At 43.7% G+C, this 288,358-nt stretch overlaps 2 protein-coding genes across 4 annotated transcripts; one reads left to right on the top strand and one right to left on the bottom strand.

The window, feature by feature from the left end:
* Positions 1–68,475: 68,475 nt before the first annotated feature.
* On the bottom strand, positions 68,476–129,764 carry LOC139272512 (prostaglandin reductase-3-like). Its single transcript, XM_070888601.1, has 2 exons — positions 129,150–129,764; positions 68,476–72,184 (listed from the first exon to the last, which is right to left on the bottom strand). The coding sequence occupies exons 1-2, from the start codon at positions 129,419–129,421 to the stop codon at positions 71,260–71,262; spliced, it is 1,197 nt and encodes a 398-aa protein (XP_070744702.1). The 5' UTR covers positions 129,422–129,764; the 3' UTR covers positions 68,476–71,259.
* Positions 128,959–226,886, top strand: tshz1 (teashirt zinc finger homeobox 1). 3 transcript variants are annotated; one of them, XM_070888598.1, is made up of 4 exons: positions 131,172–131,232; positions 132,649–132,750; positions 195,416–195,541; positions 223,246–226,886. In XM_070888598.1, exons 2-4 carry the CDS (start codon positions 132,720–132,722, stop codon positions 226,368–226,370), a joined length of 3,282 nt encoding a protein of 1,093 aa, XP_070744699.1. In that variant the 5' UTR covers positions 131,172–131,232; positions 132,649–132,719; the 3' UTR covers positions 226,371–226,886. The 3 variants fall into 3 exon arrangements, with proteins under 3 accessions (XP_070744700.1, XP_070744699.1, XP_070744701.1); XM_070888599.1 differs by lacking the exons at positions 132,649–132,750; positions 195,416–195,541 and having other exon boundaries at positions 128,959–131,232; XM_070888600.1 differs by lacking the exons at positions 131,172–131,232; positions 195,416–195,541 and having other exon boundaries at positions 132,729–132,750.
* Positions 226,887–288,358: the final 61,472 nt, after the last annotated feature.

Genomic DNA, 288,358 nt, shown 5'->3' with positions numbered 1-288,358 from the left:
AAGTTGACAAGCTGTTTTTAAAAAAGTATATGGGATCCTTGGCTTTATAAATAGAGGCATAGAGTACAAAAGCAAGGAAGTTATAAACTTTTATAAATCACTAGTTAGCTCTCAGTTGGAGTAATGTGTCCAATTCTGGGCATCACACTTTAGGAAGGATATCAAGGCCTTGGAGAGGGTGCAGAGGAGATTTACTAGAATGGTAACAGGGATGTTGGACTTCAGTTATGTGGAGAGACTGGAGAAAATGGGATTGTTCTCCTTAGAACTGAGAAGGCTAAGGGGTTTTCAAAATCCTGAAGCGTTTTGGTCGCGTAAATAAGGAGAAATTGTTCCACTGACAGGAGGGTTGGTAAGCAGAGGACACAGATTTAAGTTATTTGGCAAAAGAACAATAAGGGAAAATGAGAATTTTTTTATGCATTGAGTTGTTATGATCTGGAATGCACTGCCTGAAAGGTTGGTGGAAGCAGATTCAACAGTAACTTTCAAAAAGGAATTGGATAAATACTTGTAAAGGAAATATTTATAGAACTATGGGGAAAGAGCAGGGTGAGTGGGATTAATTGGATAGCTCTTTCATTAAGTCGGCTACAGGTACAATGGGCCAAATCCCTCCTGTGCTGTATTTAATCGAGATGATTTTTATGACTATTTGTGCTGACCGGTGAGGGATGTTATTGTTAGAAATGGAGCATTCTGAGGGCAGGTGTAGCATAATCAGATGCAAAGTAAAACTCCTTAGATTCTGTCCCTACAATGATCCTCAACCCTTATCACAGAAGTGACATTTTTGAATTTCCAACACCAGCCAACCTGAGTGAGGTTGCCAAATTAGTACCAATAAAGCCACGGTAGTTTTGTGCTGTGGATCCATGCCCATTAGGTCTGGATTGTTTTCAATGATCGTTTGTTAATGTCATGCACAGCAGGACTGAACTATGAGCCCGGACTTGGTCAGAGTACCGCTCACAGCCTCCCAGGTCCCGCCCGGCGGGAGTTTCTGGCGCTCGCCCATCCTGGAGGCTCAAAAAATGGGATTTTCCTCGTGCACTATCCTCTAAGATCGTGCTCCCGCCCGCCAGAACGACCGCTGGCAAAAAGATGGTCTGAGTTGGCTGTAAATCGGGCGGCAGGGCGAATCGCGCAGAGTGCTCCAGTGCTGCACATCCCGGGTAGTGTCCATATGCTACACCACTATCAGAGGCTCAGAATGAGTTCTCATATTGACTTTAAACTGCACAGAATGACTTCACGCATGTAAATGAAAAGTACTCTGTTGAAGGGCAGTGTGGTATAGGAAGCGGCAATGAGTTCCGAAACACAGTCAAGGCTCCATGGAGATGCGCTGTAAGGGTTTTTAGACCATTGCAGGCAGAGCAGAGTTAATGACAGAATGTGAGTGCACAGATGGTATGAGCTTATGTCAAACTATATAGGCAATAATGAAATCATGTAACGCTCTGTGAGGTGGCAGGATGTGATAGTGAGAACAGCATGAGCTCAGTATATAAGACGGAAAAAGATATATAATGGAGTGCAAGGTCACTGAGGAACATGTCATATCCGGGGTGGGACTCCGCGATGCTGGACCTAAGAAAATGTGGACTGAAATGCAAGCTTTAATGTGTGCCCGTCAAGTTGTGCAACTGTCTCTCATTCAATGGCAGCCTTCCTGCATTGGTCACCTTTACTTGTCGTCGCACAATCGTCTGATGACCGGACCCATTAAAGAGTCGCATCATATGTGGACGGCAAGATATTCCTCAGGCAGCAGTACACCTGAAGGAGATTTGTCTGTTTCTCAGAAGGTAGCCCAGATGATGTAAAAGTGAGACACTGACCAAGACCCGTGACATGCTCCTCCTGTGCTATGTGGGAACTCAGGGACGCTTCCACTGTCCCTGACGATTACATGTGCCGGAAGTGTATCCAGCTGCAGCTACTGACAGACCGCATTGCAGCACTGAAGCTGCACATGGATTCACTCTGGAGCATCCACGATGCTGAGGATGTCGTGAATAGCATGTTTAATGAGTTGGTCACACCGCAGATAAAGGTTACACAGGCAGATAGGGAATGGGTGAACATCAGGAAGAGCAGTGGAAGGAAGGTAGTGCAGGGGTCCCCTACGGTCACCTCACTCCAAAACAGATACACCGTTTTGGGTACTGTTGGGGGAGATGACTCATCGGGGAAGGCAGCAGCAGCCAAGTTCATGGCACCATGGGTGGCTCTGCTGCACAGGAGGGCAGGAAAAAGAGTGGGAGAGCTAAAATGATAGGGGATTTTATTGTAAGGGGAATAGATAGGCGTTTCTGCGGCCGCAAATGAGACTCCAGGATGGTATGTTGCCTCCCTGGTTCAAGGGTCAAGGATGTCTCGGAGCAGCTGCAGGGCATTCTGGAGGGGGAGGGTGAACAGCCAGCTGTTGTGGTGCACATAGGTACCAACGATATAGGTAAAAAATGGGATGAGGTCCTACAAGTTGAATTTAGGGAGCTAGGAGTTAAATTAAAAAGTAGGACCTCAAAGTTAGTAATCTCAGGATTGCTACCAGTGCCACATGCTAGACAGAGTAGGAATGGCAGGATAGCTAAGAGGAATACGTGGCTTGAGGAGTGGTGCAAGAGGGAGGGATTCAAATTCCTGGGACATTGTAACCGGTTCTGGGGGAGGTGGGACCAATACAAACCAACATGCTAGAGGAAGTGTTTGCTAGTGCTGTTGGGGAGGGGTTACACTAATATGGCAGGGGGATGGGAACCTATGCAGGGAGACAGAGGGAAGTAAAATGGGGGCAGAAGCAAAAGATAGAAGAAAAGTAAAAGTGGAGGGCAGAGAAATCAAAGGCAAAAATCAAAAAGGGTCACAGTACAGCAAAATTCTAAAGGGGCAAAGTATGTTAAAAAGATAAGCCTGAAGGCTCTGTGCCTCAATGCGGAATAAGGTGGACGAATTAACTGCGCAGGCAGCTATTAACGAATATGAAATAATTGGGATTACGGAGACATGGCTCCAAGATGACCAAGGCTGGGAACCCAACATCCAGGGATAATCAACATTCAGGAAGGATAGACAGAAAGGAAAAGGAACTGGGGTAGAGTTGCTGGTTAAAGAGGAAATTAACGCAATAGTAAGGAAGGACATTAGCTTGGATGATGTGGAAACTGTATGGGTAGAGCTGCGGAATACCAAAGGGCAGAAAGCGCGAGTGGGAGTTGTGTACAGACCATCAAACAGTAGTAGTGAGGTTGGGGATGACATCAAACAAGAAATTAGAGATGCATGCAACAAAGGTACAGCAGTTATCATGGGTGACTTTAATCTACATATAGATTGGGCTAACCAAACTGGTAGCAATACGGTGGAGGAGGATTTCCTGGAGTGTTTTAGGGATGGTTTTCTAGACCAATATGTCAAGGAACCAACTAGAGGGCTGGCCATCTGAGACTGGGTGATGTGTAATGAGAAAGGACTAATTAGCAATCTTGTTGTGCGAGGCCCCTTGGGGGAAGAGTGACCATAATATGGTAGAATTCTTCATTAAGAGGGTGAGTGACACAGTTAATTCAGAGACTAAGGTCCTGAACTTAAGGAAAGGTAACTTCGATGGTATGAGACGTGAATTGGCTAGAATAGACTGGCGAATGATACTTAAAGGATTGACGGTGGATAGGCAATGGCAGACATTTAAAGATCACATAGATGAACTTCAACAATTGTACATCCCTGTCTGGAGTAAAAATAAAATGGGGAAGGTGGTTTAACCGTGGCTAACAAGGGAAATTAGAGATAGTGTTAAATCCAAGGAAGAGGCATATAAATTGGCCAGAAAAAGCAGCAAACCTGAGGACTGGGAGAAATTTAGAATTCAGCAGAGGAGGACAAAGGGTTTAATTAGGAGGGGGAAAATAGAGTATGAGAGGAAGCTTGCTGGGAACATAAAAACTGACTGTAAAAGCTCCTATAGATATGTGAAGAGAAAAAAATTAGTGAAGACAAAAGTAGGTCCCTTGCAGTCAGAGTCAGGTGAATTTATAATGGGGAACAAAGAAATGGCAGACCAATTGAACAAATACTTTGGCTCTGTCTTCACGAAGGCAGACACATATAACCTTCCGGAAATACTAGGGGATCGAGGGTCCAACGAGAAGGAGGAATTGAAGGAAATCCTTATTAGTCAGGAAATTGTGTTCGGGAAATTGATGGGATTGAAGGCCGATAAATCCCCAGGGCCTGGTAGTCTGTATCCCAGAGTACTTAAGGAAGTGGCCCTCGAAATAGTGGATGCATTGGTGATCATTTTCCAACAGTCTATCGACTCGGGATCAGTTCTTATGGACTGGAGGGTCAAAAAAGGAGGGAGAGAGAAAACGGGTAATTATAGACTGTTTAGCCTGACATCAGTAGTGGGGAAAATGTTGGAATCAATTTTAAAGATGAAATAGCAACGCATTTGGAAAGCAGTGACAGGATCGGTCCAAGTCAGCATGGATTTATGAAAGGGAAATCATGCTTGATAAGTCTTCTAGAATTTTTTGAGGATGTAACTAGTAGAGTGGACAAGGGAGAACCAGTAGATGTGGTGTACTTGGACTTTCAAAAGGCTTTTGACAAGGTCCCACACAAGAGATTGGTATGCAAAATTAAAGCACATGGTATTGGGGGTAATGTATTGAAGTGGATAGAGAACTGGCTGGCAGACAGGAAGCAGAGAGTAGGGATAAACGGGTCCTTCTCAGAATGGCAGGCAGTGACCAGTAGGGTGCCGCAGGGCTCAGTGCTGGGACCCTAGCTATTTTCAATATACATCAATGATTTAGATGAAGGAATTGAGTGTAATATCTCCAAGTTTGCAGATGACACTAAGCTGGGTGGCGGTGTGAGCTGTGAGGAGGATGCTCAGAGGCTGCAGGGTGACTTGAACAGGTTAGGTGAGTGGGCAAATGCATGGCAGATGCAGTATAATGTGGATAAATGTGAGGTTATCCACTTTGGTGGCAAAAAGATGAAGGCAGAATATTATCTGAATGGCGGCAGATTAGGAAACGGGGAGGTGCAACGAGACCTGGGTGTCATGGTACATCAGTCATTGAAAGTTGGCATATAGGTACAGCAGGCAGTAAAGAAGGCAAATGGCATGTTGGCCTTCATAGCTAGAGGATTTGAGTCTAGGAGCAGGGAGGTCTTACTGCAGTTGTACAGGGCCTTGGTGAGGCCTCACCTGGAATATTGTGTTGAGTTTTGGTCTCCTAATCTGAGGAAGGACGTTTTTGCTATTGAGGGAGTGCAACGAAGGTTCACCAGACTGATTCCCGGGATAGCAGGACTGAGATATGAGGAGAGATTGGATTGACTGGGCCTGTATTCACTGGAGTTTAGAAGAATGAGAGGGGATCTCATAGAAACATATAAAATTCTGACGGGACTGGACAGGTTAGATGCAAGAAGAATGTTCCTGATGTTGGGGAAGTCCAGAACCAGGGGTCACAGTCGAAAGATAACGGGTAAGCCATTTAGGACAGAGATGAGGAGAAACGTCTTCACTCAAGAGTTGTTAACCTGTGGAATTCTCTACCGCAGAGAGTTGTTGATGCCAGTTCGTTAGATATATTGAAGAGAAAGTTAGATATGGCCCTGACGGCTAAAGGGATCAAAGGGTATGGAGAGAAAGTAGGAACGGGGTACTGAGGTGAATGATCAGCCATGATCTTATTGAATGATGGTGCAGGTTCAAAGGGCCGAATGGCCTACTGCACTTATTTTCTATGCTTTTATGTTTCTATGTAAGACTAGGTGAACAATGTGACTGTATTGAATAGTGCAGCATGCCAAAGTGATAGAGCATGCAAACAATTGAATCCAACATATGTACGTTATCTCAGAAACCACTCAAGTCACTTTCACAACGATCCATGTGAAACAACAGCTACAACTTAATGAAGAGTAAACAATATCTCCACCACCAACACCCAACCCTCTACCCACTACCACCACCTCTCTTTCCCCGCCCCCCCTCGATGTGAGGCCCATCATCCTCTTCATGGCTCGGCCTTCACCACGCGAGCTGCACCCCTGCCCCTCACCGCCTCTGCTCCATGACGTGGTGCAGGAGGGCAGCTGGAGCGCTGCTGCCGTGTTCATTTTGGAGAGAATGTAGGGGGTGAGTTGGAAGCCTCTGGCATCGCCGGCTCCTCGGGATATGTTGATGTTGCGCTCCACCGCACTAATGAGCCACGATATACTGGTGGTATGCTGCTCACTTAAGGTGTCGATGCTGGCAGCTATCCCAGCCATGGTCTGCACCAGATCGCGAACTAGTTTGATGCTCGTCCTCAACAGCTGGACCATTTCCTGAATTGCTGCGAGCCGTCCTCCATCCTCATCGGATTGTTACATCATCCTGGGGGCTTGCGGCTTGGTGGCTTTTCCGGCACGGCCTCTGCGCCTCCCACCACTTGTTCCTGCTTCATCCGATTCAAATCCCAATAAGTCGGACCCCGTCACCGATGTTGGCCGAACAGGTGGCACACATGTCAGGAGGCTAGCGTCCTCCTCTTGCAGCTCCTCGAACTCAAGTGTTTTGAAGACTGGCACTTCTCCCTCCTGGTCTTCGTGTCTCTGGGTGGTGAGGCGAATATGGGTGATCATGGGGGGAGAGGGGGCGGGGCAGTGGAGGAATGAGCTGATGTGTTGGGCTGCTGACAATGTCGAGGCGTTGGTGTCGCACACTGCCTTTGGGTGCCAGAGGTGGATGGGGTGCATTGCTCAGTGCTGTCCGAATCAACATCTGCAAGTACAGGACAACATTTAGGTGTATAGCTGGGGGGTGGGGTTGCTCAAGCTGACACGTGATCTATAATATTTTACATTCTTACTTCAAGGACTTCCATTGCTACATGAGCACACCATTAATAGCCGACACACAGTGCGTTAAAAGGCATCTGACTTAACATTGCATGACCTTGCATGAAATGAGCGTAAAGCAGACTGGAGATTAGTATAAACTTACCATGCTTTAGAATGGGATTTGCAGCACCCTTTGTGGTGGCACGGGGGATGGTCATCCACCAACGCCAAGGCACGCTCCTACAGGCTGCTCAACTCAATGACATCTGGTGGGCCCCTTCCCGTGCCACTCAGACTTGATGCGTTGGCTGATCTTTTCTTCTGCAGAAAGAAAAGTTGTAGCCTTTACCCGTTTTGCTCATGCAACACACACACACACACACACACACACACACACACACAATTGCCAAAGAACCTTTTGGAGTAGTACGGGAGTGCAACAATAAATGTTTACTCACTCTTGGTGGCGCCACCACATCGTTCCATCGTTTCCGACACTGATCTCCATCCCACACAATGTTGCCCACTGAGAACATGGCCTCACCAATCTCCCTTCAAAGGCGTCTATATTGGGGAGGTGGGGGCTTGCCATGATCATCCCAGTTGAGGTCTTTATAACGGCGCTCCACCTTGGATACAATTTCCTCCAGCTCCTCCTCATTAAATCAGGGAGCTCTGGGCTTCCCTCCATCAGACTTCTTGGAAGCTTTTTTTGCACTCATTATAACTTTGCTAGATGGATGGCTGATGATGATTTTGTTCCTCTCTCTCCAAAAATGACCTCTCTGCAACTGGCAAGTGCAAATGAGCACACAGCTTTTATGAGTGTGCGTAGCTGAGCAATCAGCCCCAATCGCGGGAAAAGTGTTGTAATCGCCCACAAGAAACTACAAAAAAAATCGCCAATCTCGCGTATGCGCAGTGCATGGCCTCCGGTGTTTGCTGAGTCGAGAGGCCTGCACCTTGCTCCCGCTGCTGCTGCTATCGCCGATAGAACTGTGGCGAAACTCCCGCCCGACTGACCCCAGCGGCAGCGGGTGGCAAAAACTGAAGTTCCGCCGAGAAATGGGCGGGCGTTAGCTCTGACCAAGTTCGCGCCCAAAGTGTTGGCCATAGCTGTAAAATTAAAGTGATTACCAATGACCCTGGTTTCCTGCTAGTTGCCTGATTTATAATACAATTAACAACATATTCCTTTAACTCGCGATCGTGCATGTCAACTGCACATTTCTTGTTCGGCATGATACCAAATGCCATTCTGTCGGTGCAAATATCCACCAATTACTCTTATCCACCAATTTTGGCTCACATCCTGAAAGAATTCGAATAAATGTGGTAGGCATGATCTGCCATTCATGAACTCATGCTGGGTTGGAATTGTTCCCTTTACTTTTGTTAAACACTCTTGAATTACTTCCTTTATAATAGACTACAATGTTTTCCTACTATAGCTAACAGGCTATAATTCTGAGGATCCTGTTTCTGACTTAAAAAAAAATCTGGAACAATATTAGTTTTTTATAGCTATTTAATACTTCCCCTGTACTTAACGAGCTGCAGCCCATAGTCCCCCTCAACACCCCCCCCCCCCCCCAACAACTTCTACCCACATTTCCTTAAGATCTTGGGTGCATTCCAGTCGGTTTTTGTTGCCCTGTGACTATCCGAGTGCTCCGGGAATTTTTAATGACCATTGCATTGACAATATAACATTTTGCTAATATTTGGACCAATTTTTGAGTTTGTTCAAATGTTAGTGTTTTTACGATGGCAGTTAACATTGCAGATGGCCTGAGATTAGTAGCCCTGCCATCATTGTGGTTTACATAGACTCCCTATCTCTGTAACCTCATCCAGCTCTACAACCTTCTGAGGTTTCTGCGCTTCTCCAATTCTAGCCTCTTGAGCATCCCCGATTTTAATCGCTCCACCATTGCTGGCCGTGCTTTCAGCTGCCTAGGCGTTAAAGCCGGAGATTCCCTTCCTAAACCTCTCCGCTTCTCTACCTGTTTCTCTCCTTCTTGAAGATGCTCCTTAAAACCTACCAATTAGGTCACCTGTCCTAATATCTCCTTATATGGCTCGATGTCAAATTTTGTCTGATAATGCTCCTGTGAAGCGCCTTGCAACGTTTTGCTACATTGAAGGCGCTATATAAATGCAAGTTTTTGTTGAATACATACATTTTTATTTTTATGCAAAGTGAGCTTATTCTCAAATCACTTTATTTTCTGTGGAAAATAAAAAAACTGGATTGAGAAATTAAATTCTCTTCTATATTTAGATTTTTGCAATGGAATTGCTATTGCAGCCAAACATTTGTTTCACCTTTTTTTCCCCTCCTTTCGCTCTGAAAACGTTGAACTATTTCTTCAGCTATTTGGAGCCTGTTGCAGATGTTAGCATGGACGGCAGACACAGCTTCCTATTGAAGGGAGAGTGACCCACATGGCGATGAGGAAAATAGCCGTGATTTATCGCTGCTCCTCAGCCTTGATAATAACATACAGGATTGGTGTAAAGAAACAGAAATTGAGCAGCAGAGACAAGGAAAAATGATAAGGGAGAATAACCTGTCAGTGGAGGATTTGTTGCGCCTTATTGTTCATATTTAGATAGAAGAACAATGCGGTGGTGTCGGACTCCAGAGTTCATAATCTGCTGATACTGACCGAATGTCACTTTGATCCATGAGCCGTAGGCAAGATTGGTGGGTTGCTGGCGATTCCCATAGCAATCCCTGAAGGGATGTCAGTGAAAATACAGCGAGCACTACAATTGTAGCAACTTCATTTCATATGGTTACACACCAAAAAGAAAATCACATCACCGGCAAAAGCCCTTCTCTCAGAGGACTGCATCAGAAGTGAACAGTCATCCTCTGCCTGTTGGCTTTTAATCGCTATTTTATCTTAACATGGCAGGATTAACCGCGAAGCTGAGCGGGAGCAAGCCGAGAGTTTCAGGGGACGACGGTGTTTTTGTTTTTTTTGTACACAGGCTGATGAAATAATGATACGGGGAGGTGGGGAGGGAGGGTGGAGGTGAGTGGACGGACGGGAGTCTATATGCCAAACTGCCTTTGGGAAATATCGTAAGTGGCCTTAAGTAAGATAATCAGCAAGATTATGAGGGGAAAAACTTTGTCTTTTCGCATTAGCAGTCGTCCTTAGAGTGGCAGTTTATATAGCAATCCTACTCAGCTTTTAATGAGACTGTAGCATGTTAGTGTACCACTCTAATTAATCCCATATTTTCTCACAGTGTAATTACTGCACTATGGCTGCTTGGCTAGGAGGGAGAAGAGGATTTCATGCTACCCTTTCTCTGCTAACAATTTATTACACTGTTGGCAGGGCAGTGTTGAACCTTTTACTATAAAACTATCTGTCATCCATACATTATCAGTAAAATACACCACCTTCCATATTGTGTTACAAGTGCTTTCTCAAATTGCTATTTTTAAGGGACACGATAAAGGAATTGCTGCTATAGCTTCACATTTTTTAATGTCAAGAAGTTAGAACATGCCATCTTGTAGGCCGCATACTATTTTTTGTTTGACAAACTCTTCTTACTCTAATTCACATATACATATATATAGATATTAAAAAAAACATTGACATGAAAGAGAAGGCGATGAGAAATCTGAAAACACCATTTATATATATATATATATATATATTTCCCCCAATGTTCCTTCATTAATTCTTTATAACAGCATGTTATTATAGTTAGGCTCAGTCTTTTGAAGAGAAATTGAAATGTGTCTGAGGCCATGGATTAGTTAAAGGTCACTTATGGTTAAGATACCTCTTATGTTGAGCTCTGCAATGCTGTTAATTACAGAGACTGTGCGCGTACCAGCTTCTAAGGTGCTTGATGCAGTCGCAGTGGCTACTTGAGTAATGGCTACGCATTTGCGGCCAGAACATTACTGCTGCATATACCTGCACTAATCAGAAACCTCCTGTTGCTGGCACTGAAGCCCTTCCTCCCAAATCTGATATCACGGCTGTTGAATTAACGCAAATCAGATACATAAATCGTCATAATTTTGTGTTCCCCTTCGCCCCCCAAGAAAATAACCTGCTGTTGTCGCTTTTGGCATATACAGGAATGGGAACTCAAAATTTCAGCTCGAGCCTTACACGCGATCAATTTCTGAGTGATTCATTAATGACAAAGGGATCTGAAGTGATGCTCTATAATAGAACGGCTGGTTACCAAATTAAAGAATTTGTGGGAGGTATCAAGTGTTCTGTAGTGTGAGGATTTTTTGATGAGCGTCTCATCTCCCCTCCTTCAACCTGCCCAGTCTGAATCTTCTCTCTGTTTGACAGCTACTGCAAGACCAAAACTGACAGGTCCTCAAAAACCTTCTGAAGAAACCTAGCATTAATTAAGTCATTGCTGGACTGTAATTTCCTTGAGAAGTAAAAAATTCTAACACAAGAAAAGGTTACAGAGACCTTTTCTGTGTCAAAATTACCATGCTGCATGAATATTAATGCTCTTAATGAAGACAACCTTTGCTTCATCAAGAATGTTCTTGTGCAGGTGCCAAACTGAAGCCTTACTCCATGGATTTTTATTCTACAAAAGTCGGCACAAAGCAATTTTTTCATTAAAATCAACATTCCCCATATGATTTAAAATTTTACATGGATAATGAAAAATTTGTTTTGAAATTTAACATTTAAAAAGCCTATTCAGGCTTAAATGCATCGGTCGTTAGGAGAAAAGTAGACATTGGCCCTCATATCTCTGTTTCTCTCCCTTTTTCTCTCTGTCCGTCTGTCTGTCTGTCTCTCTCACACTCTCTCTCTCACACATACACAGCTTTTCTTTGTCGCAGAATACCAATGTAATTATAGCAACATTAGAATTTCAATAAATATTTCTAACTAATTTTGTACTTAGTGTGCAAAGGATCATCATCACATCACACAGTATGTTTCACATATAAACTGAGTATTTAGGTCACGAAGAAGTAATATCCTTCTGATTGTCCATAGCCGTCTTGCCTCCTTGATTGCACACATTATTCTGTGCACATTCCATTTCCCTTATATGTATATAATGTTTCTGAATTATAATTATTTTTCATAAAGTACTTAAACAAAATGGGTGTCCCACTGGAAAGATCACTTACTGTATTTTTTTTTAAGTTAAGTGATTTTTTTTTACAAAATTTGACAAAATTAGTCTTTGAGATAATTGACCAATTTGGTAGAATTAATATTTTACATTTAATTTTGTTTAATTAACACCGTCTTTGTAAACCAATAGAAAAAATTGCAGCTAATTTAGCAGCCATTCAGAAGCACAAACAACCTCGCTTTCTTTCCCCAAAGACTCCCATTCACAAAATGTCGAGCACAATTCTGACTTGCATATAAAAGCTGATCACTTCAATCAACATACTTCAAAATATATGTCAAAGAAGAAAGGGGAAGAGAAGCAATGGTTCATGTTTGCAAAGCCTGCTGTTGCACTCTGACTTTGTTTCATGCAGAGTATTACTATTCCGCAATGCAAGGGTTTCCAAAGCAACATACATAGATTCTTGTCCAATAATAATTCTGCCTTTGCATTCCGATGTTTCTAAACACACACCCTAATCAGAAGATTTTCAGCTGACTGCGGACGGTTGCCTGACTTGGTTCAGGCATACTTCATTCAGGTTTGAGTCATGGGAGTCGTTATTTATATGCAGGAAGTACTATATGAATTAGGAATTTTAATTAAAAATAGATCTTTTTTCTGTGCTGTGACTGAGCTTTGATATTCAACATTTGTTTTGGGTGGTCTATCTTTTGTTTCTTCAGAACATACAAATACATAGGAAAACCATGTACTGATAAATGTGTAGATTCTAGTTAAAACATTCCACTGGACATTCTGAATTTTGATAACTGGTATTCTCTTTTTAGAAAGAAAGAACTTGCATTTCTATAGCGCCTTTCACAACCTCAAAACTTCCCAAAGCACGTTACAGCAATGAAGTACTTGTAAAATGTAGTCACAGTTGTAATGTAGGAATATTAGTGCTTGATTTTCTTTAACCTAACTTAAGCATTTAGAATCATAGAATGATGCAGCACAGAAGGAGGGCATTCAGCCCATTGTGTGTGTTCTGGCATTACATTACTCTACCCTACATTTTTATTCCTAATTTCTCCTCAATTTTTCTCTACCTGCCCATCCGTGCTATCCTCATGAGGTCTTTCTGACCCATGGTCAGTTCTGTGAGCACTCTCAGGACTACTCCTTGATTTTCTTGTCAAGAGGGTAGAATTGAGTCTTCCATATTAAACCTCCCTCACACATATTCTGATTTATTTTTCTCTCCTTTCCAAAACCAACCCAGTGAAGGCTGGTGAAGCATACTGTCGAGAGGATAAAGCCAAGGACAAACATCGGTCAACGGCACAGGCACAATGGGTCAAATGGCCTCCTTCTGTGCTGTATCATTCTATGGCCCCAAGTTTCCACATGATTTGCTCCTGATTTTTAGGAGCAACTGGTGGAGAACGGAGTATCTTAGAAATCGGAATTCTCCACATTTAAGTTTTCTGCAGTTCTAGTCAGGTAGAACAGTTTCACTTTTGAACAGAATTTTTTTTTCAAAAGGGGGCGTGTCCGGCCACTGACGCCTGATTTGAAAGTTTCCACAGTGAAAACGTACTCCAAACTAACTTAGAATGGAGCAAGTGAAGATTTTTGTAGGCTTGAAAAAACCTTGTCTACACATTAAAAAATCAGGCGCAGGTTACAAATTAGGCGTCCGGAACGAGGTGGGGGGGGGGGGGGAAGGGAAGTCATTAAATTCTACAATAAATCCTTAGTTATACTTATACAAATATTATACAAATAAATCCAACCTGAATAAAAATTTATAAGCAAAGAAAAGATTAAATAAACCATGTTCCTACCTGTGTGAAAGTGCTTCAGGCAGGCCTTTCAGGCAGCGGTTTGCCGTTGGGACCGACCGACGGCAGGGGAGAAAGCTGGAAGAAGCCTCAGTGCTGATCATGGAAGGGCAATGTGGTTTTATTAAAAAAATTTAAAAATTGAACAGCTACAAAGAATTTGAATAGTCTCACAGTCTATCTTTAATTACAGAATTCACTCCCTCACACACAGAAATATCAAGAAAATTAAAATACAAGCCTTTGCAAGGGTTCAATAAACAAATTTTCACTTTTTCTGCAGCACTTTTTAAAATGGCCGTGTGCCAATGTTTACTTCACACTGCGCGTGTGCGAACGCTCCAACGCGCACGCGCAGGGTTGCCGGCACCAAAAATACTCATTTAAATTGTACCCGCCCCCTCCTACTTACAAAATCGGCATGAATGGTAGGCTCCGCCCCCTGTGCGCCGCGCCAAGCAGACATCAAGCTGCAAGGCGCTCGACAATACCGCGTTTTTTTTTCAGGCGCCGTTTTCGGCGCAAAAAACGGGCGCCCAGCTCGGAGGGGCGCCTTTTTTGCCACGTGTGGAAACTTGGGGCCATAATTCTAAGACTAGGAATGAGTCTTGGTTCCCCAGGTTGCAAGTCCAACGTTCCAGTAACAAGGACACAAATGTATATTTTAACAATTATTTTGCCTTAGTTAGGCCTTTCTGTACAATACACCATTTCCTGAGCAAGTCTATTTATAGGTTTCTGCCTCTATTGTTCTTGAATCATAGGAACACAGGATCAGGAGAAGGCCATTCAGCCTCTCGCGTTTGTTCTGCCATTCAATGAGATTATGGCTGATCTGTATACTAATTCCTGCCTTGGCTCCATATCCCTTATTACCCTTGGTTAGCTAAAAGTTATCGATCACTCATTTAAAATTACTAGTAGTATAGAATTAGGCAGTCCCTCGTATCGAGGATGACCCGCTTCCACATCAAAAAGGGATGAGTTCACAGGTGTTTCAAGGAACCTGAAATTCTAGGTCCCGAACTACATATTGAAGGGTGGAAGATACCTGTGCGTGGATTCTTTTAACATGGGGTGGCCGTTGCACACCAGCCACCACACGGGCTTGACCGAGCTAGGTCTTGATCTAGTGGGAAGGGTTAACCAAGACGACTGGAGACCAAGCTCTGCTGCACGGACCTAGTGCACACACATGCTCCTACTATCCATAGATCGCCTCTGGGCCATTATTAATTGAGCTGACATCTACTGCTTTTTGTGGGAGAGAATTCCAGACTTCGACCACCATTTGTGTGAAGAAGTGACTACTAACTTCTCTCCTGAATGGCCTGGCTCTGATTTTAAGGTTATGTCCCTTTGTACAAGACTCCCCCCACTAGCAGAAAAAGTTTCTCTGTATCTACCCAATCAATTCCTTTCAGAATCCTAAACATCTCAATCAAATCACCCTCTATATTCTAGGGAATCCAAGCCTAGTTTATGTATTTTCTCCTCATAATCGAACCTTTGAAGCCCTGTTAAGATTTTGGTGAATCTTCGCTGCACTCCTTCCAAGGTCGATATATCCTTTCTAAAATGCAGTGCCCAGAACTGTGCATATTACTCCAGATGTGGTCTAACCAGGGCTTTATATAGCTGCAACATAACTTCCTCTCCTTTGTCTTCTAGCCCTCTAGTTAATATTTGCTAACATTCCATAAACCTTTTTGATTATTTTCTGCACCAGAATTTAGATTTTTTTCTTCCTTTTTATTCCTAGGTTTCGCAGAACAACATAGTGAAGATTGGGACCGAATCATGGAGGGGAATACATGTCCTATAGTACCACTCCTAGAACCACTAACGTGATATGCCTCTCAACTGACCACATCAGCGAGTTTCCACATTTCTGCTTTCATTGCTTTGGGCAGCAGAAATGTTGAAGAGCTTCCATTAGGCAAACTTAACATTATCCCCCTGAAAAAAATCCCAGATTTTATGTACACGGCATTCTATTTTCATAAACTGTCCTGCCAACGCTTTTCACAGAGGACATCTTGTGAATGTTCTCTCACTTTATCCAGTTTGCAAGTCCTATCTGTAATATGGTTCTTCCATTGGTACATTAGCAGTGAAATGAGCAGCATCCCTTTCACGGAAAAACTTGCACATAATCATTTTTATCCTGGTTCACAAAAGCAGTAAACTGAACATTTATAAAATGAAATGTGGCAATGCAAAAAGAGACATAGAGAATTCATTTTGAAATGTTGCCTGTTCTTTTTTTAAAAAAAAAGCACATTTCAAATTGAATAAAATCAAATCTTAAAATTTGCGCCATGTTAACATAACAACATAAACTGTACAAAATATCCTGAAGATGTTTATACGTGCTTTGACAAACCTATTTTTGATGGCTTGTATTATAAGTAGCAGAGCAAAGGAAGATCTTCTTCATAATGTGAAGTGCGAATTGTAGACTGAATTGCTGAGAGCATATCTCGGAATATTTGCAATCTGTTCAGTACCCATTAAAGTGCAAGTATAGAATCGATTCGGGCTGGATTTTCCACCGCATCTCCACCCGGTTTCTCTGTGGTATTGGTTGGTTTGGGTGAAAACCGGGCTGGCGAAAATTTCCAGAAAGAGTTCTGCCGGTGAAAAATACCACTGGGGAGCACACCGCCGGTGTACACCGTCCAAAGACCACCACCACCCGAGTTTTGACTCAGCGGTGACCCGTAGGTAAGTAGAAAAAAAACACCCACGAGAAGCAGCGGGGCGGTAGGTAAGTAGTGTCATGTATGTAACCTCTATGTAACACCACTGCAATACTGTATATACTTAAGCAATGTACATCTTGACCACAGGGGGTGAACTTGTGGGAGGCACTCCTTACATGGTCATCCAGGTGTATAAAGGGAGGTCCCACGCAGGATCATCACTTCTTGGTCCTGTGAATAAAGGTTCAGGTCATAGAGTGACCTTGTCCATAGAATGTGCCTCGTGTGGGTTTTGTGCCATTGAGTAAGGACATTACATTGGCGACGAGAAACAGGAATCAACGACCCACGTGAATGGCCACTGGTAGCACAGAGGAACAGTACTGTGTTGGTAAGGACTGGGACGATTTCATTGAGAGGCTCCAGCAAAAATTTGTCATAAAAGAATGGCTGGGAGATGCAGCGACCGACAAGCGAAGGGCCCATCTGCTGACCAGCTGCGGACCTAAGACTTACGCACTCATGAAGGACCTACTAGCACCCGAAAAGCCGACGGACAAAACTTTTGAAGAGCTCAGCAAACTAATCGGTGAGCACCTCAAACCGGCGAGCAGCATACATATGGCCTGACACAGATTCTATACCCACCGACGTCGTGAAGGACAGAGCATACCGGACTTCGTTGCGGACCTCCGGCGTTTGACCAGCCTCTGTAAGTTCACAGACGCCTGCAGGGGGGAGATATTAAGAGACTTCTTTATTGAGGGCATCGGTCATGTGGGGATTTTCCGAAAGTTAATTGAGACCAAGGACTTGACTTTGGAAGCGGCGGCGTTGATGGCTCAGACTTTCATGGTGGGGGAGGAGGAAACCAAAATAATATATACGCGCAATTCTGTCTCCAACGTGGCGGGGGATCAGGGAGTCAATATCATAAACGCGACTCAGAGCTCCGCAAGCAGGCAAGGGAAGTTCGACACACCCCAGGCAGCAATAGACCCCAGAATAGGTTTTCAACAGAGACAAAGGCAGGCTGAACGGACATTTACGCCATCACAGTGGACAATGTGGTCCAGGATGGGGCCATTGACACCCACTAACAGGCTACTCAAGAACAGTCAAAGGGACAATCAGCGAGGAATGCCGGGTCATAGCTCCTTTGTTCACAACAATGGGAATCTCAGCTCATGCTGGAGGTGTGGGGGCAAACACTCTGCCAGGACTTGCAGGTTTCAACAATTTGCAGGAATTGCAACCTCAGCGGCCATTTAGCTCGAATGTGCAGGAAACCTGTAACCAAGCTAATGGTCCAGAAGAGGGTCCTGTGAGGCAGGATGACTCTTGGGGCAAATCAATGGACGCTGAAGTTCAGCGGGTCCATGTGGCAAACTTTCACAGCTCATATACCAAAACGCCACCAATGATGAAGAAGGTTTTATCTGTATGCATGGGGCTGGACACGGGGGGCCAGCCAGTCACTCATGAGCGTTGAACAATTCGAAAAGCTATGGCCACTCAAAGCCAGGAGACCCAAACTAGAACGCATTGAGACATATACCAAAGAAATCATTCTAATACTAGGCAGTGCAATGTTGGTGGTCACACACAATGGATCAGTGAACCGGCTGCCGCTCTGGATTGTCCCGGGCAATGGTCCCGCACTATTGGGGAGGAGCTGGTTAGCTGAGATGAACTGGAAATGAGGGGATGTGCATGCAATGTCATCTGTGGAGCAAAGTTCGTGCTCACAAGTCCTACAACAATTTGAGTCACTATTCCAACCTGGCGTCGGGACGTTCAAAGGTACCAAAGTAGTGATACGCATCACACCGGATGCCAGACCAGTGCACCACAAAGCCAGAGCGGGTCCGTATGTGATGTGGGAGAAAATTGAGAGCGAATTGGACAGTTTGCTGAGAGAGGGCATCATCTCGCTGTTGAATTCAGCGACTGGTCGAGCCCCATCGTTCCCGTCCTAAAAGCGGATGGCTCTGTCAGGATCTGTGGCGACGACAAGGCCACCATCAATCGGGTGTCCCAACAAGACCAATACCCGCTCCCGAGAGCGGAGGATCTTTTCGTCATGCTGACAGGTGGCAAGCTGTTTACCAAGTTGGATCTCACTTCAGCCTACATGACCCAAGAACTGGCCGACGAATCTAAACTACTGACCACCATCACTACGCACAACAGGTGCCCGTTTGGCATTCGACCAGTGGCCGCAATTTTTCAAAGAAACATGGAAAGCCTGCTTAAATCCATTCCTGGAACAATCATATTTCATGACGGCATCCTCATCACAGGTCATGACACCGAGGAACACCTCCACAACTTGGAGGAGGTGCTATGCCGACTGGACCGGGTAGGCCTGTGACTCAAGAAGTCTAAATGTGTGTTTTTGGCTCCTGAAGTTGAGTTTCTGGGCAGGAGGGTTTCTGCAGATGGGATTCGGCCCACCGAATCCAAAACGGAGGCGATTCGACGAGCGCCCAGGCCCGGCAACACATCGGAGTTGCGTTCATTTCTGGGACTGTTGAACTATTTCGGGACCTTTCTGCCGAACTTAAGCACGTTGTTGGAGCCGCTTCACATGCTCCTGTGTAAGGGTTGTGATTGGTTATGGGGGGACTGTCAAGAACGGGCTTTCAATCGGGCGCGGAACCTACTTTGTTCAAATACGTTATTGACTCTGTACGACTCCTGTAAGAAATTGGTTCTGACGTGATGCATCGTCCTATGGGGTTAGGTGCGCGTTGCAGCAGAGTAATGCTGAGGGCCAACTACAACCTGTGGCTTATGCTTCCAGGTCGCGCACTCAAGCAGAATGGGAATATGGGATGGTTGAGAAGGAGGCACTCGCATGTGTCTATGGTATAAAAAAAATTCCTCAGTACCTTTTTGGCAGGAGGTTCGAATTAGAAACGGACCTCAATCTGTTAACATCCCTGTTGCCAGACAGCAAGGCCGTCAATGCCAACACGTCAGCTCGCATACAGCGATGGGCTCTCACGCTGGCTGCGTATGACTACTCCATCCGGCACCGGCCTGGCACCGAAAATTGCGCTGATGCGCTCAGCAGGCTTCCACTGGCCACCACCGAGCGGGCAGCAGAGCAAAGCGCTGAGATGGTCATGGCCATTGATGCCTTTGACAGCGCAGGCTCCCCCATCACAGCCCGTCAAATCAAAATCTGGATAAACAGAGATCCCCTCCGATCCCTGATTAAGAAATGTGTCCTGACTGGGGATTGGGCGCCCGCACACGGAGCATGCCCTGAGGAGGTCAGACCGTTTCACAGGCGGATGGATGAGCTCTCTATCCAAGCTGACTGCCTACTCTGGGGGAGGGAGGCATTCATCAGGGAACTCCACAGCGAGCATCCAGGCATCGTGCTGATGAAGACCATTGCCCAGTCACATGTTTGGTGGCCGGGAATTGATTCAGACCTGGAACACTGTGTTCGCAAGTGCATGACGTGTGCCCAGCTGGGTAATGCCCCCAGGGAGGCCCCGCTCAGCCCGTGGCCCTGGCCCACCAGGCCATGGTCACGTATTCATGTAGACTATGCGGGCCCGTTTATGGGAAAAATGTTTCTCATTGTGGTAGATGCGTACTCGAAATGGATCGAGTGCATCATTTTGAATTCGTGCACGACATCCACCACTGTGGAGAGTCTACATGCGGTCTTTGCAACCCATGGCTTGACAGACATCCTTGTTAGCGATAATGGCCCATGTCTCACAAGCTACGAATTCCGGGAGTTCATGTTGGGCAATGGCATCAACCATGTCAGGACAGCACCGTTCAAGCCAGCCTCCAATGGCCAGGTGGAATGTGCGGTCCAAATCATTAAACGAGGCATGCTCAGGATTCAAGGACCCTCCCTTCAATGCCGCCTATCGCGCCTCCTGCTGGCCTAAAAGTCCCGACCGCACTCGCTCACGGGGGTCCCACCCGCTGAGCTACTTATGAAATGAACACTCAAAACTTGGTTGTCCCTCATTCACCCAGTCCTGGCCAACATAGTTGAGGGCAAGCACCAGTCCCAAAACGAGTACCATGACCGAAATTCAAGGGGGAGATATACAGAAATAAATGACCCCGTATTTGTCCTCAATGACGCTGTGGGGCCCAAATGGCTTGAGGGCACTGTAATAGACAAAGAGGGGAACAGGGTCATCTTAACAATGGGCAGATATGCCGTAAGCATCCGGACCAAGTAAAAAAAAGGTTCAACATGGACACTGAGGAACCCGAGGAAGATCATGAGATTGTGCTCACACCACCGCCAGTGAACGAGCAACAAGAACATTCAGCAGCATGCACAGTCCCTGTGGTCAGCCCGGACAGGTCAGAATCACCACAGGTGACAGACACTCAGCCAAGGCTCAACAACCAGAGCCCCAACTGCGGCACTCCACGAGGGAGCGTAGACCACCTGAAAGACTAAACCTATGATCCCAATAAGACTTTGGGGGGGGGGGGGGGGAGGAGGTGATGTCATGTATGTAACCTCTATGTAACACCACTACAATACTGTATATACTTAAGCAATGCACACCTTGACCACAGGGGGAGAACTTGTGGGAGACATTCCTTATCTGGTCATCCAGGTATATAAAGGGAGGTCCCACGCAGGGTCATCACTTCTTGGTCCTGTGAATAAAGGTTCAGATCATAGAGTGACCTTGTCCATAGAATGTGCCTCGTGTGGGTTTTGTGCCATTGAGTAAGGACATTACAAGTAGCCCTGCAAAAAAAGATAAGTTAAAGGGTTTTTAATTATTATTTTAAAATTATTTTACAGTGATTAAGTTGAAAAGGGTCCTGAGAATGTTTTCTGATTTTTTTATTTTATGTTTTTGGAAAAAATATGTTGTGGTTTTCCCCCCTCCTAGGCCCAACCCGCAGCCTCAGTCTAAATTTTAGTAATTACCGCCCATTGGGCAGTTCTTAAACAAATCAGCCCACGATCGCGTTTTCCGCCGAGAATCTGGATGTAAGGTCCATTTTTTTCGCAGGGTGGAATTTTTTGCTTTTTTTGTGGAATCTTTCGCCCGCATTAATTTTAAAATCTTAGCGTTATTTTGGGCGGTAATCCAGCGCTGGCGGATTTTTTTGAAATTCTAGCCCATGGAAACTTACAGCGTAGATGGAGGCCATTCGGCCCATCGTGCCTGTGCCAGCTCTTGGAAAGAGCTGTCCAATTAGACCCCCTCCCCCCTGTTCTTTCCCATAGTGCTGCACATTATCTTCCCTTCCAAGTATATATCCAATTTCCTTTTGAAACTTACTATTGAATCTGCTTCCACTGCCCTTTCAGGCAGTGAATTACAAATCATCATAACTTGTTTCATAAATACATTTCTCCTCATCTCAACTCTGGCTCTTTTGTCAATTATCTTAAATTAAATTTGGGAGTCATGAGAATTAACCTCCCTAACTTCAATATCAGAGGAAGGGAAAGTGGGCACTTTAAGTAACACCATTTTTATATATTTACAAAAATACTCATTAAAGTAACAAGTTGCAGAAAAACAATTGGCTAAGATTCGACTAATGCTCTGTGTGTGAATAATAACAATCCCTTAGACGGGATGCAATGAAGATTCACCAGAATGATACCTGGGCTGAAAGGGTTAAATTATGAGGGCAGGTTGCACAGATGAGGCTTATATTCCCTTGAGTATAGAAGATTAAGGGATGATCTGATTGAGGTGTTTCAGATGATTAAAGAAGTTGCTAGGGTAGATAGAGAGAATCTAGTGAGGGAGTTCAGAACAAGGGGGAATAACCTTAAAATTAGAGTCAGACCATTCGGGGGTGATGTCTGGAAGCATTTCTTCACACAAAGGGTAGTGGAAATCTGGAACTCTCTCCCCCCGACCCCCCACCCAAAAAAAAAGCTGTTGACACTGGGGGTCAATAGAAAAATTCAAAACTGAGATTGATAGGTTTTTGTTAGATAAGGCTATTAAGGGTTATAGAACCAAGGCGGATAGATGGAGTTAGATTAGCCATAATCTAATTGAATGGCGAACAGGATCGAGGGGTTGAATACCCTACTCCTGTTCCTATGTTCCAATGTTAATACAGGTTTTTTTGTAAAGATTCATTTGGCAGCATCAGACTGTGTGTCACTGAATCTAAGTTCATCTTTATTGTGCTGTAGCACTAGTAGAAATAACCGCAGGTGACACCAGTACTTAAAGTGACCATTACTCCGGCTAGGATTCCTTTGTGAAAGTAGAAATGTTGGTTTAGAAACATCATGGATGCCATTCAGGACTTCTGCCTATTTGGGAACAAGAGCTCCTATGCTGTTTATTGCACTCATCGAGGTATGAGACTTTAGTGGTGAGGAGTGGATCACTACCATATCAGGCATCCAGTGTCGCTATAAAATGCTCCTAGGTCATGCTAGTTTTCTTTTTAGAAACTTGGATCAACATCCAAAGCCCATAGGACACTGTAAATTACAGAGTCTACACGCAGAAACAGGCCTTTCAGTTCAGTTGGTCCATGCTAGCATTTCTGCTCCACACCAGCCTCTTCCCACCCCTCTTCATCTCACTCTATCAGCATATCTTTCTATTCCTTTCTCCCTCATGTGTTCATCTAGCTTCCCCTTAAACATATCTATGCTATTTGCCTCAACCATTCCATGTGGTAGCGAGTTCCACATTCTAGCCACTGTCTGGGTAAAGAAGTTTCTCCTGAATTCCTGATTGGATTTATTAATGACTGCCTTATATTTATGGCTCCTAGTTTTTGTCTCTCCCACAAGTGGAAACATCTTCTCTACATCTAACCCTATCGAACCCCTTCATAATTTTACATAGTTCTATTAGCTCACCCCTCAGCCTTCTCTTCTCCCTCTTCTCTTTCCTTTCAATCTGTTCAGCCCAAACCTCTGACGTTTTCCATTTCCAACAACAGCCATCCATTTCATTACAAATTGCACTTACAATGCATGTCATCAGCAGCACTGGGCCAAAGGCACAGCATTATAACATTTTACGGTGTCATTGCTCCCACTTGTGGCGTTAAGCAAACGGGGATTTATCTGTCCCATCCCTCCAAAATCAAACTGCATTACCCTACTAGGCATTCTTGAAGGAAGAGCGCCTTTGGGGAGATGGGAAAGCTGGTTTAGTGCTAGGGAATAGTCTCGCTGGTGTTCGAGATGGGGGTCTGTTTTATAAGTATAAAAATCTATATAGTAGATTAATTGTACATTCCAAATCTGCTACATTCTCCCCCCTGCTGAAGGATTTACCAAAGCACACCTGGACACAATAAATGCTGGTCTTGCCAGCGACACCCACATCCCATGAACGAATTTTTAAAAAGCTCCATTTTATTTTGACTTGTCTAAACTTAATGCTGCCTGGAAGCACAGTGTCATTGTCAAAAGTATCATAAAGAAAAAAGAAAGAAGTTGCATTTATATAGCATCTTTCATGACCTCAGGACGTCCCCAAGTGCTTTACCCAATTCAGTACATTTGAAATGTAGTCGCAATTGTAATGTAGGAAAGACGGCAGCCAATTTGCATGCAGCAAGCTCCCACAAACATCAATGTGATAATGACCCTCCAATTTTATCTCCACTCTGCCACTCCCCATGATGGTATGACTGATGTCGAGAGCTCACGATATGTTGCTAGCGGGCACTTTCAATTTATTGATATTACATAGCTGTGCAAATACAAGTCTTTGCAAACTCAGCCAGCAACGCTAGATTCAGCACTGGAGTAAAAGTGGGCTTATAGCATAGAAAAATAGGCAAGTGTCTAAATGTAACTTTCCTCCAGCCCTACAACCCTCCAAAATCTCTGCGATCCTCCAATTCTGGCCTCATGCACATTCCTGATTTTAATCACCCACCACTGACAGCCATGAGCTGCCTCGGCCCTAAGTGATGGAATTCCCTCCCTAAACCAACCCTCTTTCCCCAACCCCCATTCTCCCTCCAAAATAAGACGTAAAAATATTTAATTCTCCTTTTGTCTTCCTCCTGGCTCCCACTGTATGGTTTTTGAAGTTAAAGCAAGTTGAAAACCAACTTTAATAGCTCATTTGTCAGCAAAGCAAAAGCCCAGATGTTGATGAGTGACATAGTTATATGTCATAACATTTTCAAGCATCAAACAAGGGAATAGCTGGCGCTGGTCCACCACATGGGTTGTCCCAAATCCTGACAGTATCTGGACAGTCTCCATCTTTCAGATGAGATGTTAAACCGCGGCCCTGTCTTCTCTCTCGGATGGATGTAAAAGATCCCATGCCACTATTTCGAAGAAGAGCAGGGGAATTCTCCCTAGTGTTCTGGTCAATATTTATCCCTCAACTAACACCAATAAAAATCAGATTATCGTCATTTTCACATTGCTGTTTGTGGGACCTTGTTGAGCGCAAATTGGCTGCCACATTTCCCTATATTACAACAGCGACTACACTTCAAAAAAGTCCTCTGGTTCACTAATGTCCTTTAGGGAAGGAAATCTGCTGTCCTTACCCGGTCTGGCCTATATGTGACTCCAGACCCACAGCAATGTGGTTGACTCTTAACTGCCCTTTGCAGTTCAGGAAGGTGGCTCATCACCAGCTTCTCAAGGTCAATTACAGATGAGCAATAAATGCTGGGCTTGCTTTGAATAATTAAAAAGTAGTTAATTGGCTGTAAAGTGCTTTGGGATGTATTGAGGTCATTAAAGGCGCTATGTAAATAAAAGTTATTTCTTTAAAGGGATCGAATTCAAGGCCTTCCTGGTATGCATGGCACAGCTATCCACTGGATTAACTAGCTGATCCATCAGAGAAGCACCATTGTTTTTAATGATTCTCTCTCAACCTCAATCTTATTGTCACCTTGGGAAATTCAAGTGTAAGTCCTGGCCCTATGACCTGTAGCATCCACTTTGCAGTATTTTATGAAGCTGCAGACTAAAGCCATCTTAGCAACTCTGCCAATGCCCAACCATTATATGTTCCTACCTTTCATCATAAAGAGTGTAGTACTTCCAGCTGCATACCTAAAATCTTCCACGATGCAAGCAGAATCTATCTGAAAATAGGTACTTTGGGAGTCAATGGTCCTTTCGTACCCTCCTTGAACAGTACAGTTTCCTTGCCGTGGAGAGACTTTTGACACTCTCCTTAGAGCAGAGAAGGTTAAGGGGAGATTTAATCAAGGTTTAAAAATTATGAAGGGTTTTGATAGAGTAAATATGGAGAAACTTTCCAATGGCAGAGAGTCTGTAACGAGAGGGCACAAATTAAGGCAATTGGCCAATGGAGGAAGATGAGGAGAAAACAGCCACAGCTTCCTCCCTTGATTAATGTTTATACAAAATCTTGCACATCCCCGATTTCTATCGCCCCACTATTGGCAGCCATGCCTTCAGCAGCCTCGGCCCTAAAGTCTGGAACTCCCTCACTAAATCTATCCACCTCTCTCTCCTCCAAGTCGATCCTTAAAACCTAACTCTTTGACCAAGCTTTTGGTCACCTAAATGTATTCATATCTCTTGAAGTGGCTCTATGTGATAATGCTCCTGTGAAGCACCTTGGGACATTTTTACTGCGTTAAAGGCATTATACAAATGCAAGTTTTTGTAAAGGAAAAATAAGGATTTTTATTCTGTGTAACATGTCTTTCTTAGTTCAATGGAACAAAAATGTCATTAACGTTCTTAAATTATATCAGAGCCAGAATTAAGGGGTGATCTGAATGAAGTTTTTAAGATATTAAAGAGAACTGATAGGGTAGATAGAGAGAACCTATTTCTGCTGGTTCCTCGAACTAGGGGGTTCAGTCTAAAAATTAGGGCCAGACCTTTCAGGAGTGAAATTAGGAAACACTTCTACACACAGAGGGTGGTAGAAGTTTGGAACTCTCTTCCACAAATAGCAATTGATGGGAGATCAATTGTTAATTTTAAATTTGAGATTGATAGATTTTTGTTAACCAAAGATATTAAGGGATATGGGGCAAAGGCGGGTATATGGAGTGTGATCGCAGATCAGCATGATCTCATTGAATGGCTGAACAGGCTTGAGGGGCTAAATGGCCGCCTCCTGTTCCTATGTTCCTATAATCTAATTAATTGCTGAAATCCTATGGCCTGATTTTAGCCTTGCCTAATGGGAATGGGCTAGGTGGCAATGTTCCATCTAAGCTGCGTGCCTGCGTGGGCGCACATCAATCTTAAAGGTACCGTCAAGGCGCTGCACAAAATTTAAAGGTACTGCGCATTAAAAAAACTGGCCATGCACAATTAAATTTTACAGGGAACATTGGTAGACGGGTGGTTAAAATAGCAGTAGCATTCTTATCACTGCATTCCCAACGCATTCCTGCAGATCGCCATTTTAACCGTACACTATTCTGAGGCGACTCAAGTGCCCATCACCAGCTATTGGCCCAAAAATTGAGGCCTGTCTGGTTGCGTACGATATGCGCCGCACCCGAATTGGCCTCACAAATGCCGGTTCTCGGTGTGCGCTTTGCGATCTGTCAAAATGTCTGTTGACGGATCGCACGCATCCCCGGGAGAAGGACGTTCGCGGGTGGAGATTTGGGCTATTTGCCCAGCAAATGTCCTTCAAACTCTTATGTCTGGTAAAAGCAGGCATGTAGCATACTTTTACCTGCATAAAAGTTTTAAAACATAGAAAAAAATAAATGTTTTTATTTATTTTTATATTAAAAACCCTGTCTATGAAGGTAAGTTTATTTTGAACACTATTACAACATTTTTTTTATTCGCTTAAATACATTTTTCTCTAAAACATTTAATTTAATGCAATTTCTATTAATTTTTAAAAAGTGAAAGGTTTTTTTATTTATGTTGGTGTTTTATTTGATTTTAGGGGTATTCTCATTGATAGTAATGGGAGCTCGGAGCTCCTATTACTATGAATGAGAGTACTACATAGTGATTGGTGGTCCAGGCCCACGTGATCCCAGTATACGCATATGCTCCTGGAAGACGTGGGCCTGTACACTGGACTGCGCAGGTAGGCCTTGGAGTGCAAGTTTACCTTCCTCCAGGACCACCAGGTATTTTCGTTAAAAAAATGTCTTAATGATATTGGTTGAGGGATAAATTTTGACCAGGACACTGGCGAGAACTCCCCTGCTTTACTTCGAAATAAAGGCCGTGGGACTTTTTACAACAGCACCTTGTATTTATCATATCATCATCATAGGCGGTCCCTCGAAACGAGGATGACTTGCTTCCACGCTAAAAAAGGATGAGTTCACAGGTGTTTCAATGAAGGACCTAATATTCCAGGTCCTGAGCTACATCCTAAACGGTGGAAGATGCCTGTGCGTGGATCTTTTTTACATGTGGTGGCAGTTGCACACCAGCCACCACACAGGCTTGACAGAGCTTGGTCTTGGTCCAGTGGCAAGGGTTATCCAAGACGACTGGAGACCAGCTCTGCTGCACAGACCTAGTGCGCACACATATCGCAGTGTGGGCTGGCCGTGCTGCCCCATCGTCCCTGTCCCCGAACTCACACCTCTCCTGAGCCCCGATCACATCCGTCCAGTCTCTCGCCGCTCCTGCTGTATCTGCCTACGTTCCAATCACCGACCTGGACCTTGATTGTATTTATATAGCGCCATTAACATAGTGAAATGTCTGAAGGCGCTTCACAGGTGTATTATAAGACAAGAAATTTGACACTGAGCCTATAAGGAGAAATATGGGCAGATGGCCAAAAGCTTGGTCAAAGAGGTGGGTTTTAAGGAGCATCTTAAAGGAGGAAAGAGAGGCAGAGAGGTTTAGGCAGCGAATTGCCGAGCTTCGTGCCAAGGCAACAGAAGGCACGGCCACTAGTGATTATAATCAGGGATGCTCAAAAGGGCAGAATTAGAGGAGAGCAGTCATCACGGGGGTGGGGTTGTGGGGCTGGAGGAGATTACAGAGATGGGGAGGTGCGTGGCCAAAGAGGTATTTGGAAATAAGGATGAGAATTTTGAAATCGAGGTGGTGCTTAACCAGGAGCAAATGTCAGTGAACACAGGGGTGATGGGCGAATGGGACTTGGTGCTAGTTATGACACGGGTAACCGAGTTTTGGATGACCTCAAGTTTATGTAGGGTAGAACGTGGGAGGCCAGCCAAGAGTGCATTGGAATAGTCAAGTCTAGAGGTGACAAAGGCATGGATAAGGGTTTCAGCAGCGGATGAGCTGAGGCAAGGATGAAGACGGGCGCTGTTACGGAGGTGGAAATAGACAGTTTTATTTATGCCGCGGATATGTGCTTATGGAGTTATGTCACAGATCAGCCATGGTCATCTCATTGAATGGCGGAATAGGCTCGAGGGGCTAAATGGCTCAATCCTGTTCCTGAGTTCCTATGGTAGCATGCTGAGAGAGGCCTGCATTTGGAGGAGACAGAGCAGTAGCAACTGCCCTCATTGGATAAGGAAGACCAGGGGGGTAGGTGAGGGAGCAGCAGAAGGGGTAGGGTCATCTCAACACCTTGCCGCAAGAGACATGAAGGGACCAGCTAATCACTCAGTGATGCCGCTGACCTAATTCCCCGGTCCTGAAAACTTTCACCGAGCTCCCTATTGCATTCACAGTCTGCTTCTGTCCATTGTGGTTCACTTTCATCTTATCAGCACCTCACACCAGAGGATGGTGACTGGGAACCCACTGATGGCTGTAATGGGTTCTAGGAAGAAATATAAAATAAAACAATTAGCACAAAGAGTCATCAAAATATGAGCCAGATGAAATAAAACAAAAAAAGCTAGAAATGGCCTACAAAATAGGAAGGCACTTTAAATGTACTTAGCTGTGCTGTTTAATACCTGGTGACCTGAATGCCCAATTATAAGAGCATTATCTTAGACATGACTGTGACCTCAGAATAAAGACTCGGGTAGTATTAGAACAGCCTTCCTGTGTCGTTAAGTTGTGCTAACTAAGGGCCAGAAATTCATTACTCCACCACCCACTACCGTCCGCAACTGCCGAGCTACCGCCCAAAAATCCCAGCTTGGTGGAAAAAACTGACAGATCGTCCAACTGCTGCCTGGCGGTAAATTCATCGGAGAAGTACCGTCGGCGGTAGTCCATACTGCCTGTCCACACCAAAACCGCCAAAAACACAAGTTTCATCATTAGGATCCTGTAAGATTCTGTTACTGCCCACCAGAAAGACCGTTGTGAAAAAGGTGGTCTTACCTCGATCTTGAGTGGACGGTATGGACAATGGAGCTGAGCCATTCAGAACAGTACATCCCAGGTCTGACTCCCTATTTAAGTGGGAGTAGGGGTCACTGCAACGGTCTCTGCTCACACCATTACACGAAGTAAGAAGCCTGTGTTGAGGGAGAACAAATGCATTTTTTGGATCATAGAAATTTCATCCGTCTATTTTTAATTCCAGACTCCTAGTGAGTTATCTTCTGATTGTGCATCTGAAAAGCCCCCTTTGAGAACCACTTGGTCATCGCCTTATTCAGGCTGGCAACGCATCCAACGCCTGCTTTCCCCTGACGGGGTCGATGTACACATCCATTCTGATCATCATCAGCTGCTTCAGTGGGATGTCCACACCCCAAAGCTCGATGCCCAGCTTGCAGTTGATCTGCAGCAGGATCCATTTGAAAATAACATTTCCAAGTCTTGAAAGGGGATTGCACTCTTCCTTCTTGTCCATTTCATTTTTATTGTGCACCTTCTGCCTCAGTATCTTGGAAATGAGGGTATTTCCTCAAAAGCTGCTGAGACCTCAACAGTGGCTCAGCAGCACGATTTATTGGGAGCTGGTAGGGAATTTGACAATTTTAGCACACTGCACTACATTTAAAGGACATGTATGTGTTTCTCAGCACATACCCCTCATTGTCTAAACGTTACACACTGACCAAGAGTGATAAAAAAATATCTGTATTGAATTGTACAACATTCAAAAGTGGCAGAAGATTCAAACGTCAAGCAAAATATTTTACACTGTTGCCAAAAACAGTACAGGGGCAACATCTTGAACACCAACAACAACATGAACAATATATACAAACATCACCAACACCCAACCCTCTACCCACTCCCACCACCTCTCTTACCCCCCCTCCAAGTGAGTCACATTCTCCTCTTGATGGGTTGCCCATCCCCAAGCCGACCCGTACTCCTGCCCCTCACCATGTCGGTACCAGCACGTTGTGCAGCAGTGCACCCAAAGCGCTGCTGTCGTGTTCGTCAGGGAGAGACTGGCGGCGCTGAGCTGGAAGACACTGGCATCTCCGGATCGTCAGGTTCTGTCGGCGTGGCTGGTATGGCATCGGGAGGTTCCATGCCCAATCCTGAGACCATTGATTGCTGCATGGCATCGACAGACTCGACGGTTCGCTGCACTGCGGAGATCAGCAGCGACATACTGTTGGTATGTTGCTCTGCAAACGAGGTGTTGTTGGCAGCTATTCCAGCCATGGCCTGGAGGAGATCTCAACCTAGGTCGATGCTTGTCCTTGACATCGGCACCATTTCCTGCATTGCTTCCATCATCTCCTTGCTGCATCATCATCTCCTTGCTGCATCATCATGGGTGGATGCGGCTTGGTGACTTTAACGGCACTGGGGCTGGGCCTCACAATGCTTGGTCCCGCTTCCTCCGACTCGAAGCCCAAAAACTCGGTCCCCCAGACCGACGTTGGGCACACAGGTAGCACACATGTCAAGAGGATGGAGTCCTCCTCTTCCACCTCCTCAAGCTCAAATGGGACAAAAACTAGGTCTTCTCCCTGCTCTTCCTCCTGGCCTTTGTCTCTGCGGGTTGTGGAGTTGGGTGTGGGGGCTTTGGGGGATGTTGAGTGGGGGGGGCGGGGTGGGCAGAAGGAGCTGCTTTGGCGGGCTCCTGATGAGGTCGAGGTGGATGGTATTGGTGTTGCACATGGCCTGTGTGTGCCAGAGATAGATGGGGTGCCTAAGTCAGTGCTGTCCCATTCATCATCTGCAAGTACAGGACAACATTTCAGTGTTTAGCAGTGGAGCAAGGGGGTGGGGTGGGGGGCGGGGCGGTGGTAATGCTGAAATGAGTACCGTCACATATCATAGTCTTATTTCAAGGACTACCATTGCTACATCACCACACCCTAAATGGGCGACAGACAGTACATTAAAATGCATTTGACATCACATTACATGACCTTACATGACATGAGCGTAACAGACCGGAGATTATGATCAACTTACCACGCTGTAGCATGGGATCGGCACCACCATGTGTGGTGGCACTGGGGTGGTCACCCACCAACGCAAAGTCACTTCGATAACCTCTGGTGAGCTCCCTCTTATGCCACACTGCTTTGAGGCATTAGCAGTTCTTTTCCTCTGCAGAAATAAAAGTTGCAATCTTTAACCGGTTTGCACACACACACACACACACACACACACAACAGCCATATATTTGAGTAGTATGGGAGTGCAACTATAAGATGTTTACTTACTCTTGCTAATGCTATATCATTCCATCTCTTCTTGCACTGGTCTCCATCACAAACCATGGTGTCCACTGCAGACACAGCCTTCCCAATCTCCCGCCAAATGCATTTATATTGGGGTGGGGCTGGCTTGCCACCACCATCTCGGGTGAGCTCTCTGTAACAGCGCTCCACCTCAGAGACAAGTTCCTCCAGCTCATCATCTGTAAACCAGGGAGCTCTGAGCCTCCCTGCATTGCACTTCCTGGCAGCTTTTCTACCATGTACCTGTATGCCAACTTTCAATGCCGGATGTACCATGACACCCAGGTCTCTTTGCACCTCCCCTTTTCCTAATCTGTCACCATTCAGATAATATTCTGTCTTCCTGTTTTTGCCACCAAAGTGGATAACCTCACATTTATCTATATTATACTGCATCTGCCATGCATTTGCCCACTCACCTAACCTGTCCAAGTCACCCTGCAGCCTCTTAGCATCCTCCTCACAGCTCACACCACCACCCAGCTTAGTGTCATCTGCAAACTTCGAGATATTACATTCAATTCCTTCATCTAAATCATTAATGTATATTATAAATAGCTGGGGTCCCAGCACTGAACTTTGCGTACCGCACTAGTCACTGCCTGCCATTCTGAAAAGGACCCATTTATTCCTACTCTCTGCTTCCTGTCTGCCAACCAGTTCTCTATCCATGTCAATACATTACCCCCAATACCATGTGCTTTAATTTTGCACACTAATTCGTGTGTGGGACCTTGTCAAAAGCCTTTTGAAAGTCCAAATACACCACATCCACTGGTTCTCCCTTGTCCACTCTACTAGTTACATCCTCAAAAAATTCTAGAAGATTTGTCAAGCATGATTTCCCTTTCATAAATCCATACTGACTTGGACTGACTCTTTCACCGCTTTCCAAATGCGCTGCTATTATATCTTTAATAATTGATTCCAACATTTTCCCCATTACCGATGTCAGGCTAATCGGTCTACAATTCCCTGTTTTCTCTCTCCCCCTTTTTTTAAAGTGGGGTTACATTAACCACTCTCCAATCCATAGGAACTGATCCAGAGTCTATAGAATGTTGGAAAATGACTACCAATGCATCCACTATTTCTAGGGCCACTTCCTTAAGTACTTTGGGATGCAGACTATCAGGCCCTGGGGATTTATCGGCCTTCAGTCCCATCAATTTCCCTCACACAATTTCCTGACTAATAAGGATTTCCTTCAGTTCCTCCTTCTTGCTAGACCCTCGGTCCCCTAGTATTTCTGGGAGGTTATTTGTGTCTTCCTTAGTGAAGGCAGAACCAAAGTATTTGTTCAATTGGTCTGCCATTTCTTTGTTCCCATTATAAATTCACCTGCAAGGGACCTACATTTGTCTTCACATATTTTTCTCTTCACATATCTATAGAAGCTTTTGTAGTCAGTTTTATGTTCTCTGCATGCTTACTCTGATACTCTATTTCCCCCCTCCTAATTAAACCCTTTGGTCTCCTCTACTGAATTCTAAATTTCTCCCAGTCCTCAGGTTTGCTGCTTTTTCTGGCCTCTTCCTTGGATTTAACACTATCCCTAATTTCCCTTGTTAGCCATGGTTGAGCCATCTTCCCCGTTTTATTTTTACGCCAGACAGGGATGTACAATTGTTGAAGTTCATCCATGTGATCTTTAAATGCCTGCCATTGCCTATCCACCATCAACCCTTAAAGTATCATTCACCAGTCTATGCGAGCCAATTCACGTCTCATACCATTGAAGTTACCTTTCTTTAAGTTCAGGACCCTAGTCTCTGAATTAACTGTGTCACTCTCCATCTTAATGAAGAATTCTACCATATTATGGTCACTCTTCCCCAAGGGCCCTCGCACAACAAGATTGCTAATTAATCCTCTCTCATTACACAACACCCAGTCTAGGATGGCCAGCTCTCTAGTTGGTTCCTCGATGTATTGGCCTAGAAAACCATCCCTGATACACTCCAGGAAATCCTCCTCCACCATATTGCTTCCAGTTTGGTTAGCCCAATCTATATGTAGATTATAGTCACCCATGATAACTGCTGTACCTTTATTGCACGCATCCCTAATTTCTTCTTTGATGCCATCCCTAACCTCACTACTACTGTTTGATGGTCTGTACACAACTCCCACTAGCGTTTTCTGCCCTTTGGTGTTCTGCAGCTCTACCCATACAGATTCCACATCATCCAAGCTAATGTCCTTCCTTACTATTGCGTTAATCTCCTCTTTAACCAGCAATGCTACTCCACCTCCTTTTCCTTTCTGTCTATCCTTCCTGAATATTGAATACCCGTGGATGTTGAGTTCCCAGTCTTGGTCACCCTGGTGTCATGTCTCCGTAATCCCAATTACATCATATCTGTTAACAGCTATCTGCGCAGTTAATTCATCCACCTTATTAGGAATGCTCCTCACATTGAGACACAGAGCCTTCAGGCTTGTCTTTTTAACACTCTTTGTCCTTTTAGAATTATGTTGTAATGTGGCCCTTTTTGATTTTTGCCTTGGGTTTCTCTGCTCTCCACTTTTCCTTATCTCCTTTCTACCTTTTGCTTCTGCCCCATTTTACTTCCCTCTGACTCCCTGCATAGATTCCCATCCCCCTGCCATATTAGTTTAAACCCTCCTCAACAGCACTAGCAAACACTCCCCCAAGGACATTAGTTCCGGTCCTGCCCAGATGCAGACCGTCCGGTTTGTACTGGTCCCACCTCCCCCAGAACCGGTTACAATGTCCCAGGAATTTGAATCCCACCTTCTTGTACCATTCCTCAAGCCACGTATTCATCTTAACTGTCCTGCTATTTCTACTCTGACCAGCACGTGGCACTGGTAGCAATCCTGAGATTACTCCCTTTGAGGTCCTAGTTTTTAGTTTAACTCCTAGCTCCCTAAATTCAGCTTGTAGGACCTCATCCCATTTTCTACCTATATCGTTGGTACCCATATGCACCACAACAACTGGCTGTTCACCTTCCCCCTCCAGAATGCCCTGCAGCCACTCCGAGACATCTTTGATCCTTGCACCAGGGAGACAACATACCATCCTGGAGTCTCAATTGCAGCCGCAGAAACGCCTATCTATTCCCCTTACAATAGAATCCCCTACCACTATAGCTCTCCCACTTTTTTCCTTGCCCCCCTGTGCAGAAGAGACACCCATGGTGCCATGGACTTAGCTGCTGCTGCCTTCTCCTGATGAGTCATCTCCCCCAACAGTACCCAAAACGGTATATCTGTTTTGGAGGGAGATGACTGCAGGGGACCCATGTACTACCTTCCTACACCTGCTCTTCCTGATGGTCACCCACTCCCTATCTGCTTGTGTAACCTTTACCTGTGGTGTGACCAACTCACTAAACGTGCTACTCACGACATCCTCAGCATTGCGGATGCTCCAGAGTGAGTCCATGCTGCACACACTTCCTGCACACATAGACTTCCCACATAGCACAGGAGAAGCATAATATGGGTCTGGGCTCCCCTGCCGTGACTTGACCCTTAAATTAACTTAATTTGGCAACAATGCCAAAGGTTACCTGCTGGTAAGAAAAGATAAAGAAAACAAAAAAGATTAACTACTCACCAATCCACCAGCCCATCACTTACCGCTTGGCTGTGATGTCACACTTCGATTTCTTATTACTTCTTTATTTACTTTTGTCCCTGCACCGACTGCCGCTCCCGAACTGCTGCTGCTGGCCTTTTACAGGCCTCAATCCTCGACCTCCCATTCCCGACTGCCGCTCCCGAACTGCTGCTGCTGGCCTTTTACAGGCCTCGATCCTCGACCTCCCATTCCCGACTGCTGCTCCCGAACTGCTGCTGCTGGCCTTTTACAGGCCTCGATCCTCGACCTCCCGCTCCTGACTGCCGCTCCTGAACTGCTGCTGCTGGCCTTTTACAGGCCTCGATCCTCGACCTCCCATTCCCGACTGCTGCTCCCGAACTGCTGCTGCTGGCCTTTTACAGGCCTCGATCCTCAACCTCCCGCTCCTGACTGCCGCTCCTGAACTGCTGCTGCTGGCCTTTTACAGGCCTCGATCCTCAACCTCCCGCTCCTGACTGCCGCTCCTGAACTGCTGCTGCTGGCCTTTTATAGGCCTCGATCCTCGACCTCCCGCTCCTGACTGAAGTGCATGATCAGCCATGATCATATTGAAGGGCCGAATGGCCTACTCCGGCACCTATTTTCTATGTTTCTATGACTAATGGAAGGGGCCTTTGTCCATACATTGTTTAAGATCATGTGTTTGCTGGTCTTTCAATGGGACGTTATGTTTTGTTTTGTTACTTGCTGGGGAGGGGTTTGGTTGTGGTGTTTGAGGCGACTAAAATGTTACTTTGACTGTTTTGCATTGGTGTCTTGTGTATCATTGTGGACTTTAACAGAGATGTACCATTATGGTTAGTATTAGCTGCATCCTTCAGCTTCTTCCATTCAAGAGACCCGATGCATTATGAGCTGCTGACATGTGGCTCTTGCACTGGCAGCATTGCCACGCTGCCTCCAGCGTGGATGGTGCTCCTCCTGGTGTAGCTGTCCATTCGGGGCCTCACCAGGTTCCTGTTCCTCATTCTCCTCCTCCTGATGTGAGGCTGCAGGCCTACCTGTAGGAAATGTGCTCTAGGGGGCCTAGAAGAGCCGAGGGCCCAGAGGCAGCACTGACCTGCCCATACTGCGATATGTGTGGGCACTAGGTTCATGCAGCAGAGCAAGTCTCCAGTTGTCCTAGTTCATCCTTGCCACTGGATAAAGGCCTAGCTCTGTCAAGCCCGTGTGGTGGCTGATGTGCAACGGTCATCACATGTTAAAAAAATCCACGCACAGGCGTCTTCCACCCCTTCAATTGGAGTTCAGGATTAGAATATCGGGACCTTCAGTGAAACATCTGTGAACCCATGTAGAAGCACGTTATCCTCGTTCGAGGGACCGCCTATGATGATGAGGAGATGGCATATCTCTATCAGTACTTCCTCTCAGAAGCACATCCTTCTCAGACACTGCTCCTTAGAGAAGTGGCGGTATGAGTGTTGCTGCCTGTAAACTCATGGGTGGTAAGGCCTCCTGTCCAGACATCCGCGGCCTCTCGTTCGTGGCCCTACATGGCCAACAGCCCTTCTATCTTCATGCTGCCTAACCAGAGCATGGTTGGCGATGCTGGCGAACTAGTACTGTACCCATTAAATTTTTTCATTCGAGCTGTAAGGACTCCATAATGGTAGATCATTCTTCCGATTTAGTCAGAGGTTAGCGCTGCATGCTGTGCAGAAACGTTGCGCTCAATGTGCCCTCCGATTTATGATCCTCCTCCCTCCCTTTAAATACGCTGCAGATAGTGCCAATGGAAGGTGGAATCGCCTGGTTTCTCTGGCGTGGTTAGGGGCGTGCGCTAAATGAGGTGGATCCACCTAATTTTGCGACTGTTGCGCTAGCGGAACATTACACGACGACTGACATCATGATCTGAATGAAATTACAGAACGAGGCATAGTGTATTACACCACCACAAAGCCAGCACCAAATTTGCCGCAAGCTGCACACCCGGGCAGTAAGCAATTCGAGCCACATTACCGCCCCTCCGGGGCGCTAACAGAGGTGCTACACAACCGAATTTCTAGCCCTTTGAATTTCATTTTAAAATTCTGGAAATAAAAAGCTGGTTATCAGCAGAAGTGACTATGAAGCTGTTGGATTGTCATAAAAACCTAAGTGGTTCACTCATGTCCCATAGGGTTGGAAACCTGCCTTCCTTACCCTTACTGTGACTCCAGTCACATGCCAACATGGTTGAAACTTAACTGATCTCTGAATTGACCTTGCAAGCCATCATCTTTTCAGGGTAGCTAGGAATGGGCAATAAATACGGGCCTTGCCAACAATGCACAGAATGAAAATAATTAAGATTTCAGCAACATAATTGCTAAGAAAATCAGAGTCATCTCTTGGCTAGCAACCACTTTAAAGCAGTTTCTGCAAATGCTTGGCATCAGGTTGGATGCTTGGCAGCAGATTGTCTGCTTTGCCAGTGGGTAACCTGTGGAGATTAGAAAAAAGAAAGACCAGAAAGAAGAGAAGCCTTTGAGGAGGATGTATTCTACAAGATATTACCCCCACCCAATCACACAAAGAATTTGCAGGGTACACAGATTGTATGAAGATCTCAATGAGGAGCTCAGAAGAATGGGCTTCAAGAGTCAGTACTAGTGTGCCGCCAACATCATTTGCCTTTGGCTATAAAAGTTGCCACAACTGTCAATATTTTATGCCGCTGGTTCATTTAAAACAGCCATTGGAACCTCGTATAATTGTTCAAGCCCCACTCCAGAGACTTGAGCACCAAATCCAGACTGATACTCCGGTGTAGTGCTGAAGGAGTGCTGCACTGTCGGAGGTGCTGTCTTTCAGAGGAGACGTTAAACTGAGGCCCTGTCTGCCCTCTCAAGTGGACATAAAAGATCCCATGGTACTATTTCAAAGAAGAGCAGGGGAGATAACCCCGGTGTCCTGGCCAATATTTATCCCTCAATCAACATCACTGAAACAGATCATTTGGTCATTATCTCATTGCTGTTTGTGTGAACTTGCTGTGCAGAAATTGGCTGCTGCCTTTCCTACATTACACCAGTGACTTCAAAAAGTACTTCATTGGCTTTAATGCAGTTTTGGACATCCTGAGGTCGTGAAAGGCGCTATAGAAAAGCAAGCCTTTCTTTTGTTTATCTCCCAAGGTGTCATCCGGGCATAAATTAGTCTGGGAGAGCTAGGGAATTCATCCAATTTGAGATGGCAACATTTCAACAGTTGTCTTGTGTCACTTTTGGAAAGCCAAGAACGAAGACAAGAAGAGTTGCTAGGCTTTAAGTTGGGCTGCTGTTCAGAGGTCCTGACATTAAGAGATGTCACTGCATTCTGTATCTTCAGGGTGTTTGTATGACCTAATAATGATAACTGCCAAGGAGAGAGATTATACCCATATTTCAGTTGTATTTCTTGATTTTACAGACAGTCCATTCATACATCTGTGATGGAGTGCACTCTGGGTTTGAGTTCAGTAGTTAATCTTTCCAAATTACATATTGCAAAGTATGTTGAGGAGCAGTTCAGTTGGAACTCTCACAAGACCTTAAAGCATAGTTTAACTTGATGCTGGGAATTCTGCCTTATAAAGAAAGAAAGAACTTTCCTTTATATAGCGCCCCAAAGCACTTTATAGCCAATTAAGTACTTTCTGAATTGTCGGCTCTGTTGTAATGTGGGAAATGCAGCAGCCGATTTGTACACAACAAGCTCCCACAAACAGCAATGAGATAATGACCAGATAATCTTTTGGTGATAAATGTTAGCCCAAGATAACTCCACTGCTCTTGTTCAAAATAGTTCCATGGGATCTTTTATATCCACCTGAGAGGGTAGACGTATCATTCGAAAGACGGCACTTCTGACAGTGCGGCACTCCCTCAGTACCGTACCCTGAGTGTCAACCTGGATTCTGTGCTCCCACTCTTGGAGTGGGACTTGAACCCATGACCTTCTGACTCAGAGGTGAAAGTACTACCCACTGAACCATGTCTGACACTTTAAAGCCATCGACATTTTGAAATATTACTTAAGAATTTTCATAAAATCCCATCACATGGTGCAAATTTAAAGTTTAATGAAATGCTGCTAGAAAAAATCTTTTGTGTTTCTTTTTGATTTCAAAATTCTCATCCTTGTTTGCAAATCACTCCATGGTCTTGCCCCTTCCTATCTCTGTAATCTTTTTCAGCCTCACAATCCCACAAGATGTCTACGCTCCTCAAATTCTGCTGTCTTGACCATCCCTCATTATAACTGCTCAACCATCGGTGGCCGTGCCTTCAGCTGTTTGGGCCCTAAGCTCTGGAACTCCCTCCCTAAACCTCTACGCCTCTCGACCTCTAAGACGTTTCTTAAAACCTACCTCTTTAACCAAACTTTTGGTCATCCGCCTTAATTTCTTTTTATGTGGCTCGGTGTCAAATTTATCTGTTGTCTTGTAACACTTCTGAGAAGCGCCTTGGGATATTTTACTACGTTAAAGGCGCTATATAAATAAAAGTTATTATTAAAGTTATTATTCTTTATACAATGGAGTTAACATTCAACCATGTGTGTTTCTTTAATATTATGGCTATTGCATTAAGATCAATCCTTATAGTTTAAATGCTGCTTAAAAGCAGGTTTGCTCCATGTACAATTTCTCCCCTCCCCATTTCTAATATTCCCACAGCACTAATTTCCCAATCAGATCAAGTTTCTCCTTTTCTAAATTATTTTTTCTTCGATTTCAGTGAATTTTCTCCAATGACAAAGATCATCTGAATGAGATATCGAATATCAGGACCATGTAATAGACTCTCTTAAATCTTTTAGCAAATTCCTCGGCTTTTCCAGTTACAAGCATGATTGAGAAGTAACTAATCAGTTCCGGAATCAATGAATAAAAGGCTGATTCTTGTTGTGTGTATTTTTGATTGCTGTAAAACCAGTAAGACATGTTGCACCCATAATTTTATACCAAGTACTAGCGGTAACTAACTCTAGCGCTGTTTCTGTAAGTTGTACGATCCAGCCCCTAGGTTCACAGGTTATGAAAACGTGTGTGATGGTATGGGTTATGCACATTTTTTTTTAACAATTTAACGAACAAAAACAAAGTCCTAATTTTTGGGTTGTTTAGTTATTATGGTGAAAAATATACACAATGTATATGCTTTTTCTAACTTCAGTGAAGGTGTGTTCCATATCGAACGCTGACTAGTCAATTACAAGATCATTGCACAATCAAGTGATATCAGAAACTGCAAGGGCAAAGCTCAAATGTTTTGGAATGTCAGCTGAAGTCTGTACTTGTTCAACTGTCCAGAACTCGTAAATTGCCAGTTTTTCTTCCGTCTATTATCTGTGTGCTCAGATTCTTCAGTGCTCAGAGCTGAAGGATACTGGGACAGTCATAGGAACAGGAGGAAGCCATTCACCCCCATGTTCCGCCACTCAATTAGATCATGGGGCCAAAGGCCATATTGAGTGCCTTAGTGGCCCAAGTAGTGTCTGAAAAATGGGCCAATTTCTAGGCCCACGTGTTCAGAAATCGCGCTACATTGACTACCAGGCCATTTGCCTTCATAGTATGCTTATTCTACTGCAAGATAACTACTTGATTTAAAGCATTTTGTTTGTAAGTTATTCTGAAATAAGCAAACGCAGGTGTCACAGGTAAGCAAATGAACTTCAATCATGTAATTAGTGGAAGGGTTCTTCTGTTGTGTTTGGGTGAAGTACAAGTTGGATAACGGTGAGAGTGTCATATAATTGTAATTAAGTCAAGGGTTCTGACATCATTGACTACGAGAATTGAGCCTCAGATTAAAAACTTCTGAAAAACGCCCAGACTAAAGCACTTAGGGCCCAAATTTGGCCCTCCGGTTTTTTCAGCGCACCTCCGAGCCCCCCACCGACATTTTACATCAGTAGCAGCACCAAAAAAAATACGTGCGATCATGGCCGATTCTCGGGCCATCTGTGGAGCTGGTGTGGCACAGAAGAAAGCGAGGGGGGACGGAGCTAGGTCCGGCGCTGAAAATAGTGCTGCGACCTCTGCACATGCGCGCTAGAGTCTGCGCGCATGTGCAGTAGCTCCTGGCAGGCCGTTTCTGCAAACGCGTGCTGCAGGCTGTGTGGGAGGGGCCAAAGCACCCCGTCCCTAGCCCTGGCCGAATGGGCTCCCTCATCGGCGGCCCGCTGCGTTGCCTAAGGTAGGACTTCTATTTTTTATTTGTTGTTTACTGATTGATTATGGTGCTTTAGGGACAGGATTCCTTCTATTTTTTTTTTATTTGTTATTTATTGATTGCTTATTACTTTGGTCTTGGTGCTTTAGGGGCAGGGTTCCTTCTATTTTATTTGTTAATTAATTGCTTATTACTTTTTGTGCTTTGTTTGGTGCTTGGTGATGCTTTAAATATAGTTACTTGCACCGATTCCTTAACTGTAAGTAAGGTCTTTCTGTGCGGTCAAAAGTGGACACATACACTGCCCTAAGTTAGTTTAGTACAACTTTTTTCTGGCCAAATTGGTATAAATGGTGTAAGTGGCTGGGAACGCCCCCTTTTGAAAAAAAAACTGACCGAACAAAAAATCAAACGAACTCACTTACACTGGAGCGAATTAAATGGCATTATTTGCAACTAAAAAGATACACTAGAAAAATCAAGTTACACCAAAAATAAAGGTGCAACTCATGGGAAAATTTAGGCCCACAACTCCTTAGCAACACTGCCGAACGCAATTTCATGTCCAATGTGTAGGTGGGCTTTTATTCCCGAAGTAAATTTGTGAAATGCTCCTTACCTTTGCTACCAAACATCATAGCTATGATGTTATGGAGTTAACAGCCTGCATCATGAAAACAACGCACTGTGGAATCGTAACTGTGAGTTAATATCAGCGCATGATTGATGGAAAGCTACAGTAAGGTCAATATTCACAGAGGAGTAGTGAAAAGCTACACATTCTGCAAAGTATTATAGGGTTACTCATTAGTCTATGGGGGCGAAATTGACCTGCGTCCCGATTAGGGGCGGTAACCTTCTGGGGCCGGGACTTTTAGTCCTGCTGTGCCATGGGATTGACCTTACCGCCCTTGAAAGGAAGCGGAGCGCAATCTCCCAAACTGCACTTCTTTTGGGGGCGGTAACTGGGGCGGGGAGTCGAGCGCTACATGGATGCGCCGCGTAGTGCTGGCGCGTTTCAACGCCCCTCCCCTTTACTTAAACGGGAGGGTCGCTGCGCACTCTGCAAGGCCTCTGATGGCCTTCACGAGGTCAATAGGGCAGCTTGCGTCCAGACCTGCAGCCCGGCATCCAAAACGGAGTGCCGGGCTGCACGATGGCGGCCCTGACCACGTTAGGGCCGCCATCATCGAGCTGACCAGAGGGTCGGCTGATAGAAAAACGTTCGGTCTGGGGCGCTGGCTTGCTCCCGTTTAAGCATCACCCCGAGAGCGGATGTCAGCCAGCTTCATGACCCGTGGGGCAGTGAGGGGTCGCCGCACATGGCGATGACATCATCGCCGGTTGTGCAGTGGCCGGGGCACTAACCGGGGTGCGGCGCTGCCATGGCAGCGCCTCCGCATTCTCCCGGACAATTTCCCGGAGGCGGTAGCGCCCCCGTCCCTCGGGCGAAAACTGTCCCCAGGAGGTGCTAAAAAGGCTATAAAAAGGGTCAATTTCGCCCTCGATATATTGTATTGCAATCTACATAAAGTACCTCATTTCAATCAAGCATTTGACCGAGTGTGGCATCAAGGAGTCAATGGGAATCAAGGGGAAAACTCTGCACTGGCTGGAACTATATCTAAGCACGAAGGAAGATGATTGTGGTTGTTGGAGGCCAATCATCTCAGTCCCAGGACATCGCTGCAGGAGTTCCTCATGCCCAACCATCTTCAGCTGCTACATCAATGACCTTCCCTCCATCATAAGGTCAGAAGTGGGGATGTTTGCTGATAATTGCACAATGTTCAGTTCCATTCGCAACACCTCAGATAATGGAGCAGTCCATGTCCGCATGCAACAAGACCTGGATGGCATTCAGGCTTGGGCTGATAAGTGGCAAGTAACTTTTGCGCCATACAAGTGCCAGGCGATGACCATCAAGGGGAGGTGGAGAGAGTCTAACCACCTCCCCTTGACATTAAACGGCATTACCACTGCCAAATCCCCCACCATCAACATCCTGGGGATCACCATTGACCAGAAACTTAACTGGACCAGCCACATAAATACTATGGCTACAAGAGCAGGTCAGAGGCTGGGTATTCTGTGATGAGTATCTCTCCTCCTATTTCCCCAAAGCCTCTCCACCATCTACAAGACACAAGTCAGGAGTGTAATAGAATACTCTTCACTTGCCTGGATGAGTGCAGCTCCAACAACATTCAAGAAGCTCAGGACCATCCAGGACAAAGCAGCCTGCTTGATTGGCACTCCATCCACCACCTTAAACATTCACTCCTTCCACCACCTGCGCACCGTGGCTGCAGTGTGTATCATCTACAAGATGCACTGCAACAACTCGCCAAGGCTTCTTTGACAGCATCTGTACCACCTAGAAGGCCAAGGGCAGTAGGCGCATGGGGACACCACCCCCTCCAAAATTCCCCTCCAAGTTACACACCATCCTGACTTGGAAATATATCACCATTCCTTCATCGTCGCTGGGTCAAAATCCTGGAATTCCCTCCCTAACAGCACTGTGGGAGTACCTTCACCACACGGATTATAGCGGTTCAAGAAGGTGGTTAATCACCACTTTCTCAAGGGCAATTAGGGATGGGTAACAAATGCTGGCCTTGCCAGCGATGTCCACATCCCAGGAACGAATAACAAAAAAAAAAATCACTGTCACGGGTATATAAAAAAAGAAACAAGTAAAAAAAAATGAAGCATTCCTTTAAAAAAGAGGAGGAGGGTCTTCATAAAAATAACAGACTATTGGGATAAACAGGTTACAGGATCACTACACCAGACTTACGCTTGTGGAGATCCCGGAGGTCGCTTGCTGCTATCATTGGTTAGAATAATAGAATCATAGAATAGTACAGCACAGAAGGAGGCCATTCAGCCCATCGAGTCTGTGCCGGGTCTTTCGAAGCGCAATCCAGTTAGTCCCACTCGCTGCTCTTTCCCCATATCCCTTTTTTCTCCTTCAAGTATTTATCCAATTGCCTTTTGAATCTGTATCTACCACCGTATTGGACTGTGCATTCCAAATCCTAACCACTCGTTGTGTGAGAATGTCGCCCCTGGTTCTTTTGCCACTCACCTTAAATTTGTGCCCTCTCGTTATCTACCTTTCAGCCGTTGGAAACAGTTTCTCTTTATTTACTCTATCTAAACCCTTCAAGATTTTATAATCCCCTCGTAGCCCTCTCTACTCCAAGGTGAATCACTATTCGTTTGCTAAACACAGCTGTTGGCTTTGATGGGCAACATCATAGTACAAGGGCAAAGATACCAGATTAATTCTTGTCCTTGGACAGACCATTGGAGGAAGGGATTGCAAAGGAAGACATAGATTCATTTGCCTGCGAGTCCACCTCACCCCTCCCGCTCCCACCCACACAGAGCTGAGTTCTTGATCCTTGGCTGCAACATCAGAAAGAGATGTTGAAAGGAAGGATGTAGGCTGGCTGCATGTGGTCTCACCGAATACTGAGGCTGGTGTCAAACCGACAACCAGCTGATTCCCACAACGACAGAATGGAGAATCGGCTCACCAGTCACTTGGGGAACTCTTGCGCACATCATAGTGCAGGAGTTAAAGTTAGTATCTGCCAGCCTGTCAGTCAAGAACAGCCTTGTGCACCTCAACGAAGAGTGAGGATAAGCGAAACTGAAAATACAAAAATAAAGTTCTGATGTTGATACAGTGTAGATTAAATTGTCCCATAGCCATGTCAGCCGGGGTGCAGTGGGTAGCACTTTCGCCTCTGAGTCAGAGGGTTGGAGATAGATTCTAGCCCCACTACTAGAACTTGAGCACAAAATGTAGGCTGAAACTCCAGTACAATACTGAGGGAGTGCTGCACTATCGGAGGTACCACCTTTTGGATGAGACATTAAAACCATCTACTTTTATATCTGCCCTCTCAGGTGGATATAAAAGATCCCATGGCATTATTTCAAAGAAGAGTAGGGGAGTTCTCCCTGGTGTCCGAGGACCGATATTTATCCCTCAACCAACATCATTAAAAACGGATGAGCTGATCATAATCACACTGCTGTTTGTGGGAGCTTGCTGTGTGCAAATTGGCTGCTGTGATTCCTACATTACAACAGTTCAAAAGCACTTCATTAACTGTAAAGCGCTTTGGGTCGTCCTGAGGTCATGAAAAGTGCTATGGAAATGCAAGTTCTTTCTGTCTTTATTTGTTTCTCAGACTGTCGTGACGGCACCTTTCCTTTCCTTCCTGAGAACTGTGGTGACAACATGACTTGATATTACTTGCTGCACTACACAAGACGAAGAATACTTTGTCGAGTTGGCTGTTCCTAAAGCAGCGAGTGGAGGTGAAACCAGTTTTATAACATAATCGAATAATACATAAAGAAATTTCAGCCCTCCAGCCACACGAAACATCGCTTCCTGCACCAAGTGCTATTCTCACTTAGATGCAAACAAAAACTGACTAATTGTCCTCTCGACTTATCCACTATTAGAAGAGAGATGGCAACGCCAATGGAAGGGACGGGAATAATTTTGTAACAGACACAAATAGCTTAGATTTGAAAATGATCCAGTATCAGTTCTGTTCAATATTCTCCTTCACATAATCCCTGTCTTCTCATAAATCTAAGCGGATAGGAAATTAATTTCATTGGAAGAGACTACAGTAAAACTTGCAATAACACAAAATATATATTTACATCAATTCTGCATCATGAGCATTACTTTTAGTACCTCAGTAATCACAGCTGCCCCCTTAGGATATTGGATATGAGCTTTGGTTGAGGCAGTCATCGCAGAATGGATTCCCTGACGGTGCAGTGCATCATTCTGGGTCTTAGGCCATCGATGTTGTGTATTAATTTGGTTGAAGAAGTTGTTTAGAACTTTTAAATAAGTGCGCATCATGTTAAATGCACAGCTTGTGTCAGTTACTAGAATGGGACAGTCTCGTTAAATAACAGCACTAGCAGAGGACAGATAAACAACTGTGCACCTCTAGGAGAAAATGTTTTGTGAAGATAGGAACCACTTCTTCATGCAGAGGGTGGTAGAAGTGTGGAACTCTCACTCATAAATAGCAGTAGATGCTAGTTCAATTAATAATTTTAAATCTGCGATTGGTAAATTGTTTTGGCTATGAAAGGATATGGAGCCAAACCAGGTGGATGGAGTTAAGACACAGATCAGCCATGACCTCATTGAATGGTGGAGCAACAACAACAACTTGTATTTATATAGCACCTTTAACTATTAAAACATTCTAAGTCGCTTCACAGGAGCGTTATCAAATAAAATTTGTTACTGAGCCATATGAGATATTAGGGCAGAAAAGAGGTAGGTTTTAAGGAGCATCTTAAAGGAGGAAAGGGAGGTGGGGAGTGTTATATATGTAAACTTGTATTTACTCTGTACAGCCACCAGAGGGCTCATCTTTGGAGTCCCAAGGGATCCCATAATCCCTTGGGAGCACAGGTCCGATCATAATCTGATCAGCAGCGGCGATATTCCAGAGAAACATGGAAAGCTTACTGAAGTCAGTCCCGCACACCGTGGTCTTCCAGGACGTCATCTTGGTTACAGGTCGGAACACAGTCGAGCATCTGCAGAACCTGGAGGAGGTTCTTAGTCGACTCAACCGCGTGGGGCTCAGGTTAAAACACTCGAAGTGCATTTTCCTGGCGCCTGAAGTGGAGTTCTTGGGAAGGAGGATTGTGGCGGACGGCCTCAGGCCCACCAACACGGAGGCAATCGAGAACGCACCGAGGCCACAGAACGTGATGGAGCTGCGGTCGTTTCTAGGATTCCTGAACTACTTTGGTAACTTCTTACTGGGTCTCAGCACACTGTTAGAACCACTACATGTCTTACTATGAAAAGGGGGCGAATGGGTTTGGGGCAAAAGCCAAGAAAATGCCTTTGTAAAAGCGAGATAATTGTTATGCTCAAACAAATTGCTTGTGTTATATGATCCATGTAAGCATTTGGTACTAGCATGTGATGCGTCATCATATGGCGTTGGTTATGTATTGCAACAAGCTAATGATTTTGGGAAACTGCAACCGGTTGCTTATGCATCCAGGAATCTGTCTAAGGCTGAGAGAGCCTACAGCATGATTGAAAAAGAAGCGTTAGCGTATGTCTATGGAGTAAACAAAATGCATCAATACCTGTTTGGGCTAAAATTCAAATTGGAAACTGACCATCAGCCACTTATAACCCTGTTTGCCGAGAGTAAAGGCATAAATACCAAAGCATCGGCCCACATCCAGAGATGGGCGCTCATGTTATCCGCATACAACTATGCCATCCGCCACAGACCAGTCACAGAAAACTGCGCCGATGCTCTCAGTAGGCTGCCATTGCTCACCACGGGGGTGGAAATGGCGCAGCCCGCAGATCTAGCCATGGTTATGGAAACATTTGAGAGTGAGCAATCACCCGTCACTACCCGGCAGATCAAAACCTGGACAAGCCAGGACCCCTTATTATCTCTAGTCAAAAGCTGTGTGCTTCACGGGAGCTGGTCCAGTGTCCCAGTGGAAATGCAGGAAGGGATAAAGCCGTTCCAGCAGTGCAAAGGTGAAATATCTATACAAGCAGACTGCCTTCTGTGGGGCAATCGAGTAGTGGTCCCCAAGAAGGGCAGAGACACCTTCATCAATGACCTCCACAGTACCCACTCAGGCATTGTAATGATGAAAGTGATAGGCAGATCCCATGTGGTGGCCTGGTATTGATGCGGATTTAGAGTCCTGCGTTCACAGATGTAACACATGCTCGCAGTTAAGCAATGTACCCAGGGAGATGCCGCTCGGTTTATGGTCTTGGCCCTCCAAACCGTGGTCTAGGCTACACGTCGACTATGCAGGCCCGTTCTTGGGGGAAATGTTCCTTGTGGTTGTCGACGCGTATTCCAAGTGGATTGAATGTGAGATAATGTCGGCTAGCATGCCCGCTGCCACTACTGAAAGCCTGCGGGCCATGTTTGCCACTCATGGCTTACCCGATGTCCTGGTGAGTGACAACGGGCCATGTTTTACCAGTGCTGAGTTCAAAGAATTCATGACCCGTAACGGGATCAAACATGTCACATCTGCCCTGTTTAAACCAGCGTCAAGCAGAGAGAACAGTGCACACTATCAAACAAGGATTGAAGAGTGTAACTGAAGGCTCACTGCAGACTCGACTATCTCAAGTTCTGCTTAGCTACCGCACGAGACCCCACTCACTCACTGGGATCCCAGCTGCTCATGAAAAGAGCACTTAAGACAAGACTCTCGTTAGTTCACCCTGATCTACATGAATAGGTAAAGAGCAGGCAGCTTCAACAAAGTGCATACCATGATAGCGCAAATGTGTCACACGAGATTGAAATCAATGATCCTGCATTTGTATTGAATTATGGACAAGGTCCCAAGTGGTTTCCTGGTACTGTTGTGGCCAAAGAGGGGAGCAGGTTGTTTCAGGTCAAACTTTCACATGGACTCATTCACCGGAAACACTTGGACCAAATCAAACTCAGATTCACGGACTATCCTCAGCAACCCACCTTGGACCCTACCTTCTTTGATCCCCCAACATACACACCAGTGGCAACCGGCACCATAGTTGACCACGAAGCAGAACCCATCATCCACAGCAGCCCAGCAGGGCCCAACACACCAGGCAGCCCAGCAAGGCCAGCTGCACAGCAGCCCAGCGAGGGCCCAACAAATGATTCAACAACACCAGCTTTCACACCGAGATGATCAACCAGGGCAAGAAGGGCCCCAGATCGACTCACATTGTAAATAGTTACACTATTGACTTTGGGGGGGGGAGGGGGTAGGGTAGTGTTTTTATATATGTGGTTTTGTATTTACTCTGTATAGCCACCAGAGGGCTCATCCCCTGGAGACCCAAGGGATCCCATAATCTCTTGGGAGCACAGATATTTAAGGAGGCCTCACAGGTTGGAGAGACACTCTGGAGACCTGCAATAAAAGACTACGGTCACACGTTACTTTGAACTCACAGTGTTCAGTCTGACTCTTTCTACATACATAACAGAAAGGTTTAGGGAGGAAATTCCAGAGCCTAGCGCTTTGGCAGCTGAAGGCACGGCCACCAATGGTGGAGCGATCAAAATCGAGCATGCTCAAAAGGCCAGAATTAGAGGAGCACAGATATCTCAGAGGATTGTAAGGTTAGAGGAAATTACAGAGATAAGGAGGGGCAAGGCATGGAGGGATTTGAAAACAAGGATGAGATTTTTGAATTTGAGGTGTTGTTTATCCGGGAACCAATGTCGGTCAGCGAGCACCAGGGGTGATAGGTGAACAGGACTTGGTGTGAGTTCGGACATGGGCAGCTGAGTTTTGGATGACTTCAAGTTTTATGGAGGGTAGAATGTGGGAGGCCAGCCAGGAGTGCATTGGCATAGTCAAGTCTAGAGGTAACAAAGGCACGGATGAGGGTTTCAGCAGCAGATGAGCTGAGGCAGCGGTGGAGTCAGGCGATGTTACCGAGGTGGTCTTAGTGATGGCATGGATATGTGAAGCTCATCTTGGGGTCAAATATGACACCAAGGTTGTGAACAGTCTGGTTCAGCCTCAGGCAGTTGCCAGGGAGAGGGATGGAGTCAATGGCTAGGGAACAGAGTTTGTGGCGAGGACCAAAGACAATGGCTTCGGTCTTCCCAATATTTAGTTGGACAATATTTCTGCTCATCCGGTACTGGACAATTTAGAGACAGTAGAGGGGTTGAGAGAGGTGGTGGTGAGGTCAAGCTGGCTGTCGTCATGGTACATGTGGAAACAAGCAGGCTGGAGGGGCTGAATGGCTTGCTCCTGTTCCTGTGTTCCTAAGCGGCTGTCATGCTACCATACTTCTCAGCAAACTGTTACGCTACGCTCTTTCCACACCACACTGAGCAGGTTAAACAATTACACTGTACTAATTGGCCCATGTCAGGGCTGATGATAAGGTAAACAAGTGCTGCAAGTAAAGGCTGAGACAAATGTTAGCTAATTAAATTGAAGGGGAGGAGGGAGGGCGTCGGGGGGAGGGGGTGGGGGGGGGGGGTGAAGAAAATGACAAAAAATAAATAAAAATATGTGTTTGTGGTGTGTTTTTGCAGTCACGTTGCCTGCAAGAAAGAGAAAACAACTGCACTCATTATATTCTACTGCACTATGTACTGTGTAACAAATTAGATGCTTTACATATATTTCTAATCCTGTTCTCCCTCTTAAAATTATTCAATACGTTTTTTACATCCGAAATTATACAATACTGTAGAAAATCCAATTAGCTGCAGGCAAAGAAAATAATTTACTTCAATTTACAGCTATAGGGTGTGACAAAAATGCATCCCTATCAGTACTGCTTTTTAGCGTGGTCTTGGTATTTTACTAAAAAAAATTCTCTGAAGCCAGGAGCAGATGATGAATTCTTAAGCAGATCATACTGATAATTGTATTTCATAACTGTCAGGGTTGCAAAGACTGTCCACGGAGGTGTCTTGGTTCTGTTGAGCTATTTGTGTCATTGCTCCACCATAAGAACCCAGCTCTCAATACAACTGAAATCACTGGGGATATTGTTAGTCTTCAGGAAGGATTATTAAATTGAAAGAAAATTTATGGATGACACTTTGTAACAATTAATCAGGAACTGTTGATTAATAAAGTTATTTCCTTATTCTCATGAAACGAACATCAGTGTATGTTGTCAGAATGCACGTTTTTGTCATTCATTTTTTTTGATTAATGTACCCGTTTGAGTCCCGAAAAACCTTACAAGTAATGCACTAAAAATCATAAATATTGAATAAGCATACAGCACAGTTAACCTTGGGTACCTTTTTTTCTTGGAATATTTCACAGGGAAAACTTAGATATTCAGAAAATAAATTGCTGTGGGGATTAAAAAAACAAATTGGAGGTTTTTTTTTGGAGAATGTCACCTTGCCAAACCTTGTCATTTTGAATGGGTTGCAGTGATTAATTAGTTTAGTTAGATCTGCAATTAGGTCAGAAAATGCTGGAAAGCCATGTGTACGCCCACAGCACGAGTGGGCACAGCCAGAAAGGTTCTGGTGACTTAATATTCTTGTTCCCTTTGAAATCACTGCTCTTCCTGCAGCCCACAGGTACGTGGCTCCAAATCCAGCCACACTTACTGACGGTATCAAGGGGCAGAATGAGATGTACAGTGAAACGCATATTCCCAAGATGTGCAGGCCGTCTGCAGTCTCATGATCCCATGTATGTCATTGGAGCAGTAGTCCGAATGTGCAGCGTTGAACTGAACAGTTATTCCCCGCAGCAAAACCCTTTTGAGGAAATCCCTTAATTTGTTTGCTAGAATTGATTTTGACTCGAATTGGATTTGTCCGCCAAGCACCTTTGAGAGGGATTTAATGTTCACGGGACAACAGGAAAAAAAACATTCCCTCAATTACATTTTTAAAAATAGCCAGAATAAGTACTAATTATCTCAACGTAGTTATGATGCTTGTTAACAAGAAATAATGACACTAAAACTCCTGAGGATCGAGACCGAGTTGATTTTATTTCTCTCTGAGAAATAAAAGTACACATAGAAATATCAAACACAATCATTTTTACAAGCTGAAGATAATCATAATCCCACCCCTAGTATTACTTTCTATTATCAAGGGCGAATGCACAAGTTTATGTTTTATTCTGTGATGAGGCAACAAGGAAAGTGCATTGGCACAGAAAAACAATACGATCTGTTTTCTCCCTGAGACAGTTATGGCATGAACCTCTTTCCTTTACCATCTGATCCTGTCAAGGAAAGACGCACAATTACAGATGTTTTACATTTAGGCGAGTGCCTGCCTGGGTAAGTACATAATTCTGCTGTTCAGTAACAGAAATTGAAGAACAACACTCCAAATAAACCAGACGAAAACATTCACGACCCACATCCATTATATCCAGGCTCAAGAACACATTTGCCTTTGATAACGATTATTATCTGAGTGCTTTTTTTGTCACTGTGAATCAAATTAGAAAAAAAATATATAAACCTTTAAAAGCTTGTAAATTCGTCGCATTTCCTGATATGAAAAGGTTGCAGTTTTTTTGCTCCAAAAAATGCAGAAATTCTGAAGCTTGTGAAAGACTGCTCAGTTACCACATACAAACAAATGGAAACATCTCAAATCAGCCATATAATGGTGCAGGCTGTGACTTAATTTACAACAGTGTACGAGCAAAACGAATGAGGAACCTTCCCCGAGGTGTCATAAGACCAAATTTTCAAAGGAAGAAACTGATATTTCAGCAAAGGAAGTCCCCAAACCAACTGCATAATGAAATACATATATCATCTTGTGAAATACACATACAATACAACATATACATTTCCCTATAGTGTATCGTGAGAGATATATGTATGTATACACACACATTCTCAACTTTGTAAATGTGCAAAGGTTACATTGTGAAATATATAAAAGGAACTCAAGTTAAACTAATTTTAATTAATCCAATCCAGTTAAGGTGTCTCTAAATGTGACTGTATTGAGGTATTCCTTGTCCATGGGCACCTTTGTGGAAGTGTAGCGGAATTTGAATGACTCAGCAGGTAGCTGAGCACCTGTAACCACAGCAACAGTAACATACATGAAATAAAAACAGAAATTGCTGGCAAATGCTCAGCGGGTTAGACAGCATCTGTGGAGAAAGAAACAGAGTTGAGGTTTCAGGTCGGTGACATTTTGTCAGAACTGGAAGAGGTTGGAGATTTAACAGTTTATAAGCAAGTACAGGGGCAGGGAAAAAGGTGGGTGGGGGGGGGGTTGGGGGTGGAGCGTAAATAATAAAGCGGTAGGTCTGTAGCAACGAAGGTGAATAAGGTAAAAGAAACAAATGGAAAAGGAAGAAAACTTGCATTTATACAGTGTCTTTCATGACCACCGGACGTCTTGAAGCGCTTTACACCCAAAAAAGTACTTTGAGTCTAGTCACTGTTGTAATGCGGGAATCACGGCAGCCAATTTGTGCACAGCAAGCTCTCACAAACAGCAATTGATAATGACCAGATAATCTGTTTTTGTTATGTTGATTTGAGGGATAAATATTGGCCAGGACATCGGGGATAACTCCCCTGCTATACTTCAAAATAGTTCCGTGGGATCTTTTACGTCCACCTGAGAGAGCAGATGGGACCTTGGTTTAAAGTCTCATCTGAAAGACACCACCTCCGACAGTGCAGCACTCCATCAGCACTTCAATGGAGTGTCAGCCGAGATTGGGACATGAACCCACAACCTTTTGACTCAGAGACGAGTGTGCTGCCCACTGTGAAGGAAATCCCGTCAGAGAGAAGAGCAGAACTTCTTCAAGGTGAGCAATCCTGGAAGAGAAGTGGCAGTGAAATAAACACTAAAATGAAAGCAGTGTTTCCAGCATTTTCTGTTTTAATTTTAGATTTCCAGCATCCACAGTATTTTGCTTTCTTAATATACATAATGTCTTTTTTTTTAAAACCTTTTTTTAATCTATCTGTTTTCTTCACTGTGATAGATTTCAATGTTGGAGGAACCTGCTGCCTGCATGAAACGCTCTCGGGTTCTGGTACAGAATAGGTTAGACACAAACTAAAGATCCCTCTGCTCTGTCTCTCTCTGCCCTTTCGCCTCTGGGACCAGATTTTGAATCCTGTCCAAACTGACGTAAATGAAAATTTCCTCACTCTGACAGCTTCATGGGTCCTATGTAAAATGACAAAAGTGAATAAACAGTCACACTGCTTAATGTTTATTTTCTTGTAGAGGTGGCCCTTGAGGATTGTTGCTGCATAAGTGCGGATAAATGTCATCTTTCCTGCTTGTGCCTTAATCCCCAACCTCATAAGAGAACTACCTATTACAGCGGTGTGACATGTCCCGTTACCAGATCAGTAATTATTGTGCCTTCTCTCAGTACCATTCCCAATCTTGTGCTAATGGACTGTGTCCAATTTGACCAGAAATGATCAAATTTCACATGGGACCTTTTGCAGCTTTCAGACTTATTTCATCAGCTTAGGCTGGATTCAAAAGCAATATCCCAGATGTGAAGAGACACAATGTTCTAATCCATTGAACTACATAGACCCTCAGCAAGAATCTCTACACAAAAACAAAAATGGTGGCTGTGACCAAAGCAGAGATTGGTCCTTATTGAATGGAGGAAAGAATTCTGTATTTTATGTCATATAATTTTGAAAGAACTCATGTTAAGATGGAAACAATTTTTCGTGACCAAATTTCAAAATGGAAACTGAGGGGAAAAGAAATATTTGCTATTATATGTGCCTTTCATAACCTCAGGATCTCCCAAAGTGCTTTACAGCCAATGAAGTACTTTAAAAAAAATTAGTTTACGGAATGTGGACATCGCTGGCAAGGCCAGCATAGGTGCAGGGCTGCAACCAGGCTCTCTCATGACTCCTTCCATATGCTTATGGAGGGAGTCACAGCATGCAAGAAGGTTCTCTTCCCTTCCAATGGGTGGAAGAGGCCTCCCCAGGAGATCAATGCAGCCTGGTTGCAAATTGCACAGGAGGAAATAAGCAGGGATGTCGTCAGGAGGACCTGTCTGCAATGGTGCAAATCTTTCAATGATTACATACGCAACCTCATCCTCCTGTGCCACTCATCACTCTGCCTTACGTACCCTACTCCTGCACATCCATACTCACACCAACTTACCTTACACCTCCACCTATCAATCTCTATCTGCGTTATCACATCCCCATCTCACTAGCCACCATTCACACCCACCCTCATCCATGTTCAATCATTCAAACTAACAACACACAGGGGTAGACAGTTGGGTGCTTTAGCGACTGTTCATGTAAAGTTTCTGTTAATTTCAAGTATTGAAATCTTTATTTTCACCACTTTGCCTTCTTGGACAGATTTGTATATAGCTTTGAAAGTGTTTTAGTGAGTTCCAATGAATGGTAAGACATTATGCCTCCCCCACCCACAATGGTGATGAGTTTGAAAGGAATGGCTTGGGCATTGTAAGGATACTTTATAGTGCTGGTATGGGGTGGTGCCAACCTGGCGTATCATGTGGCAGCCAGAGTGTACAGTATTAAATGAAGCAAATCTGGACATGGTGAGGCCATCGCTGGAGTCAGCAATGTGCATGGATGATGATGCGCTGTGTCCAGTGCAGCATCAATTAATTGCGGAGAAGGTCGGTGTGGATGTTGTTGATGCTGGTGTTGGGGCTGATCGTGGTGTGATTCTGAGGACCAAGGTGAGATTTTTTTCAAGGGCACCGATACAGATGGAATAGATGACAAAAGCAATCTGTCAATAGTGAGTTTGTTCCAGTGAGGTGACAGTAGATAGAGAGTTTTCTCCAAACACTTGCTAGCTGCATAAAGGTCAATTTGTCTTCTAAATGCAGTACGCTACTGCTTCTAACCTTGGAAAGTGAAGACCTATGAAAGGGAACGTTCATAGACCATTTGCAGTTGTCAGGTTAGTGAACATAAAAATATAAGAACATAAGAAACAGAAGCAGGCATAGGCCATATGGCCCCTCGAACCTGCTCCGTCATTTAATGCGATCGTGGCTGATCCGATCATGGACTCAGCTCCACTTCCCTGTCTGCTTCCCATAACTCTTTATTCCCTTCTCGGTTAAGAAACTGTCTATATCTTAAATTTATTCAATGTCCCAGCTTCCACAGCTCTCTGAGGCAGCGAATTCCACAGATTTACAACCCTGAGAGAAGAAATTTCTCCTCATCTCTGTTTTAAATGGGCGGCCCCTTATTCTAAGATTATGCCCCCTAGTTCTAGTCTCCCGCATCAGTGGAAACATCCTCTCTGCATCCACCTTGTCAAGCCCCCTCATAATCTTATACGTTTCGATAAGATCACCTCTCATTCTTCTGAATTCCAATGAGTGGAGGCCCAACCTACTCAACTTTTCCTCATAAGTCAACCCCCTCATCCCTGGAATCAACCTAGTGAACCTTCTCTGAACTGCCTCCAAAGCAAGCATATCCTTTCTTAAATAAGGAAACCAAAACTGGACGCAGTATTCCAGGTGTGGCCTCACCAATACCCTGTATAACTGTAGCAAGTCTTCCCTGCTTTTATATTCCATCCCCTTTGCAATAAAGGCCAAGATTCCATTGGCCTTTCTGATCACTTGTTGTACCTGCATACTAACCTTTTGTGTCTCATGAACAAGTACCCCCAGATCCTGCTGTACTGCAGCACTTTGCAATTTTTCTCCATTTAAATAATAACTTGCTCTTTGATTTTTTTCTGCCAAAGTGCATGACCTCACACTTTCCAACATTATACTCCATCTGCCAAATTTTTGCCCACTCACTTAGCCTATCTAAGTCCTTTTGCAGATTTTTTGTGTCCTCCTCACATGTTGCTTTTCCTCCCATCTTTGTATCGTCAGCAAACTTGGCTACTTAACACTCAGTCCTTTCTTCGAAGTCGTTAATATAGATTGTAAATAGTTGGGGTCCCAGCACTGATCCCTGTGGCTCCCCACTAGTTACTGATTGCCAACCAGGGAATGAACCATTTATCCCGACTCTCTGTTTTCTGTTAGTTAGCCAATCCTCTATCCAGGCTAATATATTACCCCCGATCCCGTGAACTTTTATCTTGTGCAGTAGCCATTTATGAGGCACCTTGTCAAATGCCTTTTGGAAGTCCAAATACACCACATCCACTGGTTCCCCTTTATCCTGTTCGTTACATCCTTAAAGAATTCCAGCAAATTTGTCAAACATGACTTCCCTTTCATAAATCCATGCTGACTCTGCCTGACTGAATTATGTTTTTCCAAATGTCCTGCTACTGCTTCTTTAAGAATAGACTCCAATATTTTCCCAACCACAGATGTTAGGCTAACTGGTCTATAATTTTCTGCTTTCTGTCTGCCTCCTTTTTTAAATAGAAGCGTTACATTTGCAGTTTTCCAATCTGCTGGGACCTCCCCAGAATCCAGGGAATTTTGGTAAATTACAAACAATGCATCCACTATCCCTACCACTACTTCTCTTAAGACTCGAGGATGCAAGCCATCAGGTCCAGAGGATTTATCTGCCTTTAGTCCCATTATCTTACTAAGTACCACCTCCTTAGTGATTGTGATTGTGTTAAGTTCCTCCCCCCCTATAGCCCCTTGACTATCCACTGCTGGGATATTGTTAGTGTTCTCTACTATAAAGATTGATACAAAATATTTGTTCAGAGTTTCTGCCATCTCCATGTTTCCCATTACTAATTCCCCGGTCTCGTCCTCTAAGGGACCAACATTTACTTTAGCCACTCTTTTCCTTTTTATATACCTATAGAAGCTCTTGCTATCTGTTTTTATATTTTGTGCTCGTTTACTTTCTTGTCTATCTTTCCTTTCTTAATTATTTTTTTAGTCATTCTTTGCTGGCTTTTAAAAGGTTCCCAATCTTCTGTCCTCCCACTAGTTTTAGTCATTCGATGCTGACACAACACCCCAACCTACTTACCTGACGTGATAACCGCGTCCGGGAAACTCATTAACAACCTGTTAAAATGGTAAGTGCATGGTAAAATCCTGTTTAACTATCTTTTAACAAGCTTTTAACTATCTAAATTGGCTGACCCGCCGCTTGCTGTCGGGTCTGTTCAGGAATGACAGACCCGACACTTGTGAACCTGAGAAGGAGGTGGGTATACAGCGGGATACCGACCCACTCTCACTCTTTTTGATCTTGGCAGCACCTCCACCTCCATTCTGAGCGCTGGCAAAATTCCACCCTTTGTGTGTACAAGGGTTTTCTAATTTCATTCCTGGAATGTCTGGCGCACATAAAGACACCAAGTTTTGGTTCATTGGAAACTTGTCTGCTTGTAGAAAGAAAGAAGTACTTGCACTTATATATCGCCTTTCATGGCCTCAGGCTGTCCCAAGGTGCTTTACAGCCAACAAAGTACTTTTGAAGTGCAGTCACTGTTATAATGTAAGAAACACGTTTGTGATAAAATGTGATAATGACCAAATAATCTGTTTAATTGGTGTTGGTTGAGGGATAAATATTGATCAGGACACGAGGGAGAACTCTACTGCTCTTCTTTGAAATAGTGCCACAGGATCTTTTAATGTCGACTTGAGAGGGCAGATGAGACCTCGGTTTAACATCTCATCTGAAAGACAGCAGCTCCGACAGTGCAGGACTCCCTCATTTATTACTTTAAAAATATTGGAGATGGGGGGAAAAGTAACTGTTTGAGCAACAGCCAAGAAAGAGTCTGTTCACTTTCTGAGAATGCTGTGCTTTGCAAGGATGAACGTATTGAATGACCAATGCTGGTATTGTAGGGGTGGAGCGGTTGGAGACAGGAGATCATGTAATGAAATCTCCAGGAATATGTCCCTTCTGAGTTGCTCACCCTAAATACCTGATGCTGTCTCATCATGTACGTATAAAAGCTGCAGATCTTTGTTCGTAGAAAAGTCGTTCCGCATGTGGAAACATAAATTAAAAGTATTGGGAGGAAGACCAAATCATGACAATAGCCTCGTGGAGATGTTAGTCTGTCTGTGCTTGTTGGTGGTCCAAGCAAGCTCATGTGACAGCTTACAGTACAACAACAACAACAACTTACATTTATATAGCGCCTTTAATGTCGTGAAACGTCCCAAGGCAGCTCACAGGCGTGTTATAAAACAACATTTAACACCAAGCCATTTAAGGAGATATTGGGACAGGTGACCGAAAGCTAGGTTTTGAGGAATGTCTTAAAGGAGGAGAAGCAGAAAGGTTTAGGGAGGGAATTACAGAGCTTAGGGCCTAGGCAGTTGAAGGCATGGCTACCAATGGTGGAGAGATGGAAATCAGGGATGCACAAGAGGCTAGAATTGGAGGAACGCAATGATCTCGGAAGATTGTAGGGTTGGAGGAGGTTACAGAGATAGGGAGGGGCGAGTATTGGGACAAAAGACAAATATATAAGGACACGGAAACTGAAAACCAAAAAGGACAGTAATCCCCAATTATACAAACTGTAGAGTGAGATTGTCATCTAGATAAAATAATACTGGAAGGAAGCAAACTGGAATATTAACAAGGAATATTCCAGTTCTGTGCGAGTTACTCAAGCTAAAAAAAAAAAGCCTTTGCATGCTGACAATCCATAACACTGGGTTGTAAATAGGAAATAATGGTGTCTCAAATTGGGAATCACACTTCAGATCAAGCCACAAAGCACTTATGACAGAGCTGCCAAGATACTTTTTGTGGAAGGAAGACTTTAGAAGTGTGTTACGAATTGGCTTCTGCATTCAATAGAGATTTTACCTTTCACAGAGCAATTTAATATTGATTGTTTTAAACAGCAATTTTATATTGCAGTTTTATATACCCCAACATTAAAGAATTAAAGAAACTATTTATAGCTATAAAACTAAAGCGTGATACAAACTAAAGCACTATTAATATAATTTACAGTAACCTAATATATTGCCCATCTATTTAAACAAATTATTTGAATACATACCATTGACTGAATCGTACATGATATCAAGTCAGAAGATGAACATCTACACTGCACATATTTATTCCCATGTGCAAGCAATCCTTGGAGCATGCTGTTACTAAATAGATACCAATGTATATTATTTTCCTGTACATTTTGGGCAAGAGCGTGAATCAGTTTTGTGATGTATATTTATTAACAAAATTCCTTATTTTAATTATCATCAAAAATAGCAGGTCTCAAACATGAAATGTTCGTGCAGTCCAAAATAGGTCAAGTTTTCAGAAGGTATTGTCCAGGCTTATCCTGGCAGTTGTGAAATGGGTTTTCTCTTTTTGTGTGCTGATTTGAACTAAAATTCCCAATGCAGTGAAACCAATTATTTCTATTTAGAACTCCAAGTCCGATCCATTGTTGGAATGTAATGTCTTTTTTCATTACAATGTTCAGAGTCCCATGCAGTTATAGAATATTCCTCTCTCACTAGTCTTTAATATTTAGATGCCCCTACTCCCAACAGTGCGATGTATCAACATCACTAATCACAATGTAATGTGTGTAGACAATGTCAATATCTAGCATGTGTTTCACTGTATAATGTACATATTTTCCGACACTATTAGCACAGCTCACACAGTGTACACGATTTCACTATATTGTGCAACTGTGTCTAAGGATATTTCAGTTATAAAAGCGCCCTCTGAATTGTTGTGTGTCTGGCTACCTTGCAGATGTTATACAAGTTTGAACAGTCTAAAATCTATTCCACAAAGGCTATTATTTGCAGAGAGAAAATATTTTCAAAGTAGCATGTGAGGGAAGGATATGCAACTGTTTGACAATCAACTGCTACAATTATTCCACAATTCCCTATGATTGTGGAATATTGGATTGCAGCGCACAGCAGTTTTCTAGGAAGTTATTGGATTTGGAAAAAGCCATGTGCTGTCCATGGGTTTGTTTTCCTTGGAACAGAGGAGACTGAGGAGAGACCTCATTGAGGTGTATAAAATGATGAGGGGCCTACATATAATGGATATAAAGGGCCTATTTCCCTTAGCAGAGGGGATATAAATTTAAAGTAATTGGTATAAGGTGTAGAGGGGATTTGAGGGGAAATGTCATCACGCAGAGGGTTGTAGGGGTCTTGAATTCACTGCCGGAAAGGATGGTAGAGGCAGAAACACTCACCGCATTTAAAAAGTACTTGGATGTGCACTTGAAGTGCCGTAACCTACGGGGCTACGGACCAAGAGCTGGAAAGTGGGATTAGGCTGGATAGCCTTGTGCTGGCTGGCACAGACACAATGGGCTGAAATGGCCTCCTTCCATGCTGTAAACTTCTATGATACTATGATCCCGACTGAAGGAGGTCTCAGAAATTCTATCAAAGATACATGCAGTGGAATTGGAAACCTTAAATGCCTTTATGTACTTACACAAATTAGAAAATTGTGCAATTTTAAATTTATTTTCCTGGAAACAATGCATTTATGAATATAATGAATAAAGTGCATTTTGTTTTTATAAAATTTTGTCTGAGGAGCTAGAGAAAGAGGAACCAGAACAATGTGTAACTCATTTTACAGGTGGTATGGTGATACATTCCAATATGATTTCTATCATCCCGTCCTATGTTTCTAAATCATATGCCTCCGAGTCAGATGTTGTGGGTTCAAGTCCCACTTCAGAGACTTGAACGCAAAATCTAGGCTGATGCTTCCAATGCAGTACTGAGGGAGAGCTGCACTGTTGAAAGTGCCGTCTTTCAGATGAGACGTTGAACCGAGAGTCTGGCTTCTCGGGTGGATGTTAACGATCCCATGGCACTATTTCAAAGAAGAGCAGGTGAGTTCATCCCAGTGTCCTCGCCAATATTTATCCCTCAACCAACATCGCAGAAAAAGATTAGCTAATCATCATCACACTGCTGTTTGTGGGACCTTGCTGTGTGCAAATTGGCTGCTGCATTTCCTATGTTACAACACTGACTACACTTCAGAAGTATTTTGTTTCAACTTTTGGGACGTCCTGAACTCTTGAAAGGCGCTATAGAAATGCAAGTATGTCTTTCTTTAAACACCTTTTCATGAGAAACAATGTCCCGTTATGAGAGGAGTTTTGACTTATAATATTTGATTGCCTGTTGCATCACCCTGCATTGGATAAGGCCAGATATGAACTATCATCTACTGAATAACCTGTAATTATTCCTTAGGAGTAGAGGTAAGGTTGAATATTTGCTGCCCGGACACGAATTATAAAGTCAGTCTTATAGATGAAAACATGTTATCTGTTTGGTGTCCTGCAATGCATTTGAATATAGTTTATATGGAGTGTATTTTTGGCCATATGACAAACAGGCTTCTCATTGACATTTAAGGCCCTCTATTATTATTAGTTATTGTATTTCTTGGTGTTTGTAATTATGTAAGGGGTATGGAGAGTTGAATCTGCTCACCAATGAATCATAGCAGATTGGCTAATTTATAGAGAATGGATTTTCAGTCAAATGCCAGTAAGCAAAAGGTTGAAATGGAAGGAAAAAGTTTGCTAAAAGATAAAACAGTAGTACGGTGCATAGTTACATGGAACTCTTGTGTACCCCACTGCCATCTTGCCCTTGATTGAGAGATCAGTGAGTTGATTCCAATGCGATGATACCCATGGCTCAGTGGGTAGCACTCTTGCCGCTGAGTCAGTAAGTTGTGCGTTCATAGTCCCATTCCAGATACTTGAGCACAAAACCTAGGCTGACACTCCAGGGCAGTACTGACGGAGTCTTTCAAATGAGGTATTAAACCATGACCCGCTTCTGCTATCTCAGGTGGAAGTAAAAGATCCCATGGCATTTTTTTGAAGAAGAGCAGGGCAGTTCTCCCCAGTGTCTTGGACAACATTTATCCCTCAACCAACACCTAAAAACAGATAATCTAGTCATTACCATATTGCTGTTTGTGGGAGCTTGCTGTGCGCAAATTTGCTGTCGTGTTTCCTACATTACAACAGTGACTACATTTTTAAAGTACTTCTTTGGCTGTAAAGCATTTTGGGACATCCTGAGGTCATGAAAGGTGTTATATAAATCCAAGTTTTTTTCTTCTTTCTTACATGTCCCCTAAGAAACAGTTACATACATTAAACTCCACAATTCCCACCAGCAAATGTTGAATTTAATTTAGATTGTCTGGTAGTAAATTTTTAAAACCTGTCTTTAAAATTTGATCAATGCATAACTGACTGAAAACAGTAAAGAGGACTGAACGGAATGATGTGAATAGGGCGCTATTTACGTTTCAACCTTTCTTTAGCAAAAGAACTAAATTAACATTTAAACACAATAATACCTTCTGGAGCCAAATGTTTAGTTCCGTTAGTAAGAACAGCACTGAAAATCCATAGCACCCGAGACACATGTTAGTAGTGTAATTTCAGAAACAGTGAAACACAAGTACTGAACGACATTTCACATTGATAATGGCTGCTCCTTTCAACATTAAAAATTAAAACTTATTGAGGAGGGTATTTTTTTCTTTGGGCGATAGTGTAAATCAGGTGATAGCGAACTAATCGCTCATACACCACGCTTGATTTTTTTTTACTCATTCGCGAGATGTGGGCATCGCTGGCAAGGCGTTGGTGTGCTGCCTTCTTGAAGTCCGTGATCAGCCATGATCTTATTAAATGGCGGAGCAGGCTCGAGGGGCCAGGTGGCCTACTCCTGCTCCTATTTCTTATGTTCTTATGTGAGCAGAAGTACTCCCACAGTGCTGTTAGGGAGGGAGTTCCAGAATTTTGACCCAATAACGATGAAGGAATGACGATATATTTCTAAGTCAGGATACTGTGTGGCTTGGAGGTGAACTTGCAGGTGCTAGTGTTCCCATGTGCCTGCTGCCCTGTCCTTCTAGGTGTTAGAGGTCACGGGTTTGGGACCACCTCCCTTTGCCTTCTCCCTTTTGAAGTAATTGGAAGGGCAATTTGGAGTGAGATGTAGAATGGGCAACTGATTCCATGTTTCTTAAATATAGATGCTTTTGTCCTGTTATTTTGTATCTGTTGGTCAACCTGTGCTCATAAAAAAGAACTTGCATTTATAGTGCTCCTTTCATGGCCTCAGGATGCTTTAAAGCTTTAAAGTGCTTTACAGCCAATGAAGTACTTTGTGAAGTATAATCACTGTTGCAATGTGCGGCAGCCAATTTTCGCACAGCAAGGTCCTACAAACAGCAATGCGATAAATGTCTAGGCGATCAGTTTCAGCGATGCTGGTTGAAGGGTAACAAAGCAAGTTGAGGAGGCTTGTGAACGTCGTTCTACTATCACTTTATTGCTGGCTACTAGGAGAGTGTGCTCCAGCTGACCCCTTCCCCGCCCCTCCTGAAGAGGTGGTGAGGTGCTTGGCTTTTGCCCATGATGGCACGATTAATTTCGCAAACTCAGCACACCAGGAAGTGCAGCAATTGAGCTTTTCACTCTTTGGTAATTGATGATATACAGGGGCCAAAATTCACCCCTGCCGGAAACAGGTCGCACCTACTGTTTTTCCCGTGTTTTCACCACCGCGGTGGCCTCTTGCACAAAATTCAGCTCTTTGTCTTTTTTTTTCCGAGCAGGGCAGAAGTGGGGGCAGGAGCGGAGTGTCCGTCATAAGAGGGGCGGAAGTGGAGGCTGGATGGATTCTCCGCTGGCGTGTCACCACGTCTCTCTCCTTCACTTAAAGGGGCGAGCCACTGCGAACTCTGCGATTTATTTTAGTTAGGTCCACTGGGCCACCAAGGAGGGTTTCAGTCGGGCCAGTGGCCTGGGACCCAAGAGGGGGTGCCAGGCTGCCTGTTGGCGGCCCAGCCGAACCCGGGGGGGGTGGGTGCATAATTGTCGGGCCGACCTGGCAGTCGGCCAACAAAAAAAAAGATGGCGGCAGCGGCAGTGCGCACTCCCCTTTAATGGTGGCTGCACTGCCATTTTATACACACTGCAAACACAGTGCACCGACAGAAAAAACTGTTGGGGGCACCAAGCAGCGGCGGTAAGAGTTTTTAGGTGAATTCTGCTTGCGGGGCGGGACATCGGCGGTGCGTGCTTTGATGACGTACTTAGGAGGTTTTGGCAGCAGATGGGGGCAAGTGGGAACTGCCGGAAATACCACCGAGGTGAATTTCACGAGCGGCGGCCATTCGACACTGCCGCATGGCCGCCGCTTTCTGGCAGTAACAGGCCTTATCGGGTGGCTGAATTTCGGCCACACAGAGTTAACATTTCATGTCGAAGACCTTTCATCAGGACTGGAAGATGTTAATAAGAGTAGCACCCTCCCTATTGCCTTGCACCATATTCCCTTTTGTCATTTAATCACTCCTGCCTTCCACCCTATCAAAGATCTTTTTCATTGTTCTTCCAATCCTCCTCCCCTGCCCCATCTCAACACTTTTCTCTGGCTCCATGCTCGCTTAAAATCTTTAACATCTTACAGTTCTGATGAAAGGTCATCAACCTAAAACATTAACTCTGTTTCTCTTTCCACAGATACTGTCTGACCTGCTGAGTATTTTCAGGATTTTTTGTTTATATTTCAGATTTCCAGCATCCGCAGTATGTTGCTTTTGTTTTATTTGCTGATTATATATTTCTTTGAAGTATTACATATTCTAAATAAGAGCTCTGGTGTGTGAATTATAAGTGAGCGCTACTCTCCAGCACGATGATTATTCCTGCCATTAGCTAAAACAGGTTGAAATTCCTGCTAAACTTTGGCCGTGATTTTGCTGACCTCGGCAGGAGGGTAGTGGGTGATGGCAGTGATGGGTCCCGACCTCGCTGCTGTCTCCATCCCAGCCTCTGAAATGAATTTACCGTGATTGGGCTTGTTCAGCCCACCCAGCGCGTTTGCCAGACAATTAGAGGAAGCGAGTCTGGTGACTTCATTTGATGACAGGTCTTCAGCCCGTTTCCTTAACGGGACCATGTCCACATTCATTTTGACATTTGTGCTGTCAGTGTTCTACAGCATTGAGGTGCTGCGGCACGGCTGCACCTAGGCTCTTCCATCCCTCCATATGCTTATGGGAGAGAGTCACAGCGTGCAGGGAGGTCTGCTTCACTTCCCATGGGAGGAGGAGACCTCCCCAGGAGATCAACACAGCCTGGTTGCACATTGCAGAGAAGATCACAAGCAGGGATGTGGTCAGGAGGACCTGGATGCAGTGCCCCAAACCTTTCAATGAGCTCAGTAGATCACAAAACGTTAGTACAAAGCCATACTCAACCTCATCCTTCTGTGCCTCTCATCACATCCCCATCTCTCTGTCTTCCCTACCCTACTCCTGCACATCCTTGCTCTCACCAAATTACCTTGCACCTACTCCCATCCTCTCCCTTTACATTATCACATTGTAACATCCCCATCTCACTAGCCACCCCTCACACGCACCCGCATCCTAGTGCAATCATACAAATCATACAAGGGTAGGCACTTGGGTGTTTTATGCAATGTTCATGTAAAGTTTCTGTTAATGTGGTGTCAAACATTGAGACCTTTATTTTCAGCATTTTGTATTCTTAGACAGATTTGTGTGCACCTTTGGAAGTAGCTTAGTGAGTTGTAGTGAATGGTGAGACATAATGGTACCCCACGCAATGATGAGTATGAAAGGAATGGCTTGGGCAATGTAGAGATGCTTTATGGTGTTGGTGATGGGTGGTGCTAGCCTGGCACATCATGATGCAGCCAGGGTTTACAGTGCCAACTGAAGTAAATCTGGCCATGGTGAGGCCATCTCTGGCGTTCCGGGCAACAATGTGGTTGGGTGCTGATGTCCTCTGTCCTGTGCAGCATCAGGTTGATGACATTGTTGTTGGTGCTGCTGGTGTTGGGATTCTGAAGACCAAGGTGAGAGTATAAAGGGCACCCATGCTGATGGAATAGATGGAAGGTGAAGTAGAGAGGACAGAAGCGATCTGTCAATGATGAGAGAGGTAATGAGGTCAGACTGGACGGAGACGTATAAAAACTTGCAGCATGGTGAATCTGATGTGGAAATGTAGTGAGGAAGAGCTTGTGAATGAAGGAAGATATCTCTGAAAGGTGGGAGCTGTTGCAGTACATTATAAGCTCAACTCAACAGCTTATTCAATGGCCACTGAACTCCCACTCCCGCCTCAACATGACAGACATGGTCCACGACCAGCGTGGACCCTGTGGGCGAGCTGTCAAATGCAGAAGGTGAGCTGAAATTCATTCCTAAATGACTTTAAACAAGCCACTAATAACCTGAATTGGATCCCTTGCCGCTGCCTGTCAGGTCTGCTCAGCACTGACAGATCCGACATCGGGGAAAGGCGCATGGCGGTGGGTTCATAGTCCCGACCTGCTGGGAATAAAACACTTTCCCACCCAACCCGCCACTGATCATGCCCACTAACCCCTGCAAAATCAAGCCCTTTGTCTTAGCCATTGCCAACATGTGACATCCATATTGCAAGTGAAGATCTGACCTCTCGATGCATTTGTGGTTTTCACAGGTACAAATTATATTTGTTAGAGAACACCAGCGTTAGCCTTAAGTTAACACTAAAAATGCTTTTGTTCCCACTGTGTTTTCTCACTCTCACTGGCATGGGCAGTTGTAAAAAGTTCCCAAGTTCAAAATCAAAATAATACACTCCCCCCTCCTCCCCCACCCACCCCCACAAAGTTGTCTTTTTTACTGTCAGTCAGGGCATTTAAAAACTGATCAGGGCAATTACCCAAAGCAGGTTTTATCTCTGAGCTATTAATCTTTCATTCCTCTATGTTAAACAAAATTATTTCGATCACACAATTTGTTTTCAGGTTTTTACTTGACAAAGACATTTGGGGCAGCGTCCTTTCACATCACTGAAATGAAACGGCGCAGATTGGCCCTTTTGAGTACTGCATGTCTTTTGGAATGTGCACATTTGATAACTGCCAAAATGATTTTTCATTTGTGAAAAATTTAAAGTAAGGAACCCTAAAGCTCCTTAATGTTTCTGTCCATTTGTTTTTGAATATTTAATTTTGAACATGATGAACAGTCTGAAGCACATAACCTGTCCATCGATTGGCTGTACAGTCCACGGCCTGGAAATTCCTCTCGGGACATGGCGCAAAATGGGTGGTATCGGCTCGGCCGCCTGGGGGAGGTCATGGGTCGAGCTTCCACCTCGCAAATCAAGCAGAAAGCAAACATAACACTCTTAAGATCAATAAAGATGTTTTATTAATTTTTATGTTTTTAAACTAACAGTTAAAGATGAACCAAAATAAAATTGCAACATTTCAAACCAGGTGCTGTACCATAAACCATACAAGGAAAGAAAGAACTTGCATTTCTGTCGTAATCTTTCATGACTTCAGGAAGTGCTTTACAGCCAATTAAGTACTTTTGAAGTGTAGTCACTGTTGCAACATAGGAAACAGGCAGCCAATTTGAAAACAGCAAGATCCCACAAACAGCAATGAGATAATGACCAGATCATCTGTTTTTAGTGATGTTGGTTGAGAGATAACTATCACCCAGGACACCCTGCCTCTTCTTCAAAATAGTGTCATGGGATCCTTTAGATCCACCTGAAAGGGCAAACAGGGCCTCAGTTTAACTTCTTAACTTAACAATGGCATCTCCAACAATGCAGCACTCCCTCAGCACTGCACTGGGAGTGTCGGCTTAGATGTTGTGCTCAAGTCTCTGGAGTGGGGCTTGTACCCACAACCTTCTGACTCAGAGGGGAGAGTGCTATCCACTTTTCCACAAACCAGACAAGTAAAGGAGCTTTCTGCGCCAGGGGACGTTTTATTATTTTGAAGACACTATATAAATGTAAGCTGTTGTTGTTTTTAAAAAAAAAAAGAAACTGAGGTTTTGCAGGTCCGAGCCATGATCCTGAGTTGGACCTCCCCACCCCCCAGTTGGGCCCTACAACCCTGCCAATTTTACTCAATGTGCCGGCCGTCAATGTTGTGCCCAGTTCCTGAGACACCAGGGGATGCAGGAGGCTCTGGTGTGGGCAGTCCTCAGTCCCCTCCTACGCCACTGACATTCTTTGGGAAGTGTGGAGGCTCCATCCCTTACAAGACCCTGTGGAATGCTGACATAAGGCTGTTACCCGGGTCATGTTGCCAACTCTGGTTGGATGTTTTCTGGATGTTTCATCGCATGACCTCCTGCCTCCAACTGCCCTGCCCCCTCACGCTGCCGCAATTGGTCACCCGACATGTCCATCCTCGCGGGGCCCCGCCTTCCCACCACCAATTGGGAAACAGATTCTTGACTCTCCCGGCAATGTCCTGGAGATTAGTCTTCAATTCCTGGAGATCCTGGCCAATCGGGGAGGGCTGACAACCTACCTATGGGATCCAGCCTAATTTACAAGCCTTTCCAGCACTCTCGCGCTGAAGGGGAAATGCCCTCGAAGGATGCGAATGTTCAGCCCCATTTGTTTTTAGGTTTGGCTAGGCTATTCGCGTTTAAAAAATATTGCCGTGCAAGGATGTAAATCACATTAAAATATGTCGTCGTATCACAAACATTTTGTTGCATCATTTCAAATTACGTGATCGCAATGAATACTATGTGTGGCTGTTCTCCCTCTCCAGGCATAGAGGCAGTGCCCCTTTAAGTAAACTCGAGTGCCTTTTTATATATTTTTTAAAAAAAGATAAAGATGTAAAACTGTAGCTAACCCAGAGACATATAGTTTATTCAACAAATGTATTCTGCCTGCTGAAACCCCATGATGGACTATTTAGTAGCTATGTCACTTCAGACTCCACACAGCATAACATCGAAATGACTCCAGCTTCTATGTCGCACATATCTACTTTGTATATCAGGCCCAAACAGTAACCCTCCTTTATAATAAGAGTACAAAGAGCAGCACATCACGCTGCTCCTCTTCTCTATAACTCATTGGTGTCATGCTGGGTGCTGGCAGTAGCCTGTTGTGCTATTTGTCTCCAGCGCAGTGGTGACACTACAGCACAGTCCATAATTTGGCAGCTATTTACCGTGACATTTCCTTTCAGTGCAGCCATAACACTCACTAGAACCATTATTTGGTACAATTTACCATATAAATTGCTTTGTCGCGCATCAAAGTTAGCAGCTAGCTACACTAGCCAGCTCAATGAGAGAAATACGTCTACCAATTTTAGTTAGCCTCTCTTTGGTAGGCGGACTCTTAAGTGGAGTGGCCCAATAGGAATTCATTGATCATTAATAATGTTGCTAGTTTATCATTTAATTATTTGATATTTCAGCCACCATCTTAATAGATTTCTGTCCAAATAATGCAGCATTGCATAGACTGTGCTTTACAAATAAAAAATCTGAATTAAAATGTTCCTGGTAACTTGCATTGCACATGCACGCACAATACATTTATGTACATGTGAAGATACGGCCCAGATGCACTGCATGGATGGATATTTTAAGTGTGCATGAACTGAGTAAAAATGGAGCTAATTTAGAAGCACAAGAGATTCACATACACACAGCTTTCCCTTTTTGTCAAATTTCACTTTGATGTACTTCACTCTTTTATTCACATTATACCATCATGCAGTTTTGGTAAAGTGGATTTATGAACACTTTCAATGCAATAACGCGACTGATTTATCTTCCCACTCTATCAGCAGAACTGAGGTTCAAATTGAGCTATTGCTGTGCATTATCAAATCTCAGAAAAGGCCCTCTGTTGTACTTTTTGCAGGAGGTTTCATTAATTGTTGCTTTTCATTTTTTTTTGTACATGCAGACATGATTGAAATACTGAATGAATAACAGATGAATGTGTTTCAAGAATCCTTGAAAGTGTTATGAGCAAAGAGTTTATAATTTGTGAAGAGACAGATGTTTAAACATTTACCATTTGCTGGATAGAACCCTGGCCCTGCAGTGCATCCTTCCCGAACTATGAAAGGTCCTTTATGCTAATTAAGCCTCTGCCCCTATTTTTGGAATGGACTACTCATATATTAACATTTCATTACAGCTTCGCACTCACCGGCTGAGGTAACTCAGCCACAATCTTTCCAATATTCTTTCCTAAGTAAAGGTAATCAACAGCTCGGTAAATAGACTCCAACCCTAAAAATCTGCCCTCGGAAGTCTGGTCTCCCTGATCGATCTCGCATACCAGTCCACCTTTCTCGTACATGTCGAGCAAGTGCCTCACACTGGCTTGGTAGTGCGCGTTGTAATGGGGCAGGAAGAACCCACGGACACTGGCGGACTTCATGAGTAACTTTAATGGCAGGTTGCCCATACTCAGGTCCCTCACTTCAAGGGAGCTTTGATAGGACGAGACTGAGCCAATGACAAGAAGGCGTCCCTTGACAGCCAGGTGGTTGACGGCCAGTTTGAACATGTCCCCTCCCACCGATTCGTAAACCACATCCATCCCTTCTGGGTACTCCTTTCGAAGAACAGCAGCGGTGTCCTCGGATTTGTAGTTAATGGGGCGGTCGCAGCCTATTGATTTCAGGAAGCGAATCTTCTCCTCTGAAGAGCAGGTGCCAATCACGTGGCAACCAGCTGCCCTGGCCAGTTGGACAGCAAACTGGCCAGTGCCGCCGGCAGCTGCCGTCACCAAAACCTTCTGGCCCTCGGTGAGTTCCCCAAGCTCCTGGAGGCTAATGCAAGCTGTTGTACCACTGAGGAGCAGTGTCAGAAACTGGGGCTTGATGGATGGCACCGGGATTGCTGTCTTGGTCGGCACAATCACGTATTCAGCAAAAGCGCCTTCTTTCATGTAGACCACAGGTTGGCCCACACAATAATTGGCACTGGCGCTTGAACCCAGGGCTACCACTTCCCCGATCCCTTCAAAGCCAATGTCAAACGGAGGTTGAAGGGAAGCATTGTATCGGCCGGCACTGTAGTTGATGTCTGATGCATTGATGCCAACAAATCTAGAACAAACAGAAAGATAAAACTATTAGTTATTTAAGATTTTCAATGAATACCATAAATTCTCTAAGTGCATATTCAAATTGGGGTAATTACAATTACACTTTGAATAATGGTTATATACATGCATTTCTGTTGTACTGTGCTATGGTTTGAGTGACAACTTATCATGTTACATGTTATGCTCTTTTCCAATTCTGGCCACCTGAGTATCCCGTATTTTTCATCACTCCACCATTGGCAGCTGTGCCTTCAGCTGCCGAGGCCCTAAGCTCTGGAATTCCCTCCCTAAACCTCTCCTCTCTACCTCCCCTAAGTTGCTCCTTAAAATTCTACCTCTTTGACCAAGCTTTTGGTCACCTGACCTACTATCTTTTTATGTGGCTCGGTGTCAAATTTTGCCTGATTACGCTCCAATGAAGCGCCTTGGGACATTTATTATGTCAAATGCGCAGGTTGTTGTTGTAGTAATAGTACACATTATGCTACATTGTTACACAAGGTAAAATGGAATATTGGGGTGTAATGTTCCATTTTATTATATGCATATATTTTTATATTATGTTACAGTGGCCTAGAAATTAGTGGCCAGCACAAAAGCTGCTGGTGCCACTGGGAGTTAACGAATGCCAGAAATGGTGGTGCTGGCAAGACCAAAAAATTGGCGCTGGGGACTAATTATCATTAGCCCAGCGCTTAACTCACCGTGGAATGCCGTCCTGTTGCCATTGGTCCCGGCAGGAGATCCCAATGTGGCGTGGCCCAAGCCTCATTACTGCCAGAACAATCTCTCTGAAAGCGAGGCTGTGATTTCAGAAAGCATTGTGGGATTCTTAAAGGAGCAATGCTTTCTGAAATGAAAACATTTAAAATGATGTAAGAATATGCTGTTTTTAGCTTTTACAGCTCAACTGCCTTCTGAAAAACAATGAACACTAAAAAGAATTCTCAAATGGGAGTCTTCAGGTCTTAGCACCGAATTCCCATCCGCACCTAAAAAAAATGAGAAATTGCCTCAGCACTAAAACAAATGGCTCAACAAGCCTGGGAAGGAGCTCTCAGGGTCTCGCATACAGCACTCCAGCTTTGTGCAGGGGGTCAACACTGCAAGAGAGGTCCTCTACTCACAGGGGCCAGGAGGCCCTCCAGAAAGAATGATGTGGGACCACATCACCGAGGCTGTCGCCCCCATCTCCTGGCTCCAGTGCCCAAAGAAGTTTCATGACCTTAGACCAGTGGTCAAGATTAGTGAATGCATCTTCAAAAGCTGACTCCTATCAATTGCATCACTAGACTATCACATTTCTCAATGCACAACTCCCTCCCCCTCTCCAAATCAATCACCTACCAACAATCTGTACCAAACATGAGGCACACCTCCCATTCCTAGCTTCACCTCATCCCCTTGGATGAGACGGTGCTGGCCATTCTTGGCAGGGGCATAGATACAGGATGCGGGGCTGAAAGGATACAAGATGTTGGCATCCACATACGTTATCTTCATTCTCGCAAGCACCTCTTGCTTTCCCGCCTTCCCCTCAGCACAGCTCCACCTTTGTGCCTTCCTTATTTCACACACCCAAAAAATGCAGCCTGCCCAGCCAGTGGTTGACCAAGAAGAGGGAGAGGAGAGTGAAGAAGAAACGCTGTCACTTGATTTGACACTCCCAGCCACCAGCTTCTCAAGGTCGACCAGCGAGGCCATTTGCAGTGTCCCCTACTGAAAGTCAGCAGCCTTCCACCAGCCATGCTGCAGCCACTGGGGTAGCACTGCGTGACATCAGTAGGATAGGTAAAGTCACACTCAGGACAGTTGCTAAGGGAATGGCATAAGGATGATGTTGATTTATTGATGTTATATTGGATGGATTGATGTATAAAGTTGGATTGGAAAGTTTGCTTTGTGGTGGCCTTGATTTCAGCATTGTGGCCAAGAGGATGCTGTGATGGTCAGTAACAGAAGGAAGGTAAGGTGTGGGACTAATGTTGAAAGGGGAATTAGGGTTGTGGTCACTGGTACCGCAGGCGGATGATTCCATCCCAGATATCCTGGCTAGAAGGGGGCTGTCTGTGTTGCATAATTTCTTCTGCTTCCTCCTCCTGCACCTTCCTCTTCTTTCTGCGAGTGGATGCTCTAAATCTGAAATTAAAGCATAACGTGCTAGAAATACTCAGCAGGTCAGGCAGCATCTCGACCTGAGACATGAACTCTATTTCTCTCTTCATGGATGCTGCCTGACCTGCTGAGTATTTCCAGCATGTTCTGTCTTCTCAGAGATCTTCCTTTACCATCCAAAGCCTTACAAGTGTCCAGCAGCACCCCCTGTGCACTCAAAAAACTTATAACATGTATTGCACCACGCCACTACTTCAGTAAAATTTAAAAAATCCAGTCCAGAAGCTTAAATGCAAAGTTACCTGAAAGATGTATGTGTCCCTTTAAGAGGTGCTGACTGTCAGGCTGCTGAATGCTAGGTTTTCATGGCGAGCTTAGGACTCAGCGCTAAGGTCCAAGTTCGCCGAGGTGACATTAAGTAGGGTGAAATTAAGATGTCACCCTCTCTTAATTTACATTTCCAGGGCCAGTGCTGCTATCGGCAATGCTAAGGCCCTCATCAAAATGGTTGCTGCCAAGTCCTGCAACGGAGAAAGGCGCTTGAGTGGGGGCCGCCATTTTTTTACCCGGATCGTGGCAGTAATTCATAGTGGTAAATGGCCCAATTTTTCGGCCATTGTCTATTATATTGTCTTTTATTACATGCTTTATCCTATTAGTTTCACTTTTATATTTCTAATTAAAATGTGGTAAATATGAGATAAAGGTATGAGGTATGTATTAAGGTGTATATATATATATATATATATAAACTATTGGCTACATGAATATATTATGCAGTGTCATGTGTTATGTTACAATAGATTAAGTGCTATACCATGCAGTGCGGCAGTGCATATTGTGTTACACTAGGCTATGTTGTATATTATGGGCTGTATGATATTTATGCTATCCATTTGCAACCTTATTTTCACTTGACAATTTGACACTGAGAGAATCATGGCTTATAGCCAGCAAGGCCTACACATTAACAGAAGCCTACCCGCTTAGCTACACTTTCCACCATAAGAACATAAGAACATAAGAATTAGGAACAGGAGTAGGCCATCTAGCCCCTCGAGCCTGCTCCGCCATTCAAAAAGATCATGGCTGATCTGGCCGTGGACTCAGCTCCACTTACCCGCCCGCTCCTCGTAACCCTTAATTTCCTTATTGGTTAAAAATCTATCTATCTGTGATTTGAATACATTCAATGAGCTAGCCTCAACTGCTTCCTTGGGCAGAGAATTCCACAGATTCACAACCCTCTGGGAGAAGAAATTCCTTTTCAACTCGGTTTTAAATTGGCTCCCCCGTATTTTGAGGCTGTGCCCCCTAGTTCTAGTCTCCCCGACCAGTGGAAACAACCTCTCTGCCTCTATCTTGTCTATCCCTTTCATTATTTTAAATGTTTCTTTAAGATCACCCCTCATCCTTCTGAACTCCAACGAGTAAAGACCCAGTCTACTCAATCTATCATCATAAGGTAACCCCCTCATCTCCGGAATCAGCCTAGTGAATCGTCTCTGTACCCCCTCCAAAGCCAGTATATCCTTCCTTAAGTAAGGTGACCAAAACTGCACGCAGTACTCCAGGTGCGGCCTCACCAATACCCTGTACAGTTGCAGCAGGAACTCCCTGCTTTTGTACTCCATCCCTCTCGCAACGAAGGCCAACATTCCTTTCGCCTTCCTGATTACCTGCTGCACCTGCAAACTAACTTTTTGGGATTCCAGATCGGGGGGTGGCATGGTTTAATGTTTTTTGTTTACTCCCAAAAAGAGTTTCATGCACAAGGACCCCCAGGTCCCTCTGCACCGCAGCATGTTGTAATTTCTCCCCATTCAAATAATATTTCCTTTTACTGTTTTTTTTTCCCAAGGTGGATGACCTCACACTTTCCGACATTGTATTCATCTGCCAAACCTTAGCCCATTTGCTTAACCTATCTAAATCTCTCTGTCCTCTACACAACCCGCTTTCCCACTAATCTTTGTGTCATCTGCAAATTTTGTTACACTACACTCTGTCCCCTCTTCCAGGTCATCTATGTATATTCCTCCTCTCTTAGTGGTAAGAGTGTGGCCCTCATTGACCAGTCACTCCTAAACTTTCTCTCCTAAGTTGAGCACATCACCCTCTTTCATCTCTCACACATCTTTTAATATCCTTGTCATTTACTATTCACCAACTCACGTACCAACTTCCTTTCCAAGATGTTCTCCCTTCTCTTCCCACCCCTTAAGACATTGCACCTTGCAACTCTTCATTCTCGGAGATTTCAATCTACACCTTAACTCCCTATATTCCTTCGTTGCCCTTCTGTCCTTTCTCAACTCATCCTTCACATAAATTCCCCCACTCTTGCCAGCTCATGTGGCCTCTCTGCATCTGAAGTATTGTTCTCCAATGAAGCAATCTCAGACCAGTTCTTCCTCTCCCTTACAACTCACATCCCTCTACCCTCCTCTGATCCCACTATTCACAACACCTGCCCATGGAAGTTGAACCTACCCAACTCCTTTACAACTTCACTCTTAAATTCTCAGCTCCCTCACGTTATCAAGACGCCTCAGTCACTGTCAACTTACTTGACTTCTCCCTTGCCTCTCCTGTTGGTGTCCTTGTTCGTAGCTAATCAATCACTGTCTCCCAGCCCTGTGCTCCGGTGCAACCCATGACCTTTCCTGAGGGGCGCCATCTTGGATGTTGGCTGGGCTACCAAACACCAGATCTTGCTCAACCTTGTCAAGAATTACTGTGCTTCACTCTTCTTAGTTAAAACTGTCATCTAGGATCACCTTGAAGGATAAGGAAAATCATTTTTGCATGACCTCCTTAAACTCTTCTCCACTGCTCCCTCTTCCTTCACCTCAAACACTGTGAGAAAAGCACATGGATTTTTTTGCTTCCAAGATTGAGACAGTCTCGTCTGTTTCCTCTCTTTCTCTCGTTCCCAACCTCCTTCCAGTCTTCTATCCTGAACCTCACCTTTTATTTTATTCATCCCTGGGATGTGGGCGTCGCTGGCAAGGCCAGCATTTATTGCAGTTTCTCTTCTATTCTCCCCGCTCTCCCCAGTGTCATCTCATCTCACCTTCTACTCCCTCAATCCACTTCCCACTCTACTCCTGACCTCTCAACTCACACATTTCTGACTTCACCAATGAGATTCCCTTTCCTCAAGCACTATCCCTCTTCTCTTCAAAACTGCCAACATCACCCAACTCCTCAAGAAATCAACCAATGATCTAGTCATCCTCTCCAATTACTGTCATATATCCAACCTACCTTTCCTCTCTAAGGTGAACATATGTGGCAGAAACTGTCCCTTTTTATAGCCCCAATAGTGCCTGTGGGGGAAGTCGTTCCGTGGGCCGCGAGGCTGGTGAGGGAGGATATCAAAACCCGCTTAGCGAGCTGGGGCGCCCCTTAAAGGCCCCGTTTTGGGTGTTGGGCTGCTGGCCTGGCCGATCGTGTTCCTGGTGGCCCAGTGGCTGGCCACCGAAGGCCCTGAAGAATGCGCAATGGCCCTCCCCTTCAATTGAATGGGAGAGGCATTGTAGCGCGCTGTGCTATGCGGATGCTCTGTATAGTGCTGGTCTCCTCACCGCGGCGCTGGACTCAACGCCGGACTGCCACCCCGGGAACGCTCCTCCAAGGAAGCGGAGCACCGGAGATAAGCCCAATTCCGCGTTGGGGATTGGACTTCCGGGCCGGGCAATAAAAGTCCAATCAGGGCGTGGGGCAATTTTGCGCCCATGATTGTTACCACCTTGCTTTGAGTCCATCTCACCCTAATTCTTTGCTTGAATTCTGCGAATCTGGTTTCTACCCTTCTCATATCACTTAAATATCCTAGCCAAAGTCATAAATGACATCCTCTGTGACTGTCACCATTATGCATCATCCCCTTTTGCCCTCCTGTAACTTTTCACAGCAGTTGACCAAGCAATCCTCGTCCAACATTCCTCCGTCCTCCTGCTCCATAGAAGTTCCCATGCATGGTTTCATTCCCACCCATCCAACAATAGTCAGTGCATCTCCATTAATAGTGTCTCTTCCCTACCTTTCACCCATCACCTCTCGAGTTTCCCAAGGATCTATCCTTGGCCTCCTCTTTTTCCTTATCTGAATTCTACCCCTTACTGTAGGCATGGAGTCAGCTTTACATGTGTACTGTTGACATCAACTCTACCTCTCCACAATCTCTCTCAAAGTCTCGACTGCCTCTGAGCTGTCAGACTGCCTATCCAACATCAAGGCTTCGATGAGTCAAAACTTTCTGCAGCTCAACATCAGTCATCGTTTTCAGCCCCCATCACAAATGCCAACTCTATCCCTCCTGGTCACTATCTCAGGCTGAACCAGGTTATTCACAACATTGCTGCCTGGTTTAACCCTGGGCTGAGCTATAGACCCCACATTTCCCCACCAAGCCCACTTACTTTCCTCTCCACATCATTGCCCGCCTCCATCCCATCACCTCAGCCCATCGACTGCTGAAACCCTTATACATTCGTTCACAACCCCAGACTTGACTCCTCCAATGTTTTCGTTGCTAACCTCCCGAACTCCAAAACTCTATCCTATCCTACAATAAGTCCTGCTCACCAATCACTCTCATCCTTGTTGACATACATTGGCTGCCCATCCCAAAATATGTGAAATTTAAAATCCTTGCTCAGTGTCCTTAAATCCCTCCATAGGCTCACTGTACCTCTACAATCACCTCCAAGTCTGTATCCCTCTTGAACACTCTGCTCCTGTGACTTTGATCTTCTGTGCATCCCTCCCATCCCCCTTTGCCCACCACCAGTGGCAAGCCTTTAGCTGCCTCGCCCCTCCTCTGGAACTTTCCATTTAAAGCCTCTTCGCCTTTGCTTCCACCTTTAAAAACCTTCTCACAAAAATCCCTTTGATTAAACTTACACCTTATTTTGCCCTTTCTGGCTCAGTGTTTATTTCATTACACAACACCAACAACTTGCATTTATAGAGTGCCTTTATTGTAGTAAAATGTCCTAAGGCCCTTCACTGGAGTGTTAACAAACAAAACTTGACACCGAGCCACATAAGGAGATATTAGGACAGGTGACCAAAAGCTTGGTAAAAGAGCTTTTAAGGAACATCTTAAAGAAAGATAGAGAGGTGGAGGGGTTTAGGCAGGGAATTCCAGAGCTTGGGTGCAGGCAACTGTAGGCACGGCGACCAATGGTGGAGCGATGAAAATCAGGAAAGCGCAAGAGACCAGGATTGGAGGAGCGCAGAGATATCGGAAGGTTATTAATGCTGTAGGCGGTTACAAAGATAGGGAGGGGGTGAGGCCATGGAGGAAATTGAAAACAAGGATGAGAATTTTAAAATCGAGGCATTAACAGACTGGGAGACAATGTAGGTCAGCGAGCACACGTCTGTGAAGCACCTTGGGACATTTATTTACATTAAAGTCACTATTTAAATGCAAATTATGATATAGATTATCTTGTTAGAGTGTATGTGGTTTTGGAAAAAAAAATCTTTATCTAGATATTACTTTCTACTGCAAATGCAAAATTGAATTGTATCACTGTTAGATTATTTGTCTTGTTCATTGTTTAGTGAATTTGTTTAATATTTAACATTTAAAATGAGGACTGATGTGAAACTCTACTGCTCTTGAAGAGTGGAGTGAGAGCTTTTACATTTCATTGGGTCAAAAATAATAATTACCAGACAGGGCTTGCTGTTCATTTCCTGGGCACATTACTAAATACTTACCGAGATCTCAAGGCAAGGATAGACACTCTCAAGAGTACAAGGATTTGCAACTCACCATGAGAATGATCTAAGCTATGAGAGCTGAGATAATCGAGAGAAACAAGGACACCAAGGGCTAGAAACTCCACTTTTTTTGCCTGCTTAACGCCCATTTTACCGCTGAAATTACATATAACGCTCATATCTCACCCATTTTGGCTGAGCGTTATTTTCCCCATGTGCTTAACGCTGAGAAAAAATATTACCGCCTGCCCACTTTTTTTGGTTGGAATCAGCAGAATAGGCGATTTCAACACCTGTATTATCGGCCAGCGTTACTTTCCTCACGGACATAACGCTGAGATTCAATAATAACGCCCGCCGACTGTTTTTTGTCATAAAGAGCATATTTACCCAAACTAGCAGCCATGGAGATCGCCCACCGTCAATTTCACCACCTCTCACACATATCGCCCAGAATATCGCCCGCTCAAAAAATCGCCCACAAAAAGTGGAACTAACCGGGATGGACGGCAGCGGTGTGGCTGGCATTTGTTAAATCCCACTCTTACGTGAGGAGCTGATATCGGAAAGATTTACCTGAAAGAGCACTGATGTGAGTGACTACGCTGACACACTACTGTGTGTGTGCAGCTCAGACATCAATGGTGCCCATCACCTTGGTGCCAGTTAAAATTTACGTTGATTGATAAGTTGTATTTAACCCTTTCACGATAAGGAATCACCAGTGTGTAACGGTCCAGCTATCTGAGACAATGCACAAGGTTATGTTCAATAACAAAAGTTTAATACTAACATTGGTCTGAAATCATAAATGACACAGCCAATAACACCCAACCCCCGCCCACATCCCACTTTTTCCACCATTGACATAAATCACATGTTCAACATGTCCAGCAACACAGAATACAAAGGCAAAGCAGGAGCATGGTCCCCAGCCCCCATACATTGCAACAAACTGCATACAGCCAGATGGAGATATAACACAGCCATCACCTGCGGACATGTACCTCATTTTCCTTCCCCCACTCTCTTTCTTCTCCCCACCTCTATCCCTTCCCCTTCTCGCTCCACAGCGCCTGGCCGAGGAGCTCCTCAGGCGGTGCCTCATTGGGGGGATGAAGGCAGATGTGGTGGGTGCACAGGTACGGGAGCGGGGGGTTGCCGAGGGGGCAACATTCTCTGATGCAGAAGCAGGATCTAGGTCCTTTCTCTCATTTGTCATTCGCAGTGGTGATGCGGAACCTAGGGGTGGAGTGCCGTGCTCCGGGACCACTGGGAGCCCTCTGCCACCACTGTTCCTGGCTACCAGCTTCAGGGCCTCCTCCATCCCTTCCATGTTATATCTTATTTGTTGGACAAAAACTCGGTGCCAACTATGTTCTTGGTGCTTCGTAGGCTTTTTGCTACTGGTGAATCTCCGTCGTGCCTCCCACAACAGCCAGACAAGCTTTCACATGTTAACTCTGTTTCTCTCTCCATCGATGCTGCCTGACCTGCTGAGATTTCCAGCATTTTCTGTTTTTATTCCAAATTCCAGCATCCGCAGTACAGATATTTTGCTTTTGTCAAGTATTATGGTACATGTTAGGGTACAGATTACACTATATAAATTATTCTTTTATTGAGCAATATTTATGTGGTTTCTTGGGTTTGATAATAGATTATTGTTGTTGTCATTTATAAATCCCTTCATGGCCTTGCAGTATTCTACCTCTGCAATCTCTTCCAGCCCTACAAGTCAGTCCGTGAATCTGATTCTGGTCCCCTTTGCACTCATTCTCCCCTCGCTCCGCTGTCCTTCCTCCCAATCCCCCTCTCCATCCCTCCCTCCACTCCCTCCCTCACTCCACTCCACTCCATTCCCTCCCTCCCTCACTCCATTCCCTCCACCCACTCAATCCCTCCCTCCATCCCTCCCTCTACTCCACTTCCCTCCCTCCATCTCTCCACTTCCTCTCTCCACTCCTTCCCTCCCTACCTTACTCCACTCACTCCCCCTCTCCACTCCCTCCATACCTCACTCCTTCTCTCCACTCCCTCCCTAGGTCTCCCCTCAGCCTCCTCTGTTTCAAAAAAAACAAACTCAGCTTAACCAATATTTCCTCATAGCTAAAATTCTCCAGTCCAGGCAACATCCTCGTAAATCTCCTCTGTACCCTCTCTAATGCAATCACATCGTTCTGTAATGTGGTGACCAGAACTGCACGCAGTACTCTAGCTGTGGCCTAACTAGTGTTTTATACAGTTCAAGCATAACCTCCCTGCTCTTGTATTCTATGCCTCGGCTAATAAAGGCTAGTATCCCGTATGCCTTCTTAACCACCTTATCTACCTGTCCTGCTACCTTCAAGGATCTGTGGACCTCACCTGCACTCCAAGGTCCCTTTGTTCCTCTACACTTCTCAATATCCTACCATTTATTGTGTGGCAAGATTCTATACTACTGCTGCTGTTCAACATAAGTTTGTCCTCTCTCAAATACCTTCAGATGTCTACATTAAAGTCACCATATCAAGTTGTTGTTGTTATACATTGCCAAAAAACGAAGTTGTGAATTTATACTTTTAAATCCTTATCCCAAAACAGATACAAACATTTTCAAATTAATAGCATAATTGAATTAATAGCATAAAGGCAGACTGCACTTGCTTGCCTCACTTCAATATTAATTTTATTGAAAAACAATGTTCTCATATTAATGTAATTCAAAAATTCTTTGTAGTATGTTTTGTTAAGCAGAGTATATGCAGAGTTATTACTATCGAGATATCAACAATAAAACAGAAGAAGAAGTGGACATAGTCCAAAGCATCAGTTGTAAATTATGTTTTCTCATACTGTATACAGTTACACCAGGTCAGTTAGGAAAAGGTTGTAACACCATTCTTAATCTCTTCCGACTATGCCGTTGCAGTTTTTACATGCTTAATTTGGTTATCAAATTATTAAACAAATAGACTGATTTACAAGAATCATCCAGGTTGAATCAACAAAAGCAGCTGATATCATTATGTAACTTTGAATCACAAACAAAAGAGCTGGTTATTAAAGGTTCACTGAATGTAGTTTCCGATTAAATCAACAGCCTTCTTGGCAGATTTCTTGCCACATTCCCAAAGTCTATTAAAATCAGCAACCATCAAGTGGCGTCCAAGCAAGTTCTTGGCATTGTTCCTAACCTGCCCCACAATCTTAAGCATATACCCCATTTAAAAAAAAGCATTCACAATGCAGTTCAATGACTCAAATCTCGGGACTTTGAGGGATCAGCCTCTTTCTCTCCCTACATTGGGCTGCGACGTTTAAGAAAGCGAGATCATACAAGATGAAGGTGGCCATTTGGCCCATTTGGTTCCCCCATTGCGAAATATACAACGCCCTCCCATCCCCCCGCCCCCCTGCAGTGTGCTATCCAATTGTTTCTGAAATAATTCCGGGTTATTCGTCTCCACTACTCTATCTAGTAGTCCATTCCATGTGTTAATTACTCATTATATGAAGAAGGACTTCCTGATAATATTTGCCTTCTGCAACTTTGAACTTATGTTCCCTCATCCTATCTCGTTGACCAAGCATTTGGTCACCTGTCCTAATATCTCCTGTTGTGATTCAGTACCAAACTTTCTCTGATAACGTTCCTGTGGACGTTTTACTACGTTCAAGGCACTATATAAATGCAAGTTGTTGTTGTGTTTGCATAATTTAGTTTGGAGTAATTTCCAGGATTTTCCTTTTTCATTCTGCTTGCCGTCTTACAAACCTCCTCACCTGCTGCCGTTCAAGAATAAAAAGCCTTAAGTTTCTCCAGTCCTTTCTCCTATCTTAGGCCTCAAGACTCTTCTCTCAACTGCCTCCAGCACATGCATATCTCTCATTACACCTTGGTGATCAAAACAGAATAGAGTACTCGAGGGATACCCTGACAAGAGCACCCCACAGCGTGAGCATGACTTCCTCTGCCTTGCACTTTCAAATATACAGTTCAGCATTCTATTTGCTTCATCGATTGCTGTTTTGCAATGATTGGACATATTAAGGTTTAAGTTTCCTTGGTGTATTGAATCCTTAGCTATTTCAGTACAATTCATAGCCTATATGTACGCTGTCTATTTTTCTTTTTATGTGAAATACTTTGCACTTGTCTGTATTAAACTTCATCTGCCATTGTTCCACACACTTGCATAATTATGTCCAGTTGTCGCACCCAGTCTGTATCATCTGCATTGGGAGTGGAAAAGCAAAGAATATAGGGGTTGCACAAACCAAAAATATGAGGCAAGAGACACCCAAGGAGGCAGAATATGAGGAGATTTTTTTAAGACAGGAAGGGAGGACAGAAGTAAGGCGAACAATAGACTCCGAGGAAGGCAAAGAACCAAGAGAAAATAAACAGGAAGTTCTACAAAACAAATTACCTGATGGACTGGTAAAATTAATGAGGCTCCTGTTGGTTTATCTTTGCACTTCATCCATGCAAACCTACACACATTAAATTTCAGGTCTTGTCCAACAGAAATATTCCTTGCTAAAACCTCCTACATCTTCTGAAAGTCAAGAAACAAAATGGGGAAACATATCGGAGGTGGTGGGGGGGGAGAAATCATGTCCTGACCAGCCTCTGAAACCCTTGTCACCTGCGACGGCAGCTCGGTGGACTCTGCCTCTCCTCTAGAATGTGTTGTGATCCGGAGGGAGTATCAGACTATCAGAAAGCTGCATAAATCAAAAAGCAGATGAGGCATATGGCCTTGTTTCGACAGAAACTGACAGAAAACAGAAACAGGATTGCAGATTTGGAGGAGTGGCTGTCTGGCATGGAAAACTGATTACCTGCCTTGAAGGGAAATTGATGCGCTGAAAAAAAGAAAAGGCAGCAGTGGTTTGATAACAAAATAGATGATTTGGAGAATTATTCTGGCAGGAGCGATTTCCTTTTAATAGGCATGCCAGAGCGGGCAGAATACTATGGCCTGTCTCCAGGATATACTAACTGGGCTTCTGGGATTGCTGGAATCTCCAAAACTGGAATCCGAGTGGGTACAATGCTCAATGCAGTCACAAACATAATCCACAGACATGCAACGTGATATCATCTTAAAGGCAGCTTAACAGAAAGTTTTTTTTTAAAGAAAGATTTAAGCTTTGGTCAAATATCTGTCAATGGAAGTGTGATGTTGGAATGTCTGTGTTAATGTAAATGTAAATGTAATGTTTTGAATGTCAAAATGGCACTATGATTTTAGAGTATCTATCAAGTACTGTGTGATGTCAGTCTGTCAGTGGCTATGCCACTGTGTGCATCTGTAACAGTGTGAGATCGGAGTGCATGTCCATGGCAGTGTGAGGTGGAATTAAACCCAACTGCCAGTGTTTATAGTCTACACCAGTTTCCTCCCACCCCTTTTCATCTCACCCTATCAGCATATCCTTCTATTCCTTTCTCCCTCATGTACTTATCGAGCTACTGATCATTTGTTGTCTGCCATTACCAATTTTTGGGCGGATCTCAATCTAGGTAGCTAGATGTGCGCTCTGGTAACCGGAGGGAGCCACATGAATACACGGGAACAGGAGTAGGCCCTTCAGCCTTTCGAGCCTGTTCCGTCATTCAATTAGATCATGGCTGATCTGTCAGCTCCATCTGCCCACCTTAGTTCCATAACTCTTAATACCTTCGCCTAATAAAAATCTATCAATCTCAGTTTTGAAATTTTCAATTGAGCCCCAGCCTCAACAGCTTTTTGGGAGAGACAAGTCCAAATTTCACGACCCTGTGTGTGGAAAAGTGCTTCCTGACATTACCCGTGAACGGCCCAGCTCTAATTTTAAGGTTATGCCCCCTTTGTCCTGGACTCCCTCCACCAAGGAAATAGTTTCTCTCTATCTACCCCATCAAATCCTTTAATCATCTTAAACACCTCAATCAGATCACCCCTTAATCTTCTGTACTCGAGGGAATACAAAGCCTAGTCAATGCAACCTGTCCTCATCATTTAATCCTTTTAGGCCCGGGTCAGATGACATTAGGGTTGCCAACTCTGGTTGGACAAATTCTTGGAGATTTCATCACATGACCTGCTATCTCCATCTGCTCCACTCCCACACATCATCTTCGCGGTGCCCCACCTTCCCACAGCCAATCGGAAAGAGCACAGGCTCTTAATTGTCCGATTGATTGATGTTTAGACATCATCCAAACAGCCTTTTATCCTCTCTCCAACATTTTTATAACTAATAAATTAAAACGTTCAAATAAAATGAAAAAAAAAAATCACTCAATTTTCTTTACTATCCCTATGATTGCTCTCCGGGTTTTTGCTCATAGCAATGTCCTGGAGATAAATCTTTAATTCCTGGAGACTCCAGGACAACCCTGGAGGGTTGGCAACCCTAGATGACAAACTTACGATCTATGATACTATTTCCACCCTGCCTTCCTTGCTACCCCCAGTTCTTGGTCTCGCCCACAAACCACGGGTGGTAGAACCTGGAAGGCAGCCTTTCGGAGCATTCTTTAAAGGGCTCCTCAGCTGCAGGGACGGCTGGAAGCAGGAGTCATGCTTATCTTTTATTGGCAGTCGCTTACGGAGTTTGAGCCTTAAAAGCTTCCAGTATTCAATCCCCTTGCTACTGTAGGAATGCTACGGAATGTTTATCCTACCGTGATAAGCCAACTGCTTCCTTCTCATTCATGACACTTGCATCCTCTAAAGTGCCGCAGTAGGCCCATCAAAATGGTACGCCCAGCTAGATTTCCTGCCACCTAGAGCGGCGAGCTGCCTCTTAGGTGTGCATTTCACATTGGCAGCTCACCGCCGTGTTTGTTTAAACGAGGCCGGGCACCACTCACAAACACAGTGCAGGGCACAAGGTTGTCTCCTTTAGACAGGGAGAATATATGCCCCTACTCCCCTTCCTGCCCAAATGAATGCTATGTGAAAATCGGCCTCTGTAATGTTTGGGAAACATCATGAATGTCTGTAAAATTTTATTATTTTATGCTCTGAAGTAGTTTTGATAGAGTAAATAAGGAGTAACTGTTTGCACTGGCAGGAGGATCGGTAACCAGAGGACACAGATTTAAGGTAATTGGCAAAAAAAAGAGGGGAGATGAGGAGAATTTTTTTTTTTACACAGCGAGTTGTTATGATCTGGAATGCTCTGCCTGAAAAGAGTGGTAAAGCAGATTCAACAGTAACTTTCAGAAGGGAATTGGATATATATATTTGAAAAGGAAAAATGTGCAGGGCTATGGGAAAAAGCAAGGATGTGGGACTAACTGGATAGCTCTTTCAAAGAGCCGACACAGGCACGAAGGGCCAAATGGCCTCCTTGTGTGCTGTGTGATTCTATGAGTCTCTAAAATCTGTGTCACTGTCAAGGTATGTGTTATGTTGCGATTGACTCAATGAAAGGAGATAATTATCTCCTGAAAGTTGAATCCCAAAATTAGGCATGAATCCAATAATACCCAGAAACATTAACATCAATATACAGTTCTGATGTGATGCATCCAGTCACTCTCCCTGTTTAGCCTGGAGGAATACTTCATCCTCTCTGCTCACCAACAGTCAGCACTGATGAGTCCAACACTTGCATCACATCATGGGTACATGGACATTAACCCAGAGGCCTAGACTAATAATCTAGAGAACGAGAGTTCAAATCCCACCATAAGCAGTTTGAGAATTTGAATTGACTTTCTTTAAATCAGGAAATAGTAAAAGTGACCGTGAAGCTGTCAGATTGCCGTACAAACCCAACTGGTTCACTAATGTTTTTTTAGAGAAGGAAACCTGCCGTCCTTACCCGGCCTGGTCTATAAGTAACTCCAGTCCCACACCAACGTGGTTGACTCTTAACTTCCTGGAATAGGAGCCTAGCAAGCCACTCACTTGTATCTAGGGCAACAAGGGATGGCAATAAATGACATAGGTCTACTCATTTTAACAGTACATTTTGTGAACACAGTTAGTAGCATTTATTATTTAGTTAAAATAGTTTATTTGTTTTACTGATGGAAGCTAAATTTTCCTGACATTGTTTTGATTTTGACCCCAAAGAGCAAATATCTGCTTGCAGCTGATTTCATCAAACACTTTCAGCTAAATTTAGGAAAATAATAATTTTTGAAAATCAGAAGGCCTATTAATATTATGCTGTCTTGTGTTACAGTATATGGTGTATTGCCACTTCACATTATACTTGTGTTTTGTTCTTTATTTTATTTGTATCATACATTATACTGTGCTTACTTCCCAATCTGGCAACACCTCGATTTTAATTCTCATCCTTGTTTTCCAATCCCTCCATGGCCTTGCCCCTCCCTATCTCTCTAACCTCCTCCAGCCCGACAACCCTTTGAGATCTCTGCACTCCTCCAATTCTGGCCTCTTGTGCATCCCCGATTATCATCGCTCCACTATTGGCAGCTGTGCCTTCAGCTGCCTAGGCCTTAAGTTCTGGAATTCCCTCCCTAAGCCTCTCCACCTCTATCTCCTCCTTCTAAGACGCTCCTTAAAATCTACCTCTTTGACCATCTGTCCTAATATCTCCTTATGTGGCTTGGTGTCAAATTTTGTTTGATTGTGCTCCTGTGAAGCGCCTTGGGATGTTTCACTACGTTCAAGGTGCTATATAAATGCAAGTTGTTGTTACTATCGTGTTCCATATGTTGGGCCTTACCTATGTAACGTAAACATGTTATTTTACCTACCAGTAGTATAGACTTCATATGGGTTACATAAATGTTATACTTTCACAGTCTAAAGTAGTTGTGGAACATCACAATACCTGATTAACACCATTACCTTTGCAAAACATTTAGAAATTTCCTGAGAAAAGGGAGAAACAAGCCCTATAAATTTATCAATTCATTTCTCTGTTCGGGAGCAGGGAATGGTACATCTTGTGCAGTGAAATCTGATTTTAATCTCACTTGTGATAAAGACCTTATGAATATCTGCAATTGGGAGAAAGTACATGTGGCACTCTTGTTGCAAAATATCCTATGTAAGTTTAAACCATATAGTTGTGCAAAATCTCAGCTGTAACAGTAATCCTTGTCAAGCTCCATGAGGCCATACAGTATTTGGGGACTTTTATTCAGAGGCATCCTTGTATTATCACTAAATAAAAGATTAAAGTGTCTGCTCGTTTCTCTGAAGAGGGTAGAGAAAAGCAAGGCATGATTCCATAGTGTGTTTTACAATACATCATATCAACGTTATGTCTTATGTAATGTCTCATTATATTATTTCATGTACATATTGCTTAGATCACCAAACTTCCTTATACTGTATTTTACTATTTTATTGATGCAAATGACATTGTGAACATTCATACTCGCATGAAATTTGTCCTCAAACTAGGAAGGTTTTCTTTTAGACTGTCTCAATCCAGGCCATAGAGGGTAGAGAGGCGGGTGTTAGGGTTCAAATAAAATACAAGTGAAAATATTCAACCTTTCCACACAAAAGTTCAAATCATTCAAAGAGATTCTTAAGCTTGCATAATCTAAATATTAAACAGCTGCTGCCAATAGTTCTGCTCTTAAAAAGAACAGGCATTTGCAAAAATGCAGCGGTGTTAATCAGACATTCTGATGTTGCACAACTATTTTAGACTGTGTTATGTCACTTAATTAAGGCAAAAATATGAATAAAATAACTGAAGTACATTTACCTTAATCTTACTGTGTCTTTTACACAAACATTCACTGCCTAGCGACCCTGGATGTCCAATTTACATAGATGTAATTATCAAGGGATGTTCTGCAGGCACAAACATCAGGAAATGGCGCGCATATTATTTTTTTCTCCATCTAAAGTTGGCGCTTAGGTTCCGATGAGTCTTTGTGCCAGTTGGTCTAATTTTTGCCCCCATTCCACACCATTACCCCCACCAATGTGTTCTGGCCAACATTTTAATATTTGGATGAAGCTTCTACCTATTTTTGTTGTGTGCCAGAAACAGGCTTACTGTACAAAGCAAATTAAAATTTGGCTACTTCTCTGATCGTATCTTCCCAAATTACACCAACACATTTGGTGGATTGAGGGTAGGATCTCCAGATATTATGGGCTCAATTTTCCTCAATGCCATTTTTTGGCATACTGCAAGAGTTACGCCCATTTTTTTGGGGCCCTGACTACTCCAAAAAAATAACTTGCAAGTTTCCCCGTTCTAATTTTTTTAATTGCCGCCGTGCAACCTGTCCTTTAATTTCGGGGGGTGGAGCCTAATGTCTGCGCCGAAAAAACAGTGCCCCCCCCTTCTGTGCATGCGCGAAAGAAAAAGGATGTTTTTGACGTGATTGCTGTGGGCGCGCATGCCCAGTACAGCTCCCGGTCTGCATTCGGTTATTTTTAAAGAGCCAGTTATGTGTGAAAACTTTAATTCTCATTGGAAAAATCGGAGCTGCAATACAAGATGCAAGGCGGCTCAAGGACCAAGAATTTCTTACAGGATGAAGTGGAGGCACTAGTTACTGTGATTGAGGCCAGATGGCATGAGCTGGACACCAGCAGAGGTCACATAAAGGTTTCACCAAAAGAAATGAAGCAATTACTGTGCAATGCCGAGGTCTGGAGGCCAGTGCAAAAAGAAGTGGCAGGACCTTGGTCAAGTAGTTAGTGTAAGTAATATTTTCATTTATTCCATGCAATTGCAATTGAAATGTGACCAGCTGTATGTCCCACCCAGCAGAAAGACACCCTCTCTAAAAAGTTATATTTTCATCTTTGCAGAGGAAGGTGGCACACAACAAAAGGGAAAGAACTCAAACAGGAAGAGGCCCGGCAAATCTGCACCCACTGTCACCCTTGGAAGACAGGGTCGCTACTTTGACGGGTCCTGCCTGGAGAAAAGCAATCAGTACTGCTGGGCCCCCACTCGAGGGAGAGGGTAAGAACTGCAAATTCCACAGTCTGGCTTTGCTAAATGTTAAGTACTGCGCGGGCTAGCCATGCTTCGGTTCATGGGGATGTCTCCATCAGCTTCGCTTCGATTAATGCAATATGCTATCATTCATCGTGGTCCTTCAAATGATCCTGCTGCCTGCGCTGTGTGAGCCTACTCATGTCACCCACCCTGCCCCCTCCTCTGCTGCTAACCATTTGTCTGTTCTATTTTTTTTTGCAGAACTTGAGGCCAACACTGACGAGGCTGAAGCCGATGCAGAAGAAGATTCAGACGCGGACGAGCCTGAAGAGGAGAACATCTTCCAATCCCACCTTCCAGACCAAGGGCATGGGGGTGAGGGGGAGGTGATGGATGAAGCCCCTACTGTTGTACTCACTCTGGAGGAGGGCACAGGTGCCGCCCATTGAGGTGCCAGACCCTTTCCTGAGTGGTACGAGTGTTGGTAGGACATTCCATGGTTTCTCACAGTCCGAGGCTGAGGATGCCAGTGGGGAGCAGCGAGGCACACCCAGGGCCCCACTGTCCGAGGCTGCGGGTCCCAATGGGATGCAGCGAGGCACACCCAGGGTGAGGAGGGGAAGGAGAGCAAGGAGAGCTTGACAGCACTCTCCTGAGGTGCAGGATCTAACAGATGTGGTTCAGATGATGGCAATGAGTGCGGAGAGTATTGACCTTACACGATCACTCCTGGACACCATCAGTGGGGTGGGTGATGAGGTATTGGGACTGTCGGGAGAAGTAACAGCACTCTCACGAGAAATGGGAACACTGTCCAGGAACATGAGTGAGGGAATGTTGCAGGTAGCAAATACACTGTCGGCGAACATGAGGGAGGGAATGTTGGAGGTAGTTGAGACACTGTCAGAGTACATGAGGGAGGGAATGTTAGAATTAGCTGCTGTAATAAGGGAACATGCCCAGACCCCGCGCCCATTAATATAATCAACTGCCACTCCCACTCCAATCCCCAGACCAGCCTCTGAAGAGGCCCAAGCTGTGCCTTGCACATTGCTGCCTGCCTCCCCGATCAAGAAATGTGCATTACCTGAGATGTCTGAAAGGAATAAGCTTAGTACCAACCCGAAAAACGCTGCACCACCACCTGCGGACAGGGGTGGAATCAACAAGATCCAGCGCAGCTGGCGGTCTTAGAATAAGGTGGAGGAGAGATGGATGCAGCCTTTCTTTGCTGCTGTTGTTATTATTGTTGTTGTTACTGTTGTAACTGTTCTTAAATTAAAAGTTTTTTGTGAATTATGAAAGTTTAAGAGTTTGTAAGTGATCTTAACTGAAAACTTTAAAGCTTGACAAGAATATTTTTATTAAAGTTAGGTTAAGTACAAACAAGTGTTTGTTAAACTTTTGAATAAAATATATTTTAAATTATAACTGAATCACTTCTATTATTTGCTCCAGTAACACAACACAACATTACGGAACAGGTCCAAACAGTAAACATGGTCCATGTGGAATAGTTGCCGCTGAGCCTTCAGGCAGCAAAGCGTTTATGGATGAGCTGCTGGCGCAAGGCTCGAGCAATCGTTAAAGGGGCATGACGGCCTGCCCTCCTCCGCTGTCGTGCTCCGGGTTCAGGTAGTTGCATGGTGTCCTCGTCCTCCTCCTCCTCGTCATCTGCATCTTCCTCTTGCTCATCAGCCACTCTCACCTCAGGTGGGTCTTCTACTACCAGCTGCTGCTGCCTCATGACGGCTAAGTTATGCAGCATGCAGCACACAACAATAAACTGACCGACAATCTCAGGGGAGTATTGCAAGTAGCCTCCGGAATGGTACACTGTTTCAAGATGCCAATGGTCCTCTCTATTATGCTGCGCATCGCAATGTGAGACATGTTTTATTCCCGGTCAGCTTCTGTCTGGGTTATGTGTAGGGGCGTCATGAGCCAGGTGTCGAGGCCATACCCTTTGTCTCTCAGCAGTCAGCTCTGCCCTTCTGGCTGCTGCACCTTAATGGTGTTTTAGTGTATGAGCTGTGGACGTCAGCCACATGAACTTGCTGAACTTCAGCATCTATGGCTTTACCCCAGGCCTCATCCTGCATTGCAGACCCCTTGTCTGGTTCCTCTGTCTCGCAGGTTAGCCTCGCTACTGCCTTTTTGCACATCCTGGCCAAGTGTCCACTGACATTACAAATCCTACAGGTATATTGCTGGAACCTGCAGCTTCTCGCAGTGTGTCTACCCCCGCACCTCCAGCATGAGCTGAGATTGAGATTGCTGTTAATAAAAGGACAATTACCAGGCATTCCTCTCTGATTGCCCATTTGGCTGTTTCTCAGCACTCTGATGGTGGGTGTTAATGATCCCATCGCGGGACGCATTGTTCCTCGAGATGGCGTGAATTGCCGATCCCCTTTCCATTGTCCTTGTTGCAGGCCCACCCTAGAGCCTGTTGCTGCCTGGGCGATTTCGAAATGCCCTTGCCTGCCTGCGGGGTCCCGAGCCACATTCACCATGTTAACTCCCTGGTCCGTCGCCATATTTGGACCAGGGCTGCACGAGTAAATTAGCTTGGTCTCCTCTTCCCCTGCCATAAAGGTCTGAGCTATCAACGCTGCCCCTCTAAGGTCAAGTCCTTAGTCTTTATGAGCTTCCTGAAAATGCCGGCCTGATTAATGCCCTTGATGAAAAAGTCCCTTAACATCTCCCCCCTGCAGGCATCGGAAAATTTAGAGACTGGCCAAGCGCCGTAGTTCCGCCACGAAGTCCGAGACGTTTTGTCCCTCCAGACGCTGGTGAGAGTAGAACCAGTGCCAGGCCATGTGTACGCTACTCGCCGGCTTGAGATGCTCACTGATCAGCTGGCTGAGCTCTTGGAAGGACTTGTCCGCCAGTTTTTGGGGTGCGAGCAGGTCTTTCATCAGCACATACGTCTGTGGTCCGCAGCTGGTCAGTAGATGCTCCCTCCACTTGTCAGCCGCTGTCTCTTCCAGCCAGTCCTTTGTGACAAAGCTCTGCTGGAGTCTTTCCACGAAGTTGTCCCAGTCCTCACCTACACAGTAACGTTCCTCTGTGCCACCAGTGACCATCCTCGTGGTTCGGTGATTCCCGTTTCTCGTCACCAAATATAGCGTCCCTGCACCGTACTACAAACTCGCATGAGGCATGGATATATCAGACACGGTCACTCTGTGACCTTCACCTTTATTGCCAGGACCAAGGAGTTTTGACCCTGGGTGGGACCTTCCCTTTTATACCTGGAAACCCAGGTGAGGAGTGTCTCCCGCAAGTTCACCCACTGTGGTCAGGGTGTGCATTTCTAGGGTGCAGGTACAGTGTACATGAGTTACAGTTACATGACTATGTCATTGCAAGATGGTTAAATATATGACAGCTGCTGCTGAAACATGGCAGATATAACGCTCTCGCATAGGGCGATCGTATCATGGGTGCTCCCAGGATATCTTGCATCGACTGACATAATGTGATGCATGTCGTCATACACGAGCTGCACATTAACAGAGTGGAAGCCTTTTCTGTTCCTGTACATCTCGGAATCCTCCAAAGGTGCTCGCAAGGAAGACTATGTGGGTACAATCAATGCAGCCCTGTATCTTTGGAAAGTCTGCAATCCTGGAGAAGTCCACAGCTCTTTTACGCATTACCTGGGTGGTCATGGGGAACTTTATGTAGTCATTCCTCTGGGCATATAGTGCAGCAGTCACCTGCCGAATGCAGATATGTGTTGCATGTTGAGAAATGGCGCACACATTTGTGGCCTGGAATGATCCAGTTGCATAGAATGAAAGTGCAGCTGTAACCTTCACTTCAACAGACAAAGCAGTCCTCCTGATGCTTCTAGGTTGCAGGGTCTGCTTTTGCTAACTCACAGATCTCAGTTACAACTTCTTTGTGGAAATGTAGCCTTCTCACAGTCTGCATCACTCAGGTGCAGGTATGAATGCCTGTCTCGATATACCCGACGTGGGTAAGACCACCTGCCCATCATCCTACATGCTCCGAGGTCCCTCATGCGATGACGTTGCATCAATCATCTCCTCCGCAGCACGAGGTATGGCACTGTTTGTATTGCCCCCATGATTAAATTGTACCTTTGCAAGAAGCTCAAAACAGCAGGACAAGCTTCTTTGTTGTCTCTCTCCCCAAGGTCGACACCCTAGTATGGACCAGACCCAGGTCTGGGCATGTGCAATAGGCTTGCTTAGATCGGGAAACACTCCGCACTCCCCGAGCTTCATTTGATGCAGCTGCTGCATAGTGTATGGGTTTTCATCCCTTCAGTTTGGCTTCCACCACCCCCCCCCCCAGGCTTCTTTTGAAGCCGAGCCCGTGTCCGGGCGAGGGAGCAATTTCGCCGGCCGATGCGCAGGCCCTCGAGCCCGGTGAGGAGATGTTCGGTGGTGGCGTGGCACTTTGAAAAAAATCCAAAATGAAAGAATTGCATTAAACTTCCATGTTCTGCGTTTTACGTTTGAAAAAAATTTTGCTTCGTGATGCATATTTAATGTGTTCTTCACTCCTTCAGAGCTTCACCTAAAAACAATGGGGTATTTCTGCGCCCATTTTTTGATGTGCGTTGGTTTTTCTTAAGTGCCCAGAGGTTTTTTGGGAGTGGTCACATACGCCGTCCTCGGAGAAATGTAAGTTGGCCAAACTTGCATAAATGTGAAAAACTGGCGCAGACATCAGGTTACACAAAAAAAAAAACTAAAAAAATTGTAATTAATTGAGTTACGTGGCACACAATCTTTGGGGAAACTTGGATTTTAAAATTTAGGCCAAAAAAAACGATGTGCCCAAAAAAACGGCGCACATCACTGGGGAAAATTGAGCCCAAAAACATCAGAGTTACTGGCTTGGAAGGTTTGCTGATTCTGGAGTGTAAAGGAGTTGAATTTGGGTCAAATATGAAAAGAAATGGAAAATTGGGGCTGTTTTAATTAGAACAGAGGAAATTAATGGTGATTTGATAGAAGCGTTTCAAATTATGAAGGGATGGGGCAGAGTGGATAGAAGCAAACTAATGAAAGTGATTGACAATTCTGCAACAAAAGGGACATAGATACAAAATTAAATGTAAGAGATTTAACACAGAGAGCAAGAGAGTTGTGAGACCAGGTCAACATTTAAGAATAGGTTAGATAGATGATTGAAGGAAAGGGGAACCAAGGGACATGGGAGCTGAGTGGACTAATGCACAAGTGGAGGATAAACACTAACATGGACTGGTTGGGTCGAACAGCCTGTTTGTGTGTTGTAATCCAGAAGGGATTTCAAGAGGGAGCCGGATGTGTTCCTGACTGGGGCAGAGATCGCATCATATAGAAGGTAAGTGACTTTATAGAGAACACTTGGTCTGTGTGATCTCCTGGATCTCCTGGACTGGTTTCAATCATCTGAGGGGGTTGGAGTGGAATCTTCCAGAGTATTTTTTTTCCCTTATTAGCCTTGGGTTTTTTCTCTGGTATTTTTGGCTCTCCCCAGAGATTACATGGTTGCGGGAGAGGGAAATGAAGGGGGAGAGAAGTGTTTAGTCACGACGCACAGGCAGTCAAGAGTGTTGGACAGGCTTGATGGACCAGCTGGTCTATGCCCGCCCATCAATTTCATATATTTGTAATTTCATAAAAGTGAACTGAACTATCATTAATGTAAGAGTCCATGTAAGGCTGCTAAGTTAGGGTGAGTGTAAAGGAGCTGAACTGGTATCACAAAATGCCATCATTTTCTTGGAGTGAGCCTTTGGCGCAGTGGTAGCATTCCTGCCTCTGAACCAGAAGGTGCAGGGTTCAAATCCCACTCCAGACAGTCCCGGTGAGTGGAGTTGTTGGAGCTCTGGGTTGACATCCAGCGAGATATTCATGCTCGGTGGGTGTGGGTGGCCTTCCCTCATGGTATGGGTTGTGGGAGCCCATAAAATCCTCCTGCCGTACAGGACTAACCAGGGCTGGTATCAGGATGGCTTTGGCCATATAAGGAGCTTTAATGCAGTCTGTCAGACTGTTAATCAGCCTTCGAATCCTTCCACTATTTCACACTGTTCCCCAAAGGGAAAAGCGAGATGACACAAAAATGATGATCATTATCTCAAGGTGCTGCAGACTCAGTTGTGTATTCATTATAAAAAGTAATCAAAAAGGCACATCTCATGTGGGGGGGCTGGAATACAAAGGGGCAAAGAGCCTTGCCCAGACCTCATAACATAAGAATGCAAGAAATAGGAGCAGGAATCAGCCATTTGGACCCTCGAGCCTGCCCCGTCATTCAAAGAGATCATGGCTGATCTTCTACCTCAACTCCACTTGACTGCACTATCCCCATATCCCTTGATTCCCTTAATATCCAAAAATAATCGATCTCTGTCTTGATTATGTTCAATGACTGAGCTTCCACAGCCCTCTGAGGTAGAGAATTCCAAAGATTCACAACCCTCTGAGTGAAGAAATTTCTCCTCATCTCAGTCCTAAATGGCCAATTTGAGACTGACTCCTGGCTCTAGACCTCCCCTCTTGCCAGGGGAAACATCCTCCCCGCATCTGCCCTGTCAGAATGTTGTATGTTTCAATGAGATCACCTCTCATTCTTCTAAACTCTAGAGCATATCGGCCAAGTCTGCTCAATCTCTCCTCATAGGACAATCCCCCCATCTCTGGAATCAGTCTGCTAAATCTTCGTTGCACTCCCTCTATGGTAAGTTTATCCTTGTGGAGTACTGCGTTCCGTTCTGGGCACTGCACCTCAAGAAGGATATATTGGCCTTGGTGGGGTTGCAGTGAGGATGCACTAGAATGATACTGGGGCTTAAAGGGTTATATTATGAGGACACGTTGCATAAACTTGGTTTGTATTTTCTTGCATTTAGAAGGTTGAGGGGTGATCTGATCGATGTCTTTAAAATTATAAAAGGATTCAATATACAGATACAGATAAATTATTGCCTCTGATGGAAGGTTCCAGAACAGGGGGGGGCACAATCTTAAAATTAGAGCTCGGCCATTCAGGAATGAAATCAGGAAGCTCTTTTTTTACACAAAGGGTACTGGAAATCTGGTACTTGCTCCCCCAAAAGGCAGATGAATGCTGGGACCATTGAAATTTTCAAGACTGAGATTGATAGATTTTAAACGAAAGGTCACCGACTTGAAATGGGCTGAATATTAGCAACCTCGACGGGTCGGTGGCGGGTGACGTCGGTGGCGGGTCCCTGCCTCGCTGCTGGCTCCAGCCCGCTGTCCAAAATTATTTTCCCCTGATTGGGTTTGTTAAGCCTGCCCAGCGTGTTTCCCGGCTAGTTGGAGGAAGCGGGTATGATGACGTCATTTGATGATGCATCATCATCAGCCAGAGGGACCATACGCAAATTAATTTTGACAGTTGTGCTGTCAGTGTTCTACAGCATTGAGCTGCTGCAAACACTGACCAGCACTGCACAGAGGTGCATGGCTGCACCCAGGCTCTCCCATGACTCCCTCCATATTCTTATGGAGGGAGTCACAGCATGCAGGGGGGTTTTCTTCCCTTCCAATGGGCGAAAGAGACCTCCTCAGGAGACCAATGCAGCCTGGTTGCACATTGCAAAGGAGGGCACAAGCAGGGATGTGGTCAGGGGGATCTGGCTGCAGTGGCGCAAACCTTTCAATGATCACAGTAGATCACGAAACATTACTGCAAAGCCACACTCAACCTCATCTTGCTATGACACTCATCACATCACCATCACTCTGTCTTCCCTACCCTCCTCCTACATATCCTTACTCACACCAACTTACCTTGCATTTCCACCCATCCCTCTCTATCTACATTATCACTTCCCCATCTCACTAGCCACCCCTCACACTCACCTTCATCCTAGTGCAGTCATAACAACACAGGTGTTTTATGCAATGTTCATGTAAAGTTTCTGTTAATGTGGTGTCAAACATTGAAACCTTTATTTTGAACACTTTGCGTTCTTGGACAGATTTGTGTGCAGCTTTGGAAGTGGCTTTGTGAGTTGCAGTGAATGGTGAGACATAATGCTACGCCCCACAACGGTGATCAGTGTGAAACAAATGGCTTGGGCATTCTAGGGATGCTTTACGATGTTGATGTGGAGTGGTGCCAACCTGGCACATCATATGGCAGCCAGGATGTACGGCGTCAAGTGAAGTAAATCTGGCCATGGTGAGGCCATTCCTGGTGAGGTTGGGTGCTGATACCCTCTATCCTCTGAAGCATCAGTTGATTGCGGAGGAGGTTGGTGTTGTTGGTGCTGCTGGTGTGCCTGGTGTTGCTCGTGTTGGTGCTGATTCTGGTGGGATTCTGAGGACCAAGGTGAGATAGATTCAGGGCACCGATGCTGATATAATGGCAGGTGAACTTGAGATGACAAGCAATCTGTCAGTGGTGAGAGAGGTTGTTCCAATGGTGACACTGGATATAGAGTTTACCTCAAACACTTGCAACTTGCATAAAGCTCAATCTGTCATCCAAATGCAATAAGCAACATCTACTGAGCTTGGAAAGTGAACAGCTTTGGGATGGGAGCTTTTACAGCACATTTGCAGCTGTCAAGTAATGAGATGATTCCAAGGCCATTCAACCCCCGACCTGCTCACCTGACATGATCCCCGAGCAGTGTGGACCCCGTGGGCAACCTGGTAAACTCTGAAAGTGAGCTGAAAATAGTTCTTAATGGTCTATTAACAAGGTCATAATGTCCTGAATTGCCTCCCCCACCACTGCCTGTTGGGTCTGCTCAGCGCTGACATTTGGGAAAGGTGCGTGGCAGCGGATTGACAATGGGGACCTGACCCTTTGTCAAAAAATATATATTTTCCCTCGACCCATTGACCCCTGCAAAATTCCCCCGTTAACTTTGTTGCCCTCTCCTAGATGCTGCCTGACCTGCTGAGAATTTCCAACATTTTCTGTTTATGTTTCAGATTTCTAGCAATCTGCAGTATGTGGCTTTTGATAGATTTTTGTTTGGTTGAGGGTATCAATGGATATGGATCAAAGCAGTTGAAGTACAGATCATTCATAATCCAATTGAATGGTGGAACAAGCTCGAGGTGTTAAATGGCCTCCTCCTGTTCCTATGCTCCCAATCCAGTTCCCTTATAATGTTGGCTTTGTGTCTCCTCTGGACTATTTCTTGTAGCGCTCACTATTTAAATATGATGGATGGATTTCAAAATTGATCCTAAATCTTTTTACATAGATTTTAAAGGATCCTAATGGCAGGATTCCTGTAGTGAGGGCAGTCAGTTTTATCCCTGTAATGAAGGTGGCCATCCTCAATTATTATCCATTATATCCTTGCATAACCATCCTTGCTTAATTAGTAATATAGATACACTAAAATATTTACTTAACACATGAGGTGATGTAAACATAGTACACATGAATAAAAATAATTGTTTAATGATCTGTAATTGACTTGAGGAATTTACAATTACCTGCATTCCTATTGAAGTATTTGAGCAGTGCTTTATAGGGACAAGACAGATTAGCAGTCAAGCATCACATCCATGCACCGAACCTCAGAATACCTGTGACCATTTTTGACCAGATACTATGAAAAGTGCAATATGAGGGGGATTAGTAGTGCAAAAGGTTTGAACGTGAGCCTTTCACCTCAGGTTTTGAGACTTTCGTTTGAATTTAGTCCTGACTCAATGAAGGTCTCATTTCTATGCTAGCTATAATAACAACAACTTGCATTTATACAGCACCCTTAATGTAATAAAACATCTTCACAGGAGCGTTATGAAAATTTGACACTGAACCACCTAAGAACATATTAGGGCAGATGACTAAAAGCCTGGGCAAAGAGGTAGGTTTTAAGGAGCGTTTTAAAGAAGGAAAGAGAGAGAGAGAGAGAAGTGGAGAGATTTAAGGAGTGAATTCCAGAACTTAGGGCCTTGGCAGCTGAAGACATGGCCACTTATGGTGGAGCGACTGAAATCGGGGGATGCTCAAGAGGCCAAAATTGGAGGAGTGCAGAGATCTCAGAGGGTTGTCAAGCTGGAGGAGATTAGAGAGAGGGAGGGGCAAGGCCATGGTGGAATTTGAAAACAAGGATGAGAATTTTAAAATCGAGGCATTACTTAACCGGGACCCAGTGTAGGTCAGTGAGCGCTGGGGTGATGGGTGATCAGGACTTGGTGTGAGATAGGACACAGGCAGCAGAGTTTTGGATGACCTCAAAGTTTATAGAGGATAGAATGTGGGAGGCCGGCTAGGAGTGCATTGGAAAAGTTAATATTGTCCCCTGTGTGAAATGAATTTCAACAAAAAATGCTCAATTCAATTTCCAGTTACATTTCAACAACCCAAAAACTGTGAGAGAGCGAACTGGAGATTTTAATTTGGATGCTGAAAACAGTGCGAGTAGAGGTAGGTTTACTCTGCTTCTGGGCACGTGGGAACCTCTGATACTGATGCTGGATACTCAAAGTAAAAAAAAACTGTTCCATAGTGTAAACCTAAGTGTGTCACATGTGGCTCAGACGACGCTTGCGTCTGCGCACATTCAGAGGCTGAATGTCCAAGCCTTCATCAACATCTTCAGCGAGGCGTACGAAAGCATGGGCCTTACACTAAACATTTGTAAGACAAAGGTCCTCCACCAACCTGACCCCGCCACACAGCACTGCCCACTGGTCATCAAAATGCATGGCGCGGCCTTGGACAACGTGGACCACTTTCCATACCTCAGGAGCCTACTATCAGCAAGGGCGGACATCGACGACGAGGTCCAACATCACCTTCAGTGCGCCAGCGCAGCCTTCAATCACTTGAGGAAAAGTGTTTGAAGATCAGGCCCTCAAATCTGGCACCTAGCCTATGGTATACAGGGTGTAGTGATACCTGCCCTTCTGTATGGCTCAGAGATGTGGACCATATACAGTAGACACCTCAAGTCGCTGGAGAAATACCACCAACGATGCCTTCGCAAGATCCTTCAAATCCCCTGGGAGGATAGACGCACCAACGTCAGTGTTCTCGATCAGGCCAACATCCCCAGCATCGAAGCACTGATCACACTCGACCAGCTCTACATCCGTCCACATCGTCCGCATGCCCGACACAAGACTCCCAAAGCTAGCGCTCTACTCGAAACTCCTACACGGCAAGCAATCCCCAGGTGGGCAGAGAAAATGTTTCAAGGACACCCTCAAAGCCTCCTTGATAAAGTGCAACATCCCCACCAATACCTGGGAATCCCTGGCCAAAGACCGTCCTAAGTGGAGGGAGAGCATGCAGGAGGGCGATGAGCGCCTCGAGTCTCATCGCCGAGAGAATGCAGGAAACAAGTGCAGGCAGCGGAAGGAACGTGTGGCAAATCAGACTCCCCACCCACCCTTTCCTTCAAGACTGTTTGTCCCACCTGTGACAGAGACTGTAATTCCCATATTAGACTGTTCAGTCACCTAAGAACTCACTTTTAGAGTGGAAGCAAGTCTTCCTCGATTTCGAGGGACTGCCTATGATGATGAGGAGTTGGTAGCACTCTGAGTTAGAAGGTTGTGGGCTCAAGTCCCTCTCTAAAGACCTGAGCAGAAAAGTCTCGGCTGACACGCCAGTGTAATGCTGAAGGAGTGCTGTGTAAGAAATCATGGGCCCGAACTCGGTGGAAGCCAAGGCCCGCCAAAGTGCAACCCGAGAGACCAGGCAGTACTTTGCCTGGAAGATTCCTCTAAAAGAGGTGGCAGTACCGCCCGGTGGCCAAACAATGGCTTGCGTTGTCAATCTGGGCGGCAGCTCTCATTCTCGGCGGCAAATGCGCTTGCTGCCCAAGTGCTGCCGAAGATGTAGTCGGGCCCAGGGAGGGTTGAAGACCTGCAAATAAAAATCATAGCCAAAAAAAAAACACTGCAATACCTTCAGGGGACTCTATCCAGGTAAATCGCTGTCAAAAAATGATTTTTTAATATGTTCACTAACCTTTTTTTTCCCGTTCTCCGTATTTACCATTGGGGTTAGAACAACCTCCATGCAGCGGTCCTTCTCCCTGCTGGCGCCCACTCCCGTCGACACCAATCTGGCAGCTCGGCAGGCGGGAGGACAGTTACGCTACTTGGCCGCAAGAGGACATCAGCGGGCAGTTTCTGGGGATACTCCCCTGCCGCCCGCTCCAGCCCAAGTGGAAAATGGCGAAGAGGGGAGACCGGCAGCAAAACACGGCGATAAGGCCACCAATATCGGGCCATTGAATCCAAAGAAATTGCAAATTATAAAAGAAATAATGGTTTTATAAAAGAAAAACTTGTGCTAGCTCAGCAGACACAGAGAGCCAAGGTCAAGACAGAAAAATAGGCCTTTAAGGCCTACCTATGGCGAAAAGGGGTTCAGCAAGGAGTTTCAAACATAAACAAGCAGTCTCTTTAAAGGGCCACAAGACATCCAGGCAGAGATAAGGAAGAAAATGACCTCGTAGGTAGGTACCTTTTCCCCTGTGATTGGACAATTGAATGGGTCAAAAATGATTGATGCAAGTTTTCCACTGGCCCACCGAAATAAGGTATAAAAATGGGTAACTGAGGGAGAGAAACAGGCAGACTGAGGAGAGAGTTTCCTCAAGGTGAATCTCATGTGGGCTTCGGCCTAACACCTTGGTCAAGCTCAAACGTCTGAGGTGGACCCCCCATTCTGGCTTCGGCCTAACACCTCCACCAGCTCGGGATCTGTTCAGCGACACCATTTTGCCTCACCGAACATGCTTTCCGTTCCAGGGCCGTAGATCGTTCTCATCTGTCACGGGTTGTATGTCTACTATATCTATCTTAATCGGGTGTTGTATCTGATTATGCTTAAACTGTAGCTTTTTAATAAAATGCCTTACAACTCCTAAGACCGTTTGGGTAATCTGCGTGTGACCTGTGATCCAAATCTTACAGCTGCACTGTCGGAGGTGCTGTCTTTCACATGGACGTAAAAGATCCCATGGTATTATTTCGAAGAATAGCAGGGGAGTTCTCACCGGTGTCATGGGCCAATATTTATCCCTCAACCAATATCACGAAAAAAAAGTTTGTCTGATTATTATCACATTACTGTTTCTGGGAGCTTGCTGTGCACAAATTGGCTGCTGCATTTCCCTACATTACAGTAGTGACTGCACTTCAGAAGTACTTAATTGGCCTTCAACCACTTTGAGATGTCCTGAGGTAGTGATAGGTGCTATATAAATGCAAGTCTTTCTTTCCTCACACGATAGGCACACAAAATCCACCCTCCTCCCCTCAAGAAAGACAGCAACATGATTTTTGTCTCTGTGGGAGTTTGACTGCCACAGGATTAATTAAACCCAAGTGGAAATGTTTTTAACGTGTGGGTAATTACACACCACTCAAGTTCTAGACTCAAAGCTTATGCCATCATCTGAATTCTTTCTGATGAGTTTGCTGTCTTCTTCTCACTCCCATTATGCTGGTCAAAAATCTGCTGTCGACTGCTTAGATTTAATAGTCAGCAGCAAGTTTTGTCTAGAAGATAAAGGGAGTGATCACGACGCAGTTATCGAACCAAAGAGATGGCCTCTTGCCAAGAGTAAAACTGGAGTGGATTCTAACCGCCACCCGGACCCCAGGTTTAGATAACAGTTTGCAGTTGCTCCTTTGTATCCGTTACTATTTTGTAATATATTTTGCTTAAATTTTACGAGAAGGGTTTATTCTGCTTTGTGGAGGGGAGGAGGAGGTTGTAATGGCAGCAGCTGTCAATGTGGACATTACTACCAGTATGCTCCATGTCCTTGGTGAGCAATAACACTCCCACAAGAGGATTAATGATTGTTACGTAATTACTGCAGGTTTATTGAGAAATATCATGCAGTTAATTACTAGGAAATTCTATATCCAACATAAAACTTTTAACTTCCCAACCACTCTTAAATTCATCTCTCTTGATACACATGCTGATTTCTTTCACATTTCATAGGAGAGGATGATTTAAAGGGGCTCTGTGCTTTAATGTTAAACGGCAATTTGTTTCCCAAAACTGGACAGACTCTCATTCCTCCTTTCTGTCTCCAAGAATAACAGGGTGAGATAGTCAGTCTGTCATATTGGTCTCGATGCCATTCAGCCTGGAGAATGAAATCAGACTGCTCATCAATAGAAACAAACAGGTGTAGCATGCTCAATCCCATCCACATACAAAATGGCCGCCTTGGTAGGGTAGCAACAACAACTTGTATATATAAAGCGCTTTTAACGTAGTAAAACATCCCAAGGTGATACTAAGAGCTTTATCAAACAAAATTTGGCACTGAGCCACATTAGGAGATATTAGGACAGGGTCATAGAGGTCGGTTTTCAGGAGTGTCTTAAAGGAGGAGAGAGAGGTAGAGAGGTTTAGTGAATGAAATCCAGAGCTTAGGGCCTAGGCAGCTGAAGGCATGGCCAACAATGGTGGAGTGATTGAAATCAGGGATGCGCAAGAGGCCAGAATTGTAGGGCTGGAGGAGGTTACAGACATAGGGAGGGGCGAAGCCATGGAGTGATTTTAAAATTGATGTGTTGCCAGACAGGGAGCTAATGTAGGTCAGCGAGTGCAGGGGTGATGGGTGAATGGACATTGGTGCAAGTTAGAAAACGGGCAGCCGTGTTTTGGATGAGCTCAAGTTTATGGAGCTTGTAAAATGTGAGGCCAGCCAGGAGTTGAGTCTGAAGGTAACAAAGGCATGGATGAGGGTTTCAGCAGCAGATGAGCTCAGGCAGGGGTGTAGACGGGTGATGAGGTGGAAGTAGATGGTCTTGGTGATGGAGCGGATATGTGGTCAGAAGCTCATCCCAGGGTCAAATAGGACACCAAGGTTGCCCCCGGTCTGGTTCAGCCTCAGACAGCTCAACATTGGAAGAAGAAGGTCACTGAAGCCCCCTCCAGATGGGCCTCACTGCTTAGTACCTTCTCCGTGGAACCGATTAAATAAAGAGAGCAAGCCGTCTAATTTTATAGACGGGCAGAGTTCCCAAATGTGCAAGAAGCAATTGACAGAACAGATGTGGCCTCAAAAGCCACATGACAGCCCCCCTCGACTTCATTAAATGGGAAAGAATTTCATGCAGTAAACAACCAGTGATACTAATCGCCTCATCCTGCACATTAATCCCCACTATCCAGGAAGTTATCCTGACACTTTTATCATGTGACAATCCACCATACCAGGCTTGATGACTCAGAGGTTGGTTGATTGGTGATCAGGGATATCCCCTGAAGTCTTGGCTTTGGACTCCAGTAAGACATTCACAGACAGGGGGGAAACGAGTGTAATGAGACACCTGGGACGACAAGAATTTTAATAGAGCAGACCATTGGCATTTTGAACTTTTGTTTCAGCACACCACCCCTGTGCTCACAGACCTACATTGTCTCCCAGTTGAGCAACGGCTCGATTTGAAAATTCTCATCCTTGTTTTCAAATCCCTCCAAGACATCGTCCCTCCCTATCTCGGTAACCTTCTCCAGCCTTACAACCCTCCGAGATCTCTGCGCTTCTCCAATTCTGGCCTGTTGTGCACCCCTTGATTTCCTTGGTGCCACTGGTGGCCGTGCCCTCAGCTGTCTAGGCCTTCTGCTCTGGAATTCCCTCTCACAGGGCGCAATTTTCCTGAGCCCGTTTTCTGGCGTGTTGCCAGAGTTGCGTCGCTTAATTAGGTAAATAAATGTGCCAGAAAAAATCTCCAAAGTTTCCCCGATGTTTGGGCTGTAATCTGCAGCCACGCAGCGTGGCCAGTCGCCTCGGGGGGGGGGGGGTGGAGTCTGCGGTCTGCGGAGGAAAAAGGAGCCGGGCCTTGTGCGCATGCGCGGGGGAAAAAACTAACGTTCTTGACGTCGCTGAAATGGCCATGCATGCGCAGCAGAGAAAGGCGAATGGCAGGCAGCGTTGGCTTGTGGATGGCAGCCATGAGAGGCGGCAACAGGGAATGGACAGTCAGCATCAAGCCACAGGACTCATTTTAGGTCCTTCAAGACTGCTCGGCAGTAAGTAAGTAACATCACCACCTAGTTTGGAGACTGGGCTTAAAGGACTCAAGTCAGAGGTAGGTAAAATGAATAGGGAGTGTAATTATGACTGAAATTCTTGTCATGCCTGCTTTCTATCACAGGAAAGTATTACAGGAAATAAGTCTGACAGTTTAGTGGAAGAGAGAGGGAGAATATGAGATAGAATAGAACAAATTTGAGAGAGGAATGGCATCACGATTACAATACCAAGCAACTGATGTATCTCTCAAGAGACTGAACTCATAACTACCACCCAATACCATCAAAGATCAGTGATGCAAACCTAACGCAGCAACTGAAGTATTTCCTTGTAATCTAAAGAGTTTCACTGCAAATGGAAGCAACAGTGATGTCCTACTATGCAAGAACAATTCTACTGTCTGTAAACTCTCCATTTTACTAGGGGGTTGTACTTCAAGCTTGCTCTCTCCCCCGCCGAGCCTTTCCGGTCGCGAGTGAGCGCCGGTTCAGGGTCCGCTCGCTTCCCGCCCCTAGCCCAGGCCGAACGGCCTCCGATGTACTTACCTGCGCTGATTTCTTTAACTCTCCCCAAGGGTTTTCTCAAGTGGCCACATATGTTGGCCTAAGTAGAAATGGAATAACTATTAGCTGGCCAAAGTTGCCTAAATGGCCAGAATTGGCGTAGGTGGCTGGTAACACCCTCTTTTGAGGAAAAAAAAACGTACCTAAAAAAAACGTAACTAAATGAGTTACGCTGGTGCATGTTAATTGGGGAAACTGGGGATTTTTAAGTTAGGCCAGAAAAAATAGCCTTCTCCAAAAAAAAAAACAGCACAAATACTGGGTAAAATAGAGCCCTAAATCTCTCCGCCTCCCTCTTTTCCTTTAAGACACGTCTTGAACCCTACCTCTTTGACCAAGCTTTTTGGTCACCTATCCTAATATATGTGACTTGGTGTTAAATTTTGTTTGATAACGCTGCTCTGAAGCGCCTTGGGACATTTTACTATGTTAAAGGCGCTATATAAATGCAAGCTGTTCTTGCTGTTGTTGTTTGAGATACCTTGAAAAATCTGGTGGAGGAACCCTGAATGCAGTCCAGCAAGTGTCTCTACAATCAGTGGTTTGCTGTATTCTGCATATTATCACCATGCAGAAAGGATTAGTTCTTCCTGAAGCTGAAGAGAATAATGATGAAGATAAGGGAAGAATGTGCACAGGAAGGAAAGGAGGTGATGCAAGAGAAACGAGCCAGTAATCTGTAGCTGAGTGCTTTTGCTGGATAGACAACCATCCCAGATTGTCTATGGGTCAAACAATTTTTACTTTGCAGAATAAATTTCACCAAAGGTTTCTAACAATTTCCTACACTCTAATTGCAGTTATTTCTTATCGGTGTCTACCCTTTGTGCCAGTTACCTTATGCGTTCTATCTTCTAATCTACTACTTCTACAAGATGTTCCCCGAGTGGTGTACAGTCTAGAGATGGGTGGCTGAGTAGATTCCCCTTGAGCTTTTAAGGACCGAGGTGACTCTCGTCTCAATGAAACTGCTGTCCCTGAGGGAGCCATTTCTGGTTGCCATTCTCTTGAATTGTCAAGGAGGCCTGGGCCCAGGACTGAAGCTCCCTCAGCTGCAGGCCTTGGAGGGATAAGTAGGTGTTCTGGCCCTATCAAGTGAGACAGCAACATTTATTACCACTCCTTGCAGTCCATTGATGAAGGGTAGAGGCTCAGAGGTGCTACTGATCAGTGTCATATCAGACTGAATAGTCCCAATCAAGTCTTAGAAGACATGTTAAAGTGTTGAGTTCAGGCTGGCCCTCAAAGCATCTATTACAGCAGTGGTAGGAAGACACTTTGAAAGCCACTAATGTCCTTCGAAGCTCCTTTTGCACCTTGCTGCTGCAGATTCTCACTCATGCCAATGAGTTCTGCACGTCATGAGAAACTTCCTGCAATGTGTTACTGATGCGTGCTGTGGACTCCTCCCACTTCTTCATCATTTCATTGGAAGCCATCTTCACTGCCTTGTACGTAAGATTAATGCTCCTGAATCAATCTTTTGATTTCTGAAGGCCCTGAGATCTGAAAACCTGGGCTCTTCAGCCAAGAAAGAAAGACTTGTACTTGTACTGTGCCTTTCACGGCCTCAGGGCATCCCAAAGCGCTTTACTGCCAATTACAGTGTTTTTTGAAGTTCAGTCACTGTTGTAGTGTAAGAAACACGGCAGCCAATTTGCGCACAGCAAAGTTCCACAAACAACAATGCGATAATAACCAGATAATCTATTTTAGTGATGTTGGTTGAGGAATAAATATTGACCAAAACACTGGGGAGAACTCCTCTGCTCTTCTTTGAAATAGTGCCATGGGAACTTTTACATCCATCCAAGAGAGCAGTTGTTGGTACCTCTGACAGAGCAGCACTCCCTCAGCATTGCAGTGAAGTGTCGGCCTGGATTATTTGCTCAAGTCTCTGGCGTGGGCCTTGAACCCACAACCTTCTGACTCAGAGACGAGGGTGCTACCCGTTAAGCCACAGCCAAGAAATTTATTTCTGCACCTTCCATGGAGGAACGGCACCCCCGCCCATACTCACAGGTTCTCATGCTCACTAGTGCTCAGCGCTTCACCTTGTGAAATTTTTCTGGTTTACTAATTGCTTCCCTCCCGGGCTGCTGCTGGGGCAGGTAAGAAGCCGCGACGAAGTTAGTGAGAACTGGGACAAAAGTTGTTGAGCCCAGTTGTACATTTGAATAGTTGTCCTCTTCCACCAAGTTACCCCCATGGATTTTAAAAGCACAGAAGCTTGTTTAGGTGCCTTATGTGACTCCTTGCAGAAATAGTAGCTGAGTGCATGGCCACTGCTACACTTTGACAATTTACATAAATGTGAAATAAATTGTCTGCCCTCCTCCTTGCCCTGCCTACCTTTACGAGCCTGATCTTGGCAACTTCCCCATTATTTCCTATCTAATACAGACTCTCTTGTTTGTCTTCCTACCAGCTGCAAAGCCTCTTCCTCTTCCAGTGGTTCCTGATTGGTGTTCCAATGTTTTCTGATTGGTGTTCCAATGTTTCCCCATTATTTTCCATCTCATACAGACTCTCCAGTTTGTCTTCCTACCAGCTGCAAAGCCTGTTCCTCTTCCAGTGGTCCCCAATCCCCAGGGCCTGATATTCTGCATCCCAGAGTACTTAAGGAAGTAGCCCTAGAAATAGTAGATGCATTGGTGGTCATTTTCCAACAGTCCATGGACTCTGGATCAGTTCCTATGGATTGGAGGGTAGCTAATGTAACTCCACTTTTTAAAAAAGGAGGGAGAGAGAAAACAGGGAGTTATAGACCGGGTTAGCCTGACATCGGTAGTGGGAAAAATGCTGGAATCAATTATGAAATATGTAATAGCAGCACATTTGGAAAGCAGTGACTGAATCGGTCATGGATTTATGAAAGGGAAATCATGCTTGACAAATCTTCTAGAATTTTTTGAGGATGTAACTAGTAGAGTGAATAAGGGAGAACCAGTGGATGTGGTATATTTGGACTTTCAAAGGGCTTTTGACAAGGTCCCACACAAGAGATTAGTGTGCAAAATTAAAGCACATGGTATTGGGGGTAATGTATTGATGTGGATAGAGAACTGGTTGGCAGACAGGAAGCAAAGAGTGGGAATAAACGGGTCCTTTTTAGAATGGCAGGTAGTGACTAGTGGGGTACAGCAAGGTTCAGTGCTGGGACCCCAGCTATTTACAATATATATTAATGATTTAGATGAAGGAATTGAATGTAATATCTCCAAGTTTGCAGGTGACACTAAGCTGGGTGGCAGTGTGAGCTGTGAGGAGGCTGCAGGGGGACTTGGGCAGGTTAGGTGGATGGGCAAATGCATGGCAGATGCAGTATAATGTGGAGAAATGTGAGGTTATCCACTTTGGTGGCAAAAACAGGAAGGCAGATTATTATCTGAATGGTGACAGATTAGTAAAAGGGAGGTGCAACGAGACCTGGGAGTCATGGTACATCAGTCATTGAAAGTTGGCATGCAGGTACAGCAGGCAGTAAAGAAAGCAAATGGCACATGAGTATTTGAGTATAGGAGCAAGGAGGTCTTGCTGCAGTTGTACAGGGCCTTGGTGAGACTACACCTTGAGTATTGTGTGCAGTTTTGGTCTCCTAATCTGAGGATGGACATTCTTGCTATTGAGGGAGTGCAGCGAAGGTTCACCAGACTGATTCCCGGGATGGCAGGACTGACATATGAAAAAAGACTGGATCGACTAGGCTTATATTCACTGGAATTTAGAAGAATGAGAGGGGATCTCATAGAAGCATATAAAATTCTGACGGGATTGGACAGGTTAGATGCAGGAAGAATGTTCCCGATGTTGGGGAAGTCCAGAACTAGGGGTCACAGTCTAAGGATAAGGGGTAAGCCATTTAGGACCGAGATGAGGAGAAATTTTTTTCACCCAGAGAATTGTGAACCTATGGAATTCTCTACCACAGAAAGTTGTTGAGGCCAGTTTGTTAGATATATTCAAAAGGGAGTTAGATGTGACCCTTATTGCTAAAGGGATCGGGGGTATAGAGAGAAGGCAGGAGTGGGGTACTGAAGTTGCATGATCAGCCACGATCATATTGAATGATGGTGCAGGCTCAAAGGGCTGAATGGCCTGCTCCTGCACCTATTTTCTATGTTTTCTATGATTGGTGTTCCAATGTTTCCTGATTGGTGCTCCAATGTTTCCCGATTGGTGCTCCTTTTCCAGTTGCACTACTTGTTACTGGTTATGCACTACCTTTTCTTTATTCGATCAGATGATGCAGACTTAAAGGAATGTGATTAGCAAGGGTATTTCTTTTCACTCACATGTCTGCATTGTTACCAGACTTGCAGATGCAGGATCCCTTCAAACATCTGTCCTTCAAGACTAACAAAACCCATTGTGGCAGGTAATATGAGTTCTCATTGTGATTTGGAGATAGGATGGTGTTTCCAAAGTTTCCCTGTGAATAGCTCAGTTTTAATGTTGCCGAGGTAATGACACCAAGAGGCCAGGAGAGGTAAAGTGGTGAGTCCTGCCTCCATCGTTCCTACAAGATGTTGCCTTCACTAACTTGACCCACCTTTGTAGGCACCGTATGTGGCAGTTCTTGGGGCGGTGGAGGCTACTCTCACTGCCATCGTCCTCCATGAAGTCTGTGCCAGCCACTTATGGGGCATTCTGTCCTCAAGTCTTTAAAAATATAATGGCCCGGATTTTGCGGTAAGTGGCAAAGAAACGGTGCTCGCCATTCACTACTCTGACAGCGGCCCACAGACTTTTCTCAGGCTTTTGAGTGGCAACTTATTGTCATCAGGTGTCTGATCCAGCACGGCGCCCTCTACAAGGGATCTGTGGTGTCTGAGAGCAGCAAAAGTAACAGCGTGGCTCCTCAACCAATTAGATTGAAGAATTCTCAGGGGTGATTTTAACCCTACTCGCTCAGCAGAAACTGACGGGTGAGCAATTAAAATTGCCCTGGCCCTTACCTGTCCGAAAGCTGCCATGATCGCAACATCTGCAATTTAAATCTATCTTCTGAGCAGGCAGCAAGGACACACGCCCAGAGCCAACAGGGTCATTCTTTACAAATGCATGTTGCGGCCCGATGACATCATTGAGACCCGACTGTAATTTTAACTCAAGCCTGAGCGAGGAATCCACCTGGAGTTAAAATCGGAGTCTTGAGTCTAAACTAGGAAGTATAAATTAGAATATCTAATTCATTGTAAAATCATGTATAGAAATGAAATAAAGAGAGGGAAAGAAAGATGGGATTAAGAGAGAGAGAGATAAAAGAGTCAGAAAGAAAAACTAAAATCATTTTTTAAAATCTCCAATAATAACTAAATTCTGAAGGAATGAGACTCCACACTTCTAAAATTAAATTTTCAGGGCCAGAGAGGTTGTTTGGCAGTAATTAAAACTTATCACACTGTTAAAAATTCACTTACTCCTGATTGCACGAGCCCTAACCTTTTTTGGTGTGTTTAGTTGGTAACTCATGGCTAAGTACCACAATTCTATGCCCTTACATGGATTTCAATGCCAAGTCTATTGGTGAGGTACCAGTATAGCGCAGCTTGTAGAGGAACATAGTAACTGAGACAGCAACTTCCAGATTTCTGTGTTTGACTGTGTGTGTGCAGACTCCGGTGCGCTTATAACCTCACTGTTAATCTTACCACAAAATCCAAGCCATTCTCTTCTGGATCTTATTTCTGCTAAAAGAACAACCACATCAGTAAATGTGGGAGCTCTTCCTACTCTTGTGCCTCCACTGTTCTATTGCTCAATGCCAAAAAAAAGTCTGTGCCCCTTTAATCAGCTGCAGCAAGTGTGGTAAACCAATAAGCAGTGGTTTTATCACTGCCATTCCACACCACCCAAGAAACTTGAGTGGGTTAGCAGCAGACTCACGTGGGCAGGCAGAAGTCCTGCGCCACTACTAAGCCACCAAAAGAAGATGGATCCATCCCTTTAGAGTCTAGGCTGTTCAAACCTGTATGCAGAGGTTACTTATTAATGAACATGTAACTAAAACATAGAAGCAGAGTAATTTAGGGAGTCCAAGTACAGATACCACTAGTGAACAGGTACAGAAATAATCAAGAAGATCAATGGATTGTTGGCCTTTAGCTCAAGGGGGCAGGAATGCAAAGGGGTGGAAGTTATGTTACAGTTATATAATCATCTGGTTAGACCCCCATTTAGAGTACTGTGTTTAGTTCTAGGCACTGCACCTCAGTAAGGATATATTGGCCTTGTTGGAGTGCAGCGCAGACTCACCAGAATGATACCTGGGCTAAAAGAGTTAAATTATGAGGATAGGTTGCATCGAATAGGCTTGTACTTCCTTGAGTACAGAAGATTAAGGGGTGATCTAATTGAGGTGTTTCAGATGATTAAAGGATTTGATAGGGTAGATAGAGAGAAACTATTTCCTCTGTTGGGGGAGTCCAGAACAAGGGGGCATAACCTTCAAATTAGAGCTATGCCGTTCAGGGGTGATGCCAGGAAGCACTTCTTCACACAAAGGACAATGGAAATCTGGAACTCTCTCCCCCAAAAATCTGTTGAGGCTGGGGTCAATTGAAAATTTCAAAACTGGGATTGATAGATTTTTGTTAGGCGAGGGTATTAAGGGTTATGGAAGCAAGGCGGTTAGATGGAATTAAGAGACAGGTCAGCCATGATCTAATTAAAATATAACTGGTTTTAATAAAGTTGTGTGATAAGCTACACTACAATCTACAAGCTGGTGTCATCCCATTTGCACTCTTCTTCCCTATTCAAGGGGCTGAATGGCCTACTCCTGTTCCTATGTTCATTTATACTTCCAGGAAAATATAACTAATTAAAAACTATTTAAATTCACATTGACACACATCACTAGTCATTTTTTAATTATTTGAACTACAGTAATATGTTTCACAGCCTGTGAAATATATGCAACCAAACATCACAAGATCAGTTAATTATAACATCATCTTTCAGATGCAGTTTTAAAAGTATTTGATTCTGCTTCATAAAGTTGAAGCATACTAAATTGATTTACATTTTTCAAATACACTACTTCTTTTGTAAGTCTGACAAAAGGGATTTTCTTATGTCTATTTTACTACAGTACTATTAATCATCAAATGTAACCTTTGATGACAATTTACATCACTGCATCCTTGGGCTACAAACTGGAATATAACTGGCTTTAATAAAGTTGTGTGATAAGCCATACTACAATCTACAAGCTGGTATCATCCCATTTGCACTCTTCTTCCCCATTTCCATTAAGGCCCAAACAGTCCCTGCAACAATACAACTCTGTGCTTAGCCACACAAAGTGGAAAAAGATGGTCAATGTCCATTTTTTCTTTGCTTTTGTGTAATATAAACTTAAGACCCTGCTCTGGCTATTATTTCAAATCAGAATGATGAAGAACCGGGATCTCCTTTCTATGACCTGCATACAGTAATTGGATTGAGAATCAATTAACAAACATCCAGGCTAGAAATCCAATTTTCATTTACATTTTCCATCCATTTCCCCCTTTTTAGGCCCCTGCAGCTCCCTCCTGCTACCCTGATTCCACCATAGTGGATGGGATAATACTGATGGACTTCTTTCTCTGCGGGAACTGAGAGCACTGCTCTAAGATTGGCCAGTAGTCCTTCTGATCGTCCCTCCATGTTCAGAAGCCCTGGAAGTCTTGTCTCAAAACGACAAGGATGTTCCAATCCCCTTCCATTCACGAGTTGACCTTGCTCCCATGACATGAGCAGGGGAGTTCTCCCCGGTGTCCTGGCCAATATTTATCTCTCAACCAACACCTAAAAACAGATTATCTGGTCATTATCACATTGCTGTTTGAAGGACCTTGCTTTGTTCAAATTGGCTGCCGCAAATTACAACAGCGACCATACTTCAAAAGTACTTAATTGGCTGTAAATGCTTTGGGATGTGCTGAGTTCGTGAAAGGTGCTGTGTAAAAGCAAGTTCTTTCTTACTTTCTTTGTTCAGTTTACTGTGGAAAACTACACGCTGTAAAGTGAGAAGTAACTTTCCTTTGGTGCCAGCCATTCAAGTTTGTCAGCTATAACTTAAGTATATTTTACCAGTTCGCAAGCAAGCTGTCAATCAGAGCACCTGTGTGAAGCATTCGTGGGCAGAAGGTGAGGAAGAATGACTGTGCCCGGTCTCTGGTCTGTTGTGCCCACATGATCAGTCAACTGACCACACAGGGCCACTGGTAGCAGTTCGGGAGAAGTCCATGGCTTGAAATGGTCCACACTCCCAATTGAAAGAGGTCATATGGTGACAAGTGACCTTGTGCAAAGGTCAAGAGGGGAGGGCTAAGCAGTGGGAAGAAAAAGGTGGGAATTTAGCAACTCTGATTTTTTTTTTTTCAAAAAGAACAGCTGTTGCTCTCATTTTGGGATTTGGCAACTGACAGTTTAAACCCTGTGCATATATAATGGTGTTCCATTGAGATCCATGTGTTCCAGTTCGAAGCATAATTTTTAACAGGTTGCCAAAACTGGATGCAGTGATTCTTGTACAGGCACAGTTGATGTCATAAGTATGAAATGATTGAAATATTAATAACATTCACAAAATAGAAAAGTGTGCCTACACCATATAAAAGTCCTGCTTTGGAAACTTCAGTTTTACCCTGCATAGAGTCCGAAATGAGGATTATGGGAATTACAAGCTATCAATGACAGAAACAAGTTATTACATTAAGAGTAAAGCTTCCTCCATGCTGCCACTCCCAAGATTTATTGTTCTCTGCTCTGTGTTGGGTAAAAGTTTTTTTTTAAATAGTGAATATTTGTCTTAATCAAATATGTCAGTATTGAGAAGGGGCACTCAAGTCAACATCAAGCCCTCTCTCATCACCTGCAGCACAAATACAGAATAAAGCACCATCTACCCTGCCCTAATAATGTGCCTTAACTCCAACTATATAGGAAGAGCACCCCATATTGTACATCAGTGTGACTATTTTCCTCTTGCAGGTCAGCTGCCCTAGTGGCCTCTCCAAGATTACCAAATTAGTGCCAGTATTGTCCGTGCCCACTGGGAACTGGATAGGGACTGCCCAAACTCATTATGCCTATCATAACTACAACAACTTGCATTTATATAGTACCTTTAACATAGTGAAACGTCCCAATGTGCTTCACAGGAGCACTATCGAACAAGATTTGACATCGAGCCACATAAGGAGATATTGGAACAGGTGACCAAAAACTTGGCCAAAGAGGTAGGTTTTAAGGAGCGTCATAAAGAAGCTGCAGGAAAAATGCAGGGAGCAGCGCCAGCCCTTATACATGGCCTTTTTCGACCTTACACAGGCCTTTGACATTATCAACTGCGAGGATCTATGGAGCATCTTCCTCAGTTTCGGATGTCCCCAAACGTTTGTCAACATCCTTTGCCTGCTCCACGAAGACATGCAGGCCGTGATCCATACCAACGGATCCATTACAGACCCAATCCATGTCAGGACCGGGGTCAAACAGGGCTGCATCATCGCTCCAACCCTCTTCTCAATCTTCCTCGCTACCATGCTCCACCTCGCAGTCAACAAGCTGGAGTGGAACTAAACTACAGAACAAGTGGGAAGCTGATTAACCTACGCCGCTTCCAGGCCAGGTCCAAGATCACCCCAACCTCTGTCGTTGAGCTACAATACGCAGACGACGCCTGCATCTGCGCACATTCTGAGGCTGAACTCCAGGATATAGTCGATGTACTTACTGAGGCATATGAAAGCATAGGCCTTACGCTAAACATCTGTAAGACAAAAGTCCTCCACCAGCCTGCCCATGCCGCACAGCACTGCCCCCCCCCCCAGTCATCAAGTTCCATGGCGCGGCCCTCGACAACGTGGACTATTTTCTACACCTCGGGAGCCTCTCATCAACAAAAGCAGACATTGATGTGGAGATTCAACACCACCTCCAGTGCGCCAATGCAGCCTTCGGCCGCCTGAGGAAAAGAGTGTTCGAAGACCAGGCCCTCAAATCTACCACCAAGCTCATGGTCTACAGGGCTGTAGTGATACCCACCCTCCTGTATGGCTCAGAGGCATGGACCATGTACAGTAGACACCTCAAGTCGCTGGAGATATATCACCAATGATGTCTCCACAAGATCCTGCAAATCCCCTGGGAGGACAGGAGCACCAACATCAGTGTCCTCATCCAGGCTAACATCCCCAGCATTGAAGCACTGACCACACTCGATCAGCTTCGCTGGGCCGGCCACACAGTTCACATGCCAGACACGAGACTCCCAAAGCAAGTGCTCTATGCGGAGCACCTTCACGGCAAATGAGCCAAAGGTGGGCAGCGGAAACATTACAAGGACACCCTCAAAGCCTCCCTGATAAAGTGCGACATCACCACTGACACCTGGGAGTCACTGGCCGGAGACCGCTCTAGGTGGAGAAAGTGCATCCAGGAGGGCGTTGAGCACTTTGAGTCTCAACGCCGAGAGCGTGAAAAGGTCAAGCGCAGGTAGTGGAAGGAGCATGCGGCAAACCAGTCCCACCCACCCCTTCCCTCGGCGACTGTCCGATCCACCTGTGACAGAGTCTATGGCTCTCGTATTGGACTGTTCAGCCACCAAAGAACTCACTTCACGAATGGAAGCAAGTCTTCCTTGATTTCGAGGGACTGCCTATGATGATGATGATGATGAAAGGAGGAGAGAGGGAGGCGGAGAGGTTTAGGGAGGGAATTCCAGAGTTTAGGACCTCGGCAGCTGAAGGCACGGTCGCCAATCATCAGCATCAAACGCTGTCCCTCGGAATCGAGGAAGACTTGCTTACACTCTAAAAATGAGTCCTTAGGTGACTGAACAGTCCAATGCGAGAACCACAGTACCTGTCACAAGTGGGACAGATAGTCGTTGAGGGAAAGGGTGGGTGGGACAGGTTTGCCGCATGCTCTTTCCGCTGCCTGCGCTTGATTTCTGCATGCTCTCGGCGATGGTGGAGCGATGAACATCGGGAGTGCACAAGAGGCCAGAATTGCAGGAACGCAGAGATCTCGGCAGGTTGTAGGCCTAGAGGACGTTACAGAGATAGGGAGGGGGTGAGGCCATGGAGGGATTTGAAAAGAAGGATGAACATTTTTTTTAATTGAGGTGCTGTTGGACCGGGAGCTAATGTAGGGCACTCTTGCTTCCAGCGCCAGCACGGGGGGGCGAGGGGAGGAGATACTAGAAGGGCGTGGACACTGTGCTAACGTACTGCAATAGCCACTAGTTTAGAATTAATTACATAAAATTTTAAAGAAGGCATTGAAAATTGATTAGATCATGGTAAGACTGATATCAGCCCTGGATTAGCTAATAGCACTGTTAATATTCTCTGTTTAATTACTAAGACATGGTGCATTGCAAACCCTTGTTGCACTGTGCTTTCTGTGTTCCTTTCTTTAAATGTATTCTGCCCAATGTTGGTGTAATTTATAGTCATTAATACTCACCAACTGTTGCGAAGTAAACAAGTTCAAAGCAAATACTGATCTACAGAAATTGTTTATTATTCACAATTATAATGAATAAATCTGTTTGTATTTTTAAAAGCGATCTAGGACCATATTTTCCTGTTGTTTGCTAATTTTAATGAAAGGATAATCATGCACAAAGAGTGTTTCAATGCCAGTGGAAAGTGCTAATGGGCTTCATCCGTATCTAATGTTACTTTAGGATTGTCGCTTTGGGTTTACGGAAAACTGGAAAAAAAGTTGCCAAAAAATGCTTATTGCTTGTTAAAGGCCAATCAAGAGCAATATAATGTCGAATTATGCTGGAAAATTGAGTTTTGAACGCGAGGTCAGCTGGTTTCAGTGACCTGAGTTGATGAAAAGATTTCTAAGTATCAAAAATGCAGATATAATGGAAAGATAACAAGGTTTAAGTAAAGAAAGACTTGTATTTATCTAACGCCTTTCGCGACCTCAGGAGCTGTCTGAAAGCGTTTATGCCAATGAAGTACTTTTGAAGTGTTGTAGGAACCAGTGAATATACTTCAAAAGTACTTCATTGGCTGTAACGCACTTAAGTACTAAAATGAGACGCTACTGACATATTGAAACCATGCTTTATATATTAAGAACAGCTTTGCTGGTATTTATGTATAGTATTCTAGATACGAGAGATCTAATATGCATTTTCTGCATATTTTCATTACTGATCAATTGGAATGATGTGTATATCAGGGTTTTTACCACTCTGGTAATTGCTTATCTTTGCCTCATAACATTTGGCATAATAAATTCTCTGCCCCCTATATATACACATGCCTGGGTATCAGACAGCTTCTAATTTTCTTAGTTTTCTCACCATAGATTTTTGACAATAAAGTCAAGTACATGCAAATGCTAATTCCTGAAATAAGCACATCTCCATGTAAACTTAAACCTCTCGGCCTCTCTCTTCACCTTTAAAACACTCCTTAAAATCGACCTCTTTGACCAGGCTTTTGGTCAACTGTCCTAATATTACTCTGTACCCTTGTTTCCAACTTAATCCTCCTCCTTGCCTACTGTCTCAGGCCTGAACCAATTTGTTCGCCACCTTAAGGCTCCTAACGTAGTTTCCGATCTCGTTTCATCTGCACCACAAAGACAACCTATTTCTACCTTGGCAACATTGCCTGCTGCTGTCCCTGTCTCAGCCCATCTGCCACTCAACCTCTCATTCATACTTTTGTCACCTCTGGACTCCATTACTCCAACCTTTACTGGCTTGCCTCCCATCCTCCACATCCATTAACTTCCGCTGCCTATGTCCTATCCGCTTTAAGTCCCTCTTTCCCTTCATCCTGCTGACTGATATTGGCTCCCTAATTCCTCAACTTTACAATTCTCGTCTTTGTATTTAAATCCCTCCATGTCTTCGCCCCTCCCGATCTCTGTAACTTCCTCGAGGCCTACAACTTCTCTACCCTAGTCTCTGTTCCTCTAACTCTGACATCTTGTGTATCCCCACATCCTTCACCTCATCATTGGCGGCCGTGCCTTCAGCCACTTAGGTCCCATTCTCTGTGGTTCCCTCCCGAAACCTCTCTGCCTCTCCCCCTTTAAGGCCCTCTTTAAAATCCAAATACAAAGTACTGTGGATGGAAATCTGAAATAACCACCTCTTTGACCAAGTTTTTCATTAACTTTTGTAATAGCCCTTCTTTGGCTCGTCGTCCATTTTCCTAACATTTCTAAGAAGCACATTGGGACATTTTTCTATGTTAAAGATTCTATATAAATGCAAGCTGTTGTTGTTGTCTCATGTAGGCATTAGTCTTTTTAAAGCCATATTTTCACCTCATCCATTTCTAGGAGCCTTTCCGTTAAGAGTATAATACCAGGATAATTTTAATTTCAGTATATCATTTAAAACTCACTTGTACGTAATGTACATTTAAATAACAGATTAATGGCCTTGTTTTCACCTTTTCAAATACCAATCTGATAATTGTTTGTCTAAATAGGTCCATTTAACACCTCATTATTCATGAACCACTAGGCTCTTAAATGGAACTGTGTAACATAAGGACTGTGGGTTGCATTTAGACCTGATTATTCATCCAGCCCACGGTGTACATTTTACATTCTAAACAGACAACACATAACTAGTGCTCCTCAAAAACAATTAAAACATTAACCCTTCAGATTATGAGACTCTCAAACATATGTTTTTTTACATTGCATTAATAATCTGTCCGAAGATGTGAAGTAATCCTTAACTCGCTATGCTCCATGCACTATTTGGTGTAAAATCAACTGTTTTTTTGGTCATTTCTGAATCATGTATGTGAACCAGCCTTTTGTACAATATTTTCCTAATTTCAAGGTTGAAAATGTACTGCATTTATTCAAATTCACATATATGATTCAATAATGGCAATAACATTTAGTATGCAAATAAGTAATGGTAAGAAAAACAAACTGGGTAGATATATAGTCAACAGTTAAAAACTCCAAAGGAAAATTACAATAAAGTAGTTCACGTAAAATCAACTCCATGTGAATGCAAACTAAATGCACAAATCCATAAACCTTTCTGCCTCTCTCCTCCTTTAAGATGCTTCTTAAAACCTACCTCTTTGTCCAAGCTATTGGTCACCTGTCCTAATATCTCATTACGTGGCTTGGTGTCAAATTTAGTCTAGTAACGCTCCTGTGAAATGACTTGTAATGTTTTATTATGTTAAAGATGCTATATAAAAGGAACCAGTTCAGTCTTAATTCAGACACGACTAGCAGAACCAAGCCTGTTATACACAATCTGGTTATGACATACATTCTGATAAGTTGTACAAGACATCACCAGTCCATTGTCCATTATACAATCCTAAATGGTCCTTTTTATTAAAAAAAAAGATGTTTCCCCACCACACCACATTCTGGCCTAAAGGGTGCACGTGCAGCCTACTCCAAGGCTACACTGATATTGTTTGGTGACTGGCAACTAGGAGCTATGTGAGAGAGTGGTATGGCCGAGCTCAGCTTCCGATTTCCTGTAAGGGAACTATTTATGTGCCCGAATGCCACAGAAGTTGAGAACTCGGCATGTGAGTTTATCGGAGGCAAGAACCAGCAACCTACCAGTCTGAGATGGAGCTATAAAACACTGTGCCATTTTCCTAAACGGTCCTTTTATTGGAAATATATATCAATTGTTTTGTAAGTAAATGACTGTTTCCTAGATCACACTTCAAAGAATCATACAGCACAGAAGGAGTCCATTCAACCCATCATTCCTCTGCCCAATCTTTGAAAGTGTTATCCAATTGGTCCCACTTCCATTGCTCTTTCCCCATAGTCTTGCAAATGTTTCCTTTTCAGGTATTTATCCAATTTCTTTTTGAAAAAAGACATGCATTTCTTTAGTGCCTTTCACGACCTCAGGACATCCCAAAGCGCTTTACAGTCAATTAAGTATTTCTGAAGTACAGTTTCTGTTGTAACGTAAGAAACGCGGTCGCCAAGTTGTGCACAGCAAGCTCTCACAAACAGCAATGTGATAAATGACCAGATAATCTGTTTTAGAGATGCTGATTGAGGGATAAATATTGGCCAGGACACCGGGGATAACTCCTCTGTTCTTCTTCAAAATAGTGCCATGGGATCATTTTCATTCAACTGAGAGGGTGTCTCATCCGAAAGACAGCACCTCTGACAATGCAGCACTCCCTCAGCACTGCATTGAGTGTCAGCCTAGATTCTTTAGCTCGAGTCTCTGGAGTGGGGCTTGAACCCACAACAACCTTCTGACTCAGAGGCGGGTGTGCTACCCACTGAGCTACGGCTGACACTGATTATTATATTAAAGTTACTATTAAGTCTGCTTCCAATACCCTTTCAGGCAGTACATTCCAGATTATACCAACTCACTGCATTAAAAAAAACACATCTGTAGTAGTATTCATAAATGTATACTCTTGATAAAAGTATAAATCTGGAAAATGAGTTAAAGGCTTAATATGCTACAATAACATACCAATTCTGAAATGTTCCATCCATGTATACTATACATATTTGTGCTTTAGAATGTAGAAATACTGTATAGAGAATAATGGATAGCAGAGAGCAATCACAAGACTGTAATCAAATTCGGAAGTTCACATGGACTCATAAACTATAAGAGCAAAACTCAAACAGTTTATACCTGTCATCTGAACTTCTGGATTGAATTGTAGCCCTGAAAATCACTCTTGTCTATTTGCTATTATTTACAATGTCTTGCTATATTTATCTCTTTTTTTTCTGTCTTGCTATTAGCAGCAATGGCCCTGTGCTCCACAATTGTAGGACGAGTTCTGTAATTATTTTTTTTTCTCTCCATATGCTGCAGTTCTCATCAACTCCTTGTTGATAAAAAAAAAAGGTGACGGAAAAGGATTGGCCAAAGCGGAGGTACTTATTGCCCCACACTACCATTTGTGAAGCACCATATTTTAGTCCCTTGCAGGTTTCTGTGTGTAATGGACAGTAGAAGGTAGTGTAGTACAATACAGAAAATATTGCAAGATTACAGAGAAATAATGTGCAGTTGATTGGAAGGATTTACACCTATGCTATCATAATGCTATAAATATAACTCCTCAATAGTTTTCAGAATCATGTTGTAAATAAATTGAAATAATCATTATCTGAGAAATTTATTCTTTAACCTTAAGGATTTTAGTAAAGAGACAATTGACCAAAACTTGTTTATGGATAGCATTGGAGTACAGAATCAGAAAAATTGACAATTATTTGGTAATATTACCCTATAAATAGTAAGACTTAATAACGTAAGTATTGTTTAAGAATGTATACATAAAAAGATGTTTTTAAAGAGCAATTGAAACCTTTTTTTTTAAATCATAATTAAAAAATAGCAAAGTTCAAGCTGGTTTACTGACTGTGTACAACTGAATCCTGTATGAGCAAAGAGTTGGGATGGACAAAAAATCATGTCTATGCACACTTGTATGTAAAGAGGGTTGTTTGTATTTGTATTGACTGACTGGGGCTCATATCTGAACACAAAAGGTTAAGAGGAGATCTGATAGAGGTGTTCAAAATTATGAGGGGCTTTGATAAGGTGAACAGGGCAGTATTATTTCCACTGGTTGGTGAGTCTAACTATAGGGGTAACGAAATTTGAAATCATTGAGTAAAAGAATGAAGAGGGGAGATTTTTTTTTAAATTCACAGGGTTCTTAAGACTTGTCACAGCAGAAACAGTGGCGGGTCCATTATAGCTTTTAAAAGGGAAGTGGCTAAGTGTCTAGAAAAATAATAAACTAAAAGAATAAAAAGGGGCAGGGAGATGGGATTAAGCAGACAGCTCCTTCAGAGTGGCTGGACTAAAATGACCACCTTTTGTGCAGTGATTCTAACTAGGAGTGATTTGGAATTTCCTGGAGATTTGCCGTTACCATAATACGTGGATCGTTGCGTGTTTGACTGCATGCTCCATAGTTGATTCTACTTTTCTCCACAAGTCTGTATAACTTGAAACAATTCAATTTGGTTTTTTTCCACCCAGCAACCCAGTCCCTCAATGAATCGACATTAAGGCTCGTAGTTTCCGAAGACGTTCCGAAAGTGTAGTAGGGGCAAACTTTATTGGGGACCAGAAATTGAACAAATCAATAGAAGTGTCGAGAGCAATAAAATCCTTTTGTAAGAGAATTGAAATCTGGGGGCAACTTTCTCACCAAAGAATGAAGAAACAAATGAGGATTTTTCTTTTGTATACCTAGTACTTTGAAAAGCCCAACTAAGCGTCGACGGCTTTCACATGAAAAGGTGTAGATACTTAGATGGAACAAGTTTATGGCCATCTACCGTTCACCAGGAACGCAAGGGGCAAGTAAGCATGACTTGCCTCCACGCAGTTAAGAAGTAAGTTCCGTGACTACTTTCTTTGGTGAAACTCCCTTCCCTGCACATCTGAGGAAAAATGAATCCTTGCGTGAGTGCAGTTTAAGGACAATGATGTGATACCCGTGCAGAGGTGCACTTGTGTGGCGCAGGATAGTGGAGTGAATGTTAAGTAGGTCAGTGGTCATTCATTGGAACCATTCTAATTTCACTCCGTGGCAGATAACCCTTTCAGCGCTGCAGTGGCGGTTTTGACGCAAAATGAAATATAACTCCCATTATTCAGTGTTTATTCCGAGATTGCGGCGAACAAAGACGCAGATATGTGCATTATCTGATCTGACTTTGCACAAAATCGTTTTTCACAGTAATTAGACTAACAGAGAAGGAGTATGTATAATGCTGTGAAACCTGAATATTCAATAGCCAATGGGTTACATTGTGATGCGATTGAAAACCTATCATGCCATGAAAAAGAACGTTTTTTTCTTTAAATATATCGAACTGTACGATGTTAAAAAGTGGTCCGATGCATGTTGATCCCACACAATTGGAGTTCAAAGCATTTTAATGGTTAAGGTGCATACAATCAATAAAATTATCCACTGAAAGGGTTAAACCGCCCCGACCCATTAAGAGTGCTGTCGTACATTTCTCAATCAAAATAAAAAATGTTGACAAGATTATAAGCTTTGAGAGTTAGTTCTACCAAGAATGCTAAATGCTCTCTCGTTCCAATTCTGCTTTAGTAGAATTTAACATTTATAATATTCAACATTAGAAATGCATAATTTGGCAAATCACGCGTGCGATTAAAAAGATTTGAAATTTGAGGGTAATTCGTCCCCTCCCCCTCAAAAAAAGGTTATAAAATAAAATAAAACTAATTTCAAAAGTTTCAATCTCTGGGTGTATTTGGAAAAGCGTGCGCCGAATAAACCTTTATGCTTGGGTCTGTATTGAATGCGTATTTATTTTTGTAAATGCTTTTTAAAAAATGACAAGATTAAAATTAGTTTCAATTTTATTTTTAACGCAGGTGGAATGGAATTAAATGCTGCTTTTTGGTAACGTTTAAATGTGCAGTGGGCATTTCTTGCTATGCGGCAGTATTATGGGACCTTGGAGATGAAACCCCTTTGCCCAAAGCTTCACCTTGTCGGGAAAGAGATCCGGGTTGTGACAGGATACCAGTGACTGAGCGTTCTCCGCGCTTGCCCGGGTTAGTAAAGAATGGACAGGATTGCTGACTTTGATAACCTTCCATTATGTTACTCGTGTTAAACGGCCTTTTCTTAACTGCCTTAATGCCTGCATTCAAGGCATTAAGACTTGATCTGTCAGTCACCTTTATTTAACACGGGGTGAGGGGAGAAAGAGAAAGAAAGTGCGTTTGTTTATAAAGTTAAAACCACCCGAACTCTTGCTGAGCAGTCACGTCGATTTGGTTTATGCTCCCCACTTTTATTTCACAAATTACTTCATTCCTTTTTTTCCACTCCCCTCCCCCCCCCCCCCCAATACTTCATGTAATTTTAATATTAGTTATTATTCGAAAGGTTCCCGCACAATTGACTGGCGGACACACTCCCTAAATCACTGATATTGGGCGAAATGAAACCGACCTGAAAGTGACATGGGTAAATCGGTGGGGGAAAAGGCTACACGACAGCTTTCGACAGTCATTTCAAACCTGGTCCTCATATTATGTACAACTCGGCTGGCAACTGTTTTGTTCTTGCATGGGTCCCACATCTGCTCGATCAAAAGTGTAAGAGGACCCCGTTCCCTGCGCGTATAACCTGCAACAGTACAGGGTAAGTCCTCCTACACCAATACCAAAAATGTTTCCTGCTCTTGGGTTACATCCTCCTATCGGGTTACAGTGTCACAGACAATCCAGATGTTGACTTAAAACTGCGATTCGTAACAAAAGCACCACAGGATTGTAAAGGCCAAGAACGCGGTAATGGGGAGGTTAACACACAGAAAACACCATTAAAATAAACCTCTGCTATTTATCTGCTCAGGTATGTGTCGTGTCTAAATGCAGAATCCTAGCTGCCATTTAATTTATTTTAAAACAATTAGAAATATATCATTTATATCGAATTTTTGGAGTTCGCCAATTTCTTCCACGAATCCCAGAACTGTGAAGCTTTCAAGAATGGACGTTAGATTTGTTTTAATATAAAACGTTTGAAATCCATGATTCCCAAGCCTGGTTAGACTTGATTTACTACTAAATCAAACCTAGACAAAACTGTAAAATAAGTTTGCTTAAAAACGCCAGGAGTTGTTTGTAACGAGAGGGGCTGGTGAAATATGTTAGTTTCATCGCACCGATTAAACGCAAAGGCGTTTCTGGTGATTTAAAAAAAAATCGAAATTATATTTCTGATTCATTTTTACAAGTGCAGTTAGCTTAAAAAGCATGCCATTTAGGCAGGCTGAATTGTAAGTTATACAACATTAAACAGTTTCCCCTTTTGTTATTAATAGTTCAGAATAACGAGAGGGGGATATTAAACCTTCTACCCTCCCTCACAGGTAAAAGTAAAAATATGTAACTCCATTCGTAGGGTAACTCTCTGATTTTTTTTAAAGCAAAGTAAGATTATAGACTGACCAAGTCCCATTCTGAGTTTGAACGCAAGACATATATTCACATCTTCAAGTCCTCTTTCAATATAGTTTATATATCTGACAGATGAAGAATATTTTCACTGGGGAGGAGTACTTCGATAACCGAACTATGTGGCGTAGTCAGATCGTTTCGCTACAAAAAAAGAGTGTGTGTGTGTGGGGGGAGGGTAGGAAATCTAATTCCATTTTAACCCAGAAAATATTTCGATGAAACATGAAGTATCTATGTGCATGTGTTCTTCCGATTTGTAATTTTTTTTAAAGACTCCTCAAATTTGTAAATGCCCATGCTTAAGTATTGCTTACATATAGCAAACTTCACGGTGGAAGATTAAAATAAAAATGTTGTGTGGAATAAGCGAACTGATCGCGGAACACATCAGGGAAATGTGAATTGGTGCTGGAAACTGAAGTGGTGCCCAGTTTGGAATATTTGTATAAAATGGCATTTGTATAGCTAAGGGCACTGTTCAATATTTGAATGCCGAATACTTCTTCACTACAATACACGTGTCTCTAAATTAGATTGATAGTGCAAGGGCCGAATTCGAGAACATTTCTCTAACTATACTGACCCCGCGTTGCCAGTACAGATGGAGGTGCAGATTTCGTACTCGTTATAGTTATGTCTGTAAATTGCCCAGAATATATATATATATATTATATGTGTATATATATATGCATTAGAGTGTTTATGCCCATGCAAGTGTCGCTATCTAAATGCAAGGTTGTTTTATTGCACAACTGATCACCTTGTAACAACCCACAAAGCTGTACGGCAGCGACGAAATGCAAGATGTAGCGATACGGTAGTGTCAATCTCACTATAACAAGGCAATGAAACCGAGGAAATATGCAAATCCCACCGTTTTGTTCTAAAAATGGGCATTCTAGTTAGTAAAAAAAAGAAACATGGCTGATCTCTTTATTGATTTGATATTCTTTATATATATATATATATATATAATATGCAAATCCAGTCATTCGCCTATTTAAATAGTTATTTTGGGGAAAGAAGAAAGAAGAATTTAAAAATCAGCCAAATCTATTAATTACTGGACTGGCTCATGCGCTGCAATAAAGCCACGCTTCGTTCTGCAATGTTTTAGTTGTTGAAAAGCAGAATTTGCGTGGAGTTTGTGTAGCGCTGTATCATTTTTTCTCTCTCTCTGGATGTACTGCCCCCAGTTAGTCAGTCAGTGTGAGTGTATCTGTGTCAGTTCACAGCCCACGTAACCGCGCTTGGAACTGACGCACAGGCACTCAAGAGACAGACAGACTGACTGACTGACACATAGATGGACGGATAGACGGGTCATGACGGATGGGTAAATGCACAGATGTTAGGGCGGAACCTGGAGTTGTTTTGAACGTATTAGCTGCCACTTCCAACACTCAAGTGCAAGTGGGTCGGTCTGATTATTTTTTTCTCTATTGCCCCCCCCCCCCCCCCCCAACCCTTTTTTCTTTTCAGCAGCAAACTCGAGAGGAATTGTGGCTAAATAGAGCGAGACTAGGATCACCGCCAGATTGTTTTATATGTGTTGTATAGACACCGTCCGTGTGCTTGGTAAATCCGGCAAAGTTTTACTTTAAAATCGCTGTGAAGATCAAGACAAAATTCTGGTGAGAAAGAGAAAGCAAAATAATAATTACAATCAACTCACCGATTCCGTACCAGTAATTCTCCGTCTGCAGGGCTTGGGACGCGGACAGACTGGACGCGAACAGCCTCTCTGAAGTTTGGACTGAGTGCTGTGACTGCGAGTTTTCTCATGGTGCCGCTGGCAGCCGAGGCCTCCGAGTCGAGCATGCAGACCAGACAGCGGTGAGGGATTGCCAAAAGCCAGCCAGCAGCAGCACCGAGCGCCGGCCTTCGGATGCCAGGAGTCCGGTGAATGGCCGAAAGCAGGCTGCCTGCCAAAGCAAAACTGGTCATTGTTACCAGGCACGGAGCAACGAAGAGAGAGCGAGGAAAAAATACGGAACAAAGTTCAGGAAGTGCCCCAACTGTTAGTGCACAGACTTTTTTTCTGCTGCTGCTGTTGCCATTTGGACCAGCTTATATTTGCATTCTTTATATAAAAAGGGGGGACTCGGATATTAAGAAAATATTGTTTATAGCAAGTTTGAAGGGCACAGATTCGATACAAAGACAGAAAGGGAGGGGAGGGTGGGGTGGTGGTGGAAATACAATTGTATGGAGTAATATTACTGAATAAGATCACTGGAAGAGAGAGCGCGGCAGAGAAAGAGAGAGAGACACACACACAGACCCTCCTCTTCCCGTACGAAATGTTCACTTCCTCAAAGGTGTAACGAATCAATCTGGAGCCGAGCTTCAACTACCAACCAAAAGTAGGAGGAAAAAAGCGAAATCAATATTATCAATGCAATCCGAAGTTCTGGGCCTTTTCTTTAAAAAAAAAACAATAATTGATTTAAAGCGAAAGAGAGAGAGAGAGCCCTCCGTTCAATCGGAGATTCGTTCTGTCAAGTGACCACACCACACTCCCTCCACACAGCTTCCTGCAAATTGGTTGGAAAGTTTCTCCTTAATACAGTAAACCACATCGGAAATAATACTGCGAAGAACAATATAAAACAACTAAAATCCCCGAAGGCAGCCCAATCTGAAATCTTACGTATTTTTTAAAAACATTTAAAAAACATTTTGGAATGCAGTCGCCCTGAAAGTTTGGAAGCATCGTCGAGCACTAAGATTTAAGGAAGGAGGAAGAGAGAAAAAACAAATCTTTTGTTACTTGTGCAGAACAGCTTAATCCTCATCTCGGAAATGCGGACGAATTGGCACTAACAGACAGCGAGAGGAAGAACATTCACGTGGGTCTAAATACCTATATTTGTTTGCAGACAAGACACAGACTTAACATTGGCAAATTTGGATTGCAACCAGAAGTTTTCTTTTTGTATTATTGTTGCTGCTGCTGATGCACTGTTTTAATATTTCCTAAGGGGGAGAGAGAGAGGGAACTGAGAACATTGCAATGCACTGGTGTGTGTAATAAAGGAGGAGGAGCGCACTGTCGCTGAATGCTGTTCGATGGCTCTGTGGATCAGTTGAGACTGTCTTGCTCAGTGTATCTCCCCGGAGCCCACCAGAGTTTTCTCTCCCCCCCCCCCCCCCATCTAAATAATAATAATAATGATGGAGAAATAATTCACGGCTCTCTCACTCAACTCTCTGAGATGTGCTCTATCTGCCTCTTGTCTGCATTGATTTAAGTACTGAAAGTGGGCAGAGTGAGAGAGAGAGAGCGAGAGAGAGACAAGAAGAGGCTGTGATACAAAGTAACTGGAGTGTGTGTCTTATCTTATGCATATGAGGCAGTGACTGAAACCCTTCTCAGTCTCGCTGATATCTCCTGTAGCTGAGGAGCTTTGCGGAGCGGCCGGGGCGCTTACTGACAAGCAAGACTTTCCCCACCAACCTTTAGGAGAGAGAGACAGACAGACGTAGACCCCCTTCCTCTTCGAACAGCTTCAACTCTTCCTCTCTCCCCCCCCCCCCATTCTCCTTCCCTCCCTCCCCAACCCCCCCCCCCCCTAAAAAAAAACCCACACACATACTTCAAAAAAAAATCCCATTTGCTGCACTTTCGCCTCCTGCCTTTCACTGTCTGCATGAAAACACCGAAAATTAAAGTAACTCCGGAAACTCCTGGCCGGCAACAGAAGCAAGCAGAAGCATGCCGAGGAGAAAACAGCAAGCTCCCCGGCGCTCGGCAGGTAAGAGCTAGACATAGAAGATGCACTTTCCTTTATTTTTTATTTTATTTTGCATTTCATGCAGGTACTGTGCCAAATGCAGGAAATGGTGCACGGGGATTTGGATTATTCTTTAGGGCTATTTTCCCCCAAACCCCACCTTTTAAATCCCGTTTTCTTATTGCCCAGTCGAGTGTGTGCGTATATATATTATATACACAAATGTGGTGTATAGGAGTTTTATTATAATATCTGCCTTTCCTTCAGTGAGTGGCGTAGTTTGTCAGGTGTCTGTCAAATGCTATCACCGTCATGTTATTTTTACTGCGTCGCGGATTTGATCGCATATATCGCATTTTACCCCCCCCCCCCCCGTATGTACCCTCCCCTACACTCTTTTCCTTGCAATATGTGAAGAGTCCAAGATTTTTAAAATCTAAATTTAAGCATTGAAAGTCCAGCCATATCACTAAAAAAAATGACAAGGGGCATAATTTATTTTTCTGGGGGTGGGCTGTTGCAAAGAAGCTGATGTTGGGCAGGATGTCTTAAAATAACAAGCTGCCTCCCCTCTTTTCAAGATGTGAGGACATGTGCAGTATAGACTTTCTAGATCCATTTTGGAAGTTCTGAATGGTGACTCTTTGAGGGATCGGTAACCCCTTGAGCGTCCACATAAAATGATTCAATAGAACATTTTTTTTAAAGGAAGTGTCTTTTTATCTGACAATTTTTTTGGCCAACAGGATCTAGTTTCCATCTCTCGCTCTCTTTCTGCCCCTAATAGGCGATTGCCATCCTTGATTTGATGTGTGATTGATCCTCTGTCATCTAGGCAGCCTTTTGATCTATTCATCGCTGATAAACATCAATAAATCACTCACCATAGCAACCCACATGTTCCTGACGTTACACTCTGCAAGTCAGCTCACTTATCGTTTTTTTCCCCTAAGTTTGTTTTTAGCCCCCTCCTCTTCTTCCCATCCCCCAACCTCCCCAGGTTTTAAAGCTACAGTAACCCCCACCTCTCACACAGACACACACACACTTACACTTCCCCCAGAAATTATGTATTCGATTCAATCAAAAAAATCATGGGCTTGGTCTGAATTGTTACTTCTTTTTAAAAAAACACTCGTGAAACCGTCCTACCAAACAAACTACTGCTTGTGCATGCTTTGAATAACACGTTTTTTTTGGGTTGAAAAGAAAATGATAAGTGCAGGAGGGTCAGTTTCGATTACACCGTGGGCCTCGATTTAAGTCCAGGGGAATCGGATATCTGCGACTTTAAACAACAAATATTTTTATAAAGGGGGTTGAGCAACTGACACAAGCGTGATGGTGCATGATAATTCGTTCTGACAGCTCTTACATAGAAACAAGCCGTCAAGGCGACTTTTCCCAATATTGATTTAATTGTCTCTCTTTTGACAGGCACATACATCATTGGTTTTAATGGCCAATCAGAAGTTGGCAGGCTTTAGTCTTTCCATTCTTTCCCGTACATGACATTTGGCATACTTAATCAAAATGCAGGTTTGTAATAGCAATGAAGAGTTGATGACTGAGTCATCTGCTGTTTAAACGGATAGAAAATTAGCTGAAAAGATGGTAAAATATCTTTTATAGTGGCATTTTAAGCACATTTTATAAATGAAATATGGGTTCATTCCGCTGTCTCTTGGCTTGTCTGGCTGTTACAACTTGCATAACTGATTACTTTTTTTCCTGAGAGTATCAAGAGTATCTAAAAAAAAAATTGTTTGGCAGTCAGGAAATGGTTCTGAAGATGTGGGCCAACAGATACTTCTACGTAAGTAAGAGTTCAAGCTCCTGGCGAAGGAAAGGGAGGGAAGAGCCTGAGGTAGTCCCATTGCTTCTGTACAGAGAAGGTGGGGGGTGGGGGGAGCTCAGAGGAAATGGTCCCTCGTAAAATCAGGAGGCCTCATAATTATCACTTAAAAAAAAAAGGAGGGAAAAGTAAGGAATGTTTAGCTCGGTTCATTACCAAGCCCCTAATTATCTGTAAACCTGATGGATTTGTGACAGCCTTAATGATTAATGGTGACAAATTTAGTAAGGTGTCAGGTTCGCAGTCAGTTTGATGTGATCAAGTTGATATTATACAGTCCCCATAGCCCGTAGTGCAGTATTAACTCAATTTACTGGTGCAGGTGACAAATGGACTTTGCTACCTGACTAATCATGTCACAGAGACAATGCTGCTTTAATGACCTCAGTAATTCTGTTTCTAACAGAGCAATAAAGCCAGACTAAAACATTTTAGTTGAGTTGCTAGTTTCCTTCAGATCTAAATGCTTATTGCAGTTTCTTTTTTGATTTTTTTTCTTTGACATGACAGTAATTTTTTTAATAAATAGTTTGGTTTGACATAGAATCTACAGTACAGAAACAGGCCATTTGGCCCAACTGGTCTGTGCTGGCGTTTATGCTCCACACAATCCCTTCCACCTTATTTTCATCTCACACTATCAGCATATCCTTCTATTCCTTTCTCCCTCATGTACTTATCTACCTTCCCCTTAAATGTATCTGTGCTATTCGCCTCAACTACTCCATGTGGTTAGTGAGTTCCACATTCTCACCACTCTCTGGGTAAAGAAGTTTCTCCTGAATTCTCTATTGCATTTATAATTCTTTAGTGGATTTAAATCATATCTGTAGCCCATTAAATTCCTGTCTCTTCAAAGACTGAAGGAGAAGTAAATGTTTTTATTCTTTTTCATTTCTCTGCCCCGTGTAACATTTTGTGACCACAAAGCCTTTCTGCCCATTCTTGGTGCTGATTTGTCTTTGTATGACAGAAGAGGCCAAAAATGCACGCCATTGGAAAAAAGTTAATTTAGTAGCTCGCTTTGATGGTGTGCTTGTGGGGGCAAACTCAATTGTTAAATTCCCGTTTTGTTTGTAAATGCCTTATAAAGCCAAGGATTGTGTGAGCATAGAAGATTAAAGGGTGATCTAATTGAGGTGCATAAGCTGATTAAAGGAGTTGATAGGGTAGATAGAGAGAAACGATTTCCTTTGGTGGGAGAGTCAAGAACAGTTGGGGGCCGGAGGGTGGGGGGTAGAGAGTTTTTGCATTATCTTAAAATTAGAGCTGGGCCATTCAGGGATCGCATGATGCGAGGAACATAAGAATTAGGAACAGGAGTAGGCCATCTAGCCCTTCGAGCCTGCTCCGCCATTCAACAAGATCATGGAAGCACTTCTTTATACGAAGGGTAGTAGAAATCTGGAACTCTCGCCCCCATAAAGCTGTTGAGGCTGGGGGTTAATTGAACATTTCAAAACTGAGATTGATAGATTTTTGTTAGGCAAGGGTATTAAGGGTTACGGAACCAAGGCGGGTAGATGGAGTTAAGATATAGATCAGCCATGATCTAATTGAATGGTGGAACAGGCTCGAGGGGCTGAATGGTTTCCTCCTGTTCCTATCTTGCTATGCCACAGGTAACAGTTTAAGCCACAATTCCAAAAGGACCAAATTGCTGAAATCGTGGAATAACTCACCAGTTTCACTTCAGAATGTCGTCAAGACAATCTGTCAGTCTGAATGTATCAGCTGCGCTGGAGGAGGCTTTTATACTTTACTGGCCCATCTGAAAATTTCAGCAAAACATCATATTTTTCCAGTGACAAGTTGGTTGTTGTGTGAAGAAACTTTTAAGTCAGTAATAATTCAGCTCACTTATAAATGGCTTGGAATATTAAGCATTACTGAGATGTAAGTGGAACCCACTTTAACAACAACAACATGTTATGCTGTTCCTAATCTGAAGAGACCAGGCTAAATGCCCCAGATTTCTGAACTTCAAGTATATTTTAACATTATTGGTTTACTAACCCCCTGACTTTCTGCCCTCCAATACGGAAAAGAAACAGACTTCACTGTTTATAGCTTTGTCATGAATAGGTAATACCATTGGACTGCATCAAATAGCCTCTGCAAATTGAAACTTTTTTAATGACAGACTAACACATTTTTGTCCCTTTTGTATAGTCAAATGTAAAATGTAGGCTGTATTAAATAACTGCCAAAATTCATGTCTATAATATTTATCCCTCAACCAACATCAGTAAAACAGATTATCTGGTCGTTATCACATTGCTGTTTGTGGGAGCTTGCTGTACGCAGATTAGCTGCCACGTCTCCTACATTATAACAGTGACTACACTTCAAAAGTACTTCATTGACTATAAAGTGTTTTGGGACATCCTAAGGTCGTGAAATGCGCTATAGAAATGCAAGTCTCTTTTCTTTTCCGAACTGTGCTCACTGTTGCCACATGTTCTATGAAAGTCTGTGCAGCCTTAGTCTAAGTAAGTTTGCTCTCCTGGTGGCGTTGTGTGCACTGTTTTAGGGTCTGATCCACAGATTTATTATTTGTATTTTTGTTCCCCATTTGCTGCTTTGCTGGTCCCTTGCTACGATACGTCCTTCTTCAGCCAAGAGAATGTAAGTTGTGGCATTTTCCATCTCCATTGCCAGTGCTGTAGACATGTCCTCATCTCTGAATTTGAGTATCTCACGTTTGTACAGTTCTCCGTTGAAAACTTGACAAATTGAAGAGGAAAGTTCATATGATAGTTAGCCCCAACACTTAAATTCATGACTTTCTGGTTGAGAGCTGATCATTCAACTGGGATACCTGGGAGCAGAGGAGTTCTCTCTAGCAACGTGACCAATGTTTATCCCTCAAACAACATCACTAAAAACAGATTATCTGGTCATTATATTATCTGCCTTTCATTGCAGTTTGTGAGACCTTGCTGTGTGCAAATTGGCTGCCACGTTTCCCTACAGTGACTACACTTCAAAAAAAGTACTTCATTGGCTTTGGGATGTCCTGACATCATGAAAGATGCTATAGAAATGCAAGTTCAATATTTTATTAAAATTGAGACACTTTATCCCATGATTAAAATGTTTTCACTGCATAACTGACCCTTTGTTCCTTCAAAGCTACTTCTGTATCTTTCCCCCCACTCTGAAAAAGAAAAACAACACTTTGTGATGATGGAGCTACTTCTTTTAAGTAGTTTTAACCAGATGAAAGTCCAGGTATCTCCTGCCAATCACTCCTTGCCTGTCCAAAACCTGCCACTTCATTTGCAGGTGCAGTTCTCTGCACCCCCTCAGAGTTCTCGACTCTCGATCATCCTATCTCATTATTTCTCATATCCTTCTTCCTTAACCTCCATTTCTCCTCAAGGTCCCATGAAGCTGATCCCCGATTTAGTGTTTCTTTTAAACTGATTGTGGACTTCCTTTGGAGGTCACTGTCTCTACAGACCTGGCCTGGCTCTTTGGGGTGGCCTCGCTTCCCTCATCCCACCTCTACTGTCCCACCTTCCTTCCCACCATCCTTCCCATCTTCCTTTCCCTCCTTCCCACCATCCTTCCCATCTTCCTTTCCATCCTTCCCTCCCTCAGAAACTGCAAAGCCTGCTTTCCCTTACTGTTTTTGGTGGCTCTATGGCACATTTATGACCCCATTTTAAAAAAACCTTCTGCAAGGCCCCTTGAGATCCCAATCATTCCTTTCACGGGTAACCACTCCAATCAGGAGAAACTTCTTTACCCAGAGAGTGGTTCGAATGTGGATTTCGCTACCACATGGAGTGGTTGAGACGGATAGCGTGGATACATTTAAAGGGATTGTAGATAAACCGATGAGGGAGAAAAGAATAGAAGGTTATGCTGAAAGGGTGAGATGAAGAGGGGTGAGAGAAGGCTCGTGTGGAGCATAAACATTGGCATGGACCAGTTGGGCCAAATAGCCTGTTTCTGTGCTGTAGATTCCATGTAATACTACATTGCTGTGGCTTGATTCCTGGATATGCTTTCCACTGCCTTCTTGTGTAGACATCATATTTGATGTCTGGGGCACTCGACCATGTTGCATTTGCCATTGGGTATCTGGCATCAGATTCGAATTTAACAATCTTCAGCTGAGATACATGGAGGTAGTTGAGGAATTAAGAAAAGTCTGAGAAAGATGCCCTTTAATGCTATGCAAGCATGCCTTATTACAGGTTGGCCAAATAAATGGAGCAATGAGGCCATTAGAATAATCTTGTCTCTGATAAAATCAATATTCTTAATACAATGCAGTCAGATGTCTATTTTTTTTCTCTCTTTTGTTTCAAACTTCACAGTGATTTCAGGAAAACATACTTTGTGTAGACCCACAGTAATTGTAGTGAGTTGTGCCAACACATTAATTTAAGCGGGAGGGGAAGGAGAACCAGGTGGGTCCTTTCTGCACAGATGTATGCAGTGACATTAGACAAACTCATTTATCATGTTTATTGGTTCCTTTTCTATTTGGTTAAACTATTTTCATTTCTGAAAGGTATTAATGTTTCTGGAATTCTTGGACAATTAAAAAGTACAGCTATATCTCAAGCTGATGCAATGTAATCACATAATGGCAATGTGTCAAACTGAATAAAATAGGAAAGGTTTTCATTGGAAAATTTAGCCAAATTAAAGAGTGTATATGTCAATTGTCTCCTAAGAACTGTGATATTCCAAGATGTGCCCTATGTTAAGAAACTGAGCTTCTTCATTGAAGTTGTAGTTTGTCTTTCCCGAGTCTTGTGTTGACCAAAATTGGAAAATTGTGACCACACAAATGCCTTGTTTGAATTCCTGTGATCAATTTAGATGTAATTTTAAAAGTTACTGCAATTAGATTGCAGTCAGCAATTTGTCAACAGTTCCTCTCTTTTTGATGAGACTTTAAACTAAGGCCCTGTCTGCCCTCTCAGCTGGACATAATAGATCCCACGGCATTATTTCGAAGAAGAGCAGGAGAGTTCTTCTCGGTGACCTGGCCAATCTTTATCCCTCAATCAACATTAGTAAAACAGATTATCACATTGCTGTTTGTGAGACCTTGCTGGGAACAAATTGGCTGCTGTGTTTCCTACATTACATCAGTGACTACACTTCAAAAGTACTTCATTGGCTGTAAAGTGCTTTGGGATGTCCTGATGTCATGAAGGATGCTATATAAATGCAAGTTTCCCCACCCAAGTCAAGCCATGCATTCAAATACAGCTGGTAGACTGGTTTGGGAATAGCTGAAATGGGCAAGAACATTTTTGGAAAGCCGACATGCACTGTCAGTTTTTAAAGGAAGTATTGTAATCAGGAACCTCTTTTGTACAAGCCATAAGTTGCTAATTGTTCGAAAACAAGATCTTTTCAGCAGACAAAGTGATGGCTAACTGAAAATGATATCTAATCCTTTGCATCACAAAACTTTGTCAGAGCTTCAGTAGCAATGTTTCTATGATGTAAAATGTAGTTTTGAAATAAATTTCACTGCATTCTGAGCCCATCATTGCGTATGGATATTCCCATCACAGTTAGTACACTTTGGTCTATCCTAATTTAATTGGGTTATAACTTTGGTCTATCCCAGATTGTTATAAGGTTATAACTATTATTTATTCCAAACAACAGCAACAACAACTTGCATTTATATAGCGCCTTTAACGTAGTAAAACATCCCAAGGTGCTTCACAGGAGTGTACCGAGCCACATAAGGAAATATTAGGACACGTGACTAAAAGCTTGTTTAAAGAGGTAGGTGTTAAGGAACATCTTAAAGAGGTAGAGAAGTTTAGGGAGAGAATTCCAGAGCTTAAGGCCTAGGCAGCTGAAGGCATGGCCACCAATGGTGGAGTGATTAAAATCGGGTATGCACAAGAGGTCAGAATTGAAGGAGCGCAGAGATCTCGGATGGTTGCAGGGCTGGAGGAGATTATAGAGATAAGGAGGGACGAGGCCATGGAGGTCAAGGATGAGAATTTTAAAATTGAGGCATTGCTTAACCAGGAGCCAATGTAAGTCAGCGAGCACAGGGGTGATGGCTGAATGGGACTTGGTGCGAGTTAGGGCAGGGGCAGCACAGTTTTGGATGACCTCAAGTTTAGAGAGGGTAGAAAGTGGGAGGCCAGCCAGGAGTGCGTTGGAATAGTCGAGAGGTAACAAAGGCATGGATGAGGGTTTTAATAGCAGATGAGCTGAGGCAGGGTTGGAGTCAGACGATGTTGCGGAGGTGGAAATAGGCGGCCTTAGTTATGCCGCGGATATGTGGTCGGAAGCTCACACCGGAATCAAATACAACACCAAGGTTGCGAATAGTCTGGCTCAGCCTCAGACAGATGCCAGGGAGAGGGATGGAGTCGGTGGCTAGGGAACAGAGTTTGTGGCAGGGACCGAATATTTAGTTGGAGGATATTTCTGCTGATCCAATACTGGATGTCGGACAAGCAGTTTGACAATTGTTAATTTTTATTAGGTTATATAACTTTGGTCTATCCCAGATTGTTGTTAGGAAGATCGCAAACCTGTTTGCTTTTTAAAAAAACAATCTTTGACAGGAGCCTTGAAGCTTTGGGCACCGGTGTATTTGGAGGGAGGGAAGGAGCGAGGTGCTGAGCTGGGGGAAACACAGTGAACACCAGGCCTGTAATAAAGCTTCGAGTGTGACCTGCGAGCATCAAAGCCATGTTAAACGAGGGAGCTTCAAAGCGCCCGAGCTTTGTTACGGCCCTAGCTGTCTCCATAATCGTTCACCTTCTCACCCTCCCTAGTGGGACGACAGCGACCTTTTAACCCTTTGCACTCACTGAGCTGGGGCTTTTGTTGTTGTTATTGCCTTAGCCACGATGCAAGTGCTTTTGTTTGTAGGTGTGTTGGGGCGCGGGGTGGGGGGGGGGGGGGGGGAGGTTGCAAAAAGCTGGCGAGCCCGTCGTCAGAAAATCCCTACTACTGCTGACCTGTACCTGTCAAAGAAATTGAGCAGGAGGCGAGTTACCCGCGGTCTTTGTGTGCATGCGAGGGGCTTGTAAGTACACAAGTGGCAGCCTGTCACAGGCAGGGCAGTGCGTTCGTGGACTCCCTGTTACAAGTGAGACATTGCTGTTGTATCGCATGGGATCGAGCATCTGGGTGCAACCATTTCCAGTCAGTCTCAGATGTGCGGCTGCTAAACAACGCTCGGGCTGCAGCATCCTTTTCATTTTCACTTGTTTGAATGATTATTCCACGGGGGAAAGGGAGAATATTCCGTTCAATAAAATTTAATATGGACACACAACATATTTATGGTTCTTAAAGGTTTTATTTTGCAGAAGGGATTATTGTAAATAAGATGGAAATTACCTTTAATATTTTGCTATCCTTTTTTGACTTTGCATCTTTTTACTTCCCCCCCCCCCCCCCAATAATGCTGCAACTGATTTATATAATGCGTTTTAATCTTAGCGTATGTGTTTAAAATGAAACGCAAGATGTGCAATGGCACGCTGAGATATCGGAATGCATTTTAATGCCCTGCCATCCCCTTTGGGTTGGTAACTTGCTGCCTGGTCTGTCCTGTGAACCCCATCCCACCCAACACAAAGAGCATTTCAGCAGGCACTGGGTCTGGCACAAGTGATGGAGGGAGGGAGGGGGGTTAAATATAGCAAAAAATATATGCAAGGTTTGTACAAACGCGGGAACAATTGAAGTGCATTAGGAAAGGAGGGAGGACAGCAAATTGTGCACAGGAAGGTATTAAGGTTGACGAATGAACAGGGCTGGGGCTGAATTTTGCTGCAACAGCTGTGACTGGTGCCATTATCTTGACAGGTGTCAATTAAGAATTACTGCCTGCTGGAGTCATTTCTCCAGCCCAGCTGTCTGCGTGTGAAAGAAATAACACTTTACCCTTGTCACTTTGTTAGTTCGCAGCTATCGCCACAAAATGAGCGTCAGCGCGCTAATCGATAACTAGTGTATTAGCAATTATTTTGCACATTGATTTATGAATGGGAGCAGCTCCTCCTGTACAGTTATTAGCTGCTGATTAAATGTGCCCAGTGCCCAGCTCAGGGTGGATATATGTTCCCGGAGAGGCCGGGTCTTGGAACAATCTGTGTGAGACGGCAGCTCAAAAACATCTCCATCTTCATAGACTATTAACGAGGCAAGCTTCACTTCTACAAAGAGATAGGCAAAGTACCTTGACTATGGGTATGCCTGTGTGTGTATGTGTGTGTCTGCGTGTGCCTGTGTGTGTCTGCGTGTGCTTGTGTTTGTCTGTGTGTGCCTGTGTGTATCTGCGTGGTTGTGTGTGTGTGTCTGCATGTGTGTGTTTGTGTCTGTGCGTGTGCCTGTGTGTGTGTGCATGTGCTTGTGCACGCATCTGTGCATGTATGTCTGTGTGTATGGCTGCCTGTGTTTGTGTGTGTGCACTTGCCTGTGTGTGCGCATGCCTTTGTGTGTGTGTGTATGTTTGTGTTTGTGTCTGTGTGTGTTATGCCTGTGTGCACGTGTTTGTGTGTGTGTGTACACCTGTATCTGTGTGTGCGCCTGTGTCTGTGCCTGTGTGCGCCTTTGCGTGTCTGTGTGTGCTCCTGAGGGTGCATGTCTGTGTGTGTGTGCGTGCACGTGCCTGTGTGCGCGCCTGTGCGTGCAAGTCTGTGTATATGTGTATGTGTTTGTATGCCTGTGTATATGTGTGTTTGTGTGCCTGTGTATGTATTTGTGTGCCAGTGTGTTTGTGTGTATGTGTGTGTGCTTGTGTGTCTGTGAATATGTGTCTGTATGTGTTTGTGTTTGTGTATATGTGTGTGTTGTGTGTGTGTGTGTATGTGTGTGTGTGTATATGTGTGCCTCCTATGGCACTAACCTCTACTGACCATCATTTTGCCATGAGGGAGGAGGATCTGACGAGTCCAATATTATACTGCTCTGCAGGCTGATCCAACCGAAGGAGTAGCTTCTGCAGTGTCTCTGCTGCCCAACTTGGACAAGGATGTGGCTGCGATATATACACACATTAACAAATTCTCGACATCTCACTAGGAAGGGCCTATTTATCTATGACCCTTAAAAAAAATCTTGTAAAGGGATTGTTCTTCTTGCTGGTTTTTTGTGCTGGAAAGTTTTTATTCACAGCACTGATTTATAACATCCTGCCTCCCTTTGTATTTCTGGCGCTGACAGTCCTACTGTAACACTTCTGAAAATGACTCTGCAGTAAATGCTGTCTGATGCTCACAGGATGTGTTTTAGATAAAATCTGCTCTGTGAAGCGACATTCTTAATCAATCCCTATTGATCTCTCAGTCCATCTTGACTTATTAAAATTTATATTTATCCAACTCTAATTAAATAAACTACTATCCAGTTTTACATATCCAGCTGCTTATTTCTTCTTTTTGCTCGCTAAAAATAATCCCCAGCGGACCTTCAGAAGCATTATTCCTGGACCTGTGATTTATGATGTTGAATTAAAATACTTATACCTTTGATTTAACACATGATGCTACATGTAAGGTAAATTCTCTTGCAGCAGACTGCGTTTTAGTCAAAATTAGCACATTGTGCCTTTTACTTTGTGTCAGCTGTGGCTCAGTCTTGCCTCTGAGTCAGAAAGTTGTGGGTTCAAGTCCCACTCCAGAGACTTGAGCACAAAATCTAGGCTGACATTCCCAGGGCAGTACTGAGGGAGTGCCGCACAGTCGGAAGTGCCGTCTTTCGGATGAGACGTTAAACCGAGGCCCCGGCTGCTCTCTCGGATGGACATAAAAGATTCCATGAAACTATTTTGAAGAAGAGCTGGGGAACTTCTCCCCGGTGTCCTGGGTCAATATTTATCCCTCAATCAACATCACTAAAACAGACTATCGGGCCATGATCTCATTGCTATTTGTGGGAGCTTGCTGTGTGCAAATTAGCTGCTGCGTTACCCACTTTACAACAGTGACTACGCTTCATCGTCTGTAAAGCGCTTTGGGATGTCGTGTGTCTTGATTTTTACCTTCTGCCTTCACCATATAGAATACCTGCAGGTCAAAGTGTTATGGGTTTTACTTGAGGGCAAAGTTCAAAGTTCAGGATTAACTCTTTGAAAACTATAGTACCCCTTTTCCACACCAAAATAAAATGGCACAACAAAACAAAGTGATAGCGCCGCACAGAATGCACATGGAGGTTTTTTGTTCGTCGACATGTCTCGATAAACATTGATGATATCATTAACCATTGACCCTGTTCATCAGCACCATCACCCGAATGTGAATGCTGCAAAGTGCCACAAAACAGACCCAATAAAACAAAGCACAGAATACATGTGTGCGTGTAAAACAATAACTACTTTTTCTTGAATCATTCTAGGGACTGAATTTGGAACCATTGTTAGGGATCCCGATGCCAAGTTATGAATCACTGAAACGTCAGTGTTTGGTACTAACATTGTTTGAAACTCTTGATGGCAGAAGGTTTGGTCTGTTCACAATATGCAGCAAAATCATAAACGTGGTGTTCATAAATTAATTTACAATTTTGTTACAAATGGAAATCGGCACCCGGTGAAGTGATAAGACTTGTACTTCAAGGGATTAAAAACTTGAGATTGATAGGTTTTTGTTAGGTAAGGGTTACAGAACCAAGGCGGGTAGATGGAGTTAAGATACAGATCAGCCAGAATCTGATTGATTGACTGAGCAGGCCCAAGGGACTGAATGGCCTCTTCCTGGTCCAATAATCCATTATTTACTCTGTATACATGTTTTACTCTGGGTAGAAAGAATATTGCGACTCAAATATTCTGCAGGTTCCCATATTTAAAAAAAATCTACTTTATATGACTCAGCGGCAGAAATATTAGAGATTTTTTTTTAAACATAGTTGTTGCATTCATAAACATGTTTATTTCGGAAAGCTGCAAAGACCATCCAGTGCTGAAAAGGGTTAAAGCAGGAAAAGCGCAGGTAAGAAAGTAAAGTAATGTGTCTGAGGCCCACTGCAGAACGTCTCTGGTAAATTACAAGGCACAGCACGTGCGAGAGTTTGGCACATACCGAAAATTACTTGGCATACGTCAAGCGTACACATACACTACGCCTAACAATTTACTTCAGAATTTTTTAATACTCTTAGTTCCCTGGGGTGTAAGTAGCAACAGTACTTCCACATCTGCAGTTTGTGAAATATTAAGTATTGCCAGAATGAGCTGCTAATACGTATTTATTTTCTCATTTCGCTTTCATTGAACAAATATAAACAGGGCTTTTCACAAAAGGAGTAATCTTTTATCTCTGCAGAATTCTTCCTTGTTCTTTTAACTGCTGCTTTCATCTGCATGGATTAATCATGTACCAATGGCTAACTGCTGTTAGAGTTGTGTATATGTGTGTGTTTTGGGATGAAATGCATTTGTGCTTGTAGTCCTTTTGTTTTATGGATGATACTAAATGCAGAGAAGTAATCTGCTTATCTTGTTCATTCCATAAGATTTGTACACTTTAACTCGTTGCTGTTGAGAACAACATGATAAAAGAAAGACTTGTATTTATATCGCGCCTTTCACGAACTCAGGACATCCCAAAACACTTTACAGCCAATGAAGTACTTTTGGGGTGTAGTCACTGTAATGTAGGAAACACAGCAGCCAATTTACGCACAGCAAGCTCCCGCAATCAAGAATGTGATAATGACCTGATAATCTATTTTAGTGATGTTGGTGGAGGGATAAATATTGGCAGAGGACACTGGGGAGAACTTCCCTGCTCTTCTTCGAAATAGTGCCATGGGATCTTTTATGTCCACCTGAGAGGGCAGACACTGCCTTGGTTTAACATCTCATCCGAAAGATGACACCTCCGACAGTGCAGTACTCCCTCAGTGTTGCACTAGAGTGTCAGCTTAGATGTTTGTGCTCAAGTAGTTCCTTCAGTGCCTCAGTGGGTGATTGCAGTTCACAGTATGGTACGAGCACGAATCCATACAGATTGTGAAAATCCAGGTTAATCCCCAGTCTGTTCAACATCTCTGATCTCAGCAAAGCAGTAGGTCCACAGCGGGTCTCAATGGCCTTGATTTGGTAAGGGATGATGGTGGTAGGGGGGCAGTGGGAGTGAAGTTCAGCAAGACGTCCACTCCAGGTCACTATCCAATGAACCCTGCTCAAAAAGAGTGCCTGACAGTGGCTAATGTATAGGATCAGGATCACCCATAGTGCCACAACTCGACCGAATAGCCTGCTGATGGTCGCTGTCGCAATTGCAAACCAAGAATGGTCACTTGGCTGAGGACAGTCAGCCCCTGAGGGAACTGCATCCCAATTCAAGCCCAGATGTTCTGGAGAAGACAGGGGAGACAAACAAAATTGGTTCTGGTAAACATATTGAAGGTTAATGACCATTGTCCGAGATATTTTACCAGCAAATTAATGTAGCAGTATGTTCCAAATGAGTGATTTATCCTAGTCACAGTGCAACATTGCTGACACATACTTGGATAGATGCATAGCACAGAAACAGGCCATTGGGCCCAACTGGTCTATGCCGATGTTTATGCTCCACACGAGCCTACTCCCAGCCTATGTCATGTAACCCTATCTGCATAACCTTCTATTCCTTTGGTCGGAAAAATAGAAAAGCGGATTTTTTTTTACATGGTGAGAGATTGGGAAATGTTTGCATTCAGAGGGACCAGTGATTCCTTATACATGAATATTGAAAGTTAACATACAGGTACTGCAAGCATTTAGGTAGCAAATTGTATGATAGCCTTTATTACAAGAGGATTGGTGTATCAGAGTAAAGAAGTCTTACTGCAGTTATATAGGGCCCTAGTGAGAGCACACCTGGAGTATTGTGTGCAGTTTTGGTCTCCTTACCTAAAGAAGGATATACTTCCTTCGAGGGAGTGCAACAAAATTTCACCAGACAGATTCCTGGGATGGGGGGATTGTCCTCTGAGAAGAGATTGAGGAGGCTAAACCTATATTCCCTAAAATTCACCTCTTATTCTTCTAATCTCATTGAAAAATATAAAATTCTTACAGGGCTTGACAGAATAGATGCTGGGAGGATATTTCCCCTGGATGGTGAGTCTAGAACCAGGAGTCATAGTCTCAGGATAAGGGGTAGGACATTTAGGACTGAGATGAGGAGAAATTTCTTCACTCAAAGCGTTGTGAATTTTTGGAATTCTTTATCCCGGAGAGCTGTGAATGCTCAGTCGTTGAGCATATTCAAGACAGAGATCGATAGCTTTTTGAATATTAAGGGAGTCAAGGGATATGGGGATAGTGCAGGAAAGTGGGGTTGAGGTAAAAGATCAGCTATGATCTTATTGAATGGCGGAGCAGGCTCAAGGGACTGAATAGTCTACTCCTGCTTCTAATTCTTCTATTCCTTTCTCCCTTACGTGTTTATCTAGCTTCCCCGTAAATGTATTTATGCTATTCTCCTCAACCACTCCTAGCAAGTTCCACATTCTAACCACTCTCTGGGTAAAGAAGTTTCTCCTGAATTTCCAAATGGATTTATTAGTGAGTGTCTTATATTTATGGCCCGAGTTCTGGTCTCCTCCACAAGTGGAAACATCTTCTCTACGTCTACTGTATCGAACCCTTTCATAATCTTAAAGACTTCAATTAAAGACCACCCCTCAGCCTTCTCTTTTCTAGAGTAAAGAGCACCAGACTGTTTACTGTTTCCTGATAGTTATAACTGCTCAGTTCTGGTATCATCCTTGCAAAACCTTTTGCACCTTCTCCAGTGCCTCTATATCCTTTTTATAACATGGAGACCAGAACTGAGCTCAGTACTCCAAGTTAGGGATGGAAGTAATTTGTTCTGGTTGCACGCTTAAGCACATATATTTGAGAGAGAAAAAATACTGTTTGATAATAATCCAAGAAATAAGATGATCTTGATCAAAAAGTTCAACTGGAAATAGAATACATTTGCAGGGCTATGGGGAAAGAGCAGTGGAGTGGGACTAATTGGAGAGCTCTTTCAAAGAGTTGGCACAGGCACGTTGGGCTCAATGGCCTCCTTTTGTGCTGTAAGATTTTAGGGTACTGTAACCTCTTTCACTGAGATAGAAACTTTATACAAAGTGTAGGTCTTTACTGCAGTCCTAAACGCAGATAATATTGGTGAAGTCAGACTCAACATTAGTCTGTTACAGTGTATGTAAAATTAAACAACTGTTATACTGATCAGTATCTGCAGACTGGAATAATTTTATGTCAGCTGTGCATCCATCCAGGTTACATCGTGGCTGGATACAAATGAGCTCTTCTGCACTTGCGTGCTTGGGCACACGCTCATAATAACATTGTCTAATAGCTTTGCTTTTAACGTTAGAAATGGAGCAAATGGGAGCTTCTGTTCTCTCACAGCATTAAAAAGATGTTGTACAAAATGTTAAGTTCCAAGGTTGCCCCCATGGAAACGTCTTAAAATGCAGCTTTGCATTGGACTGGAGTTATACTGCAGGCGGCATGAATCCCAAACTGCCGTGAAATGGACACTTGCCTTCACTGAGCTTGGCGCCAGATCGGGATCGAAACTATATGCCCATTTTCATGTTTACGCGCACCTGGTATCTGCCGTGGCTTAGTGGGTAGCACTATCGCCTCTGAGTCAAAAGGTTGTGGGTTCAGTTCCCACTCCAGGGACTTGAGCATGTGATCCAGGCTAACACTCCAGTGCAGTACCGAGGGAGTGCTGCACTTTCTTTCGGATGAGATTTTAAACCCTCTCAGCTTGACGGAAAAGATCCCATGGCACTATTCGAAGAAGAACAGGGGAATTCTCCCCAGTGTCCTGATCATTATCACATTACTGTTTGTGAGATCTTGCTGTGTGCAAATTGGCTTCCACATTTCTTACATTGACTACACTTCAAATGTACTTCATTGGATGTAAAGAGCTTTGGAACACCCTGAGCTTGTGAAAGGTGCTATATAAATGCAAGTCTTTCTTTGCATCAATGCAAAAGGTGCAGTGTAACTGTAGTTGAAAAATGGACTTCTAAACACTGGAACACAGACTATCTGTCCTTGCCGACAGTAGTACAGAAAGCCATGAGACTGGCGATTAGGTTAAGGGCTGAATATAGGCTCAGCGAAGACTGGTAAACCTGGCCATCATTAATCTCAATGCATTGATAATCTGAAATAATCTTTCACAGCATTTGTGTAACTTTCTGTATAAATGTGTCTTGCTTATCCAGCAGTTTTATTAATACCATACAGCAGAATTTGCCATTGACAAATCTGTCTGGGATTATCAAGTCATCAGTTTATCTATTGCGTCATATATATATTTATATGCATGTATATATAAATATTTGTAAAAATCGGCGATGGACTGTAAAAGAGAATCAAATTGGTGTAAAGACAATCCTCATTATTGACCAGCAGAAATAGTTAAACAATTAACATTTGTTTAATGGATCAAAACTAGTGGTTTGTAAGCTGCCATTGAAATGATCTATTTTTTTAATCACCCCAGTGCAAAGGTGGCCCTCACCAACAAAATACAGGAGTGCTTTATTTTTCACATGGAACAGTTGCCATATAGCTGATAACATTCTGAAAAGCAATGAATACAATTTTAGTACAATAGTTTGCCCACATGATAACATGTCTTGAATTGTATGCAGCCTGGTGTATAGTCATTTGTCCTTGAGACTGACTACAGTTTTGTTGCGCATCAGTATAGTATGGGGCAGGGGGGGGGGGTTGGTGTTTGCGGAGGCCTAAAGGTTATATCTTTATAATATGTACTTTAAAAACACCACCCTATCCGATTATTTTTCACCCGGCAAACATTTCCACTGAATACTGTTGCAACCTTGGGTAGCTGTGTGTTGAGTCTTGCAATTAAACATTGTTGTCAGGGTAGCTGTTTGATGAATTTGTCGGGTGTTTTGCACCAGTGACACTTTGGAAATAGTTTCAGCCTAGTCCTTGTTGCTGATTGTGATACTAGGTACTGTCTCTGTTTTTTCTGCCTCGTAAGGGTCTCGTAAGAATCACCTCTTTCACCAGAAACCCATCCTACACAGTGTCGTTAATCCTTGTGGTGTTAAATAGTTCACCTCCTTTTATGTTGTACTTGTACTATAGGTTGAAAGATCTTGATGTTGTATTTTGTTTCATTAGCAAAGCACGTATTATGGCAACAAATTCTGGCTGCTCTGATGTTAAGATCGATGTTTTACTTTGTAAAATGAATTGTTTCAGAAGAATTGTTAAATTGCATCTGTTGCTTGTGTGTTTTAGAGTACGGTGAAACTGTGAATACATTCTGTCCACCTGTTAAAGGTGTAAAAAACTCAAATCTCACTCCTTTATTTCTACAAGAGAGTATGCCCTGTTGCAAAGAACTTGGCCTTATTATATAAAATGTTTAAGGGTTGTTGCCCATACACACAATCCACGTGTCAGAAACAGATGAATAGCACCCTATTCTCACCACTACACATGTGAACGAGTCAAAGCTGCAGAGAATGTCCCCATATTACTGTTTTTCTACCCCTTTTTTTCCTGTCAGCAAGGCATAGCGGAGGAGCCTAACCCATGGAAGATGATGCTCTCCTGGCCGGCCTCCCGCCTTGCACCCTCCGTAAACTTGAGCTCATCCAAAACTCTGTTGCCTATATCCTAACTCACACCAAGTCCCATTCACCCATCACCCCTGTGCTTGCTGACTTACATTAGCTCCTTGTCTGGGAAGACCTGATTTCAAAATTTTTATCCTTGTATTCAAATCCCTCCATGGCCTCGTCCCCTCACTATCCCTGTAACAACCTCCAGCCCTACAACCCTCTGAGATCTCTGCGTCCTTCCAATTCTTGAGCTTCCCCGATTTCTATCACCCTGCTATTGGCAGCCGTTCTTTCAGCTGTCTTACCCCGAAGCTCTGGAATTCCTTCCCTAAACCTTTTCACCTCTCTACCTCTCTCTCCTCCTTTAAGATGCTGCTTAAAGCCTATCTCTTTGACCAAGCTTTTGGTCACCTGTCCTAATGTCTCCTTATGTGGCTCGGTGTAAAATATTTGTTTGATAATGTTCCTGTGAGGCACTTTGGGATGTTTTACTAGTTAAAGGCGCTGTATAAATGCAAGTTGTTGCTGACAAATCTTCCTGAGTGCGATACTTCAGATTTTACTAACTTAGATATGTGAACAGAATTGCAAATTTTCTATATTGTATTTAGAGTGTTGATCTGACTCGCAGTCCTCATTTTGCTGTGTGATCAGATGGGTAGTGAAATAAACAACAGACATTGGCTCTGTAAAAGTACAGGCCTTGCATTTTGTGCAACTTTATTACTGAACTCCAAATAATACTATTGGCTGTGGCTCAGTGGGCAGTATTCTTGTCTCTGAGTTAGAAGGTTATGGTTTCAGGCCCTATTCCAGAGACTTGAACACAAAACTCTAAGCTGACGCTCCCAGTGCAGTTCTGAGTAACCGTTGCACTGTTGAAGATGTGGTCTTTCAGATGGGTCGTTTAACCGAGGCCCCATCTGCCCTCTTGGGTGGATGTAAAAAATCCCATGGCCACCATTTTGAAGAAGAGCAGAGGAGTTCTCCCCGCTGTCCCCGCCAATAATTATCCCTCAACCCAAATCAATAAAAATGGATTATCTGGTCATCACATTGGTGTTTGTGGGAGCTTGTTGTGCGCAAATTGGCTAGTGTGTTTCTTTCATTACAACGGTGACTACACTTCAAAAGTTCTTCATTGGCTGTAAAGCGCTTTGGGACGTCCTGAGTTTGTGAAAGGCGCTAAATAAATGCAAGTCTTCAAGTCTTTTAACCGTGTTGTTGGAAGCTTCCTCAGAAACAACCTCAATTGCAGCATAGCGCTGCACGAAAGGCATGCCATGGTGGTTAAGGGCCAGGGATGTGTCACTGTCCACACCTGCCAAGACTATGTGGGCCATTTCTGCAGGTCCTGGCACATGTATCTGTGGGGGGGGGGGGGGAAATTATCTTCTCAGGGTCTGGGTCATGAGAGAGGCAGATTCAGAACTGTGCCATCTTCTTCAAGGACACATGCAGCTGCCTTGAAGCATAGGGCGGGTACAGGCAGTGACAGTAAGGAACCAGCGGAGGTCTGAATCTTGCCTGCAACTCCTTGCAGTCAACGGGAAAGAAAACGTCAAGAAAAATAGTTAAGAAGTGGCTGAAATACAATTATTAGTGTGTCCTTTCTATGATGATGATGATGATGATGCTTCTTCCAGGATACTTAATGCCACCTTACAACCCTGAATGCCTACTTAAGATTGATATTCATTGCATCAGGCATCCTGTACACTAGAACTGCAGCAAATGGTGTGGAGGATTTAAAAATCCCAGTTTGAAGTAGGTGCTTCTATTTCCAGTAGTCATGCCCACCGGTAGATATCTTGGGATGCAAACCTGGTCATATTTCAGCTTATTGGGATTTCCATTGATTATCTGTGTATGGCAACTGTGATCTTCAGGCGGTACAAGTGATAACATCTCATCTGAAAGACGGCACCTCTGACAGTGCAGCACTCCCTCAGTATTGCACTGGAGTGTCAGCCTCGATTTTGTGCTCAAGTATCTGAAGCGGAACTTGAACCATGACCTTCTGACTCCAAGGCAAGAGTGCTACCCACTGAGCTACACTGGACAAAATGCTGGCTTTCCAGACACCGATGTAATTGCTAAAATCGATCAGACCCCCCCACCCCCTCATAGTTGAAGGCGCCTGTGGAAACTCTGCCGTACAATTATCTTCTGTAACTTAAGCTGTAGTTATACTTCGTGTCAGAGTCAAATACTTTTGAGTGCATATGAATATCAAAGTGGTAGCATAGGGAGTCCATAATTATCCTGTTTCGCAACAGGTTGTTGAAGCTTACTGGAGTTGCCACCGCTCAGTAGTTGCAGCAATTTTTTGCATGACGTTTTCAGTGCTGGATTCATACTTTTTCGAGTCTAGGGTAATCAAGGGATATGGAGATCGTGCGGGAAAGTGGAGTTGAGGTCGATGATCAGCTATGATCTTTTTGAATGGCAGAGCAGGCTCGAATGGCTGTAGGGCCTACCTCTCCTCCTATTTCTTATGTTCTTATAACTCAGAAGGCCACCAATTACACTAAAGCCCTAAGGTGTAAACATCTCCATCCTCCCCTCCGTCTAGGAGGCTACCTCACAACAGTTTGAGTTTCCAAAGCATACAGTATGAATCCAGCACTGAAAATGGCATTCAAAAATTACTGCAACTGTTGAACTATGGTAACTCTAGTGAGCTTCAATAACCTGTTGAGAAGCAGAATAATTATGGAGGGAGCGAAATGTGAGCCAAGGCGTGAGGAGTTGGGAATTTCTCCGTCCGAACTCTGTGATAAGTGTTGTCATCTGCCAGGCGAACCATCTGGATCTTTTGTTTAATGTCTTGTCTGAAGAGTGGTACCCCAGCAAAATAATATTCTTCCCAATCTTGTACTGTGTCAGAGATGGTATAATCCGGAGCTAAGAGATGAGTGGCAAGTTCAAAGAGGTTCTTCAATTTGTCAAACTGGCATCCAGTTACACCTCTTTACACAAATACATTCAGAAGGAAGTTTTGCCGCTTTGTGCTTATCTATAGAACAGGGTATCATTTAAAGTTCTGGCTGCTGTCAATTGAAATGGATGCTTCCTAAGATTGGTGAACGATTTTATTCTTCTGTGTCATTTGAGTTTGGACTTTGACTTTGTGAGACAGTGCTAAATGGGTCATAGTGAATCGGCAGCCTGTTTTACATCTCTCCCCATTTTTTTAATTGAAGTCAGTGGGAATAAATATCAGAGAGAGGGTCTGAAAATGTGTTACTGATTCGCTATCGCCCATTTAACACATTCGCACAGTCAAAATTTACCTCATTGTGTTGTGTTTCCAGTTGTTTCAGTGCGTATCTGTGTTGCTGGTTCCAAAAGATGGATTGCGTTGTGAGTCTCTGCAAGAGATTCTCTTAACTTTTGCATTGTCCTTGTTAATAGAATTCTGGATTCAGGGGGACTTGGGATTCCAAGTCTTTCCTTCCATTATATGCTGGTCGCCAAATAACACCCTTTTTCTGTGTGGAACAATGTTGTCGAAAAGTGAGAAACTAGTGAACGTTCATTTAGTATTCCTTTTTATTTTGAGACCTCACTTCCATTAGTTGCCGCACTTTGGAGGAAATTAAGTAAGATGAATTACATGTGAGAATACACAGGGGCAAAAGTTGCTCTGGACATTGTGTGCAGGACTATGATAGGTGCATTATTTTTGAAGGTGTTGACAATGCAATGATGCGGGGGTAACCAGAGTGATTCCTCCCCATTCTGTGTGGCCGATGGGAAACTGGGCCATTCGGACCTAGGAAGGTTCCAGGTTCAATCCCTATTCTGTGCTGTGCTAACTGAGCTGGGGGAGGGAGATATCAGCCAGGCATTCTGCTCCTGACTGCTATCATGACTGAGATGAGGAGAAAATTCTACACACAGGGAGTGGTGAATCGTTGGAATTCTCTACCCCAGAGGGCTGTGGATGCTCAGTCAATGAGTATAATCAAGACTGAGACTGATAGATTTTTGGGCACAAAGGGAATCGAGGGATATGGGGATCGGGCGGGAAAGTGGAGTTGAGGTTAAAGTTCAGCCATGATCTTATTGAATGGCAGAGCAGGCTCGAGGGGCTGTATGCCTACTCCAGTTCCTATTTCTTATGTTCTATCCAGTGACTCCTTCTATAAAGTGCATGGGGCGGTGAAACTCAACTTCAACAGTAAGTAAAATCGGGCAAGTGCTAAATGCGCCCACAAGGCACTATTGCACCCCTAAAAAATAAAGACTTACATTTATTTCGTGCCTTTCATGACCTCAGGGCATCCAAAAGTGCTTTACACCCAATGAAGTACTTTTGAAGTGTAGTCAATGAAGGAAATGTGGCAGCCAATTTGTGCACAGTGAGATCCCGCAATGAGATAATGACCAGACAATCTATTTTAATGATGTTGATTGAGGGATAAATATTGGTCAGGACACCGGGGATAACTCAACTGCTCTTCTTCGAAATAATGCCATGGGATCTTTTACGTCCATCTGAGAGGGCAGATGGGGCCTCGGTTTAACGTCTCATCCGAAAGACGACACCTCCGACAGTGCAGCACTCTCTCAGTACTGCACTGGAGTGTCAACCTAGATTTTTATGCTCAAGTCCCTGGAGTGCGACTTGAACCCACAACCTTCTGACTCAGAGGCGTGTGTGCTATCCACTGAGCCACAGTTGGCAAATTTCACTTCGTATGTGGGAATCGGGTGAGAATCGGCTCAGCTCTGATGCGCCCCCCCATGGTTAACCAGCCTGCTGATGCTCGCCGTTGAAGTTCAAGCATGAAAGCTGTTTTATTCTTGTTCGAGCCCTCTGGTTCCCACAAGCAAAGGCTCTTGTGGGGCTGGCTGCAGACCCCAATGTTAAGACCGACGGTTATCGAAACCTACTGAATCGGGAGAAGCTGGCACTAGCTGCGCGGGTATTGCAGAATGTTGAATCAAACACACCACACACCCCTTCCTCCCCTCCCCACCCCACCCCACCCCACCACGTGCCAGTGCAGAAGGAGAAAATTGCAGGAAAAAATCTAGAGCCCCTTTCACTGCTAGTTTTCTTACGATTTACCACTACTTGGAAATCTGCAGTGAACTGAACTACATTGACAAAAGAAATTGACCAGGAATAGATGGTCAAAAGTCAACAGCAAAATGGCCACTGCTTTGAATTTCTTTGCGCGCTCCTTCCAGGCAGCCTTAGATGACCTTTGTCACATTAATCTGACAGCAACAACGTGCATTTATATAGCACCTTTAATGTAGTAAAACATCCCAAGGTGCTTCACAGGAGCCTTAGCAAACAAAATTTAACACCGAGCCACATAAAGAGATGTTGGAACACATGACCAAAAGCTTTGTCAAAGAAGTATATTTTAAGGAGCATCTTAAATGGAGGAAAGAGATAGAGAGGCGAAGAGGTTGAGGGAAGGAATTCCAGAGCTTAGGGCCTAGGTAGCCAAGGGCACAGTGCCAATGGTGGAGCGATTAAAATCGGGGATGCACAAGAGGCCAGAATTGGAGGAGCTCAGAGATCTTGGCGGGCTATGGGGCTGGACGTAGCTGACTTGTCCCCAATCCCCCATCTTAGCAAAACTTAAACCGAAGTTAGTTTCTGAAGTCTTTGCACTTCCATCAAATTGCAGCTGCTCTGACTGAGTACAAAGTTGTTGCAGATCTTATTTCAACTCTTTGGAGGAGAAATTCGCCTGGTTTGTTCCTCCCGTTAGCGCCTACGGAGGGGCAATAACGGGACGCTAAGGGGTTACCAACCAGGCGCGGTGAATTCACCGCCGCTCGCGAACTTCCCTGGCGCTTTTGCACTGGCGCTAACACTTACCACCTCATTCATTTGCGCACTGTAGATTGTGATGTCATCCGGTGCGCTGCTCCCTTAATAACCCTGGATGTGATATTCGCTCCTGCCCCTTGCAGCATCGCCGTGTGCCAACAGCGGCAGCTGCAGGAGACATTGTTACCTCCGCTGGCCACTTGGGAAGCGATATTTAAAGGCACTGGTGGTTAGGTAGGGCAACATTTATTTCTTTCCCCAATCTGGTGCCTCCTGATTTCTTTTGACTCCGTGATTCGTCAGCCTTGCACTCCCTTAGAGTGCTTGGGGCTGCTATGCATGTAGCGCAGGTTCTGTGGCCCAATGGACAGATCATGAAGAGTGATTGAAGCTGAAGTTCCTGGGAGCAGCAAATCGTTTTTGCCCGGTGATACTTTTGCGCTCCTTCAAAAGTTACCGCCCCAAAAGGGCAATTTCTAGCCCTTTATTTTTATTTCTTTGTGGCAATCACACCCATAAATCGGACACTGCTTGGGATTTCTGTAAAGTTGCTTTGACTTGTTTTTTTTCCAGAGTCTACAACCATGTCGCCTGGAGCAGAGTGAAACCAGATTTTCACTCTCTTGTGTTATTATGTTTTGCAATCATTGCTTCCCAATTGTTTGTTTCCTTTTCCGCATGTATTTAAATTTTATTGCAGTACCGCACTGCACTTGGGCATGGCACCTAAGTCAATACAATTACACAGAGGTCGCCGGTTGGTTGATTCGATACTGTGCGAAATTGACCTGAAATTGACGGGTTAGATTGCTGGGGACAAAAAAAAGGGCCACTGTGGCTTTAAGCTGTCGCGCACGTTTTTTTTTGTACGTGAAACAATGTGTGTGACTGGCTTCAGAGTACAAGCCACAGAGCTGTTGGTTTGCAGTAATCATCAGCGTTGCACACATCCTGGAAGCAGTTAAAAAACATTTTTTTTTAAATTTGCAAACCCAATCAATCTTTTTGGAATAGGCAATAAGCATCAGAAGTCAGCAAAGCCTATGACTGAACACACCCTCTTTTTATGGAGTGTTGGTGCTAATAAAGGACAGCTTATTACCAAGGCAGAGACCAAAGCTTGGGTGAGGTCAACCATGACTGGCAGTCATCAGTCATTCTTAATGATACTTTTTCCCCTGCTTTTCTGAGGGGGATTCAGAGCGCAAATCATTTGAGGTCATCTGCAGTTCATGTACCCGCAGATGGTTAAGTTTTTAAAAAGACACTTGAGGAACTAGAGCTTGTAATTTTCTATATATATATATATATATATATATATAAAATATAATACCACTATTTTCAGATGAAAGTGTTATAAGATTTATGTTACTGAGGCCTGCATCCCTTTCTTATGTCGACAGTTTTGTTTTTTAAGTCCTGTACTTCTAGGGGTCGAAAGAATTCCCCTGGTGCCTAGTTTCTAATGATCACGTTTGATCTTTATAGTTAATAAATGTGAGCTTAATGGGATTTTAGTTCCTTCCGAAACTTCCCTGAGAGAACCTAGCGATTTATTGACATATGTCTGTTCATCGCTTTCGGGATTACCTCACAAATCCCCTTTTCAGAGAAGCCGCATTGCCTGTCCAAGGACAAGTTTTAAAATGAAAGAATGCTTTCATTTCCATTTGCCACTGTACCCAGCCTTAAGTTCTGGAGCTTTCCTTTCACTCCCATTGGTTACCTCATTCAGCCGCTGATTCATTCCAGATTATATCATGCAAGGCATCTATCAGGCACTTTGTTATCTGTTTCTGGACAGCTCAGACTTTGAGTCCCTGGCTACAGCTACAACTTAGAATGATTAATAATTCAAGGATGCACCTTTTTATTTATTGCAGATTAGCACAAGTTGTCCTGCGTAGAGGGGAGCACCGTGGCGATAATTCTGTCCAGCCCGAGTCTAAACTCACAAAAAATGTTAAAACCTATCTTTCACCGTCTGGTGAAACTAAATCCTGATGGCACCGTCTTGCTAGCTGCCGAGAAGTTGATTTCCTTTCTGCAGCGGAGTCGTACATCACCGGCCCTCCCAGTTGCAGTGTCAGCCCTTGACAGAATGACATGTGTCATTTATCAAAAAGGAGCCAGGTCAGGCCTTGGGAAAGAGTACATAACAAAAGCCTGAGAGAGTTCATTTTTGCAGTCTCCTGCTACCCCCCTTGTGTGCCTCATTCCTTGTGTGCTGTTTTCTGTCTTTGCAATCTTACTGTATATCAACCTTAGCCATGCTAAATAAGTTCAGGTTACTGAAGGGTGATTACATGATTTGCAAATTAAAATGTAACTGCCCTGCCTGGAGTGGGGGTGGGTGGGGGCGGTAATGGCTTACATGAGCTCTTTTCTCTCTTGCTTTATTTTATTCCACTTTTACTTACTCTATTGCTGTCGTTAAACTCAGATGAGGAATATTTAGCAATTACAATCATTGGGCTAAACATGCAAAAAATGCAAAATATATCTTGCTGTCCTTTTGTCTACAAAATGGAAAGGTTTAATGGGGACGGCACTATCCTTATGGTGTCCATGTGATAAATGTGGCCAAGACTCACCGATATTGATGGTGATGTATGTTCATTCGGTTTAGTTTATGTTTAAATCATGACTACCGTTTTCCTGTCGATCTACCAATATTTATTGAAGCGCTGTTCTAAAAAGAGACTGTGACTTATTTGATCTTTTTTTTTTACACAGTTAATAAACCCAAACTTAATCTGATTGTTTAGCAGGCTCCTAACGTGTTGGAAACACTGACAACGCTTGTGTTACTCCTACGTGTGTTACTGCTTGTGCTTGCACAACTTTATTTTAAAAACAGCCTCACTGCAGTTCCCATGTGCAATAGGATGCTCGTATATCCAGGTGTATGTGAGTGTGTAATATATATTCTGCATGTGGGGGACTGCAGTCTGTAGTTCTCAGTCAGTCTCAGCACTAACACGATGCTTGCTGTCACTGGTAGAATATCATTGTCTATTTCTACAGATTGTGTACTATTAATCATTTATACAGAATAAATGCTGCAGAATGTCAATAATTATGCTGTGAAATGTGATTACACATTGATAATAACTGCTGTCTTACTGGATAGTTATTGCTAACTCTTTCAGCAGTGCAGCCACCTCCCTCCCCAAACTTTAAACATCGTCATTTAAAATGGACAGTCGTTTATATCGGCCAAAACCAGATGACCATTAGCCATTTGCATTAACTGCCAATTTCAAAGTTGCAGTTTATAGCTTCTTTAGAGCTCCGTTTATTTCAGGCTGAAATAGTTATGCACAGAACCGATCCATTTCCAGAATCATCCCTGTGATTTTGTATGAGTGAAGTACGCATGAAAAACTGATGCATTACTTAAAAAAAACAATTTCTATTTAACAAAAATAACACTTTTTGCACAATAATCGCAGAAGCTGAATTTTAGTGCCCTAATATGTGATTGGCTTGTTTAGACGTTCGTTTGGTGAAGGAGTTGAGATTTGTGTTTTTTTCTCTTCTCTCGATCTTGCTGAGATTCTCAACCTGGTAATGGCTTGTTTCTGAATGGTGGGTCCTACTCCCTCCAGTCTCCTGACGACCGTGACCTGGATGAGGTTGGTGCTGCGGAGATCAGGGTCCTTGGTCAGGTCAAGGATCGGGGATCAGATCTGGGTCCTGGAGGTGGGTTTGGGGTACTGGAGCAGATCCGGAATCCTGGGACGGATCTGGGATCAGGTTTGGGGTGAGTCTGGAGTCCCGAGGAGGGTCTGGGGTCTGGGATCAGGTCTGGGATCAGGTCTGCAACTGTATAGGGTATTGGTGAGGCCGCACCTGGAGTACTGCGTGCAGTTTTGGTCACCTTACTTAAGGAAGGATATACTAGCTTTGGAGGGGGTACAGAGACGATTCACGAGGCTGATCCCGAGATGAGGGGGTTACCTTATGATGATAGATTGAGTAGACTGGGTCTTTACTCGTTGGAGTTCAGAAGGATAAGGGGTGATCTTATAGAAACATTTAAAATAATGAAAGGGATAGACAAGATAGAGGCAGAGAGGTTGTTTCCACTGGTCGGGGAGACTTGAACTAGGGGGCACAGCCTCAAAATACGGGGGAGCCAATTTAAAACCGAGTTGAGAAGGAATTTCTTCTCCCAGAGGGTTGTGAATCTGTGGAATTCTCTGCCCAGGGAAGCAGTTGAGGCTGGCTCATTGAATGTATTCAAGTCACAGATCGATAGATTTTTAACCAATAAGGGAATTAAGGGTTATGGGGAGCGGGCAGGTAATTGGAGCTGAGTCCACGGCCAGATCAGCCATTATCTTGTTGAATGGCGGAGCAGGCTCGAGGGGCTAGATGGCCTACTCCTGTTCCTAATTCTTATGTTCTTATGGGTGTTGGGGGGGGTCAATGTTCAGGTCTAGAGTCAGGCCGAGGGTCAGGCAGTAAGAAGGTTCAGTCAGGTAGCGGTTCAGGGAGTTGTGGATGCCGATGAGCGACAACAACATTCTTGTTATACAGCACTACCTCGTTATACCGGCCATTGTGTGGAGCGGACAAATCACATCGCACCAAAATGCCCGCTATAAGCAGTGGGGACTATTTTCACCTCCTGAGAAGGTTATGGATTCAAGCCCCACTCCCTGCTTTCAATCTGTTATCTGGGCTGACCATCCAGTGCAGTAACTGAGGGAGTTCTGCATTGTCGGAGATGCCGTCTTTTGGATGAAACGTTAAACCGAGGTTCCTCCTGCCTTTGCAGATGGGAACCAAAGAACGTGCTCTGGTACTGTTTGAAGAGCAGGGAATTCTCCTGGTGTCCTGGCCAACATTCCTCCCTCAAACATCACCACCAAAACTGCTTTTTCATCTCATTTGATGTTCTTCGGACCTCGCGTGTAAGTCGGCTGTGTAACAAGTGTTGTCTGTGCATTTCTTTATAATGTCCTGGGAATACGAGAAGGTACTACATCTTAGCAAGTGCTTTTTTAATCTTTCTGTTATGAGTACTGAATCTATCATCTATATCCAAATTTACAATGACTGTAGCACAGGAAGCTAGAAAGGGGTGCTTTATGCATGCAGTGTCTTGAGTTTACAAATTGTGGTCTGTTTGCTCATATTTCTACTGAAGCAGCATCAGAGAAATTTTCATCCTGGGGGCTTTCCAAGTAGACACTCCAAGTCAAAAGCTTGAAAATTGTTCCACTACTTTGATGCCATTTAGGACTTTATTATAACTGTGCTGCATATTTGGTCTGAGATATGATGCTTTGTTTGTGACAGGCCGATTGTATCAGGTAATGAAAGTAGTCTGGATGTGAGCCACATACAACTTTAATGCAGGCACAGTGTCAAATTTCAGAGACCACCCTTTGTGCTCTGCCCAAAGGCTGCCTGTGGCTTTGTATCTTGCCACACTCCTTCCCAACCTCTCAACAGTTTCATTGCTACACAAACCATACCACACTGACCATCTCTCTTACAAATGCCCCCTCCATCTCACATTTCTCTCTCTTGCTCTGTTATCACAGTCCCCATCACTCTTTCATCTCAGTTTCATCTGGCGGGGGAGTCTAGAACTAGGAGTCACAGTCTCTGAATAAGCAGTCGGCCATTTAGGACTGAGAAGAGGAGAAACTTCTTCACTCGGAGGGTGGGGAATCTTGGGAATTCCCTACCCCGGAGGCCTGTGGAGGGTCAGTCATTGAGTATATTCAAGAGAGAGATCGATAGATTTTTGGATATTAAGGGAATCAAGGGATATGGGGATAGTGCAGGAAAGTGGAGTTGAGGTAGAAGATCAGCCATGATATTGAATGGCAGAGTAGGCTCAAGGGGCCGAATGGCCTACTCCTGCTCCTATTTCCTATCCCGCTTTCTTCTTGCTCAGATCTTTAAAGTAAGCCTCCTTTCTCGTATCTCGGCCCATTTCCTTTCGTCTCCTGCTCTTTCAGATGAGATTCTAAACCGAGGAACTGTCTTCCTTTTTTCGGGTGGGTATAAAAGGTTCAAGGGCACTTTCCGAAGAGCAGGGAGTCCTTCCCGTGACTGAGTCAACATTTGCTCCGTCAATCACGCACCACCAAAAACAGATTATCTCTTCCAAGAGGAAGATCAAACCAAGGCCTAGTGTTGACCACACCAAACAAAAGCTTCTATGCTACAGACTTGACCCTGTGCTTCCACCTGGCTACATACTTAAAATTCCCAACAAATAGCGAAACATTTCAGTAATCACGCAGTGTAAGGTATAACTCCAATAACAAAAATAATCTCTCTTGATATTGGGTCTACGTAACCTCTAAGCTCAAAAGGCCAGTGCCTCTTTATGATATACTTTTCAGACACCAGTTTGTGCCACTTCATTTATTGGGCCCAAATTTCCCCGAGTTGCACCGTGTTTTTTTTGGTGTAACTTGATTTTTCTTGTGTATCTTTTTAGTTGCAAATATGGTCATTTAATTTGTGCCAGTGTAAGTGAGTTAGTTAGGTTTTTTGTTAGGTCAGTTTTTTTTTTCAAAAGGGGGCGTTCCCAGCCACTTACACCATTTATGTCAATTTGGCCAGAAAAAAGTTGTACTAAAATAATTTAGGGCAGCGTATGTGTCCACTAATGTCTGCACAGACAGACCTTACTTACAGTTAAGGAATCGGCGCAAGTAACTACATTTAAGACACCACCAAGCAGCAAACATAGCATTATCCCTATATGTACATTTTATTGTAAACACCTCGATGTTCTGATCCATCCCTCATTTTAATCGCTACACCATTGATAGCCGTGCCTTCAGCTGCCTAGGCCCCAAGCTCTGGAATTCTTTCCCTAAACCTCTCCGCCTCTCTACCTCTCTCTCCTCCTTTAAGACGCTCCTTAAAACCTACCTCTTTGACTGAGCTTTTGGTTAACTGTCCTAATATCTCCTTGTGTGGCTTGGTGTCAAATTTTGTTTGATATCGCTCCTGCGAAGCACCTTGGGATGTTTTACTACATTAAAGGCGCTATCTAAATGCAAGTTGTTCTTATTATAGAGTTAAATTGTTTGATAGGAACATACTGTCATTTAGTTACTCTACTGTCAAGCAGAGGAATATGGTAGCCCAAGTTGATTTTGGATTTATAAGTACTTATACTGTGCTGCGTATTCCATACCTGACTATCATTTCTTTACCAGATAGAGGGCTAGAATCTCCACTTTTGTGCTTATCGCCCAAAAATGGGCGTTATTTCCGGTGTGGGCATTAAAAAAGGGTTTTCAGATCGCCGGCTTCTCGCCCATTCTCAAAACACCTAGTTTACATTTTTGAAAATGGGCGTTACCGCGAGCGATATCAAATGGGCGGTAGCGTTAAATTTTTTTGACCTTCTGCCATAAAGTGTGGCCGTCCTTAGCAACGGCATGGCAACGCTCGATTCCCGTGATTCAGGAGGTCAAGTGTCATCATGACATGCGCAGAAGAGGAGACAGAGAGAGAGGGAGCTCAGAGGCACTGAAAGCGTGTGTGCTTGTCTGGCTGGTGTGGGAGGCACGAGTGAGATTCACCAGTAGCAAAACAAACCTACTAAGCACCAAGAACATAGTTGGCACCGAGTTTTTGTCCAACAAATAAGAAATAACATGGAAGGGATGGAGGAGGCCCTGGATCTAGTAGCCAGGAACACTGATGGCAGAAGGCTCCCAGTGGTCCCGGAGCGCCGCACTGCACCCCAAGGTGACGCACCCCCATTGCCAACCACACATGAGAGCCAGCAGCAAAAACTTGCTTCTGGCTTGGAGCACGTTCCCACCTCGGGACCATCCTCTCCCGTTTCCGTCCAAGCAGCGTTTCGGCTGTCATCCCCCCCACTCCCCTCCCCACCCCCCCGAGCTCCTCAGCCAGGTGGCTTGGAGTCAGGATGGGGAAGGGGTAGAGGTAGGGAGAAGTAGGGGGGGTGGGTTGTTGGGGGGGAAAGGTTCGGTTTGTACAGAAATACTGATGATTTCAGACTAATGTCTGGTTTAAATATTTTTTATTTAACAAAGCCTTGTAGCACATTGGCTCAGATAGCTGCACCATTACACGCTGGTGATTTCTTTACATCAAAGGGTATAATCACACTTGACTTCAATCAACTTAAACTTTAACTATCACTAAGGTGATAACCACCATTGATGTATGACCTGCACACCCAGCAGTGTGTCAGCCTTGTAAATAACACCAACGTTCTTTCAGGCAAAGCAATCATTGATGACGTAAGGCTCTTGCAGCTATCATGCCACCATGGGCCCTTTCATGCGGTCTACAGGGGGGTGGGGGCATGGCTTCAGCGTCAGCCTGATTGTGTGGGCCGATGTCAATACGATCATGGCTGATCCGATCATGAACTCAGGTCCACGTCCCTACCCGCTCCCCAAACGTCCCAGGGTTCTTCACAGGAACGTTATCAGACAAAATTTGACACAGCCACATAAGGAAATATTAGGACAGGTAACCAAAAGCATGTTCAAAGAGTTAAGTTTTAAGGAGGGTCTTAAAGGAGAAGCGAGAGGTAGAGAAGTTTATGGAGGAAATTGGAGCTTAGAGCCTTGGCGGCTGATGATATGGCCGCCAATGATAGAGCGAAGGAAATCTGGGACACTCGAGAGGCCAGAATTGGAGGACCGCAGATATCTCGGAGGGTGGTAGGGCTGGAGGAGGTTACAGAGATGATGTGGGGGGGGGGGGGGGTGGAAACGGGGAGAGAGCAGGCTGTGGAGGGATTTGAAAACAAGGATGAGAATGCAGAGTTATATGAACAGGAAGGCTGGATTTTCTCGGAATATCATGTTTTATGTCGCTGAGATTGCTTTTATTGCCTAATAAATGTTTGTCGGGACATTCCCAGCCAGCAGTATGATTTCCTGGTCACATGACCATTGTTACTTCCAAACGGTCTGTTCCAACCCCCTTCCCCGAACAAAATTGAGTTGTTATCAAAACATTGTATTCTGTTGGTATTGAATTGAAAGCTGCTCTCCATGTTAAACAAGTATATACTGCTTTTAGGATCATAATTTAAGAAGTGTAGCTTTTAAAGCATATTTTAATGTGGCAGTGCAGGCTGGATAATTTATACAATGTGCACTTATTTAGAACCAGCACAGTGAGTGTCAGTCGTCTGATGCCTGTTTCTGGCTCCAGGATTAATTTAGAAATGAAGGAGTAAAATTGACATTGACAGGCCTGACGCATTGTTAGGCAGCCACTTTGACACACAATTGATTTCAGCTAGAAAATTGACAACACTTAGCGCAGTTTAAAAACGGAATGGATCGCTAGCATGGGTTACAAGCACGCTGCTTCTGAACAGGTAATCCTGCAGAAAATGGCTCTTCCTCATCGGTTTTCTTCATCCTTTCACTTCTCACCTCTGCTGAAGGCACTGGGATGCAGTTCCACAAGCACTGGGGGCACACTCTGGAACCTTCTCTGACTGGCCGGCAGGAATGTGTGAGTTTAGGTAGTGAGTGTTGGCAGACTGTTCAATTCCTGGAGCCTGATCCTGCCTCACTAGGTATTCATGCATATACTTTCCAGTTTTAATAACAGGTAAATCAAGAGATCTCTCTTTTTCTCTGTCACTTTTTCTTTCTTTTTCTCTCTCTGTCTCTGTCTCTCTCTCTATCTGTCTGTCTCTCTGTCTGTCTCTGTCTGTCTAATAAGAACATAAGAAATAGGAGCAGGAGTAGGCCATATGGCCCCTCGAGTCTGCTCCACCATTTTAAACGATTTTGGTTGATCTGATCATGGACTCAGCTCCACTTCCCTGCCCGCTCCCTATAACCCCTTATTCCCTTATCGGTTAAGAAACTGTCTATCTCTGTCTTAAATTTATTCAATGTCCCAGCTTCTACAGCTCTCTGAGGCAGCGAATTCCACAGATTTACAACCCTCTGAGAGAAGAAATTTCTCCTCGTCTCAGTTTTAAATGGGCGGCCCCTTATTCTAAGATTATACCCTCTAGTTCTAGTCTCCTCCATCAGTGGAAACATTTTCTCTGCATCCACCTTGTCAAGCCCCCTCATAATCTTATACATTTCAATAAGATCACCTCTCAATCTTCTGAATTCCAATGAGTAGAGACCCAACCCACTCAACCTTTCCTCATAGGTCAACCCCCTCATCTCCAGAAGCAACCCAGTGAACCTTCTCTGAACTGCCTCCAAAGCAAGTATATCCTGTTGTAAATATAGAAACTAAAACTGCACGCAGTATTCCAGGTGTGGCCTCACCAGTACCCTGATAACTGTAGCAAGACTTCTCTGCTTTTATGCTCCATCCCCTTTGCAATAAAGGCCAAGATTCCATTGGCCTTCCTGATCACTTGCTGTACCTGCATACTAATCTTTTGTGTTTCATGCACCAGGACCCCAAGGTCTCACTGTACTGCAGCACTTTGCAATCTTTCTCCATTTAAATAATAACTTGCTCTTTGATTTTTTTTCTGCCAAAGTGCATGACCTCACACTTTCCAACATTTTACTCCATCTGCCAAATTTTTGCCCACTCACTTCGCCTGCCTATGTCTTTTTGCAGATTTTCTGTGTCCTTCTCACACATTGCTTTTCCTCCCATCTTTGTGTTGTTAGCAAACTTGGCTACATTACACTCGGTCCCTTCTTTCAAGTCATTAATATAGATTGTAAATAGTTGGGGTCCCAGCACTGATCCCTGCGGCACCCCACTAGTTACTGATTGCCAACCCGAGAATGAATCATTTATCCCGACTCTGTTTTCTGTTCGTTAGCCAATCCTCTATCCATGCTAATATATTACCCCCAACCCTGTGAACTTTTATCTTGTGCAGTACCCTTTTATGTGGCACCTTATCAAATGCCTTCTGGAAGTCCAAATACACCACATCCACTGGTTCCCCTTTATCCACCCTGTTCATTATATCCTCAAAGAATTCCAGCAAATTTGTCAAACATGACTTCCCCTTCATAAATCCATGCTGACTCTGCCTGACCGAATTATGCTTTTACTCTGTCTGTCTCTTGGTCTCTCTCTATCAGTCTCTTTCTCTGTCAGTCTCGGTCTGTCTCTCATTCTCTCTTTGTCTCTGTCTTTCTCTCCATCTGTCTCTCCGTCTGTATCTCTCTCTTGCTCTGTTTCTCACTTCCTCTTGCTCTGTATCTCTCTACCTTTTTCTCTCCCTTTCTCTCTCTGTCTCTTTCTCTCTTTCTGTCTCTCTCTCTTGCTCTGTCTCGCTGTCTCTTTGTCTCTGTCTCTCTGTTTGTGTCTCTGTCTCTTTCTGTTTTTCTCTCTTGCCCTCTGTCTCTCTCTCCCTCTGTCTCTCTCACTCGTTCTCTCTCTGTCTCCCTCACTTGCTCTGTCTCTATCTATCTGTCTTCCTCTGTCTCTGTCTGTCTGTCTTTCTTGCTCTCTGTCTGACTGTCTCTCTCTCCGCTCCCATCTCTCTGCCTCCCTCTCTTTCTGTCTGTATCTCTCTCTCTCTCTTTCTCTCTCATATAATTACAATATAACTTTTTTTAAATATTTAGAAAAATCATTAGTTTCATCACCAGAGTTTACAGGAAAGTCCATAGATGCTTGAAATCTGAAACAAAACTGAAAATACACACTAAGTCAATCTATTTGAAAAGAAAATAATTTTTATTTCTATAGTGTATTTCATGTCCTCAGGACGTCCCAAAGCACTTCACAGCAATGCAGCATAGTCGGTTTTTTGTAGGCAAATGTGCTGGTCAATTTATACGCAGGATCCCATAAACAGCAATGAGATTAAACAAAAGAAAGATAGTTTAAAGTTTTGAGTAGAGACCCTCTGAATTTTACAATTAGGAAAATGCCACTGTACTGTGCTTTATCATGAGTGTTAGGTTATTTAATTGGTAGACATATTAGTGCATAAATTTGATTGACAGATATATTTTTAAAATGTACCTTTGATTCCACGTACAATTAACAATTAAATCTACTTATTATCATCATACCATTTATGAAAGAAAAGCTTATGTTTAAATTACACCTTATCACATCTGAAAAAGTCTCCAAACACTGTACCGTACAATGAATTACATTGAGGTGTAGTCCCCAGTGTGGCAGCAGTTTTGCACATACACTGATCCCACAAACAGCAAGGAGTTAAATGTACCTGTTTTTATTTTAGTGGTTTTTGGTTGAGATTGATCAATAGCCATGACAGTGGGAAAAATCTTGACTCCTCATTGAGTAGTACTGTGGGATCTTTGACTTCACCTCGACCATCAACACAGGCAGACAGGCATTGGTTTAACTTCTTAGCGGAGGCACAACACCTCCGACAATGCAGCAGTCCCTTAGTGCTGCACTGGAGTGGCAGATTAGACGATGTGTTCAACTCTTGGAGTGAGTTAAGTTTAAACACCAACCTAGGACCCATAGGCAAGAATGCTGGCAATTGAGCCAAGTTGTTTAATAACAAGTGTACCTTACCTGGCACCAAATTGTTTGCTATTCATTACTGCAGAACATAAGAAATAAAAGCAGGAGTAGGCCATATGGCCTCTTGAGTCTGCTCCTAGAGTTTGACCTGTTTGAGAAAAATAAATGCATATGCACTCTCTTAAAAATCTGACCGTTTACCGTATTTCAGCACAGTTATACATGTTTCATTCCTAGGTTTAAACTCCCTGGATAGCACCTATTTACTTAAATTCAGATGTTTGTTTTAATATTTTCACACCTACCCTGGCACTATTTATAACATAAACAATGGGCATTTGATTACATTATCACGTGAACAGAGTGTTAAGTAGCCCTTTAATTATATAGCCGTCAAGCCTCTGAATAGTGCCCATTAGTGTAATAAGGCCGAGTGCATACATTATCTCTGACCTTTAACCCGGTTATCTTTAATGTCTTTAATCCCTTTTGTAACTTGTGCATCTCATTTGCTGCACGTTACAGTCTTGATCTTAGCTACTTTCTCTTATGACACAGAAAATAATGTCTGGCAGCTCAAGAAACTTGAGTTAAGCTGCAAGAATGAATATTTTACATAAGCATCATCTTCGCCGCTCAAGTATGTGCCTTGACCTCACTTTCAGATATTGCTTTCTAATATCTATAATATAAAATAGAAGTAAAGACTTTTTAAAATATCTTGGCGTTTTCTAACTTTGGTTTTCCCTTCCAGTTCGGGATGTGCTATTAACTCCACCAATAATAATAAATATATTCCTGTATTGTCACAAGTCCTGTCTCAGAATCGGTATAGGGACTCTCCTGTATAAATAAGAATGCCAGTAAAATTCATCATCTAAGTGGCATATTACCAAAAGCCCATTTGTTTTGATGCAGCATACATTGGTGTTCCTATTCCATGAAGATCTGATTACAAAATCCAGGCTGACACTCCAGTGCAGTACTGAGAGAGTGCTGCACTGTCGGAGGTGCCATCTTTCAGATGAAATGTTAAACCGAGGTCCCGTCTGCTCTCAATTGGACTTAAAAGATCCTACGGCCACTATTTTGAAGAAGAGCAAGGATGTCCTGGCCAATATTTATCCCTCCACCAACACCACTAAAAAACAGATTACTGGTCCTTATCACATTATGTTTGTGGGATCTTGCTGTGCACAAATTTGCTGCCGTGTTTCCAAGAGTGACCGCACTTCAAAACGTACATCATTATAAAATGCTTTGGGACGTCCTGAGGCCGTGAAAGGTGCTATAGAAATGCAAATGCTTTATTAAAATGATGACTGAGTCAATTTCACTGTATCTTATCCAGTATGCAACACTTCCCTGTTGATGTTTGTTGTAACCCAAGAAGCACTTAAAGTGAAATAGTGCCTTTAATGCAGTGAAATGTTCAAAGGCACTTGACCATTTGGGGTTCAGTCACAGATTGGATTAGAAGGGAGAGTGAGGAGAGGAGATCAAAACCATTGTCGAAAATTAAAGTCACAAACAAGGTGTCAAAAAAGGGGCAGTGACTATTTTTAAAACCCTAAAAGAAAAAAAGATGCATTTATATAGCACCTTTCACGACACTCCAAAGTGCTTTACAGCCAATGAGGTACTCTTTAAAGTGTAATCACTGTTGTAATGTAGGAAACGCAACAGCCAATTTGCGCACAGCAAGCTCCCACAAACAGCAAAGTTATAAGGACCAGATAATCTTTTTTAGTGATGTTAATTGAGGGATAAATATTGGCCAGAACAATTGTCTTTGCATTTATCAAGGGCTCACGGATATGACCACCTCAGCTCTGGGATTGGGGTTTGAGATGTGTTGGTATGGAAAGCCACACATTGTAGTTACCATTTACACGATGGGTCAGTTGAAATTGTGTGCACTGTTTCTCACCAGTTAAAAGAATGAATATCCACAGAGATTGTCGATGCAATCTCAGTGGGCACTGCATCTTTACACCGGCGCAATAAACTGAAACCAGACTCCTTTCTTTTGCCTTGTATTGAGTTTCATTCAATTTCTTTCTTGTACAAATTGCTTGTTTAAAATATCTTGTTTTCTTTTTTTACTTTTTCAAAACCACATTATGGTCATCATTATATCTCTGAGGGTTGTTTTAACTCGCTTCACCGACCATCCTCACTGAATTTCAGTCTCAGTGAGGATGGGTTCCTCCAGGAATTTTTGTACGGTGAATAAATGCAAATATCCAATTGAAATAGGATGCCAAATGCCCCCCACTGCTGTCACTCCACCCACCCTCCCAAAATAAAAACCCACATTGGTTTCCTTGCAATCAGCAGAACTTACAAATCCACTTTGAGTTTTCACCAGTATTGCGCAAAGCAGAAAAACAGTTATTTATAAACAAAAATCCCCACAGAATATATCATCGCTCAGTACGTACACAAGCTTTGAGTTGCCATTATTTTTTTTGCAAAGAGATAAAAACAAGGGCAAAGACTTGGTGCCGTCCCAGTTGAATGTTGAAAAATGATACCACTAAGTAAAAACTGACATCTGTGGTATGTCTCAATTTTTTTTATAATGCACGCCCTACATTTTACAAGCACTGTAGTCATTAAATGCTGTCGGCATTATAGGAGCTACAGGAATTTCAGTTCTACCCTATATTAATAATTACTTAAAAGCCGTAAAACAAAAAGGGTGGGTGATAAAAGTCATGTGTACAATGAACATTGCCTGTGTTTTCTTTATTTGAGCTTGCCCGAACGGCATCTCCTGCTTGTGTCTGTGCTTCACAATTGGCCCTATAATTGAGGAGCCCTTTCAGAGGCTGCAGCCTCTCTCTTCATTTGTCTTCATAAGGTTAATTTATTTTTGCAGCCAGATGTGGGCTGGCAGCCATCAGTCAGAGCTTCCTTCCCCCACTGTTAGGAGGTCAGGAACACAGTCACGTTTCCCATTTCACAGAATCCCGATCAACATTATTGAAGATAGATGTACCTTTAAAGCAAAGATTGATTGTGGATATCAGAGTTATGGCATCGTTTATCATGGTGAATATTATTTAGACTCAGATTGTACAAGGCTGTAACTTGAGACGCAGTCAGGGGAGGGACAAATTGGAAACGAGGATCCATGAAGTTTAATGGATGGATGAATTTCCTGAGTTCATTGCCAGAGAGCAGGCCAACATTGCCCGATTATATGCTATTCCCAGGAAGATGGGGGGGGGGGGGGGCGGGGGTGGTGGGGTGGGGGAAATTAGTTTGACAGTTTATGTAACTTAACGCACTTGTCACTCCAGAAGGTTAAATAGGTTTTTACACTTCGAAGTCTAGATTCTGCTGGTAGGACGCGGACCCACATCCATACACGACGGCTATAGATGCAGAATAAGCAAGCAGCTAGGACATTAGTTGTCCGAGAGCTCTCGTAATTAAGATCCTCCTCCTCACAAAATGACAATTTTTTGTTTGCGACTTGTTAATCTCCTGCCTTTTTAATAACATGCACCTACACCCTATAGCTATGGCTGCTCGCCCTAATTGGGCCAGGGACTTCCAAACAGCAAGAAGGTTTGAACAAAAGTGTCTAATTTTATCGACCGCCACTGTGCATCTCAAAGAAAGCCAAATTTATCAACACACATTACTGAGTGAAGCAAATGTCGAGAAAACCATTGTTTTTAATCTTTTTTTCCCTGAGAGTCTGAATGAGGTGATTTATGGTAGTTATCCATCTTTAGGGTCATCCATCAAGTTTTAGTTGCTAGGCAATCAAACCGGCAGCTGTTTGCTTTGAATTGAGCTAAAAAGTTGTCACTCATCACATGCAGGTGAACTGTGTTTTTTAAAACCTCACCCTCAACAGCAAAATATTTCCCCCTCCCTCTCTGTTTTTTTTGAAGAGAATTTATAACAAAGGAAGGTTTATTTTAATTAATTTGCAACATCGTACTGTGCAAAAAAAAATCGAGTGTAACTTTCTGTGTGAGAGAAACATTTCAATTAAACAGAAATCTGGGGACTGAAGCGCCATTGTTGTAATGCTTGCCATAGATTTCCTTTTTGCAAACACTGAGATCTACGACTGCCTTTTTTTAAAAAAAAGGACAAATTCCTGTGATTATTTATTGTGTTGGAGATGTGTCTTGAGTGCAAAATGTGTCTTGTACACAGCAGTGGCCTTCCGTCCTGCACTTGAATCTTTGTATACATCTGTTTTACCTAACTTGAACGGTCAGGTACGAAGCAGTAATCCAATAAACGAGCCCACATTGCAGCACGGGTAAGAGCAAAACAATTTTCACAAGTCCTATGCATCCTCTAGACGGATACTATCTTTAAATCATTTCCCTGCTGCAGTATCTATTTATGTAAAACAAATTCTGTGGAATATATTTGTACGTATGTACATATATGTATGTACATGTGTGTTTGTATGTATATGTATATATATATATATAGAAATATGTTCCTATACATATTTCTATATTCCTATATATATATAGGAACATATTTCTATATGTTCCTATGTTCCCAAATATCTATATATATATATATATAATATATATACAGGTACAACATCTGAAATCCAGAATCCCCAGGACCGAATCCGTGCTGGATTTCGAGTTTTGACGGATTTCAGATCTCGCTGTGGACCGAATCTGTGCCAGAATTTAGGGTTTTGCCGGATTTCGGACCTCGCCGCCTGCCAGTCCTCCACTTCTCACCGCTCGCTGAAATGTCCAGTTTTCGGACAATTACGGTTTCCGGAATTCCGGATTCGGAACATTGCACCTGCATATATATATATATATATATATACATACCAGTATACACATATACAAATATACTATACATATATTTATTTATAAAATGAAAGAGCTTGCATTTATGTAGCGCCTTTCATGACCTCAGGACGCCCCACGGGATTTTGCAGCCAATGAAGTACTTTTTTGAAGTGTTGTCACTGTTGCCAAATTATGCAGAGCAAGCTCCCACAAACAGCAATGTATTAATAACCAGATAATCAGTTTTTTGGTGATGTTGATTGAGGGATAAATATTAGCCAGTACACCGGGGGAGAACTCCTCTGCTCTTCGAAACAGTGCTGTGCGATCTTTTACATCCACCTGCAAGGGCAGACAGGGCAGACAGGGCCTCTGTTTAAATATATATAGATATTGCATGCATTTAATTCATTTTGCAATGATTTGGTGGTGAGCGCCTCTCTCTTGCTCTTCCTCGCCCTCCTCCCTGACACTGAGACTGGTTTGAAGGGTTACAGGCATTTAACAGAGGTAAATACACAATATATGTCATGTTACTGGTGGAAGGGTATTACATCAATAGAGAACAATATACGGCTGCCTGTGTGATTATAAGACAGTAACACAATTAGTTTATGTAACCATTGTGCATCTGGGCTGGTGCTACAGCATTAAACACGCTCCCATCTGTTGTTCCTTGTATCATAATGTCTGCATCCTTTCATAGTTATGCCTTTTCTTATTCCTTTGTTTTGTGCTTAGAATTTTGCCCTTCTAACATCGTTGAATTTATCATACAGATCTCGATCTTTTGCCACGACTGATTTTTCTTATCCTATTGCTATTGCCAAGCTAGGCCGCAGGAATTTTTTTATTGTCCTGTCCTGCAGCTAGGGCTCCCCCCAAGGGCGCTTGTCTTCTGTTATCACAGCCACAATTTGCCCTGTGATTCATATTGTGTCAGAGAATTACCTTTCCCCCACCCCACTCATAAAACTGCAGCCTCAAGTGTGCTTCTTGCACAGCTGGAGATGAGTTCACCATGAAGACAGGTTTTGAGTAAATAAGAAGGCAACTGTTTCCACTGGTAGGAGAGTTGGTACCCAGAGGACACAGATTGGAGGTAAATAGCACAAGAATCAGAGGGGTGATGAGATTTTTTTTAACGCAGCGAGTTGTTGTGATCTGGAATGCACTGCCTGAAAGGGCGGTGGAAGCAGCTTCAATGGTAACTTTCAAAGGGGATTTGGATAAACACTTGAAAAGGAAACAGTTGCAGGACTATGGGGAAAGAGCAGGGGCAGTGGGACTAATTGGTAACTCTTTCGCAGAGCCAGCACAGGTACGATGGGCTGAATGGTCTTCCTTTTTATCCTTATTAGTGAGGAAGTCGTGTTAGGGGAATTGATGGGATTGAAGGCCGATAAATCCTCAGGGCCTGATAGTCTGCATCCCAGAGTACGTAAGGAAGTGGCCCTAGAAATAGTGGTTGTAATGGTGATCATTTTCCAACAGTCTATCAACTCTGGATCAGTTCCTATGGACTGGAGGGTAGCTAATGTAACACCACTTTTTAAAAAAGGAGGAAGAGAGAAAATGGGTAATTATAGACCAGTTAGCCTGTCATCAGTATTGGGGGAAAATGTTGGAATCAATTATTAAAGATGAAATAGCAGCGCATTTGGACAGCAGTGACAGGATCAGTCCAAGTCAGCATGGATTTATGAAAGGGAAATCATGCTTGACAAATCTTCTAGAATTTTTTGAGGATGTAACATGTAGAGTGGACAAGGGAGAACCAGTGGATGTAGTGTATTTGGACTTTCAAAAGGTTTTTGACAAGGTCCCACACAAGAGATTGGTGTGCAAAATTAAAGCATATGGTTTTGGGGATGATGTATTGACGTGGATAGGGAACTGGTTGGCAGACAGGAAGCAGAGAGTTGGGATAAACGGGTCCTTTTCAGAATGGCTGGTAGTGACTAGTGGGATGCCGCAGGGCTCAGAGCTGGGACCCCAGCTATTTACAATATACATTAATGATTTAGATGAAGGAATTGAGTGTAATATCTCCAAGTTTGCAGATGACACTAAGCTGGGTGGCAGTATGAGCTGTGATGAGGATGCTAAGAGGCTGCAGGGTGACTTGGACAGGTTAGGTGAGTGGGCAAATGCATGACAGATGCAGTATAATGTGGATAAATGTGAGGTTATCCACTTTGGTGGCAAAAACATGAAGGCAGAATACTATCTGAATGGTGGCAGATTAGGAAAAGGGGAGGTGCAACGAGACCTGGGTGTCATGGTATATCAGTCATTGAAAGTTGGCATGCAGGTACAGCAGGCAGTGAAGAAGGCAAATTGCATGTTGACCTTCTTAGCTAGGGGATTTGAGTATAGGAGCAGGGAGGCCTTAATGCAGTTGTACAGGGCCTTGGTGAGGCCTCACCTGGAATATTGTGTTGAGTTTTGGTCTCCTAATCTGAGGAAGGACGTTCTTGCTATTGAGGGAGTACAGCGAAGGTTCACCAGACTGATTCCCGGAATGGGAGGACTAACATATGAGGAGAGACTGGATCACTGGAGTTTAGAAGAATGAGAGGGGATCTCATAGAAACATATAAAGTTCTGACGGGACTGGACAGGTTAGATGCAGGAAGAATGTTTCCGATGTTGGGGAAATCCAGAACCAGGGGTCACAGTCTAAGGATAAGGGGCAAGCCATTTAGGACCGAGATGAGGAAAAACTTCTTCACTCAGAGAGTTGTTGACCTGTGGAATTCTCTACCGCAGAGAGTTGTTGATGCCAGTTCGTTGGATATATTCAAGAAGGAGTTAGATATGGCCCTTACGGCTAAAGGGATCAAGGGGTATGGAGAAAAAGCAGGAAAGGGGTACTGAGGTGAATGGTCAGCCATGATCGTATTGAATGGTGGTGCAGGCTCGAAGGGCCAAATGGCCTACTCCTGCACCTATTTTCTATGTTTCTATGTTTTGTGCTGTATGGTTCTATGTCACATGACCAAACAGCAGAAATTTACACAAGAATGTGTTCTGTTCTATGGATTTTCCTTATCTGCGAGTCATTCACTTATTTTCTTGCACGGGAATATTGAATGAATTGGTGGCTTGAATATATTAGATATGTTTCTCATCGCAGGCCTGACAAAAGAAGGCATGTGATGTAGGTGCTGGGGGGGAGGGAATATTATAAGTAGTTTTCTTTCACTTCCAAATATCTGCAGGAGAGTCCAAAACGAGGGGCCATAAATATAAGATAGTCACTAATAAATCCAACAAGGATTTCAGGAGAAACCTCTTTACCCATAGAGTGGTGAGAACGTGGAACTCGCTACCACATGGAATAGTTGAAGCGAATAGCATAGATGCATTTAAGGGGAAGTTAGATAAGTACATGGGGGAGAAAGGAATAAAAGGATATGTTGAAAAGATGAGGTGAAGAAGGGTGGGAGGATGCTCGTGTGGAGCATAAACACTGACATTACCTGTTGGGCCGAATGGCATGTTTCTGTGCTGTAAATTTTATGTAATTCTCTGTAACTTGCACTGGAAAATGTCGTAATCCGGGTCAGAATCCATTATCTAAAAGACTAATGTTTAGACATGCAACTCCCTTTACCTTTATCATAAGTTCCTAGGCAAGACTAAGGCACCAGTAAATGTACAGAATGCGTTGATATAATTAGTGGTGTGATGATATTTCATTACTACGTGTGACCCAGTAAATTGTTTTAAGGTTTTTTATTCATTCTTGGGATAGCGGCATTGATGGAAAGGCCGGCATTTATTGCCCATCCCTAGTTGCTCTCGAGAATGAGGCAGTGAGTCACCTTCTTGAACCGTTGCAGTCTATGTGGTAAAGGTACCCCCACAGTGCTGTTAGGGAGCGAGTTTCAGGATTTTGACCCAGCGACGATGAAGGAACAGTGATCAATTTCCAAGTCAGGATGGTGTGTGTGACTTGGAGGGGAACTTGGAGGTGATGGTGTTCCCATGCACCTGCTGTCTTTGTTGTTCTAGGTGGTAGAGGTCGCGGGTTTGGGAGATGCTGCCGAAGAAGGTTTGGCGAGTTGCTGCAGTGCAGCTTGTAGATGGTGCACATTGCAGTCACGGTGCGGTGGAGAGAGTAGACGTTTGTGGTGGTGGATGGGCTGCAATAATGAAGAAATGATCTGAAAAATTAGTAAAATGACCGAAACAAAACCTTATAGAATCATAGAATGGTTACAGCACGGAAGGCGGCCAATCGGCACATCGAGCCCGTGCTGACTCTCTGCAAGAGCTCCTCAGCTAGTCCCACATGCCCACCCTTTCCCCATAGCTCTGCATCCTGCATTTTTTTCTTCCAAGTACTTCTCCAGCTCCCTTTTGAAAGCAGTGATTGATTCTGCCTCCACCACCATTTCAGGCAGTGCATTCCAGATCCTAACCACTCATTGTGTAAAAAAGTTTTTTCTTGTGTCGCCTTTGGTTCTTTTGCCAATCACTTTAAATCTGTGTCCTCTGGTTCTTGACCCCTCTGTCAATGGTAACAGTTTCTCTCTATCTACTCTGTCTAGACCCCTCATGATTTTGAACACCTCTATCAAATTTCCTCCCAACCTTCGCTGCTCTAAGGAGAACAACCCCAGCTTCTCCAGTCTATCCATGCAACAGAAGTACTCATCCCTGGGATTATTCTCGTAAATATTTTCTGCATCATCTCCAAGGTCTTCACATCCTTCCTAAAGTGCAATGCCCAGAATTGGTCACAATACTCCAGTTGTGGCCGAACCAGTATTTTATAAAGGTTCATTGTAATTTTCACGCTTTTGTACCCTATACTTCTATTCATGATGCCCAGGATCCCGTATACTTTTTGACCGCTTTCTTAACCTGCCCTGCCACCTTCAACGATTAGTGCACATATATCCCTAGGTCTCTCAGTCCATGCACCCTCTTTAGGATTGTACCCTTTAGTTTATATTTCCTCTCCTCATTCTTTGCACCAAAATGTAACACTTCGCACTTTTCGGCATTAAATTTCATCTGCCACATGTCTGCCAATTCCACCATCCTGTCTTTGTCCTCTTGAAATCTATCAATATCCTCCTCACTGTTCATTATACTTCCAAGTTTTGTGTCATCTGCAAATTTTGAAATTGTGCCCTGTACACCCAAGTCCAAGACATTAATATATATCAAGAGAAGCAGTGGTCCTAGTACCAAACCCTGGGGAACACCACTGTATACCTTCCTCCAGTCCGAAAAACAACTGTTCGCCACTGCTCTGTTTCCTGTCACTTAGCCAATGTTATATCCATGCTGCCACTGTCCCTTTATTCCATGGGCTTCGACTTTGCCGGCAAGCCTATTATGTGGCACTTTGTTGAAAGCCTTTTGGAAATCCATGTACACCACGTCAACCGTATTTCTCTCATCAACCCTTTCTGTTACCCCAATCAAAAAGTCAATCAAGTTGGTTAAACATGATTTGCCTTGAACAAATCTGTGCTGACTTTCCTTAATTAATCCACACTTGTCCAAGTGACTGTTAATTTTGTTTCTAAAAGCTTCCCCACTACTGAGGTTAAACTGACTGGCCTGAAGTTGCTCGGTTTATCTTTAGAACCTTTTTTGAACAAGGGTGTAACATTTGCATTCTCCAGTCTTCTGGTCCAGTCTCTGTTTCTAAGGAGGGTTGGAAGATAATGACCAGTATCTCCACGATTTTTTCCTTCACTTCCCTCAGCTTCCGAGGATGCATCCCATTCAGTCCTGGTGATTTATCTACTTTAACTACATCCAGCCTTTCTAGTACCTCATCTTTATCAATTCTTATCCCATCCAGTATCTCCTTTACCTCCTCCTTTACTATGTCCTTGGTGAAGACAGATGCAAAGTACTCATTTAGTACCTCAGCTATACCTTCTGCTTCCATGCGGAGCTCTCCTTTTTGGTCCCTAATCAGCCCGTTTACTATTTATATGCCGAGAGGAGAATTTTGGATTACCTTTTATATTAGCTGCCAATCTATTCTCAAACCCTCTCTTTGCCCCTCTTATTTTCTTTTTCACTTCGCCTCTGAACTTTCTATATTCAGCCTGATTTTCAGATGTAGTGAGGTTGGGGACAGCATCAAACAAGAAATAAGGGATGTGTGCAATAAAGGTACAGCAGTTATCATGGGCCACTTTAATCTACATATTGATTGGGCTAACCAAACTGGTAGCAATACGGTGGAGGAGGATTTCCTGGAGTGTATTAGGGATGGTTTTCTAGACCAATATGTCGAGGAACCAACTAGAGAGCTGGCCATCCTAGACTGGGTGATGTGTAATGAGAAGGGACTAATTAGCAATCTTGTTGTGCGAGGCCCCTTGGGGAAGAGTGACCATAATATGGTAGAATTCTTTATTAAGATGGAGAGTGACACAGTTCATTCGGAAAATAGGGTCCTGAACTTAAGGAAAAGTAACTTTGACGGTATGAGGGGTGAATTGGCTAGAATAGACTGGCAAAGGATACTTAAAGGGTTGACAGTGAATAAGCAGTGGCAAACATTTAAAGATCACATGGATTGTACATCCCTGTCTGGAGTAAAAATAAAACGGGGAAGGTGGCTCAATCGTGGCTAACAAGAGAAATTAAGGATAGTGTTAAAACCAAGGAAGGGGCATAAAAATTGGCTAGAAAAAGCAACAAACCTGAGGACTGGGAGAAATTTAGAATTCAACAGAGGAGGACTAAGGGTTTAATTAAGAGGGAGAAAATAGAGTACGAGAGGAAGCTTGCAGGGAACATAAAAACTGACTGCAAAAGCTTCTATAGATATGTGAAGAGAAAAAGATTAGTGAAGACAAACGTAGGTCCCTTGCAGTCGGATTCAGGTGAATTTATAATGGGGAACAAAGAAATGGCAGACCAATTGAACAAATACTTCGGTTCTATCTTCACGAAGGAAGACACAAATAACCTTACGAATGTACTAGGGGGCAGTGGGTCTAGTGAGAAGGAGGAACTGAAGGATATCCTTATTAGGCGGGAAATTGTGTTAGGGAAATTGATGGGATTGAAGGCCGATAAATCCCCGGGGCATGATAGTCTGCATCCCAGAGTACTTAAGGATGTGGCCCTAGAAATAGTGGATGCATTGGCGATCATTTTCCAACAGTCTATCGACTCTGGATCAGTTCCTATGGACTGGAGGGTAGCTAATGTAACCCCACTTTTTAAAAAAGGAGGGAGAGAGAAAACGGGTAATTATAGACCAGTTAGCCTGACATCAGTAATGGGAAAAATGTTGGAATCAATCATTAAGGATGAAATAGCAGCGCATTTGGATAGCAGTGACAAGATCAGTCCAAGTCAGCATGGATTTATGAAAGGGAAATTATGCTTGACGAATCTTCTGGAATTTTTTGAGGATGTAACTAGCAGAGTGGACAAGGGGGAACCAGTGGATGTGGTGTATTTGGATTTTCAAAAGGCTTTTGACAAGGTCCCGCACAAGAGATTGGTGTGCAAAATCAAAGCATGTGGTATTGGGGGTAATGTACTGACGTGGATAGAGAACTGGTTGGCAGATAGGAAGCAGAGAGCCGGGATAAACGGGTCCTTTTCAGAATGGCAGGCAGTGACTAGTTGAGTGCCGCAGGGCTCAGTGCTGGGATCCCAGCTCTTTACAATATGCATTAACGATTTAGATGAAGGAATTGAGTGTAATATCTCCAGGTTTGCAGACGACACTAAACTGGGTGGCGGTGTGAGCTGTGAGGAGGATGCTAAGAGGCTGCAGTGTGATTTGGACAGATTAGGTGAGTGGGCAAATGCATGGCAGATGCAGTATAATGTGGATAATTGGAGGTTCTCCATTTTGGGGGCAAAAACACGAAGGCAGAATATTATCTGAATGGCGGAAGATTAGGAAAAGAGGAGGTGCAATGAGACCTGGGTGTCATGGTTCATCAGTCATTGAAAGTTGGCATGCAGGTACAGCAGGCAGTGAAGAAGGCAAATGGTATGTTGGCCTTCATAGCTAGGGGATTTGAGTATAGGAGCAGGGAGGTCTTACTGCAGTTGTACAGGGCCTTAGTGAGGCCTCACCTGGAATATTGTGTTCAGTTTTGGTCTCCTAATCTGAGGAAGGACATTCTTGCTATTGAGGGAGTGCAGCGAAGGTTCACCAGACTGATTCCTGGGATGGCAGGACTGACATATGAGGAGAGACTGGATCAACTTGGCATTTATTCACTGGAGTTTAGAAGGATGAGAGGGGATCTCATATAAACATATAAGATTCTGACGGGACGGGACAGGTTGGATGCGAGAAGAATGTTCCCAATGTTGGGGAAGTCCAGAACCAGGGGACATAGTCTTAGGATAAGGGGTAGGCCATTTAGGACTGAGATGAGGAGAAACTTCTTCACTCAGAGAGTTGTTAACCTGTGGAATTCCCTGCCGCAGAGAGTTGTTGATGCCAGTTCATTGGATATATTGAAGAGGGAGTTAGATATCGCCCTTACGGCTAAGGGGATCAAGGGGTATGGAGAGAAAGCAGGAAAGGGGTACTGAGGGAATGATCAGCCATGATCTTATTGAATGGTGGTGCAGGTTCGAAGGCCTATTTTCTATGTTTCTATGTTTCCATGTATTCTCGACCTGCCATCTGTCATACACACTCTTTTTCTGCTTCATCTTACTCTCTATCTCTTTCGTCATCCTATCTTTCCCCTTAGTGGGAATGTACCTCGATTGTACCCAAACTATTTCCTCTTTAAAGGCAGCCCATTGTTCCACCACAGTTATTACCTGCCAATCTTTGATTCCAATTTAGCTGGGCCAAATCCGTTCTCATCCCACTAAAATTTGCCTTCCTCCAATTATGTATTTTTACTCCATATTGCTCCCTGTCCTTTTCCATAGCTAATCTAATTCTTATGATAATATGATCACTGTTCCCTAAATGTTCACCGACTGACACTTGCTCCACTTGACCTATCTCAATCCCCAGAACCAGATCCAGCAATGCCTCCTTCCTCCTGGGCCAGAAACATACTGATCAAGAAAGTTCTCCTGAACACACTTCAGAAATTCTTCCTCCTCTCTGCCCTTTACACTATTAGTATCCCAGTCTATATTAGGATAGTTGAAGTCCCCCCATTATTACTACTCTATAATTCTTGCACTTCTCTGTAATTTCTTTGCTAATTTGCTCCTCCATAATTTTCCCACCAGTTGGTGGTCTTTGCAATAGTTTTCTGCTGCAGCAGACTGATTGTTGCTGTCGGATGAAAAGTCTCCAGTCATGTACAGTGTAGACTTTTCCAGGAACTGAGCTTATTGAATTCAGCTGGCAATTGCTAGCTTACTTGTAGTAGTCGAACATTTGTGCTGCAATGTAAACCATTGGAGCATTGGATGCAAGTTGAGGTGCAAAATGTAAGACTCAAGCATCTGTTTAACTTGTGTGTTTAAAAAAAAATTAGATGGGGAGCTGGGGACGGAATCACATATTGTGGGTAAGACATAAAGGAAAGCACTTGCATGTATATAACCTCAGGATGTCCCAAAGCGTTTTACAGCTAATGAAGTACTTTGGAAGTGTAGTCACTGTTGTAAGAAAATGCGGCAGCCAATTTGCGCACAAACAGCAATGTGATACACGACCAGATGATGTTTCTTTTTAGTGATGTTGGTTGAGGGATAAATATCACCCAGGTTACTGGGAGAAATCTAAGCACCAGAATCATTCAGGCAAATCTGTGCTACACCCTTTCCAAGCCCAATATACCCGTCCTGGGGTGGAGTGCCCAAAACTGAACACTGTGCTTCAGATGGGGTCTGACCAAGACTCAATTAAGTTTAACTCCACCCCCCGCCGCCCACTTTGTAATCCAGCCCACGAGGTGCCATAGACTGCACACACATTGCCTTGTGTGTTTCCCATGACCAGCCTGACATCGTTATCAATCAAAAGGGTTACAACCCTCTCAATGTGCAAATGTTTTATGACCAGCAGCAGTGTGCCTACCCCCGTGGAAGTTAGCCAGCAAATCTCAGACACTGGATGCGCCACAGGAAGGGTTGCCAATTCTGGTTGGATGCATTCCTGGAGCTTTCACCACAGATCTTCCCCCCACTCCAACCGCCCCGCCCGGTCCAACAGATATTTTTTTTTGTCCCAATCTCCAATATTTTTATAACTAATACACAAAATTGTTAAAAGAATTTTAAAAATGTTTTTAAAGCCATTTTTTATGGCTTCTATGATTTTTGTTCTCTCCTGGGTTCCTTGCAGTCAGTGTCCTGGAGATTAATCTTTAATTACTAAAATAAAAGGGAATCCAAAAGTCTTCCAGTGGCATATAAATAGTAAACGGATAGTAAGAGGAGGGGTGGGGCCGATTAGGGACCAAAATGGAGACCTACGCATGGAGGCAGAGGGCATGGCTGAGGTATTAAATGAGTACTTTGCATCTGTCTTCACCAAGGAAGATGCTGCCAAAGTCATATTGAAGGAGGAGGTAGTTGAGATACTGGGTGGGATAAAACTTGATAAAGAGGAGGTACTAGAAAGGCTGGCTGTACTTAAAGTAGATAAGTCACCAGGATCAGATGGGATGTATCCCAGGATGATGTGGGAAGTAAACATGGAAATTGTGGAGGTACTGGCCATATTCTTCCAATCCTCCTTAGATATGGGGGTAGTGCCAGAGGACTGGAGAATTGCAAATGTTACACCCTTGTTCAAAAAAAGGTGCAAGAATAAACTCCGCTACTATAGACTATAGGCCAGTCAGTTTGACCTCGGTAGCAGGGAAGCTTTTAGAAATGATAATCTGGGACAAAATTAACAGTCCCTTGCACAAGTGAGGAGTAAATAATGAAAGCCAGCATGGATTTGTTAAAGGCAAATCATGTTTAACTAACTTGATTTGAGTTTTTTGATGAAGTAATAGAGAGGATTGATGACTGCTGTTATGTATGTAACTATGTAATACTTGCCACTAGAGGGCGTGACTGTTGGAGTCCTAATGGTCACCTGCACACACGTGCAGGGCCAGTATAAAAGGTTGGCTGCCATATTGTTTAGGCACTCTGTTGTAAGAAAGAAGACTACGGTCACACTAAGTGTAGCTCACAGTACTCAACCTTGTGGAGTTTTTCGATACACAACAATGAATAACACAATATGAACCTTCACGCAACCATGACTGCCGTTGGAATATTAGAGAGATTTGTAGAGGGTGATGATTGGGAAGCCTTCCTCGAGCGACTCGAATAGTACTTCGTGGCCAATGAGCTGGAAGGAGGCACTAACACAGCCAAGCGCAGGGTGATTCTCCTCATCGTCTGTGGGCCTAAAATATATAGCCTCATCAAGAATCTGCTTGCACCGACAAAACCAGCGGAGAAGGAATATACAGAGTTGTGCACGCTGGTTCGGGACCAACTCAAGCCGAAGGAGAGTATCCTCATGGCCAGATATCGTTTTTACACGCACCATCGCTCGGGGGGCCAGGACGTGACGGGTTATGTCGCCGACCTGAGACGCCTCGTGGGTCCTTGCGATTTTGGAGCTGCGTTGGGGCAAATGCCGCGGGACTTTTTCGTGCTGGGCATCAGCCACGAGGTCATTCTTCGAAAGCTGTTGGCTGCCGAAACCCTCGACCTGAGCAGGGCCATTGCGATCGCCCAGGCATACATGGCCATGAACGATAACGATAACACCAAACAGATATTTTCTCACCATCGAATCTCACCAGCAAGTACTGTGCATAAAATGACATCGCTAAAATGACAGGCCGAACTACATATGGCAGGGCCTATACATCTGCGGCTGCAAGACCTGTGATGATTCAGAGTCCGCCGTCGGGCGGGGTTGAATGTGAATCCATTAGCACTTTGTTGGCGCTGCGGGGGTAATCATCAGGCCCATCAATGTCGATTCAAGCACTACGTGTACAAAGACTGCGCAACGATGGGGCACCTCCAGCGAATGTGCAAACGTACTGCGACATACCACATGGCAGAAGATGATCGATCCGGCGCGGATCACGCAGCACAGGCAACTCAACCCAAGGAAGAAGTGTATGGGATACATACCTTCACCACCAAGAGCCCTCATATAATGCTGAAAGTCAAATTAAATGAAGTTCCAATGTCCATGGAGTTGGACACGGGTGCGAGTCAGTCAATAATGAGCCAGAAGGTTTTCGAGAAACTGTGGGGCAATAAAGCACAAAGGCCCACACTGAGCCCGATTAATGAAAAGCTGCGTATCTACACCAAAGAGCTCATACCAGTCATTGGAAGTGCGGCAGTGAAGGTATTATATGATGGAGCTGTGCATGACCTATCATTGTGGATTGTTCCAGGTAATGGCCCAACGCTGTTCGGCAGAAGCTGGCTAGAAAAGATTAGATGGAATTGGAATAACATCAAAGCACTATCTTCAGTGGATGACGGCTTGTGTGCTCAAGTGCTGAGCAAGTTTCCCTCGCTATTCGAACCAGGCATCGGCAACTTCATAGGCGCCAAGGTACAGATCCATCTCGGCCTCGATGCATGGCCCGTCCATCACAAGGCTCGGGCGGTTCCGTACATGATCAGGGAGAAAGTCAAGATCAAACTGGACAGATTCCAACGCGAAGGAATCATATCGCCAGTCGAGTTCAACGAGTGGGCCAGTCCAATTATTCCGGTGTTGAAAAGCAATGGCACGGTCAGAATCTGCGGAGACTACAAGGTAATGATTAACCGAGTCTCACTACAGGACCAGTACCCGCTGCCCAAGGTGGATGACCTGTTCGCAACGTTAGCGGGGGTGAAGTCGTTCACCAAGTTGGACCTAACCTCCGCCTACATGACACAAGAGCTGGCTGAATCTTCGAAAAGACTGATGTGCATCAACACACACAAAGGGCTATTTATATACTAAAGGTGCCCTTTTGGGATTCACTCGGCTGCAGCCATGTTCCAGAGAAACATGGAGAGTTTGCTGAAATCTGTTCCGCGCACCGTTGTGTTTCAAGGCGACATCCTGATCACCAGTCATGACACCATCGAACAGCTACAAGACCTGGAAGAGATTCTAAGTCGCCTAGACAGAGTGGGACTCGGGCTGAAATGCTCCAAGTGTGTTTTCCTGGCGCCAGAAGTCAAATTTTTACAGCGGACGGCATCAGGCCCACGGACTCAAAGACAGAGGCCATCAAGAATGCACCCAGACCACAGAATGTGATGGGGCTGCGTTCGTTCCTGGGACTCCTCAACTATTTTGGTAACTTTCTACCCGGGTTGAGCACATTGTTAGAGCCTTTGCACATGTTGCTACGTAAGGGTGACAACTGAGTTTGGGGCAAATCTCAAGATACAGCCTTTGAGAAGGCCAGGAACCTGCTATGTTCAAATAAGTTACTTGTACACTATGACCCATGTAAACGTTTAGTGCTAGCTTGTGACGCCTCATTGTACAGGGCCGGCTGTGTGTCACAGCAAGCCAATGTATCGGGCAACCTCCAACCGGTTGCATACGTGTCTAGAAGTCTGACTAAGGCTGAGAGAGCCGATAGTATGATCGAGAAAGAGGCGTTAGCATGTGTTTATGGGGTTAAGAAAATGAACCAATACCTATTTGGACTTCAGTTTGAGCTTGAAACCAACCACAAGCCGCTCATTTCGCTGTTTCCAGAGAGCAAAGGTATTAAATGTAGTATCTCCAAATTTGCAGATGACACTAAATTGGATGGCAGTGTGAGCTGCGAGGAGGATGCTATGAGGCTGCAGAGTGATTTGGATAGGTTAGGTGAGTGGGCAAATGCATGGCAGATGAAGTATAATGTGGATAAATGTGAGGTTATCTACTTTGGTGGTAAAAACAGAGACACAGACTATTATCTGAATGGTGACTGATTAGGAAAAGGGGAGGTGCAATGAGACCTGGGTGTCATAAGAACATAAGAATTAGGAACAGGAGTAGGCCATCTAGCCCCTCGAACTTGCTCCGCCATTCAATAAGATCATGGCTGATCTGGCCGTGGACTCAGCTCCACTTACCCGCCCTCTCCCCGTAACCCTTAATTCCCTTATTGGTTAAAAATCTATCTGTGACTTGAATACATTCAATGAGCTAGCCTCAACTGCTTCCTTGGGCAGAGAATTCCACAGATTCACAACCCTCTGGGAGAAGAAATTCCTTCTCAACTCGATTTTAAATTGGCTCCCCCGTATTTTGAGGCTGTGCCCCCTAGTTCCAGTCTCCCCTACCAGTGGAAACAACCTCTCTGCCTCTATCTTGTCTATCCCTTTCATGATTTTAAATGTTTCTATAAGATCACCCCTCATCCTTCTGAACTCCAACGAGTAAAGGCCCAGTCTACTCAATCTATCATCATAAGGTAACCCCCTCATCTCCGGAATCAGCCTAGTGAATCGTCTCTGTACCCCCTCCAAAGCCAGTATATCCTTCCTTAAGTAAGGCGACCAAAACTGCACGCAGTACTCCAGGTGCGGCCTTACCAATACCCGATACAGTTGCAGCAGGACCTCCCTGCTTTTGTACTCCATCCCTCTCGCAATGAAGGCCAACATTCCATTCACCTTCCTGATTAACTGCTGCACCTGCAAACTAACTTTTTGGGATTCAGGCGCGGTCTGGAAGAGTCCGTGTTCCATGTTTTTATGGAATGCACGAGGTTGCAGCCCCTGTTTTATTATTTAAAGGGGCTGCTCCTGAAATTCTGGCTGCACTTCAGTCCCACACTCCTGATCTTTGGACACCCTGTGCGGAGGGGAGCGGGTAGGTCCGAGGGCCTCCTCGTAGGACTGCTCCTGGGCATGGCCAAGGGTGCTATCAGCCGGTCCAGGCAGCGGGCGGTCGAGGGGGTCGTTCAGCCAGACTGCCTGCCTCTCTTCCGCGCATACATCCGGTCCAGGGTGTCCTTGGAGATGGAGCACGCGGTGTCCACCGGTACGCTCGCGGCCTTCCGCGAGAGGTGGACACCGGAGGGACTGGAGTGCATCATCACGCCCGGCAACCAAATTTTAATTTGATTTTATGTTTTTAAGTTAATTTGTTTTAATTGCCTTAAAGTGTCCCCCTCCCCTTTTATAGGGGGCACTTGGAGAAAAATTAAATTCTGTGCCCCAAAAAAAAAAGGGCATTGTAAATGTTGGTGTTTCCCCCAGATCGGGGGGCACGGTTTAATGTTTTTTGTTTGCTCCTAAGAGAGTTTCAGGCACAAGGATCCCCAGGTCCCTCCGCACCTCAGCATGTTGTAATTTCTCCCCATTCAAATAATATTCCCCATAGTCATAGCTGAACATGCAACTTCAGTACCCCATTCAGCCATCAGTCATAGAAGGTTGGCATGCAGGTACAGCAGGCGGTTAAGAAAGCAAATGGCATGTTGGCCTTCATAGCGAGGGGATTTGAGTACAGGGGGCAGGGAGATGTTACTACAGTTGTACAGGGCCTTGGTGAGGCCACACCTGGAGTATTGTGTACAGTTTTGGTCTCTTAACTTGAGGAAGGACATTCTTGCTATTGAGGGAGTGCAGCGAAGGTTCACCAGACTGATTCCCGGGATGGCGGGACTGACATATCAAGAAAGATTGGATCAACTGGGCTTGTATTCACTGGAGTTCAGAAGAATGAGAGGGGATCTCATAGAAACGTTTAAAATTCTGACGGGTTTAGACAGGTTAGATGCAGGAAGAATGTTCCCAATGTTGGGGAAGTCCAGAACCAAGGGTCACAGTCTAAGGATAAGGGGTAAGCCATTTAGGACCGAGATGAGGAGAAACTTCTTCACCCAGAGAGTGGTGAACCTGTGGAATTCTCTACCACAAAAAAGTTGTTGAAGCCAATTCACTAAATATATTCAAAAAGGAGTTAGATGTAGTCCTTACTACTCGGGGGATCAAGGGGTATGGCGAGAAAGCAGGAATGGGGCACTGAAGTTGCGTGTTCAGCCATGAACTCATTGAATGGCGGTGCAGGCTCGAAGGGCCGAATGGCCTACTCCTGCACCTATTTTCTATGTTTCTAAATACCAAAGCTTCATCCCGCATCCAAAGATGGGCACTAACATTATCTGCTTATGACTATGTTATCCGCCACAGACTGAAAACTGTGCCAATGTTCTCAGCCGGCTACCATTGCCCAACACTGGGGTTGAAATGGCGCAGCCCGCAGACTTGCTACTGGTCATGGATGCTTTTGAAAGCGAGGGGACATCCATCACAGCTCGCCAGATCAGGAGCTGGACCAGCCAGGATCCTGTGCTATCATTAGTAAAGAGTTGCTTCCTAAATGGAAACTGTTTGGCCGTTCCCGGGGAAATGCAAGATGAAATTAAGCCATTTCACTGACACAAAGCTGAAATGTCCATCCAGTCGGATTGTCTCTTATGGGGTAATCGCATGATTTTGCCAAAAAAAAAGCAGGGGAATGTTTATACGCGACCTACACAGTACCCACCCAGGCATTGTCATGATGAAGGCAATCGCATGTTTGGTGGTCCGACATTGACTCGGACTTGGAGTCATGCGTGCATCAGTGCAACACTTTCTTACAACTGAGCAATGCACCAAGGGAGGCTCCACTGAGTCTGTGGTCATAGTCCTCCAAACCGTGGTCCAGGATCCATGTAGATTTTGCCGGCCCCTTTCTAGGAAAGATGTTTTTAGTAGTTGTGGACGCTTACTCCAAATGGATTGAATGTGTAATCATGTCATTCAGCACGTACACAGCCACCATTGAAAGCCTCGGGCTATGTTCGCCACCCATGGCTTGCCCGACATCCTTGTCAGCGACAATGGACCATGTTTCACCAGCTCGGAATTCAACGAGTTTATGACCCGCAATGGCATCAAGCATATCAGGTCTGCCCTGTTTAAGCCCGCGTCTAACGGTCAAGTGGAGCGGGCAGTCCAAACAATCAAGCAGAGCATTAAACGCGTGACAGACAGCTCCCTGCAGACCCACTTGTCTCGCATTCTGCTCAGCTACTGGACGCGACCCCACTCGCTCATCGGGGTTCCCCCGGCAGAATTATTAATGAAGAGAGCCCTCAAAACCAGGCTCTCCCTAGTCCACCCGGATCTTAATGACCACGTGGAAACCCGGTGACACCGGCAGAACATGTACCACGATCATGAGGCTGTTTCACGTGACATTGATAACGACCCTGTGTTTATCCTGAATTACGGTCATGGTCCCAAGTGGGTTGCTGGTACTGTTTTGGCCAAGGAAGGGAATAGGGTGTTTATAATCAAACGTGCAGAAAGCATTTAGATCAGACCAAATTGCAATTTACTGACAACCAGGAACGACTTGAAGAGGACATCACCATCGACAATCCACCAACACACACCCAACCAGCAAACGACCTCGCTGTCAATCACGAGGATGAACCCACCATTCCTGACAGTCCGGTCGGACCAGCCGCAGTGCAGTGCAGCAATGGTCCGGCCAACTCACACACGCCAGGCTTGCTACTTTGAACTTAGACGATCAACCAGGGAGCGAAAGGCTCCGGATCGCCTCAACTTGTAAATAACTTGTACCGAAGACTTTGGGGGGTGGGGGGGAGGGGGGAGTTATGTTATGTATGTAACTATGTAATACTTGCCACCAGAGGGCATGACTGTTGGAGTCCTAATGGTCACCTGCACACACCAGTATAAAAGGTTGGCTGACATGTTGTTTAGGCACTCTGGAGTTGTAATAAAGAAGATAAGATCACATGAAATTTAGCTCACAGTACTCAGCCTCATGGAGTTTTTCTATACACAACTAGGGCAATGCAGTTGATGTGGTGTACATGGACTTCCAAAAGGCGTTTGATAAGGTGCCACATAATAAATAGGCTTGCCAGCAATGTTGAAGCCCCTGGAATAAAAGGGACTGTGGCAGCATGGATACAAAATTGGCTAAGTGACAGGAAACATAGTTGTGAATGGTTGTTTTTCGGACTGGAGGAAGGTATACAGTGGTGTCCCCAATTTGGTATGAGGACTGCTGCTTTCCATGATATATATTAATGACTTAGACTTGGGTGTACAGGGCACAATTTCAAAATTTGCAGATGACACAAAACTTGGAAGTATAGTGAACAGTGAGGAAGATAGTGATAGATTTCAAGAGGACACAGACAGGTTGGTGGAAATGTGTCAGATGAAATCTAATGCAGAAAAGTGCGCAGTGATACATAGAAACATAGAAACATAGAAAATAGGTGCAGGAGCAGGCCATTCAGCCCTTCTAGCCTGCACCGCCATTCAATGAGTTCATGGCTGAACATGAAACTTCAGTACCCCCTTCCTGCTTTCTCGCCATACCCCTTGATCCCCCGAGTAGTAAGGACTTCATCAAACTCCCTTTTGAATATATTTAGTGAATTGGCCTCAACTACTTTCTGTGGTAGAGAATTCCACAGGTTCACCACTCTCTGGGTGAAGATGTTTCTCCTCATCTCGGTCCTAAATGGCTTACCCCTTATTCTTAGACTGTGACCCCTGGTTCTGGACTTCCCCAACATTGGGAACATTCTTCCTGCATCTAACCTGTCTAAACCCGTCAGAATTTTAAACGTTTCTATGAGGTCCCCTCTCATTCTTCTGAACTCCAGTGAATACAAGCCCAGTTGATCCAGTCTTTCTTGATAGGTCAGTCCCACCATCCCGGGAATCAGTCTGGTGAATCTTCGCTGCACTCCCTCAATAGCAAGAATGTCCTTCCTCAAGTTAGGAGACCAAAACTGTACACAATACTCCAGGTGTGGCCTCACCAAGGCCCTGTACAACTGTAGCAACACCTCCCTGCCCCTGTACTCAATTCCCCTCGCTATGAATTCCAACATGCCATTTGCTTTCTTAACCGCCTGCTGTACCTGCATGCCAACCTTCAATGACTGATGTACCATGACACCCAGGTCTCGTTGCACCTTCCCTTTTCCTAATCTGTCACCATTCAGATAATAGTCTGTCTCTCTGTTTTTACCACCAAAGTGGATAACCTCACATTTATCCACATTATACTTCATCTGCCATTCATTTGCCCACTCACCTAACCTATCCAAGTCACTCTGCAACTTCATAACATCCTCCTCGCAGCTCACACTGCCACCCAACTTAGTGTCATCCGCAAATTTGGAGATACTACATTTAATCCCCTCGTCTGAATCATTAATGTACAATGTAAACAGCTGGGGCCCCAGCACAGAACCTTGCGGTACCCACTAGTCACTCACTGCCTGCCATTCTGAAAAGTACCCATTTATTCCTACTCTTTGCTTCCTGTCTGACAACCAGTTCTCAATCCACGTCAGCACACTACCCCCAATCCCATGTGCTTTAACTTTGCACATTAATCTCTTGTGTGGGACCTTGTCGAAAGCCTTCTGAAAGTCCAAATATACCACATCAACTGGTTCTCCTTTGTCCACTTTACTGGAAACATCCTCAAAAAATTCCAGAAGATTTGTCAAGCATGATTTCCCTTTCACAAATCCATGCTGACTTGGACCTATCATGTCACCATTTTCCAAATGCGCTGCTATGACATCCTTAATAATTGATTCCATCATTTTACCCACTACTGAGGTCAGGCTGACTGGTCTATAATTCCCTGTTTTCTCTCTCCCTCCTTTTTTAAAAAGTGGGGTTACATTGGCTACCCTCCACTCCACTCCAGAGTCAATGGAATGTTGGAAAATGACTGTCAATGCATCCGCTATTTCCAAGGCCACCTCCTTAAGTACTCTGGGATGCAGTCCATCAGGCCCTGGGGATTTATCGGTCTTCAATCCCATCAATTTCCCCAACACAATTTTCCGACTAATAAAGATTTCTCTCAGTTCCTCCTCCTTACTAAACCCTCTGACCCCTTTTATATCCGGAAGGTTGTTTGTGTCCTCCTTAGTGAATACCGAACCAAAGTACTTGTTCAATTGGTCTGCCATTTCTTTGTTCCCCGTTATGACTTCCCCTGATTCTGACTGCAGGGGACCTACGTTTGTCTTTACTAACCTTTTTCTCTTTACATACCTATAGAAACTTTTGCAATCCGCCTTAATGTTCCCTGCAAGCTTCTTCTCGTACTCCATTTTCCCTGCCCTAATCAAACCCTTTGTCCTCCTCTGCTGAGTTCTAAATTTCTCCCAGTCCCCGGGTTCGCTGCTATTTCTGGCCAATTTGTATGCCACTTCCTTGGCTTTAATACTATCCCTGATTTCCCTTGATAGCCATGGTTGAGCCACCTTCCCTTTTTTATTTTTACGCCAGACAGGAATGTACAATTGTTGTAATTCATCCATGCGGTCTCTAAATGTCTGCCATTGCCCATCCACAGTCAACCCCTTAAGTATCATTCGCCAATCTATCCTAGCCAATTCACGCCTCATACCTTCAAAGTTAGCCTTCTTTAAGTTCTGGACCATGGTCTCTGAATTAACTGTTTCATTCTCCATCCTAATGCAGAATTCCACCATATTATGGTCACTCTTCTCCAAGGTGCCTCGCACAATGAGATTGCTAATTAATCCTCTCTCATTACACAACACCCAGTCTAAGATGGCCTCCCCCCTAGTTGGTTCCTCGACATATTGGTCTAGAAAACCATCCCTTATGCACTCCAGGAAATCCTCCTCCACCGTATTGCTTTGGTAGGAAGAATGAGGAGAGGCAACTAAAGGTTACAATTCTAAAGGGGCGCATAAACAGAAAGGCCTAGGGTTATCTGTGGAATTCGCTGCCTCAGAGAGCTGTGGAAGCTGGGACATTGAATAAATTTAAGACGGAAATAGACGGTTTCTTGAACGATAAGGGGATAAGGGGTTATGGGGAGCGGGTGGGGAAGTGGAGCTGAGTCCTTGATCAGATCAGCCATGATCTTATTGAATGGCGGAGCAGGCTCGAGGGGCCGTATGTTCTTGTTCTTGTTCCTATTTCTTATGTTCTTATAAAACATTGAAGGTGGCAGAGAGGTTGAGAAAGTGGTTAAAAAAGCAAAAGGGATCCTGGACTTCATAAATAGAGGCATGGGGGGGGTAGGCATTTTGTGCCTATAAGCCTCCCAATAGCGCACCTGGGACAGGATGCTAATGGGGTGCAAATGGTTTTGCGACCGGGCGCAGCACTGACATTGACCCTTGCCATATTCGGCAGGAGTTTTGCGGCAGTGCTGTGGTGTTGTGCCCCGATCTCCTTTGCCCGGAGATCGTGGTGTCACGCTATGTGCGTCGCCCCAGACCAGAAATTCACTTCTGCTCCCTGCAGCAGTGCCGGGCGAAAACACCGACAGCTGCAGGAAGCGTGGATCGCGAGGCCGGCTGCTACCGGGGCGATGCTTAAAATCGAGGTAGCCAAAGTAAGTTTGAAAAAAATTACCTTTTTTCTTCCAGTTCTTTTCCTGAGTTCCTGGCTGCAGTTGTTCAGCCCGACATTGTGCTTGAGTGCCGGGCTGATCACGCGGAATCGCGCTGTCTTGGTGGTCTAGGTGTAGGTACTTTTCATTTTGCAATGCCTGCAGTGATGGCCCTTCCCTTTAAGGGAGGGAAGGAGCCTTTGAATGTGGCAGCGCTGCACAGCCCAGCTGCTGAAGTCTCTGTCCTGCCTGCTGCCAATTGTGCTCCAAGAAGGAAGTGGATTGCTTGATTTAGCGCCCCACTTCCCTCTTGGAGTGCAAACGGCGAATTTTTTTAAAGTTTGAAATCGTTAGCGCCTGGCACTAACTTTTCAAATTTTTAAAAATTAGCGCCCCATCGATGTGATAGTGATTTTTTTCCCCATAGAGTACAAAAGCAAGGAAGTTCTGATGAACCAGTATAAAACACTGGTTCGGCCTCAACTGGAGTATTGTGTCCAATGCTGGGTACCGCATTTTGAGAAGGATGTGAAAGTCTTAGGGAGGGTGCAGAAAAGATTTACAAGAATGGTTCCAGGAATGAGGGAATTCAGTTATGTGGATAAACGAGAGAAACTGGGGTTGTTCTCCTTAGAGCAGAGAAGTTTGAGAGGAGATTTAATAGAGGTGTTCAAAATCATGAGGGTCTAGACAGAGTATAGAGAAAGGTGTTCCCATTGGCGGAAGGGTCGAGAGCCAGAGGACCCAGATTTAAGGTGATTGGCAGAAGAACCAAAGACGACATAAGGAACAACTTTTTTACGCACCGAGTGGTTATGATTTAGAATGCACTGCATGAAAGGGGGAGGCGGATTCAATCGTGGCTTTCAAAATGGAATTGGTTCAGTACCTGAAGGGAATAAATTTGCAGGGCTACGGGGAAAGGGTGGGGGAGTGGGACTAGCTGAAGTGCTCTTGCAGAGAGCCAGGCGCGATGAGCTGAATGGCCTCCTTCTGTGCTGTAATCATTCTATGATTCTATTTCCTGGAGACTCCAGGCCAATCCTGGAGTGTTGGTAACCCTAGCCACAGGGTAAGCCAAGACTGTATCCCGCCATGATCCAGAGTCATGTATCCAGAGTCGGCTGCATTTGAAAAATCCTAACCACAGGTCAATGGAAATTATTCTGAGCTAATCAGTCTTTGGGCTAAAGTTTAATTCACAGACAGTTACAAGTAAGTTAATTATTTAACTGAAATGAACATATCTGAATTCAAACCGGAAAATGTTGTTAGTTATTGCACCCAACACACTACAAACTGTTGGAGGATATCATCAGGTGCATATATATTTCATTGGCTCCAAATGAATCTATCAATAATCATTAATTTATTAGGTTTTACAGTATCATTACTCTTCCTGATGGGGCATCTCTTCGACGTATGGAAAACATGTTTATGCTGGGTAGCATACGAAGAAAACTCAGTGCTCCAAGGAAAAAAAGGCTTCATAAAATTGGCAGGTAGAGAATGTCATGACAAAGATCATGTCACTCGTCTTCAGTTATTCTTATCCTAATTAAACACACTAATGTGGTCCCAAGTGGTATCTGTGCTTTGCGTTTAGATTTCCTTGGAACCTTTTTAACTTTGCACTTGAGGAGAAAAAAGTCCAAGGAATCATTAATTCTAATGTTATTTTTTATATATAAAACCTTTATAATGTTTACCTTGAAATAAGAGTTCGTTGAGCCTTATGTGGCTCGAGGTCAAATTGTGTCTGATAATCACTCCTGTGAAGTGCCCTGGGGTATTTTACTAAGTTAAAGGCACCTTATAAATGCAAGTTGTTGTTAAGTAGCTACCTGACTGTATTTGGGTCACAGTTTTAACAATTCACTAAAGGACCACATAGCCAAGTTCCCCAAAGCATTGATAATGACAATAGCATCTTGAGATTTGTGTTTATTCTTTATTAGACTTTCTAATTACCTTTAGATCTATTTAGGATTTTTCTCTTGACTTTGTAGAGAGAGAGATGATAAGAACATAAGAAATAGGAGCAGGAGTAGGCCATTCAGCACTTCGAGCCTGCTCTGCCATTCACTAAGATCATGGCTGATCTTCTCCTCAACTTCACTTTCCCGCCCAATCCCCATATCCCTTGATTCCCTTAGTATCCAAGAGCCGGGAGGGGAGGGGGGTAATTTGGCATGAAATTTAATGTAATACATTGCTAATCTATCTAAAATAAAAAATTGCATGACATTTCATTTCCAAATGAGCTACTTTATAAAAAAAGAATCCTACCACAGTAGAACACCACTAATGTAAACTGGTTTGGGCTGAACACAGCTTCAAATAGCGATTTGCTTAGAATAGTGACGCATTGCTCAGAATTCGATGCATGGACTGATGGCTCTAAAGAAAATGGAGGTATAACATGAACAGACACGTTTAAAGTCAGGAGGGAAAATTGCGAGTTAAATACAGCATCACAGCACTGACCCCATCCGCCTCCCTGGCCACTATCTGAGGCTGAACCAGGCAGTTCACAATATCGGTGACCTATTTGGGACCCTGAGCTGTGCTTTTGACCCCATATCTTCTCCATCACCAAGATTACCTAATTCCACCTCCTTAATATCGCCCATTTCTGTTCCTGCCAAAGCCTATTGGCTGCTGAAATCATTATCCATGTCCTTGTTACCTCTAGACTCGACTATTCAAATGTTCCCCTGTCTGCCTTCCATAAACTTCAGTTCATCCCAAACGCTGCTGCCCATATTCCAACTCGCACCAAGGCCCGTTCACCCATCACCTCTGTGCTCGCTGACCTACATAGGCTCCCAGTCCCGCAATGCCTCACGTTTAAAATTCTCATTCTTGTGCTCAAATCCCTCCATGGCCTTGCCCTCTCCCTGTCTCCATAACCTCTTCCAGCGCTACAACCCTCTGAGATCTCTGCACTTCTCAAATTCTGGCCTCTTGGCGCATCCTCGATTTTAATCGCTCCACCATTGACAGTCATGCCTTCAGATGCCTGGGCCCTGGAATTCCCTCCCTAAACCTCTCTATCTCCCCTCCTTAAAACCTACCTCTGTGACCAAGATTTTGGTCACCTCTTCTGATATCTCCTTATGTGGCTCGGTGTCAAATTTTTGGTTGATAATGCACCTGTGAAGCTCCTTGGGACATTTTACTATGTTAATGGCACGGTATGAATGCACATTGCTGCTGGAGGACTAGCATGAAGCAACAGCTGAAAGGAACACACTGATTTCCGACAGCACCACGACTTGTAGAGGGAAACTCTTCTCCCGACTTCAGTCCCGAGCTCCCGCTGTCGATTTTAAACCTGAAGCACGACTTCAGTGAGATTTCTTGCGACACCAGTGGAAAATGCGATGGGATAGCTTAGAAAGTCACATGGTCAAACCCTCCTGGAGAATTGGCAGTCGGAATTGCTGAGAGCTATCCACCCCTGTTCGGATTACTGATCTGTGCAGGCTGCTGGTGTTCAGATTAGCGTTCTGCTACTGCAGTTAAAATTCAAGAGCAATTCACAAAGGCTTTCAATTAGTAACTCCTTGTTACCGTACTTGAGTACCCGCTGATTACGTAGGTTATAATGTATATAAGGGGATCGCTGATGAGTGCAATACATGTTTTTCTTTCTTTTTTAAACAGCTGGCTAGCTGATAATATAGTGTGCTTGCGACAATGTGATAATACACTAGCACTCTCAGCGGCAGCCTCCCATGATCAGGGCTGCAGTTTTATAGTAACTGAATAAGTCAGCTTCTGTTTTTATTGCATGGAATATTTACTCCTGTTTTGAGCATTGCATTCATGGATTCCGTCCGCTTATAATTAGGCCACTAGTTTATAGTGACTCAAGCATTTGGATTAGATTTTTTTGATTGCATGGATTTTCTAGGATATTTACTGGCATTTTTGGGTATCATATTTTGGTGTTCCATCCATTGTTCCCTGAAGCATAAATCTTTCTTGCTTCGCCTGTTGATTTATTTTTCTGCACATCTGTCATAGAAAGACATGTGTTAATCAACGATAGCCAGGTTTATAAAACTCATAAAAACGGAAAATGTTGGAAGCACTCAGCAGATCAAGCAGCATCTATGGAGAGATGAAAGGTCACCAACCTGAAACGTTAACTCTGTTTCTCTCTCCACGGATGCTGCCTGACCTGCTGAGTATTTCCTGCATTTTTTGTTCTTGGTTCAGATTTCCAGCATCCGCAGTATTTTGCTTTTGTTTATAAAAGGCAAGTTGTGTCTGATAAATTAAGTAGAGTGCTTTTATAATGGAATGTATTGATAAAGGAAATGCATTGGATGTTGTATATATGGATTTTCAAAAGGCATTTGATGAGCAGGTGCATAGGAAACCTGTTAACACCAGCTTGCATTTATATAACGTTTTTAACGTTGTAGAACATCCCAAGGCGCTTCACAGAAGCGTTATCAAACAAAATTTGACACCGAGCCATTTAATGAGATATTAGGACAGCTGACCAAAAGCTTGGTCAAAGAGGCAGATTTTCAGGAGCATCTTAAAGCAGAAGAGAGAGAGGCGGAGAGGTTTAGGGAGGGAATTCCAGAGTTCAATGCCTAGGCAGCAGAAATTATGATCACTGATTGTGGAGTAACGAAAATCAGGGATGCGCAAGAGGTCAGAATTGAAGGAGCGCAGAGATCTCGGAGGGTTGTCGGGCTAGAGGATTAAAATTGAGGCACGTGATATTAAAGGAAATGCATTAACCACTAGTCACTATTTTATGTCCTTTCAGCAAGATTCTACCATATGGATGTTTTTCAGACAGTTGGGTTGAAAACATTGGTGTCCACCAGGAATTGGTGTTGGGAACATGGTTAACTGTGAAGCAGGCTGTTAAGTGACTTCAGGAGGACATGTTAGTAAGTTGGGCAGATAGCTATCAGAAAAAAAAAATAATGTGGGGAAATGAGACGTGTACATTTTGAGGCAAAGAATAATGCAAGGAAATGTGCATTAAATGGTTAAATCTTAAAAGGGATAGAGGAGCACAGCGATGAGAAGCTCAGTTATATAAATCTTTAAAAATGGGAGGACAAGTTGATAAAGGTATATAAAAGCATATGGGAAACAATATGTTATGAAGAAGTAACACGAAGCCTATACAAATTATTGCTTTGTAGTTAGGATATTATGCCCCATTCTGGGTGCCTTTCTATGAAGGATGACAAGGTCTTGGAGACTGTTAGCTGGGCTGATATCAAGGCCGAGAGGTTTTTGTTATGAGGAAAGGCTAGAGAATGTTGGCCTCTTTATAATTAAGGGTCAGAGGAGATCTGTTCAAAATTATGAGGGGTTTTGATAAGGTAAATGGGGGAAAATTGTTTTCACTGTTTGAGTCGATAACTTGAGAGCATAAATTTAACATCATTACCGAAAGAACAGAGGGAGAGGCTGTGTTTTTTTGTTCTAAACATGGAATGGGATGTCCTCCCAAAAACTTTTAAAAGCTTCCATGGATAAATATTTGCAAAAGAAAAATGTGAAAGGTAGGGGAATGGGACTAAATGGATAACACTTGATAGAGAGCTAGCACAGATGTGATGAACTGAATGGCTTCCTTCTGTGCTATGGTCTGTGGGCTGGATTTTCGGCTATGCCGTTTTCGGGGCGAAAATGGAGGTGGGACGGGAAATTTATCGCCTGATTAACGTTTGAGCTGTGTGGAGAATTTTTTGTCATTTGGCCCCTGCGCCAGGCGCAGCGCAAAGGGAGGCATTGTACGACTTTCATGGTGCAAAAACGGGAACCTTGCCAACTAAAGTGTGCGGCCGGGAGCACCCTTGGGAGAGGAACCCCCCCCACCCCACCACAAAAGATTCACAAAATCATTCAAAAAACATTGCCCACACCCTTACAACAAATCGCTACAGAAAATAAAAGAATAAACACTGGAACTTACTTTTTTTCAGTTTCTCCAACTCACCGCTGGCGGTCATCGCAGGGCGTGCTTCGGGGCGTACGGGTCGGGTGTGAGTCGAAACTTCTGCCAGTGTTGCAAGGAGCTCCGTTGCACATCCGGCGCAGCTCTTCCCGGCAGTGCTTCTAAGCGCTGCCGCAAAACCCGACCGGAGGATCGCGCCCGGACGCAAAAGACCTCACCGCCCCATTTTTCGCCGCGGAGGGTCAAAACCCGGCAAAAACCGGCACACAAACGACCCGAAAATCCAGCCATCTGAAAATATGGAACTTCCAAGGTTGCTGATGGGCAGTCAGATGAAAGGATATTTTATTATTATATGCTTACAGCAGAGATTAGATTTATTTCACGGTGTTAGGAATAAAATGAATATTGAATGTAAAATAGAGCGAGTGAAGTTAATTTGGAACTTGAAGTAAAATTTATTGAGAAATTAGATTAAATCATTTGATAAAACGGTTTATATAATCTTAGGAGTCAAGTAAATGAGATTAGGCTGAGAAAAGAACTCCGAGCCACTGTTGGTATGTTAGAAGTCCATTCTCCCCTGGCATCACCTCTTTCCCCCACCCACTGACCTGACCTGCCAGTCCACTCAGTGTAGGAGCCGGCCCATTTCCAGCTCTCCCCAACCAGCAAACTGCAGCGTTTTGAATCAAAGCCCAGCGAGTATTTCTCATGGTTTCCTGAGATGGAGCCTACCTGTCGCACTTTCCCTTTCGCTGTTTCGTGTGATCAACGCCACACAGAATAAGCCCTAGCTGTAAAGCCCAATTGAGACCAAGGACTGTCTGTTGTCTTGGACTTGAGAAATGATCTATCAGATATACGCCACAAATTTCCAAAACTGTTATTGAGACTCAAACACTAAAGAAAGAAAGAACTTGCGCATTTAAATAGCTCCTTTCATGATCTCAGGACCTCCCAAAGCGTTTTACAGCCAATGAGCTGGGAGCAACTTGAAGTTTTGGAGACAGTGTTAAACAGACGGGTTGGAATTTAAAGTTTTTCACCCGACCGGAGCGCGGGGGGTTCCAGTAGAGTGTGGGAAACCCAGAAGTCCACAGGTAGGTTCGCGTCCTGACTCCGGGGGGGATGGGGTGGTCTGATTACCAGGCTAAATTAGAGGCTTACAGCCTCCTTATAATATTTAAAGTGCCAACCCACCTCCATGATATCTGATGGGCCGCTATATAAAAGCCACTGTTTTATAAGGAGGAGCAGCAAGAACAAAAGCAAAACCTCTCCCGATCTTCGTTTGGAAGAAGTTATAATAACCCTCACCGTGTGCACCTTTGGTAATGCATTCTGTTACAAAGCACCTGCTGGTAATCTTCGCAAGTTTAAATTGCTCCACTAAGTAGCAACGTCTACAGGCTGCTCAGCTGGTCGATTCATTGCCTACTGTGGAATTGAACTGCACAGACCAAGAATGTCAGAGGATTGATCCCTGGTCTATGTTGAGTTCGCTTATCTTAGTAGGGCATGCTACAATGTCATTGTTACACCTTGGTAGCTTTTTCAGTGTCAAAAGTCATATGTTCCGGTTCTCTGCATTAATTTGTGACAATGGGAGAGTTTATACTGAAAGGATGATACAGTACAATCCTACCTGTTAGAAAATAAGATTTGTGGGGTTTGAAAACTCCACCCTGACTGTGAAGAACTATATGCTTTTCTTTCATTTGGAAATGAAACTATTTATTTTCTTTGGGCATACGGTGTCACCATCATGGTTCAATATATCGAGTCAGTTTCCACATGTATGCTGATGACACCCAGCTCTACCTCTCCACCACTTCTCTCGACCCCTCCATGGTCTCTAAATTGTCAGACTGCTTGTCCGACATCCAGTACTGGATGAGCAGAAATTTTCTCCAATTAAATATTGTGAAGACTGAAGCCATTGTTTTCGGTCCCCGCCACAAACTGCGTTCCCTAGCCACTAACTCCATCCCTCTCCCTAGCATCTGTCTGAGGCTGAACCAGACTGTTCGCAACCTAGGCATCATATTTGACTCTGAAATTAGCTTTCGGCACATATCCGCAGCATAACTAAAACTGCCTATTTCCACCTCTGTAACATTGCCCGCCTCTGCCCCTGCCTCAGCTCATCTGCTGCTGAAACCCTCATCCATGCCTTGGTTATCTCTAGACTTGACTACTCCAATGCACTCCTGGCTGGCCTCCAACATTCTACCCTACATAAACTTGAGGTCATCTAAAACTCGGCAGCCCGTGTCCTAACTCGCACCAACTCCCGATCACTGACCTACATTGGCAACGCCTCAATTTTAATATTTTTATCCTTGTTTACAAATCCCTTCATAGCCTCGTCCCTCCCTATCTCTGTAATCTCTTTCAGCCTCACAACCCCACGAGATGTCTGCGCTCCTCAAATTCTGCCCTCTTGAGCATCCCTGATTATAACTGCTCAACCATCAACTGGTTGGGCTCTAAGCTCTGGAACTCTCTCCCTAAACCTTTCTGCCTCTCTACCTCTCTTTCATCCTTTAAAACGCTCCTTAAAATCTACCTCTTTGACCAAACTTTTGGTCATCTGCCGTAATTTCTTTTTATATGGCTCGGTGTCAAATTAATCTGTTTTGTCTTATAACACTGTTGTGAAGCGCCTTGGGACTTTTTACTACTTTAAAGGTGCTGTATAAATAAAAGTTATTGTTGTTGTTTGGATGTTCAGTAATAATGGGCTCAATTTTGGCCGGGAGTTGCTCTTTTTTTTGGAGCAACATGGTTTTTCTGGCGTAACTTAAAAATCCCCATTTTCCCGAATCAATTTGCACCAGCGTAACTGAGTTAGTTACGATTTTTTTAGGTTCATTTTTTTTTTCTCAAAAGGGGGCGTTACCAGCCACCTACGCCAGTTCTGCCCATTTAGGCAACTTTGGCCAGGTAATAGTTACTCCATTTATACTTAGGCCAGCGTATGTGGCCACTTCAAAAAACCCTTGCGGAGAGTTAAAGAAATTGGTGCAGGGTAGGTACATTGGAGGCCATTCGGCCTGGGATAGGGGCGGGGAGCGGAGAGGACCAGCCTGCACTTAAACCACCAAGCCTTAAAACCACCAAACCTTGCAAACAAAAAGTAATAAAAATTCAATAAGAAATAAAAAATTGAAGTAAGTCCTACCTTCATCTTCATACTCTGCCCGGGAAGGCAGCGGGCCAGCCGGTGCGGGAGGCCACTTGGCCTGGGCTAGGGGCGGGCAGGAGAACTGATAGTGCTCCTGCCTGCCACCCAGACATTTCACCTTCACCACTATGCCTGGGAGTCCAACTCCAAGTGTTGATCACGCACTGTGCGACGAACTTTGATAGCAGCCAAAAAGTTATCTTTTACCAGTTTGAACCCGTGTCCTCTCGTCTTATGTTTCCAATTTATTTTAAAGTAATATTCTGGATTTACATTTTCTATTATTTATAATCCTGTATATTTCGCTAAGATCGCCAAGTTGAAAAGCCTGTTTCTCAAGTGTTTCCTCACAACTCAGACCCCTGACACTAAAGATCAACCTCATAACTCCTAGTCCAACAAAGGAGGCAGAATAAATGCAGAGAACTTTACCTGAAGGAGCCCAGCAACACAGGGAGGAAGAACATCGCCACGCTCTGAAACTGAGAGAGACCTAATGTTGTTGCAGACTCGCAGCACTACTGCTCATGCGCGGACATCACCAGCGGACTCCACTGCACATGTGCAGACGTCCCGACACAGTTTTCGGCACAGAACGTGGGCTCCACCCCCAACTCGACTGGCCATGCTGCGCAACTGCAGTGAAGAGGCTGGGCAGCGGCCAAAGTGGCAACAACATTTTTCGCCGCACCTCGGAACGTAGATAAGTGCCGCAACTCCGGTAAGTGCGCCAAAAAACGCGCTCGGCCAAAATTGAGGCCAATGTCTCTGGTCTGCCCCCAGTAATGGGGAAAGCATTGCTCTGGTCGCAGTAAATAGTGACAAAAAACCTTCATGAAGCTTTCCTCTGGCTGATACTTCCAAAAACACTCATTTACAATGTTGCTGGAAATATCAACCATAAGAAATCTCCACAACGCACTTAGTGTTGTTACACCTAGCGAACAATGTTCTACTGCCTTTGTATCTCAGGTCCAACTTTAGTTGCTGTACCAGTACGAAATTTTCCAGTTCCCACACCAGCCATCTTGTTGTTTCTCTGAGCAAGATTGCCAGTTATTGCTAAGTTATGGACAGTTCTGCACCCTGATCGTGTGCCCGCTAGGATCTGAGTTGAGTGTGTTCAAGTTAATTTCACTTACAATCTACAACAACAACAAACATCTCAAAGTACTTCACAGGAGCGTTATCAAATACAATTTGACTCTGAGCCATGTAAAGAGATATTAGGACAAGTGGTCAAAGATGTAGGTTTTAAGAGCATCTTAAAGGAGGAGAGGCAGAGAAGTTTAGGGAGGGAATTCCAGAGCGTAGGGCCTAGGCAACTGAAGGCATGGCCACTAATCAGGTATGCACAAGAAGGCAGAATTGGAGGAGCGCAGAGACTGGCTGGAGGAGGTTACCAAGATGGGGAGGGGAGGGGATAAGGCCATGGAGGGATTTGAAAGAATGAAAGACTGGCATTTCTATAGCGCCTTTCATGACCACCGGAAATCCCAAAGCACTTTACAGCCAATGAAGTACTTTATTTCAGTGTAGTCACTATTGTAATGTAGGAAACGTAGCAGCCAATTTGTGCACAGCAAACTCCCACAAACAACAATGTGATAGTGACCAGATAATCTGTTTTAGCGATTGAGGGATAAATATTGGCCAGGACACTGGGGATAACTCTCCTGCTCTTCTTCAAATTACTGCCATGGGATGTTTTACATCCACCTAAGAGAGCAGATGGGGCCTCGGTTTAATGTCTCGTCTGAAAGACGACACCTCCAACAGTGCAGCACTCCCTCAGTACTGCACTGAGATTATCAACCTGCATTTTTGTGCTCATTTCTCTGGAGTGGGACTTCAATTTTTGACTCAGAGGCAACTGAGCCAGTTTGAAATCAAGGATGAGAAAAATAACACTAAGTGCCATGGTGAAGATTTCTTATGGTTTATATTTTCAGCAAAATCATAAATACTTTTTGTTGAAAATAACCAGCAGAAAGAGAGAGAGAGGAAACATTTAACCCATCAATCTTATTTAAATTCAGTTAATTAAATAAATCTGGAATTTGAAAACAAGCTAGTATCAGTAATAGTGACCATGGGCCCAAATTTCCCCAGGAGTTGCTCTTTTTTTTGGAGCAACTTGATTTTTTTGGAGTATCTTTTTAGTTGCAATTCTGGCCATATAATTTGTGCCAGTGTAAGTGAGTTAGTTAGTTTTTTTTTTAGTTTAGTTTTTTTTTTACTTACGCCTGTTTTGGCCATTTAAGCAAGTTTAGCCAGCTGAAAGTTACTCCAAATTAACTTAGGCCAGCGTAAGTGTATGTTCAGAAAAACCTTGCGGTGACTTAAGAAATCAGCGCAGGCAGCCAGAGATGGGGGATGGGGGGAGGGGACCTTGCAAAGCGCTAAAGGCCTTCACAACAACATTAAAGAAGCATAAATACATTTAAAGCACCAAGCACTAAACAAAGCAGTACATTTGTACCAAGCACTAAAAGTAATAAGCAATTAATTAACAAATAAAAAATAGAAGGAACCCTGCACCTAAAGCACCAAGACCAAAGTAATAAGCAATCAATCAATCAGTAAATAACAAATAAAAAATAGAAGTCCTATCTTAGGGAACGCAGCGGGCCGCCGATGAGGGAGCCCATTCAGCCAGTGCTAGGGACGGCGTGCTTCGGGCCCCTCCCACACAGCCTGCAGTGTGTACTCACAGATTCGGGCTACCAGGAGCTACTGCACATGCGCGCAGACTCTAGCGCGCACATGCAGAGGTCCCCGCACTGTTTTCCGTGCCGGGACCTGATTCCACCCCCAATCCACTGGGCCACACTATGCCATCACCGAGGAGAGGCTGGGGAGTGGCCAGAATTGGGAGGAAGATTTTCGGCGCGCGTGGAGGTGGACAAAAGCGGTGCACCTCAGGTGAGGGCGCCAGAAAAAGGGGTTGGGGAAATTTGAGCTCCATGAAACTAGCGGATTGTCATAAAAACCCATCTGGGTCACACATGTCCTTTAGGGAAGGAAATTTGCCGTCCTTACCCAGTCTGACTTATATGTTATTCCAGACACACAGCACTGTCGTTGACTCTTAACTGCCCTCTGAAATGGCCTAGTACGGAAATTGTACACCACCATCTTTTCAAGGGCAATTAGCAATTGGCAATAAATGCTGGCCTTGCCAGCGATGCCCACATCCTACGAAAGAAAAAGAAAAAATCTGACCAAGATTCTAACACAGCTCCACAAGATGGCAGAGAAACAAGCCGTTTTGTTTTTAGTGAAGTGTAACTCTACTCCTACCCCCCCCCACCCCTCCCCAATTCTTCCGGTGGGTATATTTTGAATTTTTGATAGAATTAAAGGCTGTAAAATTGGTATTTGGAGATAGCGCAATACAGGGGATAGCAGATCAATGGAAAATAAACTTGGAGCAGGGTGTGAAACGGGCTGTCGGTTTGTCATTGCCCTTTTAGTGCTCATGCGGATGACCAATTTCACCCTCAAGGTGCCTATTAGTTCTCAAACTAACTTGGGTGAAACTGTGGTCAGATTGAAACCAGACAGCGACACACAGGAGAACAGACTACGCACTCTGCCCTCATTCAAAATAGCATCTCTGCTGGGATAGGGATGAATTTTGTTTTTATATATTGTATCTTATTATTTGTTGGACCTGCGCTAAATTAAGGATTACCACTCTGTTAAGGACCACTAAAAGGAAGACCATTGTACCAAATAATGAAACTTAAGTTTGCTTTAACTAGAAGCATTAGCTTCTGATTATTAGAATTTTGCTGCAGATTCGAGCCTGGAATTGAGAACGTATGCAATTCTGCCGATTCTAGCAAGAAGCCCAAAATCTGTCAGTTATCACAGATTAGATTAGATTTTTTTTATACAAACAGCTCACAAGATGCATTATTATATTTATAGTAAATAACATCAGTCTGGAAACTTTCTCAACATCTGCTGCAGTGACACTGAAATGGAGCGGTACATTCAGCACAGTGTCAGGTTTCGCTACCAACAGTCACAGAAATGTTGTTAAATCATTGTTCACAATTTTTCCTCCTCAATATTAAAAGAAAAAAAGATTATAGCGCCTTTCACAACCACAGGACATCCCAAAGTGTTTTACAGCCATTGAGGTACTTCTGAAGTGTAGTCACTGTTGTAATGTAGGAAACGCGAATTCATGCACAGCAAGCTCCTACAAACAGCAATGAGATAAATGGCTAGATAATCTGTTGTAGGTGATGTTGGTTGAGAGATAAATATTGGCCAGGACACCGGGGAGAACTCCTCTTGCTCTTTTTTGAAATAGTGCCATGGGATCTTTTACGCTCACCTACCGAGTGGCCTCAGTTTAAACATAGAAACATAGAAAATAGGTGCAGGAGTAGGCCAATCGGCCCTTCGATCCTGCACCGCCATTCAATGAGCTCATGGCTGAACATGCAACTTCAGTACCCCATTCCTGCTTTCTCGCCATACCCCTTGATCCCCCTAGTAGTAAGGACTACATCTAACTCCTCAGTCTCATCTGAAAGACAGCACCTCCGACAGTGTAGCACTCCCTCAGCACTGGCACTGGGAGGCTCAGCCTAGGGTTTGTGCTCAAGTCCCTGGAGTGCATCTTGAACCCATGACCTTCTGACTCAGAGATGAGAGTGCTACCCACTGAGCCAAGCTAGAATCTGATAGAGTTGTTTTGTAGCTTTTTAATATTAGTTTGGGGTGTGGCTTAATCTCTGCCTTTCAGCTGATCACGAATCACTATTGCATTTCTTGGGAGGCAATCAGAACACCTTTTAGGCACTGTTTAAAACCAAGATTAAACAGTGTTGCAGAAGGCAATGTGAAGCCGATTGTGTGGCATTAATTTGACAATGCAGGACAACGGAATGGTTGCCAACCATTTTGTAGATTTGCCAAACTTTCCATATATGGCACATCACTAATCACGGAGCTCCCGATTATCAGAGCTTCCTGCATATGCATATGCGTTTAAAATTTGTTCTGCACAGGGAGAGCTTCTTCACTGCTGAACTGGGTCAGACCTGTCTCAACACAAGCAAGCACTGTAACTCAGCACGGTGCATAAATCAGGATGGGTGGTGTTTTATTCCAGTGTAAATTAACTGTGAATGATAACAAGTTTATGCAACAGACAGTATTTATTTGTTACATTAGCAAAATAGCACCTTGCCTGCAATGTTTCCATACTTTCTACAGCTCCATTTAGTTTTCGACAGTACTGGGAAAATGTTTAAAACCGCACAGGAGAACTTCGATGAAACACAAGAAGAGCATAGATGCATTTAAGGGAAGCTAGATAAGAACATGAGGGAGAAGAAAATGGAAGGATATGCTGATAGGGTGAAATGAAGAGGGATGGGAAGAGGCTCATGTGGAGCATAAACACCGACATGTTGGGCCAGTTGGGCTGAATGTCCTGTTTCTGTGCTGTACATTCTATGTAACACATTTCACCCAGGGTTTGCTCTCCTTTAATAAAAACAGAAAATGCTGGAAACACTCAGCAGGTCTGGCAGCATCTGTGGAGAGAGAAACAGAGTTAACGTTTCAGGACGGTGATCTTTGGTTAGAATAGACAAACGTTAACTCTGTTGCTCTCTCCACAGATGCTGCCTGACCTGCTGAGTATTTCCAGCATTTTCTGCTTTTATTTCAGATTTCTAGCATCCTCAGTATTTTGCTTTTGCTTTCCTTTAATGGTCAGTTAAGAGTTTTTATGCTTTGCGATTTATTTATTTATCTTTTTCGGCAAAAGTTAAGAAAGGTCTTATTGGCAAATGGATGAAATACAGAAATAATACTGTTCAAAATCTTTGCAGCCGATAGTTGTCAGCTTTATACTTAAGCTGTTGTTAAAAATATCAATATCGTTTATAATAGTCAAATAAAATAAATTCCAGTCAAGGTAAAACTATCTCGGAATTCAATTGGTGTGATATTGGAACAAAGGTCACATTACAAACCAGTTCAACTGACCTGTAACAGGCGACACAAGAACTAAAAGTACAATTTTTTCTCAGTTGAAAGCACATTGCAAGTGTTAGAAATACAACATGCCAAAACCAGCCATATTTTCACTCACGAGGCTGACTATAAAGTACTTGTAGTTTTGTCACTTGTGAGTGAGCTTGTCTGCCTCACTTGTTATCTTATAGTCATTCTCGGGATGTGGACATCACTGGCAAGGACAGCTTTATATTGCTCATCCCTAATTGCCCCTTGAGAAGAAGCCTTCTTGAACTGCTGCAGTCGTTGTAGTGAAGGTACTCCCGCAGTGCTGTTGGGGGTGGAGTTCCAGGATTTCAACCCAGCGGTGATGAAGAAACGTCGATATATGTCCAAGTCAGGATGGTGTGTGACTTGGAGGGGAACTTAGAGATGGTGGTGTTCCCATGTGCCTGCTGCCCTTGTCTTTCTAGGTGGTGGAGGTCATGGGTTTGGGAGGTGTTGCCGTAGAAGCCTTGGCGAGTTGCTGCAGTGCACCTTGTAGATAGTACACACTGCAGCCACAATGTGCCGGTGTTGGAGGGAGTCTAAGGTGATGGATGGCTTGCCGATCAAGCAGGCTGCTTTGTCAAGAAGCGAACTTCTTGAGTGTTGCTGCAGCTGCAACCATCCAGGCAAGTGGGGAGAATTCCATCACACGACTGTATTGTGCCTTTTAGGTGGAGGAGAGGCTATGGGGAGTCAGGAGGTGAGTCATTTGCCACAGAATATCAAATAGCCTAATAGCCACGGCATTTTAAAAAAGACTTGCATTTGTATCATGCCTTTATTGAGCTCAGGATGTCCCAAAGCACTTTACAGCCAATTAAATACTTTTTGATGTGTAGTCACTGTTGTAATGTAGGAAACACGGTAACCAATTTGCACACAGCAAGGTCCCACAAACAGCAATGTGATAATGTCCAGATAATCTGTCTTTTAGTGATGTTGATTGAGAAATCCCCTGCTCTTCTTCAAAATAGTGCCATGGGAACTTTTACATCCACCTTCGCGAACAGACAGGGCCTCGGATTAATGTCTCATCTGAATGTTAGGTAGTACTGCAATGGAGTGTCAGCCTAGATTTCTGTTCATAAGTCTCGGGAGTGGGACTTGAACCTTAACCTTCTGACTTAGAGGCGAGAGTGCCACGGTTGACACTATGGCTAGTGCACATCTTTATGTTGTATTGATGCTGTGACATATAATAGTATATATAAAAAAACATTCTACCTCACCTCATTTTCCCCATGTTTTAGCAACATTTGCAAAGAATACTCTCAAAGACCACTGGTAGTGAGTCCCACATTGCAGTGTTTATGTGCACACTCTTTGATGGTCACATGATAGTATGAGTGTATCACACTTGCATCTTACAGGTCATAGAATCTTACAGTACAGAAGGAGGCCCATCGGCCCATTGGTGGCTCTTTGAAAGAGTTGTTAAATTTTGTCTCAGACCCCAACTTTTTCCCCAACTTTCTCCCGACAAATTAGTCCTCTTCAATTGTCTTTTGAAAGTTCCAATGGAATCTGATTCCACCACCCTTTCAAGTAGTGCGTTCCAGATCTGAACAATCCTCTACGTGAAGAAATTTCTCCTCATTTCTCCTCTAGTTCTTTTGTCAACTATTTTAAATCTATGACCTCTGCTTACCGGCTCACTTCTCATACTCTCGTGTCACGATGGGATTTAAGATTACTGTTTCTCAGACCAGCAGAAGCTCTAAAAGATCCGCATGTACTTTGAAGTTAGATCTACATTTCTAGGAAAAGATGGGAGGGAAGATGCAAAATCTAGGTTTCTGTTGGCAATTTCTTTTCCCTCTCCAAATCAGGCCCAGTTTCTGTTTTTATTTCATCTGGGAGTTGCTTGAAACACGAGCAAACAGCTGGCATTTAAATAGAACCTTTAACACAGTAAAAATATCTCAGGGCGCTTCACAGGAGTGGTATCAAACAAAAAGTTGGCACCGAGCCACATATTAGGACAGGTGACCAAAAGCTTGGTCAAAGAGGTAGGTTTTAAGAAGCGTCTTCAAGGAGAGAGAGAGGTTGAGAGGCAGAGAGATTTAGGGAGGGAATTCCAGAGCTTAGGGCCTTGGCTGCTGAAGGCACGGCCACCAACTGTAGGGTGAAGGAAATCAGGGATGCGCGAGAGGGCAGAATTGGAGGAGCGTGGAGATCTGGGAGCAGTGCTTACAGCAGAACTCGTTTAGGTGACCTATTGATTCACCCATACTGCCAGATTGGATTAATTGCCCAGCATGTCCCAGTTGGGAACTGTCAAGATTTCAGACCTGATTTTTTTAATGCATTGCATGTTTTTTTTTTCATTCAGCGCCAACGTGTCTCCGAAGTGTGACAGTTTACCATTAGAATTTGAGCTTTAACACAGGCGGAATGGTTACGTTCATTTTTTTGGAGGATGTGTAAATGCAACAGCTTGCAACAAACTTAAAAGGCATTCTTGGAGCAGAAAGAAATGCGAATATTATACCACTGTGTTGTCTGTGCTTTATGCTCAGATCTTAAGTTAAAAGTTAACTATTAATAACGCGGTAGTTGAAATGTTTAGCGAGATTTCAGCTTGGCCCTGAGCCAGAGGTCAGAAGTCATCAATTGTCGGGTAAACAATATTTGAAAGTGATTTCCTCATTGAGCGGCAGAAGGAATCATGCAGGTCACTCAGTGCCCCGAGTTCGTTATGGAGGGATGAAAGCAGCCACTACTTGAGCGCAAAATCTAGGCCGACACTCCCAGTGCAGTGCTTAGGGAGTGCTGCACAGTCGGAGGTGCCGACTTTTGGATGAGTCATTTAACCGTGCCCCAGTCTACTCTCTCAGGTGGATGCAAAAGATCCCATGGCACTACTTCGAAGAAGAGCAGGAATATTCTTCCTGGTGTCCTGGCCAATATTTATTCCTCAACCATCATCTAAAAACAGCTGATTATTTCATTGCTGTTTTTGGGAGCTTGCTGTGCACAAATTGGCTGCCGCGTTTCCTACATTACAACAGCGACTACACTTCAAACAGTACATAATTGGTTGTGAAGCACTTTGAAATGTCCTTGGATCATGAAAGGCACTATGTATTGGAGACAGAAGTTCGGAACCATGCATTTTGTTTTAATAAATGGTGCTGATCACTACTCACAGGTTCCGCCAGTAACAGACCCAAATAACCCTTAAATTGGTAGCGTTCTGACTCCACGCTGCTGATGGGGAGCGTCGCCCACCAGACGCACTTAGCGGAAGTTCAGCCACACGCACGCGGCGCACAGTTTTCCAGCGGTTGATTGGCGCAGCAAGGAAATCAGGCCCAGCACCAAGCAGAGTGGGGGCAATTACCCCCCTTTTTAAAGCATGGCATTGATTTCTTTGACTTAGAAAAACTCAGGGAGTAATCCTTCCCATTCCAAATTCTAACTCGCAATTAAATCTTAAGGAATTTGATTTGTCTCAAATTGGGCGTCAGGATATGTGGGGACATTTTAACAAGCTAGTGCCAAAACAACTCCCCACTGCTGACTGAATTCTTTAATGGGCATTTCTAGTTAATTGGACGTATTAAGAAAAATCCTTCTTGATTAAATTTGTTAAAGGAAACGTCACATCGCTGTTTGAACTACAATCTTAAGACCTCACTTATACTGCGGCTGCAAATTAGCATGGGATTGATTTCAGCTCCTTTGCACCAGTGTAAAGATGCTAAGGAGAGGACAAAATATGCGGTTGATAGATGAAGAAAAATAACGCTTCTGCATCCTGGATTTGCATCATGTTTAGCAGTTTGATTTTAGTCTCGTGCAGAGGAAATCCTACTGTCACTTAAAAGAGATCAAATCAAGCATCCTTTTACTGCACTGCTTTGTGGCATCTGACCAGAATGATGTCATTGCCTCTGTGTGTGATAGTGCATAGATGTAGAGAAGATGGTTCCACTTGTGGGGGAAGAGTCCAAAACTAGGGGCCATGCATATAAAATAGTCACTAATAAATCCACTCGGGAATTCAGGAGAGATTTCTTTACCCATAGAGTGATGAAAATGTAGAACGCGCTACCACAAGGAATATTTGAGGCGAATAGCACAGATTTCTTTACAGGGCAGCTAGATAAACACATGAGGGAGAAAGGAATAGAAGGATATGCTGATTGGGTGAGATGAAGAGGGGTGCGAGGAGGTTTGTGTGGAGCATAAACACCGGCATAGACCAGTTGGGCCGAATGGCCTGTTTCTGTGCTGTAGATTAGATGTAATAATGGTGTTGAAGTATTCCTATATGGAGGTGACCTTCTTAATGCCTATTCCAAATTCCCTCAGCTGGATCATAATGTAAGAGATAGGCCGTATTCAATTTGGCTTATATAAATCTATATTGTGTTAAAAAAGACTTGGTGCTTGTTGCTATGCAACCTATGTAGCGACCAGCTGGCCTCAGCCAAGGTCTCTGCTAATTCCGAAATTTATGAGAATTTTTTTTTTTATAGTCTGAGGTGAATTTATATTTGTCAAAGTGACGGCTATCTGTTCTAGGAAGTCAAAACTTTTCCTCTCTTTTGTCCTAAGTTAGAAACGAGCATTTCCAGGCGAGGTATAATATCGACGAGATGCATTGTGAAGCTGTTACGATGCATCGTTACTCAAACTTTTAAAGCGCATTCCCACTGCACAGTTTGAATTTGCAGCCGTCACTAGGAACTGTCCAAGTGAACTGAACAATTTGGAGGTATATTTTCTTCAGTTTGCTAAGAACAGCTGTGGAGCTTCTCAACAACAGCTACTTGCATTTAAATTGTGCTTTTAACGTAGTTAAAGGTCCTAAGGCGCTTCACTGGTGCATCATCAGACAAAATTTAATGCCAAGCCACATAAGGAGATATTAGGGACAGGTGACTAAAAACTTGGTTAAAAATGTAGGTTTTAAGGTGCGTCTTAAAGGAGGAGAACGAGGCAGATAGGTTTAGGGAGGGAACTCCGGAGCTTAGGGCCAAGGCAGCTGAAGGAACGACCGCCAATGGTGAGGTGAAGGAAATCAGGGATGGGCAAGAGGCCAGAATTGGAGGAGAGCAGAGATCTCAGAGGGTTCTAGGGCTGGAGGAGATTCCAGAGATAGGATTTACTAACCAAAAGCCCTGCAAAAAAATTCACCCTTCCAATCATGAGGGAGGGGAGACTTTATCCCACCATTCACAGCTGGATTCAAATTCACATCTTAGAGAAGGAGCGTGTTGCAAAATCCTACCACCTTATGGTTCAATTGGCTTAAATTTTTAAAATTGGCATCAATTTTCAAAAAAAACTGTTTGAAATGAAAATTGGTTTGAAGAATGAATTTTAGTAGTGTCAGTAGCTGCTAGGTAAAATTTCGGTGTCAGCCGTGGCTCAGTGGGGAGCACTCTCGCCTCCGAGACAGAATGTCCCACTCCATGGACTTGAGCACAGAATCTAGGTGGACACTCCAGTGCAGTACTGAGGGAGTGCTGCACTGTCGGAGGTGTCATCTTTCAGATGAGACATTAAACCGAGGTCCTGTCTGCTCTCTCAGGTGGACCCAAAAGATCCCAAGGCACTATTCGAAGAAGAGCAAGGGGGAGTTCCTGGCCAATATTTATCCCTCAACCAACTTCACTACAAAATACAGATTAGCTGGTCATTATCACATTGCTGTTTGTGGGAGTTGCTGTGTGTAAATTGGCTGCAGTGTTTCCTACATTACAACAGTGACTACACTTCAATAAGTACTTCATTGGCTGTGAAGTGTTTTGGGATGTCCTGCTGCAGAGACAAGGGAGGAGAACACTGTCCAATACCAGTTTGTGCTTTGTAAAAAAAAAAAATTAAATAAAGCATCTAGATTTTAAGTTTTTTTAAAAAACAATTTAAATTCGATGGAACAATCCATTCAAAAGTGTTTAATTTGCTGAGATGAAACTGTTATAGATTTTATGAATACATAAATATTACAGACTGTTGGGAGATGTTTTTAAATTCCAGCCATGTTTCAGGTAGTTTTCATTTATTCTCCCTCATTAAAATCTCTTTTAAAGACACGAATGAGGGTGTTATTTCTACAAAGGCGTTGAAGTGGAATACAGTGCACAGCATCTGCAGGTAGCTTACAGGCATCTTTCCCATCAGCAGAATAAGAGCACATCAAATCATATTTCCACATAATGATCAAATCCACACTTTTGGAAAAAAGAAAGAAAAAGTCTCTTAGGGATCTGTCAGGTTGAGATGTGTATTGTTTACAGATCTTCGCCCCTCAGTTTGCACACAGTTTGGGGCCTGCTGGACATCTCCTTTTATTAATGTAATAAATTGTCCTTTTTTTCTGTCAGTCATACAGTGAGCAATGAAAGGATGTAATGCAGACTCTGGGTGATGGATTATAAATCATTTGAGATTAAATTACAAGATAATTTGAAAACTTAACAGTTTGCATTTTGCAGTTGGAATTGTTTTGCAGACTTGCAGTTTTTTTATGACCATCTTGGATTTTATTAGTGGGTTGTTGAGACATCTATCACGCTGTTCCTCTCCTGTTAGCAGTGGGCACATTTCCGCAGCATGGAGAGTTGCACCATTGACGCCTGCATTAGCTGGTCCAAAAAAGATTGCTGTATTTTCATTGACACACAGCGCATTACCATAATTGGCTTTTCTACATGATAGGACAGAGGAAATAATAATGTCATTTTATTTACAGCCGGAGTGTCCCTTTATGAGACTTATCCAAGTTTCTGCCGCGCTGCGTAGGTCAAATGACATCTTTTGATCAGTCCTGTCCAAAGATATCAAAGCTGAGTGGCAAGTAATGGAGACCCAGTGACAAACCAAATCTGGGGAAGAAATAAGACTGCCAGTTTCCTATTAAACAGCCTGCTAAACAGCACAGCTTCACCGTGTCTGCTACGAAGCTACCCTGACCACCTAAATCAGTAGAGTGAAAGGAGACTGAATTGAACATTAGTACTGCAAATGACTGCAATGATTGCCACAGCCCGCACCCACCCACCCGCCTCCCCCCCCCGCAACCCCCCACTCTTCCCCTCCCTGTACCAAAAAATCAGCAAGCAAACAGTGCGAATTACAGTTAGACTGTTCTCATCCGATCTGATTTTCATTCTGCTTCTTGCTGGTTTTCTGATCTGGTTTATTTAGGGTTGACATCCGCCAAATGGTGTAGCGGGATATCTCTGACAGATATTCTTATTGATTTAACAAGTTGCGCACTGGAGAGAAGCTGTTTCTTTTACATACTTTTCTCTGTCAGTTTTGTTCCTAGTCGATCTGTGAATTAAAAAAAATTGTACAGTATCAGTGCAGCGCTTTCATATATTCCAAAGTTATCCAGTGATATTTTTGGACGAGTTTCTCACGTGACACTTTTCTTTCGTTTCTTCGTGTTTTTTTTTCTCCTTATTTATATGTAAGAAAACCTCAGTGAATCTTTTCCTTTTTTATATAATGTGGATTTTGTTTTCTATTTGTTGTTGCATGTCCCCCCCTCCCCTTTTAATGCCAGTTTGCTCTCAGTTTTATATACCCTATCGCCCAGTAGTGACGAGAATAGATGCTGAAATGCGTGCTGTGGTGAGTTGGATTTGCTGTGAGCCCCAGGCTTTGTCAGCCCAATCTCCCGTGCCCTCAATAATGGAGCCATCTTGCTCTCCACCGCAGTGTCACCTGTCTAGGTGAGCCAGGCCGGTTGCTACATGAAGTGACAGCAAGCTTCGAGGGGCGGCCATTTTGGCTGACGTGTGGCGTGATCCATCTTGCAGAGATAACGTATCTGAGAAGATGATTTTTTTTTTTATCGTCCCATTGTTGAAATAATTACGGGCCAGAATATACTCGGTAAACATGTATCAGGTCAGATTTTGCTGCAGAAACGGGCAATGCACTTGCCTTGGATGTGAGATGTGAAAATATTTTAATCTTTACATTATTCATAGAATGACACAGCACAGAAGGAGGCCATTTGGCCCATCATGCTGTGCTGGCTTTTTGAAAGAGCTATCCAATTAGTTCCTCTCCCCTACTCTTTCCCCATAGCCCCACAAAAATTTCCCCTTGAAGTATTTATCCAATTGCCTTTTGAAAGTTACAATTGAATCTGCTTCCACCGCCCTTTCAGGTGGTGCATTCCAGATCATAACAATTCATTGCGTAAAAAAGATTTCTCCTTCTCTCGCCTTTGGTTCTTTTGCCAATTACCTTAAAAAAGATGCATGACAATAGATCTATTTGTTTCCCCAAGAGTAAGGTGTCTGGTCTTGTATTTTTATCGGAAAACCTAGGTGAGAAGTCATTGTGCAGGATACCCGCAAGGTTGAAAGAAAGAAAAGGGGAGATCATGTCAATTGGGATAAAGTGATTGGATGACACCAAACTTTGGGCTAATAAAAACCTAAAGCTTGTAGGAAGAAGTAGAGACTGAGGTTCACTGTAGGTGAAAATAATGGGGGTAAAATCTCTTTGAATAAATGTTGTACAATCACATCATCTACTACGCATCTCCCTGCCCTTTAATAAAGAGGTGCTCTACTCATCAACCGAATGGGATTTTTTATTTGGTAAATTAATTGTTCTGAGCAAGAAGCATCCACTAATTTAATATATGTGCAGTACATTGGTAAGTTCATTGGAAAATGGAGAGGGGGCAGGGGGTTGGTTTTCACCAGGGAACTATTGAAACCATATAGAGGGTTTACATTGGGTAAGCAACATGCCCTATTATGACTTGCCTATGTTACTGGTTTTCTGACTACAAGTTCTGTTCACTGGGAGGGATTTACATTCAAACTGGCAGCAGGCAGACTTCCAAAGAGATTTCGACCCATAATGTTGACAAACTGAGTAACATGCATTGTGGGCTGTTTCGCTCTTGAAATAGATTCATGCACAAGTTAAGCACTGACCCAAGTATTTTCTATTGCAAAGTCATTGGGCGAGGGTGGGGCTGGGGGCTTGGGGGCAGGGGACGGTGGTGTGGGGGAGGGGGGTGTGGGGGGAGAGCATCACTAATGCAGAGAGTTGGAGTAAACAACCCTTCATAACAGTGGAAAATGACATTGTAGTCTCTCAGCACAGCTTCAACAATAATCTTTAGCACAATCTGCACACCATTGACAGACTTCAGATTGTGACTGATTCATTTTTTTATGAAATTGCTGCATTTTCAAAAAAAAAATCTTCTTTCATCCAATGCATTCAAGTGGTAATATAGTGGTAGGTGTAAATTTCCCCAATCTTTTTTTTAAAGCTTGCAATACAAACGATAATCCTATTTCTGAGTCTGGGGTATTGCCCGTGGAATCCAGTTTGCTGCTGCGACAGACATGATTTGCTAGAAAGATCTCAGAAACATCCTCAATAAATACAGTATAAATAAAATAGGCTAAAGTTGAAATCTTAATACCAGGAGGCTATGATTTGAAATCTAAATATAGGTTCAAATATAGGCTGCTAAAGAGCCTATGTAACTTGATTCTTTGGTTACAAACAAGGCTACCTTTTTTCCCTTTCGCACATACAGTGCAAATTACGTTAAAGCAGGTGTGTTATAGCAAGTGGCTTGTTATCAATACAGGTACTTGCACCAGTCATTCACTCATATTGATCTAACAGACGTATGTGCTTTTTCTCCAGTTGGCAGATCATCATCAGAGAGTAGTTTTTACCAATGGTATCAATCTTTAATACTCCAACATAGTATAAGTACTAATGTTTTGTTTTAAACTCTAAAATAGTTTTCTGAAACAAATCAATACATTTGATTTTCTAAATGTAAAACAAAATGATGGTATAAATCGTCCAGTAACTTGTGGAGAGGAAGGGATATGCCATGAGTTGCTGGACAATTTGTGCCACTGCAAATTTGTTAGCCTCGCATAAATGGCATCTCACCATCAACCTCCCAGTGAGTTTCAAGAAATTGCTGCATTTGTGCATTAATTAACAATTAAACTCACTGCAGCAAGTTAGGGCTGGTACTTAACAGCTTAAGGACCCATGTCTTGATGAGATTTATGTTCCTGCAATGGCACTCAACCTCTCTGGCCCAGAAAGGGAATAATTGAAATTGTGGAGTCCCATTCCTGCAGGTAGTAAATTGTTCTACTTTTTTTTGTTACTTTTCCTTTCTGTCTCTTTTTTCTCTCTCAATCCAATCTTGCTCCTCACTTTATTTCTCTTTCTGTACGTGATTTGACTCTAATTCACTCTCTTTCCTTCTCCACTGTTCCTCTGTCTCTTTCCCAATCCTTAAATCTCATTGGTTAAGGAGATAGACTGTTGGTCCCGTCATTCACTAAAAGTACCAGATACCCCGTTTTCAGCTCTCCCTTCCAGCAAGTTACGATGCAAACATTTTTCGGGCTGAAGGGCGAAGGAAAATGTAACTAAAAGATGTCCCACTCCAACAAATTCTGGGCCGATATCTCAGTTCAATGCTGAGCTGCTAGAATTATACATCTACAACTTGATAATGCGTAATAAACAAGTAATTATTTCATAACTAAGAACTGACCCAAGAAGCTTAAAGAAGTGCCATTTTAGCATTGCACTGTCACAATATTAGATTTAAATGTTAGAAAGATGCAAGACTGTAAGATATTCAGGAGAATTTCATGTTGATTGTGTCAATAATCCTTTATGTTGGGACAAAATTTTAGGGAGGCAATCAATTCCCACCGCTTTCCAAAAACTTTCCAGATCGATTTTCTTTTAAGGTTTACCAGATTGAATTTTTATGTATTGTATGTGCGAATGTGCGTGAAGCAGCCTTTCATTAATCGGAGTAAAGGAAGTATCGTTTTCAACGCCGAATACACAGGAAGTTTGGCCTGATGAAAGGGATAAGACAGTTAAAGAATCACGGGTGATATGAAGTATTTAAAAGACTGTGCACTCTTTCCATTCCTGACTCCATAAAACACTTCAAACGTCAAGCTAAGACTTTGGATGCCCTCAGATCTATTGCCTCCATCTGCACTACTTGCTGCTGTACAGTGTTGTTAGATCGATTGTTGAAATGAGCTTCTTTCTCATTTCACAGACCAAAATACAAGATTGTATTTAGAAGAATCTCAGTTTTTTGGTCAGTAACCAGGAGATAGCATGCCACCAACACAGTAGATGTTGCTTCAGTCACTTTTCTGTATTTTGGGTTAAATTATTGAGCATGTAAATGTACTTCATGCTTGCAATCATTCTCTGCATACATACCAATTTCCGTTATTCTATAACATATACTAGTATGTTGCTGACATTTACTCATTTTGCATTCATTTACAAAAACTGCTTTCCGTTCATTGTCATTTGAATAGCCCTTAGTTCCTATTATGATACAGTATGATTTACCCCATGTTTTTAAAAAATATTTATGGAGGATTGCATTTTAAAAAAAAATAGTTTTGCTTGGTGTCTGACCTTAATTCTTTCTTCTATTATTCCCGTTCCAGTTTGCTTTTGATGGACCATTGCAAGACTTTAACGCTCCCCATTTTTGCTTTTGTTAAGAATATGCAACATTTCGGCAGACAAATTCTTGTTAGATGCATCTTTCTGTTGAAAGCATTATTCTGCTATGTTAACACAGATGGCAAAGATCTGACTGTTCACCAACGGGAAAGATTTGTAGACCTGCGATAGGACTTGATAAAAAAAAATATATATAGGGAAGAGAAAATATGCAATTCAGCCACTTCTCAATGCAGACGAGAGATCAATGCCAAATTACAATGAACGTAAAGTGCTCACGAACTCTTACTTTTTAATAAGGACCGCTCACATTTCAGCATTAGCATTTTAGCACATAGAATTAAATGATAACTTAATAAAATAAAACGGTGTGATATGCAGTGTTACTTAGCATTATATCTGGCTCAGCATAAGAATTCCTAATGTGGTGGAAACACACTGTTGCATCCGTTGTACTGTGTGGCAATATTAGTATTTTAAGGAATAAATAAGAACATAAGAATAGGATTAGGAGAAGGCCATTTGGCCCCTCGAGCCTGCTCTGCCATTTAATAAGATCATGGCTGATCTGATCTTAGGCTCAGCTCCATTTCCATGCCCGCTTCCCATGACCCTTCACTCCCTGAATTATTCGCCACAACTGTATTATTTTCTTGGGGTCAATAACCTCAACATATTGGGCCAAAAATTTGCGTTTGGAGGTTTCCCGCAGGCGGATACCTCCGACTGAATTTTTTTTAACGAAAGTACTTGGTGGTCCTGGAGGAATGAACACTTCCAATCCGAGACCTAAATGCGCAGAGGCCCACGCATCCCAGGAACGTAAGCGCAACCTGGGATCATGTGGGCCTGGACCACCAATCACAATGTAATATTCTCATTGATAATAATGGTGAGTTCTGTTTGTATGAGCTCCCATTATTATCAATGACACCCCAAAACACAAACACAACACAATAAATAAAAAAAACACCACATATTTAAAATTAATTGAAATTGAATTAAACTAAATGTTTTAGGAAAACATGTATTTTATTGAAATGCTTTAAAAACATTTTAATAGGGTTAAAAAATAAACTTACCTTAATCGACAGAGTTTTTAATATAAAAATTAGTGATAACATTTAATTTTTCTATCTTTTAAAACTCTTACGCTGTAAAAGCTGGCCTTATACCTGCCTTTATCATGCGTAAGAGTTTTAAAGACATTCGCTGGGCAAGAGTTGGGCAAATAGCCAAAATCTCCTTCCGCGGAGGCCATTTACTTTTGTATGCGTTAGAACTGTCACATTTTGACAGATTGCAAGTGCCGGATTTCAGCACATACGCTTTGTGCACCTAAACCCGGAACATGGGGGGCCCCTTCGGGCGTGTGCGCACATTGTACACGCCTGGAGAGGCCGCAATTTCAGAGTTTTTATTTAATGATCAGTTTGAACTTTTTGCAATGGTTTATGCACCCACAGTTACCAATTTAAAAACACGAATCTGCCTGTTTTTACTGTTGGTGCCTGTTCTACTAACGCAATGGCCCTGATATTAACATGGAGGCGGGGAGCGCGCAGGGGTAGTGTGAGGAAAACCTAGCAAGACCAGGGACATGGAGGCCCTGCTGATCTTAACTCCTAGCCCTTCTTGGCCCACAAAGGAACCTGAAAAATAAATCATAAACTTACTTTCTGGGCTTCTTCTGCTACAAGACCTGGCACCCGAGATGTTTGGCCCAGGATCCAGCTCCAGGTTTTTACCCAAGGATTCGGTTCCAGGTTTTTAACCCAAGGATCCGGTTCCAGGTTTTACCCCAAGGATCAGGCTCCAGGTTTTCCACAGGATTTGGCTCCAGCTTTTGCCTGACGGGGGAGCCGAAACTGCATCTCCCCGCCGCCCCCCCCCCCCCACTCCACTCCCTTGCTCAGGCGTCGGTTAAAATTGTAGTTTGGATCCTGATGATATCATTGGCGTGATCTGCATATTTAAAACAGGACGCCACATGATTCCTACGGGTGTCCTGCTCGCCTGCTTGGAACAGTAAGTTAATATGGGGGACAAAACGGGAGGGAAGGTGGATCAGAGAGGGTAGCTGGCACTTGTTATTTTAACCAGTTAAAATCAGGGCTAATGTTTATTTTTCGTGATGCACCTTCTATGAGGAATATCTGTATATTGTTTTGTTTTGCACAGAAAAAAAATGGCTTACACTTGTTTTTTTTTCAAAGAGGCGTAGTTACATTAGCTTTCCAAAAAAAGCTCAGTAACATTTCTACAGCAAAATAAAATGTTTTCAAATTTAGCTTAATGTAAATTGGAAGTCTGGAAAATACTCCACACATTAACTGTAAAATCAATTTAGGTAAGGGTATTAAGGGATATGGCGGGTCGATGGAGTTTAGATACAGATCAGCCATGACCTCATTGAATGGCGGAATGGGCTCGAGGGGTAAAATGGCCTCCTCCTGTTCCTATGTTCCTAAATTCATAATGTTTTGAAATAACACATTTCTTCTCCCATGCCCAGCTCTAAGTAATCTTTCATTTATATATCTTTTCTTTGCCAGCTTACGTTCCAGAGGAAGAGCTGAAGGCAGCAGAACTTGACCAAGACCTCCATGACGAGGAACTGTCTCCGGGAGATGACCAGGAGCATGAGTTTATGCACACAGAGGAAGAAGAATGCAAAGAGGCGCCCAGTTACCAGAATTCGCCCGTCAGCACGCCAAACAATCCGGACCCTGGCTACGGGTCACCCGCCAGCGACACCAGTGACCATCTGACCGACTTGCGAAGCACATCCTCCAAGGATGGGCTGGAGAAAGAGGATGGGCTGGCCGCGGACAACCTGCAAGCTTCGCGGGACAGCTTGGCTCAGATGAAGGCGGCCTACTCCAACCTCTTGAGCAACTCTTACTGGACCAGCCTCGGTCTTGACCTGAAGAGCGCCAACCAAGCGAGCGCCAGCACCAGCAGCAACGGCAGCAGCCGCAATGGCAGCAGCCACAACGGCAATGGCGGGGGAGCGGGCTATGACTGGCACCAGGCCGCATTGGCTAAAACTCTCCAGCAGACCTCTTACGGAATGATGCCCGAGCCCAGCCTGTTCAGCACGGTGCAGCTTTACCGGCAGCAGAGCAAGCTGTTTGGCTCCGTCTTCACTGGGGCCAGCAAGTTCCGGTGCAAGGACTGCAGCTCTGCCTACGACACCCTGGTGGAACTGACCGTGCACATGAACGAGACGGGACACTACCGCGACGACAACCGGGATAAAGATGCAAACAACCCTCGCAAGTGGTCCAAGCCCAGGAAACGCTCCCTCATGGAGATGGAGGGCAAGGAGGATGCACAGAAGGTATTGAAGTGCATGTACTGCGGACACTCCTTCGAGTCCTTGCAAGACCTCAGCGTCCATATGATCAAGACTAAGCATTACCAGAAAGTGCCTCTCAAAGAGCCAGTGCCAGCCCTCGCATCGAAGCTGCTGCCCCCCAACAAGAGAAGAGTCCAACACGAGGCTCAGCCTTGCTCGCCGGAGTCCACGCTGAATCCCTCGGGGATGGCAGTCGGCGAAGCGGCGTCTGCTCAGAAAGCTGCCAATCCCTACGTGACCCCCAACAACCGCTACGGCTACCAGAATGGCGCCAGCTACACATGGCAGTTTGAGGCCCGGAAAGCCCAGATACTGAAGTGCATGGAGTGTGGCAGCTCCCATGACACGTTGCAGCAGCTGACGGCTCACATGATGGTGACTGGCCATTTCTTAAAAGTCACCAACTCTGCCTCCAAGAAAGGGAAGCAGCTGGTTTTCGACACAGTGGTGGAGGAGAAAATCCAGTCGATACCCTTGCCGCCTTCCACTCCGACGAGAATTGCGCCGCCCACCACTCAAGCCAAGCCCGAAACTCCGCCGCCACCTCCGCTAGTTGTCGAGCAGAGGAAGGAGTATGAGGAAGAGCTGTTGGAAGAGAATGAGAAGGAAAGAGAGATAAAAGAGGAAAAGGACGATTCTGTGGAAAAGTTTGAGTCCACTTCACAGTACCAGTATCTCCGGGAAGAGGACCTGGATGAAAGTCCCAAAGGTGGACTGGATATACTGAAATCTCTAGAGAACACAGTCACCACTGCAATCAATAAAGCCCAGAATGGTGCACCTACCTGGGGGGGCTACTCTAGCATTCATGCTGCATATCAGCTTTCTGGGTCCATACGACCCTTTCAACCAACAGTGCAGAATGTTCAATTGACCCCATTCTATGCTAATAGCATAAAGGCCTTGTCTTCAGAGCATCTTGCAGCAGTGGAGCCTTCAGAGTGCCAATCGCCACCACCTCAAAAGAGCAATGTTCATGCTATGGAGGAACTTGTGGAGAAGGTAACGGGTCAAATGACCATAAAACCGGAAGAGAAACCGGTGGAGAAAGAGCCAGTGGTTACTACGTTCAGGACCAAAACAACATGTGATTCACCCTCGCCCAGCGTTAAGGACCCTCCCAAAGCTGACAACCTCGAATGTTCAACTCAGCTGAAGAAAAATGGTGAGGGGGAGGAAGTGATAGTGAAGAAGGAGACCAATTTAGAGAGCCCTTCCCCGAATGGGATAGAATGTTTAAAATCAACAGTTAGCAATGGTTGCAACAGTATGGCAATTATTACAGACCATTCACCTGAGTCGCCATTTGTCAATCCACTTAGTGCACTACAGTCAATTATGAACACACATTTGGGCAAGGCTGCCAAGCCCTTGAGCCCTAGCCTTGATCCATTGGCCATGCTGTACAAAATAAGCAATAGTGTGCTAGACAAGCCCATATTTCCTGCCGCTCAGGTCAAACAAGCAGATATTGTAGATCGGTACTACTACGAAAACAATGATCAGCCAATAGACTTAACAAAATCCAAAAGCAACAAGAAGCTCATTTCAGCCATGACAGAAACAATACTCTCCTCATCGCGGGAAAATGCATTATTGGACATATCCGACATGGTCAAGAACCTCACGGGGCGATTGACACCCAAGTCGTCGACCCCGTCAACTGTCTCAGAAAAGTCTGAAGCAGATGTAAGTAGCTTTGAGGATACCTTAGAAGACATATCTCCAATACATAAAAGAAAGGGCAGACAATCTAACTGGAACCCTCAGCACCTTCTGATACTCCAAGCTCAGTTTGCAGCGAGCTTGCGGGAGTCCTCTGAAGGCAAATATGTTATGTCGGACCTAAACCTACATGAGCGGGTGCACATTTCAAAGTTTACTGGTCTCTCCATGACCACGATAAGCCATTGGCTGGCCAATGTAAAATATCAATTGAGAAGGACAGGTGGAACTAAATTCCTGAAGAACTTAGACACAGGTCACCCGGTTTTCTTCTGTAATGATTGTGCCTCTCAGTTTAGGACTCCTTCCAGCTACATAGGCCATTTGGAATCTCACTTAGGATTTTCTATGAAGGATCTCTCGAAGTTGTCAATAGAGCAGATTCGGGAACAACAGGCAATTGCGAAGGTCATACCAAATAAGTCACTGAGTTCAGTTGGGATGTCAGAGGAGGACATAAGCTCTACATTCCAGTGTAAAATGTGCAACCGAACTTTTGCAAGCAAACATGCGGTCAAACTGCACCTTAGCAAAACACATGGCAAGTCTCCAGAGGACCATCTGTTATATGTAACTGAATTTGAAAAACAATAGTATCCAGGTAAGCAGATGTGTGACTGAGCACGTACTGATAAACACAGAGCATGATGAAAACACTCCAGGATGAATTTAATGAACATTTCCTCATATGTCTAGACAGTGTGTACTTATTTGTCGTTTTCTTTTTTGTTCTTAACATTTCATAACAAATAATCTCCAGAGAACTAGAATCACTGTTGAACTCATTGCTACAATTATTTTTCTCTTGTCATGGGTTCCTGTAACAATGCAGTATGTTGTCAGATAGTCTCACAGTTTCAAATTCAGAATTTTTTTTATTTGTTTCAGGTGAGCACATATTTAAGTTTGATTGTATACTTGGACGAAGGAAGTACAGGGCCTGGCTTAGGTAACACAAAAAAAGCACATTAATATAAAAATGTATTGACATCTTTGCAATTTGATTTATGACCTTTTTGAACTTTAAACTGGAAGCAATTACTGTCAACCTAATTCCATAATAACTACTGCAGTTTTGTGAGAAAAAAATAAAAGTTATATTTGAACCTGTATTTTATATTAAAGGTCGTGTGTTATATTGTAGGCCATTGCAGTACATTTGTTGACAAGTGGCACTTGTGACCAATGTCCCCCCCCCGTAAACCGCACTGCCTCCTGCGCAGCCCACCTCCCCCACTGCGTGGCCCATTCAAATCTTTATGCCTGCGCAGTGTCGACAATGGAAAAGTCAGTGAGCGACCTCCGCGAGATCCTGCAGATGACAGCACGGCCACGCAGCTTAGCGGGAACATTGCGTGTGACCGTCCTTAGTTCAGAGAGTTGAAGAGTAACAGTAAAACATGATCCATTCATTCTGCTTTTTCTGAAAATTGCAGTTTTCAATCGTATAACCTGAAAAACATACTTTCTCCTGTACATTCCTCATGGTGAATGTTCAAAATTAAAATATGAAAAGCATCCAGAATCCCAGAACCTTTGGAAATCGTGCTCTTCTCTGAATAAAGGATTAGACACTCATTTTTTTAAATGTTTTATAAAGAAATGTCAATTTAACCCTCAAAAAGCTTGATAGGAGCAACAATTGAAAATCTTAATTTATATATATTGCTATCATTTGAAATTTTAAAGAAAGATAATGTTACGATCTTTCACATAAATTAATAAACTAAACATTGAGATTCCAGAATTCCGTTGATATGATGTCATATGGTTTGTAAAGACAGTGTCAAATGAGAGTGGTTGTGTGGGTTCGAAAGGGATGTGGCATTCTGTTTGGCATGTTGTATCGGAATGTTGGCCTAACTCGGTCAGCCACAATGCTAACATTGAAGGTGAAGATCAATGAGGAGGTTTAGCTCAGTTTGCACATAACACACGGGGTGAGGTGAGTAACTTTAACTATGAGTGATGGTATAAAATCGGCGATATCGAAATGGCCACCCATTATGCATCTCGCACAGGGGAAGTCGGGCAGTCTATATAATGGGCGGCCATTTCGATGCCATCTATTTGTCTCCATCACCCAGAAATTAATGTTACTGTCGCAATCTCCATAGGGTTTCCATCAGTGAAATATTGTTAAGTACCCAAGTCACTTAGAGTATCAAACTGCTAAATTGGTTTAACACACCTGATCATCTCTTCAAATTCAAATGTTCTAACTTGAGCTCTGCAGGAGTAAGAAGCAGGCATTCTGAAGCCACCACTTGAAATGATCTGTGGTAAAGCCCATACTCTGGCCTGTGGCTCCATGTCAATGCACAGCCCTTGATCTCGGTCCCTTTCTTACTTTGTCTGTCAGCCTGCGACCACCTCCAAAGAGTCGCAGGCACTGACTGCTGGTTAATTGTTATTAATAACTGACAACGGACATTACGGGAGTTGGATATGGAGAGAGCAGAGTGAAGTAGCAGATATTCTAATGAGTTTGACACCTTGCTTGCCCTTCCATTGTTGTTGAAAATGAGGAGCTGTCGTCATTGTTCGAAAGATAGCTTCAAACGATGTGTAAAAATATTCTGTTGTAATTTCTTTATGCATTGATAATTCAGACGATGAGATACAAACTCCTTAGTGAGCATATTAAAAATCATAAATTATGTATGGCCCAGCCAGAGCTCGCAAGTTTATTGTGCTGTCAACTAGTGTTTGCCCGTCTGGGATAGAGCATTGAAGAAAACAGCAACATGATTTAAATGCATATGGGAAGCATCCAGGAAGCAGAGTGCTGTGCACATTCTGCCAGAAGATGTTCAGTTATCCTTTTCATAGCACAGCAAGCAAAGCAGGTACTGCTAATACATGCTGGAATCCCTTTGGTCTGTGCCAGAGACCTTTTGTTTCAGCTGTGGGGAGGAAGATGTTTGCATTCTATTTTTTCTTAAAGATGCTGATTTTCTTTCTTGCCACAGAGATGACTGATTGAATTTCACCTGAGTTGAATTATACTTGTCCATTCTGGTAATTGCAGAGGGCCACAAAGAGAAACATAGCTACGGCTTTTGTTGTACTGGGACTCAATAGCAGCATAATTTCAAATTGATACGCGAAAGCAGCTTTCAATGCATTTATAATCCCAGGAAATGTGATGCACTGCGGGTTCGTTCCAAGGGCAAGGTGCGATCCGGGCCGTTTGCCTAACTTGTATAATGGATAGATGTAGTGGAGTGTTGTGCCTCCAGAGCCCTATAGATTAAATGTTAAGTTTTCATATTAAGGTTTACAAATTGCATGGAAATTTTCCATTTTGCAACAAAGTAGCGCATGGAACGCTGTCCTGTTTAGCAAATGCAGGCAATGTGCACCTGCGAGGGAGCAAAATTACTCTTTTTGAATTGAAAGAAAATTGCAGGGGAAGGCGAATTCCGCAAATAAATAATGCACAAATGGTTTTGTAATGCTCACGTTTGCTAAGTGGCAAACAAATTGGCTGAAAGTGCGCGGAGATTCAGTAGTGTGCTTCTGAGTCAAGAGCTGACCAGGCTCAAATTACAAATATTAAACCGGTGCACATACATGGAGGATACAGACACTGCAATGTCCAATTTATTCCTTGAATGAGGAAAGCCCGATCATTCCTGAATTATGACAGCCTTCCAAAGGCATGGAATAAAGCCGGGTAAATACACTGTCAACCTTTTGCTTCTTCCTTTCTTTCAGCATGTGTGAAGAGATTTAAAATGGAAAAAAATGGCATTTTGTTTATTTATAGATTTAATGAAGATTATTACAGGCACAGAGGGACCTTTAACATACTCTTTCATACCATACGAGCAGCCTCTTTATCAATCTCTAGGGGCCGCTGATTGCCATCTTCAAAGTGCTGTGAGGATTTGAGTATTAAAGTCTTGAAGCAGACCAAATACTAGCTGTTTCACCAGAATGACGGGGAATTGCTGTAAATTTTACTCTCCAGCTCATAAACAAACAATGAAAAAAAAAGCAACAAATCCATCTGCAGCACTGAAACAAAAAGTTGCTCTTTTGTTGAATTCTACACTGCAGCTTACAATTGTACTGCAGCTATTGCCTGTAAAATGCCATCAGGTTACAGCAGTAGTTACTTGTAACCTGTGATAGAATTTCTAGTTACAATGTGGAACTGGAGTGGTTGAGGCAAATAGCACAGAGGCATTTCAGGGGTAGCTAGATAAACACATGAGGGAGAAAGGAATAAAAGGACATGCTGATGGGGTGAATCGAAGAGGGGGTGGGAGGAGGCTCGTGTGGCGCATAAACACCGGCACAGACCTGTTGGGCCGAATGGCCAGTTTCTGTGCCGTACGTTCAATGACATGTTAAAACAGCCTAGTCCATGTGTGCGATATTTGGGATTCACCACGGAAAAAATATCAACACACAAGGCGTATCGTCAGTTGATGTTGAGAGAGTTCAGTATGATAACCATCACAGCTTGTTTTTATTTTGCAGCCATACGCACACTCTTAATGAGAATCCAGCATTCAAAACACAATTCTTAATGCTCTCCTAAAACTTTCACTTAAAATTAGAACTGTTTCTCAAAATGGTGCTATGAGCAAAGACAAATCAAATAAATCATTAGTGGGACAATATCATCAGCAGTCGCTGTCAGTGGGTGGTAAAATGTTATTGTTCATGTTTAGATGAGGAAGACCTTAGTTGGGGCTGCAATTAAAACAGAATTGATTTTTTGCCACATAAAGTATGAGAGGCATAAAATTTTATGTCATTGTCATCTATTTATTGGACACATAATGGCAGCGCCAACATCTAGCAGAATGAATAGTTTAGTAGATCTGCTATTTAAGGTCTACTAAATTTGACAATAAAGGGTAGTGGTATGACCAAACCCTTAAATCCTACACAGACTTGTATTGCAGATACAGAACTAAATTGTTTACGTGTAGTTTAGGCATCACTATAATTCTTCTGCGTCACTCTACATAGATTAGTCGCAGGAACATTTTCTTGGGGGAAACCTTAGGTGGAGTTAGGGTTGCCAACCATCCTGGAATCCCTATCGCCCCCTACCCCAGAGTCTCCATGAATTAAAGATTAATCTCCAGAACACTGCTGTGAATGACCTCCGGGAGAAAAATCATCAGAGGCATTAAAACAACAAAGACTGTGTGCCTATTTTGCATTTTTTGTTTATTTGTTATAGAAATATTGGAGAAAGGTTTAAACAAAAAGGACTGTTTAACTGGGGCGGGGTGGTTAGAGGTGGGAGGTCACTTAAGGAATCCTCCAGGATACACCCAACCAGAGCTGGCAACCTGGTTTCCATGGGTTGAAGGGCAGCAAACGATAACTTGACCTCCGAAATATGCCATGTGCTGTGCAAGTGAACAAGGCCATCAAATGGCACAGACCCTCACTTGTAATTCGCCGAGGGGTGTGTTCCATTTCTCACTGTGTGCTCCAGAAGATTTTCCAAATGTATTATTTCTGATGTATTTTTGAAAGATCCCCAGTAGCAGTTTTACTGGTATCTCAAACCGTAAAGAATGAAAGAAAAGACCTGCATTTCTACAGCGCCTTTCACACTCTCGGGACGTCCCAAAGTGCTTCACAGTCAATTAAGAAATTTTGAAGTGAAGTCACTGTTCTAAAGTGGGAAATGCGTTAGCAAATATGCGCACAACAGGGTCACACAAACAGCAGTATGATAATGGCCAGATAATCTGTTTTAGTGGTGTTGGTTGACGGATAAATATTGGCCAGGACACCGGGAAGAACTCCCCTGCTCTTCTTCAAAACAGTGCCGTGGGAACGTATATGTTCACCTGAGAGTGCAGACAGGTACTCAGTTTAACAACTCATCAGAAAGACGGCACCTCCGACAGTGCAGCAGAGTTCCCTCAGCACTACACTATCCATGTCAGTCTAGATTTGTGCTCAAATCTCTGGAGTCGGACTCAAACTCACAACCTTCTGACTCAGAGGCAAGAGTGCTACTCACTGAGCCACAGCTGACAAGTTAACATCTACATTCCATTTTGTAAAGGGAGCAGTCAAACTGCCATTTCCATTTCCAATTTTTTTATAACTAATAAACTCAGGGAAAATGAAAAAGACACACAATTTTGTTTAATGCCCCGTATGAATTTTCTCCGAGGTGTTGCTCAAAGCAGTGTCCAAGAGATTAATCTTCAATTCCTGGAGACTCCAGGATAATCCTGGAGGGTGGCAACCCTATTCATAGACCAATGAAAAAGTTGGCTTGTGAAAGTGCAGTCGGATTAAGGGAGCCACTTTGAATAGGCACAGCAAGCTGGACCCCATGTTTACGCTGTTATTGAGCAATTGGGTTTTCACATTAAACAGCAGAACCCAGCACGAACTGCAGGTGAGTGCACGTTTAAAGAGGAAGAGCGACCTCATTTGTCCCAGACTGGAAGAGTGAGAAACAAGTCGTGCAACTTGGGTATCAAATCCGATAAAATACACTTTGGTATAAGGAGTGAGACTCCCTCCAGGAGTTGCTTTTAAAATTCTCACATTTGTTTTCAAATCCCTCCATGTCCTTGCCCCTCCCTATCTCTGCAACCTCCTCCAGACCCACAACCTGCTGAGATCTCTGTATTCCTCCAATTCTGGTTTCTTGCGCATCCCCAAATTTCAGCGCTTCACCATTGGCGGCCATGCCTTCTACTGCCTGGGCCCTAAGCTCTGGAATTCCCTTCCTAAACCTCTCCTGCTCGCTCTCCTCCATTAAGACATTCCTTAAAACCTACCTGTTTGACCAAGCTTTTGCTCACCTGTCCTAATATCCTTGTGTGTCAAATTTTGCTTGATATCGTGCCTGTGAAGCGCCTTGGGACGTTTTGTTATGTGAAAGGTGTTATATAAATGCGCATTGTTGTTGTTGCATCAGCTTCACCCTCATTGCAGTATAACAACATTGGTAACTTTTAACATTTAATTTTTTTGTCATTCAGGGTAATATCATTAACTCGACGGAGGCATTAAGATTCCCGCGCACATTCACTCTGCTCCATTGACTTTGGGCACAGAAGAAGTGGCGAACCCAGCAGGGTAACTGGGGTCTGTCAGTTCTTTGTCACTCAAATGAACCAGATCCTGGTCTCAGATTTAGCATAATAATGGTCTAGAATTTGCTGCAGCCACCATTAGTTAGATTTGCACCGGTGTCCTAAAGCTCAAAAAACCTTTGCTGGAAGTGCAAGCTGATAGCGACACAGCATGGGCAACGGGGACCTCAGTGAACAGGGACCAAGTAACCAGGTATCCCCTTAACCAATGAGATTTAAGGATTAGGAAATCAGTAAAGGAAGGAGGGTGAATTAAAAAGGGTGCATCCTTTTTAAATTGGGTACAGAGAGGGAAAGAAAGATTGGATTAAGAGAGAGAAAGCCAATAAGAAGAGAAAAAGAAAGTGATTGTTTTTTAAAATTTAACATTGACATCACACAAGCAGGCCATTCGGGCCATGTAGTCTATGCTGGTGTTTATGCTCTGCAAAAGCCTCCTCCCACCCCCCTTCATCTAACCCTATTGAACACTTTTTTTGAATCTCCCCAAAAATTAAAAAGCTGAAGGAATGAGACTCCACACTTGTAACAGTTAATATTTGGTACGAGAGGTAATTAACTCTTATCATATTAAAAGGGTACTTAAGCTTGTAATGACAAGACTTGGCTTTCTGTGGCGTTTAATAGCCAGTTAATGGGAAAATACAGCAAGTTCCTAAAAAAACACAGGGAGGCTAAGGGTGAGAAACCGTTCAGCAGAATACTGCAACTTGGACAATAACTGTTAGATATTCACATTTAACCGCATATCGCCTGAAATTGCTACACTAATTACCCATAAATAATGGTGAGCACTATTAGACTCACTGCTATTATGACAGTTAATTCTGACCCAATACTTTTACTCCTCAGGTTCGTGACTAGATATTGCAAGCTCACATGTCTGACTAAAGTTTCTTACCTTGATTTTGTTGTGCCTTTGTAACAGTGAGGACCAAGAGCCAAGGAAACTGGTCAATTCCCATGGCAAGCATTGCCTGTACTCAGAACCTTGACTAGAGCTAATTAACTAATGTTCTAACCTCAATGTTACAAGACTGCCTAGGAAGATACCCTCTTAATGTGTCGCTTCATGCTGTCAAGCCTAATAAATAAGCTGTTAATCAGAATTAATAGGATCGCCGACTTTTTTTTTGGTCCCTGCTCCGGACTATACTGTGTGCCTGGATATTATTTTTAATTATTAAGAAGTTGGCAGTCAGCCTAGAAATAACAGCACTGATTACAGATTGAGCTGGTGGTTGATTTGATTTCTCCAGGACTGATCGACACTCAAAGCTGCCTGCCATCAGATGTCAATTTCACCGGGTCTCCGCTGTGTTGCCAGACGACCAAGTCCAATGGCAGCACATTCCATCTCGGGCTGAGTTTCATCATTGAGTCAACAGCACAGTAATAGGCCATTTGACCCAACTGGTTGGTGTTTATGCTCCACACGCGCCTCCTCCTATCCCTCTTCACCTCATCCTATCAATATATCCTTCTATTCCTTTCTCCCTTATGTGCTTATCTAACTTCCCCTTAAATGCATCTATGCTATTCGCCTCAACTACTCCTTGTGGTAGTGAGTTCCACATTCTTACCACTCTTTGGGTAAGGAAGTTTCTCCTGAATTCCTTACTGGATTTATTAGTGACTTACATTTCTGACCTCTAGTTTTTGTCTCCCCCTACAAGTGGCAACATTTTCTATACGTCTACCCTATCAAACCTTTTCATAATCTTAAAGACCTCTATCAGCTCACCCCTCAACCTCTTTTCTGGAGAAAAGAGCCCCAGCCAGTTTAGCCTTTCCTGAAGGAATGACATGCATGTCTCACAGCTACTTTCTCAGTCCCTAACCGTCGTGAAGCAGAATCGGCACTGGTGATGGTCAGGGGGAAGACTGTAGGCTATCCTGCCCTCACAGATGCACAGAAGTAAGAGAGTCCCAAGCAAACAGTCGAGGGAACTAATTAAAACAAATGCTTTGTAGCTGAATATTGACAATGCCAAGTACAGACCAAGTACACTGGACTTGTGCTATCTACATGGGTGTTCCCTGTGAGACTTTGCTTTTAATATTTTTTGAATGAGACGTTAAACTGAGGTCCCGTCTGTCCTCTCAGGTGGGCATAAAATATCCCACAACACTATTTTGAAGAAGACCAGGGGAGTTCTCCCCAGTGTGCTGGCCAATATTTATCCCTCAACCAACATCACCAAAAACAGATTATCTGGTCATTATCACATTGCTGTTTGTTGGATCTAGCTGTGCGCAAATTGGTTGTTGTGTTTCCTACTTTACAACAGGGACGACACTTCAAAAGTACTTCATTGGCTGGAAAGTACTTTGGGACATCCTGACGACGTGAAAGGCACAATATCAATGCAAGTCTTTCATCTTTCTTCAGATGCTGACCAATGTACTGTGTATTTCCAACATGGTTCTAGTGGCCTGCTAATAAGGTTCTTGTCATGCTGGACATGGCACCTATGGTCAGTGAGCAGACATCTTGATGTAACGTAAGATGGGCTGCGGAGTGCTTCGCTGAGAAGCTGGAAGGAATAGACAAATTGTTTGTTACACCGACAGTATTTGGAATCCATCTCAGAGTCATGGTTCATGAAGGAATACAAGCAAGTAAAACTGTCAGCACCAGTCTTTCAACACACATGCTGACAGTTTGAAGAATAATTATTTTGCCAAGTCAGCAATATCTTTGAGCGGTTGTTGGGTGACTCATCCATCTGAAGTTTTGGGATGTGTGCAAATTAATCAAATGACAACAGCAGACTGCCGTATAATGGTTGGCTCTTTATCAGCACTCCGAAAGGGCCCTTTACTATTTCCACAATGTTCACAGATATTTTACAGCAGAGATTAACACCTGATCCCAGGCTGGTGATTTTGTTTCTCCTTTTTTTAAATCGGAGAACAAAACTAAAGTTTAATGTTCTCTATTCCATGCACGCCTTAAGTTTCAGTGCCACTTACTGATGGAGGTTTATTTATGAGCGAAAACTATAAAAAGACCAGAGCTATCTAAATTTATTGTCTGTATTTCCAGAGCAAATCAGTCAGCAATTGTCGACTGATTTATTTTTCAACTGCTTGGCTAGAATAAAGAGTTCCTAGAAATTGAAAGCTAATGTTGTTTCCCATCCGCCCCCCCCCCCCCACATCCGCCACCCCCCGTCACCAAATACATAAAATTAAAAAATTCAAGCCCTGGCAGTTCACGTCCTTCGCAATCTTGGCTTGAAGCACGTGTGAGAAGGTGACGTCTTTGAGCATAACGTAGTCGAGTCTTCTTCAGAAGAAGTAGAATTTTTCTGGGAAATATTTGCTCCAAAACAGAAGCAGTTTTTGTTGAGAAGTGTTCTGTTCATCTGCTTCGTTTTAATAAAGTTAATATTCTGCATAAATACGATTGACGGTACGATCACTCCAGGTATTTTAAAAGCAGAAGGATGCATTTCATAATATTTGTATTTGCATGGATCATCTGTAGAGCCCTGAATATAGTTCAGCAAAAAGTGCTTTGGGCATACTGGGGCAATGGGGTTCCTCTATAATGAGTTTGCTCTTTAATATTGGTGCCAATGGGACTGATGCACTTGGAATGTGTTTTATTCCTTAGTCGCTGTCAAATATTCGGGCTGGATTTTTTTACTGTAGAAATAATGGTGAGGCTAACAGCGCTCAGCATAATTTACATGCAAATCGGATAGTAACTTCCAGCGAGCGCAGACACGCAGTTACATGCGCAAATCAGGAGGTTGCTGTCCGAGCTGCCCTGCTCCCTCAAAAGCAAAAATAGTATCTTGCCGTCTGGCTCCCCATTCAAATACATTGAACGGCCTGAAGTTGCTGTACTTACCTCATAGATATGGACTAAACTCACCAGAAAAGCTAGGGCTTGTCTATTCCAGCATAAGTACCCTTTTACAAGAACACAAGAACACAAAAAATAGGAGCAGAAGTAGTCCATTTGACCCCTCGAGCCTGCTCCGCCATTTAATAAGATCATGGCTGACCTGATCATGGAATCAGTTCCACATCCCTGCCCGCTCCCCATAACCCTTTATTCCCTTTTCGCTCAAAAATCTGTCTATCTCCACCTTAAATATATTCAATGACCCAGTCTCCACAGCTCTGGGGCAGAGAATTCCATAGATTTACAACCCTCTGAGAGAAGAAATTCCTCCTCAGCTCAGCTTTAAATGGGCGGCCCCTTATTCTGAGACTATGTCCCCTAGATTTAGTTTCCTCTATGAGTGGAAATATCCTCTCTGCATCCACCTTGTCGAGCCCCCTCATTATCTTATAGTTTCGATAAGATCACCTTTCATTCTTCTGAGCTCCAATGGGTATAGGCTCAACCTACTCAACCTATCTTCATAAGTCAACCCCCTCATCTCCGGAATCAACCGAGTGAACCTTCTCTGAACAGTATATCCTTCCTTAAATACGGAGACCAAAACTGTACACAGTACTCCAGGTGTGGCCTCACCAATACCCTGTACAGTTATAGCAGGACCTCTCTGCTTTTATACTCTATCCCCCTTGCAATAAAGGCCAACATTCAATTTGCCTTCCTGATTACTTGCTGTACCTGCATACTAACTTTTTGTGTTTCATGCACAAGGAACCCCCAGGTCCCTCTGTAATGAAGCACTTTTCAATTTTTCTCCATTTAAATTATAATTTGCTTTTCTATTTTTTTCTGCCAAAGTGTATAACTTCACATTTTCCCACATTGTACTCCATCTGCCAAATTTTTGCCCACTCACTTAGTCTGTCTATATCCCTTTGCAGATTTTTTGTGTCCTCCTCACAATTTGCTTTCCCAACCATCATTATCAAACTTGTCTACATTACACTCGGTTCCTTCATCCAACTCATTAATATAGATTATAAATAGTTAAGGCCCCAGCACTGATCCCTGCGGCACCTCACTAGTTACTGATTGCAAACCGGAAAATGACCCGTTGATCCCGACTTTCTGTTTTCTGTTAGTTAGTCAATCCTCTATCCATGCTAATGATATTACCCCGAGCCCTGTGAACTTTTATCTTGTGCAGTAACCTTTTATGTGGCACCTTCTTGAATGCCTTCTAGAAAACCAAATACACCACATCCACTGGTTCCCCCTTATCCACCCTGCTTATTACATCCTCAAAGAACTCCAGCAAATTTGTCAAACATGATTTCCCTTTCATAAAACCATGCTGACTCTGCTTGATTGAATGTCCTGCTACTGCTTTCTTAATAATGAACTCCAACATTGTTTCAACGATCATTGTTAGGCTAACCGGTCTATAGTTTACTGCTTTCTGTCAATAGCATGGTAAAGCTGAATTATTGCCAAATAACCTCTCCAACAATGAAAATTATCTTTTACAAGTGTGGAGTCTCATTCCTACAGATTTTAATTATTGTTGGAGACTTAAAAAAAATTAAATAAAGTTTTTCTTTACTTTTTCTTTCTTTCTTTCTGTCTCTTTTATCTCTCTTCATGCAATCTTTCTTTCTCTTTCTTTATTTCACTTTCTGTACCTGGTTTGACATTGAATTCACTATTCTAACTGACACTTCCTGGATTGGACACTGCGCTGCTCATTGTTGATTCTTCATAGAAGCATAGAAAATAGGTGCAGGAGTAGGCCATTCGGCCCCTCGAGCCTGCACCACCATTCAATAAGATCATGGCTGATCATTCACCTCAGTACCCTTTTCTTGCTTTCTCTCCATACCCCTTGATCCCTTTAGCCGTAAGTGCCATATCTAACCCTTTAGCCGTAAGTGCCATATCTAACTCCCTCTTGAATATATCCAATGAACTGGCATCAACAACTCTCTGCGGTAGGGAATTCCACAGGTTAACAACTCTCTGGAGTGAAGAAGTTTCTCCTCATCTCAGTTCTAAATGGCTTACCCCTTATCCTTAGACTATGTCCCCTGGTTCTGGACTTCCCCAACATTGGGAACATTCTTCCTGCATCTAACCTGTCCAGTCCCGTCAGAATTTTATATGTTTCTACGAGATCCCCTCTCATCCTTCTAAACTCCAGTGAACACAGGCCCAGTCGATCCAGTTTCTCCTCATATGTCAGTCCTGCCATCCCAGGAATCAGTTTGGTGAAACTTTGCTGCACTCCCTCAATAGCAAGAATGCCCTTCCTCAGATTAGGAGATCAAAACTGAACACAATATTCCAGGTGAGGCCTCACCAAGGCCCTGTACAACTGCATTAAGATCTCCCTGCTCCTATACTCAAATTCCCTAGCTATGAAGGCCAACATACCATTTGCCTTCTTGACCGCCTGTTGTACCTGCATGCCAACTTTCAATGACTGATGTACCATGACACCCAGGTCTCGTTGCACCTCTCCTTTTCCTAATCTGCCGCCATTCAGATAATATTCTGCCTTCGTGTTTTTGCCACCAAAGTGGATATCCTCACAGTTATCCACATTATACTGCATCTGCCACTCGTTTGCCCACTCACCTAACCTGTCCAAATCACCCTGCAGCCTTTTAGTGTCCTCCTCACAGTTCACACCGCCACGCAGCTTAGTGTCATCTGCAAACTTTGAGATATTGCACTCAATTCCTTCATCCAAATCATTAATGTATATTGTAAATAGCTGGGATCCCAGCACTGAGCCCTGCGGCACCCCACTGGTCACTGCCTGCCATTTTGAAAAGGACCCATTTATCCCGACTCTCTGTTTCCTGTCTGCCAACCAGTTCTCTATCCACATCAGTACATTACCCCCAATACCATGTGCTTTAATTTCGCACACAAATCTCTTGTGTGGACCTTGTCAAAAGCCTTTTGAAAGTCCAAATACAACACATCCATCGGTTCTCCCTTGTCCACTCTACCAGTTACATTCTCAAAAAATTCTGGAAGATTTGTCAAGCATGATTTCCCTTTCATAAATCCATGCTGACTTGGACCGATCCTGTCACTGCTTTCCAAATGTGCTGCTATTTCATCTTTAATAATTGATTCCAACATTTTCCCCACTACCGATGTCAGGCTAACTGGTCTATAATTACCTACCCTCTCTCTCCCTTCTTAAAAAGTGGTGTTACATTAGCTACCCTCCAGTCCATAGGAACCAATCCATAGTCGATAGACTGTTGGAAAATGAACACCAATGGATCCACTATTTCTAGGGCTATTTCCTTAAGTACTCTGGGATGCAGACTATCAGGCCCTGGAGATTTATTGGCCTTCAATCCCATTAATTTCCCGCCTAATAAGGATTTCCTTCAGTTCCTCCTTCTCACTAGACCCTCGGTCTCTTAGTATTTTTGGAAGGTTATTTGTGTCTTCCTTCGTGAAGACTGAACCAAAGTATTTGTTTAATTGGTCTGCCATTTCTTTGTTCCCCATTATAAATTCAGCTGAATCTGACTGCAAGGGACCTATGTTTGTCTTCACTGATCTTTTTCTCTTCACATATCTATAGAAGCTTTTGCAGTCAGTTTTTATATTCCCAGCAAGCTTCCTCTCATACTCTATTTTCCCCCTCCCAATTAAACCCTTTGTCCTCCTCTGCTGTATTATAAAATTCTCCCAGACCTCAGGTTTGCTTCTTTTTCTGGCCAATTTATATGCCTCTTCCTTGGGTTTAAAACTATCCTTAATTTCCCTTGTTAGCAAAAGTTGAACCACCTTCCCCGTTTTATTTTTACTCCAGACAGGGATGTACAATTGTTGAAGTTCATCCATGTGATCTTTAAATGTTTGCCATTGCCTATCCACCGTCAACCCTTTAAGTATCACTCGCCAGTCTATTCTAGCCAATTCACGTCTCGTACCATCGAAGTTACCCATCCTTAAGTTCAGGACCCCAGTCTCTGAATTAACTGTGTCACTCTCCATCTTAATAAAGAATTCTACCATATTATGGTCACTCTTCCCCAAGGGGCCTCGCACAACAAGATTGCTAATTAGTCCTTTCTCATTACACATCACCCAGTCTAGGATCACCAACCCTCTAGTTGGCTCCTCGACATATTGGTCTAAAAAACCATCCCAAATACACTCCAGGAAATCCTCCTCCACCACATTGCTACCAGTTTGGTTAGCCCAATCAATATGTAGATTAAAGTCGCCCATGATATCTGTTGTACCTTTATTGCACACATCCCTAATTTCTTGTTTGATGCTGTCCCCAACCTCACTACTAATGTTTGGTGGTCTGTACACAACTCCCACTAGCGTTTACTGCCCTTTGGTATTCCGTAGTTCCACCCATACCGATTCCACATCATCCAAGTTAATTTCCTCTTTAACCAGCAAACGCCACCCCGCCTCCTTTTCCTTTCAGTCTATCCTTCCTCAATGATGAATACCCCTGGATGTTGAGTTCCCAGCCTTGGTTACTCTGGAGCCATTTCTCCGTGATGCCAATTACATCATACCCGTTAACTGCTATCTGCGCAGTTAATTCATCCATCTTATTGCGAATACTCTGCGCATTGAGGCACAGAGCCTTCAGGCTTGTCTTTTTAACACCCTTTGCCCCTTTAGGATTTTGCTGTAATGTGGCCCTTTTTGCTTTTTGCCTTGGGTTTCTCTGCCCTCCACTTTTATTTTTCTTCTTTCTATCTTTTGCTTCTGCCCCCATTCTACTTTCCTCTGTCTCCCTGCATAGGTTCCCATCCCCCTGTCATATCTGATTGGTTGAGCAGATGCACAGTTGCTTGCCCAGTTCACACGAGTTCCAGATGCCCTGTAGAGGGTGCCACACTCTTTGAATGGTTGGCTGACAGGAACTTCCAGTACCAAGAAAGTCTATGGGCAAGTGCAAGTGTAACAGCGGCTGGTGATATTTGTTTGCCGCTCAGAGCAAAATCCATCCCATTGTGTTTTAGCAAATACTTGGTGGAGATCAAGCAAGTTGAGCCAAGCTATGATAACTTTCTAAACTAAGTAAGCAAACTATGGAATCAACTAATCTTTTATCAGCCAAGAGCATCCATCTCCCTCTTTCCTGAGGTAAATGGAAATTAGACAAACCTGCCTGGAGGAGCTAATTAAATACAAATATATTTAAACAACAATTTTCATTTCTATAGTGCCTTTTAAGTAGTAAAACAACCCAAGGCACTTCACATGATGGTTATCAGATGAAATTTGACATGGGCAAAATTAGGCCAAGAGACTAAAAGCTTGATCAAAGAGATAGATTATAAGGAGAGTCTCAACAGAGGAGAGAGAGGTTTAGGAAGGAATTCCAGAGCTTAGTGTCTAGGCAGCTGAAGGCACGACCGCCAATGGTGAAGTGATAGAAAAGTTCAAAGGGAAATTAGTTGATCGAGAGGTGAAAAATTGTCATTAATAGTGGAGATGAAAAGAAAAATTGTGAATCTTGCAAATCTGACACAAAAACAGAAACTGTTAGACGGCCAACTGCCATCTGAAAGAGAGAGATTGGTCAATGCCAGTTCAGAAAAGATCCTGCCAGAAAGTTAGCCTACCTTTATCTTGCAGCTGTTGACTGAGCTGTTACCTTTCCAGCCTTTCCTGTTTTAATTTTATGGTGAATTAGTTCAGGACTCTGCTCGTGAATGGTAAGTTAATCTTAGTGACCAACCTTGCATGGCAAATAACGAGATTCGGGATAAGGTTCTTAGCAACTTTGCGAGTCCTCCACTTGTGAAAATTACGATTGTTCTCATCCGATATTTTCAACTTGCAGTATTCGTAGGGGTGTGGAATACCAACACAGTGGCACGTACAGGTGCATGACAATGTCTCAAGTTGGCCAAGTTGTTCTGATTAATATTAATTAGTGAAACAATTAATTTTAATGAGTTTCCATTGCACTAGAATTATATGTTGAAGCACCAGGGAGAGAATGGCCTCATGCTGCAGTCAAAATAAAAGTCCTCTTCCTTTCCTAAGATTGTGGAGTCATAACAATGAAAGTATGTAAGATTCAAAAAAGGCTGCACACTGTGGCACTACAAGTCATGGCCAGAATGGAGATGCTTGGGTAATTCCCCCATCAATCACGCCTGGAGACCACACTGCTGTAAGTGACTGGGATTGATTTTACGCACATCATTTATATTGGTGTAACTATCTTCCACTTGCTGCATTGTGCTGGAGAAATCTCCCTGCTTTTATCGGGAGACGTTGCTGTAGTTTCGGCCATGAGTTCTATTCACTGTCGTTCACAGAGACTCTACTTAAATAGACTCAGTTCATTGTAAAATACACCATTTGCCGTAAGTCCCGCTCCACCTTCAACTCATTGGAGACACAGTGGCATCAATAGACACTCTGTTTAAAATATCACTGAGGCTTTTATGTTTGTTTGTACAAATTTGTGAATATGGACAACTTGCACTTTGTTTCTGGCTAATATGTTAGACAGCATGGTGACTGACACTAACAAGCCCCGATTTAAAATGAAACACCTGGCAGAGTTTCGGGTGCTTCGTGGATGGTCACTTGCTCTCATTAGCACCATAAATCCAAACAACTTGAGGGCTCCACCCTGTAAGGCACCCAGGTGCAAGGGAGGAAAGGAAAATCAGTTTCACTATTCCATCTTGGGCTTCCTTACATCACAACAGTGACTGCACTTTAAAAGTGCTACATTGGCTGTAAAACGCTTTGGGGTATCCTGAGGTCGTGAAAGACTTTATTTCTCTGTTAATGCTATTATATCATGACAACTTGTGTTTCAAGCTCACCAATTTTATTCAGAATACTTTGTACATTTATGTGCATACAACTCAAACCTGCTTCTGTTTGGCAATCTTAGTCATTTTAATTCCTCCTCTATCTGATCCGTTCTTTACAACTTTGCTGTTTTTCTCTTTCCTTCTCTCTTTTGCTTTCCTGTGTACTGCTTGTCTTTTTGCCTCCCCCTTTGCCATATTCATTTAAAAAAGAAAAAAAAAGACATGCATTTCTATAGCACCTTTCAGGACCACAGGACGTCCCAAAACACTTTACAGCCAATTTGGGGTGTAGTCACTGTTGTAATGTAGGAAATGCGGCAGCCAATTTACGCATAGCCAGTTCGCAAAGACAGCAATGTGTTCATGACCAGATAACTTTTTTATAGTGATGTTGATGGAGATATAAATATTGAACTCCCCTGCTCTTCTTCAAAATAGTGCCATGGAATCTTTTACATGCACTTGAAAGAGCAAACGGGGCCTCAGTTTAACGACTCAGCCAAAAGACGGAACCTCGAACAGTGCAGCGCACCCTCAGCACTGCATTGGAGTGTCAGCCTAGATTTTGTGCTGAAGTTTCTGGAGTGGGGATTCTACTTTCCCAGCTTTTATACTGGACCTAGCTTTGTTCAGGTGGAGCCTGTTGTTCTGTTCTCTCCTGAACTGGTCCCAATGTCCCAAGAATTTGAACATTTCCCTTCTATATATCCTCTCTCTAGCCACACGTTTTAATCATACTATTCACACACTGACTACTGCATGGAACCAGGAGTAGTCCTGACATTAATATCCTCTTTAGTTTATCTCATGTCGCGACCGCCGAGCTGAATGCCGGCTCTGCGCTGCTTGCCTTTGAAGGCCCTGACCTGCCGCAGCATGCCACTCCAGGGAGCAGCGCGTGCTGGTGCAGGAGAACGACAACTGTGAAGAGAGCGACTGGATTGGACGTCACTATAACCCAGGTCGGTGATTGGAGCATGGGCAGGTATATCAGGAGCGGCGAGGTCAGGCCGAAGGAGCGGCGAGAGATCGTGGAGCGACAGGAGAGGTGTGATTTCGAGGGCCTACAAGAATTGAGGGCCCAGAGTTAGCACGGGCCAGCCCACACTGCAATATGTGTATGCACTAGGTCCGTGCAGCAGAGCTGGTCTACAGTCGCCTTGGGTAATCTTTGCCACTGGACTAAGACCTTGCTCTGTCAAGCCCGTGTGGTGGCTGGTGTGCAGGAATCTTCCACCCTTCAACATGTAATTCTGGACCTGGAATATTAGGTCCTTCATTGAAACACCTGTGAACTCATTCCTTTTTGTCGTGGAAGCAAGTCATCCTTGATACGAGGGACTGCCTATGATGATGTTTATCTCAATTCCTTAACCTCTCTTTGCGGTACCTTAATGCTCTTTCTTCTTACGCCATTGATTCCAACATGGAATGCGACCTTTAGCTGTCCCTTTCCCATCTCCAATATCTTTTTTGCAATATGTTTCTTGTCAATCGTCACTGTGCAGACTCTCACATGAAGACAGGTGAGATGTCAGAAGGCATCTGGTACCCATGGAACTCTTTCCAGCATCAATCATCCACAGGACAGAAAACAAGAGAAACTGATATTTAAAAAAAAAAACAACTAGTCTTTACAAACCTAATCGATTCTTTCTTTGAATAAGCCATTTTAGATTTGTAAGCATGTTTAGTGCCTCCCTTGTAGTTGGATGTTGAAGTAAGTCCTAAAAGACACTCCCCAATTACTCCTTAAAAACAGCCCATCAGCAGCCTGGCAAGCTGTTCAATAAAGGTGCACTCTGTTCCTGAGCTGCATTAGTTTGCTGCTAGTAGATCAACAGGAGCAGGAGCTTGTGTGGAAATCTGACAAGTTCTTTGCATTTATAAAGCTTTAATTTGAACCTCGTCTCTTTAGGGATTGAGACAGGCAACACAAAGTATGCAAGGCAAATATTTGTTTTTGGACATTTCCAACTATATTCATAAATAAATTGATTAGTAATATTAATGCAATTTTCTAGCAACAACCCAAGTCCCTCAGGTACAAAACAGCGAGAAACAGGATGAATGGGCGTATTTGGGGGACGTCATTAATTGTAAAGGTTCTGAAAACAAGAGGAGAGTAATCTCTCTAGCACAATAAATAAAGCAAACATTTGATTGAATCAGTTGGCAATCATAAAACTGCAGTAGAGGTTAAATTGTTTTGAGCTATGGAAATGAACGTATTAAAGGTTATATTTCCAACTGCGAGGCAGTTGAGCCATGCCACCATTCAGTGACTCCGTGGCAGAATGATGTGACGCAGAAAGAATAGGTCTAAAATGATTGCAGAATCATTAACAAAAGCGAAGGCAGAAGAAGACATTTCACAGCAGGAGGTGTGTGAAGAAGAATAAAGACATGGAGAGAGCTCATTAAGGATAAATCAGATACCATAAACATTTGAAGCCACTAAGTGTGGAACATATCTAGCATCTAATGATTCTGTTAGAAACTGGGAATGATCTACAGGCAAGTCATCGCTCCAGGTTAAAACATCCCACATTTCCAAAAGAATTGCTCTTGGAGTTTTCCGGGGAGAAATTATCCTTGTGAGCACATGTTGATTTGCCAAATGGTACATGGGATATTAAAACAACTATTGGATATATATGTCATGTATCTTACATTATTATATATAACTGTATCCTAACATGCTATACATGACTGTAATAAGATATGACCTGTAACCACTAGCATACCTTACCACCAGGGCTGCACTTGCAAGAGACAGGTATATAAGGACAGGTCTCAGGCAAGTGCAGCATTCCAGAGCTGTGAAATAAAGGTGCAGGTCCAGAGTGACCTTGACTTCACTACATGCCTCGTGTGAATCTATACTGAGGGGACAGGACTTGACAATATATAATTTACACATCAAAAACAGGCCAGTCGGCCCAACTGCTCCATGCCGGTGTTTATGCTGCACATGTGCTTCCTCCCACCCCTCTTCATTGAACCATATCAACATATCTTTTTACGCCTTTATCTCTCATGTGCTTATCTAGCCTCCCCTTAAATGCATCTATACTATTCGCCACGACCACTCCCTGTGGTAGCGAGCTCCACATACTCACCACTCTCTGAGTAAAGAAGTTTCTCCTGAATTCCATATTGGATTTATTGGTGGCTATCTGATATTTATGTCCCCATTGAATAATTTTGCATACACTTTCTTAGCAATTAATCATTTGAATATATTTTTAGGAAATGTAGTTCTGGTTTTGACGCAGTTATTTATTTTGTTGTGTTAGTAATCATAGTTAAGTCCTACAGACTTAACAGGTATATCTAGCAAGTCTACTCCCCCTTAGAGTATGCCTGCTGCTTGCCATGTTGATAGGCTAGCCTATGTAAATAACGTAGGTGAGAGTTCAACATTCAGAGACACTACTTAGTGTGTAAGAATGTTACATACAAAATTCCATTCCATATTGGCCCGGATTTTGCGCTGGGTAGGCGGAGTACTGTTAGAGTACGGCACCATACCGCCTTTGAAATCCACTCATAGTTTGGAATTTCCGCAAGCGCTTATGTATGCATGAAATCCAGAACTTGCAGCCTGTCAACGTACGCATTGACAGGCCATCCACACAGCTTATGTGAAAGCAATTGTTGGCGCAGAGTTGGACTATTTGCCCACCGACTGGATACGGAAATGTTACGGTTGATGCAAACAGGCACAGGGCCTGTTTGCATCAACGTAAAGGGATACCTCAGGCATGTATTAAACATTTTCATCTCGGAAAACATACACATACACTGTAATCAAATGCGTTTTTCAATGTTTCTGCAAATATAAGAGTTTTAATGATGTTGAAAATTATCAAAAAATTACATTCTCAGTGAAGTTGGTGGAATGAAGCTAATTAGGAATTAAATTCCAATCCTGTAAATTGTAATTAAATCTGATTGCAGGATCCCCTTCAGAAATAATGTAAAATCTAATCTGTTTTGTGATCGGAGGACCAGGCCCATATGATGCCAGGTATGCTTCTGCATAGGCTGCGTCCCCGGGAACCGTGGGCCATTACATTGCCCTGCTTCTCGCATCGTCAGACCGCAAGTTTACGCAGGAGGATCGCCATCAGGTAGGTGCGTATTTTTTTTTGCAGGTCAGAGGCGTACTCTGGAGGTACGCCATCGACCGCAATTTTTGACCTAATTATGTTTTTCTTTATTTTTTTCAAAAAACATTGTGCATTTCTACCGCATGTGAATAAGGCAACTCATGCTGTCTCCCACACTTCAGGGCAGTGTGATGGATTTTGGACTTCTCAAGAACTGGTGCAGACACAATGGGCCAAATGACCTCCTTCTGTGCTGCGAACTTGTTTGGTTCATCGGTTTCATTAGGAATACTGGGAAGCTTTTGTTGTGGACTTGTAAAGTATTATTATGAAAAGCTGTTTCTGTAATATAATGCTCCAGTTGAATGTTTTCTTCCCAGTTTTCAAAAAAGTTACATTACATAGCATTTACAGCATAGAAACAGGCCATTTGGCCCAACATGTCAGTATTTATGCTCCACACAAGCCTCCCACTCTATTTACTTCATCATACCCTGTTGACGTATCCTTCTATTCCTTTCTCCCTCGTGTTTAAAAAAATGCATACGGGTTCGTTGGTTTTATAAATAGATGCAAAGAGTATAAAAGCAAGGAAGTTATGCTAATCCTTTATAAATCACTGGATATAACTCAGCTAGAGTATTGTGTCCAACTCTGGGAATCACACTTTAGGAAGGATGCGGAGGAGGTTTTTATTGTTTTCAGTCCGGGATGTGGGCGTCACTGGCAAGGCCAGCATTTATTGCCCATCCCTAATTTCTCTTGAAAAGGCAGTGGTAAGCTGCCTTCTTGAACTGCTGCAGTCCTTGTTGTGAAGGTGCTCCCAGTTAGGGAGGGAGTTCCAGGACTTTGACCTAGCGATGATGAAGGAATGGCAATATATTTCCAAGTCTGGATGGTGTGTAACTTGGAGGGAAACTTACAATGGTGCTCCCATGCACCTGCTGTCCTTGTTCTTCTAGGTGGTAGAGGTCACGGGTTAGGGAGATGCTGCCAGAGAAGCCATGGTGAGTTGCTGCAATGCATCTTGTAGATGGTACACACTGCAGCCATGGTGTGCCACTGGTGGAGGGAATGAATGTTGAAGACGGTGGATGGGGCTGCTTTGTCCTGGATGGTGTCGAGCTTCTTGAGTGTTGTTGGAGATGCACTCATGGAGAATATTCCATCACACTCCTGACTTGTGCCATGTAGATGGTCAGGAGGTGAGACACTTGCCGCAGAATACCCACCCTCTGACCTGTTCTTTCAGCCGCAGTATTTATGTGGCTGGTCCAGTTAAGTTTCTGGTCAATGGTGACCACCAGGATATTGATGGTGTGGGATTCGGCGATGGTAATGCCGTTGAATATCAAGGGGTGGTGGTTAGACTCTTGCTTGTTGGAGATGGTCATTGCCTTGCACTTGTGTGGTGCGAATGTTACTTGCCACTTATTAGCATAAGCCTGAATGTCATTCAGGTCTTGCTGCATGCAGGCATGGACTGCTTCATTTTCTGACGAGTTGCAAATGGAACTGAACACTGCAATCATCAACGAACATCCCCACTTCTGACCTTATGATGTAGGGAAGGTCATTGATGAAGCAGCTGAAGATGGTTGGGCCTTGGACACTGCCCTGAGGAACTCCTGCAGTAATGTCCTGGAGCTGGGATGATTGACCTCCAACAATTACAACCATCTTCCTTTGTGCTAGGTATGACTCCTGCCAGTGGAGAGTTTTCTCCCTGATTCCCATTGACTTCAATTTTACTAGGGCTCCTTGATGCCACACTCGGTCAAATGCTGCCTTGATGTCAAGGGCAGTCACTCTCACTTCATCTCTGCAATTCAGCTCTGTTTGGACCAAGGCTGTAATGCGATCTGGTGCTGAGTGGTACTCGCAGAACCCAAACTGAGCATCGGTGAGCAGGTTATTGGTGAGTAAGTGCTGTTTGAAAGCACTGTCGGTGACATCTTCCATCACTTTGCTGATGATTGAGAGTCGACTGATGGGGTGGTAATTGATCGGATTGGATTTGTCCTGCTTTTTGTGGACAGGACATAGCTTCATTATTGGGTTGATGCCAGTATTGTAGCTGCAATGGAACAGCTTGGCTGGAGGCTCAGCCGCTTCTTGATATCACGTGGAGTGAATCGAATTGGCTGAAGACTGGCTTCTGTGATGATGGGGACCTCAGGAGGAGGTGGATATTGATCATCCACTCGGCACTTCTGGCTGAAGATGGTCTTGTCTTTTGCACTCATATGCTGTGCTCCACCATCATTGAGGATGGTGATGTTCATGGAGCCTCTCCTCCCATTAGTTGTTTAATTGTCCACCACCATTCATGACTGGATGCGACAGGACTGCAGAGCTTTGCTCTGATCTGTTGATTGTGGGATCGCTTAGCTCTGTCTATATCAGATGAGCAGGGATGAGGGGAGACTGGAGAAGCTGGTGTTGTCCTTCTTCAAGTAGATAAGGTTAAGGAGAGATTTAATAGGTGTGTTGAAAATTATGAGACGTTTTTGATAGTGTTGAAAGGGGAAGCTGTTTCCACAGGCAGGCATGTCGGTAACCAGAGGACACAGATTTAAGATAATTGACAAAAAATTCGGGGGGGCTGGTGGTGCTGGTGGGGGGGGGGGGGGGGCTGGTGGTGCTGGTGGGGGGGGGGGGGGGCGAGATGAAGAGAATTTTAAAATAATTAATGGGCGGAACTCACTTGTGCCCAAAATTCCGCAACCTTTTAAACCATGTGTTTGCGCCCATGTTAACATGTCTCCTTTGGCGCGAGCGGAGAGGAAACTCCAGACCAAATCTTTTGTGCCAAAAGGTTTGATACAGCCGTGTGAGCATTGCAGGGTTTGGTGCTGCATTGGAACAGTCTGTTCTTGAACCAGCCATTCCAAATTTGACCTTTTTCAAGCATTGAAGGGGTTTAGGGAATTTTGAGCTTTTGGGAACTCTGATCCATCCTTGATCTATGAAACAAAGGAATAAACCCAAGCATTGGTTCAAAAAGCTTTAAATTTCAGCCTACTGATGAGATCTGAAATGGATGTGTTTTTGTGATTTGACTGGCTAGGGTTGCCAACTCTGGTTGGGCATATTCCAGGAGGTTCGGGAGGCCAAATGGTCTACTCCTGCTCCTATTTCTTATGTTCTTATGTTCTCGTGGAACTCTGCCTTTCCCCGCCGATTGGACACCTTGTTACCCGAGTGGATGATTCTTGACTCTCAGTCAATGGGCCGATTCCCTGTCCCTCCATCGCCAATATTTTTACAACTTACAGTGAAAGTGTTCAAAGGAAATGGGAAAAGAAGCAAATACATTTATTTTTAATGCCCTTCATTGATTTTTATCCTGGAGGTTAATCTTCAATTCCTGGAGACTGCAGGAAATCCTGGAGGGTTTGGCAACTCTAAGCACTGCTGGAATGGGAGAGGTTCCCTCATGGTGATCAAAGCAGCTAAATCTGCTTTAAAGGTGGTATTGCTGGTAGCCATGAAGCTGTACATAGCCAATATTGGCCTTCCCCTTCCATGACCAATAACTTAAGTAGAAAATCGAGATTTATAATGAAAATAAACCAAACCTAATCCCCCGTACTTTTAAATATGTAATTAATAGAAGGCTGTTGTGTGTGATTCAGTAGTCATTATATTTCAAAGTTACCAGCCGCACAGTGATCTTTTCAGTCTAAATAACACATTGAATGGCAGTGCAATCATACCCTGACCAACAGCATTCCTGGAAGAAGAGAATTGGGGAGACATAGAACTTTTATTGACACAATAACATCACCAGGAATAAACATAAATCTGATTCATAAAATGCCTAAGTGCTGGGTATAATAGAACATTGCAGCTCAAAATGAACAAGTATGCAAATGGGTGCCGCCACCCCCCACCATGCAATGTGTGTCATTTGTCTCACCTCTTTATCATTTCTTGATGCTAGGTGTATTTTATTAAAACTCTCAGGGCTGGAATTTCACCAACTTTGCACACATTTTTTTTTGCGAGTTTGAAAAATGGTGATCCGCTAGTTTCGGTGGAGTCATGCGCCGGCGGTTTTTTAATACCGCTGAAAAGCAGACCGCTGACGTGCAAGACTGAAAATAGCACTTTCGCCTTAGTTTTGACTTTTGGCGAAGAAAACCGTTCGAGGAAAAACCTGCGTTGTAGCCCCAAGAACAGCGGTACGTATGAAGACCTGCAAAAAAGGTAAGTTAAAGCTTTTACTTTTTAATTCTTTATCAGCGATTCAATAGTTAAGTATCTTGTAAATATTTTACAATTTTTAAAATTTTTTGTTTTTTGCAATTTTTTTTTTGTGTTTCCCCCCCTCCCAAACAGCGGTAATCGGCTTCGGACTAAAGTTGGCGAGAACCACGGTTTCCGTCGCGAATCCTCGTGCAATGGCGATTTTTACCGCTGGGTGCATTTTCTAACGAAACTTAGGCCTTTAAAAAAATGGCAGTGTGATACGTGGTATTTTTGGCAAAAAATGCCAGAAAATACCGCTATCACCAAAAGATGAATTTCTAGCCCTCATTATGTGCTGTACATATTAAATAGTTGGGTTTGGGCAGCCAATCATTTGTTTTGCAGTTTGGATGGACTTGCCCACACCCAGACCTACTGCCCTTTTTATAAACTATTCCAAACCATTTTTTATTCTCTATCTTATGGTGGCAGTAAGCCAAATGTGCTTTGTTGTGTCGACTGCAGCTCAGTGGGTAACGCTCTCACCTCTGAGTAAGAAGGTTGTGGGTTCAACACCCACTCCAGAGACTTGAGCACATTGGCCCAGAAATTGCGATTGGAAGCTTCCTGCGGGTGGACGCCTCCGAGCGAAATATTTTTTACGAAAGTACCTGGTGGTCCCAGAGGAACGTAGACTTGTGGTCCGAGGCCTCCATTCGCAGTCCAACGTATGGGCCCACATATCCCAGGAAAGTAAGCGCAACCTGGAATCATGTGGGCCTGGATCACCATGAACAGGGAGTATTCTCATTGATAAAAATGGTGAGTTCCGTTTGTACGAGCTCCCATTACTACCAATAAGAATAACTCTCAAAATCACAGAAACACAACAATAAATTAAAGAAACACCTCACATATTTAAAATTAATTGAAATTAAATTTAATTAAATGTTTTTGACAATTTATTTTTTGATTTTTTTTTAATATGTTTTAATAGGGGTAAAAGTAAACTTGCCTTAATGGACAGGGCTTTAATATAAAAATTAGTGATAACATTTAATTTTTTTATCTTTTAAAACTCTTGCGCTATGGGCCTGCTTTTACCAGGCGTAAGAGTTTGAAGGACATTCGCTGGGCAAGAGTTGGCCAATAGCCCAACTCACGGCGCACGAATGTCCTTCTCCCAGGGATGTGTGCGATCTGTGAAAAGAAATATTGACAGTTTGCAAGTGCCGGGTTTAGGCGCATGCGTATCGCGCGCCGAGAACCGGCACTTGCAAGGTCTCTTCTGGCGCGTGCACACATCGTACGCACCAGGCGAGACCGCAATTTATGGTCTCATATCTAGGCTGACACTTCCAGTGCAATACCGAGGGAATGCTGCACTGTCCGAGGTGCCGTCTTTCATAGAAACATAGAAACATAGAAAATAGGTGCAGGAGTAGGCCATTCGGCCCTTCTAGCCTGCACCGCCATTCAATGAGTTCATGGCTGAACATTCAACTTCAGTACCCCATTCCTGCTTTCTCGCCATACCCCTTGATCCCCCTAGTAGTAAGGACCTCATCTAACTCCTTTTTGAATATATTTAGTGAATTGGCCTCAACAACTTTCTGTGGTAGAGAATTCCACAGGTTCACCACTCTCTGGGTGAAGAAGTTCCTCCGCATCTCGGATGAGATGAGATGAGACCACGTCTGCTCGCTCAGGCAGGCTTAAAAGATCCCATGGCACTATTTTCAAGAAGAGTAGGGGAGTTCTCCCCAGTGTCCTGGGATTAATATTTATCTCTCAACCAACATCACTACAAACGGATTATTTGGTCATTTGTCACTGTGCTGTTTGCGGGAGCATGCTGTGTGCAATTGGCTGCCACGTTTCCTACATTACTGTACTTCAAAAGTACTTCATTGGCTGTAAAGTGCTTTGGGATGTCCTGAGGTGGTGAAAGGCACAACATAAATGCAAGTGTTTCTTTGCTGTTACTGACAGGCAGTATTAACAGTGGGAGCCATGGAGTACCATGTGTTGCGTGACTCTTCTTAAGCACAGTATTGTATTTTGATGTGAACAGCCGCAGTTAAATGTAAAAGATAAAGGTTTAAATGAACCAAAAAATCACTTTGGATTTATAAAGCTTGACCACCTTAAAAGTGGTGTGAGGCGGTATTTTCTTCAGTCATTGGACTGTAGTCATTAGACTGCGCTGAATTAGGTTTACTTACTTGGAACCATATACCTAGTTGATGGCCTTTTATGGAAGATCTATAATAACACCCAAATTATTATTAAGCTTCAAATTCCCAGACAATTTCTGATCTATGTGACATTCACACTCCTTCAGGGTCAAACAACATCTTGCAGCCTTCATAAAATGATTAAATATTTTAAACAGATCATGCTTATACATCCATTGCCCCATGAGACTGATACTGTTATCGTTTTTGTCAGAGAGAGTTTCCATCTGCATTTGTCATTCCTGCTTGCGTTTATGAATTATCAATCAGCATGTCAAAATGCAAAGTAACTGATGTTCTTTGAGTAGTTTTTGCACGGTCTATCTGGAGCTTTTAATCAATGGTGATTTTTATTTTCCAAAGTCACACATAAATCTTTGCTCTTGCTGGTCATATTTTGTGTATTTGCACAAAAGCCGTGACAGAAGCAGTGGTTGTATTGTCAACACCATACCTTTGGGCTAATGTCGTAACAAGGCTTTTTAAGGAAGATCGCAGTGAATTGTGAAAAGTAAAGGCTTCAGCAGCGATCTGCTACAAGAGGAAATCCATTCTGCATACATAAATCAGCTCGCTGTAATCTGATCTGCCACTTTACATTACGGATATTTATGGCGGGATTCCTATTGGCCGAGGACTGTACTAAAACAAATTATAAGTACTTTTGATTTGTCTCGGCTACACCACAGCAAGCCTCAACTTTTGTTTTCAGGCCAAATCGGCAAAGTAACGAGACCACTAATCCAGCAACATTAATGAACGCTAAATGAATTTTGAATCTTGGAGTGAGTCAGCGGCAAGTGTTTCGATGTGAGTTTCTGGAATGAACACTGAGCTTAATCTTGAGAAGGAGGTTGCAAGATTTTGTCCCCCAGACCGGAGACTACCAGTTGAGCCATTATTTAGCACAGGCGGGAGATCATGGAGGACAGAAGGGGCCATTTGGCCCATCGCGCTCATGCTGGCTCTTTGAAAGAGCTATGCAATTAACCCCACTCCCCATACCCTGCAAATGTTTCCTTTTTCAGTATATATACAATTCTCTTTTGAAAGATACTATTGGCTCTGCTCCCACCACCCTTTCAGGCAGCGCATACCAGATCAGAACTTGCTGCGTTAAAAAAATTCTCCTCATCTTCCCTGTGGTTCTTTTGCCAATTATCTTAAATCTGTGCTCTCTGGTTACCAACCCTCCCACCAGTGGAAACAGTTTCTCCTTATTTACTCTTCCAAAACCCCTCATAATGGTGAGATGAGAAAACAATGGTCCAAAATTTGCCGTCGGAGGTTTCCCACAGTCGGATGTCTCCGCCCCAAATTTTTTTAACGAAAATACCTGGTGGTCCCGGAGGAACGAACACTTCCGATTCAAGGCCTAGATGTGCAGCCCACGCAGAGGCCCATGCATCCCAGGAACGTAAGCGCAACCTGGGATCACGTGGGCCTGGACCACCAATCACAATGTAATATTCTCATTGATAATAATGGTTTGTATGAGCTCCCATTACAATCAATGAGAATACCTCCAAAAAAACACAAACACAACACAATAAATAAAAAAACACCTCACATATTTAAAATGAATTGAAATTGAATTTAATTAGATGGCCCTGAAATCTCGGTTTCTTCTTTCCGCGGGCATTCGAGTAAAAATAGGAGAAAAAATGCGCACTTACCTTTTGGTCGAACACTCACCAGAGATCCCAGTCCTGAGGCCTCCTCTTCTTTTGCAACGGAGCGCGTTCACATTGGGACGTCCATAGGAGTCACGTGGACCTGGCCACCCAATCACAGTAAAGTATTTTCTCATTCATAGTAATAGGAGTTCTGTAAGTCCGAAACTCCTATTATTATGAATGAGAAACATCCCCAAACACCCAAACACTACTTAAAAAAATAAAAAAAAACACCTCACATAAATACATTATAGAAATTAAAGTTGATAGAAATGTTTTTGAAAAATAATATTTGCTGATTTTTTAAAAAAGTTTTAATTAAGGTTTAAAATAAAATGACCTGAGTGGGCAGGGTTTTTAACATAAATATCTATTTTTAAATTTTATTTTTAATATGTTTTAAAACTCTTACGCTGGCAAAAGCGCGCCTACTTTTACCAGGCGCAAGAGTTTTAAAGACATTCGCAGAGCAAGAGATGGGCAAATAGCTCAATCTCTGCCATGGGAATGTCCTTCTCCCAGAAACTTGACAGATCGGAAAAGCCAGTTTTTGTCGCATGCGCATTGCGCGGCAAAAATCAGCTTTTGTGATGCCTTCCCGGGTCCGTACACACTCTGAATGGACCCAGGGAGGACGGAATTTCAGAGCCAATGTTTCAGGAAAAAAATTATTTTTTTGACAATATTTTAACAATGTTTTAATAGGGTTAAAAATAAACTTACCTTAATGGACAGGGTTTTTAATATAAAAATTAGTGATAAAATTTAATTTTTCTATTTAAAATTTTTTTTACGCTGGTAAAAGCAGGCCTTATGCCTCAGGTGTAAGAGTTTTAAGGACATTCGCTGGGCAAGAGTTGGGCATTCTCCCGGGGATACATTGAAACTGTCAAAAGAAATTTTGACAGATCACAAGTGCCGGATTTCAGCGTATATACTTTGTGTGCCTAAACCCGGAACTTGCGGGGCCTCTTCGGGCGCATGTACACATCGTACACACCAGGAGAGGCCACAATTTCAGGGCCAATATCTAAATATTGGAAATTACCATCCTGGTATTTTCATCCTGGTATTTTATTAACCTTTTACAGGTTATTTACAAATTTTTAAACAATTTTTATTAAATCCATCAAATATTTTTTGGGCATTATTAAACCCTTTTCTCCCTTTCCCCACCACAGGAGCCAATATTCTAGGTGATAGATGCCAGCAATGCATAACTGTTTGTAGGTACAAAATACCAGGATGAGGTAGTAAATGTTAACTTCATCTCAGGTCACTTTGGTCAGAGGTCATGTCATGATTTAAGGTATCACTGATGTGTTTGTTCAATGAATATGGACTGAAAATTGGATTTTTGCTCACAATTTTGTTTTGAAGTACAGGGGGTAATTAGTTCTCAGCATATGGGTGACAAGGGGAAGCTCATACTGTACCACTCATCCCAGAGAAGGTGGCTAGCATTCGAGACCCACTGCAGTCCATATGCAAATGGTGTTTCCACAATGGCATTTGATAGGGAATTTGACCCAGCAGTGACAAAGGAATAGTGGTTAAGTCAGGATGGTGTGTGACCTTAAGGAGAACTTTGAAACCACGGTGTTCCGTGACATGGCTGCTCTCGTCCTTCTCATGTGAGTGGAAGGTGCCGTTGAAGTAAGCTTGGCGAGTTGCTGCAGTGCATCCTGCAGACAATACACATGGCAACTACAGTATGCCAGTAGAAAAAGAGGTGGATATTGAGCCCAGTGTCAGGGGCACTGACTATTCTGTCCTGGATGATGTAGAGCTTCTTGAACTTTGTAGCTGCACCCGTCCAGGTGAGTGGCGAGTATTCTACCGCATTCCTGATTTGAGCCTTGTAGATAGTGGACAGGGATCGGCCTCTGCCCTGGTCTTATTTCCATATTATGGCTGGTCTGGTTAAACTTCTGGTCAGTGATGACTCCTCAAATGTTATGGTGAGGATGTGGTGCTGTCGACAGTCAGATGGAGGTGATTGGGCCTTTTCTTATGGGGAGATGGTCATTGCTTGGCACTTGAGTGGCATGGATGCACCATGCCATTTGCCAACCCAAGCTGGGATGTCATTCAGGTCCTACAGTACGGACTGCTCCATCATAGAGGAGTTGTGAATCACCAACAAACAGCTGCACTCCTGAGATTATTACAGAAGGAAAATAATTGATAAATCAACTGCTGCTTGGGCCAAGGATGCTTCCCTGAAGAACTCTAGCACAGATATTCTAGGGCTGCGATGATTAGCCTCCGATAACCACAACCATCTGCCTTTGCATCAGGAATGACTCCAGCCACTGGAGAGTTGTCTCCTAGACTTCCATTGGCCTCAATTTTACACAGATTCCTTGGTGTCACATTCAGTTCAATGCTGCCTTGATGTCAAGGTCAATTACTCTCACCTCTAACATTTACTTCTTGCATCCAACAATAACAATGTGCATTTATATAGCATCTTTAGCATAATAAAACATCCCAAGGCATTTCGCAGGAGCGTTATCAAACAGCATTTGCCTCCAGGTCACGTAAGGACATATTAGGACAGGTGACCAAAAGTTTGGTCAAAGAGGAAAGTTTTAAGGAGTGTCTTGAAGGAGGGGAGAGAGGTGAGGAGATTCAGGGAGGGAATTTCACAGCTTAGGGCCGAGGCAGTTGAAGGCAATGCCGCCAATGGTGCAGCGATTAAAATCAGGGATGTGCAAGAGGCCAGAATTCGAGCAGCGCAGAGATCTTGGAGGGTTGTAGGGCTGGAGGAGGTTACAGAGCTAGGGAGGGGAGAGGCCATGGATCCATGTCTGATTGAAGGGCGTGATGTGATCTGGAACTGAGTATTTGTAGCAAATCCCAAACTGAGTGTCAGCAAGCAAGTTATCGGTGAGTAGGTAACACTTAACTGTGCTAAAATAGCATCAGAGCGCAGGGGTATATTTTTGTTATGGTGGAAAACCTAACAATGTCCCAAAGGCCCCTGTTGAATATTTTATGGTTCATGCACCTTTGATAAATAAATAGGATGTCTAGGTGGGTAAATGTTTAACATGTTCATTATTTGACAGATCCAATAATTCTCCACTGCCTGAATTTTAATTTATAAAATTTGTATCAGTTAATTTACCGCTCCAGTGTCAATCCTTCTACTCATCGTCTCAATTAGGGTGTAATTATATAGCAGTTTTAGCGATGTTAGAATTGCTCTGTAGTCTGAACGGAACCAGACAACATGGCCTAAGCACTTTTTAAATTTACCTGGAGTTCATTTCAAGCTTTCGGAAGTGCAGGGAGTCCAGCCCATGTACTCAAATCCCTGAAATGTTAACATCTGAGCGAAGAGAGCACTTATGTTAATTCAATCTGTTGTCTCCCAACCGTGCCCAAATTCCCTTGGGGGTTTAATTTTCTTTGAAAGTGCTCTGGTTAATGCATTTAAAGAAAATTCCTTTGTGCGGTAAGTTAATGCAGTTATTAACCTGGCCCAAAGGAAGATGGTTATGGTTGTCGGAGGTCAGTCACCACAGCCCTCGGGCATGCTGCAAGAGTTCCTCAAGGAAGCTCCCTCGATCAAACTGCCTTCAGCTGCATCATCTTCCTTTGGTCCTAATTTCAGGAATGGGCCGTTAGCTGTGACAGAGACTATAATTCCCGTATTGGACTGTTCAGTCACTTAAAAACTCACTTTCAGAGTGGAAGCAAGTCTTTCCTGATTTCAAGGGACTGCCTATGATGATGATGATGATGATGATTCCAGTGTTCAGCTCCATTCACAACTCCTCCAATAATGAAGCATCCATATGTGGACCTGCAGCGAGAGCTGGATCACATCCAGGCTTGGCAGGTAACATAAGACCATCTAAAGCAAGAGAAAGTCTTGCCATCTCCCCATGACTTTCAATGGCACCTTTATTGCTGAGTTCTCCAATATCAATATTTTAGGGGTCACCATTGACCAGAAGTTTAATTAGACCAACCATCTTGTAGCTATAAGAGCGGAGAACTCTGTGATAAGTGACTCACCTCCTGATCCCCTCCCGCTCACAGGGCCTGAAATTGGTAGCCTTACCGCCCACTGCCGCCGGCTACCGACGAGTTTTTTGGCCGCTCTCCCCTCGGTGACAGATTCCTCCAGGTCTGCATCCGGCGGGAGGGGATTACCGCCGGCTGACGGCCTCTGGTGACCAAGTCGTGTAAGTGACCTCCCGCCCGCCGAGCTGGCATATTGGTGCGGGCGGGAGTCGGCGGCAGCAGGGGGAAGGACCGCTGCGTGGAGGCAGGTCTAACCCCGATGGTAAGTAAGAAGACCTGCAAAAAAAGGTTAGTGAACATTTTTTAACATTATTTCTTTCATGGTTTTACCTGTATGAGGTCCCTTGGAGGCATTATGGTGTTTTTTTTTAATGAATATTTTTATTTTTCAGTGTTCCCCCCCTCCCTGGGCCCGACTCAATCCTCAGCGGCACTTTGGTGAGGATCGCATTTGCCGCCGAGATTGGGAGCTCCCACCCGCTGCCTCCCAGATTGATGGCATAAGCCGTTATTTGGCCGCTGGGCAGTACTGCCACCTCTTTTCGAGGAATCTTCCTGGCTAAGTACCATCCGGTCTCTCGGCGGCCACCAGCTGTCATTTGGGCGGGCCTTGGCTTCCACCAAGTTTGGGCCCATAGATTATCTGCCATCTACAAAGCTCGTCAGGAGTCAGATGGAACACTCAGAATGCACCTGGATGGGTTCAGCCACAACAGCAGTCAGGAATCCACAATGTGTGATGTCTGAGAATGTGGTTTCATTAATCATGGAATTAACTGGAGTATTCTCCCATTTCTTGTCACTCTTCATTCTGTCAATTCTTTGCTGTATGTGGCCTGCTCTCACAACCCAGCTGAGATTCGGGAACCCACCATGTGGATATTCATCAATGCAAACCCATGTGCTATCATTTTATGGTGCAGTGCAATGGTACAGAACACTGTCTGCTAGCACATACCTTTCCACGTCAGTTTTGATTCTGTATGGTACATAGTAGCATGGCTACAATGTACCATACCTGTGGAGCTGCTCCATCATCTCTGCAGGATAATTCACAAATTTAAGGATTTGGTTTTGTTCATCAATTTAAGAACATAAGAACATAAGAATTAGGAACAGGAGTAGGCCATCTAGCCCCTCGAGCCTGCTCCGCCATTCAACAAGATCATGGCTGATCTGGCCATGGACTCAGCTCCACTTACCCGCCCTCTCCCCATAACCCTTAATTCCCTTATTGGTTAAAAATCTATCTATCTGTGACTTGAATACATTCAATGAGCTAGCCTCAACTGCTTCCTTGGGCAAAGAATTCCACAGATTCACAACCCTCTGGGAGAAGAAATTCCTTCTCAACTCGGTTTTAAATTGGCTCCCCCGTATTTTGAGGCTGTGCCTCCTAGTTCTAGTCTCACCGACCAGTGGAAACAACCTCTCTGCCTCTATCTTGTCTATCCCTTTCATTATTTTAAATGTTTCTATAAGATCACCCCTCATCCTTCTGAACTCCAACGAGTAAAGACTCAGTCTACTCAATCTATCATCATAAGGTAACCCCCTTTTTCTTTAAGATATAGGAACAGGAGGAATCCATTCCTCCCCTCAAGCCTATTCCGCTATTCAATTAGAACATGGCCGATCCATATTTTAACTCCATCTACCTGCCTTTGTTCTGTAACCTTTAATACACTTGCCGAACACAAATCTATCAATCTCAGTTTTAACATTTTAAGTTGTGACTCCGAGCCTCAGCAGACTTTTGGGGGAGAGAGTTCCAGATTTCCATGACCCTTTGTGTGAAGAAGTGTTTCCTGTCATTAGTCCTGAACGGCCTAGCTCTAATTTTAAGGTTGTGTCATTTCCTGCCATATGCTTCATAGAGAAAAAAACTGCATTTACATAGCGCCTTCAGATGATACAGCTTTTGCAGAACTTTCTGTCTTGTGTTAATCTATGATAACAAGTTTGAAGCAACACCCTATTTTATCATTTAGAATGTAAAAAGAAAATTGGTGTTTTTAATAGGATTCAAAATGGAAAGTAGCTGCTTGCTGATTAAGGGGCAGGCAAGTGGGGGAAATAGTGCACTGATACAGAATATGTGTTGTTCAAGAAACAGCTGGCTCCTGATTTATCACCAGATTTGTTCATGACTTACATCCGCAATATAAGAGCAGGCGCAAGTCTCCCCTTTCCCATGCAGCAACTCCTGTGCAGAGCAAAGGACAACTAAGAGAGTGTTATAAAGCGGAGCTCATATGGTGAATGTGGATCAAACAAACCTCAGGGTCGGGTTTCCCCGAGTTATATTGGCGCAATCTGGGCAGAATCGGCCGAACCATCACGAAATGATCGGGGAATTTTAAACCCTATGTGAGTTACACCCAAAACCAATTTACGTTCGTGTTTTCCGCCACTATTTGCGCTGGTTCAAGGTTCAATTTGCCCAAAACGGGCCCCGCCCCCCAGAATGGGCCGCGCCCCCAGAACTGGCCACGTCCCCGAACTGGTCACGCCCCCCCCCCCGAACTGGCCATGACCCCAGAACTGGCCATGCCCCCACGTCGACACTGCGAGATTCCATCAATTGCGCTGTTCGGGAAGGCTCTTGAAATTCCGTTCATTTTCTTAGGCGCACAGTCACTAGTCGGCATGTTTTAAAAGTCATTTCATGTCCAAAAAATATTTAATTTACTAAGAACCTGATGCGTGTACACCAATTTAACTATTAAATGGTTCAGTATAGTTTTTAAACGTTAATTTCTGTGATTTTAAATCCGGTTACTCACTGGTGGAGGACTAGACACGCTTATTAAAAATGCATATTTTTGCTGATAAACCCATTTTCAGCTATTATTAATAAAACTGCACCAGGTTACCACACTTAAATAAATCAAGGGATACTTTTTAATGGAATTAATTAAAAAAAACAATTATGCTCTATTACACTGCTCGACAGCACTGGTTTATGGAAGATTTTAATGTGTGCGATTATGCACATGAATTTTAGCATAAACTTGAACTGTGACCTTACAAGTGCAATTTCAAGCGCATTTTGGACGCAATTTCCCGATTGCACCCAAAGCGGAAACTCTATCCCAGAGTACTCGGCCGCTCACTCACCGTAATGTTGGCGGAAGATATACAAAGACTCTGGGAATAACCGAAGTAAATGGAGTTTACGTTGTTTCTCGTGGCTCTTCTCCCAGCTCCCCCCACTCCCACACGCCATGTAAATTCATCCCCTTGGTGTCTAGTTTCAGTAAGATTTTTAAATCGTGACTTAATTTCTAGCAGCAACACTCTAATTACATATACAACAGTTTGCATTTATATAGCACCTTTAATGTAGTAAAACATTTCAAGGTGCTTCACAGGAGTGCTATTTGACACTGAGCCACGTAAGGAGATATTAGGACAAGTGACCAAAAGCTTGCTCGAAGAGCTAAGTTTTAAGGTGCATGTTAAAGAAGGAGAGAGAGGCGGAGACGTCCTTCAGTTTAGGGAGAGAATTCCTGAGCTTATGGCCTCGGCAGCTGAAGGCACGGCCGCCAATGGTGGAGCGATTAAAATCAGGGATACTCAAGAGGCCAGAATTAGAGGAGCGCTGAGATCTCAGGTTTGTGGGGCTGGAGGGGGTTACAGAGCTAGGGTGGGGCGAGGCCATGGAGGGATTTGCAGATGTGAGCAGCTGAGTGTCCAAGGACGGAAAGTGAAAAGCTCAGCATGGAGTTCCCTGGTTTGAAACTGCTGCAAGGCAGAATGGTTTCCATTTAATAAGATATGCTGCTGTTGATTTGAACTCAGTACGATAGTGAGAGGACACTTTACTGTCTGAATGAAAAAATGTATTGCCTATAACTTGGATTTTTCCCCCCTCCATTCTGTCCTCTCCTCCTCTGTAGAGAGTGACTGATTCTGGGGATTCAATGCTACAACACATCAGAGACCCTCTGCTGGGTCACTGAGATAGCCATTCTAAATATGTGAATCTAGAAAATGGGCCTATGAATAATATTCAACCATGTGTTGTATCACAGATGAGCCCACTCCCTATCTTATTTGTGTAGTTTTCAGCAGGAGTTGTCAGATCACGATTGGGAATCCAGGCTGAAACCTTCCCCCACCATCACTCTCTGCATAGCCGAGGGTGTGAGATCAGGTGTAACACTGCTAGTGTCAGCTGTGGCTTATTGGTAGCACACTCAGCTCTGAGTTGAAAGGTTGTGGGTTCAAGACCCTCTACAGAGATCGAGTACAAAATCTAGGCTGACACTCGCAGTGCGAGGGAGTGCTGCACTGTCAGAGGTGCTATCTTATCACACAAGACCTTAAATCGAGGCCCTGTCTGCCCTCTCAGGTGAACGTAAAAGATCCCCAGGCACTATTTTGAAGAAGAGCAGGGGTGTTCTCCCCGGTGTTCTGGCCAATATTGGCTGCTGCGTTTTCTATATTACAACATTACTTTGAAAAGTACTTCATTGGCCGTAAAATGTTTTGGGACATCTTGAGGTCGTGCAAGGCGTTATATAAATACAAGCCTCTTTACGACTGATATCTGCTACTCCCGCACAGCAGAGGATTGACCTTGCAATCTTTTTGGTCTTTGCAGTGCACTGCCACAGCGGGCAGTGCAGTCTATCCACTGGGTAACAAGGGGCTTTCCCAAAACTTAAATTTATAAGAAGTTAAACAAAAATGAATGCAAACTCTAAATTCCTTGTTACAGACTGGTGCAAAACAAATTGTTCTTGGATGTTCTATTTGTTTGGCATTTGATAACTGTTCTTAATAAAATATGGTGAAAACAGTTGCAAATCTGCATTTGTTTGGTTTAATGGAGAAGTTTTATCATGTTTTACTGAGAATTGCTTTATCGAGTTGTACTTCTTTCTGTGTGCACCACACGCATACGAAATAGAATTGATTTTACTGAGGTAAAATCAATTAGGTTCATTCCTTCTCGAAGACTCTATGCTGAAACTTAATTATTGATTTGTGTTAGTGAAAGAGTTAAATAGTTTGGGATCTAACATCTCTGGGGTTTTTTGTTATTTCCATCTTTTGCCATGTTGATGAAAAGCATCACTCAGTTACAAATACAAATGTTTATGCGGATAAGATCACAGAAAAATTTTCCACTGAACTAATTGGGCAATATTGAGAAGTCATAAAATCATGGGAAGTGCGCGTACAAATCTCTTATACTACAACAACGGCATGCATTTATATAGCATCTTTAATGCAGTAAAACTTGCCTGGAGCAACTAATTAAATACAAATATATCTAAACAGCAACTTGCATCTATATATCACCCTTAACATAGTAAAACATCTTAAGGTGCTTCACAGGAGCGTTATCAACCAAGAATTTGACACCGAGCCACATATTAGGACAGGTGACCAAAAGCTTGGTCAAAGAGATAGGCTTTTAAGGAGCAACTTAAAGGAGGAGAGAGAGGTAGATAGGTGGAGAGGTTTAAGGAGGGAATTCCAGAGCTGAGGACCTAGACAGCTGAAGGAACGTCCGTCAAATGAATTCTGGGCAGCCAAGGCTCTCCCACAGAAGCACTTTGTCAGGAAATTACTCCTTCGGTGTGAACCACACACCTCGATAAGGACATGCCAGTAAAGCGGCATGCAAATAATGACCAAAAGCAAGATACAGCGGATGCTGGAATTTGAAATAAAATCAGAAAATGCTGGAAAACACTCAGTGGGTCAGGTAGCATCTGTGGAGAGAGAAACAGAATTAACGTTTCAGGTTGATAACCTTTCATCAGAGCTGGAAGATGTTTGAGATAAACAGCTTTTAAGCAATTGCAGAGCCAGGGAAAAGTGATAAAGGGGGGCAAGTAAGGAGCAAAAGGCAAAGGTCTGTGATAGGGAGGAGGGCAGGAGTGATTCGATGACAAAAGGGATGGGGGTGCAAGGCAAAAGAGGGGTGGCAATGGGACAAGTATAGAAACAAAAGATGGGTCCAGAAGAGATATAAATGGTTGCAGCAGAAGAGCAGAGGGGGAGGGGAGCATGGGAAATCTGGCAAAGCGTAGAGGTTTGCCATAGCCCAGGAATGTGGTAGAAGAAAAGCGGGTAGACCACCAGGGGCGGGGACCACCCAGGTCAGCCGTGTACCAATAGGGGATCCCCACCCAAACCACCAGCCCGCACCCCCTATGTTTTGGGGCTTTGTCCATAATCGTCTCCAGTGTTCAATATCACGGGGCGGTTTCTTTTGATCTGCTTATTGGACTGAGCATAGGAAAACGAAACCACACAGCCAGTTGTCCTGTATTCCCTATTCTTATTATTCTGGACAAAAGAATCTGTTGCCTTCAGGGTGGCTGTGTGGTGGGGAGGGGGCTGGGTGGGTGTTTGTGTGTTGGGGAGGGGGCTGGGTGGGAGTGTGGTGGGGAGAAGGAAAGGGACATTTATTTTCTGAAGCACGGAAGAGGAACTGAATAATGTCATCCATGATTTAATTAGCAAATTCCCAGTTAGCTGACAGTGTAAGTTTGTGTTTGGAGATGTGCTGCTTTCTGTCACTTGCCCACAATGGATCGGGTGAGTTTTGTTTTGTTAATAATAGATGAACAAAAACAAGCTCACCAAAATTCAAACAGTACATAAATCATGGTTATTGTCATCTAAATATTCAAAATAAGGGTTTTTGAAGACGTCGGCATCACTGATATCTGTGTCGGGAAAATGTATTACCTTCCTGAGCATTTTTCTATTATTAATACTGAATGCATTCAGTTTCCAAACCCTTAATGAATGAGGAGCAGAAATCTAGAAGATTGAGGAATCATTGTCTGGTTCCATTGTGAATTCTGCAGTTCATTAGTAACAATGCCAGCGCACCGGAAAAGTACTTGGAAGAGTTGTATTTTGCTTATTCTTATAATTGTCCCCTCCCCCACCTTAAGACCCCTAATCCCCACATTCACACTCTCTCCAATACAAGGATCGAACATTCAGACCAAGCACATTTTCACAAACAGCGTTAATGCTGCCTGAAAAGGAAGGAATACTGGCATTTATACCTTGCCTTTCACAACCTCAGAACGGCCCAAACTGCTTTACAGCCAATGACGTACTTTTGAAGTGTAGTCACTGTTGTAATGTAAGAAGCTGTGCCTGAAGTATATGGGCTGCATCTAACCAGGGCAATGGTACTCATAACATACCACATGCTCATACTCATAACACACTTGCAGCACATTCCCGATTCGCCTGTGGCCGTTTGCTAAATTGCTACTCTGCATGGTTCTGGGCCTTCAGTCATGGATGGCCACCTTGACTTTGGAATGTCATAACTGGAATTAAATGCTGTTCCCCCTTTGCTCTCTTGGAAGAGAATGCAAGGGAATGCTGTTAGGAAACAGGGCTATCCACCTAGAAGAACTGTAAGTGAATGGCCTGTTTTACTTCATAGAATTATATAGAATGTACAGTTCTTGTAGAGAAAGACTTGCATTTATATAGCATCTTTCATGACCTCAGGAGCTCCTAGTTCTATATCATCACCCCTTGTGAGAAGCGGTTGGTCTGTATCACCCCTTGTTGTGGGGAGTTGTTGGCTTCTATTTGACCGCTGTGGCTTGATTTAAAGGAGAACACCATACTGTAATGATTTTTTAAAGACGGAATATGGTCACTGTTTTAAGGTGCTACTTCTTTCAATCATGCATGGCCTTATCTCATCCCTCCCTGGCTTGCCATGTTGAAGTATCACTTAGAGTGGCTCTTAAACAAGATACAGTTTGGAATTGTGACCCTCAAGAAACAAACGTTAGTGAGGAACACATCCTCAGGGAAAGCACAATAACCAATATTAGTTGAGATTTGAATTTGAATACAATTAGGAGTCCAAGGGATAGAAATTGGTCATGGGCGGTGGTGCTAAACGGGTGGTGTTGCATTTGTCGCCTGTTATACACCGCTTGATATTCGGATCTATTGAAGTCAGTGGAGTTGAATGTCAGCCGCGGAGTTTAACAGGCGGCCGATTCACTCTGGCCCGTTTCGCGCTGCCGTACAAGACGAATTTCTCTCCCCAAGTCTCTGGTGTGTGAGTGAGTAGCCAGTCTTACTTCATAGAATTACTCAGAATGTATGGCGCAGAAACAGGCCTTTCGGCCCATCTAGTCCGTGCTGGTGTAAATGCTCCACACGAGCCTCCACCCACCCTCTTGTCCTAACCCTATCAGCATATCCTTCTATCCCTTTCTCCCTCATGTGTTTATCTCGCTTCTCCTAAAATGCATCTGTGCTCCATGTGATAGCGAGTTCCTATACATCACGGGCACTTGGACCAAATATAATGGGAGCTTGAATTATTTTATTCAATAAGGAAGTTTAATTTATTTACCCATTTTATTTTTAGTCGTAACTTTACTCTCTTATTTTAAATAAAAGGAAAGCTCTCCACACGTATTTTCTATGAACAAATTTCCCTTTCCTTATAAACAATTCTTCACAATGAGAAGCTGCATTGCTGATTGAAACAAACTGCTGTTGATGGCTGATCAGCCAGCTGGAACAAAGGGCATCTTGGAAAGGATACAAGCTAATGAAAAAATGGACCTGATTGGAAAGTGTTATACACTTCCTACAACTTGCACTGCACTTAATGGTAAAAGATTCTGCTGCTAAAAGACAGGCAGATACAATGTACAGGTTGAATATTCAAGGTAAAAAATGCCACCTGCTTGATGTCTACTAATCAGAACACTCCTATACAAAGGAAATCATTCTGTGAATCAGATTGTACCTCTAAAACTGCACTCCATCAGTCCTGTTTTAAAAATGATCCACATCTGTATGTGCCTAAATCAGGGTTCCTTATACAAAAGACTCTTATCATAAGCTATGTTCCCATCAATTGTTGTCGCTTGTATTAATGTACTGTATTGTGTTATCAATAATCTTTCCTTCATGACTAAATTAAGAGCTCGATAGAATTGGCATGACAACAAGTGACCAGTGTTTGATGGGTTAATTCTTCTCCTGTAAGATATTATTGTCTCCATAAGATTTCACTTTATTTTTTTCATGAAGACTTATGAAGCGCTATGTTCAATTTGTACAGCAACCTCCATGATCCAACTTGGCTTCCATCTGTAACTGTGAAGCACTGGAGCGTAGAATCCAAGAGCGCTTACAGTATAAAGAACCAGTTGAGAAAATGTCCGTGGTGATTATAGTACAAAGGTGGGAGAGAGTACAATTTTATAAAATGTGTTGAGAAGAAAGAGAACCAAGAAATAAAACAAAGTATCGAACCAAGGGTTGGGGCATTGACAATGCAAGAAAAAATATGTGGGTTGAGGGATTTGGTTATTTCATGTATTTCAAAGCCAAACTGTTAACAGTTGAAGTTAATATCATTAATTAATTATTGTTTTGATAAATAGTATCACTAGCAACAGGCTTGAAATGGAGGTAACTCTCCATAAATGGACTGTTACCTGGCTTGCAGCAGAAACACCAGGAATAGGAGAAGGCCATTCAGCCCCTCGAGCCTGTTCCGCCATTCAATTCGGTCATGGCTGATCCTACCTCAACTCCAAAAGCCAGGGGGCAGATGAGAATTTTTTTTTAATGCAGTGAGTTGTTATCTGGAATGCACTGCCTAAAAGGATGGTGGAAGCAGGTTCAATAATATCTTTCAAAAGAAAATTGAATATCTACTTAAAAAGGAAAAAAATGCAGGGCTATGGGGAAAGGGCAGGCAAGTGGGACTAATTGACAGTATCTTTCAGAGAGCCGGCCCATTCACGATGGGCCAATTGGCCTCCTTCTCTGCTGTTTAATTCTATGAACCTTTGATGTCCTTACCAAACAAAAATTATCCATGTCTTATCCCCAATAATTCATTTAACAATCAATTATTTCAGTAAAGGATCACATATCTTTCACTGACCTATTTGATAGTGCAATGTTTTGCTACCAGTTGCTTTACTAGTACATCAGCCACATTTTCAGAAAGAGTGTCACCACATCCGTGTTGATTTTGCAATCGTTGACGCAAAGTATTGGTGAATCTGTAGAATTAAAAGTCTTGATTCTAAGACAAGTCTGTACATCACATCTCTCAAACAGGCCAGGTGTCAAGGCTATGATGAGGTCTCGAGCCTAGTGGTTATGACAGATACCCAACTGAGCATTGGTGAGCAGTGTTATGGTGAGTAGATGGTGCTCAATGGCAGACTTGATGACTCCTTCTGTCACTTTACTGATGATTGGGAGGAGGGCGATAGAGGGGATAATTGTCCCGTTTAACATTAGGCAGTCCGTCATGTCGAGGATGACCTACTTCCACACCAAAAACGGGATGAGTTCACATGTGTTTCAATGAGGGACCTGACATTCCAGGTCCCGAACTACATCCTGAAGGGTGGAAGGTGCCTGTGCATGAATTCTTTTAACTTGAAGTGGCCATTGCAGACCAGCCACCACACGGGCTTGACAGAGCAAGGTCTTGGTCCAGTAGCAAGGATTAACCAAGACAACTGGCGACCAAGCTCTGCTGCATGGACCTAGTACGCACACATATCGCAGTTGGGCTGGCCCGTGCAGCACCTTCCCTGGGCCCCGACCCTGCTGTTGTTATACGCTGTGCCACTCCTGGGCCTCTGACTCACTGCTGGGCTCCATGACTCCGACCTCGCCATTTCTGGGCCACGACCCCGCCACTCCTCGACCTCGACCTCGACCTCCCCGCTCCTTGACCCCGACCTCCCCGCTCCTTGACCCCAGACCCTGCCGCTCCTTGACCCCCGACCTTGCCGCTCCTCGACCCCGACCCCGCTGCTCCTCGACCTCCGACCCCGCTGCTCCTTGACCCCCGACCCTGCTGCTCCTTGACCCCCGACCTCGCCGCTCCTTGACCCTCAACCTCGCCGCTCCTCGACCCCCGACCTCGCTGCTCCTCGACTCCCGACCTCGCCGCTCCTCAACGCCGACCTCCCCGCTCCTTGACTCTAACCTTGCCTCTAACCTCGTCGTTCCTCAACTCTATCCTCGCCACTCCTGGGCTATGACCCCGCCGCTCCTCAACTCTGACCTCACCTCCAACCTCGCCGCTCTTCGACTCCAACCTCACCACTCCTGGGCCCTGAACTCTCGCCTCTCCTGGGCTCCGATCACGCCACTCCTGGGACCCGAACCTTCACTGCTCCTCTGCTGCTTGCCGCCTCTCCTCCTGCACCTAGGCTCCGACCCTGCTGATGGTCCCGCCCACACTCCAATCGGCGACCTGGATTCTAATGACGTCAATCCAGTCACTCTCCTTGAATCTGTCGCCTTCCTGGAATGGCTCATGCTGCTCCTTGCAGAGGCTGGCTCCAGCTCTGATAGCCCCAAACCTGCCGATGGTGTTCTCTCGCAGGTCTGGGGTTACCACAATGTCCTGCACTGTTCCAGCTCTTATAGCCCCGACATGCGGATGTATGCTGGACTATTGTCCACATTGTCAGGTAGATGCCATTGCCGTAGATGTACTGGAATAGCTTAGTTCGGGGACTCATGGCTTGAGTTGTTTTTATGTCCCACTTGGGTGCTAAGAAATTCCACCCAGTTGACAAATTCTGTGAGGGTCTGTGAAGGAGAGAGAGAGAGAAATATATCATGGGAGTTGTAGTTTTTGTCCTGCTCTTATGGAACTATAATAAACAAGAGTGCATCATGACTACATGTACCACACCATGACCAGGCAGGGTTGCCAACTCTGGTTAAACATATTCCTGGAGGTTTCATCACATGTCTCCTATTGCCCCTCCTCCACCATTGGTCTACTCGACACATTCATCCTCGCGTCACCCCACCCTGCCTTCTCACGGCCAATTGAGAAGCGAGCAAACCCTTCATTAACCGATTGGATGATTATTGACTCTCAGTCAAATAGACTTTAATCCCCAAATATTTTTGTAACAAATAAGTGTTCAAAAAAATGTGTTTTTTAATGCCCCGATGATTTTTCCCCGGGTTTGCTCACAGCAGTGTCCTAGAGATCAGTGTTCAATTCCTGGTTATTCCAGGGCAATCCTGGAGGGTTGGCAACCCTAACTTAGGTTGCAGCACAATTGGAGTATACTTCAAAACCCGCTCTTCAGACCCTGTGCTAATGTTTTGCAATTTCCTACTATATTATTAAAACAGACATACATTTTGTACCCTGGAATAACCTCCATGCAAAAGCAATCAAAGCTCAGTTGATTTACTTTTAAAACGGAGCTGAAAACATATCTGGTAGTGAATAGTATTGGAGTTATGTGGATAGGTATTTATTGAGGTGAGTAAATACTACTGAGAACACAATGCTCCCAGTACAACTGGGGTGGGGCAGGTGACTGCTAACTGGAGGGCAGCATGCCAGGATTAAATCGTATAGCTGTGAGGACCAATACACTAGAGTTTTTGTTTCATGAACTTTAGAGATCAAGGAATTACATAGGATTGCATGGAATCTCCAGCACAGAAACAGGCCATTTGGCCCAATTGGTCCGTGACGGTGTTTATGCTCCACATGAGCCTTCTTCCACCCTTCTTTCTCTCACCCAATCCGTGTATCCTTCTATTTCTTTCTCCCTCATGTGTTTATCCAGCTTCCCCTTAAATGCATCAATGCTATTTGTCTCAATTGCTCCCTGTGGTAGCAAATTCCACATTCCCACCACTCTCTGGGTAAAAAGATTTCTTCTGAATTCCCTTTTGGTCTCCCTCACAAGTGGAAACATCTTCTCCACATCTACCCCATCAAATTCCGTCATAATTTTAAAGACCTCTATCAGGTTGCCCATCTGTTTTCTCTTTTCTAAAGAAAAGAACCACATCCTGTTCAGTCTTTCCTGTTAGGTGTAAACTCTCAATTCTATTATCAGCCTTGTAAATCTTTTTTGCACCTTCTCCAATGGCCCTATGTCCTTTTAATAAGATGGAGACCAGAACTGTACACAATGAATGTTATGTAGAAATTTCCCTCAGGGGCTTAATAAGGAGGGATAGAATCCATGGGAGAGTGAATTGTACATGGTGGCCAAGCATTTCCTTGGGTTGGAGAGGATGGTCTGTTCTATCACACATGCAACATCAGGTTGGGCTCCTGGGAAATTTCAGGGCCTGTTTGAGCAGGGAATCGACTTGAGGGCTGGAATGACTTTTTCATAGCCCTTATGAATGACTGGCATTGCAATCTTCTGGCTTGAGGGGCATTGTGAGCAGGATCTGCTGATAAAACAGCATATTATAATTCGACTGTGATCCCTGCAGCACCTCTTTTAGATAGCAGGTAATCTTCAACGCTTTAAATGCTGCATTGAGATGGAACTGCAGCTGCAAAATGAAGCTAAAGAAGTACAGATGTTTCTGCAGCACTTACTAATGTTTGGTAAAGAAGAAGGAAAGAAAAAACTTGCATTTATATAGCGTCTTTCACAACCTTGGGATGTATCAAAGCGCTTCACTGCCAAAGTACTTTTTGAAGTGTAGTCACTGTTGTAACATAGGAAGCGTGGCAGCCAATTTCCCACAAACAGTAATGTGATAATGACCAAATAATCTTTTTTTTTTACTGATGTTGGTTGAGGGATAAATATTGGCCAGTGCATTGGGGGAACGTCCCTGCTCTTCTTTGAAATAGTGCTGTGGAATCTTTTACGTCCACCTCAGAGGGCAAACAGGGCCTCGGTTTAACATCTCATCTGAAAGACAGCGCCTCCAACATTGTAGCACTCCCTCAGCTCAGCACTGAACTGGGAGTGTCAGCCTAGATTTTGTGCAAACATTTCTGGAGCAGGACTTGAACCCACAATCTTCTGACTCAGAGGTGAAAGTGCTATCCACTGAGCCATGGCTGATGGAAGGAATTATGTCCCTGACGTAGTCTGGATGGAAAACTATATAATGACAAAAAAACTTGCATTTACATAGTGTCTTTCACTAAGGTCGGCCCAAAATGCTTTACTGCCAATAAACTGCTTTTGAAATGTAATCACTGTTGAAATGTAGGAAGTTGCAGCCAAATTGTGCACAGCAAGCTCCCACAAGCAACAATGTGATAATGAACAAATAATCTGTAAATTAATAGAGGGAATGGTGCAGTCTGAACTGCAGCCCACTGCATCCACCGAAGGACAGAGGATAGAAAACTGAGTCTGCATTGGAGAAAGTCTTAAGAGGTATTTATTTGTTGGTACGTTTTGCTTTTTAGAAATCATAATTTTTCAATAATCTGAAAACATAACATATGGTTATAAATGCTTTTTAAAATTTTGCCTGCATTGTGATTTCTCTCTACCTCTCCTCCTTTAAGATATTCCTTAAAACCTGCCTCTTTGAGAATTTTTCTTCCTCCCCCCTGCACCCCACCTCCCCCCCCCCATTATTGTGACATTCCCATTTAATCATCCCCATCCTATAAATTTTTCCCTTTCGCTTTTGGTCTGCTCTTTAAATCTACCCGAATTTAATCCAGGAAAATTGGGTATAAACATTTCAATCACCAATAGCCATCCTAGTGGTAATAAAGGCAAAAGAAAAAAAATAAACTAGGCCACCGACCCAGGATTGAGCTCAGCTGTGGTGCCTCTTTCTGTCGAATAGCCCACAACACGCACTCTGTGCGGGTCCACGTATAAGAGTCATCACTTGGGGCGAGATACTGGAGGGCTACTGGCAAAGGTGGCCAGCATGAATCCCATCTTTTGAGAGGAGGTAAATGGAAAACAACTAATGCTGTGGCATCCTAGCAACACGGCAAGCACTTCACCTACAGCATTAGGGAGCAATCACACTCCTTATTTGGATGAACTGCTGTTCACTCTCCATCCGTGGCTAAGCGAGCTGGTTGGAGGGACAGGTTGAAAATGATTCACTTGATCAGACAACTATTGGCAGCAATTTATTATCACTATTACACAAGTGCACACCTAGTCAAATATTGATCAACATTCGACATGTTGGTGGAAGAGTTCATTTTTGCAAAGGCATCTGCAGAGGATAGTAACTCGAAATGGCACATGGATAGGAGTCAATCTGCAACTTAACTGGGGGTGTGGGTAGGGGGTGGCAGACATCAGGCTCTGAAGCTTGTTAATTACCAAACGCATTAATATTTTATTAGTCTCTTATCAGTAATTAATCAACCACTTTGATGTAAAGTTCAACGTACAAAAGCGCTAGGAAATTGTCCCTCAGAAATTAGCCAGCTTTCAGCAATAGGTTGAAATTCACAAGATTTGGGTTAATCCCTTCGAGTATTTAGGATTTAAAAAAAAATGACACTGCGTAAAGACCTTAGCAACATAAAGCTGAACTAATACTGCTCAGGTGCACAATTCAAATAAAAATGCAAAACAGAATGCTCCTGTACAGTAAATATTATCATCTTTATTCACTCATTAATTAAGTTGCTTAATTGCAGCTGTCAAAAGACCCTTGAGTTTGCAACTGGGGTTGTTGCATTGCTTGTGGAGAAATATTGTTTCATTTGCTCTTCCTCTGCTGGGTAGATAGAGAGGGAAAGACAGAGAAGCACATACACACACATGCGTGCTTCATTTGAAGCTCTTCATAAAGAAACCAGCAGAGTTTACACAAGAAAAATCATTTACAATAAAAAACAAAATGACCAATTTTATGAAAGCCATCACGTTTTATTTGATCGGCTGATTGATACGCCTTCAGCTGTGCATTATCATTTTAGTCACTCGTCTAACCATTGCTGTATGAAATCCATTTTTATGCAAAGTAGTTCCTTTTTAATGTCGTTCCCACGAGGGGTCTGTTTAATGGAAATAGGCTCAAGCCTTTGTGAATTCTCTCCGTTATAAATATTTTAACTTTCCTTTTAATAGGATTCTGTTATTTATCCATTTTTTTTTGTCCCGTGTGTTTCTTTTTTTCCCTGTAGGAATCTTCTGGGAAAAGTGTGTGTTTAGAACAGCCGGTTCACTGTCCGCCATGCCCCCCCCCCCTCCCTGTAACTACAAGATAACAAGCTGCCCGGCTAACTGAACTTACATGTGTACGTACAAGTGGCTGCAGTAGGGGTCAGATTGTGTGCTCACTGGTGAGCTCTAACTGCTGTAGTTAAGGAGACTGGAGGCTTCACTGGTCGCTAGGCCCCTGTAGGTCACACTTTTATGTTTGCCTGGGTTGAGACAAAGGTCAGCGGGGTGAGAGAAAGTTCAGCGAGAAGTTGACTGATTGCCACCGTGCGACGTCTAGACCCCGGAAAAGTCACTTGAGGTTCAGGCTGCTGCAGAAAATGCCTCTCAGCAGCCAGCCAGCCATTGATGAATTGGCCTGTGCCCTTCTGTGGACAAGACTGGCAGTGCTTGCTCATTTTTGCACAGCTGCTGAAATACGGTCCTTTCAAACAGATGTGCTGCCAGGTTAGCTGCTAAAGACCGGCAGCCACCCAGTGTGAAAAAAAAAACGATTGTACCTGGAAGACAAATGAAAAACAATGAACGTTGTCGAAATAACTGTGTTGTTTTTTTTCTCTATTACTGGAGAAAATAAATTAATAATTCAACCTGCTCCTTGGCAGAAGATGGACTTTTCTCTGTGGAAAATAAAATGCAAACCTTTTGAATAATTAAAATACTGATTAAATAGGGACTGGATCTGAGAACACACTGTTTCCGGTACAGCACGTACCTGTAGGCTTTCTACTGGTCCGGCTTGATTTTTTGTAGATAAGCTTTATACTGGGATACAGCAGAAGCTAAAAATATCAGAGTGTGTTTGTGCATCAAGGGTGTTGTTATAGTTGCAGCGATGGAACATTGAGCTTCCTCCTTCTGCGGCTCCAGAGTTTATGTCAGTGCTGAAACCTAGACCACAGTGCAATGCAATGTGTTTTGTCAGTGCTTATCCCTCTCGTTTAATATTGTGCCAGCTTTGCCAGCTGGGGCTGGGATGTTTTAGGATACATGGGCCCGATTTTGCTGAAAATATAACGCCCTCTGAATGACGCACGCTGTGATTAATGTGTATATTGGCCAGCAACTAGTGGCGAGGAAGAGATACCCTGTGAATCGCAGATCGCCATGAGTTGCTGGACGATTTGTGCCACTCCGCCATGAGCCTCACGAAAACAGCAGCCCGCCCGCAACCTCCCCTTGAGTTTCATGATGTCACAGCATTTGCGCATTAATTGTCCATTAAACTCCCCTCAGAAAGTGAAGTCGTAATTATCAGCATAAGTATTCTTTTAACAAAGTGATAATTGTTAATGACTGCCAATCAACCTCTCTAGTCCAGAAAGTGAACAATTAAAAGTGCAGAGTCTCATTCCTTTGGGTTGTGAATTGCTTTAGGAGACTTAAAATGTTTAAAAAAAATCTTACTTTTCCATTCTGTCCCTTTTTTTCTCTCTTAATTCAATCGTTCTTTACACACAAAGGGAAACATAGCCCCTACAGACTTGCTGATACAATAGGATCACAGCCACGAATATAGGGCCTGATAATAAAAATGAAAAATGGTGAGATTGTGTCCTGAAACAAGAACTCGCTGATGAAGTGAGCTGGTTGGGTTCGATACCCCTTTCGGACTCTCAAGCATTCTTGTGTAGTTAGGGGTGATGGTGTCTGTTGATTAACATCTGATAACAATCCAGCCACAATGCAGGAATCATCAAATCCAGGAACTGTAAACATGTTCAGTGATGTATCAGGAGATCCCCTTTATATAACTTTAAAACATGGTGAACTTTGCAGAATGTCCACTTGGAATGCATCCTGTTAGAAGGCTGTAACCCAATCATGGGACATCAGAAGAGGTCACAAGAGCGCAGGTCTGCGAATGTCATCTGACTCCTGGGATTATGTTACAACCTATAATTCACCTTAATATGACTGCTCTTTTTCTGCAATATATGGTGGTTTTGTTATTTTTTGTGTGCTCCTGAGCAGTAGCCAGGCTATAAAGTCCACCGTATCTGTGGAATCTGCCACTGGCACTTACAAAAGCCTCTTGTGAATGAGGGCCATTATTATACCACATAAAAGGGACAGGGGGAGCGGTGGCAGGGCTGGGGGGGGGGGCGGGCGTGTGAGCAGCAAGACCTAAGCTACACTAACATTACATGAGCAGGAAGGGTCAGTGATGTAGGAATGCTGCTACTGTACAACTGGGAAAACCTCACGCCCAACCACCACTTATTTCTGTACATTATGTCGGATGAAAGACCTTGGTGAGGACTGATGTTATTTTGAATATGTCTACAAGAACACGGAGATTTCTGTACCGTAACAAAGAAATAAAATTATTCCCGCATAGACGGCAGCACAGACAGGTTTGACTTATGTAGGTCAGGTATATTGTACATATCCTTATGAACTAAATGTTCAGATTTAAACAGCGCTTACATTAAGCAACTGGTTATTATGTAGAATTTACAGCACAGAAACAGGCCATTCGGGCCGAATGATCCATGCATGTTTATGCACCACATGAGTTTCCTCCCACTCCTTCTTCATCTCAGCCTCTCAGCATATCCTTCTATTCCTTTCTCCTTCATGTACTTATCTAGTCTCCCCTTAGATGCACTTAAACCACTTTAAAACGCAGGCGTGTTTTAGTTTTCCTGTATTGAGAAAATAGACAAAACTCATTGTAGAATGTCTGCCTTCCTGTCCTGCGTTTGGAATTGTATGCTAGCTATTGGCAGAGAATACTTGTTCCCCATGACAACTTTACCCATTGTTAATGCGTAAAAACATCAGCACTAACAGAGCTTTTAGAGCAATCACCTGAAAATGCTTTCCAGATATGATCATTGGTGTCGCTGACAAATAAAGTGGTATTTCTGTGGTGTCAAGTGTGTGACTACAGGAACCTTCATATTTTTTTTGTATACATCTGTCATAAAAACAGATATACTCATCAAATGGGAATGCTTGCTGTGGATTGCCCTCTATTCCTTAATTTAGTTTAGTTTAGTTTAGCTTATGACTTCTCCAACATTTACTCAAGTGTTAACTGTAATTTTTATATTTAAATTGTTCCAAAATGCTACTATACTCAACTCACCATGAAGATTTCCCCTTCCCCTTAAACAGGCAAAAAAACCTGGCTTAGCATTTCGGTTTCTCATCTATGTCTTTGTCACCTCCACTCTCGACTATTCCAATGCTCTCCCAGCTTACACACCTCCATAAACTTCAGCTCATCCAAAACTCAGCTTCCCTGTATCCTAACTCGCACCAAGTCCTGTTTACCCATCGCTCCTGTGCTCCGTAACCTATATTGGCTCCCGGTCTGGCAACGTCTCGAATTTAAAATGTTTAACTTAGTATTCAATTCCCTCCATGGCCTCGCCCCATCCTATATGTGTAACTTCCTCCAGCCCTACACCCTTCGCGATCTCTGCATTCCTCCAAATCTGGTCTCCTTAACATCCCCGATTTCCATTGCTTCACCATTGGCAGCCGTGCCTTTAGCTGCCTGGGCCCTAAGCTCTGGAATTTTCTTCCTAAACCTCTCAACTTCTCTCACCTTCTTTAAGACACTCCTTAAAACTTACACCTTTGACCAAGCTTTTGGTCACCTGTCTTAATAGCTCCTTTTATGGCTCAGTGTCAGTTTTTTTTTCATAATCGTTCCTGTGAAGCACCTTGGGGCATTTTGCTGTGTTAAAGGAGCAAGATAAATATAAATTGCTGTTAGGATGACTTGAGGAATCTGTACTGGCTCCTGGCTTGGTTTATGCTATAAACTGCTCATCTTGCACTTTCAACAAAAAACAAATGGCCACTGGTGGAAATCTGAAATAAAAACATACAATTCTGGAAATACACAGCTGGTTATTGAGGGAAAAGAGGGGCCATGAGGTTTTGGACACCTACCGTTCATTGCAGAGAAACATAGTATTGATGAAGAGCGCTCACTTAAAACATTATACTCTCTTTAGAACATAAGAAATAGGAGCAGGAGTAGGCAATTTGACCCCTCGAGCCTGCTCCGCCATTTAATATGATCGTGGCTGATCTGTTCATGGACTCAGCTCCACTTCCTTGTCCGTTCCCCATAACCCCTTATTCCCTTATCGCTCAAAAATGTGTATATATCCACGTTAAATATATTTAATGGCTCAGCCTCCACAGCTCTCTGGGGCAGAGAATTCCACAGACTTACAACCCTCTGAGAGAAGAAATTCCTCCTCATCTCAATTTTAAAGGGGCAGCCCCTTATTCTGAGACTATGCCCCCTAGTTTTAGTTTCCCCGATGAATGGAAATATCTTCTCTGCATCCACCTTGTCGAGCCCCATCATTATCTTATATGTTTTGATAAGATCACCTCTCATTCTTCTGAACACCAATGAGTATAGGCCCAACCTACTCAACCTATCTTCATAAGTCAACCCCCTCATCTCCGGTATCAACCGAGTGAACTTTCTCTGAACAGCCTCCAATGCAAGTATATCCTTCCTTAAATACGGAGACCAAAACTGTATGCAGTATTCCAGGTGTGGCCTCATCAATACCCAGTACAGCTGGAGCAGGACTTCTCTGCTTTTATACTCTATCCCCCTTGCAATAAAGGCCAACATTCCATTTTGCCTTCCTGATTATTTGCTGTACCTACATACTAACTTTTTGTGTTTCATGCACAAGGACCACAGGGATCAGTGCTGCGACCCCAACTATTTACAATCTAAATTAACGACTTGGAAGAAGGGACTGAGTGTAACGTAGCCAAGTTTACTGACGATACAAAGATGGGAGGAAAAGCAGTGTGTGAGGAGGACACACAAAATCTGCAAAAGGACATTGTTATATATGTAAACTTGTATATACCTTGTACAGCCACCAGAGGGCTCATCCCCTGGAGTCCCAAGGGATCCCACAATCCTTTGGAAGCACAGGTACTTAAGGAGGCCTCATGGGCTGGAGAGGCACTCTGGAGACCTGCAATAAAAGACTACGGTCACACTTTACTTTGAGCTCACAGTATCCAGTCAGACTCTTTATTCATACATAACAGACATAGACAGGCTAAGTGAGTGGGCAAAAATTTGGCAGATGGAGTATAATGTTGAAAAGTGTGAGGTCATGCACTTTGGCAGAAAAAAAATCAAAGAGCAAATTATTATTTAAATGGGGAAAGATTGTAAAGTGTCGCAGTACAGCGGGACCTGGAGATACTTGTGCATGAAACACAAAAGGATAATATGCAGTTACAGCAAGTGATCAGGAAGGCCAATGGTATCTTGGCCTTTATTGCAAAGGGGATGCAGTATAAAAGCAGAGAAGTCTTACTACAGCTATACAAGGTTTTGGTGAGGCCACACCTGGAATACTGCATGTAGTTTTGGTTTCCATATTTACGAAAGGATATACTTGCTTTGGAGTCAGTTCAGAGAAGGTTCACTAGGTTGATTCCGGGAATGAGGGGGTTGACTCATGAAGAAAGGTTGAGTAGGTTGGGCCTCTACTCATTGGAGTTCAGAAGAATGAGAGGTGATCTTATCGAAACGTATAAGATTATGAGGGGGCTTGACAAGGTGGATGCAGAGAGGATGTTTCCATTGATGGGGGAGATTAGAACTAGAGGGCATGATCTTAGAATAAGGGGCCGCCCATTTAAAACAGAGATGAGGAGAAATTTCTTCTCTGAGAGGTGTAAATCTGTGGAATTCGCTGCCTCAGAGAGCTGTGGAAGCTGGGACATTGAATAAATTTAAGACAGAAAGAGACAATTTCTTAAATGATAAGGGGATAAGGGGTTATGGGGAGCGGGCGGGGAAGTGGAGCTGAGTGCATGATCAGATCAGCCATGATCTTATTGAATGGAGGAGCAGACTCGAGGGACCGTATGGCCTACTCCTGTTCCTATTTCTTATGTTCTTCTGTTCTTATGACCCCCAGGTCCCTCTGTACTGTAGCATTTTGCAATTTTTCTCCATTTAAATTAAAATTTGCTTTTCTGCTTTTTCTGCCAAAGTCGATAATATGGTGTTCCTAACACAGATGAGACTGCACACAGGGAGGTTAAAGTAACAGTGACCTCAGTCTTTATTAAGACACTCCAGAGTGAGGAACAGGCCTTAGGGGCCGGCTTATATACAGTGCTCCCAAGGGATGCTGGAATCCCTTGGGACTTCAGGGGATGCACTCCCTGGTGGCGGAACATGGGACTGCATGCTTTACAGATACACAACATCACTCCCCCCACCAAAGTCAAAGTGAAAACTATTTACAAGGTGAGGCGGTCGGGAGCCTTTCTTTCCCTGGTGGACTGCCTCGGTACAAATGTCTGTTCTGGTGTGATGGCTATGCCCTCGCTGGGTTAGCGTGTTGTTGGCACTGCAGGGCTGCTAGGTGAGCCTAACCTTGCTGGACTGTTGGGCATGATGGGTTCGATTTCCTGGTCCTGGGTGGTGTCGTTGATCCTTTGGGTGTGTGTTGTGGGCTCGAAAAAGGTGGTGTCTGCTGTTGGTTGTTCAGGGCAGTCTGTGAACCGCTGCCTCGTTTGATCCAGGTGCTTTCTGCAAATTTGTCCATTGTCTAGTTTGACTACAAACACCCTACTCCCTTCTTTAGCTATCACCATGCCCGCGATCCACTTGGGACCATGTCCATAGTTTAGCACATACACAGGGTCATTCAGATCAATTTCCCGTGACACAGCGGCGCGACCATCATTTACATTTTGTTGCTGCCGCCTGCTCTCTACCTGATGCAGGTTGGGGTGAACCAGCGAGAGTCTGGTTTTAAGTGTCCTTTTCATGAATAGTTCAGCCGGGGGCATCCCGGTGAGTGAGTTGGGTCTCGTGCGGTAGCTGAGCAGTCCTCGGGACAGGCGGGATTGGAGTGAGGCTCTGTTTGATTGTTTGTACTGCCCGCTCTGCCTGCCCATTGGAGGCTGGTTTAAACGGGGCCGAGGTGACATGTTTGATCCCATTGCGGATCATGAATTCTTTAAATTCGGCACTGGTGAAACATGGCCCGTTGTCACTGATCAATATGTCAGGTAGGCCGTGGGTGGCAAACATGGCCCTCAGGCTTTCAATGGTGGTGGTGGCGGTGTTTCCCGACATTGTTTCACATTCAATCCATTTTGAAAAAGCATCCACCACCACCAGGAACATTTTACCGGTTAACGGGCCCGCATAGTCGACATGGATCCTTGACCATGGTCTGCAGGGCCAGGACCACAAACTTAGTGATGCCTCTCTGGGCGCGTTGCTCAACTGACATTGCTGTACACAGGACTCTAAGTCAGAATCGATTCCGGGCCACCACACGTGGGATCTGGCTATAGCTTTCATCATTACTATACCGGGCGTGTGCTGTGGAGATCCGAGGTGAATGTCTCCCTGCCCTTTCTGTGTAGCACTATGCGGTTACCCCACAACAGGCAGTCTGCCTGAATGGACAGCTCGTCCTTTCGCCGTTGGAACGGCTTGCATTTCAACGGGGGTGCTGGCCCAGCTCCAATGCAGTACACAGTTTTTTACTCGGGACAGCAGAGGATCTTGGCTGGTCCAAGTCCTAATCTGGCGGGCCGTGACAGGTGATTTATCATTTTCAAATGCTTCCATGACCATCAACAAGTCTGTGGGCTGCGCCACCATCAACAAGTTTGCAGGCTGCGCCATTTCCACCCCGTGGTGGGCAATGGTAGCCGACTGAGAGCATCCGCACAGTTCTCGGTGCCTGGCCTGTGGCCGATGGTATAGTTATACGCTGATAGCGCGAGCGCCCACCATTGTATGCAGGCTGAGGCATTAGTATTTATCCCCTTGTTTTCAGTGAACAGGGCTATGAGGGGCTCATGATCGGTTTCCAGCTCAAACTTGAGGCCAAACAGGTACTGATGCATTTTCTTTACCCCGAACACACACGCTAATGCCTCTTTTCCAATCATGCTGTAGGCCCTCTCGGCCTTAGGCAAGCTCCTGGAGGCATAGGCGACAGGTTACAACTTTCCCGCAACTTAGCTTGTTGTAATATACACCCGACTCCGTATGACGACGCATCACATGCTAGTACAAGTCTTTTACATGGGTTATACAATACAGGCAGCTTGTTGGAGCATGAAATGTTTCTGGCTTTCTCAAAAGCAATTACTTGATTTTTTTCCCCATACCCAGTTCTCACCTTTACGCAATAACATAAGTAGGGGCTCGAAGAGGGTGCATAACCCTGGTAGGAAGTTACCAAAATAGGGTTAGGGTTAGGGTTAGTCCCAGGACCGTCCGCAGTCCCAGGAACGACCGCAGCTCCGTGACGTTCTGTGGCCTGGGCGCGTTCCTGATAGCCTCTGTCTTGGCGTCTGTGGGCCGAATGCCATCTGCCGCGATCTTTCTCCCCAAAAACTCCACTTCTGTTGCCATGAAGACGCATTTCAACCTCTTCAGCCGCAGCCCTATGCGATCCAGTCGCTGGAGGACCTTCTCCAGGTTTTGTAGGTGCTCGACGGTATCCCGACCCGTGACCAATATGTCGTCCTGAAAAACCACCATGCGTGGTACCGACTTGAGTAGGCTCTCCATGTTTCTCTGGAAGATGCTGCAGCCGACCGAATTCCAAACAGGCATCTGTTGTAGATGAACAGTCCCTTTTGCATGTTGATGCAGGTGAGGCCCTTCGAAGACTCCTCTAGCTCCTGCCGAAGTCAGGTTGAGCTTGGTGAACATCTTGCCTCCTGCCAGCATCGCAAATAGGTCGCCTGCCTTAGGTAGCGGGTATTGGTCCTGTAGTGAGAAGCGATTAATAATTACTTTATAATCGCCGCAATCCTGACCATGCCATCACTTTTGAGTACTGGAACAATCGGGCTGGCCCGCTCGCTGAATTCCACTGGGGAGATGATGCCCTCGCGTTGCAGCCTGTCCAGCTCGATTTCCACTCTCTCCCTCATCATGTGAGGTACTGCTCGCGCCTTGTGGTGAATGGGTCGTGCCTCTGGGACCAAGTGGGTCCGCACCTTCAGCCCGGAAGTTTCCAATGCCTGGCTCAAAAAGGGAAGGAAATTTGTTAAGAACCTGGGTACATGAGGCCTCATCGACATGTGATAACGCTCGGCTGTCATCCCAGTTCCAGCGGATTTTGCCCAGCCAGCTCCTTCCAGGCAATGTGGGGCCATCGCCCGGGACAATCCAGAGTGGCAGTTCATGCATCGTGCCCTCGTAGGTGACCTTGACCATGGCACTGCCCAGGACAGTGATAAGCTCTTTGGTGTCCGTTCTCAGTTTCATGTGGATGGGTCTCAGGGCTGGTCTGAGTGCTTTGTTGCACCAGTCTCTCCAACATCTCTTTACTCATGATGGATTGGCTAGCGCCAGTGTTCAGTTCCATGGCTACGGGTAAGCCATTCAATTTTACATTTAGCATTATAGGTGGACATTTCATCGAAAATGTGTGCACCCCATGTACTTCAGCATCTGCCTCCTCTCTCTGAGGCTCGAATTGCTTTGATCCACCATGGACCGATCTTCCTCTGCCACGCGGTGGTTAGCAGGTTTTGCAGAGCTTGCAGCTCGTCTGCAAGCTCATTGGAGGTGCCCCATTGTTCCACAGCTCTTGAAAACATACCCTTTGAAGCGGCGTGAATAGGCTGAATGGAAGCCTCCAAAACGCCAACAAGGTGTGAATTGCCTTGCATTCATCCTTTGGTGTGGACTCTGAGTCTTCTGGGTCACCTGAGGCCTGCTGGCAGTTGCAGACTCGTGGTTTCTGCCCTGTACATTTCTGCTCGCAAACACAGTTCCAGTTAATTTATGAACATTGCTAACACTTGTGTGCTGAGAGATTTGTTTGGTGTTATCACTGGTGGACATAAACACCTGTGCTATCGCAATGGCCTTACTGAGGGTTGATGTCTCTACAGTCAAAGGTTTTCATTGGGTGGTCTCATGGCCAATGCCCAGTACAAAAAAGTCCTGAGCATTTGCTCCAGGTAGCCATCAAACTCACATTGTCCTGCAAGTCGCCTTAGCTCGGCGACGTAGCTCGCCACTTCCTGACCTTCAGATCGCTGGCACATGTAGAACCGATACCTCGCCATCAGCACACTCTCCCTCAGGTTAAGATGCTCCGAACCAGTGCACACCATTCCTCATATGACTTATCTGTGGGTTTCACTGGAGCCAGAAGATTCTTCATGAGGCTATAGGTCGGAGCCCCGCAGACCGTGAGGAGGACCGCTCTCCTTTTTGCAGCGCTTCCTTCTCCGTCCAGCACGTTGGCTACAAAGTACTGGTCTAGCCATTCGACATAGGCTTCCCAGTCCTCACCCTCCGAGAACTTCTCCAGGATGCCCACAGTTTGCTGCATCTTTGCGTTGGATTCGTATACTCGTCGCCAGTTCTTATGTTCCTAACACAGATGAGACTGCACACAGGGAGGTTAAAGTAACAGTGACCTCAGTCTTTATTAAGACACTCCAGAGTGAGTAACAGGCCTTAGGGGCCGGCTTATATACAGTGCTCCCAAGGGATGCTGGGATTCCTTGGGACTTCAGTGGATGCACTCCCTGGTGGCGGAACATGGGAATGCATGCTTTACAGATACACAACAGATAACCTCACAATCCATCTGTTAAATTTTTGCCCACTCACTTAGCCCGTCTGTATTCCTTTGCAGATATTTTGTGTCTTCCTCACAATTTGCTTTCCCACCCATTTTTGAATCATTTGCAAACTTAGCTACATTACACTCGGTCCCTTCATCCAAGTCATTAATATAGATTGTAAATAGTTGAGGCCCCAGCACCGATCCCTGCGACACCCCACTAATTACTGTTTACCAACTGGAAAATGACCTGTTTATCCCAACTCTTTGTTTTCTGTTCGTTAGCCAATCCTCTATCCATGCTAATATATTACCCCCAACCCCTTGAACTTTTATCTTGTGCAGTAACCTTTTATGTGGCACCTTATCGAATGCCTTCTGGAAATCCAAATACACCACATCCACTAGTTCCCCCTTATCCACCCTGCTCGTTACATCCTCATAGAACTCCAACAAATTTGTCAAACACGATTTCTCTTTCATAAACCATGCTGACTCTACATGATTGAATTATGCTTTTCCAAATGTCCTGCTATTGCTTCCTTAATAATGGACACCAGCATTTTCCTAACGACAGATGTTAGGCTAACCGGTCTGTCGTTTCCTGCTTTCTGTCTATCTCCTTTTTTAAATAGGGGCGTTACATTTGCAGTTTTCAAATCTGCTGGGACCCCCCTCAGAATCCAGGGAATTTTGGTAGATTAGAACCAATGCATCCACTATCTCTGCAGCCACTTCTTTTAGGACCCTAGGATGCAAGCCATCATGTCCTGGGGACTTATCTGCCTTTAGGCCCATTATTTTACCGAGTATTACTTCTTTAGTGATAGTGATTGTATTAAGTTCCTCCCTCCCTGTAGCCCCTTGATTATCCATTATTGGAATGTTTTTAGTGTCTTCTACCATGAAGACCGACACAAAATATTTGTTCAACGTCTCTGCCATTTCCCTGTTCCCCATTATTAATTCCCCAGTCTCATCCTCTAGGGGACCAACATTTACTTTAGCCACACTTTTTCTTTTAATGTACCTGTAGAAACATTTACTTTCTGTTTTTATATTTAGTGCTAGTTTACTTTCATAATCTTCTTTATGGACTGGCTGTGTATTGCCAGTGTCTTTCTGTTTTCCTATCAAGCATTTGCATATAGGTTATAGCATGTCCAACTTCAGAATAAAGCTCCCTCTTCATTTGCAGCCATGTGCCTCAACCAAACAAGCACCCCACTGTGCCCATGTTGACGTTATATTTTCCATGGCAGCCAATCACATTGGCTCCCTGAACAAGATTGGTACCAATTTGTGGTGAATTCGATGCGGTTTTGTGCTGTGGAGTTGCAGTCATCATGGGTGGATGGTGTCACAGTATGGATCAGCCATAATCTAATTGAATGGAGGAACAGGCTTGGGGAACCGAATAGCCGACTCCTGTTTCTGTGTTCATAATTGCTCATTTCATTTCATCGTCAAGGGTAGATTCAGACACCAGTGAAACAAGAGTTCTCACCCAGTATAGCTTCCAGTCCCTCAAGTTTATTGGATTTTTGTAACTAAATTCCTACTTCTCTCAATCCTGCCGATTGGAATCCCTCAAGCCTGGCTTCCACCTACCAACAGTATTGAGACCGTATTGGTAAAAGTCATAAACAATATCCTGTGCAAGTGTGCCTCCTTATCTCTCCTGCTCCTCGCCATGTTGGCTGTGGCTCAGTGGGTAGCACTCTTGCCTCTGAGTTAGAAGGTTGTGGGTTCTAGAGACTTGAGCACAAAATCTAGGTTGAGATTACAGTGCAATACATGAGGGAATGCTGCACTGTCAGAGGTGCTGGCTTTTGGATGTGATGTTAAAGTGATGCTCCATTTGCCCTCTCAGGTGGATATAAAAGATCCCATGCCACCATTCTGAAAAAGACCAGGGGAGTTATTCCTGATGTCTTGGCTAATATTAATCCCTCAACCAACATCACTAAAACAGATTAATTGGTCATTATTAT

The sequence above is a fragment of the Pristiophorus japonicus genome, chromosome 1, assembly GCF_044704955.1.
Source record: "Pristiophorus japonicus isolate sPriJap1 chromosome 1, sPriJap1.hap1, whole genome shotgun sequence".
NCBI lineage: Eukaryota > Metazoa > Chordata > Chondrichthyes > Pristiophoridae > Pristiophorus > Pristiophorus japonicus.
This window is presented reverse-complemented; position numbering and strand designations above follow the sequence as displayed.

Excerpts from the sequence above, each read along its gene's own strand:
- LOC139272512 (XM_070888601.1), bottom strand. The coding sequence starts at position 129,421 with ATGACCAGTTTTGCTTTGGCAGGCAGCCTGCTTTCGGCCATTCACCGG. Across the intron at positions 72,185-129,149 it reads GAATTACTGGTACGGAATCG|ATTTGTTGGCATCAATGCAT; the intron begins GTGAGTTGATTG and ends TGTTTGTTCTAG.
- tshz1 (XM_070888598.1), top strand. The coding sequence starts at position 132,720 with ATGACATTTGGCATACTTAATCAAAATGCAG. Across the intron at positions 132,751-195,415 it reads CATACTTAATCAAAATGCAG|GTTTTACAGTATCATTACTC; the intron begins GTTTGTAATAGC and ends TTAATTTATTAG. Across the intron at positions 195,542-223,245 it reads AGGCTTCATAAAATTGGCAG|CTTACGTTCCAGAGGAAGAG; the intron begins GTAGAGAATGTC and ends TTTCTTTGCCAG.